Source organism: Ptychodera flava, chromosome 21, assembly GCF_041260155.1.
Source record: "Ptychodera flava strain L36383 chromosome 21, AS_Pfla_20210202, whole genome shotgun sequence".
Taxonomy (NCBI): domain Eukaryota; kingdom Metazoa; phylum Hemichordata; class Enteropneusta; family Ptychoderidae; genus Ptychodera; species Ptychodera flava.
In genome coordinates, this window is record NC_091948.1 from 32,101,541 (window position 1) to 32,341,916 (window position 240,376).

Consider the following 240,376-nt stretch of genomic DNA (forward strand, 5'->3'; position numbering starts at 1 on the left):
CATTGAAGAGTTTAATGATAGTATTTATGGCCCTTGGGGAGATTCGATATCTGGTGAAGAATTCCCTAAAACACCGGAATGACAAGGGACATGAGTTATCACTTATAGGTCCATCTGCTCTCGTATATCACTTGGAATTACTACACTTTAAACTTTGACTTATATATGCGCGACAAATGTCTCATTATCGTAAATTACTTTTGGGATAGAACAAAAGTTTTTTGTGCTTTAACTGGACTGATTACTGACATATGTATACACGATATATAGAAATGGTGACATATGAATGCGATTATCTGCCTAACTTCTCTATTTATCTGTAAATATAATTTCAAACTGGTTAAATTTAATTGTTTCGAGCACCGTGAATCTTCATTTTACCTTTTTAACTTCACTATAATTAAAGGTATAATTTCTTACGTCTTTGTTATATAAACACCCTTACTCTGTGTTGCTGTACAATTAGACCACTGCGGATTTTTTGACAGACACGTTGACATATCAGAACTGAATATTTGTGTGGTTGATAATGTGTGTTGAATATTATCTACTCATAGTAAGGGTTTGAAATCAGCAGCTGTTATCGAGCGATATATCCAATGAAAAAAGATATCGTAAAATTGGCGTGATTTATTTAGAACTTGTGGCGCCCCATTAATCAATTGAGCTGCTCAAGCGATGTCTTTAAATTTTAAGAACTCTTTGTTTCCGTCCTTTTCGACCTTGTCACTTAGTTATGAAAGTAATTTAGTGCTCCTAATGAAAGCATTGTTTTCTTGATAGATATAATCATATATGATAATAATGATGAAAACGACGACGATGAGATGATGATGATGATGATGATGATGATGATGATGATGATGATGATGATGATGATAATATGACATCACAATTCATACGAGAACAGGTTCGGATACGCTAAATGCGATTCGCCAAACATTAAAAAAACAAGTACAATAAGTACTGACAAATAAGGAAAAGGTCTCCCTGGACTGAATTCTGATACTTGACGCATCCCTTTGTGTTTCATAGTGCTACTGTTAAAAAGAAAAAATGTTGTTCATTTCACAAGAGTAATTGGAGTGTTCGTTGCACGCAAGACCTGTACGCGAAAATGAGAACACGCTTGTAAAAAATTTAGGTTTCCCAATATCTGTTCACGAGGAACATTACGTCCATTTGTTTAAACATCAATCAGTGGGCCTATTGAAGTTTTACCAGCATAAACAAAATTTAATATACACTCAACAATAACCGCCATGCCTTCAATTTACTGTTTTATCAATTTCAATTCACTGTTTTATCAATCCAAATTTACTTTGTTTGCGTCATTGACTAGCAAGATTGGTGCGAATGCCGCTAATTAGCCATTAATTTCATCTTGATTTCTGGTTTCCGATACCATTTCGATATTACCATTAACTCCTTTGCGAGGTAAGCGTTTTCTAGCATCGAACAAATGTGAAAAAAGTGACATGCTGTTTATGACTTTCGCCCTCTATAGGCTGATCTTGAAATTACAATACTGAATTCAGACTACGTTTGTGTAATCATTCGGGGACGGCTTGAAACTGTTAGCCATATTGTGAATTCAATATACTAAATTATCTATATTTAGCACGACAAAATTGGTTCTAAGCACTGACACAAAAAGCTCGTAAAAATAACTACTGTGTCATTTGTTACAACTTTCGAAAACGACATGCAGTTGCTATCATAGTGGGTGTTTGAGGGCCTGACAGAGCCGAGAAATGAAATTAAGAATGTTTTCACTAGATAAATTATTTCATTTGCCGCTAGACGGTCAGCACATCACACGTCTGATCACTCATGCAGTCGACACCAAGTCACGCCGTGTGTAATCAATTTTTGCAGAAGTTATTTCAATGAAAATGTACAGTTGGATCCTGTCCATATAGCCTTATACGTTAGTTAGGTCAAGACGTACGGTGTTTTGTTGAATGCAACATCCGTTAAATTATTGCATGAGAGTTACCCATGTACATTTACCTATCGGACACTTACTCTTACCCAATCCCCCAGCCTATCGATAACCAAACCGCACTGGAGAAGAAACAAGTAATGTACGGTCGTTAATTTCCAGATAGTAACTGTCTTACAACTGATGGTAACGAGAGTCAAGCACTCGATAATCATATTATTTTGCCTCTGCTATGGGAGCTTGTTTTGTTTAGTCTTTTAGTCTGTTCACCTCATTAATAGAAACTAATAGTCTATGGACTTGAAGTCTGCCCTCATCGTTCACTTATATTCTATTTTCTGCTCTCTTATAACCGATATCGATTTCTCAAGCGTTCGTTTCATACTTCGTGTGTTAAGGCCCCTGGAGTACCAAGAGCACAGTTGGTCGTATTGATAGTTCTGCCTCATGGGTACGTTTTGTCTTGTTGAATATTGATGTTGTATGAGTAAATTCCGATTGCATCGAATGAAAATGGAAATAGAAAGTTAGCCTGAAGCCTAACAAGATGACTTCACTGAGTACTGACAGAATATTTTTCTGGTCTAGAGACTGCTACTGAACTTAAGAAAACTCTCCAGAGATTTCCTTTACGGGCCACTCTCGTCCTGTTTAATTACACGTTACGAAAAAAGATACTCATTCAGTAAGATGTTCGCGCAATAAAATAGTTACACTATTGATTTTCTTAGAAAATACGAATTTCATTTTCGACATGAATATTCAACAGAATTGGAATAAACCTTCATTTATTGACTTCCCTACCATTGACTTCACATTCTGTTTCGTCTGACCAGTTTCATGATTCGGATTCCAACTGATGTATGCGTATGATGATGTCTTGCTCATTTACTCCGCGATCAAGATGTCGAATAGATGCTGCAAAACATCCATTTTTACGTTTGTGCAACATTGACATAATGATTTAATCTCTCTGTGAAATAAGAAACAAATGTGATTTTGCCAAAGCCGCAGGAGTTAATTATTCGAATAAAATTAACCCGCGAAAGATGTTAAGCCTAAAAGTAAGATGTTCCAAATGACATCACTGAGATCTGTTTTGTAATCCCGTGAATGGAAACTCCATTGTGCATATGTGTCAAAATCATGTGCTGTTCTACTCGTTTATTACGTATTTCACCTTATTAACGACCGAACTGATGTTGACTTTTCTGCGTAAATCTAATACTACGTTTACGTGTACCAGATTTCAATTTTGTTCTCAACTTACCTGAAAGAGAATCTAATTCCGCGTTCATCAAGGTCACGTAACATTCGCAGGGCTGTACCACCTGGGCTTCATTTGCATATGATAACAGTCAAATGAATATTCATGAAGCAATACAATTGAAAAGAATAAACGCATTTTATTGCCATTATCGATTACAATGTAAACGAAATGTTATTCTTCAGAAAGAAGGATAATTACACCAAAAGAAATAATTCCGTAATATTATGATCTACTTGTGACATCGTGAAATCTACCAGAAAATAAACATTTCTTAAATTGAACTATCAATTTTCAAGATACCTAAATCTTCTCACTCTATATGTTGCCGAGTTAGGTAAACAACTTGTGTAGACATGGACTGGCACAGTAAAGTAAAAATATTTGATAGAATGCTAGATAGACTTCTATCAAAGCGATAGTTCTAGATCCCTTGTTCTCGCATTAGTGCGTGTTGACAATGTTTATTTACATGATGTAAGTTCTTTATGTTTCTTGAAAGCTCTATTTAATCAATTTATTAAGAGATAAAGATTATAAAAGACCTGCTCCTTTAAGTTTATCGTTGGCGAAAACAAGTCGAGATGTCCAAAGGCAATGAAAAATTGAAGGAACTAGACCAAAGTAAATAGTCAGAGGAACAGTGTTTACAGAATTGACGCATGAGTAATGAACCAATCAACCATGATGCACAAAGCTGAACTCAATGCTGTGAGAAAATTCCTGATATTAATGAACTTACACAGAGGGTTAAGTTGTTTAAGTTTTGGAACATATGGATCAATATCAAGTGAAAATTGTCTTCTTCTTTCCTATTTGCACAAAATCAGTAAGAAGGTAGATTTTATGTATACAGTGCATATACTGTTACAGTATGTATTGCGTATTGTTGTACACAAAATGCAAGTTAGGTATAATCATCTTTACATGTACAACCAGAAATGTACATGATAGAGATAAAATTAATTCCGAACTGATTACGTCATAATGCTTAATGTAACCGACATTGCGACCTCGAACTAAATGATTATAATTATCTAACGAGATATATTGAAGTAGTCCCATACACTGGTAGCTCACTTAATTTATCATAAAAGGATGAAGCCTGTAATGATGCATAATCATATATCAAAAGATATAATGTGAAAAAAACTATGTTCATAACTTTATCATATTGTAACCTTATGATGAGCAGCGTTTAATTAGCGATGGATATCAATGATAATATCAATTGATGACTTTTAACAAGGTACTGTTCATATAAATGATAAAAGTTAAATGATAATTTTGGATTTACTTTTTTATACAAATAACATCTATATGTCTCGACGTAACCCTGAAACTGTCGTTGTGGAATTGTCTTTACATCAGTCAAAATTTAAAGATTTTTGTTGGATGGGTGTCAAGCAATACACATAGGACATACATTTAGTAATGGGAGAAATAAAGCGCCATGGTGGGGGAATATGAAATTCTAGGTCTGTTATCAGATATTGTGCCCGTTAGTGATCACTGAAAACTGTAATATTCTTGACCCTATTGGTAAAATACTTAGGATTATACAGGTAGTGAGAGCAGCAAATTATACTGTTTCCGATAAGATTAAAGAAAAAGCGTTATAAATAGTACGGAAGGACGATGTCGACTGACGGACACTGACCTTGCCAAGCTGTCTTTGTGTTCTACTCTGTGCGACTTCAATTCTTTAAAACTCCACTTATTCTGAAAAACTGATTTTCCTAAAAGAGTATACCAATAGCGATTGCCCGGATTGAACTGAGTGATAAAGTGACACATTCTTGAAGTGTATGAAGAGTGTTTCAGATCTATGGGATGATCATTGGACTGGTATTCTCAAGTTTGTTTCATATTGTTGTTTAGTTTGCAGATTTAGAACCTACAAAATAACATTAAAAAGTGCCAAAAGTTTTAGTTTGCTACAGGCAGTATGGTAAAATATATTTCCCTATTTTAGATTGTCACTTTATAAAACTTCACTCGCTTCGTAAAGACAACGATGAGTTGTAAAATACTCACTTTTTATGTGGAACGTTATTTCATCTATAAATTAACCGGAACCTTCTTTCCTCAAGAATAATAGAATGACAACAGCAACAAAACCACACTTTCTTATGCGGAATTACGGTTGAATTAAATATTTCATCCGTGTAAATTTTCATTAGTTTGAATGTTACGAATTTAAAAGCAGCCTGTGACGAAAATTAACCGTCTTGGAATGAACACGTAAAGAACTAGTGGGACATCTTTAAAAAACTAACTGGTTTATATTTTGTCGAGTGCTTCACGAACTCTACAACGTGTGGAGCGGTCTCAGTCAGAAAAATGTAACAACTTAGCCGGCTATTGAACCACTCTTTTTTGGGAGTGGAGATTTAGCCGAGCGGTTCTCTCTGTGGCCTCTCCGCTAGGCGACTGATGCCGTATGTTGTGGGTTCGAACCCGATTGAAAACTAGCCGTATCTTATATACGGATATAAATGTGCAAACGTAATGACAAAATTAGTCAAAGTCACACAATAACCCTATTCCTATGGAACATCATCAAAAACTTATCACATCTGATCACAGTGGTAAATGCTTTTTTATAGTCCGCTGTTAGTAATTGGAAGTGATTGAAATTTAGTAGGCCTTTATGAGTACAAACACACATTTACTTTTAGTATAGTGCTTGTTATACCATGTTCGATAGTTCAATTGGATGTACTGTTTAAGATTGTTCGCACCTTGGAATTGAAAGACTTAAACTTTTGCCCATTTTTTTCTCAGGAAACTTTAAAGAATTGTATTTCGAAATCAAAATCGGTACTACAGAAACAAATCCACGTGCACCTACTTATGAAATTCAAAAAGGCCGCCATACCTGTGTTCACTCTAAGCGTAAAAATACCATTTTTCGATTTTCACAAAAAATAATCCAGTGAAAACTTTACTCACTTCATTAATTTCAAAATAAGCCCTAACTACTGGTAAACCAAAAAGCATTGTGAAAGTTTGAGAGTCTGAATATCTGTCCTGGGGCGCACTCTATTAAGCAGACAAAATGAGCATTACTTAGCATGACCATTTAATCAAAGGAGAATGCGATTGATACTAGCAGGTCTTCACGTCATACACATTCTCCTGTATGGATATTATGGGATAGCGCTTGAGCGCAGTGAAACTAGTACTGTGAGCAGTGCATACTCAAACAAGCACGATATGAAAGCCTTCGCTATGTTTGTCTGTACAAGAGTACGAGACGATATCAACTTGTTTGGCCATGGAGTTCTCAGCACCACCAAATAGACAGTTATCACACAATCCGTGTAAGAGCCTTAAATTAATTGGGATAAATTAAAATGGAAACTTTCATCACAAATGGAAATCAATAATATATCTGGTGACACATGTTATCCAAGGGCAACGTTTAACAATCATTTGTAGCATTCGTTGAATCTTTCGACACATTCCAATATCGCTCCAATTAAAATGTTTATGGTACCTCTATCCCAGTCGAAATCGATGAGAAGTCGTTATGTTGTTACGCATTATCGCATCAAGTACGCAATACTAACTGACGAGTTGCCCCGGGGAATGTGGAAGCGGTGAACGGCGGAGTAGTGTCGGTTTAAAATTGTCTATGACTTTCCTCCACAGACTGCACTTTGTAAGTACCTGACAAGAGAGCATATTGAGTCGCTGACGGAAATCTTTACTCGAAAGTACATAACTACTAGTAGAAATTCTGCAATATTCCGTTGCAATTGTCTCGAATCGACTCATTTTTCACATAATCAATAAATGTGCAATGCGGCTCCCGCCAGGGAATGGATAGTCAATGTCAAAAAACACGATCGAAAATTCGTTTCTGTATGCCGTATAATCACTTGCCGGGAATAATACCAACTAGTACCGAAAGTTGAGACAAATTCCATGTCTACAAGGTTCTTGATTTGCCAGTCATACCCGATCGGTGAGTATGATCCATTTTGTACATTTGGAAGAGGATTACAATCTGAGCATGATTTGGTGACGATTTCTCTCCAGTTAGAATTCAATTCAGCTTGCTGGTTGGTCGGTACGAAGAGATCAATTCAGCTGTGGCAGAAGCTACATACTTATAGTTCATTTAAATTCAATTCGCGCGATTCTGGATATAAGTGGTGCATCAAGTAACTTTTGGTTGTCTCAATTTTTGCACCATGGAAAAGTTTGAATTGATCCCGCTAAGAAAGACGTAGCAACTTACTCGTCCGTCGAGTCTCCTTTAAGTTATTCTGAATATCTGAATAAGAATGAATCTTAAATCAGAATCCGGAAGCGATATCTTCTCTTGCATTAGGGGCAGCAAAGATAATGACAAACGAGCTGACCGTTGTAAATAATAGAAACAAATAAAGACAAAGTCTGTCCATGACCAAACATGCATATTTCCAATCCGACAATGCAGCGGAATTCTCCTCTTCCTTTCGCAAATGGTCGGCAATAAATTTTAATTCTTTTAATATAGCGTCCGTATTCCGAGATTTCACGATCGTTGAGTGGCCATTACAAATCGTCTCTTTCGTCACTATTGGTTTCGTGTCATCTTTGTGCTGACTGCTCCTCCTGTACCTCTTGTACATATTTTTCTCGGTCTTCTCGACGCAAGGGGGCGCAATGAATTCGCTCATTTCCAAATCTATGCTTTTCACAGGATCGTAAGCCTCGTACTTCCCCGATCGCCTTCTCTTGCTGCCGTTTGACGTGTTGCCATAGCGACGCATTCTAAGAAGCCATGGCAGCCAGTCTAAGAAGATTGACCTTGTCTGGAAATAAAATGCACAGAATTCATGAGTAATTTACTTTTCTGACAGGGTTAGATTTCTTGAGATTTTATAACATTTTATGATATAGCCTGACCGTGTGATCCGTCTACTGTAATTTAACTCTAAATGTGTTACAGTCAACATGCGATAACAACCAAAGTACACACGCTGTCTCCGCAAGGGTGGACTTGTAGGTACATCCAGTTTTCTAAAAATGAACCACTGACTGCGAGGAGCCCGTCCTGTAACATCCTTGTATTTATAATATTTTTAGAAATAACACGATTGGAACTAATTTGTGAGAATAGGATATTGGAATAATATTGGTTTAATCAGCAAATTAAGCCCATCAATTTCCTTTTTTTTTCTTTTTTCTTTTTTTTTTCAAGTCACTTAAGTTTCAATGGGTAATTTGTAATAATATTGCAACTTTCAGCTATACAGCACCTAACACTTGTGATAAATTTGAACAATTTAAAGATCCTTCTTATCTCCCAAATTAGTTCCAATGGTGTTAAATAATATTTAATAATTTGTAATGATCTGATAAGTAGGCGTTTCAAGTGATAATATTTCTTTTACACACCAAGAAATATTTGATGAAGTGGTTGGTTCAAGCGCTTGGATCTGAGATGCTTAATAGTACAGTGAATCGGTGAGGGCAACGTTTTCTGTAACTGGTTGGTTTACCACATTGTAATTTGTCCTTGGCGATTTGATGGAGTTCCAACAGATGTATGAAATGTCGTTTCTTGTCACGTTTTCGATATACTTTAACATAAACGTACGAGGGTTGGGTAAATTTAATCACGCAATAAACTCTTTGTAGGTAAGCTTTGGTAGGTAATTTGTGTTTGTATCAAATAAAACGGTGCAATATCTCTTGATCAAGTTAGCAAAATACATAGGCACAGCGGCCATTTTTGGCGGTAGAAATAAGTGTTGGCGTATGGATATAGCTTAGAGTAACTGTGGACTAATTGACTTGTCTGGGAATGGAAATGTCAAGACAACTAAATTGAGGGAAAGAGTATAGCATACTCACAATGGGCGACATTCCAGAGCTATCCGGGTGACGAAAATGGAAATTTAGACCGATGATTGTAAAGAGGACAGACATACCGACAATAATCATAGCACAGCCGTAATATTTTGCTGAAATTGAAAATAAGCAATACAGTTCCAACATCATTGTGAAAAAAAAATCTTGCTTTATGCTTTATTGTTTATACATTTAAAAAATATTACCAGTACCCTCTTGATCTTTGCTATGACGCCACAAAGACTGGTCATACGTGATAATTACATGAGAAATGTCTATTATGTTTTGTATGTCGTAAAATGTCGCGCCTATATAGTTTTTATCCAGCGCCCTCTAACACACTCACTGCAAAGCAACACTTCCAAAGTGCGTCTTTCACGATTTGGTGATTCATGCACGCTTGTTCCGTGTAATTAAAATGTAAATGTTTAACATCTTTCACTTACCAACAAGTGGGACAACTTCTGAGGTCGGAGGCATTGTCTCGGCTATCAACAACAAAAACACAGTCATCGAGAGTAAAATTGTAATACCTAAAATATAATAATATATGCAATTTATAACAAAATGCCTAAAGGGATGAAATATTAATTTTAATATATGGACAGCAGTCGATTCATAAAAAATGTCAACTGATTCTTCCTGTCTGGTTTTAATTTATGATTACCGATCATATCAAATTACTGCCTATATTAACTGCCTTTGTTTGCATTTATCATATACATGCCGGCAATATACTATTTCTATTGCCAAATTCCAAACAAATGTGGACTTTTTGTATTACGGTGTATAATGACGAAGAAATATCGTGTCAGCGTTTCCTGTCGAAATGGTGTTATCAGATTTTCATGTTAACTTGCATCTGAGTGAAATTAGTTGCTTTAACGTGAAATCGCTCTCCCCTAATATTAAATTTGATTCAATATTTCATTTAAATCACGATCTACGTGACACCAGCAGCAGCGGCGAGTCAATGGTTGTCGTATATACTAAAATTAGCAATGGCAAAGTGCATAATTTTTCATACATGAACATACGACTTTCCTATTTATAATAGATGTCTACCTCAAAATGATGTTGACAAAATACAAAGTGTTTTGCACTCTTGTTAAACCAAACTCGACACACTGTCATAGCAATTGAGCTACAGTATAGCTTACACTTCAATAATTCTTCGCTAACCGAGTGCTGTCTTGTGTTTGTCTTCTATGATAACTTCATTGTGTGTTGAATCATATTATACAATTTAGGTCTTATATTAGAAAGTTTATCACAAAATAATATCACTCCTGTATTTGACACATTTGTTGTTGTTGTTGCAGTTGTTGTCGTTGTTGTTGTTTCAGAAACTATGATGCAATAAATATAAACAGTGGTGTATAAATGGCAAGGCTGAAGACTTGTGCCGTAGATAAATCGATGGCTTTCATCGGTCATTGATTACAATGTCATACGGATTGTAAGGGTATAAGTGAGCGTTCAGTTATTATGGCCGGGGTTGGGCCGGCAAATTCTTCCTGCGCATCAGTCAAAATAAGTGAACCCCCCCCCCTACCCATTGTACCAAAAAATTGATGACCCCCCCTTTCAAGATGACAAAAATTTCATGACACCCCCCCCCCCCCCCCACATTGCTTGAGTAAAGCTGCACACACAAACATCTCGGGGTACGGAGCAATAGAATCCCCCAAAAAGAGCTTAGATTTTTTCAAATGACCTTCCTTACAAAACTCAAAAGGTGTTAATTCTCAGATTTCCCCTTCTGACTTGCTGTAACCCCTCAAAGGGGTTTGGACAGAAATTACTGGTGGATCGCAATATTTTTGCGCAAGCGTGTGTGTACAAAATTTTGATATTTGGATTTAATTAAAAATCAGCTGTTGATAATGTTGATTCACCATACATGGTATACATGTATTTTCTCATACATGTATGAGAAATCTATGTAATACTTTTTCAATGCAAAACTATACCTAAAGTATGCATTTATAGATGTTTGATAATTTACATAAATGTACTTAAATGAAATAGGGTTGTTACAACTGGCATATGGACAAAAAGTTTGACCTTAGAATTTCACCAAAAATGTTCATCCACTATACATGGGAGTCAATGATAAAATTGTGAATAATTTTTTTCCAATGAAAAACTTGGTATACTTGTGCATATACAGATGTTCAATAATTAACATAATTTTACTTGATTAGAATATGATGGTTAAAGGTGCATATTATGTGTATAATAAATCTGATTATAGAACTTCACTGAAAATGTTCATCCACTATATATGCACTGTAAAAATAGCGGACGCTAGACGCGTCTTTACGCGTTCAAAATGTACATGTCGGTGTTCAAATTTGAACGGCTAGTGTTCATATTGTTAACACTAGTGTTCATAATATTAACAATGATGTTCTAAACCTGAACACTATGTGTTAACAACGATCTCCTTCAAGTGTTCAAAAACTCAGCATCACAGAAATTTTACAATACTGTGAAACAATTAACAGTCTTTTGTGTTTTTTTCCTTTACAATGGCTATATTAAATTTACTATTGCTTCACTGTCCGGCAAAAGTACACGGATTTTGGTGTAACGAATTTCACACTAAGTGAAAAATATTTCCGGCCTACAATTGCTGAAAGCATGTTTTTTCTAAAAAAGGAAGTATACAAAATAATTTTACACGTTTATTACGGGTTGAAAGTTTAAAAATTAGAAAAGAAAATCAGAAAACCACCATGAACGTTTTAATTTTAACATCGGCGTGCAAGGGGCGTTCTACTTCTTAACACTTAGTGTTCAAGTTTGGTGTCTTTCCTATCCCATGATGCATCAAAACGGAAGTTGCGACATTTTTCTTGTAAGCGCACCCTGAAGTCGTGATCGTGCGGAAGCAAGACCAGAAAGGGTAAGTTTCCTCTCCAAAATAGTAAACGGTGTTGAAGTTTGAAGCATCTGTATTATTATCCTTTGAAATTATTTTTGTACTACTTTGGAATAGCTCAAATACGTGAGAAAAAACCTTTTTTCTTTCAGTGGCTGCTATACCAACAACTAGCTGTGACTACGCAGTGGTACTTTTGGCCATGGCGTATCGATCGATCTCACTCGGGTCAAGGGTCATCACAATACAACTGTAGTGATAACCCTTGACCTGAGCGCGATCGATACGCCTTGCATAGACGAGCATAAAGTTGGCGTCATACTCATCCTCATCCTCAGCCTCAGAGGTCACGTGAAAATGAGGATGAGGATGACGCTACAGCGTCAGCTCCACCGGCGTCAGATCTGATTATTCCCGAATGCGTCTGATGGAATGATAAGTGTAAAAACGACTTTAAAAATGTGCTCCAAGTTTCATATCACTGTAAATGTTAATTAAAACACAGTGGGATTTGCATTTCATAATATTTAGTTACCTCTCCTCTCAATATCCGTTTCTCACGTTGTAGTTTTAACGCAACATTCTGAGCCTTAATTTCCTTAAAGTTCAAAGGTTTTATGTTTAATACATTGACTTTTCAGGCCTCAAGTCATAGTTATACAAGTTAATTGTTTTATATGTCCTCTGAATAATTAGGGCTTTCATATCGCCTCTCATGGTGGCGAGTTTTACACATTTCGGACCATGTATAAATTTTTTTGCACCAAATTTTGGAAAATCTTAACGCAAGAGTTCAGAGGATACCAACAAACACATCCGCGGAGCTATGGACTGAAAATTACGAAATTTCCAAAAACTAGTCCATATGAGATATTCTAACGATAGAATATTACCTGCGAACCAGTTTTAGGATTCAAAAGAAGTTGAGAAAGAATGGAGTTGTTATTTTCTTAAGTAATGGCCGAATTTTATCATTTATCCGTCATCGGGTAGCGTAACTTCCGCAATCTTTGGATACGACGCTGAAGCTGATGCTGAGTAGCGTCATTTCAGCGTCAGCTAGAAAGGTCACCTGAGGATGAGGATGAGGATGAGGATGACGCCAACTTTACGTTCGTTTTGCATAGTACCGCTGCGTAATCACAACTAACATATGTCTTTTAGTAAACACAATCGCATTTAAAACATCAGTTAAACATCGTAGAGTATACAATGTATTGTTTCAGCATATGAGAGTTTGGCTTTTTAATTTTAATCAATTGATCACAAGAAGCAGCAAATATATATGAAAGTCTCCACTTTTCCTTATAATAATCAGCCCCTTGTCTTTCATTTAAAGTTTCATCTCGCCATATTACCTATTGTTGCATTTTTTCAGGATGTAAAAAGTTGGATTTAACTGATAATCTAAGAGTTGTTATAGAAGCTGGTGGTACAGATAACGAAGAAGATGAGTGTACAGGTAGCTGTCTGGAAACAAGCTTGAGAAACTCAGCTCATCTCTAATGTAGATTTAAACTTCCAAGGGTCAGTAACTGAATTTTGATAAATTTCTGTATTTTTATTCTGAATTAATCTAAGCTTTGGTAGCATGCTATGATCAACTAAATGTTGCTGGGGAATAAGCTTTCACAGACGTGTAGTCTCCCTTATTTAAATTAAAGCTGATATTTATTGTTAGCTCTTTCAAAATGTGTACATGAAAATCCATACATGCATTTATGAAAGTCATCTGTACACTCAGTCTCATCCATTTGAACACCATCTGACATCTTTGTATTTGCAGGCAGCTTTCAAGACAATATGACAAAATGTTTTTACATAAAAAAATTCAGCCTTGAATGGATGTGAAAGCGACAGACCATTCAGAGTAAAAATGTCCACTCTGAATTACTGATTTTTCTGAAATTTTCACTCTGAATTTTCTGTCACTTTCTGCTTCAATTTTTCATCCCCCCCCCCTTGCATCTGATGAAGGAGACTTCACGTACTTTGAAAGCTTATGCCCTTGTAACATTTAGTTGATCATAGCCTGCTACCAAACCGTAAATTATTTTGTATTGTAGCTCAACACGTCTCTTGTACTTAGCAACTGGTTTTTAGCTTTGCTGTCAGCTAAATAGGTGGATGTGTAGCATTGTCCTCAAATTTGTACTTCCAAAGGTTTTTAAACAGCCTGTACGAATCCTTTAATATTTGGATTACTGGTCCCCAAGGGATTACCTAATCAGATATGTTCAAATTATGATGAAATATGCAAATTTATATTTTTGAGGCTAATTTTGCTATTTTTTGGAAAAAATCTTCTTCTCTTTTACTGACGTCTTCAATATTTTGTAAACATGTCCCTAAAAATGACCATCGTCAAATTTGTGCTAGTTGTGATGAAATATTCAAATTTTTATATTTCATGGCAATTTTTGTCATTTTTGGTCAAACAATCTTTAAAAAATCTTTTTCAAAACTGCTAATCGAACAGCTTTGATATTTAGGACATAGATCTCTCTACTGGTAGTCTTTTTCAGATTGTTAAAATTATGCAGAAATTTGCAACTTTTTTTTTTTGGCATTAAAGACATTTCAGACATTTTTAAGACATTGGGAATTACCAAAATGTGATATATTCAAGTTATGATGAAATGTTCATTTTTTCATTTTAAGGGTGATTTTTACCATTTTTAGTAAAACAAAATTGTATAAAAATTAATAGCAGGGTACACCAGAATTTGAAAGGTTTTTACGAATATGTTTTAAATTTCTGAGAGGTATATTTTTGAAATGTCACCCATTTATTTCAGGGTTTATTTAAAGATATTACAAACAAACTAACCTTTTTTTTATGAAGGACTTTGTTGGACAAGGAAATAGGTTTTACCCTGCCAAGGACCCACTTCCCCCACTTTCTGCATGTTGTGTCTTACTGTGACACTTTGACAACTTGACATGTTGTGTTTACTTTAGTGTGGACAACTATATGCCATGTGCACCAGAGAAGCCTTGACTAACTTCTTTTTTCTTCAAAATTTACTATTGTCCATATAGGAGGAAATGTCTTTAAGAAACCATCTTACAAAAATGGAGTATGCATTTCATACATATACGTCTTTTCAAGACAAGAAGTGTGCCAAATTTTGAGCTTTTTCAGATGATTTTTGTACGTTTTAAACAAGTATGAACATAAAACGTAATCCACAATATGGTGATTTTTATTGCTTATGTTTTTGATAGGAAGGTGTTAACACTGTTGGTTTTTTCCTCTGACAAACTTTACATACAAAGTTGCAATGTTTATTTACCCATTTTACAGTAAATTATTGTATTTTACTCTAGAAATGTTTCGTGTATTTTTAGAATAAAATAATTTTACAGGAAATCAATGGTCTGTAATGTTATTTCAAGGCTTGAACATACCGTGAACGCCCAAAATTAAAGGTGTTCAACAAGCGCGCATCATGTGTTCTAGCCTTTAACACACTTATCGTTGAACGGCGTCCATGCGTTCAAAAAGTGTTACAGCCCTTTGAACGCGTAAAAGCGTTCAATTTTTTGAACACATTTCCTGTGCAACGTGTGTTCAGATATGGAACACCATGGTGTTCCATATATGTCTTATGAACACGTAGCGTTCAAAATCTGCACACGTGTGTTCAAAAATTGAACGTTGGTTGAACACGTAGTGTTAAATTTCTGAACGTCTGGAAGCGTTCAAAAAGGCGTTTAATTGGTGTTCTATCCTTGAACACTTAACTTTACAGTGTGGGAGTCTATGAGGAAAGTATTAATAATTTTTTTCCAATACAAAAATAGGTAAACCCTTGTATTTATGTACTCTTGATAATTGATATCAATGTACTTGATTAGATTAGGGTGGTAACAAATGGATGTGTTCGCCAGAAATTGGATTTTGGAATTATACCAAAATGTAGATTCACTGTACATGGGAGTCTATAAGGAAAATGAATAATTTTTTTCCAATACAAAACTATCAAAATCTGTGTATTTATAGACATTTGATAATTCATTTTAAAGTACTCAGTTAGCCTAGGATGGTTAAAGGTTGATATGTGTGCAAGAAATTGGATTTTGGAATTTCACCGAAATGTTGATTCACTATACATTGGAGTCTATGAGAAAACTAAGAATAATTTTTTTACAATGCTAAACTAAATTAATTTGTGCTTTTATAGGTGTTTGATAATTGATACAAATGTACTTGATTCAAATAGGGTATTTAAAAGTTCAGATGTGGACAACAATTATGATATTGGAATTTCACCTAAAAGTATTATTTAACTTTTCATGGTACTAGTAGTCTCAGTACAGGTAACTGTTAAATAATTTCCCTGACAAAACTTGCTATATCTCTGATATGTAAGTAATAGGAATTGTTCATCGCCTTCAGTGCAGTGAGCTTGATTTACAATAAGACAAGCCTCAGAGTTGTCAAGTCAAGATGTTCATGTGACAGATAATTATACTTTTGTTCAGATTTACAGGTGAATAACTTACTAAGAGAATGAAATCATGCAACAAATCATTTTTATCTCCCTCAATATTTCTGAACACTGAAACTGCTTTTTGACGGGACGGATACTTATGAAAATTAAGTGACCCCCCCCCCTCTGAGCTGTTTGAAAAATACATGACCCCCCCCCCCTTTGCAGTTTTCAAATTTAAGGTGACCCCCCCCCCTGGATTTTGCCGGCCCACCCCCGGCCATAATAACTGAACGCTCCCTAAATGGACGTAACAAGGAACTACTATTATCCTATTGTTGGGAGTTTTTGTTTACAATTTCATGATAACACCATTTATTTCAGTTAATTATGTCGACCTTTTCGTGAAGGAGCATGTTATTTGAGATTTGTAGTGCTATCTACAGAACTATTTGATGATGATAAATTTGAAAATCTGAAGACAAGTGGAAGAAAATCTAGTAAAATTCTAATAACTAAATACCTAGGGTCAACTTTTCTCCTGAATCGGCCGGCAGTGTGAAACCAAATATGGCCATGGTTGTCATGAGTGCGCACGGTATAATCAAGTTGAATCCGTAGTAGAGAGTTCTTCTCCTAATATGAACATAAAACGTAATGTCCGGATAAGGCTCCGGACAACATGGGTATTTATATTCACTGCGTACAGCTGGGACACCTAGAAAAATAAATAAGACATCATTTTTTACATTAACTCACATCATCTCGATATTAATCAGTGCGTTGTGAAGGTAATTACTACAAATAGTCTCTGACGTAGTGTACAGCTACGCAAGTGTGATTGCCACTTCAAGATTCTAAATTTATCAATGACACTGCAATGTCTGGCGTTGTAAATCACTCAACAAGCGCTTTCCGATTTTGCTTCTTTCAACTGAAAATGATGCCAATCAACCATATGTGATTTTTGCACCTCGCCCTATGTTTTCCGCAAATTAAAACATATGGATGATATTGTTTTTTTAACTATCCCGAAAAATATCCACATATATGTCAACACTGTTATCGCAAAGGCTTTGTCAACATTTAATTAAGTAATTATATCTCAAAATTGAAAAAAGTACTAACCGTTGCCATAGTTTCCATCAATAGATAACAATCGCGTTGATAGATTTACGTAGACAACTTCCCCTTTATGTTTAGACATGCATCAACGTATCAAATGGAAACGAGGTTCCAAATTCCAGATTACTTTTTTTATTACTTGTTTTGATAATCGTGAACAAGATAATAGCTAAAAATGTTGTAAAATCTCTATGTTACATGTACTTTTTAAGGAGCACATGTTACGCTTCAATCATGGAGATCAGAATTGTTTCTGAGTTAAACAGCTCCCCTAAACGCCCAAACATTATTTGTGATCATAATTCTACAAGCTAGTTCTCAATTCACCAACTTCAATCACGCCGTTATATGTGTGTCCGTGGATAATGTTGGCCTGCTTACAGTGAGGAAAAAAACCTAATTTCATTTCGACCGATTTGTCCTCTGTCATGAAGGTCTAACTTTGTTGTGGAAAAGAGAAGGTTACACTACGATGTTTGTCAAGTCAGGTAAACACGATTGGAACTAATTTGGGATAATTGGATAGTGAAGTAGTGACTGTTTAATCTGCAAATGTAAGCTAATCTGCTTTTCTTTTTTAAGTTATACACTTGTTTTTTTGAGTAATTTGTAATATTACAACATTCACCTATAGGACATCTAACACTTTTAAGAACTTTTAACAATATGAAGATCCAAGTCTCCCAAATTAGTTCCAATCGCATTGGTAGCTATCATTTTACTCGCTTTGATAGAGAACTTTTAATCCCTTGTCAAGGTAACGATCTTACACAAGCTCACCTATCAGATCCCACTCTCCGTTTTGAATAAATCCTTCAACATCTCCTGCTTCGTACAGTTTTTGTAGATCCACTTTGAAGCCATGGAATGTCCATGAGCCGAACTTCATGTAGCATCTTTGCTCATCAAAGGGGAAGTATTCAATGTCAATCTCACACGTGCTCTTGACGATTCCAGGCGGAATGTATTGACATAATCCATCATTGGAGATGAGAACATTAGTTGGGAACATACCATTAAACCGCTCGTCGGCACTAAAGAGAGTAAAAATGAACGAAGTACAATTACTAGACCAGAAGAACTTGATATTCGACTCACGTTTTGGAATCGAACTGATCGCTTCGGCGTCCCTCTTGTATGAAAAGAAACAGGATCATGCCAATTTCATCCAAAATTTAAAAGCATGTAAGAAGGGGCCTTTCTAACCATACATATATATAATGTAATGTAATCCGTTAAGCAACAGTACGGGAGTGACAATTCACCTTTCTGTGCATTTAATGGCTCTATTGACTTCCAGAGGAAGCCTTAAATTGGCATCAAACTGGTGAAAACCTCCATATTGGGCAGATTTCATTTAATCCAGTCAGTGCGATAGCCGCATCGCACAAATTGAAATGATAGGGCTAGGATTTGTTTATTCAAACTCGGGGCGCACTGGTAGGAAATGTCATTGCGAGACATAAATTTCTAATGGGAAATAGCCTTTGGAGGTAATAAGCTTTCTGCATCTTCGAAGCGAAATTTATATAGATTTCCGATGCGATGAAACAACATAGTGCTGTCTGCATTGAACGCTAAAGGCTTTTTCGTGACCTTATCAATGTACATCGATGGAAAAACTTAACCCCCGACGAATAAATGGGGTCTCCAAGACCAAGTATTTGTCGTGGCCTGCTGGAGTTTATAAATTCATCGTGGAATGCACGATGTCCTTCTCAACCAGTCAGATATTTTACATTGCGTCAACTGGAAGATCTTTAAGTGATTGTATTAAATGATATTGGTAGCATATGGTTGACTTACTACAATAAAGTGCTGAGTTCTTTAAACACTGCACCAATGAATGGCATATTGAATTATTTCGTCTCATAATGTTCAGTTCACTTAGCGAAATGATACGATTCAGCGGAAAGGCCCCGGGAAGAGATATAATAATATTTGAAATGTTTCCATTGAGTTCTTATTATTTAAACGAAAAATAAAGATGTGATAGTGTAAACACAAGCTGACTATAAAAACCGAAAACACCCCTCTATGCCAATTTATCTTTGGCATTTGTTGGCTGACAAATTATGTGAGCAGAATCATATGTAACCGGTTTTCAAAAACGCATTTATAATACTCTTAACAAATATTTTAAAGGCCTCCCTGATATGACATGGAGTGGAACACATTTACATTTGTTACAGTACGTCGATTATTGAAAGCAAAATCTGGAAACAACGCATTTGAAAATGCACGAATACTGAATTCTCGCCGACAGCAAGCGTTTCATATTTCCGCAAGATATTTTCATCGTCATTGCAAATCTAATGAAAGTGTACAGGAAATAAATGGCGTCCCTGTAAATAAATGGACCGAAGATTACAGTTAACTCTCGGGTGAAACAACATAATTCTGTTCTTGACTGCGTGCATCAGGCGTAACGGTTGGCACTGTAGCAACCTACTTAAACAACAGCTGCACAAAATAGATATATGAGATTCAAAGATAAGAGACGTGATGATGTGTGTAGTGCTCAGACGGCCATGTCAAATTAATCGCTGAGTGATCTGAAGAACACGTTTTCTCTTCTGATATTATCACGCTCTTTGTAAAGACACAGGGAGGTAGGTATGGACCAGTAATGTGGCCAATGATGTAACATTGTAGGGAGCTTTATATAACACTGAATTGAAATGCACCGATGGTTCAACGTCATTATTATGCAGTATACACAGTGAGTGACGGCAAGAAAAAATCAACTGTTGTAAGAAAGAAAAGGTAGAATTCCAACAGATTTGTTTTTAACTTCATGAAGAGCTGAATCGGATTGCCAATTTTAAGGTAGTAATGTGCCTCGAAAGTAAACCGAAAGACTTAAACTTTTGCTCAAACTATCCCCGATTAATATTTAAAACATTCTATTTCAAAATCAAGAATAAAAATCGGAGGTCACCGTGCAAATATTGGTATTAAAGAAACAAATTACCCAAGATTTACCGAGATTTGAAATTCAAAATGGCCGCCATCCCTGTGTTAACTCTATGGGGAAGAATAAATTTTTCAACTTTCGTAAAACGAAGACGGTGCAAGGTTTTTCTTTACACCAAGAGCTTTAAAATGAGTCCCTACAAGTGGCGGATCAGAAAAGAATTGTAAAAGTTTAAGTCCGAATATCTGTCCCCGAGGCGTATTCTACTTAAGGGAACGATTCTTCAATTAAATGAACAGGAAACGCTGTTGCTAGAACACAATCTCCTTTCCGTCAATTTTCGACGAAGTGTCGCCGGTAAGATGTACAATGCAGAGAATAATGAGAAACACGAATACTGTTTAAAATGCCAGAACAATACGATGTTAGCAGATGAAGTGATGGTATACAAATATGACAGAATTCGACTGCCCTCTCTATTCATCGATTTGTAGCAGTCTCTGCATCTTTTAATGGAAGCGCCCCTGTAGGAAACCACCCTTCACTGATCAAAGTGCTGTTGCTCTACTGCCCTAGTGTAGACACTTTGTTTATTCAATCTCTGGTGGTTATACTAGTAATATTATACTCTAATCGAATTTCAGACGTATCTCTAATTACACTGAAGCTCACTTCTTTGAGTTCACTTATCTTGCTGTAGCAACTGTAATTAAGACGTACTAAAAACCGTGAGATTATTTCATACAGTATGCATGTATTACCATTTCAAGCACACAGAAAACTCGTCAATATTTTGAAGTCATCTCATACCTTGACCTTTTTATCTCCGTCAATTACAGAAGTGAGCATTTTCTACCTCATCTTAAAGTGGCACTTTTAAGGGTTCAAGTTCATCTTAGCTATAGGTTTAGAATACTTTGTCCCTTCGAATAAAGAATTGCGCTCGAAAGATCCGTGGTAATTAGGTTACCCTAGCCCTTTTTGGAATTGCTTTTGAGACAGAGTAGGCAGCAGGGAACCATGTTTTGAAATGGAAGTCTTAATAAATTCTTCCACGGTTTATGATACCAAACTAATCCCAAGTAGCACAAAGTAATACATCAAATTATCTTATTGCCTCTAAAACTAAATGCAGATAGTTTGATTATGTAGTGGTACCGCAGAGGCTAAGGAATATGGGTAATGATTTGTCGACCAAAATAACCTTCCTACTATCCTTACTTGTCATTTCTTTGGTCTACAAATGGATGGGATGCCTTAAGTGACGTGGAAACTCCATCAACATTCAATGGACGTCATTACCATTGCAACATCGTGCATTACTTTAAAGCCCGTAGGGAACACTTTCTGAAGCAAATAGAAATCAAAACGATCTCGTGTAATTTTTAGTTGTAAACAATGTCCCGATGGACTTTCATTTATTAGAGTCAATCGAAAAGATTGACGGACTTCCCTACAATTCCCTGAAAAACATTAAAAATCTAAATATAGGAGGCAACAGCCAGCAAATTATATAATGGTTTTCTAGTTAGATTCTGAATCAACGCACGGACTTCTCATCAACGAGCAAATGGAGGCGAAAGTTTTGAATTTGTTACCAAATCTTTATTACAGTCGAAACTCATTGGATAGAAATAAATTAAGAGTGCACGTGTTGCTGCATGTCTGCCAACATGAACTCACTAAGCACCAGCTCAGACAATAAAATCCACTTTCATCTGAAGCTGTCTGGCAGTTAAATCATGGAACAAGACAACTTTCAAACAGCTGTGAAATAAAGTTGACTGACCGTTTTTCAACGCCGTTGCATGGATTTCCATTCCCTTCATTGCGCAATATTGATCTGCACTTGTCGATAACTCCTATTGTCAACGTCATATTTTATCGGCATATTTGAACACGTCAGGTTACTAATTTGCATAAAACTGATATATTTCTTTTAGCATGCTAGGGAAACGCACGTCCCATGGCCAGCTTAATCTCTGAAATTGGCTAGTCGACTTAATCTTTGAAATTGTGCTTGTTCAAGAACTCATATTAGTTCAATAAACATGAATGGTGTACATTGTTAACGAGCATTCGAAGGGGCAAAAGAATTATCTTTGTGTTTATATACCCAAGGGGAGTTTTGATATTGCTTTATTAGCTAGGACTGGAAGGAAAACATGCAGCATAGGCAATGTTCTATTATTTAGCATCGCGTAACAAGGGAAAGCCGGTGGATTCAAGATGTATTTTGTTTATATGTTTTTCATTCATATAAGCATGTGATCTTTAAATGATAAGTTATTTGTAAATTCGAAATTCTTAAACTGTCAGTTACACATCATTTTTATTCCTAAAATAAGAAAGATAAGAACATCTCCAAATAAATTTGTCTAATATTTACCTGGTAATTGACCCTCAATTTGAACCCCATCCACCAACCCACTTCACTTGCTCTACAACAAACAGAGGGATAGCGTTCATCTGTTTAAGGGTCGCTTCCATGTCATTGTACTGTTTTATGTAGCTAACCATCTGTGAAAATTCATCATTCACTTGCCTTCGCCAAATCTTGTTGACCTTCCGTGCAATATCGTTTTTCTTTGTCAATCAGTGGTGCCAGCATGTAAACTGTCATAAATAAGGGAGTACATGGACTCTTCGTGAAAACAGTTGAAGTTTCAATTTCTTTGAATCAAGGCCTAGAAAAATCCATTGCATACCACTTATAGCTCTGCATGGTTTTCACATTCCGAGACACTGAAACATGTCTTCTCGCAAGATACAATATGATTGCTAAAACAGACGCAAGCAGAAAATGCTTCATCCAACTTTGTTTAAACTATTCATTGTTTATCACTATTTTTACTTTACTTAAATTTCCCGATGTACGGTAGACCATCATACAAGCACACATAATATAATTTCGCGAACGATCGTTTTTTACGAATTCTGCGAGTACGAATACTTGGCCAGACATCCGTGGTCCGTGTGGGGCAACGACCTTGCCATGCGTATGAATGGTGCTTTTACAGTTCAACAACCTACATCACTTCGAATGAGTCAAGTGTTCGACTTCAAACAATTCAGACAGATGGCATTGTAAAGCTCTACAAATTATAGACAATTTTCATTTAACCTTCGGGTGTATGTAAAACGTCTTCATGAATGACCAATTTGCAATTCATATCACGCTCATTAGACACATTATTAAATAAATTCGTCAATGACTTTACTTGTATCAGGTTTCTCTCTCTAAATTTAACTTTTACTTATTTTTGATTGTGACGAATTATGTCTATAATGCGTAGCAGTGACCTTTAGGTGTAAAAATGTCGAGGTCGACCATTACTTTAACTCGATTCAGCGGTTTGGGAGCAGTACTCCCCATGGATCTGGTCTTCACGTCGAAATAGCACTCTAATAGTGAATGATAGTTTAAAAATACAGATACTCCAGTATTTTGAGCGCTCGGTAATCGCCACAAATGCTAGCATTAGGGGGCCTCAGATAAGACATCCAAGAGTTTCAAAGAATACTTAATCTTCTGCTAAAGATTAGTATTTCTGATGCATTCTGGAAATAATGATTGGATTCGACAGAAACTTGACAAAAAATCAACCAATAAGTAAAGTTTATTATTAGGTGAAGCGAAATGGGTTGGTGGGTAAGTCGGTCCTCATTACTTAGTGACTCAATGACAAAGAGTAAAGACATTTAACTGATATATCTCCTGGCCTGTATTATGGATTACATGTGCATATCGCTACAGCCAATAGCACTGCCTATATTCATGCTGATGATACTAAAAACTAAAAGCGCAATCCTTAATTTCCCCTTTGCCGCTAGCCTGAAACCAAGAAGCGTACAAACAATCACCACTACATTTTATTTCCATTCGGTTGGCAAGAAAATGTACGGTGCGAGACTAGCGTATCTAATTTCAAGGAACGAATCGACGTAAAACCCTACTTTTATTGATTACCAAACAAATCGTGAGCCACTTTTAGTATCAAAATTGATTCAATTTCTGGATCTAGATCTCGACTTTTAGGGATCATAGTATGAGGTCAATATATTTCAAAGTGAGTCAAGCCATAGACACTCTGGGATCTATGTTCTTGAGGGTCTAATGGTCAGGTCAAAATCTCATTCAAAATCTCGTTTCACGCGAGAAAATAAATGCTTCTGTGACATATATCAGCAGAATACTTGTGGTGAACATCGACCGAAATTTTCATGTGAATTCTCCGAACGCTATTAAAGTGGAGGCGACGATTATCTGAGTTTCAGGCTTCATCGGCGATGAGAAATTCGCTCGGTAAAAACAATCGTGACAGAAGGAGAAGCACTAGTAATTTAAAATATGAAGTCAGTGCATGGTAATACTTTACAAAAGACGGTGTAATTCAATCACTTGATTGCTTGGCGATATTCGGAACATGCTTTCACCATCAAGGTTTTCGTTTTTCTCTCCTAAATGCTGACCTGTCTCTTTTTTGTTGACATAGTGGACATTAAAATGCGCGAAGATTACATCATATTGCCTCTAAAACCTATCATTTGATGCGCTGACACAAAGTGCACTGGAGCATGTCATGAAGCAAAAAGATATATGAAAAAATCAACCACTGCTTTCACTGTTATTTCTTTAATGGTAAAACTTGGTAGTAGTGTCTGCATCGAGATATTTACCTTCATTTGTCGATTTCGATTTGAAAGCAGAATACTTACCCTACATTACAATAGTAAACGTTATAGACCACGTATCTAAGTTTATTGAACAGCAACTTCGGATATCTTCAGGTTTAGGGGTTCTCGGCATAGTCTATACTAAAGCATAGACTCACCTTTCACTTTTTCTTATGGTACCTACCTACCTACCTTCCTACCTACCTACCTACCTATCAAACTACCTACCTACCTGCGTACATATCTACTGTATCTACCTACCTGCCTACCTATACCTACCTACCTACCTACCTACCTACCTACCTACCTACATACATACATACATACATACATACATACATACATACATACATACATACATACATACATACATACATACATACATACATACATACATACATACATACATACATACATACATACATACATACATACATACATACATACATACATACATACATACATACATACATACATACATACATACATACATACATACATACATACATACCGAGCTCTCAATTTTTCAATAGTGTTATGGTCTGCCACTTGTGGGGGGCTCGTTTAAGAGGTCATGGTGTAAGAACACTTGCACCGTCTTAGTTTTTAGAAATTCGAAACTTTAATGTTTTCGCCATAGAGTTGGCATCAAGTATCGGTAAATGTTAGGCAGTTTACTTCTCTTGTACAAAATATCGCACGGTGACCCCTGATTTGTATTCCTAATTTGGTTGGAGAATGGTTAAAAGTTTCATTTAGGAAAGTTTGATCAAAAGTTTAAGTCGTCCACTTTCGAGGCGTATACTACTTCAGGTGTGCAGTACGCGCCCCGAAATTGAAAAAAAGTCAAGGGGCTGCAATATTTTATTCGTACTTTGTCGGGGTTTGCGGATTTAATTTATACATGTCACACGATTTTTTGGCGCGATGGAGTCACAAGGTTGGGTGACGTAAGAAAAAACTGTACTGAGCTAAAATTAAAGCCTATGCCATTGACGACATCGATGACGCTTTCATGTTTAACATTTTTATAGGAAGAAAATATTTTCTTACAGAAGTTTAAGGTCGTACCGTTTCTCATGGTAGCCACCAAAGAATCGACGAATGTAAACTTGGAGGTAGTCGCATTACTTTCAGTCGCAGACGACACTGCCATCTTCTTGGCGAATTCTAGAATATGCGCATGCGTAGACGGCACTTTCAAACTTCCCTATAGTCAACAGTTTTTCCGAACTGTTTACGGGTTAATAATATCGGAAACTGTCGACTGTTAACTTGCTCTTTGCATGTATCAGCGTCAAAATTATGCATACTATGTTGTCGCAAATTAACAAATCACAACACAGAGTTTGGACGTTTGGACGAGTTGTGTTAGACTATAATAATTTGACGTGCATTAAGAACAACTGTGATAGTTAAAAATCGCCTTGATTTTTCTGAAGAATGATAAAGTCTACAGAGTGATGGAAGTGAACAAACTGTAATATTAAACTCAGTCTGTAATATTTAGCATTCATGGTCAGAGGAGGGGTGTGATCTTACCTATTGTACAGGAGAATGTCAGGGATCCACAACATTTCGGAAGGTATGCGGATCGAGGTGATGTTTCCATACTGTCTAGGATTCCAGGCCAGATATGCATCATGCCAATGCTATAACAAAATGAATGGACAATTTTGAGACAACGACAATTAAGAAAAGCATTGTTTAAGCGACTATCAAGTTTTATTCATTGCAATTTCCATTCTCATTATACAGACCCATTCCTACGCCTGTGACATTCAATATTTAGCATGTTACGATTGAAAGTTACCGAACGGTGTATATTGTGCACTGTTAAACCATCAGAGACCATATTATTCCCATAAAATGGCGATGGGGAACCTTTAGTTCGTGAGACATGTGTGCATGTAAATGATGCTAGAAAATGTGCATGGACCCACAAGAGAGATGGTGTCCACTCTTGAATTATAATTCCAAACGTTTGAAAGCGGGAAAGAATACATTACAAAGAACAATACGGACTTACCCTTATCTTATCCGTAACCCTAAGTCTATTTCTTAATATAGATTCGTTGTTTAAATCACTTGATCACTTGGTATACAATATCGGGAAGTTAGAAAAAATGTGTATTGATTGTCATTCACGGCCACGTTGTGACAAAGAAGTAAATTTGAAATTTCTGACACCGGGTAAATACTGTTTTTGCTTTTAATTAGTAATGGGAGAGTAATTGGCATGTTTATACATGAAGCTTGACTGTGAAAAGTGCATATGCAGCACAAGAACTCTCTATATGAACTTAATGTAATTCCTTGTTTTAGCAGGTAGGTGGCAGCTGTCCAGAATTCTAAAAACCCATTTCATTATACCAGTGTATTAATCATTAAATGCCTGTACGACAGCGATATAAGAGGCATACTGCAGTTTGCCACAGCAAATTAGACATCCCCGGTAAGTGATAGACTGTTAAAAGACCAAGAGTTCGTGATTCAAATCCTACAATAAATGTAAATATATTCACAAGGCAAGACAGCTTTCCAGGTAATTTGCGGCTTAAATCAGATTACCCGTAAGCCGGTAAGTGGGTAATAGTCAATTACAACTAAACTCAGAATTCACTGTATTTGCAATCATAAAAGGTAAGTGCACCTTGAAAAACGTGCGATCGGCGACCTTTTTCTATCTCCCGGTATTTCAATTATACACTTAGCACACTGATAATTGACCACTAAATCCGTGCTGTATAATCTGGTAGCGTAAGCAGACCTAACATGCAGCATGTGTTTGAATACGTATTACAACGTCAGCTACATTCGTTAAAAGAAGAACTACACAATTTACTGTCCTCACAAATGAGAGTGGGAAATTGGGATCCGTTTGATGATGGCTTTTAATTTTGAAAGGCCGCAACAGTGGGCGTTTCATCCTACAACCTACTATTTGTTGTTATCTCGTTTACGATTCAAATGCATGGAAGAACGCTATCATCAAACACTGTCACAGAAATAAAATTATCAATTGAAATGTGCGACTGTCGTACCGAATTGATGAAGGTATTAAGCAGTACACCAGATATTCTAACAAGAGTTTGTGGTTTAGTCCCATGCACTTATCGATTCTATTTTTAAGAACGCTTCATCATGTCTATTTCATTAACTTGGTGTGCACGACTCACTGATAATATGGTCTTTCCTAATTGCATGATGACTATATCTGCAGTCAACTCATGATGGAAAAGTGCGACTGTCGTGCCGAATCGATAAAGGTATGAAGCAGTATGCCAAAGATTATAACAAGAGTTTATGGTTTTGTTTCATGCGGTTATCGATTCTTCTATTTCAAGAACACTTCATCTCTTCCTTCATGTCCATTTCACTAACTTGACGTTCACGAGGGGAGAAAGGTGTCAACCTTAGAAATGATTCATTGATGATATGATCTTTCCTAATTAGATGGTGAATATATCTGCAGTCAAGGATAGGTTGCAGAGTTACAAAGGTAAAATATTAGGCTGCATGTTCGCTGCCTTTGAGGACCACCCCTATACTCTGCAAATGGATTTCTAGCTGCTTAAACATGCTGATAACTTTGAAACGACACATACCATTATGGGGTATTGAAAGATGGTAACTTTCTCAAAGAGACAATATGAGCTCTCAAATTTACATCTTTTAAAACTGTTTTATTCTCGAATGCTCTGACAGCGGTTTCTTCGGAAGTCTGTCTTTTATGACAGAGGTTTCCAAGAGTCTCAATATCATTCAGTGAAAAAGAGTTTAATAAAAATAAAAAGCTGGCATATTATTCTACGGTCGCACCTGTCTCGAGAGTAGGCATTACGCGCAGACGTGCATGGATATTGATGATTCTGGTGATTTTAAAGTCTCTAAACATTATAAGTGTCTGTAATATCTCTAAATTATTGTACTTATTGTTCAGCTATACCATAGACCTTAAAAACGGAGTTCTATGGCTATACCAGTTTGAAATCATCACGAAATAACTTCTTTTCTATCGCTCATTATTATATTTCATTGATCTTTTATTGTATAGCCAACATGAATAAGATGACTATGAAAAGGCAAGACGATAGCTTCCCCATCTTGAAGACATGTTGGAGCGTTGTTAAAACAGTTAAAACCATTCCAATATTTTTTTCAACTTCCAAGTAAATCCATGTAGGTTAAACTCGACCGGAGGAAATCCGACGGTCACAGCTGTTAAGACTCAAAACTTTAAAGCCTCTTAGTTAACCTTCCTAACTAGACGATATGGACTCCAGTGAGAATTTAAAGCCATATGATATTAATAAAACTGGTTTGATAGGGGTAAGTTTAGTCGTTTTATTTACACAAAGTACCATAACGATCCGCTTAATGATATGTTATATTACTGACATAAAATAGTCCAACAGAGCAAAGGATAATTTTCTTCCCACTTTTGTTTAACCAGTCTTGTATTCACCCTCTTGTGCTCTTTATAGTTGATACCATCAGGCCTTTGGTGACCATTAAATAAGACACTGAACATTGTAAGTTTTGTTCGGCCTATCAGTAGTGCATGCGCGGAATGCTGCAGCAATCCAGTGGCCAATAGACATTTTAGATCATGTATCGCTTGCAGTCATGAGATCACGCCTATCCTTGCTAGAGGGTTCCACATCGAAAGTGAATGCCATTTCATTACGTTAACTTAATGGACTATTCAAGTAGACCTTCTTGCAGACATAATACCTTGACAGACGAGTTTGGCATATGGATGTAGTTAAATCGTCATAGCCAGATATAAAACATGACGGCTTGCTTAGGGACTATAAATCACCGCATCTGACAGTATTTTCCTAAAACGCATGTTTAGGACAGAGCATTGCAGATAGCCTTTACAATGATAAGAGCAGATCATGACCTTTAGCGGTGACATTTAATAAAGCAGCAATATCTGTTTAACTAATCTAAACATCTTTTCAATAAAAGAGCCGAAGACTCTAAAGTTACTGGAAATCTTAAGACGTTGCTTGGCTTTAGCTATGGCTACATACGGGGAACGTCTTGTTCATTTTTACTGAAACAAGTTTCATTTTGAAATAGTGTGGACATGTTGAACGCATACATATTCTTCTTAAACCTTTCCCAGTTGTTCAAGTCTAACGAATAGCCTGATGAAGATTTTTCAACCGTCCAAACTGTTGGCGGTTCCGTTCATATGCCAATGTCAATGTCATCTTATCTCCGCAAAGTGAGTACCCGCCTTTCACTACTTCCATATCGCCCACGTCTGCTCAATAAATTCGAGACAATCGCCTACACCTCCCGCCGGTAAAAATATAGCAGAACCCTGGACTGTCTTAACCCCGTTGAGCTCCCGTCTCATAACTTTATAAACTGGGCAATTACTATGATACTGTGATAATGGAACTAAAACAACGACAAGGGCTCTTATTAAAATTTTTCCGTGGTTATTTTGTCATAAAGAAGTGTGATATGAGTTGAAACTGTATTTCATTTTGTTTATTTGAAGTTATTGTTTGACAGGCATTGCAATATCAGCTTGACAGTTCGATAACTATCGCATTTTCCATATTTTGTACAACCTGCGATTGTCCGTAGCATCACTGTGTATATGCGACGGATGTTCACAAATGAACGTTTGAGATGATACCCCGCTTCAACAAATTATATTTGCGCGCGATGAATATTTATTAAGCTTATCGTTAGTCACAGGCAGCACTAATCACAATATCAAACGGATCTTAACAAAACAGAACAGCAATTAGAAAAACAGACCTATGATTTTTTAATAAATAAATCAGTATTGATAACTGTTACGCTTAGACTAGTGTTCCAGAGATATATGAGAGTTTTCATTAGTGTTCAAGATTTCAATGTATACGTACATGAATATATATATATATATATATATATATATATATATATATATTATATATATATATATATATATAGGCCTATATATATATAAAAGTATATATATAGTATATATATAAAAGTATATATAAAAGTATATATGTATATATATAAATATATATATATATATATATATATATATATATATATATATATATATATATATATATATATATATACTCTACTATATCAGTTATTGTCCAATGTTTTACATGTGGCAGCACCATCAAATTACGAAATGGTAAAAAACTTAACGGCAGTAGACCTCCCATGGACAGTGCAGTGTCTATTCACGCTATTAGATTGCATGTACAATTTCATTGACAAGAAGTGTCCGTTTTACATTGTCATTTTCTTGAAATTTTGACGAAGACATCGACCCTCAATCGAGCAGTGACACTGTTAGTACACGACATATTCAATCGGATACAAAGAATATTCTGATTTCAATCTCAGGAAGTTATTGTTTCTCAAGACATTTCAATGAAACAGCTGACACCCTTATATTAGGTAGAAGAAAGATGAGTTGTGCCAAGTCAGATGTCTTGAATCACTTTGAAGCGGTCGTTTAACAAATTTCGTTCAGGAACAGCTGCCACAACAAGGTTTACATTGACCCGTGTTTAACCTCAGGCTTGACAAGGTTATGCAAAACTTTCAAGCAAAAGTGAAAATGTCCACTTCCGCTTTAAAGTCTCTCAATAAGTACATATAGCGTCAGGCTATCACGAACTCTAGCTGAATATCGCAACATACATACAACAGCCATGGGATTTCAAATTGTGCTTGTCAATATTCACCAACGCTTGGCATGACATTAGCCTCATAAATGCACAACTGACAGATTTCGATCGGTTATGATAAAAACAGGAAATATGTTTAACTAATGCCTTTTGCTGTTCGTCAGGATGTTTGTCTTTGAATTTTCTTCCCAATATTTGACTGAAAACATGAGGTATATATGTCCGATCCTTGAACTGTCCAACAAATGTCATTCAAATGTCATTCATCTTTATACGTGTTAACGAAAGAATGACAGGAACTCGACGGTTTAATAATGTAAAGATAAAAGATATTTAATGGACTTGCCAAAAGCAAACAAAGAGAAAATCTTGACAATGCAATGTAGAAATCCGTTCGTCTTGCCTTTCACATTCTTTGTAACATGATCATCGTTTATAAAACGGCTCCATGGCAAAGACAGCGTGTGTCGTTAAATCTTAGATGCTCACATGGCGATGGAATGCTAATGGTGACACAAGCTATCTCAAAATCGATAACTTAGATTTGATTTCTCTTCGTGTACAAAGCACTCAAAAATGCAGGCCAGTGAATCGTGTCAGCACATTGGCAATATTATCATGATTTACGTCTTGCGAGAAAACGTGAAAATATTGCAAAAAAATTACGAAGAAACTTTATGGTCTCGTTTCGACAATTGCAAATAATATTAGCAAGCAATGCTGCTGTTTATCAAAAGTCTCACACTTTAATAGGGTTTACTTGGATTCCTCGATAGCACAAATGCGTGAAAACTATTGGACATATATCACAGTGTTAGTTTTGGGTAATCGAAGTATCGTGTTCAGAAACTTGTTGTAATATCAATGAGGGGCAAAGTATGGCGCCAGGGTTATCGTAAAATCAACAAAACGTTAACATCTCCAACACTGCAATTTTTCACAGTGTGAGGCACATTACTTTTAATTTTTTTACGAAAAATCGTATTTTTCAACACCAGTTGCCCATCAATAATATTAAACAAGGATTGTTTGCTTCATGTCACTCGTTTTCTATAGACATGGACTGGATGTAGGAAAGCCCAGTCTTTACGCAGACATCCATCAAAGATAAACGTCATAGACTGAGATTGACGTTGTTGCTTCTGGGTTTTATTCATCTCTCTCACTGACTGAATGCCACAAGCGAACCATTTGAGCGAGAGAGAAATAAGATTGATCTAAATCCAGTGCGGTTTCATTCTTTGCATTCGAAAGGAAAGATTTTCGAACAGCGGAGCCGATACGACAAAGCTATTTGTCAGTCAGTCACGACTACTTTGCAATATTTCCCCACCAAATCAAAGCTGTGTAACTATAGTTTTGAGATGACTGAGGGTTGGTAGATTGACATCAACATTGAGATGTACAGTGGCGAATGACGAGGGCACGATGCAATCATGTACGTCGAAACGGAACAGCAAAGCCGATTTACAAAAAATCAAATTTATTGTAACTACATTGAATCATTTAACAGTGTCACGTTGATCAGTGATGGATGTCTAATCAGTTGATCATAGCAAGGATTATGTGTCTGACATAGATCCGAAAAAAAAACCTCAAAATGCCGGAAAATGTGACAAAAATTGTTTGGTCATATATTCATTTTCATGAAGGGATTTAATTTAAAGTTTGTGTATTGTATACTGAAATATCTAGATATCATAATTATTTTATGTACATATCAATCCTTAAAGGGACAAAGTCGGCCATTTTTCATGAATTTTGCTTGATACGAGATACTACTTATATTGTTTGACATGTTGAAAGATACTGAATGAATGGGTGACCATGCATATATTCGACCCCAGTTTTAGACACGATACATGAAACCATCGCGAAAATGAATTAATGGTCATGATCATTAATTCATTTTCGCCATGGTTTCATTTAATTTGTCTAAAACCGGGGCCGAATATATGTTTGGTCACCCATTCATTCAGTATCTTTCAACATGTCAAACAATATAAGTAGTATCTCGTATCAAACAAAATTCATGAAAAATGGCCGACTTTGTCCCTTTAAATGAAAGGGTGGGGATTAGCCGGGCGGTTTTGACTGTGATGTCTCCACCATACGTTGTGAGGTTGAATCCGATCGAGAATGTGCTTGATTTAGTACGAACAACTTTCACTTAAGTAACAGCGTAAATTTCCAATCTTCCCCTGGATACTGTGTGATATGATTTTCTATTAGGTATGCATCTCAGTTACTTACCACTCGCATCCATACGTTCGTGGTTAATATCTGATTCTTTTCATCCTGAGGTAGAAAAGCAAAAGGCGGAGAATACGGTCAATCTTGCGGTTTTTGACAAGTAAGATAGTTACTTGGAATGAATTTCACCCATGAGTCTACAGTATGGTGAAATAATTCTGAGATGACAGCAAGAAATGAGCGGAAGTCGGCACAATGACGTTTTTGTTCATGTGTGAGTGCACATGCAAGTAATTATTACCTTTGTTTACCACACAGCACGTTCAAATATGCACATACATCATTAAAACCCAACATTGAAGAAATCCATATTATAAAATGACTAACATTTCGACCTAAAAGTGGCCAAAATGTTGTGAGTGGAGTCAACTTCTAAAGAAGACATAAATTATCAATTCTACGCTTTTATTTTCACTGTTTGATATAACTGTAAAATTTGCTTTCGAACCAAAGCATCGAAAACGTAAACCCCCTTCATTTGCCCTTCTGAGTTCTGTTTCCTTTATTAAAACAGGCACTGTTCAAAAAGAGAACATTAAAGGCAGGCATTAAAGTGGCACTCCCATTTGGTAACATTTTTAAAACACATTTTTTTAGTGCCAACGGTCGATATTTGACGTGGCGACTGCGCGCGGATCGCGAGATATCGATAAAAACATGTCTTCAAAAAAGTTAAAGTTTGAATTCCGGTGGCCCACCTAAATTCAGCTTCCGAACATAAAACGTTCGGCACTGGGGCCATTGTCAACTAAGCTATGGAGTACGAGTCTACACTGACGCTGCTGTACGCCACAGTACCACTTGCCTCGGTGATCGGTCATGCCCCGTGGGAGAAAGCTGAGTCTTACTGACTTGGTGATAAAGCAAAAAACAATTTTAGCTGATTCCACCAGAATTCGCATAGGTGACTAGCCCAGTTACGTGCGGTTGATACATAGCGGCCACTGCGTGGTATGCATAGACGCATACCACGCGCGCGGCGAACCACACTACTGTGTGGCAGACGACGAAATGTAGTCATCGGAGGCGACTAATATTTAACACGTAAAAACTTATGTTTATGTGGTAAAAATATAATACAACTGATTTAGAATAATGACAACTACAAAGCTAAGAAGAAGTTTTCAAAAACTGACCTGTGGTAAAGGCATAATGCTGTATATAAAGTCTTCGCAGTTGGAGGTAAAATTGCGTCGTTCGAACTTATTATGGACTCCCTAGAATATTGTCAATTAGCACAACAACAAACCTTCGGTGGATTTCGCGTCATAATCAGAAACGATCGTTAAACTTCGGGATGTGAAAAATACGCTCGGGAAATGACACGTTTTTATCGATAACTCGCGATCCGCGCGCAGTCGCCACGTCAAATATCGACCGTTGGCACTAAAAAAATGTGTTTTAAAAATGTTACCAAATGGGAGTGCCTCTTTAAAATGTACGACAACCATCAGACGTTTGACTCTAAATTAAAATATTTGTTTTCAGTAATGCAAATATTTGAAAATGGAGTACAAGGACTATTTCGTTTTCGTCACTGATACATTTTCCAAATGGCTATATTGTTGTGTTATACACAGTACCAAATGAGGAGTAGGGGGAAGACGCCACAGTATCCAAATCACGCGTGATTTTGACGTTTTCCTTAAATCTCATGGGATTTCCCTGTGAGTGATGAACAATCTTTAAGTTTGACAGAATTGCACTTGGACACAGTGGGTAATCAGAAACCCCTAGGCAAAATGGTTTAACATGAATAACTCAATATCAAATATTTTGCAGCATCCATATAAGCTTACTCTTCTGAAATGATCAGAAAATGTCTGTTCATCATGTGATCGTTATTAAAAACAATGACTGAAAACTTATAATCTCCTCCCCACTCCGTACAATTTCAAAATGCAAATATGTGTACATAATTTGGTTGCTTTATAGGTACTTGCCAGAGAATTATTTTGCTTTGAAAGAGTCCTTTCTTTTCCTGGAACTGTTTAATCAGTGATAAATGTATTCATACATATTTGAGGTTGAATACAGATGAATCAGTTTCCTTATTGGGGTCACTCTGACAAGACAACTCCAATTGGATTTGAGATCAATCAAAATTAGGATGGGGATGATTTACTAGAATGAGATCATTAATGACTATTTATCGAATATTATGACGACAATACACCTGATGCAGCCGCTGATGATAATCGGAGAGGCGTCATATACGTCTGAAAGTACAAATTATGGGCAAACTCCTGCAAATTTGAGTTAACTGCAACATAATAGCGCAAGCTTATGCTTGATTCAGAAGAAAACTATTATCCTGTACTTGGATTCCAAGGAGACAGCTAATTTCCTTTGGGCCGATCTGTTCAGTTGGTTTTCCACTGCAGGGCATGCTGATAATATCTTCATATGAATTAATAGTTTTCAATTAGTTTTTTTTTATTTTGTTATTATAGCGAGATGATTTCCTTATGGGATTTACTCATGAAATGTCACTTCCTGTATGACGTGTTCATCCACCAGGGTTTGACGCTATGAAATGGAACGCCACTTTATAATGACGCCCTTTTTCATCGTCATGACGTCATAACATCCTAGCTCTGGTGATGGATACAGTTAATGTAGTTGTGAGTGACCGCTCTACTGTTAATTGCCTAAAGACATGATAACTGTACTAACATATGAAAAGAGTTGTCGAAACTGATGCCATTGACCAGTACAGATATGATAAATGATTAAGGATTTATAATGTTGAGCACCATCCTATAAATGTTTCGATAAGTACTTCATTGCACAATACTTAAAGGAAACATCTTCTGTTTAGTTCAGAATTTATCATTGATTGGTTTATAATTCGTTTTGAAATTTCATATTAAATGTTATACAGATGATGTCAAATATTTTGTCTCAATCACGATACATTGTTTCGTCATAAAAGCGTCCAAAACGTGAAATAATTGTACCGGACACTGAGCATTTTTATCAGAAGGTAATACACACGCCCTGATATGGATAAGCCTCGGGCCCGTATGTTTCATATGTTTATTAATATCTAGACAAACGGATATAGAAATGAAATTGACAGTAAAGCACTGTCAGATGCCAGATCGTATGCCATAGCATTAGAATATCTCAATCTGTTTTCATTGAAGTAAATTGGTGTAGCATTGTGGACGATTATTAAACTTATTTATAACGAGTTCATAATGGCCATGTAGTGGAAGAGTATAGTTTATCGCTTGCTGCAAATAAAATACTAGCCTAATGTACGCTAGCTTGCCATCGGTGGGATTTAAATGATATAGACCTAAAATAAATTTTTCGAGAAAGTAATGACCTTAGCCTTAACAGGAAATGCTGAAGTCACGACGTTGAAGGATAATCAGGGCTGGTTTACCCAGCATGAATGATGTGACCGTAAGAAACAAATTTCAATTACACTCTTGACAGACAAACAAGTTGCAGTTAATCAGGGCGTAAGTGCTGACACAAATTAGATAATTAGAACGGTTAACGCTCTGGTAAGATCTACAGGATTTATGAATTTCATCACGGACAAAGTCAGTCAAGCGATGAGAGAATAAAGATTGATTTACAGTCATCTGAATAATGAACTTACCAAGTCTATGATTTGGCGAAGTGTTAAGCCCAGTTGAACGGTGATTGGCTCACTTTCGTTCTTAACAGGTCTCTCCAATTTATTATAGTCCGTTAGTATGTCTTTCAAAAGTTGTCGTTCATGTCTTCCTTGCAGTGAATCTGTAAAGAAATTCAATGAGAGTCATCTTGTCAATGAAACTCAATGAGAGTTATCTTATCAATGAAACTCAATGAGAGTTATCTTGTCAATGAAACTCAATGAGAGTTATCTTGTCAATGAAACTCAATGAGAGTTATCTTGTCAATGAAACTCAATGAGAGTTATCTTATCAATGAAACTCAGTGAGAGTTATCTTGTCAATGAAACTCAATGAGAGTTATCTTGTCAATGAAACTCAATGAGAGTTATCTTGTCAATGAAACTCAATGAGAGTTATCTTGTCAATGAAATTCAATGAGAGTTATATTGTCAATGAAACTCAATGAGAGTTATCTTGTCAATGAAACTCAATCAGACTTATTTCGTCAATGAAAAATACAAGTCGCAAACGATAATCAGTAAATTTCGGTCAAACCAATAATTGATTTTTGAGAATGATTAAAGCCTAGAAAGAGTGATGGTTTCATCGCAATATGCATATTAGTGTCTTCAAGTAGGTCAGTAAAGCTTCGGCAGCTAAGTTGTAAAATCATGCAATAAGGTGACAGCTGTGAAGGACGAAATATTGTCGTTAAAACACGTGGTAGTATTACTGGAATAATGTTTTATCTTTTTCAATCGACTTCATAGCACTGAAGAAAATAAAACGAAAGTGATTGAACCGGTGTCACAGGGTTTAACCGGAGGCGGACAGGCAGACTCAAACAGAAACTTGTCTCTGGAAATACTTTTTGCTGAACTTATGTGTGACTTGTCCACCAGATAATGTTGACCCATTGGATTTTACTTTCGACCAAGTGACCGCTCCTGACAAGGTTGTGAGCACGTTCTGCACCATGGATCTGTCACGTGTTCTATTCAAAAGGAAACGATGCTGAGAGAAGAGAAGAACAGTCATGCAAACACTGAAATTATCTGACCACAGATTGTATGCAAAAAGCAACTCAAACTTTGAGCTTTACTTCGATTTGGTCAACTCATAGTAAAGTAAGGCTACGATCTGAAAGTGAGTACCAGTACACGATATCCCAGGACGAAGCAACTTATAATTGCTAAGAGATTTATAATCAAGCTTTTAATTTATTTACCTGCATTGCTATGAAAGCTGTTTCAAACGTATCAGCTGAAGTTGATTTCTATTGAATTGAACGAATTATCCAAACTACGAATAAAAGTTTATCAAATAACACATCTCGATTAAAATTCTCCCGTTGGTTCGTTAAAATATACTATTTACTGTAATGGCTCAATCAGAAAGCTGATTACATGGAACTATTTTTGTTTCGTCTTTGAATTATTTCTGCAGTGTCGAAGAATAGTTTTCACTGAATTATCTCAGCTGTATGATATGTTGTTGAGGGACAGAGATCTGAATACATAATGCATGCAGATGAAATTGACTAATCAAACCATCAAACATTCTAGTTGAGGCCTACTAACCTTTACCAAGTCAGTTCTGTCAGTGTCATGGTCACGTGGACAAATGTCAAACAGCAGAACAAGTAGTGAATACGTTTTATTGACTGCAAAGGTCACGTGACCAACACAAACGTGTTTTCCGTTATTTGTTCATAATGTCCAGTATGCGGACAAGAAACACTAACGTTAAAGAAAGAAAACGGAATGAAGCTAAGATAGCAATGTTAAAGGTGGTTCATCGACATTTTGACTATTTTCGGGGCGTTTCTGTTTAATAATTTACCCTCCACAATTATCGGCTCTACCTATATCCATGCTCAGCTTAAAATCAAAGACAGTGTAGCTTAAGTTTTGATATTTTAATTTGTTTGTTTGTTTGTTTATTTGTTTTGACTGGAGCTAGAAAAGTGCTTAATAAGGTAATGATTGAATTCACTTGATTTTTACCAAAACATTCACAGCCGTCGCCAATCAAGTATTCATAGAATAGCATAAATTCATGGAAGTCGTTGATCAGCTTTATCCGTCAGTTAGCTATGACTCTGGAAATATTTCAATAATTACGCTGCGAGAGATTAATGTTATCCGGTTAAACGTGTAATTATTTCTCTCTAAGATTAATTTCATGCTTGACATTAAACACGCCTTTTTTGTACAGACCTAGTTTTCTGCCTACGTCGCTACTTACAGAAGTAGCAATCCTTGAGGAAATGCGCATAACGTCGTATTCAACTGGAAAGCAAACCACGCCAAACAGCCTTTTCAGACTGTTTCAACTACGAATGTGTAATTAGGAGCAAAGTAGGTTGATTGCCTTCTTGTTAGGCGATATCACACCGACAAACTGCTTCATTTATCTAGCTTCTGGTAAGTTTCGATGTTTTGATTGATGACACATTTCTTGTCATTAAACTACTTGTGCCCCGGGCTACAGTATCATCGTGATATATCATATCGTCTGCCAGGAATTGGTTATTATACGGATAAATTGCCAGTGTACCGGATTTCAGCGGTTTTGTGACTACCAACCACTCAGTATATCTCCGTAGATGAAAAAAGAAAGAAATTCATTTTATGCATCATTTCAATGATTATTTGAAAGACGATCTCGAGCAAAGTTACCGTTCTATCATTGCTACATTTGTCCAATATGCGAGACTACTTTATTCTGTGTGTATACATAAAACTACACTTTCTTTTTCAACTCCAAAAGAAATAGGACGAAATTCTTGTAACTCGTCACTCCTCGATACAGCATTTATGTGCGTGTGTAATGTCTCACGTTAATGCTGACATATGAATTTTAGTCCGGGACAAGAATCCTCTTGTCAAACACGATTGGAACTAATTTGGGATAATTGGATTTTTATATTTTTTTAAATTTCTCAAAAGAGTTAGGTGCCAGATAGTTGAACGTTGCAATAATACAAATTACTCATAAAAACAAGTGTGTAATGTAAACAGAAAAGCAGATGAGATTACATTTCTAGATTAAATCGACATTATTTCACCATCCAATTATCCCAAATCAGTTCCAATCTTGTTTGTCAACAACAATCATGAAAATATCCTCTATAAAGGTTTAGCTATTGCTCCTTCAATCTATTCGTAGACTTATTTAACAATAAAGCACAGTCCCTCTGTGATTTCATGGGTTTTTTTCTGTGCAAGTCCAGTGCACGAAATGAGTAAAGGTCCCAACTGCTTCTATAATATGTTAACTTTCTTCTGATCGTTGCATCAACTCTTTGAATATATATTCACATCAATATGGTCTTAATTATCATTCCAATCATACAGATTACCATGAACTCAGTAAAATTAATAAAATTCGACTTGTTCCATCCCGTACACTATAATTTTGAAGTAATGCTCTCATTCTTGTGTCAGTATATTTCGCGAATTGTGGGATTTGTCCATGAAATCAATTTCTGAATTAGTCAGATATTCTAGTGATGAGTACGATGAAGACCAAATGAACAAAAATCTAATCGTGCTTATTCTGTGCGACACTTGTTTGTCATTTTGCAAAACAAGTAAACAATCGTAAAATAACTCTAGACCCAGCGCATTTTTCCAAAATCATCTAAATCTTGAAGTTCAAAGATTTACATCATGAGCATTTACCAAGCACATAATGCATTTACACAAGTCGGTCTTGACAGAAGTGTACAATCGAACACAGCTAATAAGACGACTTCTATTGGCTTCTACAGTCAGGAGGTGCCTAAACAATAGATTGAATTACGGTTTTGTGTTACGGTTATATCCTGCGCAATCCGATGACAAGCAGGTGTTGTTATTGGCAGCAACTTAGGGAAGCCTATATGCGTAATGCAGTAAATCGTGTCTGTACAGGACATGGGAACGTCAAAACCTGTACAGATGAATAGATGTGTTTGGTTTCCGTTTAATTTAAACAAAAGCCAACGGAATTTAAACAAAGATATCGCTGAGAAAATAAACCAAATGACTCCATACAATTTACATCTTCGATTGCCATGATAATACACACATGTCAGACAACACCGTCCATTCAACGAGAAGACAATGTCAGAATTTAACTTTATGTCATCGATGAATTACTATAGACTGCCGTGTTAGACCAGTAAGTGTAACTAGGATTTTGGAATGTGCTTTAAAATCCGATCCTCTGAACATCTGTCTGGGATGCAATACAAACAGCATGAACGAGATTTCCATTCGAAATATCAGAAACTATAGCAGATTCCTCACTCATTATGGATGCATGCATGCAGTTGTTGCTTCCATGGTTTTTGATTGTGAGGTGATATTAAGAAAATCACTTTGTATGAGAATGAAAATATCGAACTGTCAGAAGTTGAGCCCTAAGTCGGTTTCTACACTAATTGCCACAGAAAATGTTCTTTTAAATGACAGAACAGTCGATGAAGTCGGCACCATTACTTCACCTTTGCCTCAGGCGTTAATACGTCTCATAAGATTTTGCAGGGGCTTTCACAGTAATTATTTAATATTCTCTCCAAATTGCTTTATCATGTTGCCCGAAGAGCTTCGAATTCCATTTGTTTCCCCGGGATTGGGTTGTCAAATATTGATGTCACCCTTCATTCTCCGAAATACGTTGGCTGGTGTAAAGTACAATATTATGTAGTTGGCAGTATGACTCGTAAGTTTTTGACATATCCGGAATGACCCTTCAAAACTGATGAGTCAGCCGGTATACACTATCTTTTACGCTCGTGTAATTGCGATGCTGGTCGTAATTTTCGCATTTTCGCATATGCGTAAAATGATGTATTACATCATCTTTCGATACCTGTCACACAACAAGGCTGTCATAGCGCGTAGCCTCTTAATCGTCGTGCCACCCAATCACAAAGTTTGATGAATTGGGCTATCAAGTATATAATGCCAGAAATAGCGAAGAGCGTTTCTGATTCGCCTTTGTCTTTAGACATGGATTTTGCCGCAGGATGGTGAACGCAGTAAGAATACATGATTAGGAACACTAAATCTTATCCACATAGAGTGTACATGCCATACTGTCAGTACGTCAGAGGAGGATTTTAGGGAACCTGAGCGGTAGAGATTAATCGAGAGATTATTGTGAGCTGTAAGATTGGTACTAGAATACGATCTTCTCTCTCTGCGTTTGTTTCAATGATAAACACGTCCATGGTATTCTTGCATACAGCCATTCAATCGACTGCTGTGATTTGTGTGACAAAAAAGTAATATGCTATTACGACTTGATTCGAGTTTCCTGTAGACTCCAACAGACCTGAAATTATCGCTCCATCTTACTTTTTCTCATGTATTATACCTTGGCACATATTTCCTCGGTAACTAAAGTGCGCCTGATGTTAACAACACTTTTCATAGCACATCATGATTGAGCGCAAGTGATTTGTTCGAGTCTTGTTGAATACTTGAAAAAATGATCCACTGGTATCCTAACGCCTTTCCATTTCATGGGATAACACATTGTTTAAATATTTGTCGAACGTGCTATATGGCAAATACATAACCATATAATAATTTTACATGGCGATCATTCATGCTACAGAAGGTGAGCCTGGCGGGAAATTTTCATGCTACATTGAATAGCCAATTTACATCTCATTAGAGTTGGATTTCACAAGTTTTAAGTTGGACTATGAGATTAATCTTGCATTCACTCGTTTTTTTAATAAACAAATTGGTATTTCTAAATGTAAGTGTACAAATGAAAGCTAAGTGAAGTAGGAAGCTCATGAAATATATAACGCCAACGGAGCACCTATGGCCGTCAAGAAGTGATTCAGGTTTCAATTATCCTTCCTGGACTTTCATCTAAATTAAGAACATTAATTTTGTTCTTATACTAGATCTCTTTGCATCAACAGGCCTAGGGTTAAGTGGCAGCTATTCTAGTTGCCATGGAGACAGCGTCTTATTTCAGACCTCACAGATACTACTTAAATTGCGAATATTTGTCCATATACTAGATGAGCACATTTAGACTCTGTCAAGCGTGTGCAAATTTTCTAGTTTTCGCACAAACACTTTCAAACCGTACTATGCCCTCATATTTGTAATGTAATCAGCTGTGTTTGCACAAGCGAAATATTACATGCTTTCGCATCAGACTTCGGCATCACTGATAATCGCCCAGTGCAATTAAACTTGAGCGCATTCTCACCGTCGATCTGTAGACCAAGGTCGAAAGAAAAAGGTGCCAAGACATTGTTGTGTAGAGCTCGAGCTCACCGACGAAGGGAAAGTTCTGTCACAGAGTAATTTGCATATGAAAGGACATGGTTCATGGTTATTTGCAAACCGAATGGTGCGAGAACAGATCGATGGCTGAGTTGCAGCCACCAGAACACTGTACGTATATATAATTACAACGAACAGTTAGAGAGAGAGAGAGAGAGAGAGAGAGAGAGAGAGAGAGAGAGAGAGAGAGAGAGAGAGAGAGAAATTAAAATCTTTAAAACAATATAACATATATCGCCTTATGACTGACATATGATATTAGGTATAGGCTTTTTAGAATGCATTTAAACAGAGCTTTGAAAACGGTATTTTTAAGTAAACCACTTTTTGTAAAATTAACAATTATTCAACAGACTTAATGCAGATAATGACGGATATTTTCAATTTCAGATGACAACATTAGATGTTCTAGTGGTATAAATTGATAATACTCCCTTTTAATGTTTGTTTACTGGGTCTAAATCTAAAGTAGGTGAGTGGAAAGGAATTTTCTCTGTCCCTTAGCGGTCACTCCGCAAACGTTTGTGGAGTTTGTGAAGTGGCCGTAGGGTGACCGTGAGCAGAGCAGAAGTTACTTTACATTGCATCATCTTCTGAATCCCAGAATTGTGGTTACGTACAACGACAGACGGCGATCTTGTTTACAGCTCACTTGCTTTCCATTATACAGTTCAGCTGCAGAAGCAAATAAGAGATTTTCCATGCCGTGGTTCCTTGAATTAGCTGGCAACGTTTCTTTTAATGATGTTTGGGAGGCGTACATTGATTGGAAAGTCCACAGTGCGACTGTGATAATCATTATGAGTATTAGATGGTAATGTAGCATATTGATCTGAACTTTGCTGATTTTATAGAACTGATGGCGTTAAAGTATCGTATGACACATTTTAGTACATATACATTACACCTTCTAAATGTGAACCACGTGATGCCAATAATACCGATAATAACATTGCTGCATTAAGCAAGAGCTCAGCGTGGACATGAACAAACATCTCAACATCGAAAAACGTCGTATCTTTCAAATCATGTATTATATACAAATTTATAGCAATATATGAACTAAACAATAACTTCAAAGAGACCGCAAAATGAAATAAAAACACATAAATAGGCTATATATGGTTTAACAGCTTGCATTTAATTAGTCTTTCATATTCAGCACAAAGCGTCCATGTACAAGCTATACGTTCTCCGACTCGACGGTCATTTTTGAGCGCACGAACCTCTTGTAAAATATCCTTACAATGTGTTTCCAAGTCAGAAATGGAAATAAATATCCTAAAAAATTAAAATAATTTATCAATTCTGAATCTAAATGTCTTGCAGCCCACGCTTAAACCGTCACAATCAATATGAGTATTGGGTCGAATTCAGGTTTCTTCCCAGGCGAGCGAGGTGAAGGCAGACGTGTATACAATATTTTTACGGCCGACTAAACTTCCGATTTTCATATTGTGCCAATCTTTTTCTATCAATTACACGATCACGTTATAAATAAAACTAAGGAAGACGAGACAAATTTATGAGTATCACTGACAAAAGCAATCAGTAAACCATTACTTGGCGTAATATCATTGCAGATAATGGCAGCGATAGACGATCAAACGAAAGCCATAAAATTAATCAAAGGGGACTATATGCCGAAAGTAAACTAATGACTTGGTGACGTCACGTTCCATTTTAGTGGACAGTTTATCACGTTCCGTATTTTCCGATGAACATTTTACCAAGCACTGCCAGATCGGATAGAATCAACTTTACATTCTTTGGAATTCACTCTTCTTTCCGCGTTGTAAATTTTGCAACTGTTATATTGAACGCTGTGTGTGCAAGAGAGTGCCTAAGCTTGGTGGTGCTGGATGTTCAACGGTAGCATTAGGAAAGGTGAACATTTGGTGGCTAGGCCCATACACTAAGACGCCATAGGGAAACCTAGTACAGTGAATGCAATATGGTAGTATATATCTGTCCTAATCGTGCTGTGATATTGTCAGAAAATAGTAAGGTCCCTTTTTACTGTTAGATAAACAGATAACAGGATGCTGTCACAATAGTTGCACCATTGTTTTTTTATGAAGGACATTTTGCCCTCAGATGAATGTAAGTTGAATGTCACAAGAACTGTTATAGGAGACATCTTGCATTCAATATTTTGAAGTTAATATGAAATCCAGCTTTTGCTGGAAGTCGCTTAGCTAGAACACCGTTACCTATGACACGCGAGACACTATTACCACAGGTTTGTCAGGTTCATTCCCTACATAATTGACTAAAATTAAAGAAAACCCAATAATAATGAATAGAATGTCATTAATTATCCATGACCTAATCTCAGGTATTCCGAGTTGATGGTATCACAGATGTGAATTATTTAAGTAATTACTGATAATGGCTCGGTAATTAAGCTGTGTTATTAGCATTTATTTAGCTAAACTTCCAAACTATAAGACACAATTTAAGTTTGAGATCTTTCTTCACGTTATCCTGTTTTGCAAGAGAATTAAAGATCACGCTCATAAAGTGCTGCCAAGGTTTAAGAGTGGAGGGGTATAAAATGCCGAGACGAAATTCCGAGAATAGAAGCGATAATAACCAGCCAATATAACACATGAAGTCCCTGTTTGCTAGGTATTGTAATGCAAAGCAAAATCACGAACTCCTACGATGCCAACAAATAATGTGATTGTCTATATTAAAGCCTAGTGTGCGGTACGTGACGGTACGCAGTTTGCCTGAACTGTCACTGGATCGTTATAATACTTTGCTATAGATACCAGACATATATATGTGATTGTTTTCTCTCCATGTTCTGCCTGCAAGTAGGGTTAATGGAGTCTCATCGACCACTCTTTCAGTAGGTTTCTGAACGAAATAACCGACTCGAAATAACTGACTCAAAGCCCAGAGACAGCAACTGCGTCCCTTTAGGTAAATCTTTGAGACACAACCTATCCCTGGCTTACTTGTCGCTCTCTTCGTAGCTTTTATCAAAACCATCGTAATTCGAAACCAGCCTTCATGGCCGTACTTGAAATGAGGTAGGTATTTGTAAATTGTTATTAATCTGATAAAGTGGGTTAGGCCATGTAATCGAGAGCTTAATATTAGCGGAAATTTTTGGCGTTAAATATCATTGGAAACGCCACTGATGAAACACATCCTCAGTCAATGCATGCTAGTGTTTGTCTATGCAGTTGCTGTGCAAACATTTCTTACAATACTGATTTTCGACGCAAGAATGGACAAGCCCCCGCAGCTGTCGATTTTTCAGAGAATTATTTTGCTGAGGGATGGTCCATTCTTTCAGAAATTTGCACTTAGGTTATTTGTTTTACTGCGTAGAGAAATGCACAGATGTCAGTCAACAGTAATGGTTTTTCTACGATTCCATCGCATGGAATACATTACTATGTCGACAAAATACACAGTTTTCCTCGCGTGTTCGTATAAATATATATGACAAGACTTTTCGAACGCAAGAAAAGTATCTGCAAAAAACTCCCCTACAGTGTAAACATGCCGTTATATGGAAATGGCAGTCTTAATAACATTGTTCACATAGTTTTCAAAATAGTAGGTAATAACAATTTTTTGAAATTGAGTGAATATTTCCAAGGTTTATACAGATGGTGAAATTTTGTGATGAGAAGTAAATAATGCAGAGTTGAACAAAGAATTGTCCAGGTGTACTGTACACCCGAAACTATAGCATGGTTTCTCACATAGACAGATAGCTAAACTGATTGCCATTCAGAAAGACATAATTTCTTTAATATAAAGAAAAAATGTCTGTAATGAAAGTATCCTACAAACAGATAGACACAGTTTTCGAGATCATTCATTGACATTACAACGTAAGTGTACCATACGGTTTACACTCGATGTTCTCGTGTTTTTGAGTACGTACACGTATGCATGAGCATACGTACATGGTGTATGTGTCTGTGTCTGTGTCTGTGTGTATAAATATATATATGGAAACCTACGTACGCATGCTCATGCATACATACATCATACATACATACATACATACATACATACATACATACATACATACATACATACATACATACATACATACATACATACATGCATGCATGCATGCATGCATGCATGCATGCATGCATGCATGCATGCATGCATACATACATACATACATACATACATACATACATACATACATACATACATACATACATACATACATACATACATACATACATACATACATACATACATACATACATACTACATCTATAGGTATATACGGATATACGCACATACATATATGCACGCATGCATGAATGAAAGCATACAGACAGACATGCTGACAGATGTGCAGACATAGTATACTTATGCACTCATTTATGCACATAATGCAAAAAATGTGATGTTTGTTTGCATCAACACCCTTATGCTATGTAACTGTGTGCATGGTAAGGGACTGAGGCACAGTTTCCTGTATTTGAGTGACAAGTGTGTTTATTGGTTTTCTGAGGAGGTCCTGGAGGGCACAACACTCACTGTCAGTTTCATTGATCAATCAAATCGTAGCTGATAACTCTTGTTCCAAAGATTTGTAATCCTTCGGAGGTCGACCATACGGACCTTTGAATTCCCGGAGCTGTATGTATATTGCAAGGTTTAGTCATTCACTGGGCACACATACCGCATCGTTATGGGCATATACGATTATTTCCTGCAGTTTAGCCATTGAATAAGATTTTTAAGATGATGAAAATGTCAAAAGGAAGTGTCCTGAAAAGCGTTTGAAAGTATAATAAATGCATATCACAGCAGCGGATTATTGTAAATTGGCGCCACTAAATAACAGCCAGACATGGCGAGGCAAATTTTCAAGACCCCCGCCATTTTCTGAACGACATCATTAGAATTCTCTTGTAAAATGAGTAACATGCTGAAAAATATCATTTCGCGACACGCTCACTTTGGTCCTTTGGCCAAGTTATCACGTGTAAAAGTCGTTGTAGGGCTTTTTGCCAAGCATAGCTTTAAGCATGATAATGGAAAGTGATTAATGGGATTTATAGAAACTTTATATGTAATATAATGACATTTCGATTCAATATATGCTGAAAAATATCCCTAGCAACAAGATGTCAACATAGGTAAGTCTTTTCTCTTGGATAAATGAAAATGTTTTTAGATGGTAATGTGTACTTCTAAGCCGCATAGCTGGTCAATTTCGGTAAATAACGGAGAAATTGCTGCGCAATAGGCGTTGTAAACGTCTGCACATGCGCTCATGTGATCGGAATACGAAAACTTGAACATTGTAGATATTTATGAATCTACTGTTCGCAAACTGGCTGTCAACGATAGTCCCGTACATGGTAACGCGAATTTTTAACGAGCTTTCCAATTTGTTGGTTAAAACGATATATGCTATTGTTAAAAAGTGACATTTGGCTTTTCAGCACCCGTTTTTGTCAATTAATTGATTTAGTTCGGAAATATATGAACAGCCGTATCTGCAATGATTATTTGACATTAAGTTGCGGTATTATTAACTCGTCGCTTATCGCAATCATGGTGAGAATATGCAGAAATCATGAGATGTCAACGTTAAAATTTTCGGTGTTGGAAATTTACTTTTAGACGTCTTGTGACAATCGTATCTATCTCTCGCTTTGTCGTAAATTTATTTTCTGTTCCATTTACTCTGAAAAAAGTGTATGACGTCATCATGGAAGTGTAGCGTAGTAAGCGATTTCCTCACCTTAATTTGTATTTTTCAAGTTTTCGGATTTCTACAGATGGCATGAGTTGCTTTGTGGGCTATATTAAACACAATAGGAATGACGTATTCCCTGCGACAAATTAGTGATTATCATCACTAAACCACTTGACATGATTGTCTCAACACCATGCACGTTTCACACTCTTGTGATGGAAATCTATACTTCAGTGATCTTTTCAAGCACGCGTTGATCTGGGCTCACCATAATTATTCCCAATTAGACAGGAAGAGTTAATTGTAAAAGCTCGTCTACTCGCGAAAATCGCCAGAGGCAACATTCTCTTAAGAATTCAGTTTCTTTCCTTTTAAAATAATTAGTGTAGTGGTAATTTGTCAAATCTTCCAAACCATGACAATTATATGACTTGTAATTAAAACATGAAATATTAATCTGTAAATAAGTGCTTCGTATGAGACTAAACCAAGCCACAATCGCCTATTTCAGTCAATTATGGTCAGTACAGAGTTAGACACGAAGAATAAGTTAAAATACCCATGCTCCTTATCCAATCTCCCTCCCTGGAACTTTAGATTTATGAAACGCTTTCATGCATTATTCAATCATCTAACTGATGTTACGATTCATCATCATCAAGTTTTCCGTCTTTGTTAGAACACATTCCGATGAAAATATTAGAAGGCTTTGCAGTGGATAAAGAATTATATCACTTACTTATCATTAGACTTAATAAAACGCATTCACAGCGGGTTACTTGACGAGAAACCTAAGTTTAATGAAAGAAAATATAATGGCGGAAAATGTGTTGCTTTTGTTTGCACTACGTGAAACAATGACGCAAGTGAACACTTTAAAGTATTGGTTTTCCGTAAATGTGAAGGGATTTATGAGTGACATTGAGAAAAGCTTTCACTGATCTTACTCAATTCTGAACGGGGTATGATAGGAAGTTTTCGACCACCTACTAGGCATTTATTGAATAATAGTGAATGTGTATATGCCATGTGTCACAATCCATGTGCCTGGTAAAGAGTCTTTCGAGATAGCATGGGCGTCACCGACCTGCTCCTCTACGTCCCTAAAGCACAACATAGCTTTTGGGGTGGTGGTGATGGTGATGGTGGTGGTGGTGGTGGTGGTGGTGGTGGTGGTGTGTGTGTGTGTGTGTAACTAAGTACAACCCTTTGCCCGACTCTTGTGAGGGCCTACAGTTGTAGCATCACTAGTCATTGGTGTTGATTAGTAGAAGAAGAAATTAATATTGTTAGCAGGAACAGTTATTTAATACATCTAGACATTTTTAGCCGGCCAGAGACAAAAGTTTTTAAATCACACGGAACATTTGCGGGGTCGAATGCACATTGCCCGATAATATAAGGCTTACCCTTACGTATCGGCTCTCGTAAGGTCACTTTAACACATTTTCTTGGATTGTCCTGCGAGAATTCTCTCGCACGACAAAGTTTTACGACTATTGAAAATACGTTGTCGAAACTACGCAGTCGATTAGCTGTGTTAATCAAACACATAATTCACATCTCCGACTATTTTCTGAACGGTCCGATGGAAATTCACGCATGATATGTCTTACAGATTTTAGAATTTCAACCATTGTGATTATTCAGCCGTGTTCATGCAAAATTTTCAAGTCAAAAATGCACTTTTTGTCCTGCTTGCATAATTTGATCGTGATAACGAGCCGTGAACTTCGATATCATTGTGCATGTTCAATTACATCGTCAATTCAATTTCATTACTGACTTTCCTGGAGTGGAGCTGTAATTTCAGTGACCAATGTCCCGAAAATGCTATATGACCTACCATATGCATGATATAATCAACTCTTAACAAGTTGATAATTAGACATGTTCAATTTCACAAAAACTGTACGCCGTTTCTCTCATCTGAAAGAAGTCATGCAAAAAAGCAAAACTGACATTCTATTTGTGTCAACAACGCCTTGCTTCCTTATTCTTGCTAGATATTTAATTACTTTTGCAGTATTTGAAGTTCGAATACCGTTTAGAAAATATAACACTATCAATTCTACAACCCTTGATGACGTCATTTCCCTTTCGGTACCCCCCTAGTCTAGTTTTATTTTGTTCTTTTTTCTTGTGTGTCTGAACAAAGGTGTGACGCAAGATTGTAGTGTTTTAGACGCATAAGTGTTATTTAAATGAGATACATATCCTTTTTTCTTAAAAATATATTTTAGCCATTCTTTGATTTGGGTAAGCTGTCATTTTATGCGACATTATCATCTTTGCCCAGTGAACCGGTGTATTGACGTCGCAAGGAATCGATTTTTTCTCCCTTTGATCCATCATATGAACTTGAAATTAAACGGTGTATGGCATTGCAGCTATTTCTTATCGAACACTTTCATTGACTCAGCTTGCACAAGGATTACACAAAGAATGCAAAACATTGCCTTGTTTCATGCACAGTGATAATTCTGTCTCTCTCTCTCTCTTCATTGCCTCTCTTCTCTCTCTCTCTCTCTCTCTCTCTCTCTCTCTCTCTCTCTCTCTCTCTCTCTCTCTCTCTCTCTCTCTCTCTCTCTCTCTCTCTCTCTCTCTCTCTCTCTCTCTTCATTGCATGTGTTCATCGACTTTTAATCGTCTTCTTTCGTCTTGACGGGTTCGTCTCACATCTCGCCGTTTGTAGAAGACTAACAAACCATTAAACGTCATTGCAAGGAAAATGATAATGCGGTGTATTGAACTGACATGCTAAATCATATTACCGAAGAGCAACTAAAACAAGACAAGAGATGTTTTACATAATCTCGTTTCACATTGATCTCTTTCGGTATGACAAATTTAGGTTCAGAAAATATGATTGTGTAAATTAATCTAATACAGTAAAACTATGTCATAACAACAGACATTTCACACAATCTTGTTTCATTTATATCGCTTTTGTTATTTCGTTATATTATATTATATTATATTATATTATATTATATTATATTATATTATATTATATTATATTATATTATATTATATTATATTATATTATATTATTTATAGTTGTTAAAACAAATCATCGTGCTCTGCATGGGCTTTGACGAATTTTGTGTCTGTAAGATACAGTTCCTTGCACTACTCTCAAAAACATCTCTAAATATATTGAGCATTCAGCTTGTCAGTACAGCTGCTGTTGTGTCATGTCTAATGTTTTTATTGACAACCTTATTTTAGTCCGTACGAAAATTATTTTGTCAACAAAACCATTAATACACGATGTACTGTTGGTAATGTGGCTACTCTGTTCTTCAACATCCTTTGAATGAAGAAATAATTTTGTTTACAGAACAAAGAAATTGATATTATTTACAATAAAAGCCATTTTCTCATAAAAATCCAAACGTCTACCAGTGTTTCCCTACTTTCCGGTCGTTTGATCACGCATCAATTAGCAACTGACTGTCAAATATAAGTCATATACAACAGTGCGACAAGGACGCTACTGTATATTTTAAGCTGTATTGTTAACGACCCGATAATTCCCTCGTAGCCTATAACTGCCCTGCACACTGTATGCCACTTTATCCACCTCATAACAACCAATAGCCGAAACGGCTGTGCAACCATGGTAACAGACAAAAGTTGAGCTCGGCAGAAAGTCCTATGATCAGGAGGAATTAAATGTGTGCAGATGCTGATAAATATCCATTTACAGTATTAGATTCTCCATATGCAAATGCAGAGAGTTCCATTGATTGCACGTAGGTCATAATTAATGAATGCTTAACAAAGATCTCCACTGAGTACAATTACATGTACTGTAAAGTTAGCTTTTAAGGGAAAGACATAACTTTGTTTGACCACGGTCAAATTGTGGATTAAAGCAATGCGATGTGTGATTGTGATCGTTGTTGTAACCTGTGCTATCAAATGTCAGTGTAATTGCAGAAAACTGTCTCCCAAATCTGCAATCCAATTACAATTGAAGAGATAAAATAGCTTCTAAATTACGAACAGTACAGATGCAGATATTGATATCGTTGTTGATCATGAAAGTTCCATAGAGATCACACTATCCAGATATTTTCATCGATGTAGACATCATCGGATGCAGCTTAAGATACGACAAATTCCATTGAGTGTCATCAAGGGAAACAATGCGATCGTTAGGTGCCTGTCTACACAAACTTAATAACAATTACTAAATCGCTGACAATAAACAATTTGAAACCGTTTTTCAGGGTTGACTTATGACAACGATTTGTGGTAACATAATAAACCTGACGTTGTTCACTCTGACCCCATTTTTCATAAATACTTCATATTAAAAATTAAAAAATACGACAAAGTTCATTATAAACTTAGAAGAGAGTACTTACATTTCGGCAATGCCCAAAAGATAGAACACGTTATGAAGCATTTCACCAACGAAGACATCATTACGATTGTTGGCTTGAAGTCTATCCACTCCTTACTTGACAAACGCCAAATGAACAACACCTACGTGGAGTGAATGACAATCGTTGGATTGATCACTGGTATCGACAGAGTTGATTGCAATGTTGCTCACTCCCAGTTTTTTAATCCCTTTGAGTGTAACCATGAGAGAGACATCTACGCGAAACATAGAAAAATTGCCCGTCGAATACCAAAACCTTGAACCGTAGAAATGCAGTCAGGCGATGCACACGAAATACAACCATCAACATTTGAAGTGGAGCCAAATGCCTCACTAGCAGTGAACGCCACTTGGTCTACCAACAAATTAATAACATTGAAGCTGGGTGGTCAGTTTTCATGATCCCCTAACTCCGTTCAAATGATTTCCTAGTTTTACCTGACTTCTTTTTCTCTTGGCAATGACGCAAAGGTTTTTAGATTCGCTTTGATATTTTTGCTGAAAGCTTCATCCAACATTGCCATAAAGCAAACCCGCTGACATTTTCGTTGGTATTCTAAGAGAATTTATATCTGTGGTTAATCCAATCGTTCCCTGTTTCTTCAAAAGTGAACGTAAAGCCCCATTGCAAGCCAGTGCTTGAGCCAGACATACATGTATTAGCGACATCAAATGGTGGGCACATGACAGAAGCTCGCACACAGCGTCGCTTGCTAATAATATTGATAGATGTGTTCAATCTTGGCAGGTGATCGAGTTGACGTTGTGAGTAACGCCGTGTAAATAGACCAATCAAATTGAACTAAGATTTATCAGTGTTAGGTGACGATGTATTGACACTGAGCAAGCTAATACGTTTGACAGTTCTCCGTAAGTCTGTGTTTTGTTGAGGTGACGCGTTGCCTGCACTAAAAAGGATGTCTACGAATAATGGATCGTTAGAATGTCAAATATGATGTTAAGTCTTTCATACACTTCAGAGAGGAACAAATATCTCGAAAAAGCTGCCTTTTTGGCATTCTGTGCTATGAATTATTAAGCTTCAGAAGCTTAAACTACTGCTAGAAATTCCATGACGTTTGAAGGAACCATGATTGCCTGTGTTGAGTCTATTGGAGTCATGTGGCGATGTGAAGCTTAAAAGCCAGTTCAGAAAGTGTCATAAGATGACGTTTACTGTATCATGAACATAAAAGCCCGGAAATGTCAAACGGCCATCCTGACTTGCAGTAACACCTGAGACGGTGAATTTTTAAGCGGTGCTGCCCTTCTGTTACCACAAATGCGTAAACATACTTGCATATTTTCATTTGGTGAAACACTTTAATTCCCAGTAAACAACCTGCGAAGAGAACGCAGAGTATTGTGTTTTGAACGACTGATTTAAAAGCGCTTTATTACCTTGGTTTTACACATACATTGCTACCAGGGGTGGATTCGCAAAAAATATATAATGTAAGCCAGAATTAAGATGGAACTCTTCAAAACTATAATGAGTACCGTCATGCTAAATTTTAGCCATCATTGCTCGGGGCAGACCCTTTCTATTCTCTGAGTTTAACTCACAGTAACGCTGTACTTATGTACCCTTTTATCTGATAGTCTGTCTGCCAATTTTTCTCATTCTGTCTTTAAAGTACACGTTTTTAGCACCGTCAGCTGTGTCGGTGATAACATGTCCACCAGTTACTGACCTATCGATGTGGAAAACATGCAAATTCTAGTTCTCTGTCTGTCACTGAAACAGCGCCCTCAACACTGCATCATACCTGAACCACTGCGGGTCGAACTACTTTGCTGTTCCGATAGCTTCCCCAAAACAATGAAATTAAGTGCAGTGTAGGTGAATGAATGTAACAAAGAGTCACCTTATTGCATTAATTGTGTATCATTTTAACAGGACATAGATAAAGCTTAAAATTTGCAGCCACATTTTGGAGTGTATCCCAAGACATTATTTCTTCGTTGACATTTCTTGTGCAAGTGCTGTAGAAGCGGACACGCATCTCTGTGTGATACAGTAACATGACGTTACTTAAGTTGTAAACAAAAACCATGAAAATACCATGAAGAGACGCAGCTACTGAGGCTTTAACCTTGAACTAGCCAGGTTGGTCTGTGAAACTGTTCTAAATTTGGATCCGAACTGATATACTCATGGAGAGTCAGCATTGTCCTGTTTTAAGCTTCACCTATCATTCCTATTCCGCCATACCCATCGCGATCGCTTTCTCATCGTTGTCATTGCATGCAGACAAAATGATAGAGATTGTGGTGGTTAACGCGTTTTAGGGACTGGTCAGTTTCTTCAGCCTGGGGGGGGCGGTGGATTCATGGGGGGGTCACCCTGTTTTTGACTTTGGTGATAGGGGGGTCACCATGTTTTTGAAATGCCCAATAGGGGGGATCAGTGTGTTTTTGAATTTTGACACAGGCTCATCATTGCCTAAAATGCTAGTGTCAGCCACAAATTTCATCATTCGTTGTATTTTTCGGCGCGCCCTTCGGGCGCGTCACTTTAATAATCAGTCATATTTTTTCAGCTCGCCCCACTTTAACATATCAAGCATACATACATCAGAATATCTGTACGTTCCATATTTTTCAGTGTGCTCTACAAGCTCATTACTTTAATATATCAGACATTTTTCAGCATGCCCTTCAGGTGCATGACTTTAATATACAAGCATATATATCAGAGATATCAGGATGTTTCATATTTTTCGGCGCGCCCTTCGGGCGCCATACTTCAATAAATCAGAGATATCTTGATGTTTGCTAAGTGAAAGTGTACCGTTATGAAGTCTGCATTTCATATGAAAAGGATGACAAATTCCTGATACTTTTCTGTTCTCTCTATGAGAATTCAGTATGAGAAAGCAACATGCACAAATATACTTTGTAGCTTTAGAAGAAAGTTGGTTAGATTCTGTAGACAATTTTTCCTTGTCTGATTTTAGTTATTTTCGTAGTGATAGGAAAAAAAGAAAACAGCAAAACGAAACTCTGGTGGTACTATATTTCTGTTCAACATAAATATAAAAGAGGAGTACAGAAAATCTCTACGATTATACCTGATACAATATGGGTTAAACTAGATAAAACTTTTTTTAACTTTGAAAAAGACATATTTATCTGTGCAACATATTTCCACCAGATAATTCATCCATTTACAAAGAGAAGGTAAATACTCTCTTTGAAGATATTGAAAAAGAAATAATCAATTACTCATCCGAGGGTGAAATAATTATTATGGGTGATTCAATGCACGTACAGGAAGACTTGATGATTACGTTACAGATGACTCAAGAGACCATATTACATTACCAAATATGTATGCTATAGATAATTTCAGAGCAAGATTGAATAAGGATAACAATACCAATTCATATGGAAGGAAACTTATTGACCTCTGTTTATCAACAGACATGAAAATTGTCAATGGCAGAAAAATTGGCGACTTGTATGGAGATTTTACATGTTACACATATAACGGCTCAAGCCTTGTGGACTATGTAATTGCACAATCAAGCCTTCACTTTAAAATTCAATACTTGAGAGTTCACCAATTGACCCACTTATCAGACCATTGTCCACTATCTTTTGCACTCACTGGGCAAGTCAGAACTGAAAATGTTGACAATAGTACAGGTCTTAACCCCCTTCCCAAAAGATATTTATGGGAACAAAGTTCAACTGAGAAGTATCAAGAGGCTCTCCAAAGCCCACCAGTCAGTTCCAAAATTATTCAGTATTTACACACTAATTATTTGACTGGTAATATTGATGATGCTGTACAAGGCTTGAATGATATAATTTACACGGCTGCAGACATGTCACTCAAAACCTGCACTCATAAAGTTATAAAGAAAGGCAATGTGAAAAAGAAAACAGGTCATCGATGGTATGACAAATCATGTTTTATAATAAAACGTGAAGTTAGAGCAATGGGTAAACTGATTGTGAAATATCCAAATGACCCATATGTGAGAGGTCGCTATTTTCAACTTAAGAAGGAGTATAAAAAGTTAATTAGAACTAAAAAGAGAATGTACCAGGAGAATCTTTTAAATAATATCACGGAAGTGAATGGTGGTAACTTAGATCAATTCTGGAGTGCATTGAAAGAATTAAAAACCAACAATTCCTTACCAACAAATGATGATATCAGTAATAGTATAAGTGTTGAGGAATGGATCAAGCATTTCTCAAATCAAATAAGAAATATAACCATAGTTCAAATTAGACAAAATTATAAAGGAGCTAGAAAGTAAGGAAATTAATGAAGATTGAATGGGGATATTACTTCCACTGAAATCATGAAGGCAATTAAACAGTTAAAAAGAAAAAGTCGCCAGGTGATGATAAAATAATCAATGAAATGTTAATAAGTGGTCAGTCTGTCCTTCTGAAACCAATTACAAAACTCTTTAATAGTATTTTAAATTCAAAAAAGTTTCCAGACATTTGGCGCACTAGCATTATAAAACCACTTTTCAAATCAGGGGATAAAAATAACCCAAATAACTAAGGGATAGCTCTATCAAGTTGTCTCTCAAAACTTTTCACTTCAGTTTTGAATAACAGATTACATAAATATGTTGAGAGTCATGATATTCTAAGTCAATATCAGGCTGGGTTTAGGCCTGGATTTCGAACAACAGACAACATGTTCATCTTAAAATCGGTTATTGATAAGTATATTAGTAAATCAAACATTGAAAATGCGAAGGATAAAAGGAAAAATGTAAATAGGTTGTTTGTAGGATTTGTTGATTTTAGAAAGGCATTTGATAGTATTTGGCGTCAAGGGCTCTATTATAAGTTACTAACACACAATATTAATGGCAATATTTATCAAATAATTAAAAGTATGTATGACGAAGTCAAATACAGTATAAAACTTAATGGTGGAATCACACGACAGTTCAAATCAATGCGAGGAGTTAGGCAAGGTTGCAATATTAGTCCCATTCTTTTTAATCTGTTTGTTAACGATTTATCAGGTTACTTTGATGATAGGTGTGAACCAGTTAATTTAGGACAGTCTCTGATCAATTTCCTATTATATGCTGATGATCTTGTATTAATTTCAGAATCAGAGGCTGGATTACAGCGTTGCTTTGATAAACTTCATTCATATTGTAATGACTGGAATTTAGAAGTCAACACTAACAAAACCAAAGTTATTGTTTTCAACAAGAATGCTAGGGTCCTTCGTCATAGATATAACTTTTATTATAATAGTATGAAATTAGAAATTGTTCAAAGATACAAATACTTAGGCATAGACTTCAAATGTAATGGGAAGTTTGACATTGCAAAGGAGACTCTATACAAGAAGGCACTGAAAGCGTTCTTTTATATTAGAAAAGTTGTCAGTTCATCAGCTAACATAAATATTCATGCATGGATTCATATTTTTGACCATGTTATTAGGCCTATACTAACTTATGGATGTGAAATTTGGGGAACTGAGAAATATTCAGATAGGACACCAATTAAAAATTGAATCTTAAGTTGTGTAAAACACTTCTCCAAGTTAATCAGTCAGCAACAAATTTAGCAGTGAGAGGTGAGATGGGCAGGCATCCTCTTTTAACTTTTATCAAGAAAATGATGGTTAAATATTGGTATAGAACATACACTAAGAAAGAAAATACTTTGATCCATAAGGTGATGGTATTTTGTACTAAGAATAACATGGCCTGGGCAACTGCAATGCAAGAAATGACAGGATTGGAGAGTGTTGGTAATTTTTGGCAAAATGATAAACATAGTGTGAAAAACTTAACAGATAAGATAAGTAATGACTACATTTTAAAATGGAAAAATGAAGTTAATGCAGAAAAGACATCATCAGGAGAGAATAACAAATTACGCATTTATAGAAAGTTTAAAACGGATTTTAAAATGGAAAAGTTTTAAGCTGTATCAAGGATAAAATGACAGAAAATACATTACCAAGCTGAGAATAAGTGACCATAATCTGATGATTGAGAAAGGTAGACACATGAGACCAAAACTAAAAGCTGAGGACAGAATTTGTAATAGGTGTGATACTAACTCAGTTGAAGACGAATTTCATTATATCATGTGTTGTCCATGTCATACACAATCACGACAAAAATTGTTAGACTCGATAGCAGTCAACAATGAAAACTTCAACAACTGGGATTTGCAAGCCAAATTTTGCTACATAATGAGCAATACAGATAGCATGATATACCTCACAACATTTATCCAAGAAACAGATGTTTTTTAAGATTACCCAACATTTCATATTCTCCATAAAGTTATATCTTATATTTATATATATATATATATATATATATATATATATATATATATATATATATATATATATATATATATATATTTATTATTTTTTGATAAGTATCCTTTTCTTATTTTTGTAGTATTAGTTCTTGACTATGTTCACCTTTGAGGGAATAATGTCAATAAAGTTATTATTATTATTATTATTATATTTGATACAGTGACTTATTTTAGAGATAGAAAATGACAAGATATCTTTCCTTCTCATTAATGCAACTATTTTCTTTTTGTCACAGGTTTTCTGTAGAAAGATGCTTTTTTATGAACAAAATAACAGTTAAAAAAGGCAGTTTTTGTCATTATTAGCTGTGCTTCTATGGTTTCAATGTTACAAGAAAAGGTCCTCTCAGACACTGTACACATCAGATTTGGCTAAAAAAGCTCTCTTTGGCTCCTCAGGAGATTTAATTGGATGGTTGGCAAGTCTTAACACCCATCAAAGTCTTTGATTCACTGCTTTTTCCTCTTTGATATTAATGATTGACATCCATTTCTGTACAACAGTTCAGGACATCTGGTTAAGCATAGAAAGTGTGAGATACATTCACAGCTCATTCAAAATACAGCTCATTCAAAATGTACTGTATTCAAACTTTAAGATTGACACTTTGAAATTCCTATCTTACAACTGACATGTCAACAATTTCATTAAAATATAGCATGACTATTTAAAATATAAATGTAAAATATATATATATATATATACATATATACATATATATATTATATATATATATATATATATATATATATATATATATATATATATATATATATATATATATATATATATAAATTTATGTCCCCTTTTTGTTTTACCTATGTCGCGCGCCAGGGGGGGGGGGTCACCCTGTTTTCGAAATTTGGAATAGGGGGGGTCACCCTGTTTTCAAAATTTGGAATAGGGGGGGTCAGCCACTTTTTGACGTTGGCAAAAAATAATCCACCGCCCCCCCCCCCCCCCAGGCCGAAGAAACTGAACCAGTCCCTTAGCTTATACACTTATGGGCCGATAATGTTTAGATGGAAATTATGCGTGATTTCAAAGTTGATCTTCAACTTCAGTACTCAATTATGGGGCCAGCAATGGGCGACTTGTTCATTAAATGAAAACTGTCACAACGGCAACCCATGCCTAGCTGGCGCTACATATTGAGAAGTTCAAAGATATACACACCATGGGATTCAATATGTTCGAACAGCGAGTTGGTGGATGAGAATCCATTCATACTTAGGAAATTATTCAACTGTGTTCTGTATCATGTCGCTGTTCTCACACCCATTAAGAACGTTTGTTATATACTATCCGGCTTGTACAGTGTTGCTGAAGATTGTTAAAAGTTGATGTACAAATATATATATATGTAGACAAATCAGTCTTTTGACGAAAAACTTGTTATAATTGCAGTTTTCATCAAATTATGATACTTAGTTCAAGCAAGCACATTAGGCCAAAGTAAGTAAATTCTTTGTTTTGCGTCCACTCAAAATCCTAAAAGGTACGCGGGTAAGCGGTTAAAACACACACACACAAATTTTAACACAAATTAAATCACTTGCCTTTATAGGACAATTTTTCTCAAACAACTTGAATACTCCTGTCATAGTGTGACACACTGTATGATCGCTGTATGCATTTTCATAACAAATGGATCAAAATAAAGTCATTCTTCAAAGTTTGCTTTTCTCTTATTAGTTTTAGATGTCTTTTTGTGCATTCAAAGGGTCCACATGCACAGCACCTTGACAGCCTCATCAAATTACTTAAATCTGGACACTTTGAGGAATGGGTACACTATAACAGTATACAGTAGCAGTCTTTTGTCCTCAAGTTCTTGCACGTTTCTTTCAAGTGTAATTTTCTTGGGTAATGTTTATGCTCTGATGGAATGTCATATGCTCTGATGGAATGTCATAGTTTTGCTGAAAGGTGTCTTTGTTTTGAAAGAAAACATCAAACACATTGGGTAACCTAAAGCATCTGTATTCAATTTTAGAAAGATGTGGTATCAGAGAGAACAAGACACTGGCGATATCATCGACAAAAGTCTTCCCTGTACCTTCCTCGGGACAATCCGTAAACCAGCACCTTTCCTTTCCATCAAATCAATGAAATCATTTCGCAATTGCCAGTCTCAAAACACAGACTCATCAGACCCGACATTAGGTGGAAACTTCACATCTATTTTCCTTGCACTTTCAAAGTACCACAGCCCAGACTTTTGAAAAGATGAAGTATCATGGCATAAATGGAAATATTCTACAGTGGATCAAAGCTTGGTTGACGAATACAAAGAGCCAGTAGTCATAAATGGAGCATCATGTGAATGGAGAATACGTCACAAGTGGTGTCACTCAGGGTTCAGTTCTTGGACCAGTACTCTTTCTAATGTACATCAATCACACTGACGGCGAAATTAGTTCTAAACTCTGAACTTACTCACAATACCAAGAAATATCACTCCTTGCGAAACTGTAGTGACCCTAAAATTCTACAAGCTGATTTTGACAAGCCAAAAAAATTCTTCATTCTACCTTAAAACCGTCAAGCAAGTGTGTTAAGTTTGCAAAAAAGGCAAACGGAATGTTTGGTTTCAACAAACGATCACTGTTAATCAAATCAAAACATGTCATTCTTCCTCTTTACAAGCAACTTGTTAGACCACAGCTCGAATATTTGGTACAAGCTTGGTCACCATGGCTACAAAAGGACATAAACATCTGAGAAAAAGTGCAACGCAAGGCAACAAAAATGATACCTGAACCCCCACACTGCAATTTACAAAAAGACTTAAACAGCTTGATTTAATAACACATATAACACTTAAACAAACAAAAACATTCGTGGCGACGTGATTGAACTCTACAAAATTATCAAAGACTACGACCACTGTAACCTTTTACTTGAGTTAGCAGCTGACTCGAGAACTTGCAATTCGACTTGACACAAGGAAGTACTTTTTTCAACAAGAGTTGTGGATACTTGGAATAAATTACCAGCCGATGTCATTAATGCAGAAAGTGTGACCTCCTTCAAAAGCAGCTACGACTGCCTACTACAAGTTTTAACTTTCACAGATGAATTTTATCCTTAAGGATAACTTTCCCTTACCCAAACTGAACAAAATAGCACATAAAGGCATTTCGTTAACAGGACTGATCACTGGTTTGTTTTTGTTTAAAGTTAAAATGGACAGATGAACAAATTGTTGGCAAACCTGAAAGACTGATAAACTATGATAGGCTTCAACACTTTCCGATTTTTCCGTTTACCATAAGCCTACTCAAGTCCAACGGCTGACTGAATCTCTCTCTGTTTAAGTCCGGGTTGCTCGCGATGACTATGCCTTCAAGTTAATTGCCGTGCAAAGGTTTCCTGTTTTGTAACGTCGATTAATTCCCTGCTTTCATCCGTTTTCTTTCCGTGACAAGGCAAAGCAACAACAGGTAAAGCCACAACAGACAGCGAGAATGATTGTGAGACGGCGAGTATCGACAGGGGTAAATGTGTAGAGAGTACCGTTTTACGCCACCGCATGGTCCATTAGTGAAATCCGACTGCCGTAAAGGAGTGTTTCGCCGCAAAATAAAAAGCCACGACCTGTTTTTGCGACAAAATAGCGCCACCAACGGCGAAATTTTGAAAGGAACGTTTGTGTTTTTTTTCCTGAAAATCTCCAAAAACCTAGGCGCGCGCGGACGCAAAACAAAGAATTTACTTACTTTGGCCTTATGAATACTAGCTCTTTATGGGGCGACGGATTCATAACCCTGTCTCGAGCAATATATGTTTTGATATCCATTAAACATGTATCAACTCTCTGATTCGAATGTGTTCATCTGAAACCTATCGCATGGGCTAAAAGACCAGTAGCTGTAATTTTTGATGACTTTTTTCACTTTTGTGCGCTTCATGCCATGTGTTAATTCTTGTTATACTCCCTAAGCATGTTGAAACAATCTATTTCGTTTGTCAACACAACATCTATATGTGTAAAATGCATTGTTATTGTTTAGATTTGAATTCTAGTCCGGACTAGAATTCACTTGTCAACAATATGCAGTTTACATTAAGTTGAGTTAACAAGCCCAGCAAAGTGTATCTCAACATGTTTTTGGGAGTAGAACAAGAAACTGTATAGTTGACATCGAAAAAAGTGAAAAAAATAATCAAGAGTTACAGCTACTTGCCGATTACATCTATCTATTAGGAACTGGAAATAAATAGCTGGGTGGTGTTTCATATAAATTGACGACGCAGTGACAACGATTGGTTGAGAAATAAGTAGTTTTAAGGATTAATAATTATTTATCGTAAGGCAATAATGTGAAAATTCCAATAATATTCAGTTGAGGAAGTTTAATCTTTTCGAAATGACATCTTCAAAGTCATCTTTGGTCAAGAATGAATTCAAAATAGTTAAAATTATTGTTTTGGGTGACTTTAGTTTTAATCTTCTTGTCCCGAATGGTATGAATCATCACATCTACAAATGTATGGTATCTCTCAATTTAGAACAACTTGTCACTGCCCCGACTCGGCCTGTCTCTGGTACACTCCTCGACCATGTTTATGTAAATTGCCCGATGAACATTTCCTCTGTGTGTATTCCTAAAGTTGGTCTGTCTGATCACTACCCCGTTTGTATAGTGAGACGTAACCATGGCAACAAAAACAATACTGGCTCCCATATTTGTGTTAAATCAAGACAGTTTCGTAACTTCAGCGTTGTCATTTTCACTAGTGATTTAGTGGCGACTTCATGGCCACAAGTGTCTCTGACAAATGACGTCAACTTAGTCTTTAATGGTTAGACAAGTATTTTCAATAATGTTTGTGATGCACACGCTCCTTATTTTGATAGGCGCGTGAAAAGGTACAGACAGCCGCCATGGTTTTGTCCCGAGATTCTTGACCCCATTCATGTAAGGGACTTTCATCTCCTTAAAGCTACAAGGCCCAATTCTCCCAACGATTGGTCATTGTATAGATCCCTGAGAAACAGGGTTGTTCACACCATTACTTACGCAAAGCGCAGGTACTATAAAGATATCTTCAGTAGCAATTCTAGCAACCCCTTAGTTATTTGGCGCTCTGTGAATGAAATTTTGTCTCAGGGTGATACTCGTACACAAAGCCCTTGCGTTCATAGTGATGGTAGATTACTAAGAAACCATAAGGACATTGCCCAGGCATTTAATGTTCATTTTACTGGAATTACTGATAAGTATCGTAACTGTATCAATGTTTCAATTAATGATTTGAGCGTTAATGCTGCATGGGTTAATTCCAAAGTTGGCTCAACTCCTGTTACTTTTCAAATTCCCCCTGTCTCAGTTAATTTTGTAAAAGAGCAGCTTTCTCTTTTGGATGGTAGTAAATCTGCTGGAAGGGACAATATATCTCCCAGACTTCTGAAAATTGGTGCAAATTGTATCGCAGATTCTGTCACCAGTATTTTCAACATGTCTATTATCAATGGCATTTTTCCTGATTGCTTCAAAAGTGTGGTTCAAAAAGTAACATAAACAACTATAGGCCTATTTCTCTTTTACCTATTCTATCAAAAATTGTAGAGAAACATGTTTACAGTAGTTTCTACAATATTTTGCATAGTAATTACTTAATTGCTGACTCTCAATCTGGGTTTAGAAAGTTACACTCATGTCATACAGCTCTGCTTAAGTTAACCGATCAACTTCCCAGCAACATGGATCAGGGTTTGTACAGTGGTTTAATGTTTTTAGACTTGTGCAAAGCTTTCGATCTTGTTGATCGTGACATGCTGTTTAAGAAGCTTTTTACTTATGATGTAACTGGGTCATTTTTAAATTGATTCCGCTCCTACCTGACCGTAGAAACCAGCTTGTCAGTGACATGTCTGAAAACTCTGACATGTTACCAGTTACTTGGAGTCCCAGGGGCTCTATACTGGGACCACTTCTGTTTTTAATTTTCATAAATGATCTTCCACTGTGTCTCAATGGGAGCAATTTGGAAATGTTTGCAGATGACCAGACTATGTGTGTTTCCGGGACTACCATAGAAAATGTCAACTTCAGTTCAGTTGAATGAGGATCTTATACCGGTTTCGAACTGGGTTTCAAACAATGCTATGTCAATCAATGCCACTAAAACAAAATGTATGGCTGTTGCATCACGTCAGAGAAATGTACTACTCTGGTTTACAATGCGTTATTTCTTTCTGTAGTCGATTATTGTTGAACTGTCTGGGGTAGCACTTCCAAAACAAATCTTCTGAAATTGTATAAACTCCAGAAAAGAGCTGGCAGGGGTATTTTAGGTGTCGATACAATCATCTGTTTCCTCTCGAATTGTTTTCACTTGTCTTCATTGGTTACCCATAGACTTTCGTATTACTTATTTTACTGCGGTAAGCAGTACACAATCTCGCACCTTCCTATTTATATAATTTATTCCATCCTCCCATAGATATGCATCATTTAAATACACGTAACACTAGTCATGGTAATTTATACACGCCCCCATTTAGAACTGCTATGGGTCAAAGATCTTACGCTTATCGAGCAGTTAAAATTTGGAACGCCATTCCCTCGTCCGTTCGTAGCTGTGAAACTCTGTTATCCTTTAAATCTACATTACGTAATTATGTATACTAAGTTCATGAACGAGGGCTCTGATTTGGATTGATTGTGTCTTGTGAGACCTTTGATGACATTTTAGTTTCCTTTGATGACATTTTAGTTTCGCATATTTATTTTATAATCTGTATATTTATCCAAATGTTCCCAATTCAATCTTTATTCCATGTATGCTTTCCCTTTGTATGACAATGGACTTATTTTAGAGGGCTCTGATGGAAATTACAATTCATTTTGTAAATCAGACTACCCGCGTTAAATAAAGTATAATAATAATAATATTATGAGATCTTTCAATTTAATTGTGAGCGTGATCCGTTGCAGCAGAACGTAATATCTGAATGGCCGTCAGCAATGGCCTTTTATGACACAGCAATTAGTGGCCGCCATTTTGAATTGTCACGAGCACTACCATCCAGTATCAGAAGGAAGGTCACGACAGAAAGACTCGATTCTATCTTTCACCATCCAACTCGGTTCATAAGGGCAACCATTCTCAATACATTCATGAATTAATCGCACATGACTGCGTCGAAATGATATGAATACATTTTATGTTTACTTTGTTGCTTTTTTTCCATGGAAGGTGATAGAGCTTTAATTGCTATCAAACTTCCTTGAACTTCTTGATGACGTAGGTTATTGATCCATTCTGATTGGTCAAGCTTCAGTTGGAGCGTGCGGTAGGCCTAATGACCGCGCTGCCGGAAAGGATCATGGGATGTTTAGAAAGAATGCCAGTCCTTCAGATTCAAATGGTGTATTTGGAGAACGAGAGGCTGGCGTCGTAAATTGACGACTTGCACATCTGTGGTATTACCCATTCGAACTAGTGGTGCCGCGATCAATTCATTTTCGACTTTTTCTCAAACTGTTACGATCTCTTCCGCGTCGATTGATCAATGTTTTTCAGAGCCTTGTTACCGACACCAAGCCCTGGAGAGCAGCAGAGTTCATAAAATAATAAATAAGACGATAAACCCTTGCAAAATATTGCTAGTTGCCATGGTTATTCCAAAAAATATTGGGACTTGTACATTATGCTTAGACCAACTCCAGTGATTATTTCGAGGCACTGAAGCGAACATTCCCTATTTTGGTTTATCATTGTTCACAGGTATCACTTTTGATAACAACTATACTTCCTTACAAGTAGCATTACAAACATTTATGATTCATGGCTTGAAAATGACAAAAGAAGTTTATTCCATTCCCCATATTACGTTGTAATCATTCAAGCTGGCTTTTTTACCCTCTTTGTATGGAGGGTACATCTTGATGTGCATAGTTGAATGGAAATTAACAGCTGTAGTCAGAAATAAATAGCAGTCGTTAAAAAAATAAGCCATACTCTTTAAACGACGTAATGACGTCATTTTCTATCTCCCACTAGTTATGGGAATATGGGAATACGTAAAGTAAATTCATGATACATAGACACATAGTTCCACTTCGCCATGATTGTACGGATTTATCGTGAAGTTCGACCTCTGATCAGATTCTAATGGAGCTTGGATTTCCAGTAGTTTTCTCTCATTCCAAGCCCCATTAACCGTCCAAAGGCCACCGTCAATAACTAAGCTATTCCTAAATACCAGACTCCTGTGAGATTTGTGGTGGATATTTCTATGGTGAAATGAATACATGCTTGATTGAATAGCGCTTACAAGTCATTTTATTCACAATTTACAGTTGGTTGGCTGTGAGATGCATGATACGACAATCATGACCTCAAAAGGTAGCAATGCAGACCGTATATCGTCGCTAGACAAGAGGTTTCCAGAACAAATTCTACTTCAAACATCCTTATATGGAGATGTTTTCTATTACCCTTCAAGGCATTAGCCTTCACGCACGTATGCACCTGCTCAGTATGATCTGGTGATTGTTGAGTTTAGCAAAATGGCACGAATGCAGAAATCTTGTTTATGAATGGAAAAAGTAAAAAATACCAACCCTGAATTATGCAAGCATTGAACTGTACTAATGCTATCTTTACTCCTTATTTGTTGCCGCGGATACAAGTTGCACCGACTTGTTATCATTATAGTAGTTGTCATTTTGTCTAAGCTAGAGAGAGCATCATTGAATCCGTAGCTGGGCGGGGGCGTGTTACTGTTATTGCCTGGCAATAGCAAAACACGCCTGGTAATATCATATCGCTAACCTGAGTATTTTTCGTGTGAAATCAATATAGAACGGAATCCGACATACACTGTGCGGCACAGTAACAGTGGTATCAAATCGCCTGTGCATCTGACATTATGAGAACGGAGAAATGTGAAAATTTTTGACGTGCAACCATTGTATTTTGAATTCGTTAATGTCAACTAGCGAGTTGATTTTCTGGATGCAACAGAATGACGAATCATCGAACATTCTCTGAGCATGGATATAGCAATGCATTTGTTAGCCGTTGAGGTCTCTCATTCTCTCAAATGACGACCACAGAGAATGGTTCTTTGTGAGATACTTGAGGGCGACGAACATATGAACACCTGAACACTAGATGGCGCACTTTTTGTCTGTCAGGCACGTGCAACTGGCCTTCGAATAAGTCAAAAGAGACCAAACGTTTGCGATATGCACAGATTTAAAGGAGACCGGTTGTGATGTTTTCCGCAATAGATTAATTGACATTTCCTTCATAATCACAACAAAGCAAAGACAGATGATAGCTGTTAAAGAGATAAACAGGGGTTGCTGTGGGTTAATTCCAACAAGTACTGCTGCATATGTACAAATAAATGCACTCGTCGTTTGTAATTTAAACAGTATTCATAAGTTCCAGCATCCTTTAATAAAATATGTGAAGCGTTCAGAAAAAATCAGAATCGCTGACGAAATTCCTGACGAAGCAATGACATCGTCCTGGTGCAACCAGATTATCTTGGTTGTACTAAATTTCTTCCAAGCAAATCAACCAAGCAGTGAAATTGTCGACATTTTCGTTTTATGAGAAAAATTGTCTAAATCACTTTTGGAGGACAAACTGTTGTGTTTTTCGTACAAGAGTGTCTGGCATCGTGAGGCGCTGGTGGCGCTCTCCTATCCGAAAATACAAAGAAGTCACCAACTCGTTTCAAAGTGGGTTATGAAGGGTAAATATATTTTCCCTTATCAAAAAAAGTATTTTTATATTTTAAAACGTTTAAACATCTGATCCGAATTTTGATAGTTGACTTTCGACAGTCTAATTCTGCATAGGTAATTCGATTGATAAAGGTAGATGGTAATCATTGAAGTCACCCCTCTAATCATGAGACAGCGACGTTTCACGACCGTTAATTTCCGATTTTTAGCTGACTCATTCATCAAAGTTGCTCCCGTATTATTAAATTGTCACTTATGAACATCAGTCAATTTATTCTACAAATTATGAGATACCTTCGCCCTGATTTTCAATCCAATTTTATGGTTTACTTTTTCTTCTTCTGTTTGATAGTCATTTGATAATATACCAGTATTCATGTAAAAAATACTGGTCCTGCCTCTGTTTACTTACCCGCCTTTCCCAGTCTACTGCTAGATCTCGGTTTTTGTCCATTCTCATGAAAGCGCAAAGAGTTATCTATTGTTCACGATGTTTTAATGCTAGTGATGGTCAGGTCAATTTATTAAAGGAGTAAGATATACCTATACAAAACAGTTGTGTATCCTAGTTTTCATATGTTGCCTATCTGAACTGGAAAACGCAAGTTTACAAGCTAGGATGCGTGTAAACGAACGTGTGATTTCTTCTCCGAAAACACCGGCGCCATTGTTGTGTATGTAGGATTTCACATGATTGGCTCATGTACATTGCAGGATTATGAGATGGCCATTGGTTGTAAAAAATGTTAAAGCCGTTGCTATCATATACACTATTTTACCACCAAGTTTTAATAAGTTTATAATACCAATGTATTATAATGTCGGTAAACAATGAAAGATCATAAAGGAAAGTTATTTTATAAGTTTAATACATGGATGGGTGTCATTAGTGACGTCTTTGAAGTTAATATTTTGATAAAAAAGGTTTTCTGTTTGAAATTGGGACAGATATCTGGTGTTGATGTAGTTAACCTTTGAAAGGAGAGGCTTAATTTGCTGTTTATCGGGATGGTGCGCTGTCTAATTCTTATATTTATTTTTCTTGAAGCTTGTGATTTAAATGTAAAATTTCGTAAGAGCTACTTGTTTTTAGAAAAATTAACTACAACAGCCAAGACCAGTTATATTGACGCTTGTTTGTTTCAAACTCTTAATGGTATATTTTGAAACTGCAAACTGTATTGATATTACTGCATTTGTTGTCGTCAATTTTTATGATAACCCTTGATTATGGTTCATAGTAACTCGGACAAGTGACCACAAATCGCCCTGACAAAGCGGCCACTGGTGGCAGCACACAGATGCGGAACAAATATACCAAGTTTATACATACATGTACACATTGAGACATACGTATACAAAGAAAGACATGTTTGCAGAGAAAATACTAGGACTCTGATGTTAATTATGCAAATGCATATCATTTCTATTAATTGTTTCTAGCATCGAGTGCCAGTCAATTTCAATGCCATGGGTGATAATGTGCAGGCTAACATGTTGTCGTGAGTCAGTCGGTTTGAAAACCTAAGTTTTGATAATTTGTAAATATCGTCAATGAAAGTCTGTAGATTGTTGCAGATAGCATTATTTACTTTCATTATCTTGAAATCGGTTCTATACCAACTGAATATTCCGCCGCGAACAATATCAAGTCACGATAAGGGCACTGGTCTGTTTTCTTTTAAACAAATCACAAATTTCTTTAAAGTAAAAAATAAGCGAGTTTTTGTTTCAAAACCGATTGCCAATGCTTGTTTTTCAAGATTAAACGAGACTTGGAAACACCGAACATTAAGCACTCAGCCGTGTCCCAGATACTAACTGTTCCATTCATTTATAACGCCTTTTGTTGAAAGGTGATTGCCATGGCTCCCGTATTTATGGCACGGTGTTGTTTGCAAGAATTGTAAATAAAGGCTATAAAACTGCTAAAGGAATCTCACAAGTCTTATATCCAATTAAGCAAAGAAGACGGTCAACATGTAGAGATAAAAGTCTATTCACTGTATCTACTTTTGATTGATTTAATTCCACCATCATAATACGAGAGAATTGTTATTTTGACAGCGATTGGTGCGTGCAATTGATTTGCTGTCACGCTCAAGTAATTGTCTAAGGTGTGTTGTCGTTCCGTGATCCACTTCAACGCGTGTTCAGTGACAAAAACCCGCTGTCAAAGGGTGGTAACCTTCTATGAATGGTCCTACGTGTCGTATCCAACCTTTCTGTGGGCTACTGTCAGTCGTTCCCTTTTTGAACAAGCCATTATATCTGGTAAAACTCATCATTGGCCACAGTTGCAAAAAGGCCGAAGATAAGTTGAAGTAAAGATAAAGCTATCTAGGAAACTATTGACGAATAATTTGAGTTTTTATCATATGGTCAACCACTTGGCCAATCGACCGTAGACCATGTCACAAATATTTAACAATGTCCGAAAGCTTTTGATACCATCCACAGACAGACTGCCAGACTTTTCGTCAACCAAGCGGCGAGCACTGTGTTTGCAGACTCACATTTGCATTGAGTAAAACTAACATCCTATGTAAGCCTTCACAATACAGAGTACCCTGAAAGAGCAATATGACTGCGTCAATGAAAAACAAATCTCCAGTCTGTGTATTTGAACTGTCGCTTCTCTAATTTCCCGGCCGATTTCCAAGACATGTATGCCATTCATTACTGGCAAACATAATGTCAAAAACAAGCAATGCAAAGGCACATTGCAGGATAAACCTGTACCAGGTCCTGATCAGACACAGCTGTAGGATTTGTTGAAGAAGCCCTGCCGAACGCCCAATGATTTCAGGAAGTTCATTATATGAAATTCGTCTTACAATTACAAGGTCTGAAACATGTTTGTGTACAAAGAATTGTCATACAGGCGTACTGAAACTAGTAAAAAGTCAGGCACTGTCACATACCTGTGCACATAAGATGGTCTACAGCAGTCATTAAACAGCACTATGTACCGTTGCAGATCCGTGCAATACTGACACACATGTAGCACAGAGTCTGTTACAGACTCGCTGTGTACATTGAACAATTACCTCAAACTCGCAAAGTTTCGAAAGCTGATGAAGTGCTGAACCGTCACATTGTTTGAATGGGTCTAAGTTTTAGTTTAAGAGTTTCTCTTTTTATTCTTGCTCTTGTAAACTCAGATATTGGAGATGACTTAATGTTTAAGATGCAGATCAGAATAAAATGCGAATCAAATGAAATTTAAATATGGCAACTACTTAATGTTTGTAGAAGTCGAAAACATGACATTGACAGGTCATGTCACCGGTTTAAACACTGTCCTATGTAAAATCATAAAATGAAACAGCGTAAATGGTCCAAAAGACTAAAGGACGTACATCATTATGATAATCATTCAAATATTTCCTAAGTCAGCTGGCGGCTGGGAATACAACAATACCTGTGCACATTTTGGAATCGGACGACATAGCGATATTTGCCATGTATCTGTCGTAAAACTTGTCACAAAGTTAGATATTTACGAGTTGGAAATTTTACGACGATCTACAGCTTAACTCTATTAGAGAGTGGGCGAGGTAGTACTGAAGGCAGCTCAAAAAGCCATTACAAACCCTTTTACCGTTTGTTGAAATCCGTTGCGGATCCGACCCTGTCAAAAAGACCCATTGTGCGCAAAATAATAAAATCTGCCGAGGATTTGGGCAGAAATGTGGTACATTAACAGCAGTGAGGTGAAATGAGGACATCTATGCACTTCAAGACAATCACAAAGACCGGAGCCGCACTTTAACGACTCACTGAGTTGCCGTACTCATGTTGCGGGCTAATTCAAGCTGAAATCTTGCAGACGACGAGCATATTAACGCCTTACAAAACATACTGAAGCAAGGCATACATACAATCACACAACTCGTGAGAAAATCAACTTGTGAAACAATCTTCAATGAAGTGTAATGGTGAAGACTACGACACTTTTCATTTTTATGCATTACTTATTCAATATAAGAATCCACTTTAGACATATCAATACTTATAGGGTGAAAGATCGGACGGAATCTAGTGAAGGTCTTATCAAAATAATCGGCAATTTTACGCCATTTAAACATCTCAATGCATCATGATCGATTAACTATGTGTACTAGTTAGTGGTATAAGTACTGTAGAAGAGTATTTGACGATTGTCCATCCACAGTGTTCAAGAGCTGTTGTGCAAGTTGAATGTTGACCTTCAAATGAACACAGTGTTTCCCATTGTTTTACAAGTCATTATAAAACACTTAAACGGTGTGTTCCAACATTTGGATGTCACTATTACTCAAAGTAAACTCCGTATGCCGTTGCAACGGCGAAAAGCGAAGAATTTTTGTAGAAAGCGGACGCGTGGTCGTCATTTCTTGCATCCCACAGACACCTGCTACAGATCTCAATACCTTGGTTGGTGATGTTGCCAATGACAACGTGAGTAACAATCTTATGCCGTTCGTATCCCATGATTTTGGCCTGATGTTTAGCCATGTCGGCGATGTTTGCCGCTAGCGAGGTCGCCGTCTTGGGGTCGTACACTTTGTCGTCCAAGTTTGAGCTGAGGACACTTTGAAGCATCTTCTCAACTCTTGATGCGTTGAAGCGTTGACTACCCTCAGGGTTCATTCTGTAAGTGTTCTCCAACTTCGGTTTGTTCCTTAGAATCGACCTCGGGAACCCCATGATCGACGTACGCCGGGAAAACCTGCGGAAGGCGGCTATGCCTGGCCTTCCCTTGCCATGTGAATCGGTGTCGTCGGCTGACGATGCGCCGGTTTGAACGACAATTCCTTGGCTGTCTTTCGACTCAATTTGTATGGAACTCCGCCTGGAAGACACTGACGGTCGACGCTCACTCATCTTGTCCAGAATTATTGTAGTATACCTTATAACTTCTTTGACCAGCTAAACGTAGCAGTACAAGTCCCTGTTGAAGTTCGTCGTCACAGTTTCCAGTCCTGTCAGAGACAAAATTAAAACATTGACAACTGACGCCTGTGTTAGTACTGTCAGAAAGAGCTCAGTAACTCGACAGACGCATTGTAGAGTGTTGACTCCCACCTTTGTTAGAATATTAGGCGTACTTCTGATAGGTTACCCTTAGGGCCGAGACGAGGTCAAACTCCTGTCTTTTTCTCATTGTGGAGCGAAATCCTTGAAGACAAAACCCTTTGAGGCTTTACTGTGTGGAGGTTATAAATTTGTACTGCTCGTCGACAAAACAGACGAAAGGAAGCTCACTGGAATATGCAAATGCATTGTACATACTGTAGGCAGTAAATCTCGTCAGACATTAATTATATTTATAGAAAAGGTAATTCTCGAGCGACGAGACTAAAGGGAAAGCGCCTCACAAAGATTTTGTACAGCATTGCAATTGGCTAATGCGTATACATAGAGTCTGATGACGTACGTACTTGGTTCATGTATCGATTTTCGCCTTGGCAACGGCGCTGTTAGGACTCAATCAACAGGTCGGCGTCTGCAGTGTTGATCTGAGGACTGCATTGAAATCTGTATGATGTGTCTCAAGTTACATTGCAAGTGCAAGTGTCCGGCTTAGTGTTTCCCCGTCTGAAAGCACAAAGTGCATGGTTTAGTACAATGCAGTGTCTGAATTTAAATAAAATGCATAGAAAGGATCGAATTTCCGAACACGGAAGTCAATTTTGTGGCTCTTTCGTTGAACTGCAAAATTTAATGCGATGATTAATAGATTCATGCTGCCGTATCTAGATCGTCAAACCATAGACAGTATGCCCCTATACTGTCTACGGTCAAACTAAAGTATTTCAAGCGATACTGTCATTAATTTACCTGCCATTTGTAAAAAGGTTGCGGACATTCTTGTACATGTATCTTCAAACCATCTGGCTTCCTTAGGCCTCATCTTTGGCTCGTCATAGCAACGGGTGACGTAACCAGTCTACGAACAGTTGTATCACTGGCGTAAGAATGTGTAGTTTTAAATTTCGGAACAATTCCCACAACAATTGATGTCACCCATGTGTATGTTTTATAATGTATTGAAAACAGCACCGATACGACATAATCAGAGCATAAAAAGTCTCTATATCGAACTAGCCTGATCGAAAAATCATACCTGCTCATCAATTGGCGTTGACAAAGCTTCATAATACATGTAACTTTGTCGCACACAATGACATTCCAAAGTACTTTAGATTTATATGTTTCATAAAAAGAAACGGACGAGCGAGAAAATGTTCACCAACAAAAAGCGTGCAACAATTAAAAATACAAAACGTTGAGTGAGCTGTGATATAACAGCCGGCATTTCGCATATTGATAGATTCTCGTGAAGGTGATCTTGAAATCATGTGTCGTACAGTTGTCAATAAAGGAGTGAGGAATTTGAGGAATTTGCGAAATATGAAGATCCAATTATCCTAAATTAGTTCCAATCGTGTTAATTGATGAAAATGGGCACTCATCATGGGCTTGAGAGATTAAAAAATATTCTGCTGATGTGCAGCGTGCTCGGAAGGTAATATCTGATTAGTTGATGTCACTATTCACAGCAACTAAGGGAGTCTATTTATATAATTCAATTAAAGGTTCAGCCACACAATTGGATAACACCTTCCGAGACGCTGCACATCAGCAGAATATTTTTTAATCTCTCAAGCCCATGATGAGTGCCCATTTTCATCAATTAACACGATTGGAACTAATTTAGGATAATTGGATCTTCATATTTTGCAAATTCCTCAAAAAAGTTACGTGTCCTATAGCTGAGTGTTGCAATATTACAAATTACTCATAAAAACAAGTATATACTTAAAAAGGAAAGCAGATGAGTTTACATTTGCAGATTAACAGACATGACTTCACCATCCAATTATCCCAACTTAGTTCCAATCGTGTTCATTCTAACGTCAATTGGTATGTTCATTTCAATAGATAAACGTTAATTTATCGGCTATATAACTCCGTCCACACACACACACTGAGTGATATAGGTGTAGATGTGCTGACCAAGTTCTTCCTACTGATGTAACCTTCCGAGCACGCTCGACTCAAAATATGTTATGTTCATATGGTTACGGCAGAGTCTGACTATCATAAGGGGTGGGAGATATTTTATTGTTTGTAGCTGATTTTAAACGTGTTTCTGACGTTTACAGACAGGAATTGTACAATGACATACGCACAAAAGACTCCGTACATACTGTAATAGCGCTGTTCACGGTTACAGGTTTGTTACTAAATATAGCTGAACGCGCGCGACATCGGACACGCAGCTTGAAATGCGGACAAATTTTATCAATGTTGCATGCGTGGCTCTTTTTGCAGCTTGTACTCTGAGTCGTGAATATGTTTTTAAGTATTCACTGTTACACTAGCAGTCGCCCACTGAGATGTATTTCGTCGTTCTTGCATGCGTAATTTTCAAAAGCGTAATCTAAAATGCGGACAAATATTTATTTTTGCATATTAATGAGAGAACAGTGACGTAAACTGTGAACGGCCCTATTTACAAAGAATGCTCGAACCAGAAAAATACGCACGCGTACTTGAAATTACAGGGTCTAAATATAGACTTGTGTTGGTCAGAATGAGATACTTATATTTTGGTTTAAGAGTGCAGGAAGGCAGTTACGAAATTCATATTTGTATGTCCATTGTATCAAATCTTAAGATATTTGTTACCACATCATAACTCTGATTTTCCTTCTGAGAATAATATTTTCCCACTGATGAGGTTGAATGCTCAAATAATGTTAAGGAATCTTGGCAAATTTGTCTATAAAAAACATTATTTTTAGAAAAGAGTTTATATGAAAACTAAGGGCATGTGTTTTTTTAGTTCCTGTATTCCGTTCTGCAAAACCTTACCGTGTTTGTCATAGTGGCCTGAAGACAAATGAACATTCAACCATGAAATGAATATGAGGTGAAATCAGCGAGCCCGACATGTCCTCATAATCAGTATTGTTATTCCATTATTGTGCAGGTCTATACTGAATCAATAAACAGTCATATGAAGACTGTCATTCCACCACAACGAATTCGACTGCATTCAGTCCCCATCACAATGTGAGTGTGATTGTTAAATCATGGAAGTCTTAACTCACTGAAATAGTTTCCAAAACACTGTCCAACCACAGTCCCCCTCACCACTATATTCGGTGACTTGGTGACAGTATTAAACATACCAGTACGAAACAGTAGTTCCTTTGTAAGCAGTCTATCAACGTAAAATGCATTGAGGTGGCATAAAAAGGCCGCAACAACCTATGATATCCCCTCGAAACGAACTTTTTGCTAGACACTCGTTCCGATGGCGGACTGGAGCGCATACACTATCGTTACATAAAACTTCTGATTTTCATGAAGTTCAGAAAATTCCAAAACAGGTCAGGGGTGGTTGCATTAGTGAGAACGTTGCGGTTTTAGTATTGGTGGTAGAAATTTCACGTGAAAGGCTTGATTATTCTGACAGACTATTATTGCAAATTAGTTCACATCTTCAATATATTAGACATTTTGAACATTCAATGCATTCAGTTTACTCATTATGATTAATTGTGGATATATTTATCATAATAATAAAATCATTTGCTTACATTATTTATGAAGAAAAAATCGCAGGGGCCTAAGGCTGAATAACAGACAAGTAACAAACAACATGTTAACGAGAGAAAAAGAGAAATTCATAAAAAAGACTAAAAGACAACAATCACACATAACACAAACATAAAAGCAAACATAAACAAACAAAATTAAAAGCAGACTAACCGAAAAATATTAGACAAATACATTTAAGTTCAGTAAGTATGAGACTTCTAATCAACGAATGTAATCACTTTGCTTTGGAATAGTGATTTTCTTCGACTCCAAGTCGTTGATAATGGTGTATAGGGAAAGTTTTGGTGGTGACCTTGAACTCTCAGCACCAAGTTGACACAAAGTCCTATTATTTTCTGTGGCAAAGATAGAAAGGTGTACAGGAAAATACATGATGAAGTGCAAAACGATAGTTTAACCAAAATCTGGAACACATTAAGGTCTAGGCACTTTGGTTTAAATAGCCTTCCTGTAAACACAGAAATATGACTCAAGAGGGTGCTATTTCTATCAGACTCGTCTCAACCCAAGTCACAACAGTTGCATAATCGTCTACCTTACATGATACATAGTTGGCTTCTACTTTCATTGAGTACCTGTGTTAAATACTGAGCTCATTTAATGTGAACGAATCACAGTTCTATTTCTTGAAGATATCCTAAAGTTTGACGATGTTCAACTGATTGATACATGCTAGAATGCTGATGAGATCAGACTTTGACTAGGGCTGCCTTCTTTGAGACTCACTTCTAGCCCGGCTGTAGGTTTCCCTGACCGAAGATGATCAAACTTTTTAATTATGATTCTCATTTCAATAATAAATCAAAGGTTTGAAAAAGTTGTAAATATGAACACATACACACACAAACACACACATACACACACGCATGTATTTAAATCAATCACAAACTGGCCGAACAGTGCAAAATATCCAAGCAATTAAAAAGCACAATAATTATTAGTATAAAAACCACTTTATTTGCAAAGCTGTTTTGATTTGTAAAATGTACATGTCTTTAATAAATTATCCAGCAGCTTGCATATCATAGACTATAAGATCAACAACATATACACAGGAAAGCCAAAAACAAGGAATTATCAAACCATAGAAAATACTATCTAGTCATAACAAATATGCTTATATATAAACACACTTTTCGATACATCATTTCATTTCATAAATAGACAAATCAGCTATAGAGTCATAATATCTTGATATCAAAAAGCCAAGGTATAAAATAGAAAATCCCAGCACACATTAGATAAGGCAATATCCATGTCCCTCCAGTACAGTGGATGACCCAATGGCCTGAATGTTACCCACAGTCCAGACTTCATAGAAATTAATCCGTATGGAAAGTTATTATTAATAAATAATGTTTGTCATTTGTTTCTGGTTAATTTAGAATGGATATATTAATAACCTTTATGTCCTTGTGGCAAGTTTGAAGTCTTTAAAGAAATGTTTGTAAAAAACTTCAGAAACAGGCTTCAAAGGAAACATCTTAGCCAATAAAATGTTGAACTAACAAGTTTACAGGATGTATTGCAACCACTTAACTGTGTTATAGTGCCAAGATATTTTGAATTTGTTCTGCGTAACATTAAATTCACCAATATATACATAGGACAAATTATTTTGTAATATTTGTTTGTTCAAACATCCACTCTTTCCTATTGTGTGCACATAGAGATTACTTTCCACTAGAAGTACATTACTTACATTTAAATCACAGCTCATAAGATAAATTATAATACTAGTATTACAGTAATAATTTATTTTCAAAATCATGGGATGGTTATATTTTTAAAATAGATCATCTGTAAATCAGTAATTTTTTTCAAACTGCAGCAAAAAATCCCAACATATATGACAAATTATCAAATAAATTAACAAAAGACCTCAATAGAATATAAAACAAAACTTTTCAGTACAGTTGCTGAATTTGCAACTTCAAAAACAATTCAGGTGATACTCTATTCAATAAAGTCATGCCAAAACCTGGGAAGTAAGAGCATTTTCAAGGTGAACAAAGATATCTTTCTTTCAAAAACATCTTTTCTAAGATACAAGTTAGGAACTGTAAGTATCTGAAGTTCTGAGTTCTTTGTCTGATGTCATTAAAATACAAAATATCAGTACTGCTCTCACAAAGTTACAAAATAAAACAGGACGGCCTCATTTCAAAGCATCTAACATGCAATTACTATACAAGACAATCTTGACAAGGAGATATTGGAAAAATACAACAGTTAGCTCTCTTGTAGCTCTGCAATAAGTGTTACTGTGATCTCAAAGCCAATTGAGGATAAGAATTGCAAACATTAGAACTTTGATCTACTGTTATTGCTTTGTGCAAGGTTTTTTTCCACACAAATGGAATAAAAACATTTTAAACAGCTTCCCCGGTATATGTCTAAGGTGTACATTCTAGCCTCAGCAAATGTGTCAAATTTTAATTTTCAAAATGAAAAACTGACAAAAAAAAGTGTAACAAAAGACAAATTAAACAAGAATAAACAGAAAAAAATGTGTAGATGTTTGAATTTACACAGATTACAACTGTATCAGATACTTTTTAATGATGCAAATTTCAGCTTTCCTGTCAACAAGCATTTTGTTTGTGACAGTTTACTGATGTCTCGGGGAAGCTGATTGGTTGAAGGTTATGGGTGTTCAAGGTCTGGAGTAGATGATTGGTTACTAATTATGGACTTCAAAAGTCTCTGATTTATAGAAATTAGAAATCAGAATGCCTTGATTCAAAGTACAGATATAGAAAATGAGGTTGTCCGACTGTATATTTTCAATAGTGGAACATCTATGGATACTTGAATAATTCATCATTTCAATAGTCTCTGATCATCATAATCTGATTGGTCTGGAAATATGAGCTGGCAATGATGGACATAGGGGTTAACTTCACAGATCTGGACTGCTGCAAATTATAATCTTTAAATTTCCAATTCCCTTCATGAGTAATAACTCGTCTTTAGATAATTAGTTCCAATTGTTTTCACCATGTCATAGAAATTGTGTTAAACGGTGATTAACTTTAGACAAACAACACCAGTGTTACTTTAATGTTACACAATCAAATCAAATTTTTTTGACGGTACATAGTTCATGATCTCTAGTTAGGACTTTGGCACCAAATCAGAGTGCAACAAAAAGTTAATTATTCTACATAACCAGATTAATTCTAGCAAAACATGCTGCATTTAAGTTCTCATTGAAAAACTGAGATTTACTGCTTAAAACAGCTAGATTATTCAGTAATCAAAATTTCATGATGCGGGAAGCATGATGGCAAATGGGCAAGCACTGCAGTGCAACACCTGTGAGCTGTATAATGCACAGACTGTCTTCCTAATTCATATTGGAAGACGCCAGTCATTACGCTTACCAAAATGTCACTTTTCGTTTTACAAAAGTCACTACATTCCTGATATGTTTACAGAAAGGGTTTACAAAAATTCCCTATGTACAGAAAATTATTGCCAATTTGTACTCTGTGTATAAAACATTTCTGTACAAAAATATTTACTGGCCCCTATCAAATCTTCATGGTCCAGTTGAAAATTTCTACAGTATGTACACAACCTTATGAGATGGGCTGATCCATTAAATAATGGGGGAGTTTCAGGTTAAAGGTGTGTGTCAGCGATAGATATTCTCCTCATTTCATAGTGTTCTGCATCCTGTGCGTTGTCCGCTGAGGTGTCTAGAATGAGCTGTTCCGTACTTTTGTTGTGTTCACCAGAGTCATTGAGATGTGATGACCTGGCTCGTTCTGATAGGGCGTCATCTTCACTGGGAGTGTATGTCGTACCCGTCTTGAGAGCAAAAATCAGATCGTCAAATTCCTGTGAGTCAGGTTCATCCTGAGGTGGGTCAGCATGTATGTTGTTGGAATATGGCATGGTGCTATATATATTGTTGGTGTGGGGTGGAGGTTGTTTCTCGGGATACATGTCGCTATGGTGACTGTGTACAACTGATGTCCTATCCCAGTTGTTCATCTGAAAAACAAATGACAAGAATGGAATGGTGATAAATCACACAGACATCATGACAGAAATCATTGTAAAAATTAACACTTATCTGAAGTGATAAACGGTATGTTACAGAGTGTGCATGCTGTTTTGTGACTTAAATGTCTTACTTAGCTTTCTGCAGTAAAAGTAAGATCAATTATAGGTGTCTTAAATGTATCAAAGATAGATTTGTCTCCTTCTGTGTACCAAGATTCATGAAACATGAAAATACTTCAACAAAACTAAATACAAATATCCCACTGTATCACAAAATGCTACGTCATAAGAGATTATGTACTACATGATGTCACACTTGCATATTCTACATTTTAAAATAGTAGTGTAATTTTATAGCGTCTTTGATCACTTTTTATCACAGTGGATATAGATGTTTTATAAATAAATTATTATTATTTATTCATTATATCATATCTTCGGGGACACTACTATACTATGAATCATGTACATGTATATCATTCAGTTATTTAATCAAAAACATTATCTCTACAATCATGACATTTCTGACCAAATTTTAATGAAAACGTTTCTTGACATTCATGTGGCACAACCAATCAAATCAACAGACAAAGACACAACAGTACACTCGAACAGTACTAAAAAAAGTGATACTGGCCCCCACGCTTAACAATTTTTACAAATCAACATAACTCAACTTGAGGGGGTCTGTTGCTTCACAAAACCAGTCGCAACTGGTTTTATGAAGCAACAGACCCCCTTGGGTTATGTTGATTTGTAAAAATTGTTAAGCGTGGGGGCCAGTATCACTTTTTTTGCATTAATAAGTTGAAACCTAGGGAGTCATTACATTTAGGATTAGGGCTAGAGTATATAACTAATGGCAAAGGAAAACTCCTTGAGTTAGTGTCCAAAGGTTTGTGTCCACTAATCAACATTCATTCCAATGCAATATTCTCCCTGTACAATATTCAACAACACTAAAAGTCATACCCACAGTACCTTCACCTTCCACAAGGAAGCTATATTAGTTTTCAAAACCACACTGTTCTCTTCCGTATTATGTGATGATCCTTTGAATCATATCACAGAAAGTGGAGTTTCATTAAATACACGGTTTGCACAAAAGAGTTTCTGCACTCACCTCATTTTGTGTTGCCACAGGAATCTGTGTCTGTATAATACCCAGAGTTCCCTTTGAACTCTTGCCAACAGATGCACCACTGACAGATCTACTTTGAGTGTAATTCTGATTCTGTATATGAACTACTTCTGATGTACTGTTGTTAAAGGAATACTGTCCCTTGGCTGGTCTACACAACTGATTACGTAATATGGTGTAGATGATTAAAGCGTACAATCCCTGCAAGTGATGAAAAATATTTGAAATTTAAGAGAGACAATCCCTGATGACAATAACATTTAAGGTCAACTACACCTTTCTTAATATTTTTAACAAAAAGTGTATCAATAAATTTATGTCATTGAAATTGTTATGACATGCTAACCATTTAAACTTGGACTGACATGTATTTTTCAAGAGTATAATTTAGAAACATACATACATACATACAGACGCCACTGACTCACCATATAAACTCTTTTTGGTATTTATATACATACCAAATATGAGCTAAAAACTGTACAAATATAATTCCTTGTACATGTATTTTACTGTTGAATGGTGAAAACATTTTATAATTCTCTTTGTGTTGTATTTCTCTCAAAAGAACAAAGTCAGTGGAATATTTTGTATGGAAATGTTATTTTCTCAATGTCATCAAATGCTCAGAGGTACCATACAGCAAAGCCAGGGTGTTTGGTTTGGGATATCAGACCTCTATGGGAAGATTAACATGTTCAACAGGAGATAATCAACTTGAAAAGAGAAGTGATTGCTATGACATTATAATTGTTGCAAAGGGGCTGCTTTGAGAAACTCTTCATTGCTGGCTTCATCAAGCTATTTAGTATAAAGTTATAATTAAAATTGACCTGTGGCTGTGAGTCTGACATGATGGTATACTTTCAGAATTTCAAACATATCAAGAGTGCACAAATATAAAGAAGAAAACAATTTTCATTATGTCTCAGCCAATCAGATGGCTAGATTTGCAGTTTTTACTAATCATTCAAGCCTCAAGTTTGCCAGGCAAATATATAACCCATCTTCAGTCAATCAGATGGAAGCATATTAATATTGAAATTATTAATATTAATATTAATATTGAAATTATTAACTTCTTTGACCGTAAAGTTATATTTCACTCCTTTTAGGATCAATATTAAGTTATCAAAAACTTTATTGCCACGTCTAGACTTTCTGATATCTTACCTGAATGATATTGAAGATACAGAAGAGTATCAAAAGCCAGAGTTTACCAAATGCCATGTGTAATCCACCAAATATCCAAGTGGTAATAATTACCAACCAAAACATCAGCAGAATTCGCACCTCTGAAATAAAACACGCACATGAATTAACATGCAATAACCTTGCAATGAAAGGGCAATTTTTTTGAAAATTATTTCCATTGTAAACTTTAGGCACTCAGTATTATTGTTGTGAAAGGCTGTTGCTTTCATAAAACTTTTCTTAAAACATATGTGTACAAAATTTGAACATCTCTATGTCAAACACCTTACAACACATTAAATGTACTGTACTATGCAATTTTGGGGCAAAGATCAACATAAATGACATAAACTACTTCTAATATATCTAGCATAAATATGATTTGCCAGGTCTAGTGTCAATGTATCTTGTACAATATCAAGTAGTTAGTGATTTGTCTAATTTATCAAGACAGGTCCACTATAGCATCAATTGCCAATTTGCGTCTGAATAGCAAGCATAAGATGGACAGATAGGAATTGTTTTCCTTCCCCAATACCATGAAAAAGCTGGAATCAGCATCACATGACTTGTTTCTGCATAAATAACTGAAATTTACAACTTCGATATCATATGTTCAGCTCAGTTTTAAATCTATACCATATGACTTATCTGCTCCCATATAATTTGTCTTTTCATCTAAATCAGAGATCATTAATTGATAGACTAGTAGATTCTGTGTCAAAATAAACTACAGCAGAGATTTTCTTACCTGTTGTATTGTATCTGCCAGCATAGACATCATCGTACTGCTTCCACTGCGGTGTGACTTGGTATGCCTGAACAAATACTATCGCTACAAAGAATAGCAGAAGTACAACTGGACCAAGGACTCCTGCCAGTGCTGCATAGGCATTGGGTATAAAACACCTGAGAAAAACAGACAGTGAAATTTGCTCTTTTACTCTTTGTGAACAGTTTTTGGTGTGTTTATCATGGTGTCTTATGATAGAAAACATCCCGGGGATGATATTTGAACTTTGATATTTTCTGTTTGTATGAACTCATTTTGAAGTTTATGGAAGTAAGTTTCCACCATCATGTTTTTCTGCAAATCAAAAATTTTCTATTTCTTGATAGAGTTAGCTCTGGGACAGTATCCATCTCATTTCAAATGTCACTAAATTCTCTGAGTTAGTAATGTGGTTCTCTACAACAAAAATTTCGCATGGTGACCCTTGATTTTTATTATTGATTATGAAAGAAGAAGCTTGAAAGTTTCTAGCGGTAAAATTTGGTAAAAGTACATGTCTTTCAGTTCATTCCAGGCATTCTATAACCTACAGCAAGCAAATACCAAATGCTTTCCCTCAGGCAATGGTGCCTTGATTTTTCACACAGTGAACGTATCAGACTACAAGTTGTGTATTGCATATAGAGGTCAAGGGTCATTGGCCTCTAATGACACATACCATTTGCATTTTTACTAGACTCAATATTGTCATTTGAATGTTGGTGTGAATAGACTCCAATAGAAAATGTAATATTGGACTGAAAAGCATGGGTCATTGCTGTCTGGCTATGAAACAATGTACGATAGTTATAAGTTCAGGTGAAATGTACAGCATTGTAACTATGTACGGGTTGTGGAGATCTAAGGTACCCATGAAATATTTGCTAGAGTGAAGGTTTTCAATGACTTACATATCACCATTTAGATGTACATCTCCATAGATGACTTCAGGACTGTATGGGTTGATATCTGATGGGTTGGTGAAATATTCCCATCCAAATGCTGCATAAAGTACTACAATATATGTCACTACAAGTATGGCAGGCAGGCCTAGAAAACAACAACAACAGACCAAATTATTATGAGGGTTTACATGGTGAAGGAAGATAACGCTTAGTCTTAAGTGTCAGAATGGTGAATGTGTGAAGTGATACCTCTCTGTAATATGTAGTTGGGAGCTCTACACTAAATGAAAGCTATGTGCAGATCAAAAATGGGTCAACCATCCTAGTCTGAAAAATAGAAATGTCACAAAGTATGTCAGAAAAAAGAGTCACGAGACTTACCCCATCCAAGCATGAAGAACAGTACGTAGTATCTCTCTGTGTGTTCATCATTCATAACCAATACTTTCCACAGATTGATTGACTAGAACAGAAATAGTTCATTGTTGATATCAATGACAGACACGCTGTTGTTACAAGTGAATTGGACTCTATAGCTGGTATTGCGTTTGATAGATATGTGGATTCAGTCCTATTAAACATGGATGACTAAGCTACATGTACCTTAAATATTTCACAATTCATAAGAGTGCCACTGCCTCTTCATTTGGTGAGGTAGTGATGAAGTCTCAGGGATGTAGAACAGTACAGGCAGTTACAAGTGGCACATCTGCACATAAAGTTTGTGCAAAATGTCCTGATTTTTTACTAACACTAAATTTTCACACCTGGCAAATTTTAGCTGACAGCCAGTTGTTTTTGCCGGCTGCCGGCTATTTTCTCCATCTCTGAGTCTACAATTTCAGAGTTAATATTGACTGTATAACGGTAGTTTTGAAGTGAATATTTTTTAAAAATTCTGTTCACTTTCTGTGGATGTTATTAATACTTTGAATTCACATTCATGTACAGTCAAAAATGTGTAATTTAGTGGACTAATTACATCCACTGGTCACTTAAAAGGATTTCAATTGAATTTGAGTTCGACAATTTAAAACATTTAGACTAAGATCAGCATACTGGTTTTATAACCTGTTGGTCACATGGTTGAGCCCAAACCCATTGTTATCAATGATGATAGTGGAACTGTTTACAGGGAATAAGAGGTGAACAGATTAAATGTTTACCTGTACAAACATCCATGAGAACTGTGCCAGGAAGAAGTAATGTAAAACAGTTGCTATGGCAGAACAACTACTTGCACTGATTCTGTTACTGATGTACGCAGCCACTACAAATGTGATCTGGAAGACATGCAAAGAAATAAATTATTTATTCAGAAATTCTACGGGATCAAGCCCATTTACAGATTCCCAAATCAACCTAATGAATGGTTACCACAAGTATCACCTACTTTATATTTCACAGTGCAGTATCAATGTGTACTTTTACAACACATACTGTAGTTTATACAAATCATCATCAACTTTGCTGCTACATCATGGCAGATCAACAGATCCACTATGCTGTCACTGGAATCTATTTTATCATGATACATGTATTTTAAATTACAACTTTTGAATCATTTTGGCTATTTTCTCATTTGAATATTTTGACTCTAGATGTTGCAAAATATCCTGGGAATGTCGTGACGTTTGCAATATTTCATTACGGTATTGATGTGAGCAAGGCTTGGCCAATGTAGTATTAAACTTTAATCAAAGAGAAGCAGCCAAAAACATAAATTAACTTCTGTAGAGCTTCCTGACACTGTTAATTGGTCCTCAAGATTGACAAGTCAAGTGGCAATCTGGAAATCATTGGGCAAATGTCTTTCATTTTTGTACTTTTTTGACATTGTAATGACTGTTAGTATAGGGCTGATCCCTGATGATGTCAGAATTCCATCATCAATATGTAAAAATATATATTTGTCTGAAAATTTTGACCAGCCTTTTGGAAATCAATCCTACTAGTATTGTGAAAATGGTATTTTGATAGCAACAATGTTCTGAATGAACATATTTAAATTATAAACATACAAAATTTTAAAAATTATTCAATAAAGGATATAATCACAAGCAGTGGTTATAGAGACAGCTGTACATGACAAAATTTATGTCACTTTCTGCAGGTAGCAGCAAGTATCCTGAGTGTGGTGATATATTTAGCACCAAACCGACACTTGCACTCAGCTCTATTACATATTTGTAAATCAAGTTAATAAATCTCATGGGTTTAATCGTCTGTGATCACTGTGGCTTACCTGGAGTGACAGGCATGCAAAACACATATGCATCAGTAGTTTGGCTGCAAACATTGTCTCAATGGAACAAATGTGATGGGCTAGTATAGCAAAGGCTAGACCAATCTGTCGATGAAGACAAAGTGACTTGGGTCAGAGTACAATCAATTTAACCGACACAATATTCATATTGATGTACAAATATATGGCATATGTCATATGTTATAAAAGGTACATGGTTTTCTTTGAAAACTTTTCATTGTTACTGTACTGACTGTTGAATGCTGAAGGTATACACTGCAGTGTACCACAGATGTTCTTGGCATGCTTGTAATAAAAATTACATTGAATATCCTTTTATATAAACCTGCAAGAGAAGTTACAAAGGGATCAAAATAAAAGCAGAAATTCATCACTTACCATGCAGATGAAACACGATGCATAGATCCATTCATTGTATCCAGTGAGATCATCAGTTTGGGCCCTGGCTGCATAGTCAGACAGGTGTTTACAGCTACATTCAACATAGTCTCTATCATCACTCTGTAAATTAGAGACAAGACAATTAGTGTTTGAGAGGTACGTACCTTCTTCCTGTCCAGATAAGATTTATACAATATCCTGAACCAAATTTCACTGTATCTTAGTTTAAATCTCTTTATCACATGAACTGGCCCGAATTCCCACCTGTGTGACATAGAACAGGGCGGATAAGAAATCCGAATTACCCCTGTTGTACGTCATCAACCGGAACTTTTTTCTTGCATGGTACCCTTCATGCGGGTCGCGACGTGAACATAGACGGATTTGTCGTGATCGATGCCATGTGCCATGCTCTCAAGACACTTTTTCAAAAAAGGTGACCCGATAAATTCACACATGGAAACATAGAAGGCATGTCCAGCGAAATTTCGAGTCGCTAAAACTATAGCTGTTCCCGAGAATCGAATGGGGATACCGCCGATCCAGTCGAGTCGCCTCGTAAGGCTCAATGTGGACGTCGTACCTGGCGATCCCGGTTGGCGATAAACCTGAAATCTACACCTCAACGGAAGTTGAACTGAATAAATGAGTACAGTATAATCTTCGGAAAGCGACATACAGGCACAAGCATAAAGTCATTCGACTAACAACGATAAATTTCCTTCATCATACGAAAAATTCCGTAAATTCTTGCTCGGAATCAAACCTGTAGCGGCGTAAGGTTGTAGCGCTAGCGAAGACATCAACTGTTGAGCTGTAGGCTATAAGCTTATGCATTGCAGCGCTGTGGAATCCGATGTACTTCGAAAGTTGACTCAGACAACACTCAAAACAGAGTTTCCGTCAAGTAAAATTAGGATGTATCTACGGGTGAGATATATGTCACTGCAAACATTAAAATCCTTAAGACGAAAACATTGATGACCGAGATGGAGATTAACGAGTTGACACCGGCATGGCAGAGACCGTTGACGGCAGTGTTGTGGGCGCAAACATGCAATGAGGTACACTCTGTGTGTCATCGAACGGAATCTTTCGCGCTCGCCACGGTCGTAAACTTGTGTGATATTTTGAAAAGCCACGGAATCTCTGAGAATGAGAATTACTGTTTCGATCGTGTCGTTGAATTTACTTCATAAATCTATTTGTAAATATTCTGATTAACTCTGAATACTGTGGCTATCCGTCGCTAGCACGATGAAAGTTATGTCGACCGACGCGTACCGATGCGATGGCCGACTTGCCTTGGCATCGGTACAGCGCGAGACAATGATTGACAGGTTCATGTGACCGAATCCGTATGTCTGGTTGGTGGCGATACTATTTCATGTAGCAAATTTCAGCTTGATGGGATTTATGAGTGAAAGTATCTCCTGGGTGACGGGCCGCTTTACTCTTTAAATGAAAGTAATCCGCGTAAGTAAAACACAAATCGCGACGAAATTCATGCAGTTTGTTACGATAATTTTGATCCATCTACGTCAAAAGAAAAATAAGAAGACTGTTCATGTGATAAATATATAATCCCATGGTATTTTTTCTCCGTTTGACGTAATCGTATACTTGTGTTTTTCGCGGAGCCGCACAACTTCTCGCCTTCGGCTCGAAGTTGTACGGCTCCGCGAAAAACACTCGTATACGATGATGTCAAACAGAGAAAAATACCATGGGATTATATATAAGTTTATCAAAGGTCTCAACTGAAAAGATCATGACCTTCATATACGCACTTGGATCTGGCTTCCACAAATATTTATACATTGCATTGGAGGATGATAACATAATAATGATAGCTGCTTTAGAAAGAAAGAAAAGTTGAAGGAAATTTCTTAATATGAATTTACCATTTGTCACTATGTTTACCAGATATAGAGAGACTTGAATGACTCACCAGGACTGTACATTCATCGTTGAGCCATCTCTGAGCTGCATGGTTCCACAGCAGACATGATGCACCTTTTGGTGTCACTCTGGAATTATCCGTGTAAAGACGATACTGGATAGGAGTTGCTAGGTTGGAAAAGTCACCTTCCTTGCCTTTCAGGCCAACAGATAAAACCTAATGGAGGAATACAACACAGTAAATTCCTCATGGAAACTAAATCTACATTAGGGTACTGTGCCAGTATGGATTTTCCTATTAACTATTTCTGGGCCAAAGAGATGTTGTTAAAAACCAATATGCACACCATGTAGATGTATGTCATCGCTATTTCTTGGAGTAAACATATGTATGATGGTGCCAGAATAAGTAACCAATGTGAATTCTCAATTTGTTCTCTTTAGTACACTTTTGATCTTGCAACTTTCACAATACATGTACTGAAGGAAATTACATCGTTGACACATGAAATTTCTAGTGGACTACCAAACAAACACAGATCGTTCACTTATATTCAGTCAAGAGTCACACCAACAAATGATGAATAGACTGCTATTAAAGACGGAATTCAATTCATCATGACTGATTAAACTAATCAAATTCTGTTGAAACAAAATCAGCCATTATCTGCACTGAGGTTAAATCAATGTGAGAGCAGGCATATCATCTGATGTAAAAACCATTGTTTCTAACTTTGCATATCATCATGTACTCGATGTGTTTAACAACCATTTGTATATTAATCTACCATATCAGGAAATATTCTTGTGTATATACGGCTCATGTCAAATTCAGGTTTCCGGCTTAATCATTATAATAGTAGAAAATTGGGAAAAAGAAACAAAAAAGCTGTACATGTGTGATAGACAAGGACATCCTTATTTTCAGTAAAGTTTGTGAAAACCTTTACTTGGTAATCTTTCACACAACTGACCTTATCACTCATTGGTGGTTCTTGGTTATTTGGCTCAAACCAGACGGAGCTAGAATACTCTATGAAATGGATATCTTCACATTGCTGGTTTTCAGACTGGAAGTCTAGTAAATCTGGTGGTAATTGGAAGTAGTCCCGTTGTCTGAAATGAAGTATGAAGTCATTTAAATCAAGACTGCATTGGAAATGTTGGTATGTGATGCAAAGAACTGCCTATCAAAGGCTGATAAACTTTCATCTGAGAATCAACGACAATTCTCCATAACTTCACTGTTTTGACGTACCTTTACCAAACAAACGAATAAGTACATAATATACTGATACGTTATGCCAATAGTGAGACAGCTGATAACAGATAATAATGAATATTACACATATTTTCAGTATTGCATATTGACTACCAGACTGGAATATCTGTCACACAAAGGTACCTCACATGTTCTTTCACACATGCATGCATGCATGCATGCCCCTGTAAGATACATCTTCAAGTCTAAATGATCTCTTCCAACTGTAACTCTGTACATTTTACACCAATATTTTTTTCTGTATCAAATACAGTTTAATACTGGGCCTATATGTCCTCCTCAGAGTATTTGAAAGTGACCAACACAACCTGTTCTGTTATATGCACTGACTGTCATTGCTAAAATTGAATCTGTGTCAGGATAACTATCAAGAGGAACAATGTACTTCACACATATACATATAGTTATTATTCATACACTGATGGAACACTAAGGTGTTTAAACATGATTAAGTTTGTATTGAATAGTACTTCAAGAAAACAATTCATACAGAACAACACTACTGAAGAAAACTGTCAAAATAAGAGTTATGCATTCTGGGTCACCAATTTCAATTTCTACAGTGTCATGCTTCATCATACATTTCAACTTATTTCATATACACTTATTTGATAGTTGATCCTTAATGCATAGCTTAGAAGATGGCAGAATGAACATTGACATCCTACAACTGAACTTAACTGTTACTGAAATGTTACAGTGATGAGCATACAGTGAACTGCGATGTCACAACATCAATGACACATACATGCATTGTACAGAACTAACCTGCCACCAAATCTGTGACCATTGACTGATATTGGCAGCCATCTTGCTACTTCCACATAGGCATGTTCACACTGTATAGTTTTAGGTTGTGTCATTTCGCATTCTTCATCAGTGATCAGTGTGTAGATGAAATCAACAAATGAAACTGAAAGACTGCTCTTTCCCTTGGTGTCTTGACGGTCTGGTTCTAACATGTCACAGAATATCTCCATGATCTTGTCAAGGGTTGAACTTGGCAACCTGAAATGCAATCAGTCACATCAGTGTTAGCAACTAATAAAGTTGTATGGTATATGCAAGGTAGTTGCATTTATAAGTTGTCAGTGGGGACCATGTTTGATTTAAAGCACGGTCACCTGCCACATCCATGTATGAATTAATAAGTGCAATATCATGATGCTCTAAATTAGGAGAGTGTAGGAAGGGGGTTGAGGGACAGAGGTCAGTCCTATGCAGTAACCTAACTGACAGTGTTAACAGAATAGGAGTTCATTTCCTGGTACATGTCATTGCAAACTTGGCTGACTGTATCAACATGTCATCGGTAGTGATCATATACATGGTGTATACATGTTTGTGATTATATCATTGTAAAGGTAGTGTAACATGCATACTTTTTACACATTTTGGTTTTTGTTTCATGAAGCCTAAAACAAACACTTTGATAACGCTTTAGCAAATGACTGAAAGTGTGTATTATCTTGGTACTATGTATGGTAACTTTGGACTCAGAGTACACATCAATATTTAGTTTTCTCCTGTAAAATTTTCCCTGTGTTCTGTATGGCTCTAAAAGTAGTGGAACGTGACATTGCATGAATTTGACAACAAAGCAAAACTTCAAGTATTCATAACTTTTGGTAACTTATGCAATTGAACTACAATAAAATAACAGAGCATTCAGAATGAAGGTAACTGAGAATTCTGATTTCCCCTGCATATTTTTTTCTTCCAAAATTACAGAATAAGACTTCAATTTTCACCAAAGGTTATTTATTTTTTTTATTTATTTTTTTGCATGCAAAGCATGTTAGGACAGTATCACTTTTGACCCCTTATTGAGGCGGTGATAGAACCAGTCAAAATATTGCCTGACCATTGTGGCACTAGAATTTCCAGTCAGTTAGCATTGACTTCTATATCATTCAAATTTCCATCTGAGGAACTCAATGTAATGGCCAAGCTGTGCATGCTTTACTTACTGTCTCTGACCGGCCTCTGTGATGATCAGGTCCAAGGTATCCTTGACAACTGTCACCTGTTCATCCGTCATCTCATCAGCAACTGCTGCACTGATTTCTCGTAATATCCTGGACAACAAAATACAATTTTTTTTTCACATTTAATGATGAAATGTCAAAACTCTCAGCATGCACACATAAATTGTAGCAACCATTTCCATGTGGAATGCAAAAGTGATGTTCAGCCAATATAAGCTGCATCACCCCTGGAGCAAAACAGACAGATAGGCACCTGTTGTATGTGCATAAAATTGTAAGTTGAAACTTGATATTTTTCTTTGATGTTTTCCATCATAAATCTTGCAGAACAATTTTGTATTTAATGTGGAATAATTGGCTATGTCACATTTCAAATGTGAATCCAACATTTGCTTTACTCATTTTCACTCACCTGTCGATCTCAGAGTCAGTAAGATCTCCAGTTCTGGCACCAGCCCAAGTTTCCCAAATATCAACTGTTGTTTTATCAGCAACAATTGTTACATTGGAATAGTAACCATCAGGATTGACACTGAAACACAATAAAAATACCTCTCATAATACTAACACATCACAGTAAAGTCAACCATGTCCCTTTTTGATTAGCCACGGTGTCTTTGACCACCCAGTACTTCTTTGATTTCTAACAAACCTTTGTATATCCAAAATTTTCTTGTTAACATATTTTGCTTGAAAATACTGGCAGCAGTATAAGGGAACAAGTTATCTGCAACGTTGTACAACTCCAGTTGTCATGGTGTCATAGGGTAATTATTGCTATATAAAACATTAGATGCATAAAACCGTTCACAGTAATTGTTTTATTGGTTCTCTACCGCACTTTTCTACAAGGCATGCATAGTGAGTTCAAAGCACTTGAAAACAACAGTGAGAATCTTTCTTCAATATAACATTTTCAAGAGGTTGAAATCATGACATCTGAGGGGATAGTTTACCTTGCTCCATTGGTAGGATTATCAATGATAACTTGGAACATCTTAGGCAGAGGATTGGCAGATGCTGTCTCCGGTGTCAATACAATATCAATGGAAGCTCTCCTCTGTCATTGACAAAACAAAAACACAATGTCATTTTAGTAAAATCTTCATTTTTTGAGAGAAGCTTAGTTTTCAGAGTGGGTAGTCACATCTCTTGGTATTTTTAATATAAATCACTCTTGAGAAACATGTCAAAAATTTTCCTCTCTATTGCGTCAACTGTCCATACATAACAGTCATTATCAATTTCCTGGATGAAAAATATTGTTTGTAATACAAGAAATAGTGCTTACTTGACCAACTTCAAACTCCATAACACCACTTGCAGTTTGAAAATCAAGTCCCTCAAGAGCTGGGTACACAGCAACACCAGCTATCCTGACTGCTCCAAATAATTCTCTAGTTGACCATGTTATTGACAATGGCTGGGTGCTGCCACCAACACGTTCAACAGTCAAACCAACCAAGGTAGCCTTCTGATCTACACTAGGTAACCTACATGGGAGAGAGAGCCAAGAGATTGCTTATCATATACAGATGCATGTAGGAGTTAGTTGAGCAACATATGTGCACAAGCGATAGGGAGTGCACATACATGTATGGAGTGTACTGGTCAAAATACAGTAGTATTCCTGTTGTTGAAGTGGTTTATTGCCATTATATCATAATATTAAATTAAAATTTTTGCGTAAATCATCAAAAAGGTCATTTTTTTTTTACTAGCTAAGAGCTGGTGCCTGTTCCAACTGTACTATATTGCAAATAAAGAATGGTTAATTTCAAGTCTCAACTAATCAGATTGTAGCATTTGCAACATCAATATAGTGATATAATAATTGTCACTATCTATTGGACTATCAAATACACTTTTCCAGAACGTTAAATCCATTAATTCTGTAGTATAAATGTACTGAATTTGTTTAATTTAAAGCCCCAGTATTTGTAACTTTTAACAATTTTTTTCATATTTTTAATTAAAATGACATCCTCAGTATGTGAAAGTAGACCATAATTAATACTGAATCGCATGGTTTGCATGCCCAGCCCGCCTCACGATTAACAGTAAAAGGAGTGAAAAATGACTTCTTGTCCGGACCAGAAGTCAGCTTTGTTGACACACGAAACGAAACGTAATCACACCACCGCGCATGCTCAACCACATCTACGCAAGTTTTACTGTGGCGTCCGTAGAAACCATACGCTCTTCGAAAAGGTCTGGTCCATCGAAACTGGAGACTCAGCTAAAAACGCGCGAAAGTTGAGTGAAATACCGGAAAGATATAAATATGTAAGTGTTTACAGATTGTTCCGACTATAATGAGCCGTGCAAACAAACGTCTTGAACAGCTAAACTAACGACGGAGGCAGTCGATTGTAAGCTTCATGCAAGGCACTGCACGTTGTGACCGATGGTACGGAGATCAAGTTTGCTGAATGAATTGAGAGAGAAAAACATATATGAATAAAAATTCAACACTTCACCATTGTAATCATTGAACTAGTCGTTTCTTCCATCATGGAGTATAATGAAAATTTCGTTGAAAATAAATGACGGGACTGATTCTGCTCCGTCTACTCAAACGAAGTTTTGTGTACGGCCAGGCTACGCTGCAGGCAACACAGCCTATCAACTTCGCATATCGTTGCCGTACGGTGTAATTGAAAACGCTCAGAAAGGAAAAATTATATCTTGAATGCAGTACAAAAGTCTTACTTATTAAATTTAAAAGTATTTCAAAATAATATCGAACGTAACGGGTATCTAATCCTCACAGGGACTACAGTAGTACAACAAGTATCGGCTAGCTGCGATGCGATGGAAGTTCGAACACAAGAGAGATCCCGGCCTCACTGCAAAGTCGTCCCCTGCGCACCCGGCCCGACAGCAAACTAACCTCTTGGTTTGATTCTGTTCTTTATATTTTTGTATAAATTCATGATACATATCTGACTTTCACAACTGTACAATTGCTCAGGCTGTAGTCTACAGACGATCGGAGGGAGCTAAGGCAGGCCCCAATTTGCATGGACAATGCCCGGGACAATTATAGAAGCGGCGGCTCGATGAGAAAGTCATTCACATAAACCTAAATGAAGTGATCAATACAAAACTTTTAAACATCACTGGTTCTGAAAATTTATGATCAACGGTTCTGACCTACGGAATTTACACTGCGACGTTGTTTTTTGTGTGTTTGGCCAGCTACTAGACCTGTAAGGCTGTACTACATGGAGGTAGTAGACTGTTCAAGTGCAGCGGGGTCGGGCCGAGATTGGTGTGTGGGGCCTGCAGCAAGGTAAATTGACAGCGTCCATCGCAGAATGCCCGCGTGTTATCCTTTCTCGTTTGGGAGGAAATTTACCGCTGTATTCAGAATGCTTTTTACCAGTATAAAAGCTCAGTAACTGATGCATCAAGAGCCAAGAGTCTGTAAATTCCTTAGCAGTAGCTCCATTGTTTTTTTCTAAATTTTCGCTGAGATACAGCAGTGCGTATACTGGTCCCGATCGTTCGGACTCAGGCGTTCACAGCTGTTTAGGGAGCCGTCATTATTTACGATCTGGGGGTCGGAGGAATTACATTAGAAACTCCGAAATTTTGAGTCGCACCCCAGCCAACCATGATGACTTTGAGTAACCCCCTCTCTAACAGAAAGTTTGGCTTACCTGAGCCCATGTAATAATATGTAGATATAAAAGCTCACCTAATAAGCAGTCTCCGACCATTTGGATGGGTAGCATGTCAATATGGTATGGTTAAATGTCCAAATGGTTGTTGAACTCAAGTCAAATAAAATATATTTCTGATAATATAAAGGATGAATTCACAACAGTTCAGTTTTGTCCTAGATCCTGTGCACTTATAGTGATATCTGTCGAGAACATTTCTCCATGACCCAGCCTCTCCTTCCACCTCTGGTAACGACTGCAGAAAACTACTGTGTGACATCATCATCACCACTGATGCCTTGCTTCATCTAGTTGATATTTATTTGTACTGTTAGAGTATTTATTTTCTTTTTATTTAATATGTATCAGAGTAAAATATATATAATCAACCAATAATTATGTCATTGAGGACAGAGTAAGACAAAGAAAAAACATTTTGAGCACCCCCTTATAACTTTCAATTTTTGAATGACCCCCAGGTCGTAAATACTGACGGTTCCCTTACATGCTGCCAAAGGCCATCGCGTTCACTGCATTCGACAGCCTACCGTACATTGCCAAACTATGTGCTTCGATTTCGCAATCACCTTGCCGCTAAAGCGACAATCAGCTGAAATTTAATACTTCAAGTTACTCAATTTTGATAGCTATTTGCCTACAGAAGTGAGCCAAGTGTATATAGTGTCGTCTTGATTTTACATCGGTACCCGGAGTGACCAACTGCAGGGTGCGCATCGGTGCACTGCCGACTGCAGTTTGAATAATCCGTATATACCGCACACGGTACCAGAATAGAATGTTAGACTCCTCTGCCAAAGTTCTGTATCCTCTGAAACACAGTAGCAGTACGTATTTGAACGGAGAAGAACAAAATAAAACCATTCGCAGGTCATTCAGCCGGCGACCATGGGCGATTACCCAGGCAGTGTGGCGTGGCATGGCAAGGCCCCAGGAATGTTGCAGGCTCGATGATGTCATCAGTATCGGCGTTCTCGATCACGTGCACAGCCTACAAATTGTCAACAAACCCGCGCGGCAATCCAACTCGATCGCGCAATATTTAGCGTTTGTATGTCACTACAGGAGCACAAATTTGGCTTATTTCTTTACTGAACAACATTTCACGATGGATGTAAGAGAATAATATGTAATTTCGAACATAAAAAAGGTTAAAAGTTACAAATACTGGGGCTTTAAACAGTTACTCCCATTACTTCAAGTCCGGATTCAAAATTCCTCACCTTGATGCCACAGTAAACTGTATGAGTCCATATGGGTAATCACTATCTAACATGGTAACATTGGCTCGGTTTCTGTTCATATCAATGGTGGCGCCATCACCAGCTCCAGTCAGTATCACAATGAATGATCTGCTGAATTCAGGTTCCTGTCAATACCAAGTAAAATCATACATACTTTATTTAAACATCCTGACAAATTTGTTTGGTATCTTTAAAAACAAAAAGTTTTGTTCAGTTTTTGTTCATAAAACTTTAAATTATCCTCTTTCTTGGTCAGAAATAAAAATTAGATTGTTCCTATGGAGATTTTCAGATTCGAGAAGCACTCTTCCTCAAATTTTCAAACATTCAAAATTCCAAATTCCAAACTGTGGCAATTCTCTGTGTTAATTCATGGGTGAAAAATCAAATCACTGATGTTCATAAAAAACAAACAAAATATGGGGAAGTTGATTTTCTAGATACAAGATACACCAACAAAAGTATTTGAGTTCAAATATCCGTCACCATGGCTACCATATTGACACAACTAAACACTTCCAAAGTACAACTGAGGATGAAAGATGTTTCAAATTAATAATATTGTTGTAGATTGTTGTTGTAAGATTATTATTTTATAAACTGACAACCTCATTTACCTCATCTTGTTTCAGCATTAGGTCGAGAGTACAGAATCTCTCTCCAGCGACACACAATGTCTCACCACTAACTTCCTCCAGCTGTTCATACAAACCAGAATCTGGGGTGCTGGGATTCTCATATGTGGCTTGCCAACTAACCTGTAAGTGCATGAAACATGTGAAATGAGACCATGACAATCCACTAGTACATGGTAAATACATATTAACATCACCATATCACTAACCCTTATCCTACCATGTTCATATATTACCATTAAGTCAAGTTTATCAAAACCAGAGAGGCACAACATGCCCCATCTATTGCCCCCTGAAAACATAGATACTGTAAACATGATTTACTGACTTGACCCACTGTGACATACATACAAAGTAGGTGAAAATATGTGTAGGTTTTGACTCAATACTGCTTTTTGCTGACTCAGCAGATGGAGTAGTGATAAGCCTTGCAGAATAAGGGTTAATATTATTGCTGTGAATATTCAGATTATGTTCAGTGTAATCTTGACAGCAGAAGTATTTCATGCAGTTTATATACACCATTGTTTTACATTTTCACTTCAGTACTGACTCAATTATTCATGGATTTTTCAGAGAAATGTGGAGGAAGATGGAATGTTTTGAAGTGATTGTTGTAAAAGTCACCAGTAAAACAGCAACTGCAAAAGTCAAACTGAATGAAGTGACTGCATGTACAGTCCTTCGTAACATAAGTAATGGAGCCAGGTACTTAAAACATGAAACGTAACTGTATAAACACCTTTTGAAGAGGTGGATATTTTTATCATACACTTACAGTGACTTCTTCAAAGAATGCATCTCCTCTGTCCACAACCAGATTTATAGCTGGTTCTGAATCTTCATCAACATTGACATACATTGAGTTGTCAGTAAAACCAATCATACCATTGTGATTGTCACTGCCAATAATGGTGATTTTGACATATCCCTGTGAAAAGCAATGCAAGATCGATCACACAATGGCCTCTATGACTGGAAACATGTCCCTCCAGACATCTCTCTGACCAAGACACCTCTCTAATATGGAGACATTTTCAAATCATGTGTTACAATGGAATCGAACTTTAATCATCTATCAAGGACACTTCTTTGTTAAGAATAGCTATGGGCAGCCATTCCCACGGGTGTCTATTTTAATTAAAACAAACACTCATGATGCAGTTTTTCTGCATTTATTGTTGATACAGTTATTGGGAAAATCCTCAGGTTGCACAACACTAGTACTGGCTTACAGTACACAGAACAGTTTCACAATATAACAGGTATAATATTGTAGCATCAATCATGAAAGAAATGTGGACAACTTCATAAAATGATAATATTTAGAAAAGTGCCAATGAGAGAGCAAATAGGAATTATGGGTAATTTGTGCCATTGATTATTAGGAAGGAAGTTCTGACAAAGGAAGAAATTTCTAAAGAATGTGAAAGTTTTAGAGGGCGCCCTCTGGAGGCCCTTTGAAACTCATGATGTCATACCCTGAGGACTTGTTGCTGTGGATCATTTGGATCAATCATTCCTTCAGCTATCTTGGCACCACCACTAACATCACTCAGATATACAAAGAATACTTCAGATGGTTCAGGTGTTGGGTCATCCAGAATTACCACTGTTATTTTCTGTTCAACAGAGTTCTCCTGCAAAATGAAAACATTCAAACATAATGGTTAAATTATAATACAAAAGGAAATTTTGTTGTTTCACACGATAGCAATAATTGCAAACAAATTTCAATTTTTTGCTTCATGAGAAGAAATGTTCCATAGAACATTCCTTGTTGGAACAGCACTTTTGTACACCAAGTCTTTTGAATTAAAACTTAGACCTGGCTGAAACACACAAGAATACTTTGCATTTTACATTCACATTGAAGATAAGTGAGGTCTGTTTCAATAGTGTCATTTTTTTCTTTGGCTGCTGTACTTACAATGTAATGGTTTACTGTATTTGCTGAAATCAAATACACAAAAATTCAAGATTCAAAGGTCCTCCCTTGATTGCATGGTTGTTCATGCCATGAATTTGCTATACTTTGTCCTTGCAGTGCTAAATTCATTCATTCATGAATATTGTGTTGCTGATATTGGACTTGTACTTGGAATGGAAAGAAATTTACGTCTTCATGTGAATGATCTCTGCTAGCAACACAATAATTAACTAGTGGGTTACTAACCGCAAATGTGATGATGGTATCAAGCACATCATAGTCTTGTCCAACAGTGGCATGTGGTTGGTCACGTACTGCATACAATGCCTCTGCTATGGTGTCAGTGTTGTTAGATGGTTCTGGTGTAACACCACTCTCGCCTCCTCCAATGGTTCTGACTCTGACACTGACAGTGTCATATGTACCAACTGTAAACAGACACAACACAAGGTCAGATAATGCCATGTATGACAGTATCCAGAATTGGGTATGCAATCTCCTTCAAAAGTACAGATTTGTTGACGTGTATGTTTGTGAAATAAGTTTCATGAAATGCTTACTTTGATGACATGATGCAGAACAATGTATAAGTATAGTGTTGCAATGATGATGATGATGATGGTCGTGATGATAATGATGATGATAACAATCATGATGATGATGACATGTCATGCTTACACCAAACTTTTAGTATTCTATTCACCATGTCGCTGATACTGATGGCCAGGTTAACAATCAAAATTGACATAGAATGCAACACAAATGGCAGGTATACTGTACATTTCAATGACACTAAATATGACAATTACGGACTCAACAAATTATACACTAACAAGGGGGATGAGACAGGAAGAAATTATAAAATTGATACAATATACTTACAATATCTGTGAATAGGTATCTGAATAACTTTGGCTCCAAGATCATTGCTTTCAGAAACTTCAATAGGAGCAGAATCTATGCTGAGAACACCATAAGGATCATTACTGGCTTCTATGACAATGGTAGATGATGAGTATGCTGAACTGATGCGGGGACTCACTCCTGTTGGCAAGTACAGATATGAAATGAATTAAAATGGACTGTTGAGCAAAGCAGGCATGGTGTAGTGGATAGCTGTATGAATACAAAATATTACAATTTGCACTGCAATGGTTGGAAGTGAATATTAAAATTACATTCAAATTCCCCAAGTCTGAACACAAAACATTTGCTTTTTTATTTTATGTGTAAATCCTAAACACACTAAAGAAAGAAACTCAAGCACAAATTGGCTGTTGGAAGTAGCCTAGTTGACCTGGCTTAAAACTTCAATGTTGTCAGGTTGATCATGCTAACTATGGATCCAAATATAATACATACTGACATCATAAGGATCATTACTGTGTCGATAACAGCCTGTTTACACTTGATGAGATACAGCAGAATGGAACAAACACACAGATAGGTCAATAAAGGTATGGAATGTACAACTACCTTGAGGTCCACTTGATGGCAATCTTTTCACTTCAGTGATGTTGACAAAGAACGTTTCATCTCTCTCTGGTTCAGGCTGACTGGGGTTATCAGCTTTGATGAATGCTTGCACTGATGCCGTTCTCTCTAATTGATTCATGGTAATGACCCTCGTCACAGGCGTGAAATCAACGTATTCATCTGCTGTGTCAGCAAACGTCTGATAGGTCACGATGATGTTACCATAGCAACCAAACCTTCGCTCAATCGTAAGAGACAGCTGCGAAATGAGAAATGGAAAATTTGAGTGTTGTGAGTAATTATGTTGGATGTAACTGAATGTGACAAAATTGCACATTTGTATTCATCGCATACTTACAGTGTACTCTCTTAGAAAGATGGGAACAGGGTTTCCAATCATAATATCATGTTTAATTTACCTCAAACTGCTTTATTCACCTCGTTACTTGTAAATTCTGGCCAGCACTTCTAATAAATCTTGTTAATTTGAAATTGTAAGTCACCACAATATCATGAAGCTAAAGTTAAACTGGTTCTGAACATTTTGTTGTGACAGTAAAAATTGCAATGCAACAACCTAATGGTAAACAATTAGCTTGACTACATCATATCATCTTGTGTTAACTCTGTTCAACTTATTTTGAGTTCATTCACCTCAGTTTCTTCCTCTGGAGTGCTGATCTGTCTGGATGTGGCTGCAAATCCTAACACACCATAGGGATCTATCTGCATCACAGTATTTCCATCTTGTAGTCTTGCACCACCTGCTACATTGGTTGATACTGAGACCAGGTACACTGCAAACAACTCTGTTGGTATCTCATTAGGATACAGCTGTATTAACAGAGACAATGGATAGAAATATAATTTACATGAATATTCTTTTCTGTAAAGATAAACACTACTCAAATAATTTTGTGAAAGAAAATTCCCTTCATGAGTTTATCAAAATGTGCTGTATTGACTTAGTTTCTAACAAAATTTAACAACGATAGCAGTACAGATATATTGAACAGTTTGACTTGTTGGGCTAAGCCATATTGTAACAAAAAAATTTCAAAGCTTTGACAGATGTAGTTCAAAGTTTATACTCCTTTCTGAAGACTCAATGCTGATGATTGGTGAATTCTGACTGCCAATCCAAGGTGATCATGGTAGGTTACAAAAATTGCAAATCTGAAAATTAAAGGTTTGATCAATTTTCTTCACTTTTCATTTGCTGTGAAAAATGAGGCAACTGGTGAAGAAAGCGTTGACACAGATTCATCTTGAAAACTGTTTTAATGATTTCCCCATGGCATATTGTCAGAATATCAATGTTTCCCAAGTGTTTTCAGTGAGAGAGTTCACCATGTGCCTTCCTCTCAGAACTGTCATATTGCAGTTATCATCACAGTACCTGGACAGCTAGAGCTTTCAGGGAATTTCCATGCAGAACAGTTGATGATCCAACACTTGGTGATACACTCCCTGTTGTGAATCCAAATGGTAATTCACCTTCTGGAAATCCACCCCGCCAATTCACAGTCACATCTCCATAGGAACCAGTTCTCTTGATGGTTAGGATTGCTTCATTGATCACTGCAAGATAGAATAACATTAAGTAAATACAATGATTAGAATATTACAGTATGTTTATAATCTCTCTCTTATGTCATTAGAATCACTATCCTGGTTTAACAAATTATCTTCTTGTTTCATAGTTCATTGAAAAATGATCCAAAAATTCATTAATTAGTCTCCTATGATCAAATTCCTTGATGTATAATATTCATTTGAAGTTTTTAAATAGAGATCACTCCTTAAGAGACTTTCACTAGCAAAAGCATAGACCTAAAAACGGAAGGACAGGCAACTGCCAGAAAAGACAAAGAAACTTGCGTGTTTACCCGTACGATCTGGGTTATAATCCTCTGCGCAGTTATGTAAACGCAAAACACGTCACGTGATGACACAGTGACGTCTTGGCAGCACTGGAGCTACACAGAAGACGCTATACCTGTGCTGTCGAGTCAAGTCGCGTTCTGTTCCGGGGTCTAGTTCACGTTGTTTTCAAGCATTGTATTACCCATTGATTTTTACAGACAATTTTGCTACCATTTTCGACAGATGAGTCACTATTAGGTATATTTATTGTTGTTGTTTTTTGTAATTCCCGTCAATTCATGATCGAGTCGGCAAAGTTAATTTTGCAATCTAATCATTGTACACCCCTGATAACTCTTCCGTTTATTTCTGATTCATGTGTAATGCTGTAAACTTTCTTTTACTTCATTATGTACTTCTTGCACTTCGGCACTGTAGTATTTTTAAAAACTCGTGCGTCTTCAGCCCGATCGGCCATTGTTGTTTACGAAGCGACTTCATGTTTCAACTGAAATTTCATACCCTGTCATATTTCTCTGCTGTAATGATAATGCATGTCAATGATAGTAAACGTTTCAACGTTAGGTATTTCGTCAACTGACTAGTATTTTGCGGGGCAAATCATGTTTACATTGTAAAACTTGTACCAAATTCACCAAATTTGTACCAAATTCACGTGCAGGCATCTCCAGCTCGATCGGCCATCATGATTGCTGTTGATGGACGATCTTTTTGTGCGTTTCAACTAAGTAATTTTTTACCCTCTTAATAATGCATGACAGTGCTAATGTACGTTTCTACGTGTCTTATTTCGTGGATTGAACTAGTATTTTTTAGGAGGAAGTCATGCGTACATTTGTAAAACTAGGACTATTCACGCGTCTCCGACTCAGTCGGCCATTGTTGTTTACAACACGACATTTTGTGCGTTTCCTCTGAGTAATTTTTCGTACCGTCTCATGTTTCTCTGTTGTAATAATAATGCATGACAGTGCTAATGTACGTTTCTACGTGTCTTATTTCGTGGATTGAACTAGTATTTTTAGGAGGAAGTCATACGTACATTTGTAAAACTAGGACTAAATTCACGCGTCACCGACTCAATCGGCCATTGTTGTTTACAACACGACATTTTGTGCGTTTCCTCTGAGTAATTTTTCTTGCCGTCTCATGTTTCTCTGTTGTAATAATAATGCATGACAGTGCTAATGTACGTTTCTACGTGTCTTATTTCGTGGTTTGAACTAGTATTTTGGGAGGAAGTCATACGTACATTTGTAAAACTAGGACTAAATTCACGCGTCTCCGACTCAATCGGCCATTGTTGTTTACAACACGACACTTTGAAATTAGACGCGAAAGCTTGAGCATGCGCTGATCGCAATGTTGTAGTGATTAACATAATCTCGCGTCTGACAAGCTCTCAATCACGGGAATTTCCGTGAGCTTGCGATACGAGAGATAAACAGTTACGTTTGTTTATGTTAATGAGTGTTCAAGTTTTTCACGGATTATAACCAGGATTACATGGAAGAAAATAGCTAGTTGCCTGTCCTTCCGTTTTTAAGGTCTATGATAAAAGTTATCTAGTTTGGCAAGAAAGTTTTGATTGATGCAAAGCACGAGTTTTGGCCAAGATATACCAGTGTCTAGTGCAGTTTATGTGCATGTTCACAGTGGTAGTCAATGCTAAATCTACCAAGCTTTGTGACAAGGAAGTCTGATAGATGCGTTGGTGTTGAGCTAGAAATATAACTCACACCAAATGAAAGATCAGTAGACTAAGGGTCTACTATGTGTGGAACAGGAAACTCCTTGAAGTAGTTTCCTCATTGGTAACATGAGATGCTTTGAATCTATCCTTGTCTTCGTTTATTTCAACTTTTGTTAAATATAATTGCACAGTTTGAAAAAGTTTGGAAAATGAGACTGTTCACTATTTGGAATGTATTGGTTGGTTAAGACTTACTGTCATTGACTTGCATGGCTTCTTGATCAAATCCAATGACAGAGTTAGCTGCTTCATCTGGCAATGCAAACGTTGCTGATGCACTGCCACTGTCAATCCTTGGATCTATTGTCGCTGTGAGAAAAACAGAGATACAAGTACTTTTAAATCATCAGTATTATCACAACCCTGTTTTGATAAACAGCAGGCTGTCATTACTAAACTGCAAATATCAAAGTCCTGATAATCAATTTGTTATAATAAGTTTGCACTTTTTAAAAATTTGTCAGCATCTTTTGTTATGTACTAGCTGTGATTGCAAATACATCAACAGTTGCTTAATAATCATACAAAACAGTTCAAAAACCATTCAATGTAAAATTCCAAGAATATAAAATTACTGGCAACATATTTTCCAAATAGTATTAACATTCTGTTTTCTTGTGTGCAGGTCTGAAGTTTGATAGTGTAAAAATATGTTTGCTATTTATTGTGTGAATAGATTAGCAATGAAATTATTCAATAAGGTGGATAAGATTAAATCTGCTCATTGACAAATATGATTTTTCAAGTCACAAGTTCTATTCAAGAAATCAAGCTGAAAACTGTATATTTTGCTTTGATATGGTGAAATTCATTTGCACATACAAGTACCGTACATTGGTGTGGTCTGTACAGGAGATTTAGGATTGCACAGCTTGTCATCTCGATTGTTGGGGTCATTGAACTTTTGGTATGCTGAGCTCATTGCACAGAAAATGTGTTATAATATGTATTTATTATGCAGATATGTTCACACAATATTGCTGGAGTAGAAAAACTCTACAAGCTGCTTCAACTATAATTTTACATCCAGGTGTTCATCATTCATTGAATTTTGAGAGATGTTTCGGCCATGCTTGTACTTACCCTCAGTTCCAAGGTAAGTGACCGCAGTTAGAGTGACAGTGAATGTAGAACCCGCTAATAGGAATGCATCGTTGGAAAGCAAAGGGATCTCTTTGACACACTGAAAAATAAAACAAATGGTTTATTGAACATAGACACATGTATGAAATAAGTGCCACTGCGCAAATACAAATTTTTACATGTCAGCAAGTTGCACCCAAGTGTACAGAGATGTACTGTGATGTGTATTGCAGGATACTACAGAATTTATTGCAACTATACAATGTATATGAGTCCTACTTTGAAGGTTTCTTTATGGCAGTTGACAGTAATGAACAAGCTGAAAGTCACTGATAATTGTTGCTAATTTGAGTGCACTTTCAGCATGTTAGGGTACGCCATATAACCTAGCAAGCTGAGATAATTTCTGTTGTAGAAACACAGGGAAAGTGTATCTACCACAGAGAAACTTTCATCAAGGTTGTAAATCAACAATATTAAAGATCAAATTTTTTTAAGTATTATATAGTGAAAGCCTCTTTGAGTAATATTTGGTAAAATAGACAACTTTTGCTCCCTCTCCTCATATAGCTGTCCAATTTCAATAATATGAAATGATAGGACTGGACCAAACCATTATGGGCAAAGGGTTTAATTATAGTCTGTAATAGATAAATAGCTCTACTGATTGTATGATCAGTTATAAGCTTAGAAAGGAATTTAAATAATTTCTAAGTACTTGTTCTTTACCTAGATATTGTATTGTTTCAGAAATACTTGTATAATTTTATGAGACATTGGTTTTTACAGGTTGTCAAAACAATTGAACAAATTAAATTTTTCTGTCTAACAAATGCTGCCACATTTTATGATTTGTACCACTCAGACAAAACAGGTTGTAATGGGACTGTTCGGTTTTAAAATGAAAAACCACAGATTATTGTTTTTATCCTTATATTTTTATGTTCACACTAACATGACTGGATGACTCATAAAACACTTACATTTGCTTGTTCATCTGTACAAATCAGATCACCGCTGTTTGGTACATAGTCATTTCCTGGTTCAGCCTGTCATAAATGAAAACAAAGCATTCAGATATTCAGATCCCACACAACAATATAACTCACGTGGAACTGCTGAAGCAAACTGTATGTAGTATGCACTTTTCTGAAGCAACATTTGAAAACCTACTTCATTTTGTCAATGATGTTTTTCATGCGAAGAATTTAATGAACAGAATTCAATGTTTATGAATTAATAAAACTCAATACTTCATTTTGCAACATAAAAAGCATAAGGCCCCCCCAAAATTGATTTGTTTCTGGTCATCATGCACATCATTTCAAAGTGTGCATGTCAACTCTTTTTTTTCCTGTTTTTCATTACTCCATGGAAAAAAGGGGAAAATGTATCAAATTCCACCAAAAATAAAATTTTTTTTAAAAAATCGCATCACCGCATCATTTTTGCCACATGTCAAGAATGACAAGAAACAAACCTATATTTTTTTTTGGCCTAATAGCTCTATATCACGCAATCAAATTGACTTTCATCATTCCAAATTTTAATTACTGGTAATTTTGTAAACATGAAAAAAGCCTTTTTTTCCCCTCTGCGAAACATGGCCGTATTTCTTTTATTGTAAACTTTATATACGTACTTTATGATAAAACAATTTGCTAAAAAATCTATTTTACTCCAACTGTGCACTTACTCAACAATATTGCCTAAACACTCTCCAGTGTTTAACAAAAGGTTCACATTCCTGTGTTTGTTTTATTGTTTTGAGTGACCTTTTCGAGGTCACTGTATTGATATGCAAATAATGGGAAGCCATTCAAGGGCCATGCCTGCTATAGTTCATACCCTCTCACTGGGTGTGAATGCCACTTCAGGAACTCCAGTGAAAAGAATAATACCATGCGTGAAACGAAATACCAATGCATCACAGATGTTGAGATTAGTCAGTATATGTTAGGAGGCTGCATATGGAGTAATTTAGCAATCATTTTGATGAATAAGCCATTTTTTTGCTCATTTTAATTTTGCCCTAACATATGGCAGAAATAACATGATTTTGCAGAGTAATTTTGTATCTTTGCATTTATCTTTCATTTAGTATTTATGTAGCCTTTCAACTGAAGCAGTGCATGCTAAAAAACAAATCATAGTGTTTGTTTGGCAATAGTCTTAATTCTTTTACAAATGATTTGAGAGTAGATCAACATTTTTACTTACATTATCATACTGTAAAGTGAAATCCACTCTCACATCACCAACAAGCCCAGCAGAACGGCTGACATTGACGCTGACATGGCGGTTCAAGTTAGCCCCCACTGTCACTGTTTGGTCGTTACTGTGTACACCGAACACTCCATGTGGATCATCATTAGCCCTGATGGTCAATATCAAACATGTTGTCAACAGAAAACATAGACAAGACTCTCTCCTCGTCATTTTAAACAGAAACCATCGCGGCTACTGTAAGTCCAGCTGATCCAATACAAAGGGCATGGCTTCCGTTGATGACCCAGTGTGACCAAGCTTTGCAGACAAAGGAAGCCAATTCAGAAGCTAGCAAACACAATAAACCCACACAGGGCTGTACACAAGTAGAACAGGGAGTTGGGTTTCCAAGCCTAATCAGATAGACTGCACTATAAACCCAAGGCACATATGTTGAAATAACAATGCGAATGTTGAGTAACAGCTTGAATTTAATGAAACTAGTAAACATACATGGTAATACTAAAAATAACCTCTGTAACCAGACTAGACTCTCATGGTGGGCTTTGCGACACAGATCATACTGTACATTCAACAACAAAAAACACATTCACACTTGAATATTGAACTTGACAGTACAATGGATTTGAATACATACACATGGTAATTTTTGGTTTATTTTCCTCTTTTAAGCCCATAAAGTTATATTCTGGAACTGACTTATAATATACACACTTCCTGACATTTCAGAAATTTATATCCATCTATATTTAGAAAAAACGCATTTTACCAGGTAGCAGTGGATATTAATATTAATGATATACGGTTAAAGTGAATGGTAAAGCTTACTGCTTTTCTCAATGGTTATGGAAATATGATAATTTTAATGTGGACAAAATAATTGATTTCATCTAAAGGTGGTATATGCGAAGTTGAACCACAGCACTTTGTTTCTTGATGTTCAGCATTTTATCAAATACTACAACAACAATTTCACTTAATTTGAAGTTCCATAGATTTATATTTTAAACAAGGTGCAACTACCAAACATGAAGTCCAATTAACTTTAAAATGGGTACAAATGAACCATTTAGCAACAGTAACACTCATCTCCTTAATTCTGATCAAAATTACTTATTTCTGTATGTTGACTCTTTCAGTGTTTGTCATTCTTCTTGAAATGTTCAGTTTCAACACACTGTAACAAAGGTCATTGATTCATTCTACTCAGTCCAGTCAGTCAACAAAGTTACTAATGATACAGAGTGAATCATTCCACACAGTGTTACACCCTGCACTGGTCTTAACATTGTAGTCTAAACAAGCAAGAGTTCTCTTACACTTTCTGCTGTATTTTCTTTTATCAAGTGCAGTAACATTTTGACATTCCCTACAATTGGTCAATACCCACCCACATGTGCTATGCTTAGCGCTAATTCATGTTCCAAACATGAGATTGAAACTCACTTCAAGTACACAGGGATGATAATTAACTGTCAGATACAATAATTTTTCATTATCATAGGTGACAAAACAAGATATTCAAAAAAAAATATTATCACTAGATTTTTGCAGCAAAAAATAAACAAACTGAAATCATGAATTTACTTACAGTATATAGAAAGTTGAGATATTGACATTGGGATCAATTTCAGCACCACCATCAGCTGATATCAAGACTAACTGAAACATTTCCCTCAGTTCTGGAATGTCATCCGGTAGTATTGTGATGGCAATCTGGGAATCGGATTCAGCATTGGGAATGAGAGTTCTTCCAGATGCAGGGGTGACATCATCAGTCACCATTTGCCCATCCATGGATTGAACTTGCCAATTGACCTTACACAGAAATAGAATACAAATGTGAACTTGACACTTTCAAAAACCACCTTTAAAACTTGTTCATTACTTTGTAATGGAAAAATTATGGAATTCAACACAATATGACTCAATGTGGAGGTAGAATTTTTTTCGGACAAGTAGACATCAGAAATTTGAATATTGATGCTTACTTAAGGAGAAATTTAACAAATACTACTTGGATTTCTTTGTACAACAACAGAAGTAGAAAGTGAAATTCTATTAAAGACTATTTTCCCAATAATTTTATCATACTGAATGTCTCAATGTAATGATGTATCAGCAGAGAGAAACAGACAATGTTATACATGAACACAATCACTGATAACAAACAGGGAAATGTGGAAGAACTTATATTCATGGATGGTATTGTAGAATTTTCAATATCATGTGAGTGTGTGAGTAGTTCTAGCCTTACGTAGATGTCTCCAACAGTTCCTTCTCTTCTTGTAATTGGGAAAGTCACAATGGTTGGTACGGCCGTAATCTCCGGTTCATTGAATTCTCTGGCTTGAAGAGATTCACCGGTGAAGAGAACTACACCGTTAGGGTCACCATGTTTCATTATCTGAAATGTGATGTGAAGAGAAATAGATTATGGCATGTGAAGATATCTTGGTGAGAGAAAATAGCAATACTCTGTATTGCAATGAAGTCAGTTCCATTGACACATGAATATTTATGGTCATAAACTGAATAAGGATTACATTTGTGAACAATAAAAGAAAATTCAATAAATTGATCAACAAAATGCATAAAAACCTAATTTTGAGTTATTTTCAATATACTTTCTTTATTTCATTTATTTACACTTCTAACTGGCTTCTTATAAAGTTACAAGACACAAATTTCACATAAAATCTAAGTAACTATGTAAAGCAACTTCAGAATTACAGATTTAAGCAAGACTGAATGAAAGGCAACAAAACCTCGCAATGGTATATTATTCTTTTACATTATTTTGGGAGTACATAACTATTTATTAATTATAAAAGGCACCTCAACAGTATTGTACTATTACCTACAGTTTGAGTCCAGTATTTTGGAGGGTCACCAGGTAAAATTAAAAAGAACTTTTCAAAATGACATATGTTGAATTGAATGACACTCTTTGAATATTGTGAGGATGATGTAATATTGCTGAAAATCCCGATAACAGACACAACAATTGATTTACTCACAGTCAATGTTGCTGTGTTTCCAGCAGATTTCATTTCACCAGCCCCATTGATTTCATAAATTTCAACGATAAAGATTTCTTGCTGTTCAGCTCCTGGATATGGCTGAACTTGAAGAGTCAATGACTTTGATCCACGCTCTCCAAAGAAGAAAAATATTGATCCTTGTACATTGCCATCGACTGTAGAAATGTCTTCTGTTGAAGTCAATACATCTTCAGAGTTTGGTCCCAGGATTCGCCATTTAATCTGCAATGGAAAAAAGGATTACAGTTTGTGAGCATACTTGTCAGCATTCAGATAAACTGTTGTCTTAATTTTAAAAGCTAAATATACTAGTTTTGATGTTTAATTTCAAAATAGCATGCCCAGTTGCTCTATAGCGATGATTTCCATCACAAAAAGAAAGACAGACTTTATAAGCTTCCTGAAAAACAGTATTGAAAATGACATTCTGCATCATATGTTCCTTTTGCACTGTACATGACACATGGGTCACTTCGGGCAAGTATTAAACAACATTCACACTAGAATTATACACTAAGCCTTGGCAACAGATATTTGGACTCTCAAACTTTTACAATATATTTTCGGTCTACCACTTGTTGAAGACTAATTTTGAAGCTACAGGATTAACTAAAGTTTTCACAGGCTTATTGTTGTCAAAATTATGAGTTTAATTTTTCCGCGATTTTAAACTTCAAGAGTTGGTAACCAGGAAATATTGAGTAATTTGTTTCATAAGTTTGTACAGTAACTACTGATTTTTATTCTTGAGTTTGCAAGGGAAATGATTGAGATCTTGCTTACAGAAAGCTTGAGCAAATGTTTCATATTAAGTCTTTCAATTTTGAGGTGTATACTACTTTAACTGTGGAAAAGAAATCTAGCAGATACTGTATAGACGAATCAATCTATTTCATTGTATGCCATTGGATATTGTTCATTGTGTAATCATACACAAGGGAGATTGTAATGGTTTTGGTAATCAAAATGTAGAAATTGAGCTGCCTACTGTTTTAAAAGACTTTTAATTGTCAGTTGCTAAAATTGTTACACACTCATATTTCATGAAGACATAGTGTGCCACAGAATGACATACCTCTGTTGGCGTTAGGAAGGCATCTAGACCGCCAGTCCTTTCAATGCTGAATGTAATATCTCTCTCTGTGTCAGGATTCTCAATAACTCTGTTGATATCCGTTGCTAAGAAACCAATGAGACCATCAGGACCATCACTCTTTGCTATGGTAACAGTGGACAGCAGACTGTTTCCTAGTATAGCGCCCCCAGTGGCAGCAATGAGTCTAATCTCAAAAGTCTCTTCGAATTCCTTGTCGGAGTCATCAATGATGTCAACATCGATATATGCCACTGATTGGCCATCTTGGAAGATGACTTCACCATTGCTGAGAGAGTAATCTAATCCATTAGGCATTGCTGTTAATGACTGCGGTGAGTATGTTGCACTGACAAGTCCATAGCTACCAGCTACACGCTGTACTGGTATCGATGCAGTACCAATGTCTTCAGAAACTGAAGTAGAACGGAATAGAATAAGAGTTTTGTGCATTAGTTTGGACTGATGAGGATATGTAATTGATGAGTGATCAAAGAACTTTGGAAACAGTTACTGTATGTGAATATGATGTATACCTCTCCCTTTTGAAAATTTAGACTGTACATATCAAATGAACGAGTCTTAGAGCATTCTTGCTTAATAATGTTAAATCCAAATGCATACTCTCTACTGATGAAATAGTGAAAATCACTGCTAATTGGGTGTAAACACACTTAGAAATACCCTTTTATTAAGTGTTAAATTTAAAACTACTTTCTTTAAATAATAGAGTCTTCTGTCAGCAATTTACTTCTCTCCCATAATAATGAAACATTTCAGACTTTGTTCTCAAGACTTACCAACAAAATTGACTGCATCTTCTCCAAACTCAATAATACCCTCTGCATTATCATTTTTATCAATCTCTATGGTAACAACTGATATTGGTCCCATTTCTGGTGGCATATCCTTTGAGAGACCATTGTAATCGGTGTAATCATTGTCACTGTGTGGAAAGACATGGAAAACATGTAGATCACCTATAGGATGTAGATATTGAATCTATACGGGATCTACAAATCAATAAAGCAAATATACCATGCTTGTTATTGTTATCAGCTGCATATCTTTTTTATCCCACGGTCTAATTACATTAATCTATATACAATGAAATTCCTATATTCCTAAACTATAGTTGAGCACACAAATAAAAGACAGTTGAAAGAAATCTGCAGGATTCAGCTGTCTTTGTCTGATCCGGTGGTAAACTGATATAGGTATGCGTAAGGTTTCCCAGAAGAAAACAAGCATTTCAAAGGAAGCACATGTGGGCTAACCTAAAAATGACAAAGATAAGAGAAGAATTCAAAGTGTTTTCACATTGATGAGAACAACTAGAGCTCTATTGGTGCAGTAACACTTTTGATGCCTGAGTGAATATGTAGTGAAGATTAACACTAATGACAACCTGTCATGTGCACTGCATGACTGTACATGATACCATGTTGAGAACAACATTAAATACCAGGCTTACCTGTGTGACAGTAGAGTTAAGGAGGTGATATTTACAAAGAAATTCTCTGGACCCTCTGGCTCATTGTCTTCCAAAACAACAATTGTGATGACTTGAAGACGCACACCATCATTGAACACAACAGCTGAAAGCAGACAGAAATACAAAATGGTTAAAGCTTTAAAAGCAAGCTCAAGTTGTGCAATCAGTGTATTAAAGTTAGAAGTTATATTTACATTTAGAAATCTAAAATATTTGGTTTTCTTGAACATTGTGTCATTTAATCAGACTAAATTACAAACAACACATTTAACTAGTGTACATGATTGAAGTTGAACAAATATTTCATGATTTTGTAATAACAAGCTGTCACTTGAATGGCAGATCATACGTCATAAGTGAAAAATGCTCTTTCAACAACACACACATGTAATGTTGAATTGAACATCTATATAAAGTATATAAACTCACATCGTGATGATGAACTGAAATCCTGACCAGCGAGGGCGCTACCAGATGCTGTAGAGTAGCTGACTTGAACTCTGCCTATCAGACCTCCAGTGCGTACTATGTTCAGGTTGACCTATCAAAGCCAAAAACATGTATACTTAAAAGAAATATCTAATAGAAACGATTATATCATTTATAAAATTTAAAGGACTCAAATTGTAAAATTACGCAGTCTGAGAAGATTCAACTAATGAGAGAATGGGGGAAGATGAAGTTTTGTCAGATCTGTGAAAATAAGGTTTTCCTTTACTTATGCAGTGAATAGAAGTTTTCAGCACAAACTGGCATTGAACTAGACTCCTAACCTGTCTCTCATCTTCACTAACAGTGACCTGCTGAACTTCAAACTGGAAGATACCATGTGGGTTGTCACTGGCAGCTACTGTGATCAGTGCTTCATTTGCACCAGGAGTAATGTCAATGCTAGCGCCACCAGAGACTGATACTAACTGAAGTCTGTACAGCTGCTGCAATTCTGGTATCTCATCATCTTTGGTCTGTTGAGAAATTCAAAGTTACTTTCAAAATTTTGCTATATATGAATTTTGCTACACAGAGGGTTGTTGTCTGCCATAACTCTCAACACATAACCGTTCACCTTTGTTGGCAATGTACATCAGAGGCTATCAAAGATTGTCTTTAATTTGCAATTGACTATGGTTGAATGATCACCTGGTTGCTCATTGTATGTATAACGTTAATATGTAAATTATACTCAGTGAGCAAACAGTCTTTCTCTAATGTTACTTGATTTGTCATGAATACTCAGATGATGTAGTTCATCATACATACAACTAACTGCAGACTTGTTTGGAAATTTCTTTTAATGACCTAAGAAGGGCAGCCTTTTAAGCATTGTAGCAGCTATCAAACATCTTGCATAACTGCCTGTACCTGTAGAGTAATGGTAGTGTTCTGTAGTTGATCTTCAAAGACAACTGTTCCCGACGTTTGCTGGAAGGTGGCTTCATCTCTCGGTGACAATTGCCAGTTCACATTGACAGAACCAAACACTCCCTGACCACGCGTCAAACTGTAAAGCAGAAAGACGGAATCGCTTGGTTTACTTGTGCAGGACTTATGATAATAACAAATGGCAAAAAATATTTTGCGTAACGTAGAACACTAGCCAACACATATTTCATGTAAATGTAAACACCTAGTCTTGTTCTGCAAATTATAAACCAGAACATGTATGAGATAATAGTATTACTATAAATTAAAATCAAGAAATATTGCAGGAAAATGATAAAATATTCCACAGTGCACTTATATATTTTTCAATTTAGCATACATTGAGACATAAAGAATTGTTGCTTACAATATGTAGGCTGATCCATCATAATTGACACCAGGTTCACCAATGAGAACATTCCTTGATGGAGGTAAAATTGATACAATACCCGCAGCTCCACGGTTTGATAGGATCACAATAGTTGCATGTCCTGTAGAAGTGATAATAATTTCATACAATACAGTCCTGACAATGCAAGAAGCTGCAAACATTTTTATATATGATTTGTATTCAATTATCATTATCCATGTTAACTACTTTTTTCATCAGAGAGGGAATGTCTTGACTGTGTAACTACAGACCAGACATTTTCTACCCAGTGTGGCCATGTTGATTTATTTGAGGAGTTAACAAACTATATCAAAATATTTTTTTTCATTTTTGTATCAGAAATGAATGATATGGCCTCCTTTTCATATGGCAAATACTAGGAGAATGTGTGCTAACTCATCAAAAATACAAAAAGTCATTTTGTCTTCTGAAAATCTTATTCATCTGGCAGTAGCATCTGCTGTTAAGTTACCAATCTCACAAAATTCACTGTTTCAGGAGCTGTTTATTAATGTAATGATCAATTGATTAGAGTAGGTTGAAAAGTTGACATGCACTTACTGAAAACTGGTGAAATATCTGCATCATTGGTAACACTGATAATATCCAATGAGAATCTCTCCTCTCCTTCCAGAATTTCATCTGCTACAGCACGGAGTCTGATGAATTGTTGCGTTACTCCCTGGATAATGCAAAAGTGAGCATTATACCCTACATTAACACTGCACGCTGGTTACTAGAGATTTGTCATTTACAGTTTTAACAATGTGAAAACTGATTATGTCTACATGATATGTTATGAGAAGGACCATTAAAATTACAAAAACTTTAATTTGTATTTGAAAAATTGTTCTCAGAAAAAACAACTTCACCAAATGTATTTTAGAAAATGCTGAAAAACATTAAACTTCAAAGCTAATAAATAAGCACATGGTTTGTATTGAACTACACATAATGAAAATGAAGAGCTCATTATGTGCCCATTTTTCCCAAATTTTGATTTTTTGGTGTCATCAACAAAGACTGTTCGGATCACACTACAGCTTGTACACCACATACAATATGAAAACTTACCGCTGAGAAAATCAATGTGCCCTCTGAGGGTGAAATATCATCTCTGCCAGCTTCTTCAACTTGCCACTGTACCTGTACTGTACCAACACTACCTTGACTTCTCTGTACAACAAATGTCACTACACCATTGGGATCATTGTTTGTTGCAGATTCCATCACAGACTCCTAATAAATGAAATGTATTCAGTTGTATAACTGGTCAATGGGTTTGGGCCAAACCATGGTAATGAAAGGGTTAAAACTCTGTTCTACTCCACATTGTGAAGTATGACCTTTCCCGCACATACTGTATCTATATAGGAAATGTTATTTCAATACGGACATGAAAGTTCTATTGAAAACATAACATAGAATGTTCATAATCTGAACACTACACTCTGACATGGGCAGACCCACATTGCTTTTAAAAGTGAAGAGTAAATACTACATTACTCCCTTTCATAAAATAATAAGGAAACAAGATTTTGTTACTTTACTTATACATAGGCTTCTTAAACTTCACATGTAATAAGTTAGTTTAGCAATAAACATCACCAAAAACCATGGATGTTAACAGCTTGCACATGAGTTCTCTGACAATGCAATGAACACAGATAGTTATTTCTCACCTCGGTTGATGTGAAACCAAAAAGTCCAAACGGTGAATCATTCTTTATAATCTTGACAGTTACAAGCGTCTCACTGCCTAACACTGCACCATTGGTAGGGTTGTATAATCTTACATTGAATGTCTGCAATCAATGATAAATAGTAATCTTATGTACAACATTGAAGAAATAAATTATTAATTATCAAAATAACTGTTTAATTCATGAAAATTGTTGTTTGGAGCAAAATGTTATGATAGAGATGAAATTTCTTACAAATAATGTTTTAGATTTCAAATTCTACAATAAGCAGACAAAATTGTCTATTTCACAGAAACATCAGTTCAATAAATACACACTAGTTTCACAGTTTGAGGCTGATTCTAAATCTAATCCCACCTCTACCTCTAATAAACATAGCCTACATGCTTGAAAACACAAATACATAGACAAATATTCCAACTAACGTGTGTTTGTTTGTAAAGACATTATTCTTACCTCATCATTTTCTGATTCACTGTCATCTGTGATAGTGATGTCAACTGAAGATTCTCTCTGAAATCAAATCAGAAATACAACGATAATTGCAGGGTGTTTTATCTCACATGGATTTGCAAATTTGATCTTTCACAACAATCAACTCTATTTCAAATATTTCAAAGTAATACAAAATCCCAGAATACTAAATTTCACTTGTATCTTCAACATTTAAAGTGTGTAAATGATCAAAAAACAGGCAAAGAAGAGTATGACAGAAGTATTTCAGCAACACTGTGACTGTGATCAAGGCGCCATTGACACTTCGAGACCCAACATCCACAGTACAAATTAGAGACTGTCAACCAGTGCATGTAGCCTGAGTTCTGATTCATGAAAGGCAAAATGTTCGTATGCAGACCTGTCAATTGAGATATGGTGCCAGTTTTTGATCCAATTACAAGAAATAACTTCAATACAATACCCAGACACTTGATAGGTTGAACTTACCTGGCCATCTTGGAATGATATATTTTGTGACATTGATTGGTTAAACTTACTTGGCCCTCTTGGAATGATACAATACCCTGACACTTGATTGGTTGAACTTACCTGGCCATCTTGCGAAATCCTGACACTTGATTGGTTGAACTTACCTGGCCATCTTGGAATGATACATTTTGTGACACTTGATTGGTTGAACTTACCTGGCCATCTTGGAATGATACCATACCCTGACACTTGATTGGTTGAACTTACCTGGCCATCTTGGAATGACACACTTCCTGACATTGGAGAGAAATCATCAGATGATGCTGAAGCAATGAATGCTTGCCAGCTGACTTGTACGGCTGTGTATGTTCCCTCTGATCTACTGACTTTTAACTGTATTAAACCATCAGTGCCACCACCCTCATAGACTTCAACTTCACCCAAGTCATTCTGAAATATACATACACCATGGGAGATATATTTGAACATTGTTTTACATTAACTGTCGTGGAAACATGGGTAGTAAACAGAGTGCACGGTCATAACATGGGAAATGCTACCAGTATACAAGTAGATAAAGACTGTCTAGAAAAACTATTTACTTGTAGTGTACTTCCATCATGGAATGATGTGTGAAAAATACAGGTTGACATGCACTGACAGTTACTCATCAATGAGATTGCAAGGAATTCAAAAATCTACAGGTAAATCAGCTATTAGTTTTGTTTTTCTTCTACCTGCTCAACAAACAATAATAACGTCAACCAAGAGCAAATGACCACTGAAGTTAGGTAGACATCTTTTGTTTCAGTGGCAAATCAAACATGTACTGGTGTAAAAGGGACACATTGGTAAATATAGAAATAACGGGCGACGCGCTGACCATTAACGTTTATTTGTGGGCAAGGGCGAGAGGAAAGCCAAAAATTAACGGGCGAGGCTTGCCGAGCCCGTTAATTTGGCTTTCCTCAAGCCCGCACCCACAAAATAAACGTTAATGGTCAGAGCGGAGTCTGTTATTTCCATTATATTATCAGCGAACCCAAGAAAACCGTCTAAAATTTCCGAAAATTTCAGGAGCGAACGACAACTGGGCCCAGAAACTGAGCAATACGCGACGAACATTCACGCGCGCTGTAAAAATTTGGCAAATCCGGAGATGTTTTCAGAAAAATGTATCTCAACTTGACCTACAAGTGCTCCATTTCATTTTGTGATTGATTATGATTTACGTTTGAGCTGTAAAGTTACAATACTTTGAGTTGTTAATCTTATTATTCATATTCACGGGCATGTAAACAGACCATTACTGTGTATTTGTGGTCAGTCACGTGGTTCAGCTCGACCAATCAAAACGCGACGGGCAGGGCATGGTAATATAATGGTTCGTATGTCATCACTTTAATTCCAATAACAAGTTTAATAGAACAAAAACAGTAAGGACAAAAGTTCACATCTGTATAAGGCAAAATTTTGCATTGACAAGCTGGAACCTGGACCAGTACACACAGCAATATACGGTTGGCAGTATAATGTTTGTTATGGTTTATGCACATTTTATGGTTTACTAGTGGTGCTGGTCTGTGTAATTGTCAGGCACCGTTCCGTATGTGTCACATTTTAACATGTGTCAAGACTGATTGAAAATTTAATTTTGATGAATGTTGCTATGATATTGTCTCGCACTGGTTGCATACAAATTTTCCCTACCTTTTCAACATCAAACTGTAGAACACCCCTGGCATAGTCATTCTCAGTGATGGTTATCTCAGCGACACTCTGTCCAATCTTAACGCTAGGAGCAGCACCACCAATGGGAATTCCTGACGCCAATGACACTGAGGTAATGTTTACAAGGAACACTTCTGGTCCTTCCGGTACTCCATCCTGTACATATGCAAACATGTAAAACTTATTCAATGTGTATCATATGAGAGTTTGAACTGTCATCATTATGATTACAGATATTTTCTGTGCTAATAAGTCCAACTTCATGGTTCTTTTGTGTATCTTGTCAAACAAAGCTATTTTTGAAGATTGAACACAAATTTGGCAGTGAAGTTGTAGTTTCATGGCAATGGTAGGTCAATCAACCACTGATAATATATAACTTTAAAGTGTCCCTAAGAATATGTTACATGTACATGTATTAATGCTTGCACATATTGGCAGTGGCCAGACTCTATCATAGCAAGGAACTGCCACTATTGACAATTATCATTAATTTCTATAATGAATAAAAAAAAGCTTTTTCCTTTTAATATTTCAAAATAACTGCAACAACAGAAACAAACACTTATACACTGTATTAGTTTTTATAGTGTTTCATTGACACTGGTTTTCAATATTGAAACTACCTAATATCATGTTTTCCAGACAATAAAATAGAATTACAAGATTTATAACATCAACTTACAGCCCTGACAGTGACATAGACATCCATTTCTGTAATGCCTTCATTCATTGTAATTGTATTCACAGTATTCACAAAGTCATCACCAGGACTGGCTCTTTGCTGAGAAGGTACTGAGAGATCTTCAGATGTGCTGAAAATACGATAGAAACTTGATAAGATGATCTATCCTATCATAAAAATCTTATAAATGACTATTTGACATCAAAATTTATCACTTTTATTGGATGTAACTTTGTTGCCATAAAGTGTTTTATAATACAATTCATGAAAAGAGAGAGAATTATAGCTTTTACAGCAGCAACAATATGACTTATAATGAGAACTACTGTACAAAATGGTACAAAGAAAACCAAAACTTTGTGAAAATGGAGATCACAAAGATCTAAAGTCACCATGTTTATGTAGAATATTGTGAGAAATTATTAAAATGTTGAGAGTGAAGTGTTACATCTACATTTCATCAAAATATGCCATTGTTTCAGATTGCAAAGTAAGGATGGATGAACTTGTCAATGAATTGGAATTCTGTACATCTTAATAAATCAAATATTACCTATATGTAACAGAAACAGTTCCCTGGCTGCCTTGCTCTCTAGTAATCTTCAAAGTCACTGTAGCTGTGAAGTCTTCCTGTTCTGGTTCATCCACAGTCATTCTGAGTGAGTCCAGACTCCATGCAATGACTCCATGAGGTGAATCATTGGCAATCACTGTCAGTCTGGCCATGTCTTCTGTACTGCTGATGGTAGCACCTCGGCCTGGCAAGGCTGTACCAGATTGTACCACACGGGTCAGCTGAATGTAACTAACTTCATCCAACTCTGGTTCAGCGTCAGCCATGATGTTGAGATAGATGACAGCAGTGGCCAGACCGTCAGGAAACTCAATCTGCAATCATGTGACAAATCAATTGATATTACATTCTTTTAGCTGATAGTTTTGTATAGAAGAGTTTTCACACAATGGGTTCATTTGATCATAGTATAACCAATAAACATTTTCATGACCAGCAGTGAGTATGTTAAATGACTACATGTATATCCATCACAATGACAGATATCAAACATAAAGAGTACTAGAAAATGATAGACACATTCAACAGCAAACTGGTACTCTCCTTATTACTAGTAAAACAATTGAAAGCAACTATTTTGTTGAAAAAAAGCAACAAACATCCATGAGTCAATAATTCTTCCAAATAAATCTTCCAAAAGATTTCATTATCAAATAATATGCCTGAATTCTTGTAGTATGATTAGAGTTCATCAGACTGTTTCTCAGTGATGATCTCATGCTGTGCACATCTACTATGTGCACAAATATCTATAGACACAACTTAAAACACTACACAAAAAATATACAGTAATATATTGTACTGGATTTATTATATAATGCATAATCTGAAGTAAATTATTTTCTATATATGATGGGTCATTATCAACCTATTTGGCTGCTGAAGTTATACTCAATACCACACTATAAATGAATATTACTATGTCACAATGTTTTGCATTAGATGGAATTTTCAACCACAGATACCCAATTCAACAAAATCTGCAACACTGCACTTTATAAGATACCGGAAGGTTTGATAATGAACTCACCTGTCCTGATGTTGGTGTGATATCGTTTGAACTGTGATCACCTGTAGCTTGCCATTCAACTACAACCAACCCAGCTGTACCATACTGTCGTCTCACAGTCAACACAACTGGATTGTCATTTTGTAATTCCTCAACGTGCACATTTAGTGAATCCTGCAGAATGTAAAAAAGCAGAAAAGTTGAGCAATATGTTCATGAATGCAAATGAAAAAAGTCCACTAGGAGAAAATGAGTATCAGATATCACAATCACTGTGTGTGGTTTATTGCGATTACATGATAACAGATTTTCTTGCATGGAACATAAAAATAGGATTTTTGCTTTTGCTGAGAGCTTGGACAAGTGCCAACCATAATATAACGAAAATATAGCACAGTTCTCTTCATATCTCCACCAATTAGATTGCTGTATTTGCACCATCAATATACTTGTATGATATAATGATCAACTGATCAGAGAAAGATTTCTAACACTTGTCAGGGCTTACCTGATCAAAGGCAATGATTCCATGTGCATTGTCATTGGATAAGATGTTTATCATAACTCTATTCAGATTACTGATTTCAGCTCCCCCAGTTGGGTTGGAAATTGCAACATAAAAATCTTCAGTATCTTCAGGGGTCTCATCATCCAGTATACTCACAGTCACTGTTCTCTGGCTTTCACCGTGACCAAATGTCAACATTCCAGACCTGGAATAGAGTTCAGTGTAAATTATGACGTTTCCATCAAATTCCATCAATGTAACTTGAACTTCTATATTGACTCACTATGGAATAGAAAAACACTGGTATAAAATCACTCTATTCTACAATCAGTCAAATTTGAATCTTTTCTTCTGATAAAAAAAATGTTCCTCATTTAATTGGGTGTTTAATGGCCAAAAGGTTAGTCACACAACCATAAATTATCAAACAGACTACCTAACAATATTGGACAGCAGGATTTTGCAAAAGTTAAGAAAATGCTGGCAGGCTTTCTTAAGATTTGAATTTGATCATAAAGGTTGATTTTGGCCCTGATGAATACACAGCTAAGGACATAACCCTTTCACCCCAGTTCCCTATGAAGATATCCAACTTTACCATTGTAAACAATGGGATTGGGTCAAACCATGGTGATGAAAGGGTTAAGCCTACTTACCTTGGGGTGTAATCAGATCCTTCTCCAAGACTGACTATCTGATAGATATAAGATACTGTCAGTGACTGGCCATCTCCATAGCTAGCAGATGCCAACAGGGTCACAGGGTCACCGACATTCCTATCTACAGTAACTGGTGTCAGATCAAAAGCTGGTGGTGCTGATAGTAATATCTCAAACTGAACGTTTCTCCACACATAGATTGTAGAATCAGCCCTGGCATTGCCAATACTCAGGTACATATTACCATTGTCAGTGTAAGCACTGACCGACTGGGCATTGTTTGTTCTCAACTGTTGGAAATTGACGAAACTCTGGGATGTGATTTCCCATTTCATTACTGCAGAATCAATAGCCGTACTGCCATCTGAAAGATAATAGAGGTAATGTTGATGTTGTTGGTCTACTTTATGCAGATTCTGTAAACTGAAATATCAGTCATCTCTAAAATTACACAGCCTAAAATTGCTAAAGGTCACGATTCACTCTTTGAATGTCGAGGGGAATATAAGTAATTACTGTAAATATATTCTGGTATGCATAGAATAACTCTGGAACTGAAACTAAAAAAGCTACATTAATAATATGGAACATCTACTTGCTGTGTTGAGGTGGTATGCACCTCCAAACTGAAATACTTAGCTTATGCTCAGCTTGTCCTCAAGGAGACTTTGAACCAATCTCTTATCACATCAAGAATGCTAGATTCACATCCCACTTTGTATACCGGTATTGCTGAATTCAGCCTTAGATATGCACCTTTGTACACTCTACTATCAAGGAAAATCCACAAATTTTGACTTATAGACAACCATACAGTTTCCAAAACCTGCCCCGTCCATGAATAATAGAGTAGACGAGTAAAATTAGACAATAACCCATTAATGTACCACATGTATGTGACTTTTCCTTACCATTTGTTCTGCTGTTGGTGAAGACAAGATAGGTATCCACTCCAATGGTGAATGAAATCACATCAGTGGCTCCCCTGGTTGCAATGGACTGATACTCTTCCAAGCGATTGTTGCTCCATTTATACAACATGGAACTATGGGTAAAAAAACACACAAGACAATTTGGCAAATTGAAGAGAACTGGATAATTGCCGACATGTAAAAAAGTTTCATAGTCTTGTTATATCATGAAACATTTGCATATGATTTCATGCATTCAAAGTCAGGTAAAGTGAGATGTCTATCAATTCATATAACAAGCATTTTTAACATTTTTTCCCCATTTACTAGTATTTGAGTATTTTGTCACTGAATGGAGACTCCTGCAAGACATTCTGAAAGGGTATCATTGGAATAAGCTATGTACATGTGTATGATTCATTTACAGAAATCTGACCAAAGTTACGTACTTTGTCTCGAGAGAGGCTTTAGAGGAGTCATATCTATTGGCAACTGCTACGTAGGTTGCACCACCAATCTTGAAAGCAGTGACACCAACGGCCCCTGAAGTGCTCAGCAACTGAGACTGGACAAATTGTGACCCACTCCATAGCAACACCTGGGAGCTTATTGTGGTGACATCATTGTTGTCTATTTCATTGGTGATGATGAGGTAAGTTTCAACACCCACAGTGAAGAAAGTGACATCACTGGCGCCATCACTTGGGATATCTTGGATCTGGAAATGGATAAATCATACAGGTTTTAAAATTCAAAAGTCACTAAGGATAATTTATTGGAATTATATCCGACGGAGATTATTCAATTTTAATCTATAAATCTCAAAATGGTGTGAATTAACTTGTATCAGAAACTTTTAATTTAAAATGATAGGATTCTACTTGCTTTAAGCACAACGTTTGCATTAATTTGAATGATCGAAATGGGCCTTGCATTTAACGGGTTCAGACAGGAGTCATAAAATTACTTCAGGTATGACATTTCTTTTCAATCAGCTTTCTACGTTGTACATTTTTGACTCTTAGAAGTGCACAGTCACAATAGACAATTCAAGTGTGAGAAATCTACCTACCAAAGTCAAGGTGCCACTAATTCCTACGCTGTAAATCCTTGAAGAGGTTCTGTATTTGCCGATACTACCATGGTTAGCAACGGCCAGATACATAGCGCCCCCTATCATTGTTGTTGCTGCCTTTATTCCACCATCAGTTTCAATTGCCTGATATAGCAAATACAAACAAAGGTTATTGAGTCATTCAAACAGAGGCCACAGACAGCTAACAAAAAAGTGCATCACTTTTTCACCACAATGGAAAAATGTTAACATGCTACCTATAAGGAAGAAAAACAAACTTACAGTATTTTAAAAACTGTATCGGATTGGTCAAGAATAAATCACTTCATGCAGTAACATACAGATATGTGTTTCAAACCCTTGAAATGTTTGTAAAAACAGAGTAAATTTCCTTAAATATAGAGGGACAACTCCAGTACGAACAAGTAAGAAAAAAGAAAGTTAATTATTTCTCACCTGTAGAGGGACAAACTGTCCTTGCCACACATACAGCACAGAGTTGTAGATGCTTGTCATGTTGTCACTGGCTGAGCCATCACTGCCAACTTCAGTTGTCAGAGGTCCAACGTTAGCATTATTGATCAAAACCAGATACTGATCTGACCCCATTGAAAAGCTGTGCCAACTACGAATGCCATACCCTTGCAATGTTTGTACAACAGACAATTCAGTCAATGCAGAACCACCTAACAAGTACAGAAGAAATGAAGAAAAATATCTTGATCAGAATATGGTGTGAAACATGTGAAATTACTTGAATTAGAAATATACCTGTGTGTCATTGCTTGTATATAGTAACAATCATGTAAATGGCATTCTTCGTATTGTTTTGGAATGTACAATGGATTATTATCAGATTTTTAACCACCGCAAAATATGGAAATTGGAATTCCTTTTGATGGTGAAAAGAACTAAAAGGCATAGGAATCACTTACTGAGAGCTGTAGCAGATCCAGGCATAGTCTGCCATTGAACACTGACAGTGTCTAGTGTACCTCTAGCTCTGTACACTGTGAAGAATGCAGTGCCAGCATCCTCCTCAACATTCACTGATGTTGCACTGCAAAGACAAAATGATAATTGAACAATTCATCATGTGAAGGATCTTACTCAGCCTATTCTATGAAACTATGGTTGTTTTGTTGTTGTTTTGAGACATGCTTGGAATGTTGAGGTGCATGAAGTCAAGATCACCTTTGGGTTACACTTTCATTAAAAATCCTTGGAATAAAAAGACAATTCTGATTCAATTGAAAATTGAAGTTGAAACTATCATAATTACCTTGTTTGTCACATTAAATTACAAAAGCTAATATATCTTGTTAATATTACTGAAAAGTGTCAAGAGTATGCTATTTTTATCATTTGTATGCTTCATACTGAGTTTGTAATGTTTTCAAGATGCTTAATAAATGCTTTATGATATGACTTCTTTGCTGGGATCTAGGTTCATATGTGGAATTGTTCAAAAACACAAAGTATGGCTGTTTTTTAGCAAATTACAGATACTACCGGTACATCCAAGATAGTAATCTCTGATTACTGGAGGAAACTTACCCTGGCAGTGCGTACGGATAGATCTGTATCAGACCATATGGAGCATCATTATCAGCAACATTGATGTATGCAACTGTTGGATATCCTAGGATTGCTCCTCCAGTCGGTGTCAGTAATCTAACAACAAAACCTTCATCTAACTCTGGCTCTTCATCACGTATGGCTGAAATCTCCAGAACCTGGTCAAAGAGACATGATTTTATGTCAACGTAGAGAACTTCAAATATCTGTCAAACAGGATTACAGTACAATGCACAATTATGTAAAGCTGCATGATTTGAGACATACATACAAAGGGAAAATTTTTAACCCATATATCACCATTGCTTGGCCCAATGTCATTTTTTCCTATGGCAATGTTGGACTTCTACACAGAAATGAGGGTTAGAGGTTTAAACCATGGAGTCTAGAATTATCAGACTTTTTTCCTTTTATTTTCATGGAAATACTTGTATGTTTCTTATTAACTCTGCACCTTTTATGTTTTCCAATGCATTTTGGATCAAACGGAACATGGTTTTTTTGAGTATTTGTACATTACGTATCTTTAAAACATGTCAGCCACAAAGTCATGTACACTTTTATGAACTATGCCGATACAGAGGATAAAAATATAAAGCAGTTGTAAAACTCACTGTTGTATCAATATTGGCTTCAAAGGTGATAAAACCTTCAACTGGTAAGACATCAGTTACTCCTTCACTTCCATCCAGGTGTAGGACTTTAAACGGAACCTGTATTTCCTGGAATGATCCTCTATCTCGGACAACAGTAAACCTGGCAACACTGTCTGCTGAACTGGTGACAGTCGGCTCATAGATGGTGAGGTTTGTGAAAGTTGCAAAAGATACAATGCCAAATGCGTCATCATTGGAGAGGATGGTGATGGAGGCTGTTCAAACAAACAAACAAAATGTTACTCACAAGCCATCCCATTACACGCTTGTATTTCTACTACACCCAGGTTTTATAATAACTTCCTATTTATCTTATTAAACCAAAGTATGCAAGGGTTTAGAGAGAGAACTCATCACTGAAAGATACAAAGTATCACTGTTTGAAATATTGTCACATTGGATACTTGGAATGGAATGAGCTTCAAATTTGAATCTGTGACTACAGTAAGTGTATTTATAATCAGAATGGTCATCCCTCATTGACAGCATGTCTTACTGAATGGCTTAGCAGAGGGAAATCTAACAGGGGAGGTGACTGGCTGGTAACTCTTGTTCTTGGCGTGTCTAAGCTTGACTTTGATTGGTTCACGGTGTCCCTCACTCCTGCCCTCACTTTGACCCACACTAATAATAATGTAAGGGCCCTCACTTCACGCACTGACTATAACCCACACATCTATTGTGAGGGCCCTCACTTTGGCCCCACACTTGTCAATTTCAAGTACTCTTATATACCTGAACTGGGATGTACCCTTACCTCTGCTAGGACTGCCAAGTTCAAGTCCAAAGTTGGGATTATCCAAAATAACTTCAAATACTTCATCATCCTCTGGGATGTTATCTTCAAAGATTTCAACAGTGATGATTTTCATGTTTTCACCGTCACCAAATGTCAATACCTTGAAAGAATAGACGGTAGCATAAGGAGAATGAATCTGCAGTATGTGACTGTTTCTACGAGTCACAGCCATAGATACATTTCAAAGAGATGAAGAAATCAGGAGATATTCTGACACAATTATAAGAATATCATTCATCTGTATTCATGCTGACACTGAACTGATCAATGAGCAGCATTTAAAGAGAGGGCTTACATTGTCCCTTCATAGCCTTAGCAACTGCAATAAAAACCTAAGACAATGACTGAGTGGTTACCTTGTCAATGAATCTGTAATCCAGTCCTCTATCTGCCTCTAAAGGTTGTGTATAGCAGAATACAGTTACAACGCCATATGTGCCTTGTGTGCGTTCAACAGTCAGAGAGATGTTCATGTTGCCTTCATTCACGGTTATTCTGTATGAAAAAAAAAGAATTATACATCTAGGTAAATTTCACTATACTGTATCAACTTGTCATGAAAAAACACCTAGAACCATCAATTCACATTTCACAATGTTAAAAGTGGTTGCACATCTTTGCAGCCCTGATCATTTCTATTACATGAATTTTTCATGATGTTTCTGTTTCCTATATAGTCAGTGTCACGCAGAGCTATGGGTAGCCAGAGATATTGCTGAATAAGATTTGAATTAGCTAGTGGCTTACCTTGCAGAGCTGTTTGCAAACTTAACCACTCCTTGAGTTCCATCATTGGCATAGATAGTGACTTGAGCTAAGGTGTCTGTACGACCTGAAACAAGGAAATAAACATACATGTAGGTCCTTCATTTAATATGTTTTATGTACATGTATGTATGAGGTAACTGTATCTTCTATGTGTCATTTTATATCAACACATATACAATTGTAAAATGTATCTTCAAATTATCATGATGATTTTTTATGATTCTCAACAAATTTGCCATGAATTTAGCTGTTGAAAACCAAATTTTACAAGGAACTGAGCCAATGTAACTTTTTACAGAGCACATACAATAAGTGAATGTGAATACATACTATTAAACTTCATAAATCATAATTGTCATTGAAGTTGCAATGAACATATCCACAATTGTGGGTATTGCTTTGGTAGGTCTACAATGTGTAGTCTAGGCATAGATAGCACATCATTATTGGTCAATAAATGATAATCCGAGATCATAATGAATGAGAGTTACCATGCAGGTTTGTATTATCATTGCACTTACCAAGTTTAGGAGGAGTGTCAGTGGTTGTTGCACTCATTAGCATCACAGATGTCAGATTGACCAGGAAGACTTCATCTAATTCAGGTGTGGTGTCCTTTGAAAATGAATTAAATTGAATAGATTATTAACTGTCCTGTGAAATAGTAACTCAAGAACTGAAAATATGCATGGGTGAACTTGTCAATCCTGATTTCTTAAACTTTTCATTTAAATATTTAGCATATACCAAAGTGGCTAGTGTTCAACCTGGTGATGTAGCCTTTGTTTGTCATATCCACTGCCAGTATTGACTGATGAATTTTTGTCCCTACTAAACTAGAAGTCATTTCATTGCTCACTCAACAGAAGTGACAAACTATTTCTATTCTGATTTGACAAAGATTTCACATTACAACCATTCAGAGTCTGAATTCATCCCAAAATAAAGGGATGAACTGCAGAATTCTTACCTCCAAAATTTGTACTTGGATTGGTTGATTCAAAACACCTTCCTCAAATTCAATAAACCCTGTTCCTGGTATGAAATCCACATTGGGAGAAGCAAGACTGGTTGATGGATTTTGCGGTTCTACTGTTCCACCAAGAATTTCATAGAAAATTCTCACATTTCCTGCAAAACAATTAATGATACACACTCCTTAGCACCTCATCATAGTATTGACATTTCTTTCCTAAAGTGACTTGTATGTGCATAATGCAGTAATTTCCAATCATTTCTCATGAGGTCTGGTTATGATACATTGTATCAACTCTTGCACTCCTGTTTACAGCAGTACTTCTACAAAGCTTCAACCGTTTTTTGGTTTGGAATAATCACTGAGCCTCAGACAAACTTGTAGAACACAGACTATACAGACACCTGTCAAAGGTTTTGATTTTCACCAACACTGAATTTTGAAATTATAAACAAAAAGTTAAGATTGTAACTTACCAATGGAGCCAAATTTCCTTTCTACAATGAGTTCAATGACGGAATCAGATTCATCTGTATTTAATCTGGTAGATCCCGGTGTAAATACAAATATACCATAGGGTTCATCACTGGCTTCTATGGTAATACTTGCTGTAGAACCTTGTTCATCAAGACCAGCTGCTCCTGTCTCAGCAACTCCTATTGTATATTGATCAAAAAAGTCAATCAATACAAAATTACTTAAAATTTTAAACCCTTTCAGATAGAATGCACGTCAGGAACAGAAATTTAGAGCCTCAAACTTTTCCACATTTTTTTCGGTCTACAACTTGTGGGTGCTCATTTTGAAGCTCAAGGACTAAATAAAATTTTCACCAGCCTATTTTTGTGATGATCAAAAATTAAACTTTTCCCTATTGAGTTAACACAGGGTTGGCTGCCATTTTGAATTTCAATTGTTAGTAAATATTGGGTAATTTATTTATTCAGTACTATATTTTGAAAATGAGACCCCTGATTTTTATCTATATTTTCAAAATAGAACTGTGTAAAGTTTCTTCATGGAAAGTTTAAGCAGTCTTTCAATTTCGAGGTGCATACTGCACTTCATGCTAGACTTCCTGGTAGCATAGCTGAATTATCCCAATATATAGGGGTTCAAGCCTGAGAGGGTAAGAACCTCACATCAATTCTGCTACCCTTGGAACACAGGATAAAATAATTTCCATTCTGTAATTGTGTTAAAGGATACAGAAAGCAAGCAAATACTTGGAAAGTGAAAATAACAATTGAAAATTCCAGCACTCCTCCAATCGGAGAAACTTAATTTTGGTTTCTATTATTGAAAAATAATGATGCCAGCTTTGAGAAGTCCTTGTGACAAAATCTTACAATTTCCTATCAACTTTTGAATTCGCAAGAGCACCGGTGGTACATACATATTTTATTATTAACTTATATTGTACTATTTTCTCACCTTCAGTTACAGGTTGTGTCAGTTTTATTGTGTATTCTTCATTGACTTCTGGAGTCTCATCAGTCAGCGCATGGATGGTGATTACTTGAATAGTTTGACCCTAAAATGTCATGAAGATGATAAACATCAGAGCATACGATCAAAGATATGCTGTCCATTGAACAGTCAAATCATCAGACCTGAACAATGTCTTTGCATGCATTTTAATAATCACTTGAAGATGCACTTGACTTACGAAGACATTGGAGTGTAAGAACATTGATATACACTCTGATTTGAATTCAGTAATGTAATTCAGAACCTTGACACATGAATAGAAAGTGATTATTAACTAGACCGTACCTTCAACTACAATTTGTACAGACAGAAAAGATAAACAAAACTTACAATAATTTCTAGTAAAACACCAAATATAAACTAACTATCCGCATACACTAAAAACCCAATGGGTAAAATATGATATACAGTTATATTTACACATGGATTAACATAAAACAGGTCCATGGTTGAGTTCACAAGGCATATCATGATATAGATGAGGTCACAGCATAACATACAGGATATGAAATATATAGTGGAGGACATTTGCTGTTTAAACTTTCATACCTCAGCAAATGTCAGTGTTCCGTTGGTTTCTTGGAAGTTGTTTTCTGGAATGTGATTGCTGACACCCTCAATCACCCAACCAACATGAACTGTGCCTTTAGCTGGGGCTGATCTTTCCACAGTCACATCAAACCGATCACCTGAAATCATATCATTTATATCATTGGTTTGTGTATTTTAAAATTTATTACAAGTGAAAATTTCATTTGATATTGATTCTGTAATAGGGAATCAACTTCCACAGAGATAATGAACATCACGCCTCTTCACTGATCCTTCAGGAAGTGTTGTTGCAATATGGATCATTTCTGAATCATCCATTTATGGGAAGTCACTTAATGATAAGCCATTTCAGCCACTTTCATTCCGGAGATCAGTTTTGAAATGAAATCAGCTGTACTCTTACTTCCCATTTCATAGTTGTACAACTTTCATTGAAAACATCCATTTCTTCCAAATTTTCATCACAAGATTACAGCATAGTTTTTGATATCATCATCTAACTCTTTCTAAGAATCACTTTCTTTTAAAAAGTTTAAAATCAGTGCAAAGCATTGCACTATGATTTCAGTATTCTCTTCTCAATCATTCAATTTGGCTTACTGAACATTTCAGTTTACTTCGATTGTAACACTGCAAAAATATCAATTGGCAGAGACAATAATTTGGTGATACACCATACCACCTGATGAAAGGTTTACTTGTGGCTGATAAAATGCTTAATTCAGCTTCATGAAACTAACTTTTAGAAATATGAATTTGATGTCTATTTGGTTGACAGTACTTGCTAATACTTTACTGACCTTCTTTAACAATGTATGAGAGCACAGTAAATTGGAGTAGACCAGCTACATTGTCATTGGCTAAGATGACAACATTGACAGAACTCCTTGGACTGAGAACACTGCCACCACCAGGGTTGTACAATTCAACTATCAGACTTTCATTCTCCTCAGGTATTGCGTCATCTCGGATACTGATTGTGATTTCTGAAAAAGACATAAACACAAAATTATATGACTATTCTATTCGATGAACTTCAATGTAAAAGTGGAAAAATATAAGTAAATGGTAGAATAAAAATTTATGAATAACAGTACTCTTGATATACTCTTCTCTTCCGATATAATTTCTCCAAGTATTTGGTGCAGTTTTATAAATATAAATATATAATTATAATAATTGTAGCTTTAACTTTGCCGAGGCCAAGGTTCCAAAACATGTGTCAGTAACACAGTTCAGAACTTAATTCTCAATAAGCAGTCCTCCTTGAATGATAACCTCTGGCAAAGTATCACACAAAATGTAAGAGACTTGTTGCATACCTTGTCTTCTTTCTCTAGGAGCAAATGTCAATGTAGCACCATCTGCTATGTAATCTTCATTATCAGTGGCAGTACCACCTGATACATGCCAGGATACAGACACATCACCAATAGCCCCACCTGACATCAAAAGAAATGGGTAGAAATTCTTTCATTTAGAGAGTTAGCACTTGTGTAATGTGACACATATCATAATTGTTTCAATTGTGTCATTTCTGACCATGCTATTTCTGAGCTGTCTTCTGTGAACACTGTGATGAAAATGTAATTTATTACACTGAATTTTGCCGATAGTTTTCAATATTGAGACAATTTGTGTCCATCAAATTAAATAATGTGTAATACAATACCAGCCTCTTAGATATTTGAACACTGGATTTGATTTTGGTAGATTCACATATTACCTTGCAAAGAACTAATTTAGTCATTGTTATTTTGCCACATTACAAAATCTCTGAGTGCATTATAAATACAGATTCATAACACAGTATTTTCTTTACCTGTTCTTTCAACAACCAACTCCACACTCACTGATAGCCCATCTCTTTCTACAACAGCAATAGCCTGGCCATTGTCAGTAGCATCTGGACTACTGCTGTAAATTCTCCACACACCATTAGCATCATCATTACCACCAATGACAACGTCAGCCTCTGTGAGTTGTCCAAGCTGAGCTTGGTTCTGTGGTAGTGGGATCAGGTCAACTAGTCTCACATTTTCAAGCTTCACCTGTAAAATAGATATCATGAGAATCAACTTCAAACAAGACGTACAACTCTAATAAAATCCCTCAATGTATTACTAATAAATAACAAAATGATACATTCTCTGAATGAAATCACACAGACTTAAAAAAAGTATTGCCATGAATAATCTGTTAATTTTCAGTGCAATTTGATTTAACTATTAACATTCATACTGTAAATTTGCATTCAGTAGAGTGAGTAAATTATCCAAACTATGATGGGAAGTGCAATGATCATGCATCTTATAAACAATGAAGAAATATGATTCATCATTTAAAATATGATAATAAGTTATAAAAGAGGTCATTTCCTACCTGGAATGTTTCATCCAACTCCGGAATAGAATCATTAAGGATGACAACACTAACATATCCATGATTTGAACCATCGGGAATCTGGAATGATCCTGTGTTAACCGGAGCAAAGTCAACTCCGGCTTCTGCCTGACCATCATACAATGGTTGTACCTACAGAAAGATCAAGTTTTGATGAATTTTATTGTGATTGAAAAATATAAGTGATGTCCACTGGTTCACTGGTCACTGTGATGGGTATGAGCTAGGGTGGCTATATCCTTACACAGAAATACTGTTCTTTTTCAGTTGAGCTACATGGTAAGTTTCAGACTAAAATAGTTTTGAAAAGCTTAAATAAAGTAAAAAATTATGTGATGATGGGAATCAATGTAAATGTGACGACAACAGTAATTGCTCTCCATTCAAATGCATGTACTGTACGTAAGAAAAGTACATGTATTTTAAAGAAATGACATTTTCTGAACATGTTCACACTATGCAACGTACAAGAGTAAACTACACACTGCTCCTCTGTTGGAACAATGTCCCATCAGAAGTGCGCCAGTCACCAGTTCTTGATACTTTCAAGAAGAACATCAAAACTTTTCTGTTTCGTAGAACAAACTAAATAACTCTTACTCTGTAAAGTGCCATTGAACACCATTGCATTTGGAATTGGGCACTATATAGAAATTCATTTGCTTGATTGATCAATTGATAGATACAAATTTGGTATTAGGATAATTGAGACAAACAAACAAACACACTGATGACTGATAATTGTTACCTTATTCATATCCTTGACATAATAAAAGAACCCAGTTGATGAGTCAAATGATGTACTATCAGCATATAGCGACCACAAACAGTCAATGTTACCACTGTCATCCCTGAACTCAAAAGACGCACAAGCCTTTTCCTTGATACATCTTCCGGCACATTCTCCGAGGGGAAAGGAAGCCTGACTGACATCAATGAAATTCTTGGGCTGTCCCACCATGCTGCCTTGTAGGGGTGACAGGTAGTAGTCAAGGAGGGACTGGCCACCTTTTGTGGCAGCTGTTACGAGGTCTATTTCCTTCGTACTGTAGAAGACTTCTAAATCTCCAAATGTACCATGGCTGCGATGGACCAAGTTGAATAATTAATTATATCAAGAAGCTAATATTGTTTTTAAACATTACATGAATTTCTGCACAACTAGTTCCTGTCTTAAAGACAGGTATAAATCATTATCATTCATAACACCCATTTGAAATACCAGTACTAGTAAATAACTTTGTTTAATTCATGGAATTTTTGTCACAGCACAATAGAAATAGTCAGTACTCCACAACATTGACAAAAATTTTTATTTGTAACTCTTCCTAATTGGGACATCTGAACAGATGAAGGTCATATGACCTGAAAATGAAGTCAAGGCTTCTGAAACTAAAGATTACACTACATTCAAAATAATTTTAATTTCAAAAAGAAGAGTTCTCAGTAGAAAAACTCACCTTCTATTAACTCTGATATTAGCCACAGAATTGCCTTCCTCTTCCACTACAACATTCTTCATGTCTGCAAACTCTACTATACCATGTGGATTATCATTGGCCTCTATGGTAACAGTGGCTTCTGACTGGGGTCCAATAACACCACCACTGGTGGCGCTCATCAGAGTCAACTTAATTTCCTTTTCAATGAAGAAATATATGCATTTATCAAAGACCAACCAGTACATGTTTCCTGAAATACCATTACACCCCAGTGTGTGTGTGCTACCTTGGAACAACATTGATTTGCTAAACATTAATTATAAACAATGGAATAGTACTACACTCAAAAAATACAAGTATCAGATTTTTGAAAATAAAATAGAATAAAATAAGATTTCATGATCAATGTTTTACCAGGTTGGCATTGCAAGTGATGTGACAGTCTCAAATGCATGTTTGTTCACGGATCAAAATAAACAGAGAGCACAGTCAAGTATTTCAATGAGATTTAACGATGTAGCACTAGAGCAAATACAGCAATGTGAAGCCAATTTGTTTGTGATCAAATTTAAAATTTGTATCCCTTACACCATTAATCAATTCAAGTTAATGATAAATCATAAACAACTGTCAGCTTTGATGACTTCTGATAAATCTATGTTTTGTGTCACTTTCTCAAATCATCAGCATCAGAAAATCTATGTAGCCTTAATGCTTGTGGTCACACCCAGTAAATCTAGCTGCCACAGAAACAGAAGATATATAACATTTTGGAATACTGTAACACCACTACAGATATCAAGGAAATTTGCTTGGCAAATTAAATATCCAGAAGTAAGCTGGGAAAGATGGAAAGGAGGAAGTCTTTCAGAAGAAAACTCAAATGTTACAAAGATTTCTAACCTCTCTCTCCTCTGGTACATCATCCGCTAAAATTTCAAGTCGGAATGTTTCATGTGTCATTGTAGATAGAAAATACATGACACCACCAGTGGGCCTAACGTCTTCTGATGCCAGATATCCTGAAAATACGGTGATATGAAAAATATAATGAAAACAGCAACATATTTGATTTTTTGTCATTATAAATGTCACACTCATAGACACTAAGAAAGATCAAGATTGTGCTGTTTTGACTTGGTTATCTCATATTTTCATTCAATGACTCTGTGCTATAGTTGTCTAATCAGCTGACTACAAGTTCAATTTGAATTCCAAATATAGCATCATTCCTACCTCATTACTTGTCATACAATCAGTCTCAAGATGAACTGTAATACTGTTTTGAAAAAAGCCCTTGAAAGAGTGACTTACCATTGAGAGTAGCTTGCCACTCAACGGCCACAACACCAGCAGTACCACCACCTCTGACAACAGTTACATTCAATATTCTGCTTTCACCTTGTTGGGGTTCTTCAACCAAAGTGTTTGTGAATGCAAAGTCTACGTCAAAATGATAAAAATACACCATTACAACATGGCTGTCAGTTACAGATTGATAGTGACACATAGTGCAGGATTGAGGTACAAGAATATGCAATATTTCTAATAGACTCTTACCATCAGATTTGCATTTGCATATTCAAATGATACTCATTCATGCATTTGTAATTAATGAATACTTTTCTGTTGCCTTTAAATGTTTGACTTTCAGAGGGATAACACACTTATCCCATTAGGAATATGATCAGAGCTAGCATACTGGCTACTGTTTCATTTCTAAATTGTATGAATGACAATTACTAACAAATAAATAAACTTAAGCAATGCATGACATGTGAGTAAATGCCACTATACAACATCTTGAACAACATCATGGAATTTACAGTCAAGTTTAGATTATTCAGGAATTTCATACCAAAACTGCTTAAACTGTTGAAAAAATAGAACTTTTTGCCATGAAATTGATTACATGTATTTATAAGACCACAATCTTGAACTCTTGCTATGATTAGAAGTAAACTTTTTAACCACAATGCATTTCAATATCCTGTACTTTGCCTCCACTAGCACAAGACAAATTTAAAGCTATTTGTAGTAGCAAGAAACTGAATGAACTATGGTAGTTAAACTGTGTTATTACCAAATCTTCCATTAGGATCATCTGATGGCAATATTGTGATGGTGGCAGTGGTTGGAGATCCCAACACAGCGCCCCCAGTGATCTGATCAAGAAGTCTGATCTCAAAGGTCTCGTCCATCTCAGGGATGCTATCATCAATGATATCAACTGGTACTCCTTTGTAAGTTTCACCACTCAGTAGAATGACATCAGAAGATGAAACGCTGTAGTCAATACCAGCCTGGGCTGTTACAGGAACCACCTGGAATCTTACTGTAATCTGCCAATGAAAAACAAAAATAGTTAGATTCATTGTTGGGATGTAAAGTATTTTGTAAGGATTAATTTGATTGGTTATGAAAACAGATGTAATGTCTTATCTTAGCTTGGATTTTCTGCATATGCCAGTATATGGTATCAGTTGTATGTACCACTAAGTCTGACAAAACACATAATATCATTTCTCAAACTCCACCATCATTCGCTAAACACATTTAATGTGTTCTAAAAATGACTTTACCTCTCCAAATGAGCCAGCAGTTCTAGTGACATTGATGAATGGACCTCTGTGGTCTTCACTGACTGATATCTCAGTATTTGATAACTGTAACACTCCATTAGCATTGTCATTTGCTATGATTGCAATCTGGGCAATGCTATCCAAACCAATCCTTGGTGAACCTTCAACTATTTCATGTGTGAAAAAAGATACAGAGGAGCATAAAAAATAGAATTAATAAGACATAGGTAAAGGCTAACAATTTCAGTGAATATATCCATACATGATTATCTTACCTTTTATGTGAAACTCAACAATAGACTATCAAAGCTCCCAGAAATGTAAACTCCAGCCAGTATCACTCTTAAAGTCAGTTTTAACTCAAAACAAGTCGGGTTGGTTGTTACTTTAAAACCCAATCCAACTTATGTATGTGTGCTTCCAATGCCCAACTTGTAGCAATTCATTACAGCATACAAACTCTGTGTAATATAGTACATCCATTCATATGCTCACCTGGTCTGTTCTGTGGGTTGCTGATTAAAATCACATCTGTGATATAGACGAAAACAGACTCAGACATTTCAGGAATACTATCATCCAACAAATCAATCTGTATATTAGCTTCTGTTTGACCATCCTGCAAAACCACTGAGCTCTGAACTGGGATAAAGTCTTCATACTCTTTAGCTCGGCTGAAAGCAAAATGAGATATTGACAGATAACTTTAAAACGTAAATACAAAATGAGACCTCATGACCTATGTTTCATATTACATTATTCAAGGAGTTACCGGCATGGAGACACTGATTTCATCCATTCACTGAATTTGTTAGCCCCTGTTTTTCAAATGCATTCTTTTGACAAAATAATGTTTTTATAAAATTTCATCCTCTGGCAGGAAATACAATCTACATCACGTGCTGAGTATGCATGTAAATTTTGACAAAACTTGCCATCACAAGTCTTGATAACCATTAAACTATGGCTAATATCTCTTCCTTGACAAGAAATGTTGACATAACAACATACCTGGTAAATGTTGGCAGATTTGGTAAAGTTTCACCCTGGTTCAAGGTGGCATACTCAACTCGTACTGCGCCAACTTTACCATACTCACGAAGAATCTATCGGAAGAAAAAAGAAAACATATGATAGCTGTATGGAAATCTTCCAAGAGAAGATGGATATTCTGTTGAATATCGGGCCTCACCTTCTGTCTGATTTTATTCTGTCAGTGTTAGAATGTTTGTGTCAAATATTGATAATGATGAATCATTAAGAGGTAACCCTCTATAGCCTGAACCCCTATACACATATACCAGTACATGATTCAGATAAGTCACCAGAATGTAAGGTCTGATTATGCATGATTATATCTCTTCAGTCTCTGTATATGATACGTCTTATACCTTTTACGTTATAACTGATAGGTCACTGTATATGACATGATGTCATTGTGATTTACCTTCAAGGTGACATTTCTGTTTCCTTCCTCTGTAATCACAGGTCGTGACATTGGTGAGAATACAAATGAACCGTAGGGATCATCATTGGCTGCAACGGTTACTGTAGCAACAAGATTTGAGGTTTCTCCAAGCCTACCATTGGAGGGATTGGTTAACTCAACGGTGAATATTTCATCCAACTCTGGTATCTGGAAATTTAGAAGAGATAAATCTCATTTTAATGATTTGAAGAGTAAAAAGATGTTATTTTGCTGGTTTTATGAGTTGAGTCAATGTGAGTGTACTATGATTTCACTCTTACAACATTAATCAGGAAAGAATTGTTTGTATATCGTATTTTCATGAAACTTGTGATTTCATTGACTAATGTGTTCAGTTTTCTTGTCAAACAGCCAAAATTCACTCAACAAAAATTATCTAACATTGCTGGTATTTTTGTCCAGAAAGTTTAAAAAGCAAAACAACCCTTATCCCTTACATATCCTTAATTAATGCTGTAGTAGAGAGACACTCAAATGCAAGATAAAATGTGATTCTCATTGAAAACAAGAAATGCTTCCATAACACGTCTGTCGCTTTTATACAATTTAACATCATTGTAAATTTATTTTAATGATGTCATTTCATCATTTTATTGAGTTTTAGGAAACTGGAATTAAACTGTCCAATATATGAAAACCACTGTACATCAGCAAGTAAACAGAGATAACTACAGTAGTAAAACTAATGCCTGGTTGATAATATACACCGTAAGGACATGTATAGCAAATTTCTATCATCCAAAATATCAGATGGAAACTTACAGCATCAGAGAGAATTTGAATCTCAATATTTGCACTGTACTGGTTTACTGCAAATGTAACTTGTCCATTCTGAAACAGTAGGTCATCTGTCACGTTGGTTTGTGGATTTGAAGGGTGAGTCTCCACCTGCCAGTCAACCGTAGCTTCACCCAATGCACCACCTGCACGGATTACCTGGATATAGGGAGTAGGAAAGTTACAAACTTCACACTGGGTGGAGAATTTTGATGATAAACCTGTACCTGTTCTTAATCTTACCTTCATTATAAGTACATGCACTTTTTGTACTGTCATTGTGGTATCTCACATTTTTATCAAGAATTTACCTTCATTGGCATAGCAGGATAAATCAACTTCTTCAACACAGGGGTTGTCACATGATTCAAACACAGTAATGTCACAATACAATTACAATACATACACTCTTACATCACCATAACTATCTCGATAGATAGATACCTATTTTATTGATAAATGGTGCTCACCTCAAGGACAGCAACACTGAGACCACTGTTTTCTTCATCCACAATGACTGACAATGAAGTATCTGCAAACTGGAACACTCCATACGCGTTGTCAGAACTCTCTATGATTACTTGAACCGTGGATCCGATACCAGTTGATGCTGTGGAATTTACAATACAATATGGATTAAGTTTATAATCTGAAATGCCATAACTGGTAGATTTTCATTCCCTCATGATACAATGCTTTCATTACAACATGTAGAAAGACTACTCATCCTTGTTCCCTCTGTAAAAACATGCATTCTTATTGTTGACAGACTATTCATTTTAGAATCTAAACTACGATTTTTACAACAATATGAGCTATACCATTACACTGTTTGTTGTATTATGACCTGTCTTGTGTTAGTTAAGTACACGCTTTATAATGAGAAACAACGAAGCATCTCTGAGCACCGACAAGACGAGTGACAAAATTCCCAAAGGGCAGATCTACGATAGTTCTATCTCAGACATGTACATCTAGACAGACCTGAACATTTAAGAGATTACTACATCCATGAAAGTCAAATACGTAGGACTATACATCTTTTTATTGAATTACCATATACATCAACTCCTTTGACTATAGATTTAAAGATAACAATTAGCAAATATATTTCATTTTGAACCTGACCAATTAGCTGAAAGCAGTGACCCTCTCCACTGAAGGAATATATGTAGACCAAATTACAAACGATTTTTTTGGAACAGTCAATGATGTGAAGAGAGTATAGAGACGACATGTGATCATTTCTAAGAGAGAGAAGTACAGTGTTCTGTAAATCCCTTGGTGAATACATGTGAGATTTCACAGGTTACATTTATCAGAGAGATTCGCAATTACTGAAATTCAAATTCCTTATCCCGTTTATGGACTAACACATATGATATATAGCTTGATTTTCTCATAATGCATTATATTTACATGATGTGCAGGCAGAAATCACAATTTGATCACCGAGTTACTTCAGAGTTATGTTATCCAAGACCATGAGAATTTAAGATTACAGGAAAACAGTGTCACCAGTACAGAACTACCCCGGTAAATCTTTGCAGTAATTCCCTTTCATTGCCATTGCCTTTCAAAGTATTATAACTGTAATTTTGAATTTGGGACTGTCTCATGAAATGCTTCTGATTGTTAAAATGTGAAATAAAATTATTGGATCAAATCGAATGTTACATCCAACTTTCAACAGTTGTATAAGAAAAGATTTCAGTGGTAAAAAATAAAAAATGATGGACAATGGAGGTGAAAAGGTTTTATGCTGCCATGAAACTTATCCCATACTGAAGTTGTAACTGTATGTACTCATTTGAAAATTTAAACACCATGAGGTAACTACAAACTACCGTACTGTGCTTAGAATTATTGCATAATAACTGGATGTTTACAGCATAGTTTTTGTGGTTTTTACAGTATTTATGATTAAATCATTTATTTTGACAGAAATAACAGCAACATACTCCACTAATATCAACAAATTGACAATGAAAAATAGTCATCTTCAGATCAGAATGTAAAGGCAAAGTAAAAAACCAATGGGTTCATCTTTTATAGGCCTAACAAGACTTTTACAAACAACATCATTTTGCATTCATATCATGGAGAACTATGGATGTTCTGGTACACTGATATTTGCACAAATGACCATCTGTACAAATAGTACTTTTCAACACCATGTAAATTGCTGTGATTTCCATCAACAGAAAAGTTCTGATGTGTGAAAACATGGTCACGTGATGTTTAGGATGATAAAAAGACAGTGTACACTTTTACAGTATTAAAGACGAAGACAATTTACATAAGAATAAGGTGACATACAGTAAGTCCGCAGTGATTGGGGGAATTAAAGTGCATGCACTGACCAAACAGTGTGTTACCATCACCATTGATAATTATGTGTCACAAAATTTCACTTGCATTGCATTGCATTGCATTGCATTGCCACCTCTACAAAGACACTCATGCACCCAGAAGGATTAATTTAAACCCACTCTCAGGATGGGATGGATAACATGAGGAGATCTACATGTATAGGGATTTGTGAGTTAGAACACCACCTTTCACCATGATTGTATGTGACATTGCATATTCATGGAATAACACTTTAGGAAAGACAACGGGGAAACAGCACGGGATTTTCATTTGCTCAGAACAATTGCAGAATTTTGTGAGGCACCAACAAAAGCATCAAGACCTGTCTATGTAACTAACCGCAAAAAGTAACTGAGGAAACAGTTGGCATGGTATCAGTTGCTGGGGTAACTACACATAACTCACCATCATCTACAAGATGAGATACAATCCAAAATGATGCAGTCAAGACATTGTATGAAGTAGGAGTATAGAATTGACAGACAACATAAGTTATCAGTTCATCAAAATTTTTGAACAACAATTGTAATATCAAGTACATGCTGAACATTTCATAACATATATATTATGCCAAAATGTCTGATCTCATTAATATTTCACGAAATACATGACTACAAAAAATTTTCTAGCAACAGTTGGTGTGCCGTTGTATGATTTATCTGCCAGAGTACAATTAATATAAATTAAATGTCATTCAGATTAGTGCATGATTGAAGTAATTCTTAAAATGATTATTAATGAAAGATAATATTATATAGGGCTCAGCCCTTGGTGTCGCGCCTTGAGATTAAAAATGTTATTTGTATGGATTCATGATTAGTAATCATAAAGGATATAATAGAATTAATTGTTACTTTCTATATACGTTTGTACAAGTATGACCGGTTTACCCTCTGATGACAGTTCACGTACACGATGTCAGACCCTGTAGGTATTTGTGTTATGTGTAAAAAAGTTTGACCTAAATTTGCAATTTTTACCATGATTACTATCTATTGTGTTTAACAAGGGACGTATTGTGCCATCATTAACTTTGCAATAGTAACTGTAACGCCAAACTTCGGATATTGTAAGCTGAAAACCAGGGTTACTTCTAAAAACGGGTAAATTTTGCATATAGTTATTGACACAGAGGGCGCTTTTCTAAGATTCAATCCCAGCATTCTTTGCGAATGTTCTCGTTCATATGCACGACAGTTTTCTCTCTTCTTTTAATTTTTAGGCGTGATAAGAAATTTTGTATAAGCGACAGGGTGGATAATAATAATTACTCGCTAATAGAAAAGATATATTTTATTAATGGCATGTTATAAAATAATAGAGAGTACGTTTCGAATTTGTTTATTTACGAGCACTCAAAAAAACATGGCGGCGCCCACGAAAGAAGGGTACACTTCCGGTTACTCGCATAGTATATTATAAATAAGCGCATGCGTAGTCAGTAAGCCGCTGGCGCGACTATTATAAATGACATGCAAAATGTTGACATTTATTCTTCTGCCACAGCTATAGTGTCTGTGACTGTCATTTCAGTGTCTACTTGGTTCTTTCTACATCTTTGCAACAACCACTCTGTCATCCACTTATTCTTATATCCTAATACTGGTACAGTGTACACCGGTATTATTATCACTTATTCAATCTCTATGCTGTTTTTGTAAAACCATCTCACTTGTTACTGAACTGTGATCATAGCACTAGAGTTCTCTCAGTAATACAACTACAGCCTGATGGTTTTACTGAACCCATAATCACACACATCTGGTCTGGTAACTGTCCAACTTTCTTGCACACACTTTCTTAGAACACAATATTCACTAGCTTGTGAAAAGGTCTGATAATGGCAGAATACTATCATTTCAAAGCATGCCGAATAATTCATTCAAGATATTGTCTTTATGAAAAGATTGTTGGACTATTTGATGTTCACAGCTGGCAATGAATGAAAACTTGATTTACAATGACAGATAAATTTAAACATGATATGACTTGCTCACTTATAGAAAATGAATAAAATGTCAATCAGTTTGACCTTAGGTGACCTTACCTCCTCCTGCAGGGTTTGACAACTGAACTTCAAACATTTTATCAAGTTCAGGTACATTGTTATCGATGACAGTTATGTCAATGTATGCATATCTTTGTTGATCTGTGAAGGTCAAGACTCCACCACCACTCTGCAAGGAAAGTAATATGATTAAAAATCACGTAAAAATGGAACTTTGCAGAAGACATTGTTGTACAGCACTTGAAAACAAAGTCTGTCTACTCCAGTAGTTTTGTGACTGCTGGTATATGGCAAAAGTGGGTAGCTGGGAGGGGACTCTAAGAGTACTGGTAAGAGAAAAACAGACAAGGCTAGCTCATTCATTTGTGATTACGAAGTTGTTTCTTCCATCAAATCAATATACTATCAGTATTTTTAATTCTACATTGACAACATAATACTTAACTTCAAAGTTCTTTATGATCAGTACTATGTGTGAGTTAGGAAGATTTACGAATATCACACTGGATGCACACACAGAGTGATAATAAACACCAGTATCAGTCATACTATGATTTTTATCTTCATTTTGCTAAATGGAAGAGAGATGCTCCATTTCTATATGAACAATTACAAATCAATCAAATTACAATGTATTTAATTGATATGTCCCAAGTTGGCAGATATCTTACCATGAAATCTACAGGACTTTTACCAGCAGAGACAGCCGTCCTGTCAAATGTTCTCCATTCCACAGACACTGTTCCTGACAGACCCTGAGCTCTGACTACCAGTAACGACACCACACCAACAGTCTCTGGAACTCTCACTTGTACTGGCTCTGTGGCGGGGGGTATCATTGGATCATTTGGACTTGGAGGTGGACCGTCAGAAAACTGTAAGATTCCTTGTGGATAGTCACTTTCACTGATGACAATTTTGTTAGTGTCTGCATTTGGATCGATGCTTGCACCGCTGGTGTTGGTTGTTCCCGTTATACCATCATCAGACATTGGATGATGACTGACTAGCACTATCTCAAATTCTTCTTCAAATTCGGGCAGTGTGTCGTCATTCACTGTCACAGTTATAACCTGTTAAACAATATATAGATATCAAGCAATGTTACCACTGACTGAGATGATTGGGCTTTGTGCTGGAAATCTGCAATCACTGTGACAGTTGAACAAATTGTTGTTTTAACTATCCTATTGAAATACCTTACTTTTGTTCTTATTTGATCACAGACTGATATCAATAATATTGCAAAAACAGGAAGTCATGTTGTTGTGTCATGTTTTCGTAAAAGTAGCATTTAACTGCTTTTGAGTTCTGCCTTATTTTTATAAACAACTGTATTTTGTTAGGACTGAAATAGCATCTGCAGTTGCAAATATTGACTAACTGTAGCTTTCTGTAAAGTTTGTTTGAAAAACAGATGGCAAGTAGAAAACATTGTCACAATTCTTAGGTTAGATTAAAAAATAATACATAACAATTATTGTTCGTAGCATTGTTATAGATTTTTGAATAAAAACAAAAGTTAAAGAAAGACAAAAATTCCACATACTCCTTGTCGAACACCATTGGGAAACTCCACAGTCCCAGATACAGTCACAAAATCATCTGTTGCTAGGGGATACCCATCTGTCAGCTGATGTATTTCCCAGGGGATGGTGACAGTTCCTTCATCACCACGGTTACGAATGATGTTGCAGATGAATTGGGAGTTCTCATCGGAATCAGGTGAGACAATTTCATTGCAAGGTCCATCAAAGCCAAACAAACCATTGGCATTGTCACTTTTCAATACTGTAAATAAGGACCAAGATGTTGTTGTTACTTGTTAGCCTGAAAATTGACTGTCCAACAAATTCACATATTTTCAAACCAAGAAATCAATGTGTTTTGGTTTGATTCAAGTAAAGGTAGAAACAGAGATCAACAGTAAAGAATTCTTCCGATACTGATAAAATTTCTGATTCATGGTTGGCAAACTTAATTAGATAAAATGAAGAAACTCCAACTTTTAAAGAAAGTCTCATAAATCTTTGAAATAACTTGTGTCACTAGAAAACAAAATACCCTAAGTGTATTTCAGCTTTCCACAACAGTAGTTTGACAAAACTATCAATGCAAGATCAACTTAGCAACAAACAGGTTTTTTGTTTAGTAACACCAACAATCTGGTAAATCATACTATGGTTTCCAATGTATATTATATGTACGGGCTCTCCTTGGTAAGTTGATGTGATACTATATCACTTACTGATGACATCAGGAATGACATCACAACTGCTAAATCAAAATCATTCACTTTTGCTCATCAAAATCAGATAAAAAAGACAGATTAAATGCGACATTTAGCCAATACTTGATGGCAATTTGAAATCTCGATGGCAATTTGAAATCTCGACGGCAATTTGAACTCTCGAGTTGAAACTAGCAAAATGCTTCAACTGACCTGTGAGCAATGCAGTAGAATCATCATCAGATTTCCTAACACCACCTTTCACTGAGAGTAAATTCAATGTGAACACTTCATTGCCTTCCTCCTCTGTATCCTGAACTGAATGGATTTGAATCATCTGCTGTCTGATGCCAGGCTGGTACATTAAGTAACCTGATATCGGGGTTACGTCTTCCCTGGCTGGGTACTCCCACAATTCTGATATTTCACTGCAGAGACAAGCAAAGATTCAGGTTATAAAGCTAGAGTATTCAAATACAAGTACAATGGTTTGCTTTCATCAGTAGACAGAGAAGGCATCGGCAACAAATAATGAGAAACAGTGAAATATTGTTGATGTATGTATGCAGATAACTACCGGTAGATCCATCTAAAATGCACTGTATGATGTAGCTCCACATATTCAGAAATTTGAAGCAAATTTTATCTATAATATATACTATCACAAATAAGACAGTGGAAGTGATATGAAAATTCTGAAATGTGAAAAATAAGGAAATACTAGGTAGAGGAGATACTTACTTTGGTTCTAGTTTTCTGCTATATACCCTGACATCTTGAAGCAATCCTGTGTACTGATATGTGCCTTGTGGATGAGCACCAACCCACAGCATTCCTGAACTGTCAGCAATCTGTTGTGCTGCTAGATACCTACATGCAAGAGAGATATATCTTCCATTAATGTAACAACAGCACAAGGCAACCTCACCACTTGTGTGAATTGTAATCAATTTAATTTTTTGTACACTTGAATTTTCAGCAGCAACTTCACATCTGTAATGATAGACTGGACTATATAACTGTAATATCAATGCAAGACTTAGTGGGCTGCAGAAAAAACAACTTGAACAATAGAAGAATATTTGATTGACAATTATTGTTTTGACAATTATAACACACTGTACAAGTACTAACAAAATGCCAATACACACATGTAGCTGTGATTTTCAAACATCATGACTTTAATGTTCACTGCTTTAGTGAGAATGTATTACATATTTGACTTAAATATTTTCCCATATAATAAATACTTGTTTTGAAAAAAATTATGTGCTGTGCCATTCATGATATAGTAAAAATATTACTGCACATTAATGAACAGTAAGTAATACAAAGACATAATTATTATGATATATGAATTAACATATGATGGTTTACCTTGTACAAACATTAGAAATACTGTCTACTGCAAAGACAGAAAAATGACATGAATAATTTCCTAAACATCACCAAATATCCACTGGGTGTTATATACTTACATTGTAGCAATGTATTGACCATCAATATAGACATCTGCCATAGCATTGTTGATGTTGAGTACAATTAGATGCCACATACTGTCAGACAGGTTAGAATTGGGGATACTGATAGACACAATGTGGTTGGACTGAAAGAGAAAAACGGGTAGTAAAAGTTGAGATATTGTACTTGTCTTACAAAAAGCAACTGATGATGAAGAGGCTGATGATACAGCTTTATACTCAGTAAGACTGTCGGGTAGTGGTACTTGAAGGACCAGTCACGGTAATTTTTGATGATTTTTTCACTATTTTTGTTTTGTATATGTCATGTTGAAACATCAACGATTTAGCTTGTCAACACAGCGTCTGTATGACTGTGTAAAATGCACTATAATTATAATAATTTTTGTTTACACATGAATTCTAGTCGGGACCAGCATTGTAAACAACACAGTTTTACACATTTACAGACTAGGTTTACCAGCTGAATACAGTGTATCTCAGCATGCTTTTGGGGAGTAGAACATGAAACTGTTGTTGACATTAAAGACAAATAAATGTGAAAAAAATCATAAAACGTTACAGCTGCTGGCCCTTTAACACATAACATGTGTTGCCTTATTGAATACTGACACTGTTGCATTGTTGTTAATTATCATACTTACTTCTAAAAAGGACATAACAAAATTCACCAGAAGCTTACCGCTGTAAAATCAGTTCCATACTGAAGTTCAACCGTTGTAAATGGACTGGCTGTTAGTTTCAGTCCATAGTAGGTTTTGGTAAGATCATCACTTGTCTTTGCAATGATGAAACCGTTACAGTCTTCTTGTGGTTGTACCCATGCACTCATTGCAAACCCTGTCCTGATCTGTGCTGGGTCTGGTTGATATGCAGAATCCACAGTCACATATGCATCTATAAAGTGTGAAAAACATCAAAAATTAATACCTCATGCATCCACATGTTAAAAATGCCATAATGTTAAGATACAAACAATGACATTATCATTTCATTTTCATAATTCATATTTCACACTTCTTGATCAGTATCAAGTCTTCATCTCTATACCTGCAGATCCATTAAATGACAAGACTTTGGTGCCAGTGTGAGGGCGCTTCATGTTTGGTACTTCTTCTACTCCAGAGTCTTCATCATAGGAACCAAGGAAGAGTAGATCCTTGAGACTTGGCATCAGTCCAGATATGGCATCAGTGAACAATTCCCACACAACCTGAAAGCATATGAAGTTTGTCACCAATCAGTTTGCCATTAGTCAGTTTAACTGGGAATGCAATGACCAGCAAGTGAGTAAAACTAATGATTACAGGGAAGGAGTCATTGGAACTGTGCCTAAAGTTTGCATGGGCCCCATACGACCAAATACTGTATCCAAGGTACGTTGGTGACTGACGAAAGTTAAATCTTGTTTGTCATAATGTACATCTAAAAATTAAATATTGCAGCTATGTTGATGTGATGCATTTACATATCACGCATGAAATATGTTGTTTGTAAACATGACAGTCACATTCTGACAACTGCTTCCCTTTAAGGATATCTTAAATTACACCATTTTGCAACCTTTAATAATAGGAGAATAAAGCAGAAAATAAAGTGTGCAAATATGCAGGTATTTCTCCTTTCTTGGTCGGCATACAAATCTTCAAATCTATTCATTCAAGGATAATGTAAAAATATTTATTAAAAATATTTGCACGTTGATGTCTGGGACATGAAATTCACCAAGCAATGAAACATATGACACTCTATATCTACATCAGAGCAGTAAAGGAATGTACAGCTATTGTACATGAACCAGTTCATCCAATTTCCCTGAAAACAGGGCCACACTGACTATTGATACCAATGGGTTTGGGTCAAACTGTATTAGCATGTATCACTCTGTCTTACCTCCACAGTTCCACTGGTGCCCTGTTCTCTGCTCAGAACAAAACTGGTGTAAGTTGTCAACTCATCACCAGGATTGTAATCTTCAGCAACATCTCTCTCTTTAGAACCAGACGGGAATACCAAGACTCCATATGGATCATCATTCTCCTCAATGGTCAATGTAGCTTCCAAGGGACCCGTAACTGACAGTACACCTCCAGGACCAGGTGGACCACCTCCTGAAAGACACAGAGAAGGAAGTACAGTGTATTTATCAATATGGAAATTTATGAAATTCATATATTCCATCTTGGACAGAAATCCTGGTAATTAATCTACAGTTTCATTGAAATATCAACCCATGCTGGAGTTGTAGCCCTAGGAGTGACTTGAACCATTGAAGAATTTATTTCAAAGGATATTGGAAACTTCGGTAGCACATTGATAAATATAGCATCAACAAAGGCAATGGATTTAAAATAGACATAATGATATTATTCTTTGATGCTTCCACTGAGAAATCAAGCCAGTCATGGCTGTGTATAACTGTAAATTCATCATGGGGGTGAAAAGAATTGCACTTAGTTGAGTGTGTCTTTACACCTAATACACATAAAACCAATGACAGTGGGGTATTCACAAAATTTGATATATGGAAGGTGTACATTTTTCATTAAAAATCTTTCCCAGACATCTAAGACTAGGATTTATATTATTTATGTCATAACACTGTGAAAGTAAAAATTGCATATATGATTGTAAGCGAGATTTCAGTTAGGTTCTATTAATATTGAATGGAGAGATAGCTGTATATGAGATATAGATATTTCAGCTGGATACCATAATGCTAGTCTCATTTGTCAATTTATACACACACCTGTAGCATTGATTAGTCTGATGGCATACACTTCATCATGTTCAGGTATGGTATCTGCCAACACATCAAGGGTCAGAGCTTTTCTGGTTTGTAAGTTTGCAAATTCAACAAATCCTGATGTGGATCTGAATTCTCTACCGTCCAGTAAAGGTACATCAGTGCCATTGTAGTAAACTTGCCAGTAGATCCGTACAACTCCATAAGCACCTCTGTCTCTTTTTATTCTGGATAATTAGAAAAAAAACAGGGAAGTTTGAAGTTTAGCAACAGTTGATAATGAAATTTAATTTAATCTTTTCCCAATACATATATATATACATATATAATATATATATATATATATATATATATATATATATATTATATATTATACAAATCAATCAATACATGTTTAGTACAAAGTACAGTAAGACTTCAACTTACATGAAATCAACAGAAATACCCTCTATGGGAGCTGACTCTACAACTGGACCTTCAAAACTGAAGATACCATTGGTGTCATCATTGGCTGCTATGGTAACAGTTGCTATGGGAGCACCATAAACGACAATATCTCCTGCAAAAAACCATCAAATTGAATGTGGGATTAGTGTGTTAACTTTGTTACATAACATATTCTATGGCGGTGACCTTCAATAGTCTTGACACTCACTGTATTGGCAAAAATACTCCAGGATACATGTAATATTTTCGAGAATGTAGTTAATTGGGTCTGAAGCCTATTTGGAAATTGGCCATTCAAAGATCTATGACCACAAGCAAGGTCACAAATTTTTAGCCAACATTATCAGCATTCACCTTCTACACTCAAACTATGTGTCTTAAAAACATTCCCTGAATCTGCAAATACAACATGCTAGATACAAACTATCATAAAGTACTGAAGACTTTCTCACAATTGATATGTTCTGACAATTTCAAATGAGTCACTTTGGATACTAACAAACCAACTTGGCCACTATGTTATGCAAATGCATTGATTAATCAGACGTTACATGGATTTCGCACCATCAAGACATGCCATATGCCTTGACTCAACTCAAATGCCATTAATCACAATGAACTTTGACCTGTTAGCTTATGTGAACTCCAACCCTTATATCACAATATGAATATTCATGTATAAGTAGAGTTTGAATGGTATGAGAGGCTTGGAGATAGGAAGAGTGAATTTCATGCAGAAGAGACTAAATATCTAGAAGAAGCTTTAAGGAAGGGCTTTGATGTGAAGTTCAAACAGGTGTTGGCAGTGAAACACTGACTTAGTGAATCAACATATCATGTTGATTTCTCATTAACATACAGTTTGGATTTCACGTCACAATTTAAAAGAAAATCAATTTCATTCAACACTTGGTCAGATTTGAGATTTTGAAATTGCAATCACTCATTGCTGACCAGTTTGACTTCTTGTGCCGATCAAAACCCTTTTTGATCAACTTGTGTTTGAACACTCCAGATGCTGAAATAGGGTTAAAGAGGTGCTACGCGTATTATAAAGCTGGTTTCCTTGGTTCAGGTGTTTACACAAACAGCTAATGGAACCACAAGACACCCACTAGATGTTTTCTACTTTTCACCAGATTAAATGAAGCATGCAAGGAATATATTGAATAAACCTTGGAATGTATCTCCCATTCACGATATACTTACTGCTTCTGTCATAATATCCTAAATTTAGTATTATCAATATTTCAATGGATGTAGAATGGGAAAGGAGAACAGAGAGTTACGTTATAAATGAGGCATTTGCCAGCAGATATTGGTTCAATGGAAAACATCTAAAAGTTGCTGAAGTTGAAACAAAGGTATTTGATTATTTATAGGACGCTGGGGAGAAATAGCCTACAGATGTCTGCTTTGTAAGAAAAATTAGCAATGCTACTTGGGATGGGATGCTCACAGAGATTGAATAAAAATAGAGCGAAGTGAATTACACTTGTAATATATCATTTGAAAATTTTTTTATTCTTTCCAATTATCTGGTATGGTTATTTCAATTATGATACACACATGATCTGTGGCAATTTTCCTATTTGTCTTGCTGGAACCTTTTCTTTTTGAACACTCAAATATTGTATGACTAAAGGAATATTTCACATTCATTCTTACAGTTTTCGTTTCTCATTTTCTCAAAAGTGTTAACACTATTACTTTGATCTATAAAGTTGGGTTATTTGGAATAAATATGTGTTGTAAACTGCACACAATTAGATTCAGTTCTTAACTTTCAAAGCATGCATCTGTACTTGTACATTGTTTATTTGTATCAACTAGTGTATCAAAATACATTAAAACTTTGTTGCATCTTACCGACTGGATCATACAATTCAACAGTAAACACTTCATCTGTTTCTGGAATATCATCCTCATAGATACCAATCTGAAATGTTCTGACAGTAACTCCAATTGGAAATTCCAGGAATCCATTGATATTGGGATAATCCTGTCCCCCCTGGGCTGTCTGTGACACAGTCCGGTATCTGACAGTCGCATATGAAGCAGCACTTCCATTGCGTCTGACTGTGAAGTCAACAGTGCCCGGTTCTTCTACTTTGATATTGATGGGTTCTGTAAAGTCAAAGGATCATAGACAGCAAGTATGTGAGTTATGTAAATGAAATATCTTCACTTCATATAACAAACAAGTTAGTTATTGTTATATTACACAGTCACTGCTGGTCTGAAGCACAGGAAATCTGTACTGAGTAACTTATGGATTCCCCTCAGAAAGGAAATATTACATTAATGTTTTCATCCACTTTTGATAAAAATCGATCCTTGGTACTGGTATGATACAAAGTAATCTTGAAGATAAATATAATTAAAATGTATTATTATCAACTAAAGTCAAACTTCAAGAAACAATAATTTGCTCTTTTTCATGCAATGGTAAAGTTTAAAGTGTAAGTATTGATTTAACCATTTATATAACCATATCTATCATTTATGATTATATTAATAATTATTTGGTATCATCAAATGATAATATGATAATAAAGTCTACTACATGTACGTATGTGTCTTAATATGTATTCCAACAGTGTACCACTGTAAACTCTATTTGAATCAACATTTTAGTATTTTGTGACAACAAAAGGTAGAATTTATAGTACTATAAATCTTTGTCAAAGCAGAAGTCTATATGTACTGACCTTCAAAGAAGATTGGATCATCATTGTTGTTGATACTGAGTGTTGCTATGACTGGATGTCCAAGTCTTGCACCATTAGTTGCATTGCTCAGCGATATGGTAAATGTTTCAGGTTGTTCTGGAATCTGATATGTGAACAATAATATTTTTTGCTTAAAAATTTTAAAACTCATGGTCTTATGACAGACAATTGCACACATTACTTTGCCCATACATTGTATTGCCTTTTACTTATTGCGCTTTGTAAGTGCTTGTTTGTTAACACAATAAAAATATGTCAGAGAAAGTAAAAACAAACAAATAGGAACATGAAGCAATATGTCACAGTGAATTTCATTTTCTTCAATTATAGCAGCTTTACTTTCACAAAGGACAAAATGTTCAACAAGTCAGAGATACAATACTGCACAGTGTTGCACAAAGCCACTGACTGCAGTTTTATTGTTGAATTGTCAAAAAATGTTTTTTAACTATGATGGGTAAAACAACTCATGGTCTTCATCACTGATAAATATCCATTGGGGAATATATCTACTGTGGATCTCCACATTGATAATTTCCCATTGACTTGCATAATTAGGACTATTCAAATTTAGAACTGATCAGTGTAGGAAGAGTATGCTTTTACTTGTGGTTTGACAGTCAAATTTTGCAAAGAATTGTAAAGAATGACAAATAATGTTTACAATTTCCCCACAAAGGGATTTTGAAGGGGAGGGTCAACGTTTTATTTATGGAGCAATCTATTCATATGTTAATAATTATACAATAGAACACACTTTCACAACTAAAATTAGAGAACACTTGCTTACCTCATCATCCAATGCTGATATCTCAATGTATGCCATGTCTTGACCATCAGCAAAGTACAGCACCCCTGATGTCGGTGACACATCAAATGATCCATCCATTGGGGTCAATGACCAAGATACATTGGCATCATAGAATGTTCCTTTAGCCCTCATCACAGGGAATGATGTAGACTGTATCGTGTCATCTTTGCTTTCATCTAAGTTACGATTCATTGGATTTTCAGTAAACTGGAATACACCGTACGGATCATCATTTTCCAGAACAAATATCGTTATGCTGTTGAGACCACCAACATCACTCGCTGGTGTGCCGTAACTTTCTATTTTCAACTGGAATGTTTCATCCAGTTCTGGAATTCCATCTGGATTGGCAAGGAGGGAGATATTCTTGATGCTTTCACCAATGTTAAAGACCAGTACCTCAGGAACTCCAAGGAACTCATCATTTGCATTTTCCACTGAGTAGAGTACACTTCTAGGAACCAAGTTTCCACCATTTCTCACAACACTTATTTGAATCGCTTGGCCACCTTCCTCCACCGTGTATGGTCCTGGCGTGGATGATGAAATTTCAAATGTGCCTCCTGGATTGTCATTCTCTTGGATTGTAATCTGTGCCGCTGCAAAACCTTGTCTAAGTCTCTGGCTAGATGGTTCCACACTAATCAAGGACACTAGAAAGGTTTCACTTGTCTCTGGAATATCATCTGGCATGATTAGAATGGTAAGAGAAGTACCTGCAATGCCTGGAAAACATATGGAATAGAGATATTTGAACATGAGATTGGGATGCAATTCAATGTAACCAGTGGCCAATTGTTCAGTTTCTTTTGTTTTTTAGTATTTTGTAAATCACTGTGCAGTGTTTCATCAAGACAGAGTGATGGGGTGATTCAGCCTCTGTTTTGTGGAGGGACCGTGATACCATGAAACACAGGCACAGGAAAACAAAACATAAGGAGCAGATAGTTCTTAGCTAAAGGAGTAAAATATCCTAGAAGCAATATGATAATTAAACATCTGGAAAACGCAAGTCTTGTTTGGGAATTCATAGGCAAATGTGTGTATTTCTACTAAGTGTATTCATTGTTTCCTGATAAGCATATTTATGAAAAGCATTAATTTTCAAATGTAAAAAATGTATATTCAGGGATCTTTTCTAATTTTGTATGATGGAAGAAAATGTGCCAGTCATACATGTGCTCACCTGTTGGGAAATACACACTACCATTGGCTGGTCTTACATCGCTTGTTGTGAAGTAATCAGCAAATTGACCAATACCATGTGCCTGCCAGTATACAGTCGCATCACCCGATGTGCCTTCTCTGGTCAGTGGGAATGTGATCTGTTTGTAAAATCAAATTTTTCCATTAAATGTCTTGCAGATGTGGGCCAGTGTGTCATACTGAAAACTAGCAAAGTTTTGTAGCCTTGTACATTTAAGTGACACTGTAAACTGCAGGCCATTTGCCTAACATTTACTTGATGTCAACTTTGTGAAAATTAAGGTACAAATATTCAAAATCACAGAACCTGCTAATTAGCTTTTTTTGAATATGAATATTCATGTGTAAAAAGAGCACAACTACAGATTCTTTGCATATAATATTGTTTATATATTAATCTCATTCTATATTAACCCAAATTAAATTACTGTCTTCAGTAACTTTGCTACTTATTAAAAAAATAAATAGATAGATAGATAAATAAATGAATGAATGAATAAATGAATGAATAAATAAATGAACAAATGAATGAATGAATGAATGAATGAATGAATGAATGAATGAATGAATGAATGAATGAATGAATGAAAGGAAATCTTACTGCAAGTGGTGTACTTCCATCCGGTTCCTCTACTGTCTGTTCTAAATCTGCTTCATTGAAACCAATTTCACCATTGGCCAGATCACTGCTTACAACCAGAACTATAGACGTCTTGTCACCAAGTCTGGGGCTTTTTGTCGGCACTATGGTTTCAACCCCTTGTAGTGTCACATTGTCAAGTTTGATTTCAAAGACTGCACCAACTTGTAGGAAAGCATTGTCTCTGATTGGGATTTCAAATCGGTGAGTGTTTACAGAGGCAGGGAATAGTGTTGTGGCTGGGTCAGATAAAATCAGGATGTCTGCAAAAGATAAATTTATTTCACATTGAAGCTTAACATTAGACAAGATATTGAACAAAGTCAGTCTACCATAAGATACATTATCCATGGCATTACATGCGTTGGACAAACAACAAACAGATTTCTCACAAATTCTAATCTGGATATGACATATTTCACTCTTTATAATACACTAAGACTAACTTCTTTACCTTCAACAGCGAATAACCTAATATTTTAGGAATAATATATTTCCTTAGTGTCACCATTGTTGCAAATATTGAATAAAATGTTATGATTAATATACACCTTTATGGTAATGACAATCACAAATGACAGTGACAGTATCAAGGCTACAATATATGCAATAAATGATTCTGTGAATTGCTGCTGTAATAGTATTTTGTTATAATTTCTTTGACTGACACTCTACAATTCTGACAATTTTCGTGTAATGTAACATTAAAAGTTCAACACAGTGCAAATGAACTTGCACTCATAAAGCTTGTAAATCTTAGAATGCTGCTCATTATTTGCTTAGGTACTAAGATACCAGCTTTATGTGGACTGAAACTCAAGGTGCAGTAACCAATAGTGGTCCACATAGCAATATACCATACTGTCTTTGAGCTGAGCATATAAATATACTAGAGTGTGTAACCATTCATACTTTTCGATCTAATGTAATTTTTTCACTTATCTTTACTATTTACTTAGTTTTCTTTATCATAAATCATGCACATATTAAATTTATGAACATACATAATCTACTTGTAATTGTATTCAAATAAGCTTGGATATAATTTGCCATTTGGCATTACAGTCATACTAAGGTAAAAATTTCATACTATACCTGTCTACACTTACTGTTGTCTGGTTAATTGCTACTCTGGTCTGTCTATTCCTTTTGTCTCAACTTTCAACATTCCAAAGATGAACTATCTTAATAGCTCTAAACTATCTCAAAACAAATTTTGAAAGCATTATACTCCACTCCATCCGATAATCTACACTGGTTACAGTAGACTATTTGCCATGATCACATTGTAATAATTACAAACTCATAACCAGTCACAGAAATATTTGAGGGCAACTGTGACATAGTTGTATTCTTATGAATTGGGCAATAGAATAAGATACCTAGTAGCACAAAAGTCACAATTCTGATATTCAACATAAAGTCAGTAAAAACTCATCAGGAATATTTGAAATTCAGAAACTGGCTTCATCTGCTTCGACAATAGCTAGCAATGGTATTACAAGGAAAGAAAAAATAACATCTTCAATTGTCATGACTTTTATTAATTGTACATTATCTAGGAAGCTTAACAAAATGATTTACATGGGCCATTTTAATCTCTAACTATAATAGTATATAAATTCTTTTTTTTTATATTTTGTTCATGCTTAGCCTTACCTGTGTCGGAAGATTCTTCACTTGCAGGTAACAAGTACCTTGCATTGAAATTGACAAGGACATCGCCATTCAATCCTGTGGCACGTGTTAGTGTGAGCTGTAATTTACGAGATGATATTGACGTAAGAATTCTCTGTTCTGTATCGGAAGAGAATTGAATAACACCATAGATATCATCACTGTCCTGTATCACCATTATCCCTTCCAAGATGCCCTCCACTTTAGCACCCCCTGTCACTGTTTCCGGGAGAAGCCGAATGAGGTATCTTTCTGCCTGCTCTGGAAGGCTATCCTGCACCAGTGTGAAGATGATGGCTTTGGACTCCTCTCCATCTGCCAGAGTCACAGTTCCAGTGGCTGGACTCAGATCCAAAGTGATAGCATCAGAATTGGAATCATTCCTCACAATAAGATAACTGATGCTCACTTGACCGAAGGCACCACCTCTTCTCTGAATTACAAAATAATCAACGATAATCTGAGAGTCTTCATCAACGACAGTGTAAGGAACTTCACCTGGTACAGATGTTGCTAAACTCAACACTCCATTTTCATCATCATTGGGTTGTATTTTAATCACGGCAACAGACGGATCAGCAATCACGGCAGATGGTGTCTGATCTCCCAAAGTTATGTAGAATTCCTCCTGGATCTCAGGAATGGCATCATTGACAATGTTGATAACAAACTGCTGTCTGTGTACACCCTCTGGGAATCCCAACACTCCACTGGGCGGAGAGGCAATGTAATCTTCACCAGCTACAGCAGTGCCTGGAGTGATGAAATAACTAACAAGCACAGATCCGGTGTCTGGTCCCAGAGGACTAAGGCCATCAGCTGAGAGAGCTCTGTAGACTTCAATGGTAAGACTTCCTGCGTCTTCCTCCACATAGTATTCACTTTGTGAAAACCTTAGAGGGCTGTCATTGGCTCTGATTGTCAGTTGAACTGATGACCCAGACTCATCAATGGTTGCTCCTCCAGACACTTGTGTCAGATGAATGGTGAATGTCTCATCATTTTCAGGAACCTAACAATTAAGTATATCAAAAGGGAAATCTTGGTAAAAAAGACCACTGATTAAATTTCTGAATATTTTTCCAATATTTTAAATAATTTTCAAATTGGTGATTTTCTATTGCTTGTCAATACATCCATTCAAACAGTCAGTCTTGAATAATGCAATTAAATCCCATAGCCCATACAGAGACTGACCAAGCATGTATATGTTGCATTTGTCCCTACTAGACCTAGTACTGACGGATCATGCTTTAGCGTTCTCTATATGTTTATTGGTTTGTTTGTTTGTTTTTGTTGTTGTTGTTCTATGCATCGCCATAATATCTTTCTTTGAGGCAAAAAGTGAATCAATATTTCAGTTTCCTAGAATTAGAATAGCATCCCTCTGAGCTGACAATACTTTTCAAAGCAACAAGATATGGTTCACATTAGAGGAATAAAGCATTCTTGTTTTTCCTTCAAAAATCATCTACCACAAAAAGCATAGAGTCCAACTTGTTGATAGAGCCCACAGTGTATAATGTCTGACACTGTTGTTGATAAATGAATTTCAGTTCAGTGCAGACTAGACTTCATTTGTCAACAATGATGAGCATAATGCACACAATGTATTGTTTGGCCAAGGCTACATATTTCAATATTCTGAAATTAGGAAGAAGTAAACGGAAACATGCTTTCCTATTGTACGATGATATTGAAAATACTGGTAGTGTAACAAAAGTAATCGTAATAGTCCCTTTTAAAACTTTGGACAAAGTTTAGATGGTAAATGTATTACATGGTAAACAACATATTTGTTTACAGACAAAACAATCAACAAGGGTTTAATTTGACACCAATTCCCACAAGAAACACTTCCTTATTTATTGTGAGAATACTTAACTGTTTTCACAGGATAATTTTACACTGTGCCGATAGAGGCGGCAAGTTGTTAGTAATATTGAGTTACAGTAGAACAACCACCTTACCTCCTCTGCAATTATTTGTAAATGAAATATATATGTGCTTGTGTCACTTGGTATGGTCACTGCTCCTATGATTGGTAATATGTCCTCTTCTGCTGGGTTTGGACCATTAATTACCTGGGTTTGAAAACAGTGGGGAAATCTTTTTTAGTATTTGCTAACTGAAAATGAAATAGACCTAGAAAAGTACAGACTACAAGACCCTTGTGTCCAGATCTTGACCAGCAAGATACCAGAAAGGCTGTTTTGTACATTGAAAGCCTTGAGAAGTTAACAGAATATAATTTTAACAACATATTACGCAATTTTGAAATAATGTTTGTATGCATATGTAGCACTATTTTTCATTGTAAACTCACTATATGAAAAAGCAAAGCAACAGCTGTCTATGGCTATGAACAGCACCGTAATTGTTGAGTAATATTTACATCATAACTTGTATTCTTTTACTGTAACATTAGACACTGTATTTTGACAATACATTATAGTGACAAGCCACAGTATATAACACTCAAATTGCTATATCACACATAGACTGAGGGGTAGTACACTGAATTCACATTATTGGTAGTGAACCAGTTATCTTGAAGCATATATCAACAAATTATATGCGAATGGAAAGGCACATCCACAAATACAGGCTTTGAAGATCTTTTTAATAGATTCTGAGCAACAAAAGGCATCTTTCCTTTCACTGAATAATTACATTCAATACTGTTATTAAATAGTGAAATATGTAACATACTGATAGCTAGTCCAATTTCTAGTCCAGCATTTTAGGTTTGAAAAGAAAGAGCATTCAGTTCAGAAAAGAATAATGTAGAGTCTTTAACCAATGTCTATAAGCTGTCTATTGTAGTGTGACCTTCTGAATACATGTCAGGTCTGACCTCCCCAGGAAAACAATGGAATGGCTCTAGGCAACCAAGTTAACAGCATTGACAAGATATACAATGCAACTGACACAGTTGAAGGTACAGTATGTTATGTCCATGACGCATAATAATGTTGTGTAATTCTTTCTTGTCTATTTCACAGCTGTCTTGGTAATAGCTCTGTGTCAATGATGTGTCTTTTCCTTAGCTAATTTGGGTGGAGTTGATGTTTAAATCACAATTACGATGTAAATAAAAGATGTTAACATTTTCAGAATTATTACACGGGAAGATGAGATGAATTTTGTTCCGATTATAAAATGGCTTGTTTTTTATTGATATTAGTCCCACAAAATGGCAGATTGTGGCCATACCGTACATTTCGTACATAACATTTCAACATTAATTTCTAGTACGTAACATAGAGTCATTACAGTCGGAGTACATAGCGAGAGGATCCCTAAGATTAATTCATCACAAAGGATGTGTGTCCACTTAAATTCACCCACCCAACTAATCATGTATTAGCTTGATAAAGAAAGAATCCTATTACTATTTTAGTACTCTATGTAACGCTGTTGAAGATTTACAATTCTGCAAAATGCAGTATGTACCAAACAGTGTGACGTAGAAGTTTGCTAAATTCCGTTGCTTTATGTAAGGAGTTTTAGGTATTGCAATAGTACCAAACAAAGTGAAATTTCAAGCGAGACTTTTCACAATTTTTTGTAATATTAATATAAAGCATCATATGTTATAGATGGAAATAATTTATCTTGCTTACCTTTCCATCATAACATTCATAACGGTTGATACGTTAACACTGTTATTTTTATAAGTGTGTGCTATTAGCATATACTTGTTTAAAACAAAATGGAAAATTCATCGCAGTCTTCAAGTGCCATTATTGTCCATTACACTCTAGAAAATGAAGGTGTGTCTTGGAGAAAAGAAAACTAACTTACTTCATAAGACACAACAATGTCATTGAAACTTCCTCTGTCTCTTCTTAGCATGACAGGAACTACTGTGTTAACATCTGGGCCTTCATCGACAACTATTGGTGTCAGCTATGAGTGAAGAAAGAAATTCAATTGTTACAGCTAGATGTATTCACAACAAACAATGCATTTACTGCATGGTGTATGTACTCATCTTTATCATTCTAGATTTGTCTACAATCAGAAAAACGTCAGAAATATTAACTTACAAGTATCTTCAATGTATTCTTAATATGTTCCAACTATTTTGCATAATGTCAGATGAAATACAATAATGAAGGACCTATATAAAACATCAAACACTTGCAGATTTGAATAACCCTTGGAGAAAGTGTCATGGGAGTTGAGTTTTGATCTGTGTACCAGGAACAGCAGAACTGATAAAATCTAGCAGCTTGAGGACAAACCTGTTACCTGAATCCTAGGGGGTCTATGATTGCTACCTGAAGAAAAATTATTCTCAAGCATCATCTAATGCACTGCAACATTTGAATTGCTCAGAATAAGTATGGGATTCTGCAGTGTGCTGCATCAATGTTAGACGCCAGCAAATAACAAATAATTACTAGAGATAGCCTACTTTAGACTGTACAACATATTAATTAATCATACAGTTACAGGTTTAGTTTATATGTTTTCAAGATGTGTGTGCAGTGACAGATAAATGTTACATGAGGAATAATGGATGTAAGATTAAAGGATTATGGGAAGATGGGAGATGAAAGGGAAAGTCGTCTGAACTGCATCTGTGCAGGTTTCTTGTTTACAAACAATGTATTTCATGCACAATATCTAGATGCACCTCATCATCATAGCTGCAACATTTAAATTATACGATATAGATCATGAAAGACAAGTTTTAACTTTCATCAATCACTATTGTACCTTGGATATACATGTAGTGTTTACATTGGTCATATAGGTCCCATACAACCTTTTAGCGCAGTTCTGACGAATGCCTCCCTTTAAGATCACGTTGTTGAGTTTGTTCAGTTTTTTAAGTAACCATGATTATGATTAACAATAAATCCTAATAGTTTGACTGAATATTATCATGTTCAATGTCTTTTCAAAGACAAGAAACATGCTGATCCAGGCCTTACGTAATTGCCTCTCTATGCCTCTCCAAAGATTTAGAAGCGTGACTTGAAACTTACTGATGCAAATGAAATGACTCCAAAAGCATCATCATTAGCTTTGATGGTTAGCTGTAGTTGTGAAGGATCACCTAGAGTGGCTTGCAAAGAATTCAGGATACTCAATTGTAATATAAACATCTCATCAGGCTCAGGGATGTCGTCATCTTCCACTGTTATGGTTGCCGTGTCAACCGCATCCTCAGGACCAGCTTGAAAGGTGACAACCCAGCTTGTTCCGATGAAATCTTGAGGTCCATTTGTAAAGAGTAACTAAAAACACACAAAAGTTACAACAAAATTACATGTACATGTAATTCCAAAGTGTTTTCTTGACTGAAAAAAGTTCAACCAGATCAGATGGTATCTAATATTTAGCTACTATTAATTAATCAGGAGTCACAAAATTGGGCAATATGCAACTAGACATACATTTTCTCAGCAATTTTTTCATGGCCTTGCAAACCTTAGCTATCCAGAAACTTCAATGTATGTAGGTGACTGTTGTCTGTATTTTGGAGTGAAGTGTGTGTGCATTAGCCCATACAATCATGAGATCAGTGAACCGGTGAGCTGGCGGTAGCAGAATCAGAAATTTGTCATAAAGTCCTGGGGAGCATAGTGTAATGACCCCCTCCCCTCATAACAATCCTAGTGTATACAAATGCGTACTAGTAAGACGATCAGTGACAATTCGAGAATGTGAAGAAGAATTGACTTAAAAGCGCGTCAACACTTACAATGACAGTAATGTCAGTAAATGTGTATCTGTCACTAAATGTTATTTTTCTGATGTAATCTTGCCAAATGTGATTTTGGAGTATTGTTACTTATTTTTCCATAAACTAATTAAATTGCAATGAGATATTCTTAACAAGAACTTTATTAGGGATGTCATACCATTCATAGTAAAATATTTTTTCAATAGCTAGTGAGAATAGCATTCATTGTACTAGATTGTACCAGTAGTCATACAAAGCTTAGTCTATGCTACATAATGCATCATACAATGCTTATCAATGTATTTGTAAAATCAAATTCTGTAGAAATGTTTTGATTATCAATTGAAATTTGTACAGCAAATGCACTTTATACATGAATATCAGTTAACCATCGTCAACATATCATTCGTGATGGATAACCGGTAACAAATGAGACTCTTTCCTTACCAAAATGCTTTCCACATTGAATGCAAAGCTACTGTGAAAAACACTTACAGGTCCACTTATAGTACGATTTACTGAGAGGGGCCAACAGTCAACCATTGGAGATGAACCATTGTAGACAAAAGACTAGAAATAATCTTCATATGCACATTGCAAGTTAATAATTATCAGTCACAGAGATTACGAATATGTGCTGCTATTCATGCTATTGAGTTGTTGATATATTTGATCCCTTGCAGTTACACTGTTTACTAGAGATAATGTACTTGTGATTGTTATCAGTAGCTTCAATTAGCATAACCACAGACCCTGGAGTGAGATCTCGCCCCAGGGTTTTATGTCATAACCACAGTCCCTCCAATCTGTGTGGAGAGACTGTGTCATAACACTTGTACACTATCTCACTGACACTCACACTGACAGTTGAAACTTTTCAAGTATACTTGATTGAAGGTACTTACAGATAACACTGCACTGACTTGCTCTGTGGTGGCGCCCTGCTTTTGCACTTGCACTTCAACTTGCTGATAACCAGGTCCCTCATTGACCTCAAGTACTGGATTAACAAAGGATATGGTTGCTAACTGCTGTTGCTGACAGTCGCCAACGTTAACGAAGACAAGCAGCAGAGATGAAATAACAATGAAGTTCTTCATTTCTGTAAAGAGTTGTAACCATAAAAAAATTTATTTATGACAAGAAACCTGTAAAATGAAGTACAAATATATACGTTTCTACACATTATGTTCACCCTGACTGCTAGATACATGTATATTCAACGAAATAATTTTTCATTCAAAGTATTTTTATGGAGCAGATGGGCAGATATCCTTGTTCACTGCATATTGAGACGGTGAGATTACAAGAACTCAGAGAGTGGAAATCAATGAACTTAGAACTTTCCCATCAGAATAGTGAAAATAAAATTTAAAAACAAAGATACCTGTCTATTTAATATAATTCTATTTTTTTTTCATGTCAGCGATAATTTAAGTAACAGTACTTTAATAGAGACAGGACATACCATGCATTACAGCAAAGTCATTTTTACAGAGCATCAGAACATTTCACTTGAAACATTCAAACATATCACTTTATCATCAGAAAGAAGAGTGGATAAATTTGTGTTAAATAGATAAACAAATGTTCTATATAATGCAGTACATTCATTTCCAGGTTGTAGTTTTGCCTTACATACATTTGTAAAAGACATGTCATAACACAAGAATCGACTCTTACTAATAACCATAAACAGTTTGTCTCATTAGTATGAAACAAATGAAAATTGTAATTACATATATACCTATATATATGTATATATATATACCTATGTAATGTACTTTGATTACAAACATTTTAGCTCTTTTTATATCAAGTAGTAAACATAAATATGTCAAAAATATGTGTCTTAAATAAGTTATGCACATTGTATCAAATATTTATGTGATAACATATTTTTAATTTGGCCACAATTTCAGAAAGTCAATATGAACAAAAATGTCCATAATATAAAATATGACTAAATCACTTTCTAATTCAGGTTAAATTTTCAAGCCATGTAGAGTGACTCCACCCAACATTTCAAACATAATACAAACAGCGGTACAACTACTGGTAGCTGAGTCTTCATACAGAAATGAACGTGACTCATAAAAGGTGTAACATGTATCAGCTGTCAGTGAAATTATAGAGACTGAAATTAGCACTGTAACCATAGCAAACTAAAACAATGCACCATTTATTGCATTGTTACCATCTTGTTTTGTGTTTATACAGCATATCTGTTATATTAGGTCACGAGATTGATAAAAATAGCCTCAGTACACAGTTAATAGAACATAATGTAGAGATAGCAATGGGGTGACCGTGTGGATAATACCCTGAGCTGTTGTATGCTGGTGATGCTAATATCACTGTGTGAACTGAATCTCACAGAAAGGTAAACATCGTTTTATTGCATCAGTTAAAATAGTATGACGACATAAAACACTGTAAAACATGAAACTCATTTTTATCATAACATTTGTCATCAGTCATCAAGTCATACATAGTTCATTTCTATTACGGCACTATATTTTACTTTTTTTTTAAAACTGTTCCACATCTGTCACAATCAGCTTCCAGGGTTGATTAATTCAGCACTGAATATTTACTGGTTATGTACCAATTTATTTTTTGCAGCAAAGAAATTTCAGTGTGAGCAAAACAAGGTATAGGAATATCCTTTGTCCTGGCACCCTATGGAGTCAAGTCATTGAACCAAAAGCACTGTTGTACACGTACATGTATTTATGAGCAAGGAACTTAGCAGTTTGGTCAAATCATTTGATTTATGTACTGTAAAATTACATAATGTATTCACTGCGTAACGACAGACCTGCTGTGACACTCATTTTCATATACTGGTTTTTTTTCCTGCATAATATTATACATTACTTTTTTATGTTGGTCTATTTACCAATAATTTGGGACCCTGCTTTCTATATGTATTGTGCCTGTAAGTGTTTTGAATTTTTCTCTTTTTTCAACATTTTGAACTATAAAAAATTAGGACCAAAAACTGATAATTACCCTGTGTGATATTGCAATTTCACTTTTATTATATTAAGAGTTACATACAATCAGGAATCTGTGCAGAATAGAAGTCCATATTAAAGAGTACTGCAGAGTCACTGCAAATTAAGTCAGTGCAATAATTGTGCTTTAAACAGTGCGTGGCACTGCAGTGCAGTGTGCACAGTACATGTAGCTCACAACAATTTACTTCAATACGTGTTCCTTTCAAAATAGGCTCTTTTTTATCATTTTAAACATAGCTTTGATGTCACAAATGACAATAACAGACTATACCGAACAAAGTCTGTTGTGAGATACAATACAGCTCAAAGTTTTTTACATTGACTCTAACAACAACAGCTGGTGATTCTCTGTGAAAATATATTCCATACGGTTACCATATGACAATCATCAGCCACAGTAAGGTACAAGTTTTCCTCACTTTTAAAAATCTGTGGATACATGATATCTGGCTGTGCTTTATGAACAAACCCATCAGGTACTCTCAAGAGACTTGGCACGTGTTCAATATGTTTCCATAAGGTCTTAATTAGTAACATTTATAAATTTCATTAATTACAAAAGGAACAAAAATAACACATATCAAGCTTCATTATCTGTGTACATAATCCTTTGAATTGTCATCAGTTTCATTGCATAATCACAGAATTATTTCAGCAACTAAACTGTATGAACATTTTGCTACACAGGTAGATAATGTGCAATTTTTTCACAGTATAATTTACCATTTAAGTTACAAGAGAATTTCTGAACAGTAAAAATATCCTGCCAGTCTCACACAGTGACTAACTCATACAGTCATAAATATCTTTGGCTAGAGATTAAAGTAATGGTTCTTTGTTAATGATTTTACCTGTGAGTGCAAAAGTTCATGAAAGTGAAAACTAAGATGACCTAAATAAAAAGCTTGCATTTTCACAATCTGTCTTACCAGCATGACACTGTAAAAGATAGCTCTATTTCAAGGTAGTTGGTACTACATCTGGACATTAAAACGTGTATTCTACCCTTATACTTCAGAGAAGTACTGTACAGCTTTCAGTCAACAGATCAGACCTTTAACTTTCACAACAAAAGGTCATAAAATGCTATTTCATCCAGGTATGGCTCTTTGACTTATCATTATGTGCATTCATGCTGTAAGATGTTGTCCTTCATTGAGCTGGACGGAGTAGAGCTTTAATAAAACTATTCTACTGGGCTGGAAGTTTGCCAAACACAACTCAGTAATGCAGCTCCTTCAATAGAAAAATAAACAGGTCATATCAAGTCCAGTGAGAGTAAATTGTTCCATAGGGTACTTGCATAGGAACAGTATACCTCTGCTATGTATTTCTGCATATTTGTGATAGCTAGTATGAAATATCAAATAGAATTGAGAGCTATGTCATACTTGGTGTCTCAAAGGATTAAAACTTTCAGTTTTGTTGTCAGTTGTCACCTGTGTATGAGGTACCTGACACAGGGCATGTCAGCACATGTCGTGAAAGGTGTGTTAAATTGTACATGTATGTCTGTCCATGTAGGTTGTTGAATTGTCATTGATTCTAAAACAGCTAGCACACACTGCTATTCAGTAATGTCACAGACCTGGCTTTGAAGCCAACCAAGAAGCAATTTGACATTTTTTGTGAGGTAATGGAATTTAATCACAACCTGGGTCCAAATAGTCAATAAACATAAAAACTCATCCATTTTGAATTTTGACTTTCACTGTAAGCATTGGGTGCGGACCAGTCTTAAACAACACAACTTTGGCAAATGATGTCAACAGAAATTGAAGCGCTAAGGAATGCATTGATCACCCTCATGTTACAGTTAATTTCATTTGAAACTTATTTCTGCAATATTGATCCATGGTAATTATTAAAAGACTGAAGTAATTTGAGCAAAATAATTCTGCTAAAATGGTTTGTACAAGAGTCACTTTACAGAATCTACTCACTGTACATGTAGGAAAATCAAAAACACTTGTACTGGTTAAACTACAGTGAACTTGAACGTTACTCAACATGTAATCTCTGCCCTCTCCATATTACTGCTATCTGTTATAAATATCTCCTTATTCTCATTCATTTCAAAGTTCAAGAAGTCTGTGTCAAAGACTGACTACAGTGCGAGAAATCACACTACAAACAATAATACGTAGATAATTCAGTCTATGAAATTCAATTTCATCACCTGTAATATACAGTCCTGCATAGCATTTTCAGGTCAGAGCTCAGGTATCAGTGTTTCTAACGATAGTGTTTTGTACATGCAGTGTTTTTGCTAAGGCTTCCCGGGAACATCGGTAAATGAATGGGGAACCCCGGTAATATTTCCCTCATCTGATTGCATTGATATATCAAGAGAAACCCTCAGGTTGATAAAATGACTAGGGAACCTCCATTTAACACTTGCAAAGCTTTAACCATAAATTCACTAAACACCCTTGATAACTTCCCTTTAAACAAGTCCTTGTTGAAGTTTCCTACAATATGTCACTGAAACACATCAATCAAAACATATATGGTGCATTAAAGAGGTTTAGTTTATCATGAGTTATCTCCCAGTCCAAACAGATTTGACATTTATATTTATATTGACTATATATCACAATTAAGGGATTTCACGCCTGGTTTACTTTGGTTCTATAGGAATGTGAACTAAAATTTAACTCAATCAAGTGTTTTCTTTAATGTTGACATGGGCATTTTCTGATAACCTCTGGGGCTAATACAACTGTCAATCAAAAAGCTGAGACACACATGCATGTAAGGACTTAATGAATATTTCTTACTGAACATCACGTACAGTATTATGGTATAGAGTTCAACATTGGGGGATCACATAAAACAAATTAGTGATTCAATCATTAATGCCACAACAATAATTATATAGATGTCAAGATTAAATGAATTTAAAGTTCGACACTTTGCCTTGTCAAAGTGGAACTATTTCTCTGTTTGCTGATAACTTGGTGCGTTTCAAATTTCTTATTCAATGAGTTTTGGACAGTACACAATATTGCAGCACAGTTCAAAAACAGATATTTCATTGTTGAACAGTATCATGATGGTATGCACAACTTACTTTTTATAAATTTTTATGAGAAAGGCATTAATATTTGGACAGACAGCTTAAAACTTTACTGTAACAGTAAATGTTTTAATGTACTGTATCACATTTTCAGTTAACTGTAGCAAATTTTGTTCATAAATTTCATACTGTGAAGTGATGTGTAACAACTTACCAGATTAATGTATGTGAGATATGTATGTACATATTAAATTTCACAATCACAAAAACAAACAGTTTTACTCATAATATCTCAAGTCCTGGAGTTTATGTTTAGTTAACAATGCTGACATGCCTTCTCAGACCTGAGTTTTAAACTTGAAAGCAGGACATTTAATCTCACTAGGATAACTGTCCTGCAATGGTAAGAACAAATTCAAAGGTCAAGTCCTCACATGGCATATTATTATAAATGATTTCAATGATGAGGTTGTCAGCAATATATGAAGGAAAGCATCGATTATGATCTCATAGATTAAATATAGTACACAGAGACTGTGGTACATGACTGATCGACCTGACTCCACTCCCTTACACTGACAATCACATTCCACTGACATTTTTCTCACTATCTTGGCAACCACCAGGTAAAAGCTATTGTCCATTGTGCAATAGCCCCAAAATATTCTAGGGTCTATGTTGTACAGATAAGAGAAAAGGTTTTAAATGAGGACAAGGATTAAAAAAAACCCAGTGATTATGTTTCATTGGAAGGACCAGGTTCGCCAGATGGCATGTTCATATGAAGTCCTGGTTTACATAGCCCAGCATTGACTATAAAGTGTATTTGTTAATGACAAATTTTCTCTAGTGGAATTGATCTCTACACAACTGAAACTTATATGGGGATTAAACAACACAAAGTTGGCTGTAAATAATGATTATTTATAGATGTGAGTTGAACATGTAATTGTAGAACATACATTCAGCCATTTCTGCTCAACACTAAGTTTGTAACGTTTTAGAGTGAATAATAAGGATTACACTGTAGAGAGAATTCATGGCAACAAACCATATCATGTACACTTTGGCAGTTGGAATCTGACCACTTTTTGATTGTTACTCACGAGGTTTGAAATTCCATACCTCCAGACCCTAGCTATAACTATCAATTCTTTAACTATCTAGTATAGCATCATTAGGTTTTTGAATTTGCATCAAAACTATCCAAGTTCAACTTCACAATGGAACCTAAACCTAGTTGCCATGCCATCTCTTTGCGGTTTCACCGATAGGGAGAGGCAAGAATTACTGGGAGAAGCATTTACTTGTTTCGGCTGAAGTTGTGAGACATGGTAAAAACGGACGCCATAGCAGTTGTATCACAATGGCCGAAACAATTGCATTGTTAGCCATTTAATTTACATTTCTAAAGAAGCAGTTACAAAAGGAAACAATTTGAAATTAATGATTTTGCAATATTTCTCAGGCACGTCTGTCAATTTTATCAGAGTCCAGATGCAGTGCTTCTTGCTGTGTCTGAGAAATTAAACTCAGATGAAGATACAGTGGCTTCGATTCTCATTTGTGACCTGAGCGATCGCGAAAGCGACACCAGAACCACTTGTTGGCTTGTAATAGTACAACGCCGCCACACATACCGACAAGAATCGACTTCCTAGCCTAACAACTACAACATTGCATCGTCTTAGTTGCCTACATATGATGATCTACGTGGAATTATTCCATTTCGCGGAAAATGTATTGTTTACTGAAGTGTTGCGATATCTAAATGAAAAGAAAGGTCCAGTTTTCACGGGTTTTTTTTGAAGGTCATGCCCCTGTTGAGGATGCAGGATTCAGAAGCGTACACCATATACAGATGGATGAAAACTGTTCGTATATAGAATGTAATAATACAAGATCTTACCTCTCGTTTTGGATAATAAGCACCGATAGTTTGATAAGAAAATAACGCTAAAGCTGTTGCTACCTAGTCCGATAATTGGACAACGCCCAAGCCGACATTACTCAATATTCGATTTCTGGTACAAAACGGAGAATAACCCAGCTGGCTGGCTACGACAAGCGACTCGATCCCGTTGATCACCCGCTTTCGATGTTCCGGTAATATTTCAAATGCAATAGTCGTCCTATTAGTGTTCTTTTCCTAGCAGATCTGTTTCCATCCCTCAATGCCAAAAGTGTTTATCCTTGGAAACCACCATGCGATTATGATCCACGTGAAAATTGGCAAATATTAGGTGAATTGATGTCGGACGCCAGGTACTGTACGCACAGCGTAAACGATCTGTAGGTGACTCAAACTCACTTTCACCCGTATTGATTGACAGCCGACTCCGCCCTCTTTTTGCTGCCCTCTATCGACTTATTTCCCTCACAAGTTATTTTTCTCCAAATATATGCGAGTGAGTGTGCCGGTCAGAATCTAACTCGTTCGTTATACTTTGTGAATGTGAAGAAATCTTTATTATGACCTCTAAGGTCAAATCGTAAGCGAAAAGTGGGCAAGTTCAAGGGTAAATCCGCGCGCCAGCGCCAAAGAGCCTGAGCGCTAAATGAAAAGAATCGTCAATGTAAACGCTAGCGGCGCACTACGCTTCCCGTTAAATTTGTCATGTGACCACCACGACTCTGAACAACATGGCGGACGAACCTCCACCCCTCTTCGATGACGAGAAAGAAACCGTACAAAAGGAGGAGGAAGATGACGATTTATTTGGCCCTTCATCAACGGTAAGAGATATTTGATTATTACAGATTGTCATGTTTCATTTAATTCTTGCATTAACGTTGCATGTTTCTAGATATTGTATTGTGTCCGGAGATTCGCCCCCGGAAGATCAACTCCGAACATAATGATTGGCTAATATCGGTAGGTGGCAACTGGTGTCTTTTAGGGTGTATACACACGAAATTTGGCATTACAAGACTCATTGTCAACCTCTGTAGTGTATTCAGCAATCAGTTTGCTAACGTTTTGATCAAAAGATGGGTGGACTGCTGTTTGTTACGCTTGGAGATGCGCTGTGTTTTGATAACTGAACATGGAAAAGGTGTATTATGCATTGTTGTAATTGTATGATACTGACAGTTTTGGTGGGAGGGGCCCACGTCACACGAATAGCGTCACGACGGTGTATTTCTATTCTGGCGGACATTCAAGACAACCATTTAATGCGTTTCCATGGATTTTCTGCACTTTAGAACTAGACAATTGGCAAACCTGCCGGCATGGTTGGTAAAATATTGTGTGTTCATTTTGTCAATTATAATGTTCACAAGCAAATGCAAATAGAGTGCAGGCAATGTCATGAAGACAATAAAATATAAAAGAAAGGCATTTGAATTTTACAATCTATTGTGTTTGAGAGTTGATATCTTCATATTTTATACTGTACATGCTGCAAGGAGAGAGTTGTTTCATAGTTGTTACGCAGAGAATCGTAAAAACTTTTTTTTTCCACATTTGTGTCAATAGTCCAAATTTAATTTCAACAGGAAAAGCAAGATGAGCCCAAACCGGTCGAACCAGAAGCAGATGATCCTTTCAAAGGTAATACACATAGATATGTAAGCAACCCTGCAGACCTTCATATACTTTTGTTGCTGTGTGTGCTAAGTAAACATGTGCATGTGTTAAAGGTACCAAATAGCTTTGTAGTGATATCATGGGTAAAGACTTAAGTCATGTTCCAATGCATTGGAAATGATAGCATACAGGGGCTGAAAGGTACTTTAATTCTATTTGCATATGTATCCAATTTTCATAAAGCTGCGACTATTTTTCATTTTAACATTTCGCAAAAAAAGTTTAAATATTTTCCTATTCAAAATACATAGAATATGTTATTGCCTATACTGAATTTCACAAAGAAAGGCAGTTAAGGACTCCATTACCAGCTTCCCTCAATGATATCCAGTCTCCCCTCCCTCAGTGGTATCCAGACTACCCTCTCTCGGTGATATCCAGTCTGCCCTGTAAGCCAATTGGACATGCCGCTGACTCATGAGTTGTAATCTTTCTTTCAAGAAAAATTTCCACATGTTATAAAAAAGGAAAATTCTAGAAACTCGTAATTTGGTTGAAAGAGTTCAGAAATTTTAAAAATTTGAGGGTGGCTATGAGATGATATTGAAATGTTGCAAAATGCAATAGTTTCTACTTTTATTAGTCTTCACAAAATGCCCCTTTTATGTGTTTATATTTGTTAAAGTACCCCTTAAACTGTCAACTCCTAGCCCTATGTGTAGTATTTATATTTCCAAGGGTCATAAGGCTTGAAGGAACAGGAAAGATTTCAAGGTCACACAGGGCTTTAATATATATTTAACTTCACCCAAGTTTCCTGTAGATAAGTCTAGTCTGTCCCCAAATCTGTGATGAACGGTTTCTCTATATTTCAGAAATTGTTTGTTGGTGTGATACATACATAAAGATCTCATAATTAAGAATTCCATGGTGTATTTCAATAAATACATTAGATAGTATTGTAATTACTATGATGCAAATCTTACTTAAAAGCATAGCAAAAGATATCATGACATTACCTTTTGGATGACCGGTTTTATGACCATCATTTTTACCCTCAACCATCTCCTAAAATCTGAAAAATTAACACCGTACATACACTGTGAGAACTTATCAGTATTTAAATGATCAACTTCAGCTTTAACAATTCGTTGATCACACCCCTTCAGATGTTGGAGAGGAAGTGTCCTTAGATGACCCACCAGAAGAATCCAAACCAGAACCTGAAAAAGAGGAGCCAGAAGCAGAGCCTGAACCTGAACCAGAATCCAAATCTGAGCCAGAACCAGAGCCAGAGCCAGAGCCAGCTGCAATAGCTCCGGCCAGTGATGTCGTTATTCAGCCTGCTGCCACCAAGACTAAAGAAGAAGTGAGTAGTCAATTGCCAGAGGGTTATCTCATATCATTTTATATATCATTTGATTCATCTATAGATGCATCCCTGTTATTTATTGATCGAATCCCCTTTCCTGCCAGGCTTGTCTGTGACAAAGAAGTCAAGTTGGTTGACACCAGCAAGTATATCATGTAATGTGTTGCATTTTGACAGACTTGGCCTTTTGAAAGCATAATTTCCACTTTCTTTAATCGTGAAGACCTTCATGGATATGTAATTTTCAATGACATGACCAGATGTTTGTGTCGTAGTGGTGGTCTCCTAGAACCCTCAATATTAAGCTGAATTTAAATACCTTCACCTGATAAAGGTTAAATTCATTGTTACTCGGTCAAGTAGATAACATCTCCATTTGGTTAGAAGGCACAAATATAGATTTCATGTAAATTGTTTGAAATCTGTTAGTGGATAATGGAACTGAGAAAATTTTTTCAGCGAAATCCAGTTTTGACAGTATCCACTATATTATACTTGTACATGTGTTGATAAACTTCAGGTTATATGAAGAAAATTGTCATAATTTTATTCAAGTAATAATGTACCAATAATTGGCTGTTAATATCCTTTCACAGGTTGAAGAAGAGGAAGGGGGAGATAAATTTGAATTAGAAATTATGGTGACAGAACCTCAAAAAAAGGGTAAGATTTTTAGCAAAGATTATGGTATCCAGTTATATGAACATGGTTTTGTGTGTGTAGTGAATTTACCATCAGCATAGTCCACTGGTATTATGACATTCCCAATATTACACGTCAAAAATGTGCAGTCAATGTGGAGATTTTGTTGGTGCCCCTGTGCAGTGACTTCAATCCCAAGACTTACACTGAATATGATAATCATGGTCTTTTGGCAGAGTCAGCAGGACTCTGAAACTTGTAACACCTATAATAGTCAATAACAGTTTCTTGATAAATCATAATATGCAAATCCATGAAATTTAGAGATGCCTACAAATCAGTCAACAACTTACAATATTTATCTCCATGGAATACTATAGACAGTCACATACCATGGTATTCTCTATACCTTGAAAATAACAGCATACCATATGTGAACTAAGAGAAATCATTCCAAGATTTAAAATGAAACTTTTCTTTCACCATCCTGGTGACACAACTTTCAGTAAATATTCCACATGATGTCATCAAGGTGGTGTTTGCTCGGAAATTGAAATACTTCTGTTCATCAAGGTTACCAGAGAATGCAATTCATCGATTATATTTACTTTGGCACAAGTCACTGCTTTGTGCTTGCTGTGGCATGTGCTGTGTCAGAGTTTTTCATTTGGTCATAGTCTTTACAAATCATAGATGAAATAGCTGTAATAGTTTAAATCTTGATTCAAAAAACATTCTACTGTTCAAGTTTTACATGTAATGTCCTTTTGACTTCCAATTTCTATTTTTTATTTTATGTACTTTGGTCGGTGCATATGAAATCATCATCAACTTCACTGACATGATGATGATGAATGTATAAGATTTTGAATGTTTCATTTCCTCCATATTTTTGTTGTATGGTGCATAGAACTAAAAGGCTCTGAAAACCCTTGTATCTCTGTATACAGGTGATGGTATAAAAGCATTTGTGGCATACAAGGTTACAACACGGGTAAGTTGCAATAGAATTGTATTTAGAAAGTTACTTTGCACTAAGTCTTATCAAATGTTAGATTAGCAATTAAAAAATAGACCTCGCTGTATTTCAAAAGGAAATAGTCTCCTAAAATTTGTGAATGTGGAAGTGAGACAAAATATGATTGACATAGGCAAGAGTCAGTCATCATATATGCTAGCTTGTAAAGTCCTCATTGTTGCTGGATACAAATGATATTAACCCTTTAAGCGCCAACGTCAAATTTTCTCCCTGTTACAAAATATACCCTAGTCAGTTTTTCTCAGATTTTTGCCAAAGTTTTGATAAAAAACTGTAACCAATAAAATATGATGTCCATTTGATCCAAAATTATCACAAAAATTTCAGAAAAACTCATGAAAATTAGCAAAATGTGGCAGTAAAATTTTGGTGGGAAAAATTACAGCACTCGAAGGGTAAATAATCCCAAGGGGAGGAGAGTACTTAAAAAGTTTATTTTTGTTCCATGCTCTATGCTGATCTAATCCAAGGAATTAACATTGCCTCTGTCTCTTTTAGACAACTATTCCGATATTCAAGAGGCCAGAATTCTCAGTTTGGCGGAGATTTAGTGATTTTCTTGGTCTTCATGAAAAACTTAACGGCAAGCACACACATGGCGGAGTTATTGTACCTCCAGCACCTGAGAAAAGTGTCATAGGTGGGTTGAAATGAATTCTCTCTTGAGCTTACTGACCTTGTAGTGTTAAAGCACAACTGTATTACAGCAAACTCTACCGAGTAATTTCTGTGAAATTATTGTAAAGTGAATGATGTTCACAACAACTTGGACTTAAGGTGGCAGTAAAGGCTATTTTTGCACAAATTCTTTTCTAAGAGTTAATGTCAAGTTTCAAGTGTTAGAATCAAGATATTTCGTTCAAATTTTCAGGATAACTCCCTTAATTCTTTCTCCAAAGAATATAAAAATTGTATATTTGCAGCCATGGTTTTGAAATATGACACCAGTAAATATTAAAATTTAATTTTTCACATTGTCTTACATATTTGAATTTAATAATAATTGGATAGTACTTAATACTACCAAATTAGTTATAAATATGTTGACACTATCAATTATAAGATGTGTACAGCAGGATTTGTAAATAAAATTTGTTTTTATGATTTTACATGGGTTTACATATCAAAAAATTATTTAAAAATTCTTTCAAATTTCAAAATGTGATTTTTCAAAAAGTACTTCAAATACAGGAAAATTGTGCCATAGTCATCTTGTCTGTAACCTTGTTAATAGGCTGTAAAAATTCCATGTCCATATCTCATTTCAAAGGTTGGATTAAATTGGCATAAAATTATGTAGGAAAACTGTTATTCTGTCAAAATGTTGAAAACAAGCCATATTTGCACCCCTCTTTCGAAGTCACAGAGCAGTCTTTTTGGTTAATCTCACTTTTGACACCTCTTTGACACTCAAAGAATCTAAAAATGCATTTACAATAGCAGTCTTGCATTCTGAATGCAAGCACTGCCTTGTCAAACTTTCCTGAAAAACAGCAAAAAATGACTTTCCCTTTTCAAACATTTTTTAAAAACTAGGGGACCTCTACCATAGTTAATACACTAAGGACTCCCCAACTTCATCTTATTTGGTTACTTTTTCAAAAGTTTCAACAGGCTATAACTCTGCAATGCCTTTGACCCCAAATGTCTAGTTTTTTTTATTCCACAGAGAATGTTGACTACTTTTATATTTTAATAGTTTTATTGGAGTTTATAACTGACGCTCTAGCCTTTACCGCCACCTTAATATAGTGAATTAGTTTTGTGAGTTTGCAGTATGTCATGAATTTATTGATAAATACATTTGTAGGATCAAAGTTGGTGAAATAGACAGGGAATAAATTGAGCACCATTCCCCATGTGGATGATATGCCTTCTTATCATAGTGTTGTTGTTATTAATCCACTTCATATGATCAAACACACCTAAAGGACAGTAGACCTTTTGAATAGAAAGTGGTGCTTTGTTTTGGATCTACTCTTTAACTCTTGATATGTGAACTATCGCCCCAACACAGGTATGACACAGGTAAAAGTGTCAAAAGAAGAAGCTTCAATTGATTTTATTGAAAAGAGAAGAGCATCTCTAGAGAGGTACTTAAACCGAACAGCAGCACATCCAACATTACAACAGGATCCTGATTTCCGAGATTTCTTGGAAAGAGATGAGGTAGGACTTAGCAGTGAAAAGTCTCATGGACTTAGAAATGTCTGTAGTTGACATAGTGAGTTAGATAAGCTGCTGTAACGTATTACAGGACAAATGATGCACTAGCAACCATTTACCGTGATTGCTAACCTTCTGCCATGATTGACAACCATTTTCCATGAAATGAACTCCTGCCTGCATTTATGTAAGGGGTGACAATAATTTGAAATAACATTTCGAACAACAAAAGTAGAGCAAAACAAAAGAACAAACAAAAGTAGAGCCATTAATGTCATTTGCCTTCAAGAATGATGAAAATATTTAATGCTCTGCATTAAGGTCTACATCTATGTTGTGGAGTTGAATTATGAAATTGTTACTTTTATAGTACTGCTTGAGATGATATTGTCTGACAGAAGGGAAGGTGTGTCATGTTCACTGCATACTGACCCCATTGTTATCACTTAGTTATCATGGTCTCAGTATTTGTAAAGTCAGGAAGATCTCATAATTTTTTTCCTAACTTCATTAAATTTCAAATTCAGTACTTGTGTGTTACCCTTGTGGAATCATAAAACTAACTCTCCATCTTAAAATCTCACATCCATACAGTTACCAAGAGCAACTAGTACATCGGCCGTCAGTGGTGCAGGAGTAAAGAGATTATTCAACATGGTAACAGATACAGTGTCTAAGATGACCACAAAGATGAGTGAGTCAGACCAAGTAAGTCTTGTTTTGCACATCAAATATCCAGGATACAGAAATCTATCACAAATAGTGTCCAGTTGAAGTGGTCTGTCAGAGAGACCCAGTCTGTGATGTCTCAGTTCCTAAAGAGAGTTTGTCACCAACAATATCAAAACATTCTTGGTAGCTGAAAAGTTCATAATTGATGAGCAGCTTACAGGAGAATGAGTAATGTGATTGAATCATTCCCATTAATGAAAATATCCTGCATTGTACTCAGGATGAAATAGTTTCATTTGAATGGGAAATGGCCAAAGAAATGCAATATTTCAAATCTCATTTGAAAACCACGAAAGGACAAATCATAATAGAAAAATATAAAATAATTCTGAGTTGCCTTGAATAGTATATGTGATTACAAATTTTTGTGAATTTCAATAGGCTAGCAACTATAGCAAGTATAACTGAAGTCTCATGTGGCGTAGCTTTATTCTCACTATCAAGCTACAGTGTTTTTGTTAAGGCCGGTACCCGGTAAATGTTACTGGGCTTCCCCAGTCATGTTACCAGGGTTCTCCTTGGTATATCAATGCAGTCAGATTAGGGGACAGCAGAAATGCACCCAGGGTTCAAAAATCATTTACCAATATTCCCCAACATTAACAAAAACACTGATCTAATATTCTAATTTTGTTTTCAGTGGTTTGAAGACAAACAGCAACAGATAGATAGTTTAGATCAGCAACTAAAGAAACTCCATTCCAGTGTTGAAACACTTGTACTACATCGAAAAGGTAAGCCCCTCTGTCACATGTAACCAGTGTCAGTGACCTCTAGGTCAGTACATAGTAAATATTGTGTCATGGTACAGTGACCCCTTTGTCTGACCCTTAGGTCACCACAACACAGTAACCTAGGTCACACTACCAGTACCTCACTCTACCGGTATAACTATTCCTTTGTTGCTTTGAAGTGATTTTTCAGTCTCTGTAGATTGAATTCTTGATGAGGACTTAAATGTCAATGTCAGTCAGCACTCATATAACAACCAGGGATTTATGATTACTGCTTTCATTGACTAACGTTCTCTGTCAGTGTTTTCAAAATCCATCATCAGAATGCTTTCATTGTGTGAAACTTTTTGTTCGTCAGTTGACGACTTGCAGAAAATAGTGGGTTGTGATTATTATCAATTTACAGTGTGTGTGAGAACTTTCTATGTGTTAAGCTAAAATGAAAGTCATGATTAATGACTTACTGAAGTGATTTCCTGTTTCTGTCTCACAAACAGCAGTGGACTTTATTAGACTTTGACCCGTACAACACAGAGTTCATATGGTGTAGAGAAATATGAAAGTTTCATTGAAGTCTTATGACATAAGGTAGAATGTGCCTTGTGTACATATATTCAGAAAATTTTTATGATGCTTTTTGGTCTACTACTTGTAAGTTGTAGGGGTTCATTTTGAAGCCCATGGAGTAAAAGGTTTCAGCTTCAACGCACTTTTCTGAAAATTAAAAATATATTTTTCTGATAGAGTTAACACAGTGATGTAGGGCATTTTCAATTTTAAATATCCGTAAATATTTGGTAATTTGTTTGTCTTCCGCAGATCTGAGTCTGGCTACTGCATCTTTTGCAAAGAGTGCTGCAACCCTAGGCAATGCAGAGGAACATACAGGTTTGTCACGTGCACTAGCCCAGTTAGCCGAAGTTGAAGAAAAGATTGATCAGTTACATCAAGACCAAGCCAACACTGACTTCTACGTCTTATCAGAACTATTGAAAGATTACATTGGACTTATAAGTTCAATAAGGGTAAGATTACTATTTATGAGTACAGACAAGGCATTTGAACATGTGTTTAGAAAGAAATCTCTGTTTGGATTTCAAATTGTTATTGTGTAGTAGTAAAAGTAAAAGTATGCCTGGCCAGAGAAGCACTTCAGTCAATTATTCAATCAATAATAGATTTTCAGAATTAGCAGTCGTGAAGACTTTTACTCATTGTTCATAAGAGCTAACACTATTGATTTAGAGCACTTGCAAAATTAATAGACTTTCAATTCATTCTCATAGTACGAGATATGTGAGTGAATGAATTGTAACTATTCAAGTTGTGACTTTTTATGTCAAATGTTGAAGAAGCTGGATGTTATTTGAGAATGTTTGCTATAGGAAATAAGTGGAGTATCTGAATGTTTGAAGTCTCAGATGCATATATGCCTACCAAGAGGCATATTTCTATCATTTCAATGGTATTGTGTACATGCAAATCATTTCATTGCTGTGAAAGGAACACAAATTTGTTTTCTTCCTCGATCTACAGGATGTATTTCGTGAACGTGAAAAAGCCTACCATAAGTGGCAGGATGCACAGGTGAATTTGACAAAGAAGAGAGAACAAGAAGTGAAATTTCAGAGCGCTGGTAAACCTGACAAAGTGGCTCAAGTCAAACAGGAAATCAAGGAGGTATGTTCAATGGAAGTGTCTGTGTGTTATGTTGTGATTAGGGCTGATGATTTCCATTATAACCTTGCAGTAGAAATGCTGAAGACAGCGGAGATAATATTTGTTTTTTAAGAAACTATTTAAACCTATCAGAACAATGTATGTTTCAATGGCATCATTCCGTAAACAACAAGGGTACAGACTGTGACATTCATCGGAAGCAATGTGTTCAGGAAAACGCTGATTTCTCAGATACGTACACTAATCAAGTTTTGATAATCCTGAATAAGATATAAAAATCTTCACACGCTGATTTTGTTAATGAGCTTGATGTAATCGAAACAATATGAAAAAAGAATTACTTATGCAATTTATGATAGAGATTCACCCACCTGCTTAACTCTTTATCTTGCACCATTTTTTTGAAACAGTGGGAACACAAAGTGGAGACAGGTCAAGAAGATTTTGAAAAGATTTCTAAAACAATCCGTAAAGAGATTGAGCGATTTGAGGTAAGTGAGTAGGGTCATATTTCCTGTAACAGACATACCTCCCCACAGAGTTTTATAAAAAGTTGCATGGTAAGAAAGTATTAGAATGAAAATCAGTGATGAAAAGTTGTCAGTTCCTTTGAAGTGGATATTCATTCATACCCAGGTTATTCAGGATGTTTTTTTTTTGCAATCAATGTTGTTGTTCTGCACTGGGTTGTTGGACCATAACACAAGACTATAACCCTTTCCCTGCCAAGCCAGTCATCTGTCTTACACCTTTCTACTAAGTCAGTATTGAGCCAATATATATCTGGTACCAACTTAGCAAGTCTCACATACAATAGTGAAACGTTGTGCTCTGCTTTACTGTTTAAGCTTTCTAAAAACCTTCTCTTATGCTAGACTTGGTTAGTTATCAAACATTACTGAATTTCACAGGTTTAGCAGGATAATGGCCACCAAATGTCAGCTTCGCAGCATCGTTAAAATGTAATTTCCACAATCTACACAGGATGAGGTTTAATGGTGTAATGTCCATAGCTTCATGAACTCAAATGTGTATGATGTAGTTTAATATCAAGTATTTATACATATTCCTTAGCTGGATTTTGAATTCAAAACTACAACACGTGTACCAGTGTGTTTTCATCAAGAAATGACGATGACCAACACCTTAAATATGTATCCCTGAACTGTAATTGTATACTACATTGCAAAACTTTCATTTCTCCAGCTGCAACCTCATGCTAATATCATTGAATTATCTATCCTGTTTCAGAAAAACCGGGTACGTGATTTCCGTTCAGTGATAATAAAATATTTGGAAACTATTATGGAATCACAACAACAAGTAAGTGTATTTCCTAATTTTCCAAGTTTCAAAAGTTTCATTGTCACAGAAGTTCAGTTACCCATCCATGAAATGCAACTTCAAATTCATAAGCTGTGTCATTTTATAAAACCAAGTTTGAATAGACAACTTGCTTGATGAGGTACAGTTATTAATTCCAGAGAGCACCCTCTGGAACTGTTGGTTTTGCTCACGTTTTTCAGACATTTCTTTTTTTTATACGAATTGCATATTCATATTATATCATATTTCATTTGAATACAGTGTCTACAGGCAGAGGTAGTTTGTTCTCGACAACCTTTAGAAGCAAAGTTTTCAAAATAAATTTATGGAAAATATGTTTTTCTGAACCCAATGCAAAGTTTCTGGGTGTGATTTTAACACAGGTGTAATCTTCCCATATACACAGAATTTGTACAATCATGTGGTTTACAGACGCATTGCAAACACTATGAAATTCAATCAATACACTCACCAACTGCTTTGCTATGTATTCGTGGTGCCTTTTGCTTTGTGAAATAAATATATTTCTCATAATGCCACTTTTGTATGGCAGGTTTGTCCTCTTTTTCAGTGGAAGTAGGGAACACTTAAATACAACAGATGTTTTCAAATATAAAAAGGAAAAGTTGTATTTATGCAATATCCACAATTTATCACATTTGATCTGTATTTCCTATTGTTGCTATTTCATCCTGTAAGATTGTCTTTTTCATTCTGCCTGTTTTCTTCCTCATCTAGGTAATTAAGTACTGGGAAGGTTTCCTCCCTGAAGCAAAGGCAATAGCATGAGAGATTCCAAGACTCTATGGAAGAGACAGATTTAGAAAACTACTATATTTACCCCTGACAGGCCTGTCCATATCAGCGAAACGTAATTTTATCCAATCTTCATATAGATGTTTCTTTTTTATAGGTAGACACTCCAAATGTTGAAATCAAAGACTCAAAGATAGTTACTGCAATTGAAAAAATCAGGGCATTTTATTTAATGATCTGGAACTGCATTTTGATGTGCTACGGATTGTATAGCTGAATGATTATTAATCTTTTCAACAGAATTACAAGAACAGGAACTATATATTATTCTCTCTTTCTTGACATTGTCCTTTTTTGTGACAGAAATGAATGATAAAAAAATCCAATCGGTTAGAAGAATTAGGTACAGCTGTCATTAGGAAATGTTAGTTTATTGAATTAATTAATGAACAGTGGCATGAAGACTTTAGGTAAATCAGAGTTGTTGCTTTTAATTTGGCTACAGTCTCAGCATGCAATGTATTTCATTTACTGTTGTCTGAATGTTTTGAGATTCGACTATTTTCAGATTGTGTGCAGTAATGTATTTTCAGTCATTCCATATTGTGAGTAGCATCAATAGTTCCAGCACCATTTACTCATTGCCAGCAAAAGATGATTGCTACCGAGTTTTAGATCAGTAATGCCAAAATGTCTCTGGTTATAGCAGTGTCTATGTACCCTTACAAGCAGTATGTCGTCAGATTTTGTGCTGAGAGAAGAACAATTTCAGTGTAACAATGTAACATCTACTGTAACTTTGAATTTGCAAGTTGTTTGAAATTTCACTTTGTCGAAGTAACACATTGTGGGCTACTAGTAAAATAAAAATATACAGTTTTCTGATAGTATGCATGTGACTGGTTACTTTTTTAGCTCCCATTTGTAGTGTAGCTACTATGGGAGTGTTTTAGATCAGGCAGTATTCATGGTGTGCAAGGTTACCTGTCTGTGTATATATGTATGTTCATATATATGTCCATCTACTGCAAAATTTGAGAAATGCTGCATTTATCTCCTACATCTCAGTATTTGGTGTGAAGAGAGCAGTCCCCATAGTATGCAAATTAGCTGTCTCACAATGTGAAAATACTGTCATCTCTGGAGAAGATGTCAGTTTGATGATTTACAGATGACATAAGAAGGCTCTCTTAGAAATGACAGATGAGTTAGACAAGACGTTGTGGTCACTATTACATGAAAAATCTGAATTTGCCTACCTTATCCACAACTTGCATTTAGGTACAGTCTCTCTACAATTATTACAGCAGGAATAATTTGAATTTCAGTAAATGATTTGACTTTAAATCTTACAAAATCTCTTGAGTTTACCTTGTAAAATGTAGACTGAATTAAAATGTCGCATTGCTAGTTGATCTGTCTGTGGACTGTAGAACATTGTATGTCATTTGCAGAACAGAAACACATCATGTGAAATGCAGTGGTGACTGGAAAGAATTCTGAAATAGATGCTGTTTGCCTACGCTGCTTTACATTTCTTTCCTTTATTCAGTTTTGTCATGTCATGTGCAGAAAGCATCTTAATAACAAGAACAGGAATTATTGGTATTTCAGCGTAGGCATGGGCGCGAACACAGTTGAAAAAAAGGTAATTCCTGGTGAAGCAGGGAGAAAAAAACAATTCTCCAGAGTTTATCTTCCGACCCCCCCCCCCTGAATATCAAATGGTCCATCCCTAATTTCATCGTTGATACTGCAGTACATCGCAATGCATGGCTAACGACGCACGCGAGAACGAGAAATAAAATCTGATCTTCTTTGGTCTAACATTTTTGCAAAAGTTCTGAAGTTTAACTTCCATCATTGTTATTACAAGGTACACATGTCATTACACTATTGTAACTTGTCGCAACGGAACTTATTTGCAGGGTTAAAGGTCATTAAGACGTGGCACTGTGACGTCATCTCTAAGCGGCCATTTTGTGTTGTGCGTTGACGGACTGATTGTACGTAAGTGTATCCATCTACTACTATTTCCATATTTTGTATTCATGCTGGCTATATGTCTGGCCAACCCTTTCTTTAATTGAGATGTTTGAGTCGATGAATGAACGACAACTTTTTAACGAACTGCGAATGCATTACAATATAGTCTTTCGTGATTTTATGATAAATGGAACTTAGAGCTCCGGATAAACTTCTGTACGTAGTCCGGGACTGTGTATTGAACTGCGGCGTATGACCTTTTCACAGTAGCCGAGTAATACTATCGTTCTCCTTCATGGGATATCATTGAAACTCCCTCTTTTACAGGGAGGTAGCTGATGATAATCATTCAGTGCTATTTTCTCTGCGAGCTATGGAAACTTATCTGCTTAGAATAGCCTTAGCTCCATCATGATCGTGATGGACTCATGTTGGTATCTTGGCTGCGAATCCGTAGCCTTTGCCACTCGGGTAGCTTGGTCATTGCAAAAGAACATGTCAAGGAGTGGCAGTGCTCGTTTTCGCAGCAAGTTGGTATCGTATACACCGTTCCACGTCCATGGTTGCAGTGTCACCAATGGTATTGTTTTACAGCGTATGTTACAGAGTAGCATTTGACACTGTCACTCATACTGCTCTTGTTGCTTCCATTATTTAGACCTGTTCTACATATTCAGACCAGAGTGAATAAAAAAAACGTGAAACATCTGTCTTGAAAGTATCATTAAAATATTGAAGTTGGCAGTGTGGTAATGTGTAGATCATAGATGGGTGCCTACTCTTATTTAGGGTCTATGCCATGCCCTGATAAAGTGTCCCATTTCCGTCACAGAAAATATGTTTTTGGATATTTTCAAACTGCTTCTATCTTCCAGGTACACAAATATCACCCAATTTTTTCACATGAGCCTCTCAATGCTGTGCAAGATGCAAATGGAACCCATTCAGTCACTAGCTCTCACTGCACAGAAGTACAATACACATATACACACATTACACAAGACTAGTTACAGTATTAGTTACTTTTATTTATACCATAAATTTAGTATTAGTTTCATTTATACCATAAATTTCAGTGTCATTGGTTCTGAATGTGAAAATCATTCAAGAATTTTCAAGATGATGGAAGAAGCTAGCAGTGGTGAGGAACAGTTCAGTGAACCCTCATCACCAGTTTTAACATCACCTGCAGATTCATCTGCTATCAATACTTCAGTTGGATCCTCTGTGGCTGTTGATAACATTGCAAGCTCTGGAGGAGGTAGGTATATTTTAATGATTGCACCAAAGTGGGTTTCAAATTTACTTTCCCTAATATGCTTTATTTGCTACAAGTGGGTCCAGCTTTGTCACAAAAAATAATTTCAATTTTTGTGAATCACTTTGCTGCAATTACCACATTTCTCCTACATATTTTTGGGGGGAGGGGGGTGTAATTTCTGCATTTTTTACCTCAATTTTGTCCAGGATATCAAGTACATTTACTTTGCCTACTACCGAAGGTGTGTTGAAATATCCAATATTCAACTTTTCAACCCAGCTAGTAGATATACCAGGATAGCAGAGTTGTTATTGTCAAACTTCAGTCATCACTTAAATCAGAGGCCAATAAGAATAATTCATGTTACACGCATCTATGCTGTCGATAAAGTGAATTATGGATGTCAGGGCTCGAAATAATACCTGTCTGCCTGTCCCGGACAAGTGAAATTTGGCCTGGGACAAGAAGTTTTGAAAAGTACTTGTCCAAGTTGACAGGTAGATTTTTTCAGCCTGCAACCAGTATTTCAACCTATTTACTACAGCAAATATTCATAAGTTTAAATTTATGTACCTTTTAAAATTTTGAAAATCATTGTTTGGATATTTACGTGTCAGAAAAAAGTAAAAGAAAGTTCGATAATATCTAATCACTGTTTACAGGAGTCAGCCATGTTGATTTATCTAAGGTCACGTCTCAAATCTCTTAGATTGGGAGATTCTCAGAGCCATCTCGACACGGATGGCGTTGTTACGCCATTTTGCATACAACATAGACGTGAGTTAGTTGAACTTTCCCAGATTCACTCGTTGGTTCTGTCAAAAACTTCCTATCAAACTAATTAAAAATGACATTCAATTTCTCTGGAGATTGTCTCAGTTGAGTTGAAATTAGTATAGTTTCTTAGAATAAATTATGCCATTTTGGACAGGTACTTTTCTCACTGGGACAGGCACTTTTTATTTTGACTTGTCCAGTGGACAGGTGGTTGAAAAAAAGTATTTCGAGTCCTGGATGTAGAGAGTAGGTTGAGAAAGAAAAGTGCCAAAAGTTAGAGTTACTAAGGCTTTCGTATGGATGTAACTATTTTAGTTGTTTTCACCTGTGAAATACTTTTTATTGTTCTCCCATACTGATTATAAACTAAAGTGTTCATTTTCCTCTTTTTGAAGAAAGTCTCATTACCTTAAGATAACTGCATGCTGGCTACCAGCAATGGAGTTTTACCTTGTGCTTATAGTGATTGGGTGTTTTTTAAGATTCATAGGATGTTGAAATATATGATTGATAAAAGGTCAACTATAATTAACAGCAATCAGTTTTCCAGTTCAGTTATCTGCTGATTATTACATCTCCAAAAGCAAGTAAATGGTTTTCAAAACATTACATATGCCGTCTCTGTTGTCTAAGCAAGAGTATCTTTGGGACAAGTTTAAATTTCTTTCTAAGCCAGTTACCTTTTCATGGAGCTATTTGGAAATGTTAATGACTGAGCTACATTTTGACTGCAACTTAGACAAAGTTGATAAACCACATATTAGACCAAAGTGGAACATCTAGTCATTAGCGGACAGTGCTGAATCATGGTTTTCAGGAGAAGATAAATTACAGAACATGTTGTCATTCAAAGGTGACTAGTCCTTCCTCAGTCACATCATAACATTTTGCAGCATGAATCAGAAAGCATTAGCCTCAGAGAGGTAGACTGGTTTTCATCATAAACTGGTAACTTTTGATTTTAACTAGTCTCCACTTGTGTTTTCAAGTTTCCTTGCCAGATCAAAGCAAGCACATCAGGAGAGAGGGGGAAATTTGCCATTCCCAAACCATTCAGCAATATGTTCCCCATCCTCAGTTGAAACATTTTACTACCGGTATACATATTTAGTCTCCAATGTTATTAAGGCTGCATTACCATAATTCATTACAGTTCCAATGGTCAACACATATGACCAATCAGCAATCAACTTGTCTGGTCCAGGGTCAGTGCCAACAGGGCCTTCTCTAGCCTCACCACAGATCTTTACCCCACCACCTCCATCACAACAACCACAGATGTACAATCCCATGCAGCAACCTAGTCCAGTTGAGCAAAACAGCAGTCTATCACATCAACAACAGTATCCAGTGAGTTCAAAACAGTTTCTACTTGTCTTCCTTGTGCCTTTCCGTGTGATTCAGTCAACATCTGCATTTGTTGTGGAAAGATTACTGTTTGCACACACATGTGTATTCTATAACCCAGAGTTGCCCATTATCCAGTGATATCACTCAGTGTTCAGCTGTATAACAGTACAATCACTCACGTCTTTGATGCCAATGTGAATCAATTAAGTGTCATGTTACACCAAAGTGAACCAATGAAGTTCATGCTTACCAGTAACCTTTTAAACAGAATTAACTAAATAGGTGATACCATTAACCATTGCGAATCGTTGAACAAGTTTAACAGTAAGGAGTGTCAAGAGTGTCACTTCCAGTGACTTTGATTTCAGGTTTTCAAATATTACAGGCAGCAATCAGGCAAGCACTCACTCACTAAGTAAGAAATCAAAACACGAAAAAAAGATCTATGTTCATCATGGTTTAAGTTACTGACTTTGATCTCTGAATTGTTTCCTTGTCACAATGTCCGTGCACACAGGTAGCACCAGTCCCCATGCAGTCTCCATATCAGAGCAGTGCTTCAGTAGAGTTACCAGGTGTTGTCAGTGATGAACCCTACTCTCAACCAGTGCAACACGGAGATGATGCTGGCGGTATGTGGGGTTGGCTCTCTGGCAGTTCATTGGTTCAGAAAGTTGTAGAGAAAACCAAGGTATGAATAGGCTTAATGCGTCATCAAGACAGGTTGTCTACCCTAGATCAGAAATTTGTAAGACGAGGTGTTTTGTATCACACACTTTTCATAGCATTGCAGTACAAATCCTAAGGTAATATTTTGATTTGTATTTATAGTCGTTAATATTCGTGAAGCTGCTATTTTGGTTGTTGTTGATTATTTTTGATAACCAATATGCTAGTTTTTGTCTACTACTATCAGATTGAAACCTGTAAAAAAATGTTATATACTACACCTTTTAACAGCTTAGACAATTTTAAGATTCCTAAGTAAAAACATACTTATAAACATTACTTTCACAATGTGAATTTTAAATACCTACAAGATAATGATACTATATCTCACAGCAGTGTGTGACTTGTAGTGACATGACATAAGAATGACTGATGTGCATTCAAGGTCTGGTAGCAATCATAATGTGTAAACAATTAGATGACATAATTTCTTAGAATATGGAAAGTAGCAGCATGTGTCAAAGATGGGGACTTGGTCCCTTTTATAAAAAGACAACCTTGCCAGTATTTCCATATAAACTTTCCTACTTGACATAGATATGATAATATTCAATGTGGTTCACTTGAGTAAGCATGAATAAATGCATTTCATCCAGTAACTGTATTTCATCCAAATCTTTTGTAGAAATCATGTAGTTTGCATTGTGTTGTTTGAAATACATAAATAGCATCAGTCTCACTGTCTGAGTCACATGGTGAAAGTTGTGACAATTTAGATTTTGCAAGAATTCACAAATTAATTTAAATATCTCAACTGAAATTACCATATCATACCAATCAACAGAGGATAACATAACTCAAATTTTGTGTTTTCACTTACAGAGTTCTGTGGACACAATGATAACTACATTGGATCCTGGAATGGCACCCATTATCCGTAAGTATTCTATTTTGTACTGGATTGATTTTCAGTGCTTGGTTTTCTCTTGGTTTATAACAGTCTCTGTAAACCAACAAATTGCCTTATTAATTAACTAATTAACTAGAGATATAATTAGTTAAGTTATATTATACAGGATCAAGACAGCAGAACTATGATATAGATGTGATCCCTTATGAGGAAGGGTCATTCTATGATGTGATCCAATCTTTAAAAGTTACATCTTATTAAGAAGATTGATTGACTATACAGTATCAAATACAGAATACTCAACCATTATATGTAGGTGGTAATTAAGAAAATTTAGATGTCTGTAACAAGATGCAACTCTGTGTAAGATGTGAAGCAGTTCACACTCTGTTATTTGTATAACTCTATGTGTTCCTTTGATTGTAAAATACACTGATTATTTGATATTTAAGTCAGAAAAACTCAGAAATCTGGACCCAGCCCATTAAGACATAAGGGCTATGGTACTGCAGTGGTGTCTCTTTGTACTGTGAGAAATGTTTTGATGATTTTGAAATGATTGTTGATTGTTGTAGGCTCTGGTGGAGAAATTGACATCGTTGTGACCTCAGAGAAAGAGGTCAAAGTAGGACCAGTCAGAGATGCCTTTCAAAAAGTGTTCGGTAGAGCTACAGTCACTGGACAACCATCACAGCCAAACATTGCCCCTCAACCAGAAGGTTTTGCTGCAGGATTAAAAGGAGCAGAAGAAAGGATAGAGAATCTACGACGGAATGGACAAATCCATGAAAAACAGCCGTGTGTGTCGGTGGAGAACTTTATTGTTGAGTTAATTCCAGACAAGTACGTATGCTAATTTGTGGAAATTCCATTCACTAAGAAGGATAATGAAATCCCCATCCAACCCAACATCTTTGTCAGTGCATTATTATAGTTATGACTCATTAAAAGCAGTGTTGAAATACATGTTAAAATGTAAAAAATTTTTATAGATGATACATTACTTTTACTAAAGTAAGGGAAGATAGGAAAATGAATGCTTTACATAGCACTATGAATAAATCATTAGTTTTTCATATTGATTTATTTCCATTTTAATTTACAGTGTTCTCCCCAGGATCAAGCCAAAGCATAGTGACTAATTTGCATAATCATTTGCATATTCATTAATTTGTATTTGCATATGGATATAAGCATGCACATGCACCCACACATACATGTACACTCACAACAAAATGCAATGGTAACACACAAGTATGCAGTTTGAACATAATGGAAACTCTTTATTACACTTAAATAAATCACCGCAGTATTGTAATAACACTTACACTTAAAACAGAAGATTCAAACAGTAACAGCAAGTTCAGATTGAAAGCAAGAAATGGTTTGTCTGTTTGGAGTTTCATTAATACATATATTGCAAATTAAATAGTCAAAAATTGCCAACTAAGAGGAAAATTCACAAGTTTAAGCTTTACACCATTCAACGTAATTGAATAATTTTTCATCACGGGGATTTATTTCAACCAGCCGCTCCCCCCTCCCCTGCATAACTACCACTGCCACTGAACATCGTCGTTCAATTCTTGATTTTAAAAATCCCACCAAGATGATCTCAAGACATGAACTACGTACGACTAGAATCACTCGAAAATCAGGTGTAAAATCTTTCAGATAACGTGTCAGAGTGGAACCACACGTGACGCCACTATCAATGTCAACAGGTTATAAACATTGCGGCCAACATGGCCGCAGCCATATTGGAATGCAATGTGATCACGATCGTGATCCTGATCGTACTCGGTCCAAAAAACGATCATCGTTGTAAAATCACAATCAACCTCACCAGTCAACTGCTTCTCTTGTTTCTTTTGCGGCCCATTTCGTTGATCAAAGCATTGGAGTGTGATCAAAGGCCCTGCTAGTGCTACACCGCCTAACTCTGTGAATACTTGTCCTCGATGTATACCGACTAAAGCCTGGTCTTTGTTGGTCGTAATAGTCGTTGTAGAATGAAAACTTGTGAACAACCCAGCCGATTCTTCTATTGTTTTAACGTTCCTCTCAACACTTACGGACAACTTATCTGACGCATACCATACTTCACACCTTCCACTCTTTCACCAGGTTGAAAGTTGCAGTGAGCGCTAATGTGTAGACAATGCATGCAACAGCTGGTAGCTACGCAGAACATGTGAACTGAAGGATGGCAGGAATATTTTAAAGCGTAGCGGACAGAATCAAAGCGTAGCGGGGAGAGGCAAAAGCGTAGTGGGACCGCTACGCTAAAATGGCCTGGGGAGAACACCGATTTAATTTCAATCAGTGAAAGTAATTTCTGAATATAAAAATGATAATTAAATCATGTTGTGATACCTACCTTCTGGTCATCATAAGTGATTGAAATACACCTGCATTTTGACATAATTTGAAACAAAAGTTGAAAACATCTTGAACCCCTCTATTGAGGATGAGAGAATCCATTTTGGGTTTGATGTTTCCTAGACTTAGCATCAAGTCTGATGGTTTGATGGTCTACTATAATTTTGTTGTCTTGTATACATTCTTGACACAAAATTTCACTAGCACTTACCAGTTTACATCAAATAATTGTGAGCCTAGACTTCAAACCACTTGAGTTGCCTGCCTGTGTAATATTTACCTTGAAAAAGGATATGAAAAGAATATTTTCCCAGTCACCTACATGTTACAGCCCAGTGGTGAAATATCTGAATCCTGTATATTACCCTGCCTGTCTGATTTCATTTCAGGTGGTTTGATATTGGATGTGTAGTCCTTGATGATCCACTAAACAGTGTCAAATTAGAAACCTTCACACAAGCCACACCCATTCCTTCAGAGTACATCAGCCAAGCACAGGACAGGACCAGTTCAGATTATGGTCTTCGATGGTCAGGGTTAGCGGTTACAGTTGGTGAAGTTATCCAGCAAAACCTGCCACACATCCACCATTCAGATTGGCATGTGGCATTTACTGGAGTCAGTCGCAGGGATATGATTTATCAAGCTTGCCTAACAATCGCTGGACTTTACAAACAAAGGTTACATCCCAGGATATAGACTTATAGACTTAAAGTAAATTTGAAACAATTAGGACTTTTTCTCTTCAAAAATGATATATTCCAAATTTTCTATTTCTTGGAGAAATTACAGCCATACACCAAAACCTGTCAAAACAATGAGCTCTAGTATTCTGTCAAGGGTTTCAAATTTTTAAGACGCAGAAAAGCTAAATTTGATTTGACAGGTTTCAGTCAAGCTGTTGTGTCAAGATCATGTTCAACAGAAGGGTAACAGATACACCATAGTGTTTCCCAGTGTCTGTACTGTTTACAAACAATGAGGGACTAGGCAAACCTTTTAAACTATGTGTATGACTATGGTAATACCACTGTCTTCTCTCTGACTATTGTGTGACATCACCCCCTAAACTTGAACTTCCTGGTTACTCTGCATCTATGTAAAGTTCAGACAAATCCCCTGGTCTTTGATGTGTTTTAACCTCAGATTCTGAAGGTACTAATTTTGTCTAAGAATACTACTTACTGAGGCATTATCACAGTTGTCTGTCATCAAGTTGGCAAACTAAGTAGTTCAAGAATGTTCACTCCGTAAACCACACTAAACAACACAATAGCTTTTGCAGTGCCATAGAACTGCATATCTATTATATCTTCGTAAAAAGTACAGAGAGAAAAAACCTTTTAAATGAAGGATATCTTTGATAAAGTTCTTTTGAATACATAAATACGATTATGAATTTTTTCCTTTCAAGTAACAACAATCATTCACTGATATGCATTACAAATTCTGTTGTAAATTGTAGTGAAATTTCATCACTTGTTCAAGAATTTAGATAATTTGAATTCAAATCTGCTTTTTTAATCATTTTGACAATGTTTATTAACAATGCATATGTTAGCATTTAAAAGCCTAACTCATTCTTCGATACTTTTCTGTTTTCCATAATCTGTATTGTATCAATTCCTGTCTCCTCTCCATTATGCTGTTCAAAGAATTAAACAAAACAGGTTAACCCCTCTTTTGTATTCACAAATGTCAACATTTTGCTCTTTTTTGCAGATTATACCATATTTGACTGCTGCACTAAACTATGTTGAATATGTTTTGTGCATGCTACTTTGTCAATGTGAGATGTGCAGGAACTTCAGAGTTGCAGCTAGTGCTAATTGTATTCATGAAAGGTATCAGTGTTCATCATTTTACATTGTACAAATAATCATATGTTTGTAAGACTGCCAGAATAATTCAAAAGATACTATCAAACTAAGACCTTTGACATCCCACTCGGATCCAACACTATTCTTTTTTATTTATGAACCACTTCCACACATTTTCCCATGGTAGGCCAAGCCACCAGAAATGAAATAAAAGACACAGAATTCTTACTTGTAACACTGTTGTCTGTGTGTACTCTATATTGGTTCTTGTCTTTATCTTAGGCATCAGATGATTCACAGTGGAGTAGATAGTATGTACGATCCACAGTGGAGTAGATAGTATGTACGATTCATAGTGGAGTAGATAGTATGTACAATTCACAGTGGAGTAGATAGTATGTACGATTCACAGTGGAGTAGATAGTATGTACGATTCACAGTGGAGTAGATAGTCTGTACGATTCACAGTGGAGTAGATAGTATGTACAATTCACAGTGGAGTAGATAGTATGTACAATTCACAGTGGAGTAGATAGTATGTACAATTCACAGTGGAGTAGATAGTGTGTACAATTCACAGTGGAGTAGATAGTATGTATGATTCACAGTGGAGTAGATAGTATGTACGATTCACAGTGGAATAGATAGTCTGTACGATTCACAGCGGAGTAGATAGTATGTACAATTCACAGTGGAGTAGATAGTGTGTACAATTCACAGTCGAGTAGATAGTATGTACGATTCACAGTGGAGTAGATAGTATGTACAATTCACAATGGAGTAGATAGTCTGTACAATTCACAGTGGAGTAGATAGTGCATATGATTCACAGTGGAGTAGATAGTATGTACGATTCACAGTGGAGTAGATAGTCTGTACGATTCACAGTGGAGTAGATAGTATGTACGATTCACAGTGGAGTAGATAGTATGTACGATCCACAGTGGAGTAGATAGTATGTATGATTCACAGCGGAGTAGATAGTATGTTCAATTCACAGTGGAGTAGATAGTAGGTATGATTCACAGTGGAGTAGATAGTCTGTACGATTCACAGTGGAGTAGATAGTATGTACAATTCACAATGGAGTAGATAGTCTGTACAATTCACAGTGGAGTAGATAGTATGTATGATTCACAGTGGAGTAGATAGTATGTACAATTCACAGTGGAGTAGATAGTATGTATGATTCACAGTGGAGTAGATAGTATGTATGATTCACAGTGGAGTAGATAGTATGTACGATTCACAGTGGAGTAGATAGTATGTACGATTCACAGTGGAGTAGATAGTATGTACGATTCACAGTGGAGTAGATAGTAGTATGATTCACAGTGGAGTAGATAGTATGTACGATTCACAGTGGAGTAGATAGTATGTACAATTCACTGTGGAGTAGATAGTACGTATGATTCACAGTGGAGTAGATAGTCTGTACAATTCACAGTGGAGTAGATAGTATGTACGATTCACAGTGGAGTAGATAGTGTGTACAATTCACAGTCAAGTAGATAGTATGTACGATTCACAATGGAGTAGATAGTCTGTACAATTCACAGTGGAGTAGATAGTATGTACAATTCACAGTGGAGTAGATAGTATGTACAATTCACAGTGGAGTAGATAGTATGTACAATTCACAATGGAGTAGATAGTCTGTACAATTCACAGTGGAGTAGATAGTATGTATGATTCACAGTGGAGTAGATAGTATGTACGATTCACAGTGGAATAGTAGTATGTACGATTCACAGTGGAGTAGATAGTCTGTACGATTCACAGCGGAGTAGATAGTCTGTACGATTCACAGTGGAATAGATAGTATGTACGATTCACAGTGGAGTAGATAGTATGTACGATTCACAGTGGAGTAGATAGTATGTACGATTCACAGTGGAGTAGATAGTGTGTACAATTCACAGTGGAGTAGATAGTATGTACGATTCACAGTGGAGTAGATAGTATGTACGATTCACAGTGGAGTAGATAGTATGTACGATTCACAGTGGAGTAGATAGTATGTACGATTCACAGTGGAGTAGATAGTATGTACGATTCACAGTGGAGTAGATAGTATGTACGATTCACAGTGGAGTAGATAGTATGTACGATTCACAGTGGAGTTAATAGTATGTACGATTCACAGTGGAGTAGATAGTATGTACAATTCACAGTGGAGTAGATAGTATGTACGATTCACAGTGGTGTTAATAGTATGTACGATTCACAGTGGAGTAAATAGTATGTACGATTCACAGTTGTGTTGATAGTATGTACGATTCACAGTGGAGTAGATAGTATGTACAATTATAGAATTAACAAAGCTTAGGAAAAATTGATTACAGTTACATATTAAGATATCACTGTGATGTTCCAGTACAAGTCTGTGCCCAGCGGGATGGCTCTTGCTGTACTTGAATATAGTTGTGCTTCTTGTTGCAGTTTTGGAGAAATGGAAATTTAACTGTCTTTGTGTCCTCACTGTGAATTTCATAAATCAGCTACAAAAACTGGTTATCATTAGCAATACTGCATTATGATGTGAAAATGAGATTCAGAACATGATACTCTGCAATAGCAGCCAAGATGTAGATATCAACTTTGCAAAATTTGGGGAAGAGATGTTGATGTTCCCGATGTCGAAATTGTACGAGTGTTCAACGCAATCGCCAGTTGAAATTGGCGATTTAAAATTCAATTGAGTCTGAACTGACGGTCATACCACTATTCGTTTAGGGACTGGTCAGTTTCTTCGGCCCAGGGGGGCGCGATGGATTATTTTTTGCCGATGTCAAAATTGGCTGAACCCCCCCCCCCCCCCCCCCCCATTCCAACTTTCGAAGACAGGGTGACCTCCCCCCGCGCGACAAAGGTAAAACAAAAAAGTGGAATATAAATTGAATAATTCAGTGTGTGTGTGTATATGTGTGTGTGTATATACACACACACACACACATATATATATATATATATATATATATATATATATATTATATATATATATGTATATACAGGGCTCAAAATTAACTTTTTTCCCTGGTAGTCCGATTGGGCTACCATTTTCTGAAGTTGGTAGCCCAGCGACAAGGTCTGGTAGCCCATGCATGAATGAAGAGGTTTCTTTTTGTAAAGGATATTTTTATTTATATCTAGACAATGAACTATTTATCTTGCATGATTCTATCCAGGAAGTGAATTTTCGAGTCATTTGACATCAATACCTGCAGATGATAGCCTTTTAGAACGGTATACCATGTGCAGTGGACAACGGTGACGCCTCAAAGTTTCACGAATTATTCACACATACGCAGAGCTTATATGCAAATTTTGATGTTCGCAATGACAACGACTTTTCTTGAACTTTTAAGTAACTCTAAGTAGAGCAGTCTCTGTACTGTGAAACTTTCTATGTTTAGATTACAAAGTTTCCTGTAGCAACTTGGAAGTGATGAGTGACAGTGTTTGCCATTATTTTATGAAAATTAAAAAATCTCATACGATAGCTTTTTAGGCTATTGCTTACTTGAATAACGTAATAAAGGTACTTTTCCCGACTGTAGGGAGCGATTAACGGTTTGTGTACAGAATTAAATTATTCAAGCATTTCTACAGCAAGGCTGTGGGAAGGGGATCAAGACATCTTGTTTGACTGTATGATGAGAGATAGTTCTTCGGCTCTGGTCGTATGGAAAGACAAGAAACTGAATTCACCAACGATATGAAAATTAAGAACTAAGAATCTAGTCTATACAAGGATTTGTATTTATCTTTCTTGCAAACTACAAAGATAGAGGTACAAGCGAGATTACCGTATTTTCTGGTTTGCAGTTTCGCTTTTTGTCGTTGTTATGCTCATTTTAACACTTTCTTTGTTGTGTTTCGCACCTCCTGCACCCTTTTGTTCTCCTGTGTACATACCTTTTTACAGTGAATAATTTTCTGGGTACGTTTGTTTTGGGCCACAGTCCTGTGATTCAGTTTTGCACGGAGCACGTTACTCTACCCAATTGTGCATGGAGATACAAGCAAGATGGTCTTTGCTTAGATTTCTTTTTTTCGAAAACTGATACTATATACCACTGATCGAATTTAGGAATACAATCTATTGCAGTAATGTTTACCATTGAAGATCGAAACGACGGCTACTGTCTTGCAGTACCGACACTGATAGTTGCAAAGGCGCCTGATATATTCATGAAAGCTATTTACATTTTGTGCAACAACTTCTCTAAGGCTCAATGTGTTCAACTTGAATTGTGATAAATCAAAGACTTTTCCATCATCATCCGTATGGTTGGAATAGTGGAATCAAATGTAAGCATTAATTTGTCAAAATTGGTTAAATTGTGAATGCTCAGGGGTGGAGGTGGGCTGAACCATCGTGGCGCAGTGGTAGAGTCCAAGCCTTTGGAACCATAGTCACTAGAAGTCGGGCCGAATGAATAGAGTTCAATACCCGCACAGGCCCACCTTGATGCAGAGACACTTGGTGCACCTCTACTTGTACAAGCTACCAAAGACAGAGCAAGGCGCGAAAACCAGGCCCGAATACGGCCCCGAGTCTGCAAAGCAGTCTGCAGTCATTTATTTTTATTAAAATGGAGACAGTGGTTTCCATGATTGGTATAGTGTATTTTTTTCTTTAAAAATATAACTTTAATAAAAACTTTTGCTTTTATTCTTAGGAGGTAGTAAGTTATAATATATACTTTGTTCTGCTTTCATGACCCATTATTATTATCACTTTGAAAATGTGATTGAAAAAATGTGTGCAAAATTTGGAACAACCAGGAAAACTCTTTCCATGTAGAATATCCCTATCTAGGCTAGCTATTGATTAAGCAAGAAAGTACTGTTACTGTATTACTGACATCAAAGACATTTTTTCAAAAAAGCAACATTTGAAAATATGATCAAAAAATATACCAACATCACTATTGTGTAAATCATAGTCTTCAAATGTAACAAATAAGTCTACTTCTATGACTTCAACAGGACTGTCTGTACATTAACTAAAAGCGATATATGTGGAGAGTGAAAACACTTCATTATACAAGATATTAGGGCTACAGTTCAACTTGGGAAAAAGTCTCTGCGATAGTGTAGTCCAGGCATGCAGTGAAACAGAAAGTGTGACATGGTGATATATTCAAGTACATCATATGCCATCATCAGTTCGTATAGATCTTGAAGATGAATTCCAACCTATGATTAGGTTGGCCCTGTTACCATGTCCTAATATCTATCCAACAGTAGTAACAACCAGATATGAACTGAATGTGCTCACGTATTTTACAACAGGTTCATTAATATTAGCACGCTCCACAGAAAGTTTTCTAGCCAGTAAACAGACTAGTAAACTTTAGTATTTACGCAACAGAACAACTTGACATGCTAATGTGACCCCTGAATGGAAGACTTTGAGTTTGATAAAATTACAAACTTAGTTATCAAGTATTCAAATTGGCTGCTTACGACTCGACATGTATTGATATTTATCAGACACTACTGGACGCATGAAATAATACAGTATGACATGAATTACTGCATACTTTTTGACTGTTATGAAGTTGCGTAAAACAATATTGCACCTTTGACCTATCTCAAAAGACCTGTGACAAAACAGCGAGCAAGGAGATGTTACGCAACATTTGCAGACCTCAGGATAATCACTAACCAAAACACAAGAACAAAGACAGACATTGTATATTCTGATAGCAGTTCAATTGAGCACACAACGCGGAGTGGAAGACAGACTTCTGATAAGACTAGATGTGTATACGGTCTACTGCCAGAGTAACTATCTCTGATGAGGATTTATTGTATTATGTTTTTCAATATTTCTGTCAATAAACCCAATTCATACCAATATAATCGACACCGTGTGAGGCGTGTAATAAGAACAATCAGATATCTGTTATATCATTATATGTAGCAGGTTTCATCAACTTTCGAACAGTACTCTCAGAGTTAAATCACTAATTACAAAACTGTATTAAATATGTAAATGAGCTAATTATTAACTTGACACGCCCAATTCTCAGTAAAATTATATCTTTATCAGATCAATATCTGTAGAATGTTTCATCAAATGTAATGCTGTAATTTTGGAGTTATATCACTAATTTCAAAGTTCATTAAATATGCAAATAAACCCTTAATTAACCTGACACTACTAAATGCTTTACACCACAATTAGATATCTGCTAGATAAGTATCTGCAGCAGATTTCATCACATTTGGTACAGTTCTTTTGGAGTTATACGACTAATTACAAAACTTCATAAAATATGTAAATGAGGTATTTGTTAACTTGACAATGCCAAATGCTTGTCAGTACAATTAGATAGTTATCAGATCAATATCTGTACCAGATTTCACTGACTTTGGAGCCGTAATTTCAGAGTTATATACCTAATTACAAAGTTCATTAAATATGCAAATAAACCCTTAATTAACTTGACACTACTAAGTGCTTTACACCACAATGAGATATCTGTTAGATCAGTATCTGCAGCAGATTTCATCATATTTGGTGCAGTTCTTTCGGAGTTATATGACTAATTACAAAACTTTATAAAATATGCAAATGAGCTATTTATTAACTTGACACTGCCCAATGCTTCTAAGTATAATTAGATATATATCAGATCAATATTTGTTGCACGTATCATCAAGTTTGGTGCAGGAATTTCAGAGTTAAGTCACTAATAACAACAGTTCATTAAATATGCAAATGAGCAGATAATTGACATGACACTCACAGTATCATCATAATGTTCTGAGATTGTCATCTGTGAAAAGTTTCATGAAATTTTGTGCAGTATTTCTTGATATATATCTACACTGTCATTACCGTTTCCATAGGGAAACCATTGTACGGAAAAAATGATATTGCATAACTTCATTAATATGCAAGCCACACTAACCAAAATCTAATCAGTTCTTGCAAGTAGCATATGGTACCTGTGTACCAAATCTGACTTGAATCTGTTTAGGCGTTTTGAGTTATCGTGTAAACAGACAGACAGACAGACACACACACACACGCTAACACACACACACACACACACACACACACACACGGACAGACAGACAGACATTGCTATGACATTAGCCCACGTGTTCACACACGTGAGCTAAAAATGAATAAAGATAGAAACATCAATAATGCCTGCAGTACCCTGTGGTCTAGTGAGTGTTTTGCTTACGCCGCTGGCGTACGTAAGGGAATCATACACAGGTAAACTTAGTGAACAGTTTGACTTTTGACCATATGTTGATCATTTATGTAAGGGTATGGAGGTCGTACACTGTACTAGCTCCATGGGTAGCTCAAACCTCATTACATATCTTACACCGCAAACTTGATAGACTTGGGATTGGTCCCATTGCATTTCTTAGATGTAAGTGTAACCTTTCTGAAAGAACATAGTGCAACTAAATATTCTTGTTAAAAGTGTTTGCACTGATGTTTGTAAAAATTACAGTGAAATCCTTTATACCACATTCCTCGGAACTCTTTCGGAATTGTTCTTGGCTCGTATACTTTGCATTTGTTGGCACAAGACAATCTGAGCCCTTGTGTCAAAACCATAACGACCAATATGGCCGCGATTATAACTTAGACTACCTGTTCGAAGACGAATTGCATTATTTATCATAATCATCAACCCTCTTGTTTCTATGCCGTAATACTCAATACGAGCACAGGAAAGCAGTTGTTGAGTGACAACTAGTAGAGCAATGTTTCGAGTGCGATGTACTTTAGACAAAATAATTCCTATAGACGTTCATGGAAATTTTGCACCTGTGAGCGCATTGAAGGTGAAGCATTGAGATAACAAAGAACTAAAAGTTCATGGTCAGCTTTTAAAACTGTGTCGACGAATCGGACAGTATAGTATACGAAATTTATCTTAAGAAAACATATTCTCCCTACTTTGTTTGATTGATGAAGAATCTGAAATACCTCAAACAGCAAACGTTGTCTTCAGTACCCAGGTCATAATTTCACCTTGAAGCATTAACTACTGTGATGTAGCTTATATAGCGTTGATCTCGATATTAAAAACATTCCCTAATATTTACTGATATGTACTCCGTACCGTATGTATGTCCTCGCTGTCGTCCTTCTTCTCTTTACTCGAGAAAATCATGCAAATTTAGGTTTTAGATTTATCATTCAAAGAAAGGACTCTTTACTTTCGTTCTTCTGTAGGATTCTTTTCATCGTACTATGCATGGGACTTATTAGAAGTACTTTGGTATTTGGTGGTCATTTTGTCCTGTATTTCCGTAAGTCCAGCGGTCAGTCTTGCTTGCTGGTCCTGAATACATCTTTTATCACGTGAGTGCTTATCAATATTTACTGGTCTGAGAGAAAATGTAGAAATTCTGAGTCAAAGACAAATATGATTTACCCCTACACAAACGTAAATGTATATTTCACCTTCCTGCTATAGGGCATGAACTTGAAGAATAACAACAGGTCAAACCGGTGTGACAGTGAGTTGTACAGCTAGCTTTATATCATAGAAAACGTACAACCTGTCCAGCAGTACATCATTTGCTATACAAGTGTGTCCAAATGTGGAATTTCACTTAAAACAATTCATTTCAATGCTTGCAACTCTGATTGAGATTGTGGTGTAAGCTATATACAGATAAAATACACTGAGTTTTGACACAGAAAACTCAAGGATTAAAGCTCATCCCTCTCACAATAACAAAAAATCGCGATTCTTGAGGGTAAAATCATTAAGCTTTGCTGGAATACGTGTTTGCAACCATCGTACATCAGTATTTCAAACCTTTCAAAACTTATTTGCACATAATAACATTTTGGAAAAAAGAAGCTCAAATAAAAAGTGAAACACACAGCAATGAACCATGAGTGACCTTAAATTATTTTTTTAGTCTGCTGACCGAGCAATTCACAGAAGAGTTATCCTCATCTCTTTATCGTTTTCTCTACGTACATGAAAAATATTGCCAACTAAAAAGGAATTGTTACATGATCCGTTTTCAAACAGTACGTATTTTTTCAACGAATGAATTTCATTGTAAAGTTCTAGTTCCTAGAAGAGATCAACAAATTCACAATCTCACTTGTGACAATATTATTGAGTATTGCTGAAGAAAATGACACATCAGTGGAAGTGACAGTTATCAAAAATACAGAATAAGATGTAAATATATCAAGGTGCAATTCGAATCCAACATTCGTATGCTTATACAGCGGTTGTTAACCGTCGTCTGACTTCAAGAAATCACAGTTATCAAAAATCACATCACAATATACATTTTCTTCGACGCTCCCGTGAAATTTAATCGTCATATTATGCATGTATACACACTCTGTTCTCTTGAGGAGGTATCAGATTGTCAGTTTGCATATCTTTTATCAATTCTATGTTATTACTGAACTTTAGTGGCGCTGTCCCGACCACATTAGTTGCACATCTTTCACATCACTCGCTTCGCACTACAGTTTCTTAAGATATGTCCTTTCCTACAAAGAATGGTCTCAGTAAATGACAGTATTACAAAACAGTGGATACTCGCTCACAGAAAGCGTGCCATACAGCATTTACACCCCTAAATATTTCCTTTGTAATTAAAGCTAATTCATTCTGCTTCCAAAGAACCCGCGACTGATTCTGAGAAAGAATTTTAAGTGTTGAGACACTACTCAGTGCATCTCAAAGCATAAGTATAGATCCCTTTATCTTACATACGGCACAGGGAACCAAGAAGTCTCGTTGTTGTTGTGTGTATTGTTGTTTATGTTTATTAGTCGTGCTGTTGATGTTTTTGTTGTTGTTGTTGTTGTTTACCAATAACATGCAACGAACATAACTCTTTTGAAACGTTTACTCTGTTCATGTTGGGAGAGAGTTGCATCGGGTCAAATAATGATAGCGTTCTTGTTGTGTTTCTTATGAAATGATCTACATTACGTTTCAAACAACAACGACACAATAGTTACGTTCGTTGAACGTTATTGGTAAACAACAACAACAACAACAACAACAATAACAACAACAACAACAACAACAACAACAACACGACTAATAAACATAAACAACAATACAAACAATAACCAGACTTCTGAGTTCCCTGTGCATACGGTAACACAAAGCGATCAACTTTCTTTAGTGATACTGTCGAAATTATATCATTTATAACACTAACTCAGGAGGTGAAATTTACATAATGGTGAGTTCTAAAGAAGCACAACGAAAGTTCAAACTATGGACGTCAGTGTGATTCCAATCACAACAACATAAACTAACACAGCGGCAGTGATTGACAAGGTAATGTTCAAGGACGGGATTCCATAATTGATAACGTTTTGTGCCGACACGTGACTAAACCTGCGCAGCAATAGCCTATACCCCTGCTAAACAGGAGCGCGCGGTACCGTCAGCATTGCAAGTACAAAATAGGGCCTCGCATACACATTTTATTTTATGTATGCATATTTAGATATCAGAACACGATCACTATAGGATGGGACCTATGAATCGTATCCACGCTCCTAAATGAATATTTTCTTTCAATTTTGATAATTATTCTGCATTTTATTGATTTAAATTTAAAAATTTATAATTTTTCAATCATACATGCGTGCAATTTTTGAGTTTATTGATTTAGAAAACTCGTGAAGAGTAAGTTAATTTGGATTTAGAAAATTAGCGATTTATTGCAGCTTTACAATTTTCATCTATTTATCATTATCAGTTTGTAATTTTTGTTTGAAGAGAAGATCAGTCGCCTAGATATCGTGACCTATACACAGACATGAGTTTACATAGACGACAAGCGGTCAAATGTTACTGCCTGACAGTTTACTGAATTTAAATCTGAAAATAGCAATCAAGATTGTGGAGTCATAATTTTAATATTTACTGAGTAACGACATCCAGACATGGGGTCAAAGTACATGACTTTCCATGTCTCTGTTCAACCGAACAATTAGTGCTCCATCAGTAGTACATTGCGGAACAAGGTTTATATATTCTAGGCACTGGCGGTTGCATAGCAACCAGGGGGTGGGTGTTTCTTCCTATTCTGCGCGGCTTGAGCTTCTAATTTCCGGATGGTTAGACCTTCTGACACCCAGTCAGGTGCTATGATGAAATGACTTCGAAAGGTTGGGTTTGAATTGGTGAAGAAACTGTTCTCGTGGATGTACTCCTTTCTTGGTGGTTTTCTGTAGCGTTGTCGACTGCCGGGACGAATCTGGTGTTGCATTGGGAGGCTGTACTTCGGGCGTTGGATGATTTCAGGCTGAGGGGTCCTTGCGCGTCTGTGAAAGAAAGTTGAGAATTAAGAATCCATACTGTCAGTGAAATGTTTTACAAGGTGCAAAGAATGGAAATGCCTACTTTCACATTCCATCAAACGAAACGTAACGAAGTTGTACAGGGTCTGACAGCAGCCTTCAATTCTTGAAGGTTGTTTTCCTTGCCGGTTTTATTCACGTGTGTTGTTCGGTTAAACTTTGCCGAGAAGGAAGATGTTTGTCATGCATTGTTCGGAGAGATCAAATTCTACATTGGGCTATGAAAAGTAATGAATTAATGCTGCATTTCAAGTATGCAAGGTCTTAAGATCTGTCAAGTCCGTATCACTATTCTTTGCTCATTGCTTGGTGCAATTCTATGTATCACAATTATTCGTCAGAGAAAAGAATTGTTCACACGGATTCTTTGCTTTGATAACATGAGTACGTATGACATCACTACAGAAATATAAATTCTAATACAAATGTACTTACTCGTTGAGTCTTTTCTCAATTTCTGACATCCACTCTCTGACAACTTCATCGTCATGGCCATCTCGGTCGGGTCTGGTTTCGTATTCATATCCGTGATGGGTTGCAGCCGGTGCTCTAGGTCTGGCTGATTTGACTGCCCTCTCGTGGGGTGGAACTGGTGATCTACCACGTCCATGGTAACCCATAGCACTCATTGATCTCGATAAAGACGCTGCTTTGCCGCCGTTCAGTGACTTGAACAAGTTGTATGCCACTTGTTTTTCTGAAATAAAAACGAAAGAAATATATACAGTTTTTGAGGATCATTCTGACATTCGCCAGGTCCGGTTTTGCATAATCTAACGGATTCTGAATTTTCCTACCTTCCTAACCTACAACTTGTTTGTAATCGTTCAAACTTATTATTGTGCTCTACCGTTAATACGCCGTCTGTGTGTAAATTCTCATATCTGTTTCTACCACCACAACCACCTCTCTCTCTCTCTCTCTCTCTCTCTCTCTCTCTCTCTCTCTCTCTCTCTCTCTCTCTCTCTCTCTCAGAGCAAAAACTAAACTGGACAAAGTTACAAATATTTCCACATACCATAATCGTTAGCACTTGTGACCCAATTCCTCAATTTTGGATCCAGTAACATTTCCCGAGCTGCTAAGCTGCTGGTCGACATTGCCGATATCGGTCTCTGAAATTAAACAGAAAGATGGACGATATGTGAAGATAAAACCAATGCATATGGCGGAGCATTTTTCACGAAAATCTGGCAAAGCTCTACAAGTACATCATATATCTGTAGAATTCACAATGTCAAGTACAATCAAACTTAACCATATCAGAGAATGATATTGACCTTGTCATGATAACAGATTTTATAACGGCGTTCTTTCCTTGGCAACGGTGGTGAAACCTCTGATAGACTCTTTTCATAAGGCATTTCTTCTATATCTCTCACTCGACTCCGACTCCAAGAACACGTCATTGGATTGAAGTAGTGTTTGACAGATATCGGTGGAAACCCTATTGGCATTTTGCTGGGTTTTGCGTTTTGCAGTATTAGAGTATGATTAGGCTAAACTTCGCATTGTCGACTTGGACTTGACGATAGGAATTGCAGTCCTGTAGTCAAGACTGAGTCCTTCACGATGTCTGCCTATAGCTAAATCCACTGTGTGACTATGATAAGATACTAGGTACTTCAACGCCTGACATTGTTTACGCTTTGTTTCCATGCAAACGACGACCGAACAACATGTTCCTCTCACACGTGATATTTGAACAGAGTTGGAACAGGTGTAGCTTGAATGTATCCACAGTTTATTCAAAGAATTCACACAGCCGACATTCCAAAACAATATGACGGATGTTACTCGCTTTGACTACGAGTTGCCAAGTTCCTGTGATGTCTTGATGGGAGAGTGATTATCGCCTAATGGGGTGCAATTTCATCGATTTTCATTTTGTAGCCGTACCGAGCAAAGCATTTTGACCAAGTCATATATTATTGATAAATTGTGTTAAAGCTTGCTCGGGGTGATGGGAAACGATAAATATTTGATGATCAATAAGGCAACAGTGACTTCATTTGGAGAGCAAATAAATGTCCAGGCGTCATTTATCAAAGATATCTTCGCTATCAATGACAGCTCACAGAGGGTGCGAGGCAAGTGTCAGCTGTATACAATACTAGAAATTGTGATACGCCAGACGTTTGCCTATCATTATACTTAGCTTAAACTGGTGATGTGTTTTCCATTCTTGTTGTTTGTAAAATATAGTTTGTTCCTCTCATTCCAAATATTGCCGAAATGCCTATTGTATTCAACTTGCCAATACAGTTTGTATATCTGTGATGTCACGTGTAAAATTGCAGACAGTTGCATTATGGTCCGGGCTAGAATTCAGTTTTCGATTATAGCAATACGTATCGAATACAGCGCTCGAGTTTGCAAGCTTAAGATAATTTAGGGGGGGAGAAAAAGAGATCTACTTTTTCCAGAACAGTCTGAAAATGTTATCAAAACTACATACAGCCATTGCGCCTCTAGATTTGTGTGTCTATCCACTTGTATGACTTGGTCGACACGTAGAAAGTCATGTCATCAAGTTTAACATTATCATTGTTTTAACAATCGGATTTTGTAAATAAGGAATTACCGTTGGACTACAGGCGGCATCTCTCAGAGAAGGCGCTACTGGGGACAGTGGCCGTACACTCCCCGTCTCGTAGTCATCGTGATCGGCAAACGTGACTTCGTGTACCTCTGTTTCAGGTTCCACCTGCGAATAACAATGTTCACAAGAGATATTTCAAAAGATGTCTACATTCAGTGTGTGCTTTGGTTACAAAGGTTGTGATTTATAGCATAGAATCGGATGAAGGGAATGGATTTTGAACTTCATGATATAAAATCGACGGAGACAAAATTGGTTGAGCAACATTTCTCTATATATTTAACACAAAAAGGCCAGCGTTCATATAGGTCATATCACCATAGGCCCTATAAATAGCATATAATTTGACATGCACAGAAATTTGCAAAACAGTTCATGTTCTGATTAAACTGGAAATTAGTGACAAATAACAGCATTTTGGTTTGTGGTTTTAACACTAGTACATCTCTTCAATATCGCTTGGCAGGCTTTGACAGATAGACTGAATAATGTAACTATTTTATCAGTTTTTTAACTGAAATTCAGTATTTGATGGTGTAATTTGAGAAAAACACAAGTGAAATAACAACTAATTTGGATAATTAGATCTTCATATTTCTCAAATTTCTCAAAAGTGTTAGGCGTCCTAGAGCTGAATGTTGCAATATTACAAATTACCCCCAAAAAAACAATGTATCGCTTAAAAAGAAAAGCAGATGAGCTTACATTGGCAGATTAAACAGACAGTACTTCACCATCCAATTACCCCAAATTAGTTCCAATCGTGTTAATAGTTCAGATACTTTCTATAACAATGTCCTGACACTGAGGTAAAGACCACTTTCTTTCTTGTTATGTATTCAAATTACGTTTCTTTCATTCTTCCCAAAACATTGACAAGTTAAGCGTTGTGTTCAATCACGTAGTCGACACCACCGTAGTGTGTAATGTGTATAGTTATCCTTGGAAATCTGGACTTGAAATCACTTCGTCAACAACAACATTTCATGACTGTGTACACAATTCAATGTAGAGGGAAGGGCGCCGCGTATTTCAACATATTTTAGAAAGTATTAGCTTTATAGGATAAAACAGTGACAGTAGAAAAGTTAAAGCTTGTTTCCCTTTAAACAATATACTCACAATGTCTGGAGTCTTTGGACGAGGGGGTAAAGATTGTGCTGGAGAAGCAGGAGGTGTCTGGGGTTTAGGAGGAGGAGGTGTCGGCATTCTAAAACCAGGAGCTGTCCTTGGACGAGGTGGCGCTTCTTCCTCCTCTGAGGTTGATGGATGTTGCATTTGTGGTGGTGTTGGGGTTCGAGCTCGTGCCCTCTTAATGGCCAGCGGTGATTGGTAAACGGGCTTCACTTTTCCCGGGGTCGATGGGGTTTGTGTTCTCCAGGCAATCCAGTGTGGTTGTTCCGATTTCGGCGTTGGGGGCTTTTTCACCATTCGGAAGGCCACGGTTGTTCTGGGGTTGTTTTGTATCGGGAGTCTCACTGCTTCTACTCTTGGTTCAAATGACCTCTCGCTGTTCGGAGCTAGCACTTTTGTTGCCTCTTGCAGCACTTGTTCACCTGTTTATGTATTTCAGGAGAATTTATGTTAGTGCCCCGATGTGAGCAAAGAACTCGATGGGGTCGTCAAGACAAGTTTTCAATCGATATTTCGTATTTGCGTCTGTTGCTGTCTGTTTGACTGTACATCTGTTAGTCTTACTGTCAGCCTGTCCGTCAATTACTCTCTTAAAATGAGCATCGTTCAACACCAGCTCATTTTGGTTTCGCTTATTTCAGCTTTCGTTGAGTCCTTACGTTCAATATTTGATTAAATAAAGAAAAAAATATACTGCACATCGGCCGCTGACTGAAGAAAATATACCGTTAAAACGTTCTTTTAATCGACAATAAATGACTCAGCGAAAACCAAATGACATGAACAGGTGTTCCATCATATCAGCATGTTCGGTTGTATATAGGTCTACCAACACCAAGCACGTATACTTGTCGGGTTGGGTTTTCTATGCATGTTGGATTACATAATATCCAATGTCGTTATGAGCTGAAGTAACAGAATAGCTTGCTGTTTGTGTTTATTTTCTTTTTGACGCATGTACTTATTGTCAACTTAATTAAATACAATACACAGAAGGTCCGTGTATTGTATCAAAATGCTCTTCATTTTTTGGCAGCAAAACAGCAGCATACAATCTTGCATTATTCGTAACCTACTTCAGATATATCACCGTAGTAACGAATGGATTCATGCGTTGCAGAACAAAATCAATCAATCAAACAAATGAAGAAAGAATAAAGTCTGCAGCTGATTCTTGACAAGAACTGTTGTTTGCGAAAGCCACTCAGCGTAAACGAACTTTGTTCAGCAGGCATGCGAAGCGAAGCATACGAAACGTTTGGAGGCAAAGAAGACCAGGTTTTTGCACTTGTACTACTCAAGTAGATTTCTAACGTAGGAATTATTCGTGATGTCAATATTACTAAAACAATGAAATGATGACAAGTTAGAACTGCAATACGAAGTCCTTATCAATATGACACCAATATATTATAATTGGTGATATATTGGTGATATATATAAATTGGTGATATATATATATATATATATATATATATATATATATATATATATATATATATATTACACATACGTTTGTGTGGGTGTGTGTGCATGCGTATACGTTCGGCTATACAGTTATATGTAAATGTATTTAAATGTAAGTGCATATCAATGTATTACTGTGTAAAGCTAAACGAAGTTATTTGCAAAAAGACAAAACATGCAACCCATCACCATTGATGCAGAATGGGTTCAGGTTATTTTGTTATTGAAAACACACGAACCATCACCAATCATGACGTGCACACCGGATGCAAAAGTGAAAATGTGATTAATTTTAGGAAAGAAAATCAAAGTCGTTAGTATTTCAGTTGAATATCAGTTGTATATCGTGTTCTGCGTTATCGTCTAAGTTCAGCCTCCTAAGTTGGATTAGGATTACTACACAGTGGCAGGGGTCATAGAACACTTCTTTCATTCAGTTATCCATATTACATTGCCATGAATCAGCTAACAATGCAGGTAATTTAGTGTTTTTTTCATTCCTAAGAATGGATTATTAACGGCCAAAACACCGGACTTTTTGTCGCTGAAATATTTCGCAATTGACGCGCATATGTGTGAAATAATCAAACCGGTCCCTCTAAAATGGTCATTTCAAACCGAAAGATGGATACATCTCATTACAATGCTCTACAGAAAGTCACTTTAGCCACATTTGGTCGCCTATGAAATTGGCTGAGATCTTCTTATTGTATGGAGAGTGTTTGTATGCAGAGGGAGTAGATATTAATAATACTTTATTTCGAGAACATGCTCATGGGCAAGACCTCATAACGTACAATGCGCATGTTATTTCGCCATGTTAAATAGTGCAAATAGTCCTATGGTAGAGATCCTGTATTTGAAGTTAACATATGATCATATTTTTTTTAATAATTGTGGTGGTGGCTTATTGTGTCCGATTGACATTCTGGAATAACGAACAGTGAATCGAGTGCAGTTGGTGAGATCTCGTCGGCGAAATGTGTGACCAGGATGAGTTGAGGGTTGGTGATTGACATGCGCGTTGAAAGTTTAGTGACTTGTTAGGAAACGGGTTAGCTGCGTTCTAGGTAAAGTGGTAACTACGTTAGTGAAACCAACTCTACAGATACACCACATAGCAAAGCATTCGACCCTTGAGCGCATGCGTCGATGCGAAGCGGCATGAACTCTTACGTTGTTGTCTGGCAAGTAGCCGGTCCTCTTCTCTTGCTCTCTTGAGGAGCGGTGCGCAAGGTTTCACGTAAGACAGCAACTTTTTCTTATCCCGAACTGGAGTGACATGAAAATACCATGGTAGCTTGGCGTCAATAATGATAATTACTGGACACCACTTCATCAATTTGTAACATGCTCATTATATTATGAACCACCTTAGCATGATTTGGTTTCTTAGTGTATGGAGGGACAAAAATGAAAAACAGCCCTGCACCGAAAAAAGGTCAAATATTATGTATACTTTAATATTATGGTAAGGGAAACAAAAAGTGACGAGGGAATTGTGAAACCGACCAATGAATTACTAGTAACAGATAATGATAAAACATGATGGTAGCTATCGGTAAAGAAAAGTTTAAAAAGAACGATGTAGCAAAGTTGTCTTGATGAAATTGTTGTTTTATTTTCACCTTGCAGGCTACTTGACATTGTAGTTGACATTGAAAGATGACATTGAGTCTCCGAGCAACAGCTGCAGTTTATGATGTGCCGTCGTTATCGCTTTGTTATATTTTGCTGGACTAGACAGAGGAGCTAAATGGGTCAAATTCAAATTTGACTGAAGTGAAGTTCTCGTGGTTAAGTGTTACCATAGAAGTGCTTAGAAACCACAAACAAGCATCGTGACAGTAAGTGTCAGGTTTTCACACAGTCAATAGCATTCAACGAATCTGAGTACTTTCTGAATAAATATATTCGTCATGTCCAAAATAACGCCGTCCATCGATATGTATGCCCTTGTATGCACAGCGCCACCGGTGTGTGGTAATTCACTGAGTGGAATCTCCATCGATTGTCTCGCCGACTCGGCCGCGTTGCTAAGTAATCGCGTCCTTAGCAACCGGGGCCACGTGCACGCTGGAGCAGACTATTTATTGTAATGTCGGACGGATTATGGTTCTAGACTTTGTTTAAGGAACGAAAAATGAACACTAAGTGCTATAGAAATAAATCACATAAAGACAACCTTGCTATAATAGATACTGGACTGGAAAAAATTTTAACAGTACTGAATCAATGTTCAGAACGAATTTAAATGATGAATCTCAATAAATCCATTTTTAGCTAACATTTTATTGATGTGTACTCTACTATAGTGATTGTCTGTGGAGAAAGATATGCAAACCCTTCAAAACCTAAAACAAATCGATTTTCGTTTTAGTTTACACTTTCACAAAAATTGAACAAAGGCGAAAATCAGCGGGGCGATCAATACAAGGAGACACGTTTCTTCGAGTACTGCGCAGACTGGAAGACTACGATAAAAGTGTCAGTAACGGAGTTGGCTGACGAAAAAAAATAGACGATTGTGAAAAAAATGCGTCAAGACAAACCACACTGTCAAGTTTAAAAATGATATATGTTACATCGATCAATAGTTTCGTTTGATTAAGTTCTAAGGTAAACTTTATACACCTTGACGTTTTGAATCAACCCTGACATTCGCAAATAAGGTTGGCCGATATCCAAACAGACAACACAAGCAGCACTGTGTTAAATTTGAATTTATGTTCTCTTTTGAATGTAGCATTTGAGGGCGACATTGTAAATGGTTCTTATTTACAGCAACAAACATAGTTGGAAGAATGTTATGAATTCTTCGGTTCATCGCTATGCTACAACGGCCTCCCTATAGACTTCAAGAATTTCTCTCCTTTAAGAGGGTAGGTTCGCACTGAAAAGATGTCAATTTTGGAAATGGGGACTCGCCAATCCTTTGTCTCATAGTACATCAGATCTTTATCTGACCAGCACTTGACGCTATCTAAGAAGCTGTTTATCCATACAGCACAATGTCAGAACGGTCCGCAAAATTATGGGTTTTCATTATCTGTTTCACCTGAGCATTGTTTGTGAGTTCACTTGACACTATCTTCGTCTCCTTGTGTCCATATATGTACTGTATTTGCACCCATAAAGCAAGGTTTACATCTTATCATAGACTGGATCATGAACTTTAGCCGTGAGCAAGGCCCTAGTGAACAGGTTTGAAAAGACCATGGTTCCCTAACAACGTCACAGCTGTGTCGAACAACCCCTATGCGATTTTGATAGGGTATACTACAATGTAGAACATAATACACGGGACAGGTTATACTAGGTTTTTCATGCTGTGTACCGCTATTTTGTATTCACGCCATTGACAAGGGACCCTTTTAACAACTAGGTTGCTGTCCTTTATTGAATAGAACTCCAACCTGTCAATAGACAGTATAGAGGACCGCATCGCATATTCAAAAGGACCTAATTCCCCGTGTAAGACTTTCATGTGAAAGTGGGCACGGCACTGTAATATCTTTCTCACACCGTATTTGTTGGTTGTCGATAATTCATTGCCGAGTGGAATAATTTCTGTCAAGCAGAGTACGAAAGAGGACTGATTAACTTTAGAAATAAGGAGACACCAATTTATGGCAAAGGAACTGAATTTGCAAATATAATTGGATATTGCTTTTGCAGTACCTCTATGTACATATTTTATATTCACAATATGCAACATGGTCCGTGTGATTTATAAAACTCACCCTTAGTTTAACCCTACCGTCATCAACCATGTGACCCATGTGATGACATTTCAGTACTTATACAATATGGTGTTGCCTATGCAACCGGTCAGTTCACTTACGGTATTTCAGACACTGTGAAAAGTCTCCTCACTTTGACATCCCTTTCTGGGGGATTTTGCAGACTACAACAGTACGAAAGAAGATTTAAAAACCCGTTTAAAAACACTGACAAGATAATTGACGAGTGATTTAACAACACGTTTATATGCAAATTCACAGGAGAGTTAATTGGAGGTATATTCTGTAATCTGTGAAGACAATGTGCTTCGTATCGGTATTCATCAAGTCCCAGGTCTCTCTGAATTCTCTATAACCTTTGTTTTCTAAGTCGCAGGCAATGCAATCGCGGTGCGGTAGTCTAGCAATGGAAATGTATAACCTGTTTTATTCAACACTTGGGACTCTACATTCAAAAAGACTTTGGACTCTACAATGTTCACATTATCCAGCTTTTTCAAATGAACATTGTTAGGGGTTGAGAATTAAGAGCAATACATGCTTTATTTGGTAATTGAACCGATTGTTCGAGGTCTGTATATGCTTGATTTCGATGGCAATGGAGAAATCGGCGTTTTAGTTTGATATTCGTTTTCGCTGAAACCTTATCACTACAGCGAACCTCATCACCTAGGAATTACAAATGCACCGAAACCTTCACAGATATTGAACTATCACTTATTGATATTCGCTTTGATTTAAAGCATGTAGCGATCATTTTGACCTAGGAATTACAAATATTAGAAAACTTACACAGACAGTAAAGTATCAGTAATAGCTGTAGCTGTGACACAAGTACGTAAACGATTTTTGATTATATACTCCAAGTGTGGATCTAATGGTAATTAAACCTTATAAAGGGACAACAACTTCCGTTATGACTACATTCATCTCCTTGATGGCTTTTGGTAAAGCTTGCCAAGGTAGATATGATAAAATTGCCCATCTTTGTACTTTTGACATGTATTTGCGGTTATCGGACCATTAGAATTTCGCCATGTTTAATTCTGACAAAATGTCTGACAATCTTTTTTTTCTCCTTGAAGCTTATGTAATTCAAAAAAGGAAGACAAGAAAAGTGACTTCACGATGGGTTTAGATACGTTTGTTCGGTGTACAATCAGACTAATACTCTTTTTTGTTCCCCGGGCATTTTTTCTAAGATTTACACAGTTGGTCTAAGAACGTCCTTTTCAATCGCCCATCTAAGAATGCATTCTTCACAAACCTAGAAACACAGACACGACTGAGTGGACACAATCACTCTCATTGACGTCATCAAGTTCGCTCTTACATTACAGGTCCACTTCATGTAGCGTCGATCTCCCTTCCAAATCGAAATAGACGGGTTTGTCACCCTAGCAACAATTCTACGTTACATCATCTCCAGGGAGGAACTTGTTACATTTCGTGAACAATATTGCGACAGGGGGAATTGGTTACGTAACTTGTTTTCGAAACTCACCTTTGTAGATCGGTTTTCTGTCTTTCTCGAAAGCCTGCGGAATCTTAACGACTTTTGGTTTATTTTCCTTTTCCTTAAGTTTATCAAGGTATTCTTTTACGGCAACTTTCACCCGTTCCTGCATCCTTGCGTCTCTGTCCATCTTTGATAGATTCTTCGGATCAAGAAACCCCTTAAATTAGAAAAAACGACAAAATTACGTTAGTGTGAAACTATTTTTCATATCTGCATTTTCGGGTTTTCATTGGCGTGATGATTCACACCCGTGCCTATGCTGATTTTAAAGTTGTCTTAATTGCATTTATCCCAACTGTCACGGAGCAAGGCGCCGACCCAAAACAGGTCTCTGCTGAATGGACAGCGATATTCATCGCAGCATGCTGATCGTGCCCCATCGTAGAAAGTACACAACAACAACAGTGCAACTTACAGGCCAACTACTCTTTAATCTCAAAACTTAGACAGATGTCGGTCGACAGAAAAAATGATAGACTGGAGAATCGTCAGGTAAATTAAAACATTCAAAAGACTGGCTTTGTGGAAAGTCGTACTGGAATGTAGAATGGCCACGGTTATGCCACAACAGATCACTGCAGCTCGGGGCATTGTTTGCTTTCCTTTTAATCTCAAGATTGCTATCACCCTCAACGTCAAGGTTTATTTTAACGGACCCATTTTCAATCAAATACCGGTAAACCGAAATAAACAAAATGTGTCAAGTGTTGCCAACAAACCGTAATACCAAAATAGTTTGTACAGCAATAGAAATTTTGACAGCAATATAAAAGGTTTTACAAGGCATTTACTATGGTGTCCAATCCAGCCAAAATTACTACTTGGATTTTACAACACAACATGCTATTTCACAACTCAACATGCTATTTGACAACACATCATGGACTTCCAAATCCTATTTTACAACTCAACATGCTCTTCCCAATTTCATTTGACAACACATCATGGACTTCCAAATCCTATTTTACAACTCAACATGCTCTTCCCAATTTCATTTGACAATTCAACATGCTATTTCACAACTCAACATGCTATTTGACAACACATCATGCACTTCCAAATCCTATTTTACAACTCAACATGCTCTTCCCAATTTCATTTGACAACACATCATGGACTTCCAAATCCTATTTTACAACTCAACATGCTCTTCCCAATTTCATTTGACAATTCAACATGCTATTTCACAACTCAACATGCTATTTGACAACACATCATGCACTTCCAAATCCTATTTTACAACTCAACATGCTCTTCCCAATTTCATTTGACAACACATCATGGACTTCCAAATCCTATTTTACAACTCAACATGCTCTTCCCAATTTCATTTGACAACACATCATGGACTTCCAAATCCTATTTTACAACTCAACATGCTCTTCCCAATTTCATTTGACAATTCAACATGCTATTTCACAACTCAACATGCTATTTGACAACACATCATGGACTTCCAAATCCTATTTTACAACTCAACATGCTCTTCCCAATTTCATTTGACAACACATCATGGACTTCCAAATCCTATTTTACAACTCAACATCCCATTCTAAAGCTAGCTCTGCGGAGCAGGGCAGTGTTACTGGCTATCGAACAAGATTCAAAATGGCGGACGCGAAATGGTCCCCTCGCACAGAGAGAGAAATGCGAACTTTGCACAGTCTAAAAACGCAGCTTAGTACATTGTGTATCTAAACAAAATGAGCGTGCTCGAAAACTAGGATCGATCACGATTATAAATTAAAAAATTGGCTGTTTTTGGAAAAGAAACTGCGCGCTGCAATCAGCAGTTTTGTCTATTGTGCACCGTGCGTGGGAGGCTTATCGTGAAAGACCGAGATTTACTATATGGCGCATCTGATACGGATATGGTCCCATCGCATAGAGAGATGAAAATAGGCTTTGTCTAAGTTCAAAAGCACAGCTTAGCTCATCGTGCATCTAGACAAGTTGAGCGTGCTCAAAATAGGAGATCGATCACGATTTTGGGTGAAAAAAAACCGATTGTTTTCGGTGGAGAAACTGCGCGTTGCAACCAGTGGTTGGTTTTGCCTATGGCGGTCAGCAGGGCTGTGGTGGGAGGCCTTTAGCCGGCAAGGGGTGGACCATTGGGGAGTGGAAAATTTTCGAAAAAAAAATTCCCCACAAATTTCAATAAAAAATAATCAGCCAAGAAACTTGAGAAAAACAGATGACGCACTTAGGTAAAAGGAAAAAAAATCCGTCAAAAGTTACTTTCTGAAACATTTTTATTTTAGTCTGCATCAGATATACTATGATTCTTTGGCCAAGAAGGGGGGGGGGGGGGGGGGGGGGGGAGATCTGAAGGGTATGATCGTGGCCAGTAAATGAAGTAACTTTTTTATTTTATAACTTTTTGTTCTGTTCATCATATGTTTTTCTTTCACTGAAGTTTGGCATCGTAAAGTAATTCGAGATATAAGATAATATAAAATCATATCTGTGATATCGATTGTTAACAACTGTATTGTGGGTCTTTACACTATGATTAATTAACAAGAATTCAACAATTCAGGCAGCTTGCATCGGTACATAAAATGGGAAATATTCACCAACCATATGACAACAATCACTTTCTTTGTATTTCACTATTCAACGAAACTGATTTCCATTGTAATGTTTAAACTTTATTTTACAATTAAACATTACAAATCCGTATTTTTTCTTTTCAAAATTTCATTTGTACACTTGTCTTGACGGTTGAATACCGTGCGTGTGAAATGCAATAGTGCAGAAGAATACGGATAGCGACATTACAGCCATGACAACTGACAACTAAGCCTCAGCAAGCGGAGATGTAAAATACGAATATGGGGCCAGACAAGGGTCAAAGCTCTGTTGGAACGGACTTCGCGAGAAAGACTGTGTGATAACAACCGATAGAGGTCGCTGTAATGTCGCTATCCGTATTCTTCTGCACTATTGCATTTCACACGCACGGTATTCAACCGTCAAGACAAGTGTACAAATGAATTTTGAAAAGAAAAATACGGATTTGTAATGTTTAATTGTAAAATAAAGTTTAAACATTACAATGGAATCAGTTTCGTTGAATAGTGAAATACAAAGAAAGTGATTGTTTGTCATATGGTTGGTGAATATTTCCCATTTTATGTACCGATGCAAGCTGCCTGAATTGTTGAATTCTTGTTAATAATCATAGTGTAAAGACCCACAATACAGTTGTTAACAATCGATATCACAGATATGATTTTTATATTATCTTATATCTCGAATTACTTTACGATGCCAAACTTCAGTGAAAGAAAACATATGAGAAACAGAACAAAAGTTATAAAATAAAAAAGTTACTTATTTACTGGCCACGATCATACCCTTCAGATCTCCCCCCCCCCCCCCTTCTTGGCCAAAGAATCATAGTATATCTGATGCAGACTAAAATAAAAATGTTTCAGAAAGTAACTTTTGACGGATTTTTTTCCTTTTACCTAAGTGCGTCATCTGTTTTTCTCAAGTTTCTTTGGCTGATTATTTTTATTGAAATTTGTGGGGAATTTTTTTTCGAAAATTTTCCACTCCCCAATGGTCCACCCCTTGCCGGCTAAAGGCCTCCCACCACAGCCTTGCTGACCGCCATAGGCAAAACCAACCACTGGTGCAACGCGCAGTTTCTCCACCGAAAACAATCGGTTTTTTTCACCCAAAATCGTGATCGATCTCCTATTTTGAGCACGCTCAACTTGTCTAGATGCACGATGAGCTAAGCTGTGCTTTTGACTTAGACAAAGCCTATTTTCATCTCTCTATGCGATGGGACCATATCCGTATCAGATGCGCCATATAGTAAATCTCCGGTCTTTCACGATAAGCCTCCCACGCACGGTGCACAATAGACAAAACTGCTGATTGCAGCGCGCAGTTTCTTTTCCAAAAACAGCCAATTTTTAATTTATAATCGTGATCGATCCTAGTTTTCGAGCACGCTCATTTTGTTTAGATACACAATGTACTAAGCTGCGTTTTTTAGACTTGTGCAAAGTTCGCATTTCTCTCTCTCTGTGCGAGGGGACCATTTCGCGTCCGCCATTTTGAATCTTGTTCGATAGCCAGTAACACTGCCCTGCTCCGCAGAGCTAGCTTTAGAATGGGATGTTGAGTTGTAAAATAGGATTTGGAAGTCCATGATGTGTTGTCAAATGAAATTGGGAAGAGCATGTTGAGTTGTAAAATAGGATTTGGAAGTCCATGATGTGTTGTCAAATAGCATGTTGAGTTGTGAAATAGCATGTTGAATTGTCAAATGAAATTGGGAAGAGCATGTTGAGTTGTAAAATAGGATTTGGAAGTCCATGATGTGTTGTCAAATGAAATTGGGAAGAGCATGTTGAGTTGTAAAATAGGATTTGGAAGTCCATGATGTGTTGTCAAATGAAATTGGGAAGAGCATGTTGAGTTGTAAAATAGGATTTGGAAGTCCATGATGTGTTGTCAAATGAAATTGGGAAGAGCATGTTGAGTTGTAAAATAGGATTTGGAAGTGCATGATGTGTTGTCAAATAGCATGTTGAGTTGTGAAATAGCATGTTGATTGTCAAATGAAATTGGGAAGAGCATGTTGAGTTGTAAAATAGGATTTGGAAGTCCATGATGTGTTGTCAAATGAAATTGGGAAGAGCATGTTGAGTTGTAAAATAGGATTTGGAAGTCCATGATGTGTTGTCAAATAGCATGTTGATTTGTGAAATAGCATGTTGTGTTGTAAATCAAAGTAGTAATTTTGGCATGGATTGGACACCATACATTTACCAGCCATCCCCGTTGGCGTTTTGCCGCACACCTATCGCAGGGCGTGGGCGTCAGGACAATGTTTTCGTTCGGACATGTCGTATGGTAACACAGGCATTTCTGTGTGAATGGCAGGACTAGAGGTATTTATCACTGTGCCGGGGTTGGTAATCTGTTATCATATCTTGAACTGTCCGATGAAAAGTTATAGCGTATCAGTGAAATGAGTCGAACACCTATTTCTCTATCTTTAATGAGCATAATCAAACTAATGCCCCAGTCTGGTGTTTCCATGGATATGGGAAATATCACTGCATGTATACGTAAACTACTCACTCAGTGGTAGATACGCAGTAACACTTCCTGTCCTATCTACCAAGTTACTATTATCCGACACCATTCTACGCTCTGAATATGGGTTTGCGGTGATGTGTTTCTGGGTATTTAAACATATTCAACCCTCTATCTCCTTTATACGCGCTACCAATCAGGGGTGCGATCAGCTAGTACACCACTTGCCGTGACCCAAATTATGAGAGTTTTGAACCTTGTGAACCTTGCTACATACAAAGTTATCACCTTCGTAATGTCAATATCTGATAATAACTGATCATTCATGATACCCATGAAATACTTAATCACAGGCTAAAATCAAGAAAAACAGCGGAAAGTTGGGCACCGTCAATTAAACATTTGACTAAGAATGAAATGTTCACTCATGCTACAATAATAATTATTTTTGAAAGTACATATCTCATCGTAGGTCAATGTTATATTCAGTGATCGGCATGAAGTAAAGGACTTGTTTATTGTCTTGGTTACAAACATCGCAACCAAATGACATGTTCCAATCCCTGTATAGCAATTATATCCACAAGGCCACTTTGTTACACATGTTCAATACAAGACTACGTGTATTATGTGAAGAATGAATGGCGTGTTGACTTTCTTTCCAACCATTTCAATACACTCTTTTTCATCGATAGAACTTTCATAAATATCGTACAGAGTTTTATTCATAAACTATCTCCAAGCGATATTTTTTCTCATGAATATAGATCAGGGAAATACGAAAATTATCATTTAAATACTAAGAAGTTAAAATATGAATTTTGGATCACAAATCCTTAATACGTCGTCAGCTAAACAACATGAGGAAGTCAAATTTATAGGATTCATCTGTCTCGAAATATTATTGAACACTTAGTGCCGCGGCAAAAGCAAAAGGCGAAAGGCACCATTCCCTCGTTCTGATAACACTAAAACACGTAAGGATATAGGATTTCTGGGCATTTGCAAGGGCCGCGAAGATAGAACACCCCTTAGAGGCGCAACGCTAAATTCCAGGGACGAAAACATCGCATTTAAAAAAACATGTAGGCCTAAGCATTTTGTATAACAGTCTGAAGGTTTATCTTCAAGTATATACAGTTCCTCCTCTACTGCATAGAGCTAGAGCTCAATGTCTACTGTCAATGATTCAAGCTCGTTTCTGACCTAGCTGGCTCTCTTACTAGGGCAATGACCACTTTGGATTTCAACTTCAGGCCAAGCATATACTTATAAGAATTGAAATCACTTAATTGGTCGTAAAGACTCTACCTTTTACGATCACAGGCCAGAAGGTTAATCACTGTTTGATTGTACACAATCACTATGGGACCGGTTAGTAAAACTATGGCTGACCATACACTGTATAGGGTCAACGTTTACTAATGGGAGATTGTGTCGGCCTGTCACGGTCGTACATTACGTTGCTAAAAGATACATTAAAAGATTGGGATACGCGCAATCTTTCGGCTTATTTCGTGGTTAGACTGAACGGCTGTGTTATGGTTCACAAGACCGAGGGCTTTGTCATTCAGTATGGTTCAACGGGCGCAATGACAGCTACTAATACCCTCTAGGACGGGAAGTGACTACCCGACCGCCGAGCTCATAAAACACGAAATATTGACATCTCCCTTCACGGACATGTAAACTTACACCAATGCCGTCAATGCCAGATTGCAGAGAAAGTGGCAAGCTGACACTGTCTCTGATACCTTCGTGAGTCAAGGTAATAAAGTGCACAAGACGTGAAAAGTTCAAAGAACAGTTAATGGGTGCACGACATTAACAATTGCATTGTGTAAAATGGGCTCTCTATGTTTGTACGGTACAGCGTTGGCGACAGGAACCATGTACCGTCTTCCGAACTCGCGATCGTCTAAACTTTACCTATGTAATCAAGCGTTTACTTACGTCGATTGTTGATGTTGGTGAGCACGACCGATATGACGACATGGCGTCGGATTATCCGTACAAGACGGCGATTTAGTTCGGAACAGACGCGAAGTTTCGGCGATAAGAGGCTTAGTTACGATGTATACAAGGGGCTACTCAGCTGGTAACCACGCTAAAGTACGACCTCGCGATAACACATATGTAGATGAACTGTTTGCACAAGCCTATTGTACGCCTGGAGTGAATGCACCGTGACTATACTGCTCCATACAAAGCATTGTCTGAAAACCAATAAAAACTTATCACTTGTGCCTGAGCATAAACGAAAAAGTTGTGCGCGCGAAAGGAGTATAGCGGTTCGGTTTTTTTTTATTTTGCCTAGAGCAAGACGGTGCACTTAAATTCAATTTGTTGATTACCGATGCTCCTTAAAATCTGCTGAACAGGACATTTGAACTAATATAGACACATGGCCCTGCCAGCAAAGATGTTATCAGTGCACCCAAAGTCCCTCTGTGGTGCACCAAAACTGTTATCTACGACACGGTCCCTCTATCACAGTATCTAAGAGAAGCATTTTTAAAAATTTTCCTCGCTTGAAATGCGCAAAATTTGAAGATATTTTGCTGTATCACCAATCATATCAATCATATGGGGTGCATTTCATAGAAACGAAATAAACGACATATCCACCATCGAAGTTCTCCTTAGATTGCTGCTGTGTACTTAAGATAGATATGTCTGATATGTGTCTGACAACTTTGAACTTGTCCTACTTTTAAAGGTGCAACTATAGATACAGAAGGGAGACTATGTATCCAAGGAATGGTGGATTTTTCTAGAATGGCAACCACCTGTTGATCCACATTGCATCTTTCTACCTAACAACATATACGAATTAATCCATACTGCTTGGAATGGTTTCTGTCAACATTTTAACAATATTGCTGAATACGTATCGAACGACACAACGAAAGCCTTTCAGGAAGAAATCGAAAATTGAATATTCCTTGACGCTTGGTAACGTTTTAGCTCATATCGTCGGAGTCTGCATGCCAGAGTGATCTTACATATATAGCAGTGTTCTATGATGAGGAAATGTGATTACTTTCAAAACACACACAACCTGATATTTAGGGTAGTGTTGGCGTTTCATTAACGTATGCACTCTTACAATACCAGTTCTAATACTAATGTGAAAGTCATAACAGGTCACGATTTATAATAGACTTGCTCCAAGTCTGTGGCAAGATAAATATCAAAACAGAATAAATTGAGGGAATAAACTTCAGCAGACTGTCGAGTTAGTGGTAGGCTGTTGCATCTAGATTTTGGAGTGAACGCGTTGGCCAAAAGAAACTGCTACCACGAAAAGTCAAGCGACTGGGGGCAGTCTAGATTTACATTTAAAAAATTCGTCTTCAAAGCATAGACCCTCAAGAAAAACGTTTTTTTCTCGAGGGTATATGTTCAAAGGTATTTTCTTTGTCTCCAATTCGAATGCGTCCGTTTGACACATGATAATGACCAATGATATCCGGCATCTGGGGTCAGTCAAAGTCGGGATATTAATAATTAACATCTCCATCTGAATAAACATGTTTTCACACATATTGTGTTTACACTGACATGTACATTCATCAGCTTTCGGCTTTTAGAATTAGTATGTGTAAATAAGATAGATATGTGAACGGGCATACACTATGTGGGAAGTTATAGTGATGGCTTGAAGCATCAGTGGGTAAGAACGAAAATGACTGGACTGGTTAACAAGAAATGAAGGAAATTCAATCCATTAATATGATAGGAAAAAAATACAAACCTTCAGTATCCCCGTTTGTTCCTACGTTAAATATTAAATTTCAGAAGACCTTCCATAAAACCCGTGATCTCCTTTTTGAAAAAAGGGAGCTTTTAACGACGAGCGATTCCTGGTTTTCAACGAGTTCAGATACCGGTACTTAAACTAACAAAACACCTAACTGTCTCCCTCCAAATATTCAAATTTTGAGGCATATAATCCGATTGACGTCCAACATATGGGGAATGTACTTACGCCAGACTTTTGTAATTGACAATATGCAAAGAAAATCCTACATAAGCTTACTAAGCAGTGTTCATCGCTGAAGTATGTCGTATCCCGACACAGACTCAAGTGGATTGCGAATATGCTGAGAGACGCACAGATACCTTAAAACATCTCCAACTTTCATTTCATGATGATGACCATTTATGACATGAGTGATATTATGTTAATTTTACGCCTTCTTATAAAAGTTGTAACTTTTCATTGTGGACTAATCAAATCAAGGAGGAGTATCATTCCATTGAGTGTGAGGCACATTTTACATGAATTATGATAAAGCGAGGTTAAATGGTTTTATCAACTGACACAAATATATTGTCAAAAACAGAATTGAAGTAAGAGAACTGCTTCTTTTTGTTAAACTCGAAGTTTGTCCGACTAATCATGGGAAATAATGTTAAAATTACAACAACAATTATACTGATATGTCAAAATGTGAGATTGAGGTTTACAAACAAATTTATAGCCATCAAAATATGTCTGGATTTTAGTCTATGTGAAAGTCTCACAATGTCAACCTTACTTTCACTTTCTTAAACGAAATAAATCCCATTTAGAAGTCCTAGTTGGCGCTAGCCTTGCTGGGAAGTCAAAGTTTAGAAGTATGAGTTTTATTACAACTGTAGAGCAGTCAGACAAGTGTCTCAGTTAACAATCCATGCTTACCTTGCCATATATATATATATATATATATATATATATATATATATATATATATATATATATATATATATATATATATATATATATATATATATATATATATTACCATAACATATATATATATATTACCATAACATAATCTGGATGTAATTAAGGACAGCCTACACTAGCAATGTAAATGTTATTTCCTCCAAATTTTATTATCTTCTTCGTGTGATACGCTACCTGTGTGGGATTAATGGACTCCAATATAACGGCTAGGTATAATCCCTTTTCTGTGGTACAAACATCGCGTTCTAGACTTCGTTCGAGTAAGTGAATTTAAAAAATATACAATCATTTACAACATTTTCTCTCGTGTCTCTTCTATTTCATACAAACCTATTTGAGATTTGGCCCGGGCAGCCCAGTCAGGTTTTCCTAGCTATCGATGCGTGTTACCTTTGAGTCTGCACAGTAATGAGTTAGTTTCTGCCGGATGATTCCTGGTGAAACTCCCCTGTATCGCGTTCGACCCACTGGTAGTTCACCCCATTCACGCGTTCACCTCACTCACACGTTTCACGTTCATTAATCACAGACTTGAACCAAGTCTAATGGCGTTTTTGGTGTAGTCTTGTCACGGTCCCTCCACCGTGCTCTTGTAGATCTTCTCACAGGTTTGCTAAACGCATTTCCTCGTCGCACTATTGCTGGTGTAGCATATGTAGTGCGCGCACTTATCTTTGAACCAGGAAATTCAAGTTTCTGCTATTGTCCTCTTTTATTCCACCCGTGTACCGTCCTTGTGGTGTTGTTGGGAGAATGTGGAAGTGAATGATCCAATGCCGCGCCTTCAAGACAGGACGAGTAGCACAATATGTTCATTATTTGTATGCAGCAGACAGAGATAAGTCGACCTGAAGATCTTTGCAGAACTTTCTAAAACATGTACATATCTCTTTGCAAAGAATTTGATGGGGGTTTAAATAGGAAGCTGAGTATCTGTCGGAACAATCATATTTGCTGACCTAACTGCTGAGATCATTCAGTGTTATTTTTCTGTCTTCCTGTCTGTCATTCTAAGCTTCATCGTGAGCAAATATATATCTACCATCAAAGTGTTACCGTTAAGATTTGAAGACGTGCCTGTCCGTGTCCTTCTTTATCAAATATACGACAGAGGATGATACTTGTTAAAAGTATTGCTACTTGCAACCTTTCTATGACTTTCTTCATTGAGTGTTATAAAACTGATTTTTCTTTGGGGACAAACCTGTAGCGGAGCTGAAACCACTGACATCGAATATGACATTTGTCCATTGCGATGTGTTGAGTCAACGGGTGAACTGGCGTGTCAGGTGAAAACACGCTACAATAGTCGTTGGCGTAGCTGTGTGACATACAGATCGGTGACCTTCCTTTTCCTACAGCATTACTAATTGAGATGTATTATTTAGAATGTAAACCTTAATTGCACCGTTAAGCCTGTTTGCTGTCATAAATGATTCATTGTTCGATATAATTACGTGCACTCAATGACGAACACTCAAAACATTATTAACCGTACACCATAGACCCCATAGCGCACACTCATCTTTCACACGGGAAATAGGTACCAGTCCATTTGCATTTTGAGTATGTATGTATGTATGTATGTATGTATGTATGTATGTATGTATGTATGTATGTATGTATGTATGTATGTATGTATGTATGTATGTATGTATGTATGTATGTATGTATGTATGTATGTATGTATGTATGTATGTATGTATGCATGCATGCATGCATGCATCTATCTATCTATCTATCTATCTATCTATCTATCTATCTATCTATCTATCTATCTATCTATCTATCTATCTATCTATCTATCTATGTATCTATGTACTATGTATGTATATATAATACATATATATATATATATATATATATATATATATATATATATATATATATATATGATGATATCTATCTCTATCTGAGGATTGCAAGATGCATGAAACTTAAGTTATAGATTTCATTCATTACTTTGTACCTTGAAGTAATCTGTTTATATATATATATATATATATATATATATTATATATATATATATATAATATATATATTATATATATATATGGATAGATAGATATACTGACACAATCACACTGGCTTGCTACTGATTAATGCCAGAAAGAAATACAGTCTATTATGTATTTACTTTATCAATCGAAATTTTGAACATCAGTAAATGTTTACGTGAAAGCATGAGCTGTGCAGGCTTTCAAGAATATAGAGACGTTTTATATCTAGAAGTTATCATGTTTGAACAACGCATTATTTAAATCAATGCGGTTGACCAATATTTACCGTCTTGTTCTCTGACCTAGCTCAAATACACAAAATTGAGCACTGCGCAAAGGTTACCCCTAGACTGATGATGTTTAATATACAAGATGTATCGATAAAAGTATTAAAATATTTTTTACTGCTAAGAAAGAAGAAGCAAACAAGTGAAGTTGATCAAAGTATTAAAAATTTCAACAAAAAGTAACAAAAAAGAATGCAACACTGTTTAACATTTGCAAAAATATGACAATGTTTTTAAAATGAAAATCTTATAAAATAACGCTATTATTATATATGATAACAAAAACGACTACTTTATATTTATTCAATCAAAGCCTTGAGATTGATTGCGCTTAGCAGTACAGTTTCAGGAATGAAAAAGTTGGTTGTTAATAATTCCCAAAGTTCCGGTTAATACAAATTTAACCCAGGTAGCACACTCTCTACAAAGATTATCCCTTTCTAGAAAAAAAATCGACCAGCTGTTAGACCAGCCCAACTAATATAGGTGTGATCAAAGAAAAAAAGACCGCAGCACTATTGACGGAACGTCGAAGTTTCATTTCTGTCAAAATTGGAGCAGTCACCTCCATTGTTCAAAAGCAGTGGTTCGAACCCACGCATCGTGAGATTTTGTCACGACAAAAATGAGTTGATTGCTATGATCGATGTGTTTCCGGAGTAAGGAAATTGTCCCAACCTGCGGTAATCATATTAATTCTCCTAATTCTGAACACCGCCTTTCGGTTTTTGAAAGCGTCGTTGCCATAGCAGTGATCGACTCGAAGGAACTAATGAAATATTGACACGTCTCGCGTGAACTCGCGTGAACGGTGCAAAGGTCTTAGTCCCCAGTAGACTTAACGTGGGCTATACATATATGACCGAAAACAATGACAATACGTGATGTCTAGATACCGCTGTATCGATGAGTTGTATCCTTTAACTCGAATAAAATGAGCTATTGTGTAGAAACGGACGCGTCATTCTTTGAGATTTCGAACGGCAACCCAAACTTTTATTGATCCGGTCGACGTAAAGGGTCACCCGCCATGCTTAAAATAACGCGTATAGTTCATAAAAAATGCATCGTTGTATTGTTTGTGTGTATAATCATTCTTTTTACTGACATTTACTCGTGCTCACAAAATATTACGAACTATGGGCGACATCAAGGTCGACATGCAATGTAAAACTTAAAGGTTACGGAAACTTGATGGACACACCAAAAAGGTAGAACCTTGTAAATTGCATGTTTGCTTATGTTGGACCTTAATTCATTGCAGTTCTTAGTCCTATGTTAATGGTAAACTGTAAGCGCCTTATGGTTTCATACCTAACACTCAACCACGCCGAAAAACACTTTGTTTTTAATGATATGCAACAGGACTTACGGGGTAGAAAAGCATGCTATGATCTTAAGAAGGTATATGTAGTTCATTCATCATGACACGTCTTTCAGATTCTTGAAAAATAAAAAACCGGGAAAAATTATCGTAAGGCATGCATATCATGGCAAGCATGTGCTGTATTCTTTGCGAGAATTTCGAGTCGGGTTATACTCAGACGACTACGTAACTGTCGGAAAGATAATGTAACGGCAACGAAAGTGCGGCTGGAGTCTGGTAAATTCCTATGGTGTTTTAAGTCAGTCTATTGCTAGACGCGTAGTTAATACAATATACCCAGCATTGTAGTCGCTAAGTCTGCGCTGGCGCTTAGCTCGTTATTGTAAACCAGCTCAGCTAGTCTCAGAAACACCAAACGTCGCTTTTGGCAATTTAGTGGGTTGGTCTTATCGAGTGATTCGATACGAAGACAATGACAGCTGAAATCCACCTGTTCAGTAGTTCGGTTTTATTAAAGGCAATTCCCCTGATTCCATGACGATGCGATTATAAGGTAAAAGAGAGGAAATCCACAGATGAAGTTTGGTATAGAAATACGTGATTAAAAAAACTGACGATCTTTGTCCCTGAACAATCCGATGGTGGGTGACGTGAAATACGGTAACCATAAGCGTTTCCAATGGAAAACGTAACAGCGACGGTGAGAAACCATGTAAGCATAATTGACGTGTGTTTGCATTGCTAAATGATTAAGCCCCATCCAAATTAGCATTATTGCTTTGAGACAGTTGGAAAAAGGCAAGGTACAATCTAGAAAATGGTCCCGCTCTGATGGTTACGTCATAAATGTATATATCTTACCTCTCTTGGATGAGGATTGTTACGTCGTAGTGCAGACGTGGGTCTCATCATACTCGGTGGACCCCTCTTCCTGGCAAACATATCTTGGTAGGTCGTCCGAGGAGTTACCAAGTCGCCGGCAAACGGAATCATTCTCGGAGTCGGCGGCATCGTTCAGCGCTAATATGAAGTCTCCCAGGCTGTGATTAGTGTCGACGAAAGTCAGAAATATATAAGTACGCCAGCAAACCACAATAAATGTTTTTGGTCAAAAATCGCACAGTGCCGGTATCACTCTGCTGATGAGATGGTTACCGAGTTTTCTTCAAACGTTTGCCGCCTTCGACGACGATGGAGTAAGTGAGTCGGTGTTCGTTCCGCCCTCCAATGTCCTTCAACCGTGACACTACAAGTTTATGGCAACAACCATCCTGTCACCTACACCTACTGACGTTTGTAACCCTGCGTTCAAGGAGAGTTTGCAACTTCTACCGTGTCCGCCATGTCACACCCGCCGGCACCGAATACGCTGAGAGTGTACCCAAGACCGATCGTCGTTCAGGAAACGATATGAATATTCATAGAGTACCTAACCACTGCTAGAGATTGTGCTAAGGCGGACCATGATTGGTCGGAAAGTGATGAAAACTGCATGAGGATAACCAAAACAAAAGGAAAGGCTTGTTCGATCGATTATTGAAATCCTAGCCGAGTGAGTGAGACTCGTCGTATACTACATACAGAACTAGAATTCTCCTAAATGCTTACTAAGTTAAGATATGAATACTTTGAAATCAACCTCTGATATTCCTAAAGTGTGCTAATATATTTTCTGCTACCAAAGTATCGGGGAATCTGAGTTCTGCACTGCAGCACATGGTCAACATAGCTGTTGTCAAGAACGCTTTCGAGCGTTGCTAAGGGGTCGGACAAAGTGTATGTTAGGACAGGGATCTGTATACATCACACCAAATGAAGCATGGGTCGATCGATGGGGTTGTTTTACATAATGGGACACCTTGCACCAACTCCTTCAATGGAGACTGGAATACACCTGAAACATTAGCCTTGTTAAAACAAGTACAAAGTGTAAACTTCATTGAAAGCTATTGGTAGCTATGTACCATCGTTCCCCTACGGAATTGAAGAGTCTGTTTAGCAAATACTACGTCTCAAGATGTTTGGAAAGAAATCAACACAAATGATAGATCGAATCTCCATGATGGGAGACCGATGTGAAATATTAATTTTCGAACTAGAACGTTGTCATTCCTACTGGTCTTTGATTGTAACAAAGCTCCATTAGCAGTAGACCTAACTATCAGTACATTTTCCTGTTTGTTTTGCGCTGTTTGTAAAATATGGCCTCTTGTAAAACTATGAAAAATCATGTAGTAATGCTGTGTGACGTCAATTTGTTTAACAATTAATTTTAGTCTGGACTTGAACTCAAAACTAACATTGTACATTGTGCAAAATGCGTGTAATCAGGTACTGTTAATATGGACATTATTGGAAGGAGAATAAGAAAATTTACATGTTTTCAGAACAAATATACTGACATTTATTATCCATAGTTACATCTGTTTCAGTTCAACTCCTAGTAGTTTACAGTGTCCATTTTCATCCAAATTATTCATGGGAGTATTCTGTTTTATTCTAAACGCTTACCGAGTGTTTCTCTCAAGTCATCAATAACCGTTTGTCCCTGACCATCCTTTCGCGCCCTTCGATTACATACCTAGTTACATGATATTCATGAAGTAAAACTTAGGGTCTATAAGTGAACATACATCTATTTCTGTGAAGTGATGATTATGACATTGTTTTATTTTTTCTTATATCTGAAACATTCAGAAGTTGACCAATTACTCCGGAGATCGCTTATTTTATGATGATGTGATTGGGCAATGCTGATCAAAATTACATAAAGAAATATCGGTTTTCGTGCCAATACCAGTGTTTTAGGAAGTGTAAATTACACTTGTCGTTGATAAATAGCTGATTCACAGGAAATGTACAAGGCTACACGTCTTTATGAGATGAACTATTCAAAACGAGCATTAATTACTCAACATATAGAAATAAATATACACGAGGAAGACAAATTAATTAATTTAGGTCGTGCGGTTGCTGTGACAACAAAGGTTCAATTATTCTATTGGCGTATCATTATCTTCACTTTGAATGATCGGTATACAGACATTATACCGGTAATTTGTTTGCTTGTCATAAAATAGCTGATTATCTTGGTTAAGTGTGTTTTGGGTCATTTTCTTTGATAAATGATGTATCGTGCTGTATTGTAGTGTTTACAGGTCAATTTAGTCATCCTTCCTTGCTTCAGGTAGAATCCAAGACGATAAGTAAACGACAGCGGCTAGAGATTTTGACCAACGTACATTGCATGGCAACCACAGTCCATGTCGTCTCAGTATAGACGGTGGATCTGAACTCTACGTTAGAATATGGTATGAAGGCATGCTGACAACGGTAAACGAGCTGTGCAGTGATGAAAACTCTATTGAATGCGACACATTGGACCTGGGGTAATTTATCACATCCAGGAATCATACACACTTTTTCAATTTTCTGGTTTATATACAGCATGTACAGTTGAAAAGGGGTTGTCTATGATACAACCTAGTCATCACATTGTATAAGTGACGTCATCCTATTTATGGCGGAAATTTACAACAACTGTCAAGTTGTGATCACCATTTAAACTTATATTTGTCATCATGGCGACCTATGAAGTTGTGTGTACTGGTATTTCTTCAAGTTGAAGATAAGGATTTTAACACATCAGGATTAATCTTTGTCTTGTTAACAAATATTGAACCACATTTATCCACGACCATCATTCTACCAAACAATACTGTATAGCGAAACCACTCTAATACTTCTTAATATATCAGTGTGTGGACAATAATACTCAATTGAAAACTGAGTAGCTTCACCCATTAGTTCCGGTTCATTTATAAAAAAAACACGATTGGAACTAATTTTGGATAATTGGATGGTGAAGTAATGTCTGTTAATCTGCTTTGTAAGCTCATCTGCTTTCCTTTTTAAGTTATACACCTGAATATGAGTAATTTGTAATATTGCAACATTCAGCTATAGGGTCCCTAACATTTTTAACAAATTTGAAAAATATGAAGATCCAATTATCTCAAATTAGATCCAATCGTGTTAAAACTGTCCCGACAGGCGAAACGCCTTTCGCGGATATAATTCACCTGAGTGCGGTGCGCTTTTGTCTCGCGTCCATTCCATTTGACATTTAACATTTTCCAACAATTCTTTTAATTTTGCAATATAAATACATCGCCTCGTCGTTACACTTTAAACAAAGGTTACATTTTGCTACGTTCCTTGCACACATTGTTCTGACTTTGTACAGTGTAAAGTTTCCAAAATCATCATTGAGAGGTTCTTTTCACGGAAATTTAAGGTGATTTGCTGCTTTATGGCTAATCGAACAACGAGCAAAAATTGACTGTTCCCACGCGCTCGTAGTTCCAGTGTCACTGGAAAACGATACAATGACACAATGCAAGCGCTGCTTTGTTGAGACTGTTGCGACAACCAGACATCGTTCTAATTTTGAAGTTGACCGCAGTGCAGTCAGGTAGTCAGTTTAACAGTTATTGCAACGTTAGTCCTACAGAGTTTACCTACCTTTGGTAAAATTCCTACTTGACAATGAATGCATTCCCGAGAAAATGCTCATTTTCGGGATGAAAGCAGGGAAATACCTTAGTTAATGCCATGCAGCGGAAAGCAAACATAAAAAAGAAACTTTCTTGTTGGGGTGCAATTGTTGCAAGATACCTCAGTTAGGCCCATTATCAACACTCGGTTTACTAGATGGAATACAAACAGTAAGAAACAGAGAAAATACAAGCGGCATATTTCAAGAGCTAGACTATTTGGTAGAGTATTTGAGGATTAACTCGTGCAAACATTTATTTTCGTTCTTATAATGTTTTCCAAATGTCACTAAAATATTGGCCATCACCTAACATGTATGGACAGTCTTATTGTCATGGTTTCTGATTGGTATGGGCAGGGCAAGGGTCATAGAGTCTGACGGGAAATATAACTCCGGCACTGGAATAAAGTAAGGAGCTTGTAAGTTAAGATCTCCCCACCACTGTGGTTGTAAAGTACTTTTGTTACACTTCTAGCTGCAGAACGACAACGAAATTAACTGCAGAGGAATCTTTGCTCAATAAATTAAAAGTTCATTTTGAAGAAATCCAGTTTTTACTGGAAAGTCAATGTAAGCGGTGACGGAATAAAGGGTCAAAATTTTGTAAGCGATATCTTGAAAAATTGCGGATGTATATTAATGCGCTCAATGTTCCTTAATGTCAATATTTTATCTGGCTTCGATTGGCGGCCGGCAATATTTTTACAAATTGACCAAAAAAATATAATTATGTCAGAAAGAAATTGATTCTGGGAAGACATGATGATGCGTATGCTCCCAACTTTGTTACGACGTGTTGTACCACGGTGAACACGAAATTATTAATTATATGCGATTGCTTGAAAAGGATTTGTTGTACGTTGACCGGTATTTGATCTTCAATGAAGTCTGGCTTCGGGGATGAAATCGATTCCAGCCGCTTTCAAAGGCCTCAGCCTCGGAACCAATTGATCCCCGGAGCGTTTGCCAAACACAAATACGGCCAGCTACTTGTGTGCTACAGAAGGATTGCTCGTTATGTAATAAATATGTAACGCGGTGAAACCGTAGGAAACCTGATTTACCGGACGGCATTCAAGTCTTGGAAGACAATACATCGTTTGTTGTGCCAACACACAGCGGCACGCAATGAGACCTCGATACACAATGGGTGCTGATAGATGGAGTTACGCTGGAATCCCCCGAAAATTTAATAATGATTAAAAACTGTTTTGGACCGCAAAATACCACATTTCAGTCGTTCGTGACAGACTTTTCAAAATCCCTGAAAAGTTATCGTGGTATTAAGTGTACTTCCCCTGAAATAAAAATCCCGATTTCAATGAGTTAACCTCGGGGGAGTCTAGTACTTAATAAAAAAGGTGGTGTACATAATTCCTGTGTATCACAAATGTCCAGACAATGGTTACATTGTCACGAACTACCCATAACCAAAGACTTTACTTCACATGGAACAATATAGCATATATATTTCAGTACCATGGCATGACGTTAATTGGCAGTTAAAGGTAGTTTACAGGAACCTACAGTTTATCTCATTCATAGGGCGAGGTCAATAACATTTGAGTTTTCAACATTTCGGTTACTGGCATTCACTTGCACAAGGCTACATTGAAAGAAACAGACGAATGTCATATTCAAGGAATAAATCATCAAACGTTTATTTCGTCGGCGCCTTATTTGGATGTTTTGTCTTCATAGAAAGCAGTGAAATTTTATCTAAGCATTCACTTGCCAAGTTAATAGCAGGGGGGTGGTAAAGGGACAGTGAGGGAGGCAGAGCGTTGACCAGCTCACCACTGTATGCCTTGGTTAACTCCGAATAAAGAACGCCCTCTATGGACAAATATCGTGCAACTAATCTTTGGAGAGGTTCGCCTGTAGAAGAAGTAATGTTTTCCTTCTAAATGCTTACATACTATGAAGAAAAATGGTAAATGTGATAAGGGATTCGGTATGCAGAAATATGAAAACATATGCCAACAACAATGGCTTTTAACCCTAATAAATATACGACACACCTGGGTTTGGAATATCTTCATGAAATTCACTGAACAGTGGGCTTCCCAATGAAGAACTGTGTCTACTATGGAATAAACAGGACGCATGGTATTCAGCAGACTAAGTATACCTAAAAGAACATG

At 36.4% G+C, this 240,376-nt stretch overlaps 6 protein-coding genes across 12 annotated transcripts; 2 read left to right on the top strand and 4 right to left on the bottom strand.

Annotated features, from left to right (window-relative positions):
- Nucleotides 1-3,331: 3,331 nt before the first annotated feature.
- LOC139122041 (neuronal acetylcholine receptor subunit alpha-7-like) lies at nucleotides 3,332-54,421 on the bottom strand. Its single transcript, XM_070687405.1, has 9 exons — nucleotides 54,019-54,421; nucleotides 37,642-37,781; nucleotides 34,026-34,070; nucleotides 26,647-26,756; nucleotides 18,291-18,544; nucleotides 16,909-17,103; nucleotides 9,509-9,595; nucleotides 9,066-9,175; nucleotides 3,332-8,020 (listed from the first exon to the last, which is right to left on the bottom strand). Exons 1-9 carry the CDS (start codon nucleotides 54,077-54,079, stop codon nucleotides 7,520-7,522), a joined length of 1,503 nt encoding a protein of 500 aa, XP_070543506.1. The 5' UTR covers nucleotides 54,080-54,421; the 3' UTR covers nucleotides 3,332-7,519.
- Nucleotides 54,422-74,390: 19,969 nt separating this feature from the next.
- On the bottom strand, nucleotides 74,391-74,963 carry LOC139120960 (dynein light chain Tctex-type protein 2B-like). Its single transcript, XM_070685548.1, has one exon. The coding sequence runs from the start codon at nucleotides 74,961-74,963 to the stop codon at nucleotides 74,391-74,393; it is 573 nt and encodes a 190-aa protein (XP_070541649.1).
- Nucleotides 74,964-79,647: 4,684 nt separating this feature from the next.
- On the bottom strand, nucleotides 79,648-175,628 carry LOC139122042 (adhesion G-protein coupled receptor V1-like). 3 transcript variants are annotated; one of them, XM_070687406.1, is made up of 104 exons: nucleotides 175,225-175,628; nucleotides 168,179-168,375; nucleotides 166,573-166,824; nucleotides 165,380-165,484; nucleotides 163,543-163,656; nucleotides 161,555-162,584; nucleotides 159,857-160,158; nucleotides 159,236-159,374; nucleotides 158,029-158,774; nucleotides 157,218-157,341; nucleotides 156,376-156,633; nucleotides 155,716-155,733; nucleotides 154,486-154,618; nucleotides 154,063-154,286; nucleotides 153,207-153,424; nucleotides 152,364-152,526; nucleotides 151,996-152,210; nucleotides 151,311-151,438; nucleotides 150,574-150,702; nucleotides 150,046-150,260; nucleotides 149,152-149,393; nucleotides 148,274-148,675; nucleotides 147,642-147,771; nucleotides 145,934-146,005; nucleotides 143,692-143,831; nucleotides 143,207-143,380; nucleotides 142,403-142,591; nucleotides 141,967-142,061; nucleotides 141,451-141,629; nucleotides 140,956-141,122; nucleotides 140,457-140,715; nucleotides 139,688-139,816; nucleotides 139,277-139,395; nucleotides 138,392-138,570; nucleotides 137,680-138,013; nucleotides 136,911-137,063; nucleotides 136,351-136,579; nucleotides 135,851-135,970; nucleotides 135,329-135,514; nucleotides 134,526-134,665; nucleotides 133,920-134,019; nucleotides 132,962-133,141; nucleotides 132,480-132,640; nucleotides 132,031-132,124; nucleotides 131,489-131,573; nucleotides 131,098-131,236; nucleotides 130,700-130,841; nucleotides 129,901-130,157; nucleotides 129,266-129,444; nucleotides 128,644-128,768; nucleotides 128,165-128,394; nucleotides 127,706-127,852; nucleotides 127,083-127,351; nucleotides 126,634-126,767; nucleotides 125,720-126,086; nucleotides 125,064-125,268; nucleotides 124,577-124,729; nucleotides 123,526-123,860; nucleotides 122,973-123,102; nucleotides 122,267-122,443; nucleotides 120,824-121,006; nucleotides 120,086-120,142; nucleotides 119,609-119,731; nucleotides 119,001-119,165; nucleotides 118,488-118,608; nucleotides 117,903-118,026; nucleotides 117,476-117,614; nucleotides 116,887-117,078; nucleotides 116,543-116,654; nucleotides 116,093-116,216; nucleotides 115,419-115,564; nucleotides 114,601-115,034; nucleotides 113,502-113,747; nucleotides 112,739-112,888; nucleotides 112,073-112,299; nucleotides 110,473-110,629; nucleotides 109,236-109,301; nucleotides 108,253-108,352; nucleotides 107,365-107,478; nucleotides 104,929-105,110; nucleotides 104,184-104,363; nucleotides 103,530-103,788; nucleotides 102,936-103,097; nucleotides 102,300-102,481; nucleotides 101,605-101,763; nucleotides 100,902-101,054; nucleotides 100,106-100,246; nucleotides 99,468-99,613; nucleotides 95,850-96,051; nucleotides 95,515-95,618; nucleotides 94,971-95,090; nucleotides 94,541-94,648; nucleotides 93,339-93,578; nucleotides 92,263-92,404; nucleotides 91,338-91,505; nucleotides 89,384-89,506; nucleotides 88,985-89,089; nucleotides 87,906-88,022; nucleotides 87,121-87,202; nucleotides 86,746-86,884; nucleotides 85,814-85,971; nucleotides 85,042-85,163; nucleotides 83,851-84,069; nucleotides 79,648-82,715 (listed from the first exon to the last, which is right to left on the bottom strand). In XM_070687406.1, the coding sequence occupies exons 2-104, from the start codon at nucleotides 168,371-168,373 to the stop codon at nucleotides 82,341-82,343; spliced, it is 19,023 nt and encodes a 6,340-aa protein (XP_070543507.1). In that variant the 5' UTR covers nucleotides 168,374-168,375; nucleotides 175,225-175,628; the 3' UTR covers nucleotides 79,648-82,340. The 3 variants fall into 3 exon arrangements, with proteins under 3 accessions (XP_070543507.1, XP_070543508.1, XP_070543509.1); XM_070687407.1 differs by lacking the exon at nucleotides 155,716-155,733; XM_070687408.1 differs by lacking the exon at nucleotides 145,934-146,005.
- Nucleotides 175,629-175,706: 78 nt separating this feature from the next.
- LOC139122044 (sorting nexin-2-like) lies at nucleotides 175,707-188,184 on the top strand. Its single transcript, XM_070687409.1, has 14 exons — nucleotides 175,707-176,051; nucleotides 176,817-176,871; nucleotides 178,017-178,216; nucleotides 178,816-178,882; nucleotides 179,812-179,855; nucleotides 180,399-180,540; nucleotides 181,918-182,069; nucleotides 182,661-182,774; nucleotides 183,439-183,532; nucleotides 184,352-184,557; nucleotides 185,069-185,212; nucleotides 185,623-185,703; nucleotides 186,464-186,535; nucleotides 187,277-188,184. The coding sequence occupies exons 1-14, from the start codon at nucleotides 175,959-175,961 to the stop codon at nucleotides 187,325-187,327; spliced, it is 1,515 nt and encodes a 504-aa protein (XP_070543510.1). The 5' UTR covers nucleotides 175,707-175,958; the 3' UTR covers nucleotides 187,328-188,184.
- A 1,034-nt stretch (nucleotides 188,185-189,218) lies between these two features.
- On the top strand, nucleotides 189,219-198,684 carry LOC139122045 (protein PRRC1-like). 2 transcript variants are annotated; one of them, XM_070687410.1, is made up of 7 exons: nucleotides 189,219-189,304; nucleotides 190,357-190,541; nucleotides 192,472-192,668; nucleotides 193,186-193,359; nucleotides 194,220-194,274; nucleotides 194,823-195,090; nucleotides 197,019-198,684. In XM_070687410.1, exons 2-7 carry the CDS (start codon nucleotides 190,400-190,402, stop codon nucleotides 197,326-197,328), a joined length of 1,146 nt encoding a protein of 381 aa, XP_070543511.1. In that variant the 5' UTR covers nucleotides 189,219-189,304; nucleotides 190,357-190,399; the 3' UTR covers nucleotides 197,329-198,684. The 2 variants fall into 2 exon arrangements, with proteins under 2 accessions (XP_070543511.1, XP_070543512.1); XM_070687411.1 differs by having other exon boundaries at nucleotides 189,247-189,300.
- An 8,268-nt stretch (nucleotides 198,685-206,952) lies between these two features.
- On the bottom strand, nucleotides 206,953-235,056 carry LOC139122046 (serine/arginine repetitive matrix protein 1-like). Of its 4 annotated transcripts, none has more exons than XM_070687413.1 (8): nucleotides 234,536-235,042; nucleotides 220,250-220,421; nucleotides 216,179-216,274; nucleotides 213,524-213,957; nucleotides 212,384-212,506; nucleotides 210,818-210,914; nucleotides 210,235-210,496; nucleotides 206,953-209,763 (listed from the first exon to the last, which is right to left on the bottom strand). In XM_070687413.1, the coding sequence occupies exons 1-8, from the start codon at nucleotides 234,683-234,685 to the stop codon at nucleotides 209,475-209,477; spliced, it is 1,623 nt and encodes a 540-aa protein (XP_070543514.1). In that variant the 5' UTR covers nucleotides 234,686-235,042; the 3' UTR covers nucleotides 206,953-209,474. The 4 variants fall into 4 exon arrangements, with proteins under 4 accessions (XP_070543514.1, XP_070543516.1, XP_070543515.1 ...); XM_070687415.1 differs by lacking the exon at nucleotides 234,536-235,042 and adding an exon at nucleotides 227,279-227,485; XM_070687414.1 differs by lacking the exon at nucleotides 216,179-216,274 and having other exon boundaries at nucleotides 234,536-235,056.
- Between the last annotated feature and the right edge of the window lie 5,320 nt (nucleotides 235,057-240,376).

Coding starts and splice junctions, on each gene's coding strand:
- LOC139122041 (XM_070687405.1), bottom strand. CDS start 54,079: ATGATGTCTTCGTTGGTGAAATGCTTCATAACGTGTTCTATCTTTTGG. Junction 34,071..37,641: donor TTCGCCAAATCATAGACTTG/GTAAGTTCATTA, acceptor TTTCTACCTCAG/GATGAAAAGAATCAGATATT. Junction 9,176..9,508: donor AGAAGTTGTCCCACTTGTTG/GTAAGTGAAAGA, acceptor TTTCAATTTCAG/CAAAATATTACGGCTGTGCT.
- LOC139120960 (XM_070685548.1), bottom strand. CDS start 74,963: ATGAGTGAGCGTCGACCGTCAGTGTCTTCCAGGCGGAGTTCCATACAA.
- LOC139122042 (XM_070687406.1), bottom strand. CDS start 168,373: ATGAAGAACTTCATTGTTATTTCATCTCTGCTGCTTGTCTTCGTTAAC. Junction 138,571..139,276: donor ATGTACCAGAGGAGAGAGAG/GTTAGAAATCTT, acceptor TTCATTGAAAAG/GAAATTAAGTTGACTCTGAT. Junction 101,764..102,299: donor ATACCATCATCACATTTGCG/GTTAGTAACCCA, acceptor TTCATTTTGCAG/GAGAACTCTGTTGAACAGAA.
- LOC139122044 (XM_070687409.1), top strand. CDS start 175,959: ATGGCGGACGAACCTCCACCCCTCTTCGATGACGAGAAAGAAACCGTA. Junction 176,052..176,816: donor TATTTGGCCCTTCATCAACG/GTAAGAGATATT, acceptor TAATTTCAACAG/GAAAAGCAAGATGAGCCCAA. Junction 182,070..182,660: donor ATTTCTTGGAAAGAGATGAG/GTAGGACTTAGC, acceptor ACATCCATACAG/TTACCAAGAGCAACTAGTAC.
- LOC139122045 (XM_070687410.1), top strand. CDS start 190,400: ATGATGGAAGAAGCTAGCAGTGGTGAGGAACAGTTCAGTGAACCCTCA. Junction 193,360..194,219: donor AAGTTGTAGAGAAAACCAAG/GTATGAATAGGC, acceptor TTTCACTTACAG/AGTTCTGTGGACACAATGAT. Junction 194,275..194,822: donor TGGAATGGCACCCATTATCC/GTAAGTATTCTA, acceptor TGATTGTTGTAG/GCTCTGGTGGAGAAATTGAC.
- LOC139122046 (XM_070687413.1), bottom strand. CDS start 234,685: ATGCCGCCGACTCCGAGAATGATTCCGTTTGCCGGCGACTTGGTAACT. Junction 212,507..213,523: donor GTCCAAAGACTCCAGACATT/GTGAGTATATTG, acceptor TGTTATTCGCAG/GTGGAACCTGAAACAGAGGT. Junction 209,764..210,234: donor ATTGAGAAAAGACTCAACGA/GTAAGTACATTT, acceptor TTTCTTTCACAG/ACGCGCAAGGACCCCTCAGC.